Source organism: Staurois parvus, unplaced genomic scaffold (genome assembly GCF_062004578.1).
Source record: "Staurois parvus isolate SC_StPar_1 unplaced genomic scaffold, SC_StPar_1.0 ptg000029l, whole genome shotgun sequence".
Classification (NCBI taxonomy): domain Eukaryota; kingdom Metazoa; phylum Chordata; class Amphibia; order Anura; family Ranidae; genus Staurois; species Staurois parvus.
The window spans coordinates 3,216,396-3,484,557 of record NW_028317825.1 but is presented as its reverse complement, the minus strand read 5'-3'; the positions used below and the strand labels follow the sequence as shown (position 1 = coordinate 3,484,557).

The 268,162-nt window shown below is 41.2% G+C and overlaps 1 protein-coding gene across 6 annotated transcripts; it reads right to left on the bottom strand.

The window, feature by feature from the left end:
* Positions 1-24,635: 24,635 nt before the first annotated feature.
* ELN (elastin) lies at positions 24,636-182,115 on the bottom strand. Of its 6 annotated transcripts, none has more exons than XM_089657245.1 (49): positions 181,967-182,115; positions 140,788-140,859; positions 140,263-140,319; positions 137,269-137,301; positions 136,511-136,729; positions 133,044-133,085; positions 130,015-130,062; positions 128,055-128,102; positions 126,724-126,771; positions 122,306-122,353; positions 119,852-119,911; positions 112,456-112,548; positions 109,971-110,009; positions 108,407-108,457; positions 106,696-106,734; positions 104,520-104,549; positions 103,731-103,793; positions 100,550-100,600; positions 92,101-92,172; positions 87,900-87,929; positions 84,624-84,695; positions 79,561-79,599; positions 72,407-72,469; positions 70,213-70,269; positions 66,509-66,673; positions 66,375-66,422; positions 62,638-62,847; positions 60,468-60,497; positions 60,183-60,215; positions 58,581-58,607; positions 56,533-56,568; positions 56,072-56,107; positions 50,591-50,626; positions 48,203-48,238; positions 47,497-47,535; positions 47,366-47,398; positions 43,984-44,148; positions 41,211-41,243; positions 39,615-39,827; positions 39,036-39,224; positions 37,821-37,856; positions 36,835-37,008; positions 34,681-34,713; positions 34,355-34,588; positions 33,268-33,294; positions 32,466-32,525; positions 30,377-30,403; positions 30,262-30,291; positions 24,636-26,254 (listed from the first exon to the last, which is right to left on the bottom strand). In XM_089657245.1, exons 1-49 carry the CDS (start codon positions 182,043-182,045, stop codon positions 26,205-26,207), a joined length of 3,453 nt encoding a protein of 1,150 aa, XP_089513371.1. In that variant the 5' UTR covers positions 182,046-182,115; the 3' UTR covers positions 24,636-26,204. The 6 variants fall into 6 exon arrangements, with proteins under 6 accessions (XP_089513371.1, XP_089513382.1, XP_089513391.1 ...); XM_089657256.1 differs by having other exon boundaries at positions 133,053-133,085; XM_089657265.1 differs by lacking the exon at positions 48,203-48,238.
* Positions 182,116-268,162: the final 86,047 nt, after the last annotated feature.

Sequence of the window (268,162 nt, the reverse complement as noted above, 5' to 3'; positions counted from 1 at the left end):
TTAAATCATAAATTATAATATAATAAAAAATTATAATATAATAATAATAATAAAAAATTAAATAACGTAATCAAACACACGGAACTCTGTCCAAACAATATTATATAGACACTGCATATTCTAGAAAACATCACAGGTGTGGTAAATTTTGAAACACAGGACTGCACAAAGTCCGACATCGCAGTCAGGACAGTGGAACCTCGTTTTCTTGCGGATTTTTTTCCACTCTCATCTCGCCGAGAGCAACATACCACGCACATCCGTGCAGGTACTGCCTTTTTTTGGGTTGGTGGGATGTGGTCCATAAAATGGACATAAAATGACGTCCAGTCAAACGTTCTGGGTTGACAACTCCCACAGCACGTCTACCCACAGACACTGATGGTGTTTGATGCTTGAAGAAAATGGATTCTTCCGCCACTTTCCAGATAAAGTCTGCATGAACCAAAGGCTTGTCACTGTTTTTGGGAAACAGAATATAGGCATTCCACAAGCACTGTTCCAGAAGATGCTGGAAAATCTTGTTATAGTATTTCCTCTGCTGCTTTCTTATCGCCGGATAGAAAGTCATAGCTTGGTCAGCTCTGTGGATACCTCCCATGGTTCTGTAGTAGTCAATACAACCTGTGGCTTCTGGTTGTTTTTCCCAGCTTTTGTTTGTACCATCACTGTGGAGGCATTGTGAATGGTACTCATTAGGCACACATCCTTCTTGTCCCACCATCTCAGTGTAGTAATTTTGCCTTTCTTCCAGGCAACTAATTCTCCCAATTTCAGTTTGGTTTTTGCAAACATGGATGGCAGGTTGCGCTGGTTAACCTGAACGGTTCCATATGCATCTGTTTTGTGCTGAAGAAGAACCTCGTAAAGTTCTGGAGAGGTGTAGAAATTGTCTGTTACACAGTAGCCTTGGTTTAGCAGAGGCTCAATCAGTGACAGGACGGAAAATTTTGCCATTCTGTAGTTGCTGTAATTGGGATCAAATTTTGTGCCTTTGCCAGTGTATATGACTGTGTTCCAGAAGTAGCCAGTAGAGGATTCGCACAGCAGGTAGGATTTGACGCCAGATCGTGCTCTCTTGGACGTGATATACTGTATCCAGCTGAGCCTTCCTTTGTAGGCCATTAGACTTTTGTCTATGCTGATGTCTCTCTATGGCACATAGCTCTGCTGGAAATTTCTTACAATTATTTGGGAGACTTCCCAAATTTTTTTTTAGCTTGGGAGCCGGATGAGTCAATTCATCAAAATCCTCATTATTTGTGAAGTGCAAAAATTTCATAATAAGGGAAAAGCTGTACTCTGACATGACGGTGCCAAAGAACGGTGTGGCGAGCATTTTGTTGGTGGTCCAGTACCACTTCTGCAGCGGTTTCCCCACCACTCCTTGCAGAATAATTAGGCAGAGAAACAGCCAAATGTCCTCTTTGGTGACAAGTTCCCACTCTCTGCTTCGTGAAAAACCGGCTGTGTGGAGCAGCTAGTTGTTGCGCTGTGTACCTATTTGTCTCATGATAATTTCAATAACCTCATCGGTCAGAAACAATTCCAAGTACGCCAAGGGGTTGTCACCTTCAATGTGGATTTTCATACCGGGTGCGCCGGTAAATGGAAATCTTGGTGGCGCTGGCGTATCGCAATCAATAGTGCACCACGTGCGCAGATTACTCACGTCAATCTCAGATTCGCCGCTGTCTTCACTTTCGGTGTCTGAAGACAAATCGCCACATGAGTCGCTATCGCTCAATTCAAGTAGCTCCTCACTGTCGCTGTTCGCTAGCTCATAATAAACCGCTTTAGCGCTAGCGAGGCGCTTTTTGGAAGCCATGAGCGCGAAACCGTTTTTAGTCACAGAAACTGAAAAACGGCACTATGGAAATATCTGAGGTAAGGTTACAATGTATGCACTAGAGTAACACTTTATTTTGACACTGATCTATTTTTATAACTCCCGCCTCCCGCAAGCCCCACCCCCCGATAGCACGGCAGACTCACGCTGATCACACTGACCAGCGTGAGATACCAGGGAAGCAGGGAAGGAGAATGGGGATGGATGGAGGGGATGGCTGCATGCGGCTCAGGACCCGGGACACGGATCGGGACCAGGTACTTAGTTTGCGGTGACCCCGAGTCTGGCTCGCGGTTACTGCTTTTGACAGCTAGATATAACCCCGAGCCAGGCTCAGGAAAACCACTAGGGAGGTTAAGAAGAGCTAAAGGCAAAACGTTTTTGTTTTGAATACAGCAAGGGAGGTTTGTACCCCCTGTCAGTTTCTTTTTTGCCTTCGGTGTCCCTTTGGGGCAACTTCCCTTCACATCCTGTCCCATAGCCAAACAGGAAGTAAAAGGAATTCTGTACAAATTGAGGGAATCCCTGGGGTTCCTACCAGGATCACCAGAACTAACATCCCATAGGAAGATTTCCCCTCTAATCCTGTTCTGGTGATAACCAAAATTGTGGGATTTTCCTTCATTTTCACTGTCAGTGATAACAGAAAACAGGACAAATAGAAAGGATTCATCTTCCTAACAGGGACATAGACAGGAATAAAAGCCTGACAATTCTAAGTCCTACCCTCTCAGTGTTCTATCCAAATTGAAAAAAAAACCATTTTGCTGTTAGTTATCCTTTAACCTCCCTAGCGGTATTCCCAAGTGTTGCTCGGGGTAGAGTTTCAGTACCAAAAGCGGTATCCCCGAGCTACACTCGGGCTTACCATGCGGCGTTGCACAGGGATTCCCTACAGCGCTTACTTGTCCTTTGCTCCCACGATGAGTCCCCTGCAGCGTCCTCGGCCATCTCTTCTGGCCGATGCCGGCATCCGGCTTCTGTGTTCCGGTCCCTGTGACGTCGAGATGTATGGGCGCCGGAACTGTCGGCAAATTTGAAAATTTTAAAAAATGACTTTTTTTTACAACGATTATTACATAGTAAAACATTGCTGTTTCAAAGCATTTCACATACATTTTGTCCCTAGTGCTTTGTCCTGTGCCCTGCCTGCATTTTGACTGTTCTTTTTGCCTGGAAACTTAGAAAAGTCCATGGCGTCCAAAAAGCGTCCCTTTAGGTCAAAAGCGGTTTTAGACCAGCTAGAGAACAGCGATAGTAAATCAGAATCACTTGCAGAATTGAGTGATAATGATTCGTGGGGAAATTCATCATCAGACACTGAAAACGATTCTGCGACTTTGCTCAGCGATGTGCGAACTTGGCGCTGTATTTCAAATTTCAGTGTTTTTGGTTTGATTATATTATTGAATTAAATTTATTATTATTATGTTATTATTTTTTATGATTATTTATTAAATTATAATTTATGATTTCGTGTTTCAAGTTTTATCATATCCGGAATGTTTATTAGACTCTTGTTCGGACAGATTTCAATGAGTTATTCCTAAATTACAGGACTACAATAAAAAAAACTACATATTTCCATGCAAAAAAATGGTACCGCTTTCAGCACCAAAAATCTGAAATAATCATACCGCTAGGGAGGTTAAGTAAGTAGAAAAAAGTTTCAAACAGACAAATATCATTCTTTTCTATTTACCAATAAAAGATCTGCTCTCATTTTCCATGGTTTTATTTTGTCAAGTAGATTATGAAAATAAAAAGTTACATTTTGTTCTTTTGTTTCCTTTGTTGTGTCTGAATCTTACTGGGTTATCTACCATCTGCTCAACACAAGCAATTTAGTAATCTGCCTATTAATGGTAATTGTCAGTGACAGGTGCACTTAAACACCCAATCCTCTATCAGATCTGTAGTCCACAGGGAAATTTCAACACGCTCATTTCTTTTTCATGAATTGTGAAAACATTGAAGTGTGTTAGTTTTGGTTTGAAGAAAATATAAATCATGAATAAATTAGGGTCATTCATGGTATTTAATATCACAAAATTTATGACGCGCTGTTAAAAAAAAAAAAGTCTTTCTGAAGAGTGTTTTCTCTGTGATCTATTCTCACCCTGTTGATCGATGTTCCTATTCTCATCTTTATGAATTACCTTCCTGCTTAATATACAGTACCAGCTAAACATACAATGACCTAACATGCTTGAAACAGAGGAAAATCTGATCTCTTACAGTATATGTCATCACAAAAACTACAATAAAAGTGACTTATAATGTATTACATTTTTAAAGTTCATCTTTGTTTTTAGTTTTAGTATGCATAGAGTATGGAACAGATACTACCGTTTTTTTTCTTTTGTATATATTGGGGAGAATTTCTTTTATTTTCTGTCTTGGTGATGACAACATAGTCATTACACATAATGTAAGGGAACATCTTTAATGGGAACACAGGTAGTGCTAACAATAATTAACATAGGTTTGGTCTTCCCCACCCTACTAATAAAAACTGTTATTTGTTTGTTGTGGTTCTCTCAGAGATTCATGTCCAGATGAAAGCACTGTCCCAGTAACAAGCTCCCCAAAATAGGACCACAAGGTTTTGCTAGATATACCGTTTAAGTTAAAAAAAATACAACCAAAAAGCTATGGCATGAAAATACACGTTGCTTGTACTTACCTTCAGAATTGGTCATGTTTTCCCAACATGAGATATCCCTCAGGATTCCTCCCACTGTTCAGGACTCCATCTGTGTACAAGGAAAACCCTTATGATGGACAACTCACTCTTCTAAGGTGTCCAAACCTTTGCTCCCTTAGGTGATTGGGACCTATTTTATTTACTAAAGATGCTGTGGTAGCTATGGGAATGGAATACATGCAAGGTGTACAGTAAGGCCCAGCCATGTAGACCACTCAGCCAGAACTCACAGGTGAGGCTCACCTTTCATTCTGAGTAAAGGCCTGAGTGACAGGCTTTGTGCTTGTGTCAATGTTATAGGTTTGACATTGGTTTGAGATGCTTCTGAGATCATTTAGAATTCAATGGCAGGTGCATTTGACAGGCAGTTGACCTCCTCTTGACCTGTATTTAACCTGCTTCAATTAGTTTTTGCTTTCACATAGACTGACAAGAACAAAAGCCATCTGATGCAAACAAAGGCATCCAGCCAATCTCTCTCACCACCCATGATCTGCCTGTAGCATATAGACATGTGCACTCCAGAAAGTTTTGTTATGTTACGGATGCACTTGTTAACTGAAGAATTTTATTTCATCATATTCATTAGGTTGAACAGATTTGTTTTCGGAATTCATTTTGAATCTGTGGCATTCGTTTCATACTGCATATTTGTTGGTCCAAGTATATTGGAAAACTATATTGAAACTATTCACGGTGAAGTCAACGGATGACCCTGTTCACCATGACTGATGTTGGATTTACATCAGGAGACATGTTTTTAAATTTTTTTTAATAAAAGACTTGTCAAAAACTGTGTTTTTTAAAATTTACTTTTGACATTCCTTTTGGTGAATAAGAAGGGGTACTATATAACTCATACTCATTCACATGGGGGAGGGGGAATCTGGGGACTTCCTTGTTAAAGGGGACTTCTAGATTTTGATAAGTCACCCCCACAACCATGGGGCCAGGTTTGTTGGATAAAAGCACTCGTCCTCACAACATGGGGACAAGGTGCCTTTTGGCTGAGAGCCCCCCTTCCCCAAAGCACCCCCCATGTTGAGGGCATGTGGCCTGGCATGGTTCAGGAGGGGGGGGGAAGCTCACTCATCTCCCCCCTTTCCTGACCTGCCAAGCTGCCTGCTCATATAAAGGTCTGGTATGGATTTGTTTTGGGGGGGATGTCTTTTTTTTGTTTTGGCATGGGTTTTCCCATAAAATTATTAACAGGCCAAAGGATCTAGTATGGATTTGGGGTGGGAACCCTTTACCATTTTAAAAAAAATTTGGCATGGGTTTCCCATCAAAATCCATACTAGACCTGAAGGGCCTGTTATGGATTGGGGGGGACCCACATGCTTTTTTTTTAGTTTTATCTTTAATGTTGCATTTGTCTGTTTACATCCTGTTGTCAGCGGCAGCCGCTAGCTCCTTACCAACCAGCTATCTACAATGAATTTGGATAATCTGTTATGCTATTGGACATCTAAATGAAACAAATGCATTTGTTATTTTTGTTATAACTTTTTTTCAGGATCATTGCCATTTCTATGTTCATTTCAAGATTCAGATACATCTGAATCTCTGAAGATGAAATTTTTCACAGAAAAATGAATTAAAACGAAACGTGTCTAATATTAAAGTATATAAAGAAGCACAGAGACTGAAATATGACATTACTAGTTGTCGATGCAGGCCCCAACAGTGTTTTAATATAAATGTCCCCTGCACACCAAAATAACAGGAATAAAGCAGAATGGGTGCTTTATATTCTAATTAAGGGTGTACTCTTCTCACCCCAAAAAAATCAATGAAATAATAGACACAATAATAGACACAAGACAAGCAAACCTAAAACCTATCATGTGTATTTAGCACAGAAAAAGAGCATCAGTATCAAGCATGGGACTGGTACAATATACAAGCTATTAGACAGTAATAGAAAGGTACACAATTACATGCAAAACGTATATACAAAAGGTAGATACGATATGAGTACAAGAACAAGTTACCAATGCCACCCACATACAAGGAAAGCAGGGGGTGGGGTCTCTTAAATACATCATTTTGGGGGACCATCTCTTCCTCATGATGGATCTAATAGGTCATTTCCCCTTTCCCATGAAATAAGATGTGGACTCCCATTGGCCTGCCACAACAGCACAGCACACTGTCGGAAATGATGTCATGGTGAAGCAACTAGTCATTTCCGGTGCTCCAGGATCCCAGCTAGTGAAAACCAAGGGATATGGCAGGCACAAGGTCCAGTCTGCCAAACTGAAAATGGACTGGGGACCCTAACAGCACCAGAGCACAAAAAGATAACATATAGAGCAGGGTGAATATATTAATTGGAGGCCATCATGGGAGCAAGTGGTGGCAGTAGATATAGAGGCACTCTAGTAAACTAAAACTAAAAAAAACACAAAAATAAAGATATATTACAGGATTGCACAATATGCCTGTGCATGAGCAACATACAACATAAACTGTATGACAAAAAGTAAATAAAACCATTACACAGAAATGTTACAGATACAGCAGCTCCTGACAGAGTGCACTTAACATTAAGCTCCCTAGGGGACAGGGTATCGAATTTATAGATCCAAAAAAGCTCCCTCTGGGAAAACCTGTCAGGGAAATTCCCATCTCTCTTAGTTTTAGTGACCTGCTCTATGACAATAAATTGCGGCTGCGATGGATTGTGATTAGTTCAGCAAAGTGCCTAGTAATGGATGAAAACTCATTGGTGAATATGTTAACCTTGTGTTTCCTAATACGTGCATACATTTCCTGAGTGGTTTAATCCACAAATTCCAGACCACATGGAAATTCAAATAAATAGGTCATGTCAGAGGTACTGCAGTTAGAAAAGCCAGAAATTGGAAACGTTTGACAAGTGTGGAGATAATTAAAAGTTTCCTTTCATCGCATAGTCACATATATGTAATACCCATACAGAACATACCCTTAGGGGTAGTAAAAAAGAAAGCCAATACCTTACAACAGTTTTTGTGAACAGATATCAGTATGCTTATCTCCCAAATTAGGAACTTGAGAATGAGGGACACTTTGGAGAATGCATGGCGCACTCTGAGTGCCACACTGAAAATGGGCGTGCCTAAATTACACTGAATTATGAGTATGGCTTAAAGAACCATGAATATAGTCGAAACCTACATATTGTATACACTCAGGGGCAGACTGACAACTCATGGGGCCCCCGGGCAATAGGGGATCATGGGGCCCCTGTGTCCTCGCCCACACTCAAATCACACCCAAAAAAGCCTATGAAAGGTACCAGGGACATCTCATGGAGCCCCCTCCTGGCACTGCCCGAGTTCCCCAATGGTCAGTCCGCCCTTGTATACACTGTACGCAGTCTGTAGTCCTTGTACTCCCAAAATAGTGTTATGAAAGTCCCACTTAAAAACCAAGATAACTTAGAAAAATAAAATAATATAAATGTCACTGTAAATAATATAACTTATTAACTTCAGCAAGAAACCTGACATTCACTTTCATTACCATTTTTTTCATGCCTGGAGAGTAAGCTGGCTGGCCTGGCTGACTGGGTTAGATCTGTCAGAACAGTATAACAGTATATATTTTGGTCAGGGCAGTGCTAGGGTAAGGATCGAGTGATAAAGACTGCAGAGGTCAGTAGTATTTAATGCAGAAGTCAGCAGTGTGTAAAGCAATGTGCAGGGGTCAAGAGTAAGTAATGCAGAGTGCTGGCCAGGAGTTACTAATGCAGTGTGCAGGGGGTCAGTAATGCATAGTGCAGGAGTCAGTAGTAAGTAATACAAAGTGCAGAAGTCAGGAGTAATGAATGTAGAGTATAAGGGTAAGAAGTAATGCAGGGCACAGTGGTTAGGAGCAATTGATGCAGAGTGCAGGGGGCAGTTGTACAATAAGTAATGCAATGTGCAGGGGTCAGAAATGAGTAAGTGCTGATTCTCACATGTGCGGTGCTGATTGAAGCTCAGATTTCACATCTAATTGATACAGTAGTTGTTCAATGGTTCAGGTCAGGTTTACATCAGGTTCAGGACAGGTTTACAACAGGTTCAGGTCAGGATTTTATCCTGTTCACAACTGATGACATATGGGGTTTAAAACTGTTCCCATAGAAGTCAATAACCTGTAATCCACACCTGAACGGACCGCACTGCTCAGAAATCAGATGTGATTCTTTTTCAATCCAGGCACCATAGGAAGAAATGTTATTTTGCATGTCATGTGGATTGGATGCGGTTCAAACAGCATCCAATCCACATATATATCAACGGCACTTATGCAGAGTGCCAAGGTCAGTAGTAACACACAGTTAACTTCACTTCACCCATTAACTGCAGGTGGCATCGAACAAGGAGTCCACCACTTCTTATCACTTTGATTCCTCTCAGCACCATATCCTCCTCATCCAGCCCTTGCTGACCCCCATTATCACTGATGGTTCCCAATAAGTTTCAGTAGTAGAGAGACAAACACCACTCCAGGTCAGTCTCCATCTATCCCACCTCCATGCACACTAACAGGTGTTGGCCCTGCAAGTTTCAGTCCTCATAATGAAGGAATAAGTCTGGTGGCTGCATATCTGATAAAATCACCTTTATTGGGTTTTTATCCTAATAAACTCCACATACAGTAGAAAAGGGAAGACAGCAGACCAGCTGACGCATTTCATGCTGACATCATTGCTTAATCATAGCTTAATAAGGGAAGCTATGACGAAGAGCTGATGTCAGTGTGAAACGCTTCAGATGGTTTCCTCTCTTCCCTTTTCTATGGAATGTGGAGTGTATTTGGATGAAAACCCAGTAAAGGTCATTTTATCGGATGTGCGGCCACCAGACTTATTCCTTCATTATGATAGTTTCAGTACCTATGCACTGTTCAAAGTTGAGATGGACACAAATGAACCAATTGCAGCACTGCCTTCCTGGCTCAGCCAAGCAGAGCGAAGCAGCTGTAGTAGCGCTGAGCATCTGATTGTGCAGAGCGGAGAGGTCAGGGTTGCATGGCTGCCCTCAACTTCTGAGCACTGGAAAAAAATGCATATGTGATACTAGCATGTGATTAAAATAAATATTGAAATGAATATAAAAGAGGGAACTGCATATTCTATATGTTCCCTGCTTTCTATCCACATATGGGTGGTATCACATATGCATATTCTATGAATCAATCTATTTAAGTAATCGGTTGCTGGAGATGTAATGCGCATGTAGAACATATGAAATATAACTGTCACTAACAGTATGCTTATGTCATTGATGAGTGTGTGACAAAGGCACCAACATTGATACTTTCTGCAAGAAAAAGTCTGTTTGACTTACAATATATAACAGGGTGTTGATTTTGCATTGTTAATGGTAAAAGGCAATGGTATGGGAAGAATATGCATTTGTTCATATAAGTTTTGCACTATCAGTGATATCTAAGCTGTTTTATATCCGGTGTAAATCTAGTGTAGTTATAACGATGTACTATTTTTCTAAACCAGGGTTGATATGAATAGATGAAGTGACACTTTAAAGATATCCCCCCCACACACACGCATATCTAGTTGAAGATTCACCATAATTGAGATAGCTACTATTTGAAACAAAGTTTAACTGAATAACAACCCAGATACCATCAGAGTATAAGATGGAGGTATATTATCTGTTCACATCCATGGTGTAAAGAATACAGTCACAACATCATATACTCCAAAGACATGTTGGTAGGTGAATTGGATCCTGTGTAAATTGTCCCTAGTATGTGTATGTATGAATGTGAGTTAGGGACCTTAGATTGTACACCCCTTGAGGGTTAGGGACTGATGTTAATGTACAATATATATATGTAAAGCGCTGCGCAAATTAACGGCGCTATATAAGTACCTGAAATAAAAAAATAAATACTTGCAACAGAGTTTGGAAAGTCTTTTGTATCCTGTAACTAGGAAGGCATGGTCATCACTTTGGGCTGTAAGACCTGAGGACTGCAAAGGGTTGAAACAGAAAGTTATGCCCTGTACAAACGATATGAAAATCGCCCGATAATCTGATTGTTAGTAAACAGCTTTCGAGAGCCAATCATGACAATTCATGCAACAATATCTGAAGGGACAAGCACGAAAATGTTACTCGTATGATAACAGATGGTACGATTTTCGTTTAATCAGTACAGTAGTCATCTGAAAATACAATAAAATTACATGTCATCACTTTAAAAATTCTATTCAGTCATACAAGAATTTTCATAAGTTGAGTAACCTCTTCATTTTTTAGATGAAAACTAGCATGCAAAAAAAAAGGATGATCATTCGTCTGATATTCTCATCATGTGTAATAGGTATTAGTATCAGCTACAATTAGACATCCTGGTGAACTAGTATAGTTTTTTATGAATTTTCAGCAGACAATATAACAGGCGTGTAAGGAGTAATAATTAGTACATAGATTTTAGTTGAATAGTAATATCAATAGTACCATTCTGTTGGGCAGACTGAACGTATCAAACTCATGTTTAATAGAAAGTACAGGATCCCATTCCAATTTGCGATACATTTCAGAATCAGAAAATTGACGCATGACTTCAGAGTGATAGATGGACCTTTTCAGGATGACAATGTCACCACCCTTGTCTGCTTGTTTAATGACAAGGTAATCATTAATCATTTGTGTCCAATTGAACTTTTGGACAACCTTATATGTTTATATCCCTTTCCACCAATTTAATAAAGGTCTCTACTGTCTGAAATTGCACAGGAGGTAACCACTTAATCTATACTACACCAGATCAATCTCTGAAATAGGACTGGTTTCTGAAGATGGAGAATCCAGAGTTGAAAAATATTCCTGAATGCTTGAGCCCTAAAGTGGTACATATTAATACAGTATGTTATTCAGGGCTGTGTCTCTTTTATTTTAGAAGAAACCGAGACCCTGATTTAGTACCTGTATTCATTATCTGAGAAATCACCTTCCGTAAGCTGAACTGCTCACTGGTACACTGATGGAGTTGTTTACTGGTCCTTTGTCTTGTTTTCTTCCTCTTCTTTTTGCAGGTTTGTCTAAACAACTAGCTTCTGATTGAGAAGAGACCAAACAATCATCAGTTATTGCAGATGAGCTGGACTGAGCCTGATTCAGTTGTTTTCTTTGTTTTTGACTCGATCTTCCTGATAGTAAGTGGCATTATGTCTATAAGAATCAAATTTAATTGTAAGAATTTAATGCCTATAGGAATCTAGGGAGTGCTCAGACACCTGGATAGAAGCCGTATTGTCACTGGAAGACACTAAAGACTTAATCTGCTGTTTTAATGATCAAGTTTTATTTTTAAATTTAGCAATCTCATCCTGAATGCCCTGAACAGTATGGTACATTAAATCTAAGCTACATTTTTTTTTCAGGATTTTGAGCCTTTTATCACAGAAGTATTTATTAAGTTTGCAAAAACAGGGTCTGATATTCAAACCCAGACCCCTAAAAATATGTTTGATTCTAAGGTATTCAACAAGTGTATCAAAATGAAGCTGATTTTGAAAGCGTTTCTTGCATATCAACTAGCATTGGCTTTTAAGTGAAGTTACATTTGTTGCAATAGGGTTAGTTGGTCTGCTGTATCTACTAACAACCATCTCAATTTCTGCCTGACTGAATGTCAAGGTCCCTGTTCGTCCATTTGTCAGAAATGTGCCCGATAAACTTTAGGTGTATTGTTCCTGTGCCTACTAACATTCTAAAAGTGTTCTTCTAATTTGCACACAAGAAAGTGTGGCTCCTACATAGCTAAATTAATAACATTGATTGCTATGGAAAACATTGAATGTTCTGCATGGAAATTTTACAGAACATTAAAGTAGTAGTAAAGTTGACTTAAAAAAAAAAATCTTCTCCCTGCAAGGTAAAGTTATAATGTGCTAGTATGCATCGCATGCTAGCACATTATGAAAGACTTACCTTAGAACGAAGCCCTCCAGCGGCACACTGTCACCGCTATCGGGGCTCCTATCTTCACCCGGTCTTCCTTCTGGGTTCGCAGGCTCTTACCTCAGCACAAAGTTCTGAAGGAATGGCACAGATATGCCATTCCTTTAGGATGCATGCATTGGTGATGTCACTGGCTTTAGGGACACTGAATATTTCCTAAACGATGCATGTTTAGGAGACATTCCTTGTACCTACAGGTAAACTTTATTATAAGCTATTTAATAGTAGAACTGTTGCCAGACTATGAACAAAAATAAATATCTACATTCTTAATAAGCAGCAAATAAGCTTGAATATAATCCCTCTCTGTAGTTACACTCATTGAGCAATTCTTTACGTCGTTAGTCTGGCTGCAAAAAGACAAAAGTCCATCCAGTACAACCATCAAAAAAAGTTTTAATCCTATACCCATAGTTGATCCAGAGGAAGGCAAAAAAACCTAGCAAAGCATGATCCAATTTGCTCCTGCAGGGAGCAATCCACTGGGCTGGCCAGAACCAACTCTTGAGGGAGTCTATTCCATGTTTTCACAGCTTTCACTGTGAAGAAACCTTTCCGTGTTTGGTGATTAATTTTCTTTTCCTCCAGACGTTAAGAGTGCCCCCTTGTCCTCTGTGATGACCTCAGGGTGAATAACTCTACACCGAGTTCACTATATGAACCACCGATGTATTTTTGATGATATCCATCCTTAACCTCCTCTTCTCAAGAGAGAATCAAAGTTCACAATAAAATCACCTCTTCTTTGTTTACATTACAAATTTGAAGGTTGGTAGGCTGCCAAATTATTGCTGCCAGACTGGACCTGCCGAGAAAAAGTAAAATTAAAACTAAGAATCCTCGGCAGCAAATTTGTGGATGGATTACACCACAGTGCAAGTACCTAGAGGGGTCAGTTCCTCTGTTGGATCTGCAGCAATATGCTTGGTGCTTATGAATATAGGGGAGTATGTGGCTCCTTCTATCTTCCATGTATAGGAATATGCTGCCCTCTACTGTCTTTATTTGTAAATAGCAGTTATTCATTATTTACAACAGAGTTAGTTGGTTATAGACAGGTACTTTCTATCCCTGCTAGCTGGATCAGAAACCATGATTTGAGGACTGTGACTTTATACACACAGGGGCTGCTGGGGCTGTTTTTCACCAAGATCATAAGCAGAAACTATTAGGCAAGTATTGCTGTGTTCCAATAGCTTAACTGCCACTGCCAATAGCTTCTTGAGTACGTATCTGAATTCTTGTGACAGATGTATTTCTGTCCTATTATTATTATCTCACTTGCAGTGCCAGATATCTAGGTCTGTGCTTCCGTACAGTATGTGTGTAGTGTTCATCTTCCAGTATATTAGTTGGTGGAACTGTTTATTGGAATAGAGTTTATATGCAGCTCCTGTCATTTTTTAGTTAATCCTGCCCCTTCTGGTCTGGGATTTCATTGCTAGTATTGGTTTAGGGCTCAATAACCAGATTAGACTAGAGCCAGGTTGGGCATCCAACTGCCACTTGATAATTAGAGGTCCAGTTGCATGGCAGATTAGAAGTTATTAGAGACTAAGACACATGGTAGACAGGCTTACTCTGAGTTTCAGTGCCACATCACAGTTTTTGCTGTTGAGAAGCTGTATTCCAGGCTGGTTGGACAATGGTTGGAGGAGCTCCCCATAATCACTGATCTTGTCTTCCGGTCTCCAATATCAGGATGGATGCTGAATCATCCTCAGAGGCCCTGTCCTAGGTCAGGGAACTGCAAACTTTATTATCAAACCCACTCTTTCACGTAGTGAAGGTTATGTAATATCCTGTGGAATTAGGAATTATAAGTAGGTTGGTGGTGGGGGTCATCAGGTGAGCATTAACTCTGTTACCTTCCCATGGATTGCAAAATGTTTCGTCCTGAAAAGCAATATTACCAGCTTTCACACCAGCAAATTGGCAGCTCAAGCTGTTTAATCTAAAACCAAACTATTAAAGTATTATATTATTGACTCAACCAATGTTATCCTCCACTTTCCAAATTGTATGTTGTATGTTTGTTTTTGTCCCTCAAGTTGAGAGGTTTAATTCTATTCCTGGTAACCTTACTTGCCAAGTGGCTGGTAAATTGAAGATTCCTTACAAATATTGTAATAGTTGTGTGTAATCTACAAATAGTAAAGCAAAATGTTGTATAAACATCAGATTCTGACAATTGTATGAGCTGTGTATAAAAGCATATTTTCCTAAGGAAATTAAGCTTTATCCGCAGATCTCTTTCTTTACTTTTATTCATGAGTATGTCTTCTTGTCTGCCACTTTGTTTCAGTTCCTGAATTCACTGTTGCTCTGTCCTGCCATAGGACAAAATATCAAGAAATTAAAATATCTGACAAACAGAAGCTGTTAATACCAAGATGGATAGGGGAACAACATAATTAGAATTGGAGGGGAGTAGAGACCATCTGCAAATGAGCAAGATCCTTTGGATGAAGAAAAAAGAATAGCTGGTTCTGAGAACATAGTTCAGGTAACTGAACTACCAAGCAACTCACACTCAGAAATGTATGAACATTAAACAGTAGACTAAATGATCAATAAGTGCAGCGCTATAGGGTTAATGATGTGTCGAATATAAAATAAATTATATACAAAACCAATATTATTTATTTATTATTATTTATTTTAGGTACTTATATAGCGCTGTCAATTTACGCAGCGCTTTACATATATATTGTACATTCACATCAGTCCCTAACCCTCAAGGGGTGTACAATCTAAGGTCCCTAACTCACATTCATATACAAAGGTCAATTGAGACAGGTTCCAATTAACCTACCAGCATGTCTTTGGAGTGTGAAAAGAAACCGGAGGACCTGGAGGAAACCCACGCAGGCACAGGGAGAACATGCAATCTCCAGGCAGGAGGTGCCATGGCCGGGATTGGAGCCAACGCCCCTAGTACTGCCAGGCGGAAGTGCTAACCATATAGCCACTGTGCTGCCCAATATTAACCACATGCCGCCCAGCCACTGTAGAAATACGTTGGCAGGGCGGCACAGCTGGGTAAAACGACGTTTTAAAACGTGTGTTTGCAAAACAGGTAGGGGGCGGGGGCGTTCATTCAGATGAAATTTCTGTTATTTGGAGATTCAGATGTATCCGAATTTCTGAATCACAATGGTAAGGACTTTCAACAAATCCAAAATAAATTATAATGAAATGAATTCTGAATCCAAGTTTGAATTTGAAACTGAATTTGAAAATGAATTCATATTCAAATTTGAAAATGAATTTGAATTAAAAGTGGAAACATATTGCAATAAATACAGTAAGGTATATAAATGAAATACGATGATGATTCTTACTTAGGTTGCTTTATAGAATAGAAAATAAAAGAATAGAATAAAATAGAATACAATACTATACAATAGACTAGAATAGAAGAAAACAGAACAGAATAGAATTGAAAATAAAGAAACACAATAGAATAAAAAAAAGAAAATAATAGAATAGAATAAAACAGAATAGAATAGCATAAAAATAGTATAGAATAGAGTTGAAATAAAAAGAATAAAACAAAATAGAAAATAAAATAATAGAACATAATAGAAAAGAAAAGAGTAGATGATAATAGAATAGAATAAAACAGAATCAATATAGTCCTCTTCTGAAATTTGAATTGGATTTAAAAGAACGAATATATAAACAAATTCTAAAAACAAATCATGATAACATAATGAATATGATGAAATTAAATGATTAACAAATAAATCAGAATCAAACTAAATATGAATGGTCAAACGGAAAATTTAAAGTACACTATTTCACCAATAAAAATGCATGAGTAGTGAAGGAGCAGCACCAATAAGGCAGAATAGAACTGGCAGGCAGGTTAGGAATATGGACCGTTATAGAAAAGAATATGTTATTGACTATCAGCAGTGTGATGTTTGGGAAACTCGATTGTTATTCCTGGCAGCCCTGCCACCCTAATCTGATCTGTATAGAATGGTCTGTGGGAATGCACTCTGTATTAAGAACATGGTTATTACAATGCACATATGTATTTTAGAGTTCATATTAAAATTTAGCTCCTACACACATAACTAAGATTGGCCTAATATGATCTGGACATTGCTTAAAGCCCAATTCTAGTAATAGAAAAAAAATTAACCCTTGCTGTGGGGCCCTATCGCACTGCAAGGGTTAAATGCATGTTATGTCTAAGGGTAGAGGAATAAGAAGAAATACCTTATTCCCCACTCCTGCGAGGTCCTTCCAGCTTTGCAATAGGTCCTCCACAGCTGCCTCTTGCATTCCAGCCTCCTCAATATACACTCATTGGCTACTTAATTAGGTATACCTGTTCAATTGCTTGGCAACACAAATTGCTAATCAGCCAATCGCATGGCAGCAATTCAATGCATGTAAGCATATAGATATGGTGAAGGCAACTTGTTGAAGTTGAAACCAAGCATCAGAATGGGGAAGAAAGAGGATTTAAGTGACTTCGAACGTGGCATGGTTGTTGGTGCCAGGAAGGCTGGTCTGAGTATTTCAGAAACTGCTGATTTACTGGGATTTTCATGCACAACCATCTCTAGAGTTTACAGAAAATGGTCTGAAAAAGAGAAAATATCCAGTGAACGGTAGCTGTGTGGACGAAAATGTCTTGTTGATGTTGGAGGTATGAGGAGAATGGGCAGACTGGTTTGAGATGATAGAAAGGCAACAGTAACTCATGTCAATATGGACCAAAATCTCTGAGGAAATTTTCCAACATCTTGTTCAATCTATGCCATGGAGAATTAAGGCAGTTCTCTAAGGCAAAAGGGGGTCTAACTAGTAAGGTTTACGTAATAAAGTGGTCGGTGAGTGTACAATACAAAGTAAATTTCCCAGTATTGTAGTGATGTCACTAAGGCTTTGCCCTCAGACTAGAACTAGACAGAGTAAGAGAGAGCCCCAGTTGGCTCAAGTGGGGAGGCAGGTAAATGATAGAACCTGCATTGTACCTCCGAAGATATAACAAGCATTTAAACCTTGCAGTACAGAGGAGGCCACACTGCAAGTGTGAAGTTTGGATATTCCCGCTTAAAAATGCACCTAGACCCAATAAAAGATTTTCGTAAAAATTATAACTCATAGCAACTAATTTATACTCACCTATAGAAATTTGAAAAACAGAATAGTTGCTATGAGTTACAATTCTTCATTGCTCTTTGAATTACGTTCATAATAAAACTCTTAGAGTTCATAAAAGTGGTATTCATCTCCTTCAGGTACCTTTTGTATTTTCTTTCAAGCTCATTTCATTTCAAGCTCTTCATTCTTCTTTGACAGCTGTATATATCTGACAAGCATGTAAGAAATGCAGTACTTTTGTTCTCACCCACAACCTCTAATGTGAGAATACAACATTCTTGCCGCCATTAAAGAAAACCTGTTGAACTAGATCAGTGCAAGGTCACTCTTTGCCATTACATCATGACTAAAATACATAGATCTCAACAAAATCTCCTTAGATCTTATGCAAACGGTACATTTTTGCTTGGTGCATGACGGACAAGGTGAAATCTAGTATTAGATTGTGGGCCGCAAATCTCAAACTGATGCCCTTTAAGACCTGATATCCTCAGTTTTGTACTAATTTTAATACCAATCTAATTTTGTGCTAATAATTAACACTGATACATTAACCTTAAAGTGATTCTAAAGGTTAAAACATTTTTGTACCTTAAAGTTGTATTAAAGGCATTTTTTTAAGATAACTAACATGTTATTCTTGCCTGCTCTGTGAAGTGGTTTTGCACAGAGCAGCCCTGATCTTCCTCTTTTCTGGTCCCCAGCCATCACTCCTTCCCACTTGCCAAGCACCCCCAGAGCAAACAGTTTTCTATGGTGGCACCCAAACAGGCTTGCTCCTGAGATGCTGCTCTGCATGTCCATTCACACAAAGAGCTGTGGCCTGGCCCTGCCCCCTCTCTCTCCTCACTGGCTCATTGGCTGTGATTGACAGCAGTGGGAGCCAATGGCTCCCACTGCTGTCTCAGCCAATGAGGGGGACAGTCCCTGGGGAGCCAAAGCTCTCATGCACATCACTGGATCATGATGTGGCTCAGGAAAATATTAGGGGGGCTGGGAGGGCTGCTGCACACAGAAGGGTTTTTACCTTCATGCATAGAATGCATGAAGGTAAAAAAAACCTTGAGCCTTTACAACCACTTTAATGCATTCCTTGCATTAAGATAAAAAATGTTTAATGTTTTCTGCCCTCCCCCTTCCCTGTCCAGTGCTGTGCAGGGCTGAATCTCTTCTCCCCTCTCTTCTTCTTCACACAGGGACTCAAGCAGATGCACTGAGGAGGAAGTGGGAAGTGGGGCCAAACCCTACTGTGTGCTCCCATAGCCAATAGCTTGCAATGGGGACACTCGAAAAAGGAGGAGGTGCCAAGATTGCCAGCGGGGGATTCGAGAAGAAGAGGATTGGGGGTGCTCTGTGCAAAGCCATTGCACAGAGCAGGTGAGTATAAAATGTTTGTTATTTTAATTAAAAAAAATAACCTTTAGTAACACTTTATGAGTTCTGTGTTCTACTACAGAGAACATGCTATGGGTAAGGGTGTGTTTCCTCACTCTATGTTATCTCTCTGCATGGAAACTTCTTGGAACTATCATGCCTTCTGCAAATGGGACAGCAAAGAGCTTTGTAGTTGTTGTTTGAAAATATCTTTTCTACATTAGCATCAGGTATACAGCAGATGTTCCCAGATTAACAAATTATTGACTAGAGGGAATAGGGTGGGCTGTGGAACACACCATAGATGTTTTCCTAATCTGTCAACTCTCTGTATTGTTGAGTTCAGACTCAGCTCAGATTTGTTTTACCATGTTGCCATTATTTACATGTACAGCTCAAGTTTCTCCTCATGGTGATATTAAACCTAAATATATCCTTTACTAGGAACGTGATCTGGGGTAAGCTCTGGACATTATGGAATGGGGTAACATCTGGTCGGCCACAGCTGGTTGTTCCATTTGTACCTTTGCTTAGGAAAGTGCCCATAAATTACTTTTCCATTAGGACATTAGGGTCTCCTGCACTACTAGCACAATTCTCTCCTTCAATCTGCCCCATGTGTTTCCGAGGAAACGCCCAGGAAACACTCATTTATATTTGATGGTGAAGCCCCGTAGTCCAGAGATTATGGGCACGGGTATTTAATATGACTTGAATAGTCATTTACAAACCCTTATTCATGAACCCATGGGAAGCCCTGACTCAATTTGAAGCTTGGGAAATCGGAAAGAAATATGGTATCTTTCATCTTTAGAACATGCTAGACTATTGCTAAAGCTTGGAGACAGCAATCCCTGAACTTTAGAGAAGTAAAGCAGAGTATTACAGGAAACATGATCCATGAAAAATAGCCAACGCTTTTTTGGCTATTTTTTCCCTGTAGGTCACAGGAGTGCAGTTCATTTGGAATCCTGTGACCCATTTTCAACTAACAGTGAGCTAACGCCCACTGTCAGGTGATCAGATGGTTGGGATCCACCCAGAAGCCTGGACCTGCACCTGGCTCAGCCACTCAGATATCCACTGGGAGCCGGAGACTGACAGTCATGGAGGTGAGAACTGAATGATCAGCAGTGTTTGATTACTTAGTTCTCACTGCAGAGCCGTTGGGGGGGGCAGATGTAACATTTGATTGATGCTGCGTACACCTTTTAACAAGTCCCTACTTCTCTTTTAACTTCTATTTTAACTGACGATCACTCTAAATTTTTACAAACATGGATTTCATGCTTGGAACATTGATTGGTTTATGCTTTCTCTCTGATAAACATGGAACTTCGATTGAGAGCTGCAAAAACAGCATTGCCTAGTCAGTTACCCACCCCCTTTCCTTCCCCTCTCCTTCTGTCTCTTTATTCTTACTTTTTTTCCTTCCTCTTTGCTCTTTGTAGTATTATTTCTCTACAACTAGATTTTTACAACAAATATTAATCTTTTTGTATCGATTTGATTGTCTAACATAATATTGCCATACTAATATTACCATTTTTTGTTTAAGTCCTGTAATTTCTTGACTTGCAATTTCTTTGTATCATTCTATTTCAATGTATCTTTCTATTTCAATGTATCTTTTTAATTGCACTTTTTTTTTGCGCCCATAATGTGGCAAGGCACACACTTTGTCTGGTAATAGGTGTATTCTATGGCCTACCAAAAGGGAGGCAGTCTACCCTTTTCTTCAAACCTTTCCTATGCTTTAAACTACCATGCATGGATCTATGAACTGTTTTAATCCATCTTCACCTCTCCATCACTCTTTCACCCGTTCCTGCTGCCTTCCGGTGACCCTTTAAGTAGACATTAATGTCTGGAGGTGGATTCCCAATCTGTAAGGGGACAATGGGGTTGATTTACTAAAACTGGAGAGTGTAAAATCGGGTGCAGCTATGCATAGTAGCCAATCAGCTTCTAACTTCAGCTTGTTCAATTAAGCTTTGACAAAAAAGCCTGGAAGCTGAATGGTTTCTGTGTAGTGTTGTTCCAGATTTTGCAATCTCTGCTTTTAGTAAATCATCCCCATTGCATTTCAATTTTTGCTTAGTTTGTCACATTTATGGAACATTTTGTAATTGTGCAAAGTTACACCTGTATGGAAAAAAGAATACATTTTTTTTTTTAAATTGAAAATAAATTCACTTGCTCAATGCCCTTATTCCATCATGTCTACCGCAATCATATAACTGCACATTTACGAATGGTTCTGAAATTTTAAACAACTGTGGAGAGATTGCATCAGATCTATGACAAAACATCTGTTATTGTTTTTATGTTGCTATTTGCTATAACTTTACACCAGCTTGTTCAGTTAAGTTTTGACAAAAAAAAAAAAAAATCCAGAATCTGATTGGTTTCTATGCAGAACTGCACCAGATTTTTCACTCTCTGGTTTCAGAAAATCAACTTTAATGAGCACACTCTCAGCAACCTGAAAGCCCCATTTTCAGGAATTGGATCACCTGCTGGTGGCACTGTGGTTTTTGGATCAGAAGGTTGTAGTTCTAGTGTCCAACAGTGGGTGTCTTCCAGCAGCCACTAAATCCCAGCAACTAGTCTTCACTTGATGCTGGCTGCTGAAAGGGTATTTAGTTCCTTTTGCTTCAGCCTTTTGCCTGGTAGCCAGATAAATGCTTGGTGAGTTATCCTGTGCCTAATCCTGATCCTTAAAGGTCCACTAAGGGGGACACAGCTTTTTATGACCCTACAAGGTATGTAAGCTCATGGATTCCAGGTGAGGTCACAGCTGGTGGTGCTGACACAGAAGTGTGAAACATTAACAAGCACATTCTGGGTCAACATAAAGAAGAGACTTTTTGTTTATATTTTTCCTTAAAGTGATTTGTGATCAAGGACACTTAAGGTGCATAAAATAATTTATATGTAAATTAAATACGCTCTACACTATTTGGAAGCTCTACACTATCCTGCTTCTGCTCCTGCCCTGTACCTATATCCTGCTACCTCATATCTGCATCCCTTTTTCCTGATCCAACTCCTGGTTTCCTCTTCCTGACTGTTCCTTGCACCTCCAGTTTTACCCTGTTAACCCGTGCTCCATTTTTGTTTGTATATATTGTATTACATTTAGTTTGCTAGATAGGTTGTCTGTCACTTGCTAGTTAATTTGTTAATGAGGGGTTCTGTCACTTGGTTTAAGGTTCACTTATATTTTCATATTTGCTGTGTGTTCCGTTTGCTGGTGTTTGTGTGGGTTTTGTTTCGCTATTAAGATATCTTACTTAACCGCTTCCTGACCGCCCTATAGCAAAAAGTTTGCTACAGGGCGGCACGGGTGCGCAAAATCACGTATATATACATTTTTTGCGCACCCTACCTGTGCTGCCATTCGCGGCCATGGCTGTCAATCAGCGAGTTCTGGACGGTAATCACTTGCTGGCTCCCTGTGCTTTCCGAAGATCTCCGATGGGGAGGAGGACTGCTTTGTTTACTAACAGTTCTCCTCCCTGTTAGCTCGGGCACACTGCTCTGGATGGCTGTGCACAGCACAGCCATCCAGAGCAGAGTGATTACAGTGAAGCACACAGACACCACCCCATAGTAAAACACACCCAGTGCACAGTTAACCCTTTGATCGCCCCTCATGTTAACCCCTTTTTGCCCAGTGCCATTAGTACAGTGTCAGTGCTTTTTTTTTTAGTATCACTGTATTGGTGTCACTGGGCATGTCGGTGTCACCAAGTCATTTCCCCCCAGAATGTCTGCCGCAGTCCCGCTATAAGATGCTGATCGCTGCTGTTACTAGTAAAAATAAATCAATAAATAAAAAAAGACCTCTGCCCTGTCAGTGATACTTGGTGATTGCCGGATGCCGGTGGGGAATCACCTGCCGAGACCTGGTGATCGACAGCTGAAGCCGCCAATGGCGGTGCGGGTAGGTCCCCCTATCTGGAAATGCAAAATCATATATATATATATATATATATATATATATACATACATATACACGATTTTGCGCAGCCCTGTAGCAGTATTTCTGCTATAGGGCAGCAGGCAAGCAGTTAAAACTCACCTGCCAAACCATCGCATACATGCATTTTGCTGGTGGGAAGAGGTTAACGTATATTTCAAGACCAAAAACATTCTAAAAAAAGTTTAGGAGTTTTCATTTCAGTCTGTGACCTTGCTGGAGAGGTTCACCATCTTTATGTGCCCTTATGACCATTTTCACTGAAACGCAGAAAGTGATGGAAACTGCAAACATTTTGGTCTTTTTCACAAGAGCTTCAGCTTGTATAGCATGCTCAGTATGTACAGTACACTTTTCACAGGGAGCTCAGTATTCTATGAATGAATACAAAACTTTTTCTGATTGACTGAGTCAGAGGTAGTGCTGTCATCCACCCTCCTCTCCTCTCTTCATAGAAGACAATGCTCCCAGTGAAAATCACTGCTCAGCCCTACTCTATTATGTTCTGGGAGTGGGAAGAGAAGTTCCAATCCCATTGCCTGAACACAGCTCTGTATACTGTACAGGGGCGGACTGACCATTTGGAAACTCGGGCACTGCCCGAGGGCCCGGGGTCAGTAGGGGGCCCCATGAGATGCCCCTGGTACCTTTTTCATAGGCTTTTTTGAGTTTGGGCAAGGACACAGGGGTCCCATCATCCCCTATTGCCCGGGGGCCCCATGAGTTGTCAGTCCGCCCCTGATACTGTATGTAGCTCAGGCTAAAAACAGCTTTAACAGTTCTCCCAGATGCTGATACCTTAGTGAAGGTAATAGTTCATTTGAACCAGCTTGGTCCAAAAGCACTTTTTAGGCTTCGCTAAAAGCTGGAGATCAGCTTTAACATTCCCAAACTGGAGCTGAAAGGCTTCTAGTTGCTGAATGCTTCCCAAATGCTGAGCACGCTGCTCTCAAACTAAAGCCTGTTAAACAAAGCCTTAAAGTTGTCACTTGAGCAGAAATAAAGAGTATATCTTTCATTAAGGATGCTTGTATCTATGAAAACTGTCTAAGAGGAGATTTCTCTTCACTCCCTGTTGTACCTCTGGCACAGGAGGTGAAGGGTAATTTTCCTAATAGGGCACAGGCCGCAAAAAAAAGCCTAATAAGGGGTTTTACTTATTTATACCCCGCCTCTAAAAAAAAAAAAAGTAGGACTTTCATTTTTAAGAAAAAACTTTTTTAAAACAGACTTTTTACTTTCTTTATCCATGAATCTGTACATCTGTGGGGCATCAGAATTTCTTATACCTTTGCATCCCAGTAACCAAAGTGAGAAAAAAATACATCAAAAATTATTTCACTTAAAAGATTTCTTTATTTTTCTTTAGGCGAAATTACTTTTAATAACTTTTTTTCAGTATTATTTAAGAGGATTTCTCTTCACTTCCTGTTGTGTCTCTGGCACAGGAAATGAAGGGTAATTTCCCTAATGTGACACAGGCAGTAAAAATAGCTGACTAATTCCCCTTTTTAAGAAGTGCAATAAAACTTTTTTTTTTTAAACAGACTTTTTACTTTCTTGATCTATGAAGCTGTACATGTGTTTGCATCCTAGTAACCAAAGTGAAAAAAAATACATCAAACATTATTTCACTTAAAAAGATTTCTTTAATTTTATTTAAGCAAAATTACTTTTAATAACTTTTTTTCAGTATTATTTTTACAAAAAAGTGTTTTTTTTTCACTGGAGGCAGTAAAAGAGGGAATACATTGAGAGTTGGAAGATGAGGGGGTGGTCAGTAAACTAAAGCATTCACACATCAAACACACCCCTCACAACCAGAGACATGGGGAAGAAGACTCTAGAGCTTCCTGCAGCTTTTTGGTTAGCGGGGAAGACAGAGCGAAGACAAGAGAGGGAACAAAGCCTGAGGGGAAGGGGGGGGGGGGAGACTTCACTCTACCTAATCTTACAACCTTTTCATTACTTTTAATTTCTTCCATGCCTCAAAGTTTAAATATGTTACACGTGTCTTTGGCAACAAATAAAAATAATAATTACAAGTATATCAGTTCTTGTTCCCTGCTCTCTTGACATTGCCTCTCTCCCTAACTTCAGAGAAACTTTAGTAAGCTTCTCTGAAAATAAAGGGTAATGCCTCCCACTTTTGACAGATCTGCAGAGAATGGCACCAGTTTAAAAAAAAAAAAAAAAAAAAGCTACGCTCTGCATTTTATTTAAAAAAGGTAGAAAATATGTAAATTTCAAGGATGATGCTTCTGAAATCTCTTCCATCACGCTCCCCCCTGGGAGAGGGAGAAGTCACACACTTCATTAAGACAAATAACATATATAAAAACAATATCCTGTACAGTTGCAGGCCGATTGCATAACAATGGATTTAATTCCAAGTATAAGTTACAGCAACAACAACTTATTGGGGCCATGGTGTGAGAGACAGGAAAAAGACAATGGGTCAGAAGATAGCTCTTTAACAGGGAAGGCAAATCGTATTTACTGGCCTGATACCAGGCCACCAGTAGTCCTTGTATTTCCACTTTATTTATCCCATCAGAGGCAAAAAAAACCTACAAGATGACACAATAATGTTTGTGTGGGGGTTTAACAGTGCTCATCTGTTTAGAATCAAGTCATGGTACTGTCTACTAGGCCTATTCTGCAGGTTTCACTTCACCAGCCTCTGTAGTGGACCTATGTGGTCTCATGGTGGCCCAGATGAATGCCAACTAACTCCTATGTATAGATGTGCATGTTTGTATACTTTACATATATTTATATATATATATAGTGCATGTATGTCCATACTTGTTAATGTCTGGGTGTACTGTATACAAGTATGCACAATTCCATAGAATTCTCAATGTGCATTCATAGACTGTGTTCTGATTTATTGGCACATACACATACACACATTATAGATATATTCTTACAGCATCAATGTGTGTGTATATGTTCGCCTGCCATTTTATTAATGTCAGACTGCAGGCTCATTGCATAAAGTGTAGCTGCCTGACTCATCATTTACAGGTGGAAGTTCAAGGGGCAAGAGGATGGAAGGATGGGGAAGAAATGGGATGGAAAGAAGGGATCCGGGGTAGAAAAATCAGGGCGGGGGGGATACTTGAATCCTTTTACATTCACACCATGCAGTAGCACCATAGTTGATGAGGTTACTCGTAGCTCTCTGACTGGTTATTTTCTCCGCCTGCCACAGTACTTTCCTTGACCACAGAGGCCACCACCTGCAGAGAAACAGAGATAATTCACTTATCAACAGGATAGTGGCAATTTGGAATTTCTGTATAGGAAGTGTAAAAGTGCAAACATTGCTTTGATTAGAAAGTTAATCTCTTTTTTTTTTTTAGGCCTCAGTTCACAGTGGATTTTTTGTGGTTACTGGGAAGCTGAATTGCATGCTGACTTCTAACATTTTTAAGGGCTGCAATGGTGAAATATTCTCACCGTAATTCCCTATTGCCATTACAAAGTTATATTGTTGTGTCACAATCTAAGATTACATTTTTTAATTAATGGAAAAGAAACAACGATCTGGACAGTTAAGCTAAAGAGGCTGAAAAATTGTTATAGCCTTGTCGAAAGGGGTTAAAAATTTTTATAAAGAAGGCGCATACCAAAAACAGAAAAAAATGAGTTCTGGGGCAAGTTAACATATATAGTAAATATTTCACATTTCTAATTTTTGCTGTATTTTGCCTGACTTCATTGCTTTTGCCATTAGGATCAAAAGCAGCAGCTGATTTGAGAGTTGTTAATAAATAAATAAATCCCCAAAAAATATAAACCTAAATAGCCCAAAAGCAAAGAATGTCCAGAGTGTCTCTGTAGAAAAGTCTTTCCAAATTCTCAAAACAATTCGTATCCCTCTTCAATCATCCAGAATGGAATCTCCAAAATTCTCTGTGAACCTCAAAAAAATAAACTAATAATAGTGTACTACCTTTAAACTGAGCAAACATGCAAACTTGTGAAAAGCCGTGTATCGTGCCAACTGCATAACGTGTACTCACACATGAGAAAAAAAACTTTTTAAAAACAATCTCTCAATAGGTCAATATAATCATGATGATATTCACAGAGAATTTTGGAGATTCCATTCTGGATGATTGAAGAGGGATACCAGTTGTTTTGAGAATTTGGAAAGACTTTTCTACAGAGACACTTTGGACATTCTTTGCTTTTGGGCTATTTAGGTTTATATTTTTGGGGGATTTATTTATTTATTAATAATTTATTATTAATTTTTGTGTTCAATTTATTTATGTATTATATGTATTGAGTTAGACGTATTCAGGTGTAAAGAAGAGTTTAGTTATATGTATTTTACTTTCAAGGGTGAAAGTTTACTTTTCTTTTGGGTTTAGTAGATTATTGTGATAAGTGACAGGGTGCTGAATTTTGTTTATTGATTTGAGAGTTGACAGCTGCAATGATGCATGTTGCCTTCCTCCTGTATGTCCTGTAGTTGCTACAAAATTGTAGTTCACAGTTAAGGAGTATGAGGGCATAAAAGCAAGGCCAGATAATCAAGAAGGCAACTATAGCAGGAGCCTAGGATGTGGTGAATGTCCAGGGGGCCAGGTACAGATGCTCCAGCTGAAAAGTGGAGGATAGGAAAGTGGGTTAAAGCAGTGCACCTGTCTGTCACTTGCTCTTGTTGGCAGTTAGTGTCTGATATGGACAGACCATGCCTGTATAGATGATGCAAATGGAGCAGCATCTCTGTGCCATTGGAATGCTTATCAATGTCATTTGAAGAGGTGGGAAAGCCAAAGCTACTACATGTCCCAGGGCCCCATTCTGCCCTAATCCATCTTTGATATATCATATTTATTCCTCTGTGTGTTAATATCAATTAAAAATGGAGGAAAAGGAACAGATACATTTGCTCATAGTCGAATTCAAGGTGTCAGATTTTTTAGTGTGTGCATGCAAATGAAAACTAAAACCTGATTGGCTGTTTTTGTTTCTTTAATTTTTTTATATGAGATTTATTGTTATTTGCAGTTGAAGAATTTCAAGCTTTACCAGTACTTCACTTTGGAGGGACGTGTTATCCTAAATTTTTATACTTAACTTTTAAATGGTTGTAAACCCTTACATATACCCACTGAATTCACTAGCTTCAGGTGATACACATAGATGAAACAAATCCTCCTAAGTTGCACCTGTTTATCTGGCGCACTCTCTCTTCTACCGCCTCCTAAAGCATACATTTTACATAGCATTTCTAAGCTCCAGAAGGCAGGAGGTAGGAATCAGACATCTCACACTGCACAGCATCGAGTAGGGAGCTGAATGTGATCAGAGACCTGAGTGTAGGGAATGGACACATAGTCCTCTACACAATCTCAAAGGGAAACCTACCTGCACAGCTGAGGCTGTCAAACACCTGCTGTGTGCTGGAGGGGGAGGCGGGCTGTCTTCTGGGATTGTCTGGTGAGAGCATAACCTTTTGAAAGTGACTCGTGCAGATAGCAGAGAGAGGATAGAGCAGATAGGAACCAAACTAGATGATTTGGACTGACACCAGTACACAATATAGAAAGGTATGCGTTTTTGCCGGTCCGGGCAGAGCAGAGGATCCTGACGGCTGTATTCAGCTTTCACCCAGCCAAGTGCATGACAGCGGTCCGGGCGCTGTCCGCTGATCCTCTCCCCTGCCTGGAGCACAGGTGCGTAGAACCATTGTAGATTTTAATAAAGCCCTTTTTACTTGGTACACTGCACAATGGTCCCGCGCTGTCACTCCTCCCTCCCTGTTTTTGTTTATATACATATGAATTTCCACCTCCTGATTTCACTTTTACTTTGCTTAACCTCTTTACGCCGGCGTCTCCCAGCCCTTTAAGGGGTTTTAGGGTCATGTGACCACCGTGATTCGCCCAGCTGCAGAGAGGTCGCAAATTTGCGTACAGTCAGCATCAAAGGGTTAAGAGCTACCCAGGCAGATTATTGCATGGTTCAGTGATTATCCCTTAGGCCCCTTACACATGGGGCAGACCTGTCAGCGTGGTCTCGCAATGTAAAATTGCCATTTGGTAATTTATAAAAAAAAAAACAAAACACAGGTGTCAGTAGTGAGGGTATATTTTTCACTGTGGCTGCTGTTATTTTCAGGGGTGGGGCCCTGTCAGGTAGGCTGTACAGGGCTCCATGATTTCTAACAGCAGCGCTGGGATGGGGGGGGGGGGGTGATTTTAGTGTTGCCTAGGGCAGCACATGAACTAAATACACCACTGAAACCAGGAGTTGGTCAAGAGATGAGAAACAGCATGTAAACTATAGCCAGCCTGGAGGAAAGGGTTTCATGAGAATGGCCGCCAACGCCACAGGGTCCCATCATCAGAGCGTATGAGGGAGCTTCCTAACAGACTGCACAGTGGTAAGAGGGCACTGACCACAAACTCCTTTTAAAAGGGACAGCACCATTCTAACTTAAAACGTAGTAGTTTGGGGACTAACACCCTTTACCATGGGAAACAACTGGATCTAACAGCTCCAACGCAAGAACTCTGAGCCCCAATGATTAAAACTACACTGTCCAGTTTGAAGGGGTTTGGAGAGACTGAAGGACCTTTTAGCTTCCAGTACTGCCCCTTTAGTTAGGACCTCCCTTGATTCAGGATTCAGGTGAAGCCCTGTTGTACAAATTTGTTTATCTGTTATTGTGTATTGCTGTGGCTGTTCTGTTATTGTTGTCTTGTTGGGTGTATTTTCCAAATAAGTCCTCCTTATTCAGCCTTTTTGTGTCAGAAGGTGTGGCATTGCCCGAGGGGTTGTTATCTGAAACCAGGGGACCCAAACATCAACAGCTCCTTCCTGGTAAGTGCTACACAAGAAAAACTGCAGTGCGCAATGAACCAATCACATGAGCGGGAAATTAGATACTGGAGGAGTGTTCTAAATGTCCTTGTATTGGAAAGCAATGCTTACATTTTTCAGAGATTTGAAAGTCATAGCTGGCTGCAAATTAAACCAGCAAGTTAATTTTTATTAAAACTTAGTTACCAAAAGCTTTGCAAGCGATTTAACTATTAAATTTTTCTATTTATTTAAATTTTTCAGTGTGGAGTACCTATTTGATAGCTTGAAAGTAACATCTGGCAATATAGATTTATAAGAATCCCTCGGGATATATTTTTCAGGAGTATACCTAGCTTATTTTTATAAAATTACCTATACATATAATTATTATTAAAAACATAAAAATATACGTAATTTTTTTTACCTCTGTAGTAGGATTTGGCCGGTTTTTGGGCTGCAAACAGAATTAAAAATAGCTTAGTTATTTATATGCACGTGTCTCCATAGTTAAAAAAATAAAATAAGAAATAATTATTAACCTCCTAATGGCTGTCCAGCTCCAATTCCTGAAAAACAGTTTAATTTCAATAAATAAATATACAGTACATACACAATGTTTTACACTTAGGTGTGTTTGCCCTCTAGTGTTCAGAACATAGAATGCAAGATTGATTTCTATCTTGGTCTTTTCTGAATAACAAGAAGTTGGCAAATAATAATGCATATTTTGCAAATAATAATACATTAATATTTATTTTGTATGTCTGTAGACAGTCTTAGAGAACATAGTTGTATGGCTATGTAAACAAAGTATTCCCTTCCCCCATTGGAACAATGGTTCTCATATATACAAGGAAAGGCAAAAGAGCATCAGTCTATTTTTTTTTATTTTTTAAACTGCTGTAGAAATGGAATTAAACCATTTTCAACTTTTTCCAGTTTTAAAACATGGTCCTTTCTGTATATTGTTTTTTACCAATGCTAATGTAGGAAACATACCCTAACCAAAAATCTTTTCAGTGGTAGACCTAGTATGGTAAAATACATAGCTAACCATTTAGTACTGTTAAAAAATAAAATCATACAAACTCGGAACACTTGATGACTTACATTTAGATACTACTGGATGTATTGTACCCTTTCCTTAATTTCATGTATAACTATAGCTATAGTAGGTACTGCTCTTTAATGACATACAAAAGAAACTGTGCTAAGTGCTTAAGGTGGTAGTAAACTCTAATATAAGCTATAAACTATAATATAAGCTGACCTGCAGGTAAAATGAATATCTCCTAAACGTGTACTATTTAGGAGATATTCTCTTTTTTTTAGAACTGGCACATGCACTCTGCAGGAACAACGTACCCATGCCGTTCCTGCAGAGTACTGTGCCGAGGCCCACGACACCAGTGCGCATGCGTGGGAGTGACGTCATCGCGGCCCAGCCAGTCAGATGGCCGGAGCTTATGAACCAGGAAGGAAGACCGGGCGAATATGGAAGCCTCTGCAGTGGTGACAACGTGCTGCTGGAGGGCTTAATTTTAAGATAAATCCTATACAATGTGCTAGTATGCAATCCATACTAGCACATTATGACATTACCTTACAGGGGACTTTTTTTTTCCTGCATTTTACTACAGCTTTAATAAAAAAATAAAATGAAATGAATGCTTGTCACATCTGCACTCAAACACAGCTAAATAGTAGTGTATAGAAATTGAAATATAAATTAATGTTGCTCTGTGTCTTTAAAGTCACAAATCACATTGTGCATAAAACATAGACAAAACAACACCTATTGTGGATTCCACCACCGTTGGTATAATGCACATTAAATCAAATACATATAAAATATATATGGTTCATATGAATTCCACCACCACTTTGATGGTGCAATCAAAATCAAATAAAGTTCAATTAAATATATATGGCACAGAGGTGCCACCATCGCTTTTATGATACAATAAACAATCAAATAAATTTAAAATGGATAAATAAAACTGATGAATCCAAGTGAACTCCAACACCTCTCCACAACTGGTATAAATTCTGTTACCTTCTCGTGAGATTTATCTGTATAGTGAGCTCCACCACCACCGAAACATGCAGCCTCTTACCAATAGGATAAACCCCAAAATATAGGTGGTCTGTATCAGGAATCATCTACCCAAAGCCTTAAGACCATGGGGGGCATTGACAAGGAACACAGTAGCAGGATGTTTCAGAGGCACTTGGGAACCACAGGGCACATCAGCAGTGACTTAGTGCAAACACTTCAACTACGCCATACTCTGTGAAGGACTCTCTCCTGCTGACACCCTGGCAGCCCCAATCTGTCTCCTAATCTGAGACCTCCAGAGATGGATTGGTGCTGCTGGGGTGTCAGGGGGGAAGAGTCTTTCACAGAACAAAGCTGAAGTCCTTGATATTGTGCCTTGTGGTTCCCAAGTGCGTTTGAAACATTCTGCTGCTGTGATCCTTGCCTAGGCTCCTTTAATAGCAGTAATTTATAAAGTCAGTGAAAATATTTTTTCTGTCCATTCAGCTAAATAATTTGCATATAGATTATCTGGTTTTCTGTATGTTATAAGTAAATTAAATACTTTGTAAATATAGAATTAATCTCACCTCCAAATCCAGCTCCCCCTAATCCTCCTGGACCTAAACTAGCACCAGCTCCACCATAACCTGATAATGGAATAAAAGCTTGTTAACTACTGCATTTATATACCAAACATTACAAATCAGCCAAGCCCAGCAAGAAAAAGAAATTCTAGAAGAAGCCCTAATATTTTTAAGTAGATCTATGGCTACAAATTCTTGTACATGAAAAGTAGCAGTATATCAGTGAAAGTTGCTGAAAAACATACATGCCCTTTACCTATATAAGTCTATGTTCTGGGTTATATGACCAATCCAAGGAGGATCAGTCTTAAGGCGTAGCCCTTGATTGGTTGCCTTTGCCTCACAAAGTACCCCCTTATGCCCCTATGTAATCAAAACTAACATGGCCAATGCTACAGCTCAGAATGTAGTCCCATATTTGGTGATTACACAAACAGGTACTTTTTTTAGCACTTTTACCCATATAATCTTAAACATCATTTGTGGGGAATAGTGTAAACATCAGTTTATGCTAAGGTAATCTTTAAATATATCAGCCTATATTAATGTTTATGACTGTAGGCTTATAAGTGTGACCCAGCAATATGAATGGGCTGCAATCTAGAATAATTCAATTCAATGTGGAGAACCAAAAAACATATCACACGTATGTAAAGGTAAAATGTTATATTTTATTAAAACAGGGTCACGACCACTAATTCATATATGCTGACAAATACCACAGTTTTACCATGTGGGGATGAGCCTGAATTTGCGTTGTATAATGTAGTATTTCAGAAGGGAATTGTAATCTATGTGTTCTTACCTGGCTTAGGTGGTTTGCCTCCAGCCCCTGGGTATACAAAAAAAACAAGACTTTATTTTACCACATGTCGACTCCATATTCAGCAATAGCATCAAATCTTTTTTATTGCTTGCTTATTTTTTTTATTATCTTTCTTACTGCTTTGTTTTTCATTGGCAGGGGAAGTAGAATGAACAGGCCCTTGAGTCATTGAAAAGTTGGCTCCTGACTGGAGAGTTATGTGGGTTAGAAGCTGTTTCCTGGACTTTAATAAATGAATATGTAATTAAGCGTAGGTCCTGCTTACTAGAGGAAAGGGACAACTGAGAATAGTTAATCTGATGTAAGAAGTAGTCACAACAACCAGATGAGACCTGAACCCACATCATGAGTTTCCACTCTCTTATCCTACTAGCTTCCTATTGTCACAGCTCTTTTAAAGGGGTTAATCTTGTCATCAGTCAAATGGCCTCTAATTGATGACCTTAGCAAACAGATGTCTGCTCTGAACTTATGGTTGGGACCAGGGGCGGACTGATCATTTGGAAACTCAGGCACTTCCCGAGGGCCCGGGGTCAGTAGGGGGCCCCATGAGATGCCCCTGGTACCTTTTTCATAGGCTTTTTTGAGTTTGGGCAAGGACACAGGGGCCTCATGATCCCCTATTGCTCGGGGGCCCCATGAGTTGTCAGTCCGCCCCTGGTTGGGACAGACAGTTTTGTTGTGTTATTTGAGTGCTTACAGAACACCACTGATTAGTAAAACTTTTTGTGATCAGTTGTAAAAAATGTACCAATTGTCAGATGTTTGTGGCACATACTCATTGTAAAACCAATAAAGCTGTGGTCCTATCCTTCAGCTTTGAACAGTTATGTGTTTTTTATGGGGGTAGAAAGGGAAAAGTGTATTCAATGTAACTATGATTTAATACATGTCATTATGCCAATGCTTTTCAGCAGTCATGTGCAAGTAGTCTATTGCTATCATGTTGTAAAGTGCTGCGCAAACTGTTGGCGCTATATAAATCCTGTATAATAATAATAATAATAATATTAATAATATAGTAATAATCTGTTTTTTGCAGTAAAGAACAGTAGCTAACTCTCACCTCCTCCTAATCCTCCAGGCCCAAAACCAGCTCCAGCACCAGGGCCAAAACCAGCACCAGGTCCATAACCAGCACCAGGTACATAACCAGCACCAGGTCCATAACCAGCACCAGGGCCGAAACCAGCACCAGGTCCAAAACCAGCTCCAGCAACAGGTCCAAAACCAGCTCCTGGACCAAAACCCGCACCAAGGCCAGCACCACCCACGCCTGCTACTTGACCAGCACCATATCCTGAATAATAAAAGAAAACAAAAGAGATTGACATCCCAACACAGCATTATAAAGCATTGTAAGAATGCCAATGCTATCCTATTTTACCTTACCTGGCTTTGGTGGCTTTCCTCCTGGGTACTGGCCTGCCAGGAACAGAAAACATTGACTGATTATATATATATACCTTTTTTTACATGTCTTAAGAAATCTCAGAATCTAGGACAATACAACCTATTATACAGCTGTTCTGTGATCTTCTCTTAGTAACAGAATATTTATTTCTATCTCCTTTTATTTTAGTTTATATACAGTCTGCATTTCACTTGTTCTCCTCCAGATGTCTGCAGTCTGTTTTCTGACCACAACGTTCCAGTGAGAATAAACAAAGAATAAACATTGTTTCTCAACTTATTCTCCCGGATACGTGTCTGCTTCCATTGAAACAGTGAATGTCCCCAGTCTGTTTTCATTATTCTTTTGATTTTTGTGACGCAGTCTGCTAAAGACGCCAATGATACCGAGTGACTTATTGCTTTTATGGCCTCATTCGTTCTTAACAGAAATTTCTGGCTATACAGTTATGGCCCAAGTCCCCAGAATTCTTTCCAGGGTACCACATCTGTGGTTCTTTGCTGCAAACTGCAGTGAGAAAACAGGTGCTGAGTCTCTTAGAAAAGGAAGCTCAACAGCAAACTTTGGTTGCATATACAACTCTAATTAGTATTTGTGGTATGTTTAGTTTGAATATTGTTCAGCTGCTATATGAAGGCAATTGAGAATGATCTACTATGTAATAATAACCTTACTGGGTTTTGAACAAGGAATGCAGAGTAGGCAAATGTCTTCTTACGGCCAGCTCTTACTAAAGTAAACATGTCAAAAATGCTGACAATTACAAGTAAGCATACAAAAAAAATATAGAGAAGGGATGAGTCTATTTTCAGTTAGGCAGATCGCTGAACAAGCTGGACACAGGTGGCCGGTTCACCTGCTTGTATCCCCATCAGCTGTTTGTACACAAACTGACTGGAGATCTGTCATTTGGTGTTTGTAAACAAATCAGCCAGGAATCCTGGGTGATGTAATTGACTAAATATGGTTATGACCATATTTGGTATAATACATCACCTAGGATCCTCCTTAACATGGGTGCAATGGGGGTTATTTACTAAAACTCAAGAGTACAAAACCTGGTGCAGCTCTGCATAGAGACCAATTAGCCTCCAGGTTTTATTGTCAAGGCTTAATTTAACAAGCTGAAGTTAGAAGCTGATTGGCTGTCATGCACAGCTGCACCAGATTTTGCACTCTAAAATTTTAGTAAATAACCCCCAATGTGCCTTGCAATTGAGGAGGCTTTGCCACCACTCTCTTGCAAGGTACCCTCCTAATGCTGAAAAGCATATGGCCTCGTATGTTTCAAGAGGTAGGGTCCACACGCTCACTGCCCTCCCTTTTCTGGCCACCCAGATTGCATAACAGGATAAGGTACTCTTATGAATTTTAACAGGAACTCTACAACATTTAAAAAAAATTTTTTTTAATGTCATTATTAGTAGGTAAAAGCATAATGTTCCGTAATTCAATTTGCAGCTTTAATGCATCCCCAAGCATGATGTCAAAAATATTTGTGTTAAATATGATCAGGCATGAACATACAGGTACCTTATACCAGCTACCCATGCCCTTTGTAACAAAATCTAACAAATTAGCCTTAAAAAAAAGGCCAGAAGAATTTAGGCTTCATTAGGATTCAGTGCTATATTTGGGGTTTGCCGGACGTCCGGCGAGGTTGGTTACAATTAGTGGATACAAAGTTATAGGCAGAATGCATGAAGGTAAAAAATCTTGAACCTTTACAACCACTTAAATTTTTAGAGGAAAGTTTAGATTTGCAAACTTTTTTTTATTCATCTGCAATTATAGCAATTGATCATTGTACCCAGTACACCTATAGTGGCATGATGTTTGGAGAATTGTGTGATCAAGGAATTCATTACTACAATATGCTACACTCCATGGAGAACTATTTGTTCCCTATGTGTAGCACTCAATTTCTAATCTTGTGTAACTTTAGTACCAAAGTTGTGCTACCAAAAACTGCCAATGTATTCTCAGCCTAATTGCTGAGATCCTTTTTTATGAACAGCAATAAAGATTACTGCTTTTTTACTGCACAGTGTCTGCCTTTTGTGCATAAATCACTATTTGTTTTAGATAGATAACTTTCTAAGCTTCTGAAGCACTTTCTAATAAGACCTCACCTGCACCTCCTATACCGCCTGGTCCAAATCCAGCTCCAGGTCTATATCCACCTCCAGCTCCAATTCCAACTCCTGGTCCAAATCCACCACCAGGTCCAAATCCAGCTCCTGGTCCAAATCCACCTCCAGTTCCAACACCACCTCCAATTATTGCACCAGTTCCAAGTCCGTAACCTAAATAAATTACATCTCAAATGTTATGCTGCTCTACTGTTCCTCACAATTCTGTTCTACAGTTATAGAAGCTGGCATTGAGGTAGGCAATACTGCACATCTGTCATCCAAAAAATTATGTTTGTGATGCTTATAGTTTCAAATTAATCTATTAATAGTATTAAGCTACAGTTATGTTCAGTTTTCAAAAGAAAACATCTTGGAGGCACCTTTGTCAACAACCATGGCCATGTCAATGGCTAGAATAGAGATTTGGCAAATCACTTGTCTAAGCCAATGACTACACAAAGGATACAAGGACATCAGTTATGAAAGGAAGTAAGATGACTTTTTCATCAGTAAAGGAATATCCTAGGAAGGTACTTTACAGTCAGGGTGGTTAAGTCGTGGAAAGGTTTAAAACGTGAGAAAGTACTAGTAAAAACAAAATTTTAATTAAAAAAAAGGGACTTGATAATTTTCTTATAATTAATAATAGCCAAAATTGTAAGTATGGTTGTAAGGCTAAGAGAGCAATATTTTGAACCAGCAACTGTAGTCAACTGCCCTTGGAAAGTCAGGTTGGAATTTATTTCTCCTACTGTGTGGCAAAATTAACAACAGTTGAAGAGGGAGTTTTGTTTGACTTCTTCTTCTGGGCCAAAGCTACATGAACTTGCAGAAGAGAGCTTGAATTTGATAGACATCATTATTTTTTTCAACCTTATTAACTAAATAACTATGTAGGTGGCATGCTGCCACTGGTTTGGTATATCAGAATGCAGAAGTAAAAGCCTCTTAGTTTTGAATTGGCGAAACATCTTCATTCTTACCAGGTTTAGGTGGTTTTCCTCCTGCTCCAGGAATTCCTTGAAAAAACATAATAAAATAAATTTTTATAATAACGTATGCCAAAAAAAATGAGCACTGCATGTGCAACTTGGAATGAAATGTAATAATAGCCATTTAGGAGAACTATCCTAATCAATATGAACACAGTAAATTGTAATATAATTAGCAGATATATGTTATTGCAACATACATGTCCTGATTGTATCTTGTACTTCATTGTTGAACATGCCTGTATATATCTATTCACAGCTTAAAACCATATCCTGTTTATCCAATCAGCATATCAGTGTTTTCACAATCAGTTCACAACTCCTGCCCACTGTCCTGAGTTTAGAATTTGGGTTCACTCATCAAAAGTTGTAGCAACTTTATGCTTGAGGAATACAGTTTATTTATTTTCTTACAACACTTTAACAGCTGTAAATCTCAGTCCCATGAGGTCATTGACTGGCCAGAGTGCTAAGGTTTCTCAAATTAGCATGTAGTTAACCAATTAACTAAACATAACATTTATTTATCTGCAGTAATTTAGTATTCCTGGATTGCTGTCAATGGCCCTTGGAGACTGGACTTGGTTGGAGAGCTCAGTGTACACTCAGGCACATGCTTAACGTCTTCACTCAGTCCAGTAAACAGCCATCACAAGGGTGACATTACAGCTGCATATCTGGTGACTCATAGTAATCTATGCTCCTCATTTTAGAATTAAAAGGTTTTCCTTTTTAGATGGATTGCCAGCTTAGGGTGTTTCTATGAATTTTAGTAATGTAGCTCCAGGGAACATTAGATTTTCAAACAGCCAACTGCATTTTATTGCCCTTATAAAGACGTCAACTAACCTCAGGTCAGCAGTGAGATCATGGTCTAGTCCCAGTTTTCTAAGACTTCTTTGACACTTGTTCTGCTTATGTTGGATGCATACATGCTTTTAACATACCCACTTGCAAAAAAAAAAACTGCAACTCATGTATAACAATGTTTTAGCCTCTTGTTGCTTTCATGTTTAATGATACTAAGGTTTAGCCTTTGCCAGATTTTTCCAACTAAGTTGTATAGTTTTATTAAATAAAATCAATATATGTTAATATGGATTGTAACTAAGAAGGATTAATTACTTGTCTATTTGGCTGATATAACACAATCAAAATATATTTATGAAAAAGGGATTAGTGTTGGAAATCCTATTCAAATCTCACCTCCAGCACCAAGACCACCAGCACCAGCTCCAAGACCTCCTAGACCACCACCAGCTCCTAGGCCACCAAGTCCAGCACCAGTTCCTAGACCACCAAGTCCGGCACCAGTTCCTAGACCACCAAGTCCAGCACCAGTTCCTAGGCCACCAAGTCCAGCACCTGTACCTAGACCAGCTCCAATGCCATAACCTGAAAACAACAAAATTTATATTTGTCTTACTAAATGTTAAAAAACTATTCTTAGTATTTTCAATTAAAATGAATAGTTACCACTCATTATCATATAGTTAATTTCCTATTATGTTCAACACCATATTGATAAGGATTTATTTTCACAATGAGTAAATATTTGTCTGCTAACACTTGTCAAATTTAAACCTTCCAGACAAGTCTGATGTTAAGAAATAATCGTTACTTATCTAACAGCATCATAGGCATTATTAGAATATACTATATTTAAACAAATAAATAAAACATTAAATAAAAGATTTAAGCACAATAATATGTGATCACAAAGGTGCCATTAATAAAGGCACAGACAGCATTTTTCTGATTATTATAAGAAAGTACCATTTGTACCTGGTTTGGGGGGTTTGCCGCCTGCTCCTACACCACCTATACCACCAGGACCAAGGCCAGCTCCAGGTAGCAGTCCACCACCAACTCCAAGCCCAGCTCCAGGTACTAATCCACCACCAGGAACCAATCCACCACCAGGTACTAATGCACCTCCAGGTCCTACTCCACCTCCACCTAACAATCCAGTTCCAGGTCCTGCTCCAACTCCATAACCTAAAATCATGGCCAGACAAAAAAATATAAATATAACATAAATACTCATCACCATATGTTTATATACAGTTTTTGCTACACTGTCCCTATCATTGTGTAGCACCCTCTAGTGTGCTATTAGAGTAGTGTATTGTAGGTAAAATCATTGTGTATAACTCATAGTAACTGTGTGAGTCTGTGATTGAGGTCAGGTTATTGCAGGTCTGCTGGAAGACTTAACAGATTGTGGCTCTGTCGCCTCCTCCTGACTCTGGAGGACCATAGAACTTTCCAGAAGTTGGTAAGCAGGAAGGGATGGAGACCTAATCTGCTTGTTTATGGGAGTCCAGCAAATCCCAGGTTTGGAGGCCCTGGTAGAGTGATGGTCTGACCCATAAATATGGGAGAGTCAGGCTGACAGGGGAGTTGGGTGGAAGATAAAGTGCTGAGGAGACTTTTGGTGCCTGAGAGGGACCCCCTAGGTCTAGGAGGGGGCCTACAGGCTGGGCTCAGTCTGGCCTCGGGAGGATACGTTCATCAGTGTAGCATATATGGGATCGAGACCTGGAGCAGCAGGGAGCAAAGATGGCAGAGTGAGTACATCAGCACTTCCCCTAATAAAATAACATAACTAAGCCCACGGACTTGCCACTGTCTCTTGGCTGCAAGCCTGTGTGGAAAATACCTGTTGCCTAGCTGTGCGGAGAGAGCTTAGGGGTATGCGCAACACATCAGACCTCACAAGGGTAGCGCTACACTTGTCATGCATTTCTTTTCTGTGATTTTCACTGTTTAGGCTGTTACTCTACTGTTTTACAACTTTATCATCTTTTATACCAATGTCGTACACTGGTGTAGTCATCCTAATTCTGCTTCAGCTTAATCTTTTAGTGTTGCCATGAAGCCACGCATAAGATAGGGCAAGTCAAATTAAAGTACAACTAAAGTCTCCTGTATAACAATCCAAACAAAGACCAAATCCAGTTATCATGTAATTTAGTAGCCTTATGAAGTAAACAAAAATAGAGAGATATATAGATAAATAGAGATAAATTATTTCATTTGTATCTCACATGCTCCCCCTTGCAAACAATGCAGTTCATAGAGGCAATGCTGTTGATCCAGAAAGCAATGGGCAAGACTAGGTGTGGCCAGGGGTTAAATCACTTGTTACACACCCCCTGCAACATTTTGTTTTAATTAAACTGTAGTGCAAGTAGGCATTGCCAACATTAGGGTGGCAACTCTGCTCTGAATTCAGTAGCAGTGCAGCATTGTTGTCATAACACCACAAAAAACTGCATTAGGTGTAGTATTTATGGGACTTTTCAGAGGGTTACAGAGAGTTTTGCTTTAAAGTAAATGTGGGGCTTAAAGTGCAATTACAAGGATCAGTGTACTTACCAGGTTTAGGTGGCTTGCCTCCTGGGTATACTCCTACAATTACATAAAACAACGCTATTCAGTTTTTTACTGAGCATAACAATATTAGTATGCATTACAAAATAAAAAGTTACAAAAACAAATATTATATTTTCCATTTAATTGGATGGATAGGAGCCATTTTATTTTATATTGTGTAAAGTCTAGCATCAGACTAAAGTGTACTTCTCCTACATGCCTACACCTGGGACACCACCTGGGCTAACACCAACTGCAAAAAAAAAGGTAAAGCCAACATAATGAGAATGAATGATGTTAAAGCATAAAAGAAGGCTGAGATATTTGTAGACGGATATAGATTTAAGGAAATGCACTGGACATGTTCAGTCATCAAGCAATAGGAAGAATAAAGGAGAATGTCCCAAAATTAGAAAGCAAATATGATCTGTATTGCTGATTCAACAAAATAACTACATTTTATCTACATTTGTACAGCTTCTGAGTTTCTAAATGATTTCCAAGTATATAACATACTATTAATTGAATAACAATATATGTAGCTGTAAAAAAATGACCATGATGGACTTGTGCCTTTTTTCATTCTAACTATGTAACTTTATAAACATAAGGCTCAATTCACAGATTTTTTTCTCATGATAATGTTCTCCTAAAAATGTTCAGTTCACAAACAAATATTTTTGTTTCCACATTGAATGTCCCTCTTTCATCTTACCCTTGATAAGTGGTTTCAAACCTCCGAGATGAAAAATGAACACAGAAAATTACTCCAAGCAATCACTAGTGATGGGGGAGGGGGCTCCAGCACACAACCAGTGACTGACAGCCTCAACTATGCATGTTTTCCTATGAGAATGTGTAGAGGGTAAAGTTTCCCAGATTACATTCAGTTTATACTGCCTGCTCTATGCTGTGCTGTATGTGACATCAGATTTCTGCCCTCCCAACCTCTGGAAGCTCATAAATGATGTGTAACCCTTTCCTGCCTGGCCTACAGTAAACTGACGGCCAGGCAAGGCCTTCGTCGATCCTGATTGATGTCATGTGACATCCTCCCGGATCGCTGCCTCGTGCGCGCCCGCTAGGCTGTGCTGCGGTGAGATCTTTCACCAGCCAATGACTGATCTGTGTACTGGCCTGTTGCCGGTACCATGTGACTGCTGTGACCTATCACTACAGATCACATGACAATTGTAAACAATGGATGGCTTCACAGTGATCACATGGTACAGATTGGGCCAATAATAGCCCTTCTGTGTCATGTGACTAGCTGTGGCCAATCATAGCTAATCACAACAAAACAAACTGAATTAATCAATTTCATTCAGTAAAATGCTTGTTTATAGAAATAAAATTCATTGCTATAAGCAATCGTTATTAGCACTGGAAGTGGTGTAACACTGGAATTTACACAGAAGGCTACATAAGGCATATTCAGTATGTGTTATGTAAGGCATAGATAAAGTATACTATAAGAATATAATGTCCAGGCAGGTGAAAAGTTTTGTGAATTTAGCTTAGAGAAAGATGCATACTTTTGTAAATGGTTGTTTACAATAGGTAGGTTGGTGATATGAATAACATGAAGGCACTGTTTTATAAAGACACTAGGTATATTAATTTATAACTGGACTATAAATGCCCTTACAATCACAGACATATCACACAATCATTTTTTTAAATTATTTTCCTGAATGCTCCTAGTATTAAAAAAGAAGAAAGGTGACAAGGTCTGAACATACAGTATGTAGGTATTGAGACCATATTTTATTTTGGTTATTGTAGTATTACATTTGGAAAAAAAAATATGTATTGCAGCATACCAATCCCTAAATGTGGTGACTGCATTAATTTTCTTTTTTTCCCATTTATTTTCACTTGGTAATCTGACCAGTAACACAGTTCTTATTTTTTGGAGTGGCTTCCTTATCTATGAAGAAGCAGAGTCACCCTTGGCAGCAGCATCTGGAGAGGGTAGTGTTATATGGGCTAGTAGATTTAGATAAACTTTATATAGGTGCCTTTAGTACCACTTTAATATGGGTAGACAAAATGAAACTGATCTGTTATAATCCACTTTTTGGATAAACAAGCAATTTTGTGGTGCTCATGGTCATGGTTTTACAGCACTCTCTCAAGTTTCAATCACACTGCTCAATAATTCCATGTTTCAATTAGATCTAACAAAAATTAAACTATGTGTGGGTGTTTGTGAGCACTTTCAAATTATTTTTAAAGTTGAATTAAAAAAAAACAAGTGACTGTACAGAATAAATACATTATGCACTGTAGAATGTCATTAGTAAGTAAAAGATCAAATAAAGTAAGCTGTAGCTGGGGTTTAATCAAAGAAAACAACACATGTATTGTGCCGAAAAAGAGCTGAATCATGCATGGCCAGCATAAGTCTTTATGAACTTTGGATACTTAATGGACCATAACAAGTACTGCACAAGAAAAGTAAATAATGGAAAAAGCAATTAGGCTATTAAATAATATATGTTTGGCTTTAAAATGGGACGTTATGGGGTATTTATTAGCCTGATAAGCTCCCCCAAAGATAGATCAGGCATATGGACTGAACTTTACATTGCTTCATGAAGGTCTGAATAATATGGACAACATTCAGGCTATCCCTCCTCCTTGATTCCATCGGTAATCCATATCAGAATAGCATTCTGCGTGGAGATGTCTGCAATCCCCCTGGAGTCCTAGGTGTAGTCTGACTAAAAGAAACTTTTAAAGAATTGAACAAAAGAGCAGACACATTACTGACCTCCTCCTGGTACTCCGCCAACTCCTGGTAATCCACCAATTCCAACACCTGGTACTCCTCCAATTCCAACTCCAGGTACTCCTCCTACTCCAACTCCTGGTACTCCACCAACTCCAACTCCTGGCACTCCACCAACTCCAACTCCTGGTACTCCACCAACTCCAACTAACCAACAGAGGAAAACAAAGGAATATAGTACTTGAAAAAGTACATGGAAAGTACTAAATAATTTTTTAGAGCATGACACTACAAAAAAATCCCTACAAGAAAAGGGAGATAACAAAAGACCAGTTTAAAAATTTTAATATTCACTACAAGTCATAATAATGGGTAGAATGAAGGGCAGAAGAAAGTAGCAAATGGTGAAGAATGTACCATGAAGAGGTTGCCTGTCACAGAAATATTGCAATGCATAAGGGGTGTGGAATGTAGGGCCTTAGTGGCCGTGTTGGAAATACAGAAGATACCTAGGGAGTATGCAGAATAATTTTATTAGAAAAGTGTTGAGTCAAGGGAAAAAGAGATGAACAAGAAAAACGGAGACTGGGGAGTTGCGAGATGGGGGGAAAGAAGGAAAGAGAAGAGGGAGGGAGAAACTGGAGGGCAGGAAAGGGGAGAGAAAAAGAGAGACGTAGGGGAGAGTCCTAAGGGGTGGGGCAGTATTTTTAACAATTAAATAGTTATCAGTATACTGTCAAATCATGAGGGGTGTGAATAGGTTGTAGACTTGGCCATAAGTCCTGGCAAAGCCCTTGCATGACTCCAGCTTTCTTTCCTTCTTTCAATATCAGAATATATACAGGTGAAACTCGAAAAATTTGAATATTGTGCAAAAGTTCATTTATTTCAGTAATGCAACTTAAAAGGTGAAACTAATATATGAGATAGACTCATTATATGCAAAGTGAGATAGTCCAAGCCGTGATTTGTCTTAATTGTGATGATTATGGCTTACAGCTCATGAAAACCCCAAATCCACAATCTCAGAAAATGAGAATATTGTGAAAAGGTGCAATATTCTAGGCTCAAAGTGTCCCACTCTTATCAGCTAATTAAGCCATAACACCTGCAAAGGGTTCCTGAGCCTTTAAATGGTCTCTCAGTCTGGTTCAGTAGGAATCACAATCATGGGAAAGACTGCTGACCTGACAGTTGTGCAGAAAACCATCATTGACACCCTCCATAAGGAGGGAAAGCCTCAAAAAGGTAATTTCAAAAGAAGTTGGATGTTCCCAAAGTGCTGTATCAAAGCACATTAATAGAAAGTTATGTGGAAGGGAAAAGTGTGGAAGAAAAAGGTGCACAAGCAGCAGGGATGACCGCAGCCTGGAGAGGATTGTCAGGAAAAGGCCATTCAAAAGTGTTGGGGACTTTCACAAGGAGTGGACTGAGGCTGGAGTCAGTGCATCAAGAGCCACCACACACAGACGGATCCTGGACATGGGCTTCAAATGTCGTATTCCTCTTGGCAAGCCACTCATGAACAACAAACAACGTCAGAAGCGTCTTACCTGGGCTAAAGAAAAACAAACCTGGTCTATTGCTTAGTGGTCCAAAGTCCTCTTTTCTGATGAGAGCAACTTTTGCATCTCATTTGGAAACCAAGGACCCAGAGTATGGAGGAAGAATGGAGAGGGACACACTGCAAGATGCTTGAAGTCCAGTGTGATGTTTCCACAGTCTATGTTGATTTGGGGAGCCATGTCATCTGCTGGTGTTGGTCCAATGTGCTTCATTAAGTCCAGGGTCAATGCAACCGTCTACTAGGAGATTTTGGAGCACTTCATGCTTCCTTCCATAGACGAGCTTTATGGGGATGCTGACTTCATTTTCCAGCAGGACTTGGCACCTGCCCACACTGCCAAAAGCACCGAAACCTGGTTCAATGACTGTGGGATTACTGTGCTTGATTGGCCAGCAAACTTGCCTGACCTGAACCCCATAGAGAATCTATGGGGCATTGCCAAGAGAAAGATGAGAGACATGAGACCGAACAATGCAGAAGAGCTGAAGGCTATTGAAGCATCCTGGTCTTCCATAACACCTCAGCACTGCCACAGGCTGATAGCTTCCATGCCACGCCGCATTGAGGCAGTAATTGCTGCAAAAGGGGCCCAAACCAAGTACTGATACATATGCATGCCTATACTTTTCAGAGGTCTGATATTGTCTATGTACAATCCTTGTTTTATTGATTGCATGTAATATTCTAATTTTCTGAGATTGTGGATTTGGGGTTTTCATGAGCTGTAAGCCATAAACATCACAATTATGACAAATCACGGCTTGAACTATCTTGCTTTGCATGTAATGAGTCTATCTCATATATTAGTTGCACCTTTTAAGTTGCATTACTGAAATAAATGAACTTTTGCACGATATTCCAATTTTTCGAGTTTCACCTTTATTTGTTGGCCAATAAAATCAGGTATGTACACATACTACACTATTATAGGCATATTTGGTTTAGAAGTGCTGTCATTAAAGCTGCCTAATCATCATTGCAACACATGAAAATTTCAGAAAAGGAGGTACAAATCCTGCATTATGCTCATACCAGGAAAAGATAGCTGAAAGATCCATAGATGAGATAAGCAACCTATATACAGCTTCTCTTATAAGCTATCACCTTACACAATATTTCAGTCTTGCTTTATGACAGGTATAGCCAGATCTATAACATTTTGTAAGCGCTGCGTAAACTGTTGGCGCTATCTCCTACATTGTAAGCTCTAACGAGCAGGGCCCTCTGTTTCCTCTTGTACCAAATTGTATTGTAACTGTAATGTCTACCTTCATTTTGTAAAGCGCTGCACAAACTGTTGGCGCTATATAAATCCTGTATTATAATAATAAAAATAATAATATAAATCCTGTACAATAATAACAACAATATAACCAGCAAATTAACTAGCTTATGGTCAAATCTAAAAGTCCAGAAATTCACCCTAAGCCGGACTGCTCAATTGTATCAGGAAAACAGAAGTTATAAAAAAAACTATAAAAACTACTTTTTAAGGCATATGGTCAAATCTAAAAGTCCAGAAATTCATCCTAAGCCAGACTGCTCAATTGTATCAGGAAAACAGAAGTTATATAAAAAACTACTTTTTAAGGCAAAGAGAAAAAAAGTCATAGTGATTGAGTTTTGGTCCTGACTAAGACCAAGCCTCTGTAATGACTGCCTAAATCTTAAGATCAAGATATCATTTATCAGTATTTTCCATTATGGTCATTGCTCATCCCACAGGTATCAATGGGTTAAATTGAGAGAATATGGCAGTGCTTATTTTGATCTCTCTGCTATCTTACTTTGTTTTCTGCACATTCATTAGAGATGCAGGGATATGAGGTTATGTTTGATATGCTTCTGTGCACTCACCTCCTGTTGGTACACCACCAGGACCCACTCCAGCTGTAGGAAGATAGAGAATATTTGGTTGTTAGTTCTATTAGATGTTTACTTACTTAAAACCATCACATCTTGTTACTCATCGTCAGATCATTACTCACCTCCAATCTTAGGGGGCTTAGCTCCTACACCACCAACACCTGGCAAAGTGAAGAATACATAGTTATTGCAATCAAATAGTGATCAAATAGCCTTGTAACACTTTCTGGGCTCCTAGTAGAAGAAGGACTAATTACAACATTATTTATTTCACAACACTATGAAAAACACAATACTTTCTGTGATCACTTTAATTTATGAGCCCACACATTTATAGTGGAAAGCTACAGCAAATGTCACCAGTGTTATAAACAATGTTTTAAATTACTAAAGAGGTAGAGAGTGTTCACATAACTAGATGAATGTTGGTTTAGTAAACAAAATGAAGCTGTGTTCAATTTAAATACCCAATCATATGCAAGGAAATTTTAAAAACAAGACAATTGTTAATGTAAAAAACACAGAATTGCGTGCAGTTGATTAGATGACTGAAGTGGATGCAGCTTCACGGTATTCAATAAGTTAACTAAACATTCATTTTGTTAAGTGAGTAGTCTTTATTCATTTAATAAATGAACTAAATTAAGTAAAAAGTGTCTGACTATTTTACAGAAAATTGATAAATTGCCTTATGACTATATAAAGTATATACAGTATATATTCGATAGTAACTATATATATCTATTATATATAGTTTATTATGTGTGTATATTTGTATACTAACACTTTAATACATTGTAGTTTTTTTTTTAGATAATTAATACAAACCTCCTACTGGGAATCTACCAGCGCCAACACCACCAACTGTGGATGCAGGAAATCATTTAGTAACAGCATATCGGTATGCATCAATCAAATTGTTTTCTTTATTGTATTACTTCAATAAGATTACAAAGATGTTTCTGCCATAAGGGAAATTTAGAACTACAAGTAGCAACTATTATAAGAATATGAACTTGGTTTCAAAGCTACTTCTAATTTGGTAACAGGTCACTGTGTAAAGCTGACCTCCCTTCCCTGACCCATTGATACTTTACCTCTCCATCACTTCCCAGTCACTGTTTTCTCTGTGACAGGCAGACCATAATGCCCCATGTTGGGTGGTGGTGGAGCTTTGAGGCAGCAGTGATGTTCCCAGCTCTGTGATGTGACAGAGATTAGGCCTAAGAATTGGCTGTTGGGCATAAGCACTGAATCATAGGGGAAGTCACATATTACCAATATCTGAAATCACTGGTTGCTTTGTGTTGACTGTGATAACAGAAGGAGTGGCGGGGGATTTTTGGAGAAGTATCAGTGTGTTGGGGGGCTTTAAACAGACACTGTTACTTTGCCCTGAATGTACATGGTGACAGTGTCTCTAACACTATAAAAGGGATAACAGGCGCATAGTGTGGCAGTCCATGTATGTTTGATGAGTTCCAAATGGGCAGGGGTAAAGGTAGTTCAGTAGGCACTAAGGGCAAGCTGCGTAGGAGCGAAGCATGACTCTGCAGAAGGGAAAACAAAGAAACACAGTGCAGGGCCTGATGAAAGAGCGCGCCTGGACTCATCTCGTCCTGCACATGCTCAGAAACATGTCACATTTTGATGACGTCAGACGCCATATGTGCTGATCATCTTGGAGACTCGGCCAAGCTCCACCATCCATGCTGCATATGCACGGCACCATCTGCTGGCAGATACCTTGGAGATTCCACCAGGCTTACCATCCATGTTGCACATGTACAGCTCCACCTGCTGATGGACTCCATTGATCTCCGCTCTGGATCAGACACACAACAACTTCTGGCTACAGACGTCTCACCATCTCACCCATGAGCCTATTTTTAAATTCTAAGATGTGAGTTACTACTTATCTTTTTATTAAATACCTTCACAGTACACACTTATAGGAGCTGTGTTTCTTTGTTTTCTCTTTAACACTATATACTGATATATATTATTACCCTAGCTCTGCAATGCTTGTTCTGACCCTGATATTTGTGGCCACTCAAGCATTTCATATAATGTAAATAAGTATATTCTACACATGGAACATTTAAAATTTTCCCAGATTCCCTGCAGGCATCCAACCAAAGGGAAGTAAAAAAAGTGACAGACCCTCTGCTATCTCCTAGCATTTTCTTGCCCTCAGCCCTGGTCTAAGATCCTTTTCCTTGATTCCATATCTGGACATGAAATGAAATATGGAAATTCATAAGAGATACTACTATAACCACAAGCAAGAGGTAATGTAATACTATAGTTTTTATACTACTCTGGGCTTTTTCTCAGAAAATAAGTGAAGGAACTCAACCATGACCCCCAAAACCCCCTCGCCCCACACACCCTCCAAACTGCATCAAATACTAGGTGTGGTCAAAGTTCACTAACAGTGGGAGGGTCTTAAAGGGGCATTAAATACGAGGAGTGCATTACGTACAGAGTGCAGCGTTTCGGTGGTGCGTCATGTACAGAGTGCAGAGTTCAGGGGTGCACTAGGTACAGAGCATATAGTTTAGGGTTGCGGTTACACACAGAGTGCAAAGTTTAGAGGGGCACTACATACAGAGTGCAGAGTTCATGGGGGAGCTACACACACAGTGCAGAGTTCAGCCTTCTTCCACAGCTGTTTATCTCTTCAACCCTCAGTCACATCTCACTTTCACCCCTCTTCAGATCTGACCTATGCATACAACCCCCCCCCCCCTCCACTGCCCCCACCCCCCCTTAAAGCTCCACCATCTTCCACATGTCTTACTTTTGTTACTGTATTACGCTAAAGCACCCAGCTGGCTCTAGTACTTCCCTGAACACTGTAGGTGGCTCTGCCTTCCTCACTTGCTAGGAGATTATCCAGGGGGAGTGTCAGTATCTGCACTGCTCCCCGGGAACCTGCATCTCCCTTGTCCCCATCAAGAGCACAGAAGATCAGATCTGTGGAAGCTGTTGGGAGAAAAGCTATCACTTTTAAATACAGAAGCCGGAGCAGATAGCAGAGGACTTGAGCAAGAGGTGGTGGAACTGAGTTCCACCAAGTTCCAGCTGAAAAAAAGCTCTGATACTAAACTAGACTAAATACACTCCTTTAAAGTCTTTTTTTTTTCTATAGAAAACTGTCAGATTAAAGTCAATAAATGCACTTAAACATAATATGTAAAATTTATTACAAACCTCCGATTGGCAGGCCTCCTGGTCCCACTCCTCCAACTATGTGACAGAATATGCATAGTTAGTCACATTTTATTTACTTGTCTGCTACATATATATATATATTATCATGTATTTACCTTACTTATGTTCTATATGTGTTAAAATGTTAATGCATTACCATAAATAACAAAGTTAAGACAATATCTGAGGCCAAAATGTTTTTTTTAATTTCATTTTGGATAGAGTAGAGAATCTTCTCCTGTTTTGTGGACACAGCAGGAAATAAGGGTAAATCTCTCCAAAATGAAGGAAATATCATCTTAGACAGCTGTCATTAGAACACGTATTCCTACTGGAAAGCTCCCCACTTTTCCTACTCTAACCATTCAAATCTTTGGATTTTCCTCTGCTTTTAGTCCTAGTAATAATGGTCACCTGGATAAATGGGGTAAATCTATAAAGTGGGAGCATAGACAGCAATAAAAGACTGAATGGGATCTAACCCTTCATCACTGTCTAGGGCAGCAATGGGCAAGCTACGGCCCGCGGGCCGTATATGGCCCGGCGGACCTTTTAATCCGGCCCGTGGAGCGTGGCAAACATCGGCTGTCAGAATGTGTGTAGGCGGGGCAGCGTGAGGAACGTGAGGGGAGCTAGGCTCCTCTCACAGTCCGCCCTGAAGACCGGAACGGCGCGGGAACACGGCGAGAGGAACGCGCGGAGCAAAGGTAAGTGAATTGACACAGGGGGGACTTGGGGACTTAATATGGGGGATGAATTATTATGGGGAATGAATTACTATAGGGGGGATGAATTACTATAGGGGGGATGAATTACTATGGGGGATGAATTACTATGGGGGATGAATTACTATATGGGGGATGAATTACTATGGGGGATGAATTACTATGGGGGATGAATTACTATATGGGGGATGAATTACTATGGGGGATGAATTACTATATGGGGGATGAATTACTATATGGGGGATAAATTACTATGGGGGATGAATTACTATATGGGGGATGAATTACTATGGGGGATGAATTACTATATGGGGGATGAATTACTATGGGGGATGAATTACTATATGGGGGATGAATTACTATGGGGGATGAATTACTATATGGGGGATGAATTACTATGGGGGATTAATTACTATATGGGGGATGAATTACTATGGGGGATGAATTACTATATGGGGGATGAATTATTATGGGGGATGAATTACTATATGGGGGATTAATTACTATGCTTACTATGGGGGAATATTACTATACTTACTATGGATGACACATACACATCATTCATCTACTCTTGGTCCGGCCCCCGGGTCCAATATATGAACCCATTGCGGCCCTCAAGTCAAAAAGTTTGCCCACCCCTGGTCTAGGGCCTCAGCAGACTAAGATGTCATTCCTGAGAGGAAAGGCCAGATTATTAGACAGAGATATTAGTATATTAATGCGTGACAAGTTAGAATTTATTTAACCTCCCTAGCGGTCTGATTATGTCCATATTTCTGTGCTCAAAGCGGTACATTTTTTTTGCATGGAAATATGTATTTTTTTTATTGTAGGCCTGTAATTTTTAGGAATAACTCACTGAAATCTGTCCGAACAAGAGTCTAGTAAACATCCCGGGTATGATAAAACTTGAAACACGAAATCAAAAATTATAATTTAATAAATAATCATAAAAAATAATAATATAATAATAATTAATTTAATTCAATAATATAATCAAACCAAAAACACTGAAATTTGAAATATAGCGCCAAGTTCGCACATCACTGAGCAAAGTCGCAAAGTCGCAAAGTCACAAAATCATTTTCAGTGTCTGGTGATGAATTTCCCCACGAATAATTATCACTTAATTCTGCAAATGGTTCTGATTTACTATCGCTGTTCTCTAGCTGGTCTAAAATCGCTTTTGACCTAAAGGGACGCTTTTTGGACGCGATGGACGTTTCTCAGTTTCCAGGCAGAAAGAACAGTAAAAATGCAGGCAGGGCACAGGACAAAGCACTAGGGACAAAATGTATGTGAAATGGTTTGATACAGTAATGCTTTACTATGTGATTTTAGTGAATGTCACTTTTTGTCATTTTTGAATTTCCCACCGTTCCGTCCCCCGTATGTCCCGACACTCACAGGGAACGGAACCCAGATGACAGATGCCGGCATCCGCCAGATTACATTGCCGGGGACACTGCAGGAGGGACATTGCGGGAGCGCAGGACAAGGTAAGTGATCGAGGGATCCCGGAGCAGCGCTGCATGGTAAGCTCGAGTGTAGCTCGGGGTTACCGCTTGTGGTTCTGAAACTTTACCCCGAGCTACACTCGGGAATACTGCCAGGGAGGCTACTAAATGAACACAACAAAGAAATGGGAGTTCTTTAAAAAGACTGTATGTGAACACACTGCAAAATATATTCCCATGGGCAACAAGTTTAAAAGGCTAAAAATCAAACCTATGTGGCTTACGGCCAAAGTTAAAAAAGCTATAGATAATAAGAAAAGAGCTTTTATTAAATATAAAAATGAAGGAACGCTATCATCATTTAAACATTACAAAGAATATAACAGAATATGTAAAAAGGAAATAAAGGCCACAGAAATTGAAAACGAATGAAAGATTGCAAAGGATAGCAGGACCAACGACCAAAAATTCTTCAAATATATTAATAGTAAAAAGGTCTGGTCTGAGCATGTAGGCCCTTTACAAAATAATCTAGAGTGGGTGACTGGGGACAAAGAGAAGGCAAATTTATTAAATACCTTCTTCAGCTCTGTGTATACAAAGGAGCATGGGGGAGCTCTTGTCCATAATGGGCATGGTATTGACACAACTCTAGATGATCCACAATGGCTCACAATTGATATGATCCAAAAATATTTAGACAGAATAAAGGTGAATAAAGCACCTGGACCAGATGGGATACACCCACGGATCCTTAAAGAATTAAGCTCTGTCATTTTAATGACTGGCATATTACCACTGGATTGGCGTAAGGCCAATCTGGTGCCAATATTTAAAAAGGGATCAAAATCTTTACCAAGTAATTACAGACCTGTTAGTTTAACATCTATAGTTGGGAAGATACTGGAGAGTTTAGTAAAAGACCACATGGATAAGCTCTTGCTAGAAAAAAATATTTTAAGCTACAGACAGCATGGATTCATGAAAGACAGAAGTTGTCAAACAAATCTGATTTCTTTTTATGAGGAGGTGAGCAAAACCTTGGACAGAAGGCTGGTGGAGGATGTGGTATACTTGGATTTTGCAAAAGCATTTGGCATTTGGAACACGGCTAATGTGTAAGGTAAAGTCTACAGGCTTGGAAATATCTGTATGTAATTGAATAGAAAACTGGCGAAAAGACCAAATTCATAGAGTAGTAGTTAATGATTCATACTCTGAATGGTCTACGGTTGTCAGTGGTGTACTCCAAGGTTCAGTGTTGGGACCCTTACTTTTTAATATATTTATAAACGATATAGGGTCTGGGATTAAAAATCTCATTATAGTCTTTACAGATGACACCAAGCTGTGCAGTGGAATAACGTCCTTACATGATGTCTCCAATTTACAAGCTGACCTCAATGCACTGTTTAATTGGGCAACTATGTGGCAAATGAGATTTAATGTTGATAAATGTAAGGTTATGCACTTGGGGGTTAAGAATATGCATGCATCATACATACTAGGGGGGGTACAACTGGGGGAATCAATGGTGGAGAAGGATCTGGGGGTTCTGGTAGATCACAAGCTTAATAATGGCATGCAATGCCAAGCTGCGGTTTCTAAAGCTAGCAAAATCCTCTCTTGTATTAACAGAGGTATAGACTCCAGAGAGAGAGATATCATTTTACCCCTGCACTGTACAAATCATTAGTAATATCTCATCTGGAATATGCAGTTCAGTTTTGGGCAACAATTCATAAAAAGAACATTGGGAACTGGAGAAAGTACAGAGAAGGGCAACCAAACTGATACAAGGCATGGAGGAGCTCAGCTATGAGGAAAGATTAGAGGAACTGAATTTATTCTCTCTTGAGAAGAGGAGATTAAGGGGAGATATGATCAATATGTCTAAATATATCAGTGGTTCATATAGTGAACTTGGGGTAGAGTTATTCACCCTGAGGTCATCACAGAGGACAAGGGGGCACTCTATACGTCTGGAGGAAAATAAATTTAATCTCCAAATACGGAAAGGTTTCTTCACAGTGAGAGCTGTGAAATGTGGAATAGATTAGACTCCCTCAAGAGTTGGTTTTGGCCAACTCAGTGGATTGCTTTAGAAAAGGCCTGGATTCTTTCTTGGATAAACAGAATATAACTGGTTACTAACATTTATAGGTAAAGTTGATCCAGAGAATATCCGATTGCCTCTTGTGAGATCAGGAAGGAATTTTTCCCCTCCAGGAGCAAAATGGATCATGTTTTGCTGGTTTTTTTTTTCCTTCCTCTGGATCAACTGTGGGTGTAGAATTAGAAGTTTTTTTATTTTTTTATGGTTGAACTGGATGGACTTTTGTCTTTTTTCAGCCAGACTATGTAGCTAAGAAAGGTATATTGCAGGAATTGTTTCAAATTCCAAAATATGCTATGAATGACTCACCTAAATGCAAAGTTTAATGTTAAAAACACTTAATAACTAAATACAAGTTTATATAACCTTGAACATTATTACAGACCTCCAACTAGCAGGCCACCTGGTCCAACTCCTCTAACTATGTGACAGAATATGAATAGTTACTCATGTACTTTGTCATGTATTTACTTGTTAGCTACATGTTTATTATTAAGTAGTTCTAATTGTGGTAAGATGTTAATGTATTACCATACATAACAAAGTTAACATCATATCTAAAGCCAAAACTTTTTTTTTTTCATTTTGGATGGAGTAGGAAATTGCTTAAATCTGTCAGGTTTTTGCCATCTGTTTCCCCTTGAAGAGATTTCGCTTCACCTTCTGTTTTGTAGACGCAGCAGGAAGAAAGGGTAATTTCTCCATAATGAAGGAAATATCCTCTTAGATAGTTATCCCTGGAGCAAGTATTCCCACTGGAACACTTCCCATCTATTCCTGTTCTAGCCATTTAAATTTTTGAATTTTCATTCACTTTTAATCCCAGTAATAATGGTCACCTGGTCAAATAGAAAGGGTAAATCTTTCAAGTGGGAGCATAGACAGTGATAAAAGACTAAAGGGGAATCTAAGCCTTCATCGCTATCCGGGGCCCCAGCAGTCTAAAATGTCATTCCTGACAGGAAAAAACAATTATTAAACAAACTGCAGCAAGTCACAGAGATATTAGTATATTAATGCATTAAAGTTAGGATTTCTTTAATAAAATTTCCCATCTACTAAGAATTTTTTATTGCAGGAATGCTCTAAAATACTATCAATGATTCACCTAAACTCAAAATTTTATGTTAAACAACACTTACTATCTAAATACATAAATAGAATGTTTAAAAATATTACAGACCTCCAATTGGCAGGCCACCTGGTCCAACTCCTCCAACTATGGAAGAAAAATTATAAACACGTCACATTGTGTTTCATTTCTAGTTGCTATATATACATTTATGTTTATGTATGGCACTATTAATATTGTACATTTGGTGAAATGATAAAATTCTAATATTTATGAGACAATAAAAAATTAGACACTGTTTTACAGTCTGTTGACTTGCTGTGCTAGATTTTGGTTTTCTGGATGCTGTTCCTTAAATTCAGGCCTATTTATTAGGCTAAATGTATCAGCCTATAGAGACGGTTTACAGATGATATTATTAATACACTCCAAGACAGAATGTATGATAATGTTTAATGTGTTTTTCCACTGCTGAGAGTGTTAGTTAAAGTACAAGGGTAACATTCTATAAATCCATGCAAAACACCTTTTTATTGTATTCCTAAATATACCATGTAAAATTAAATACACACCTCCAATTGGCAGGCCACCTGGTCCAACACCTCCAGCTATGTAACACAAAACAATGAGTGACATTACTACTTTCAACTACAGAAAATATGTAATTACTTATTTGTGTGAGTTGCATTCAAGTGGCCCAGTTACCATATCAAGGCACATTAAGTGATAATTACACTTGGAAATGTAGTTCTTTTGCATCACCCAGAAAATCTGTAGGTATTGTTTTTCCCCAGATTTGGGTTGTGGTCCCTTGGTAAGTCCTTAGTTGGGTCTCAGAATTTGGAAGCTTGGAGAGACCTTGGGTAGGTAGGAAAGAGCCTAGAAACTCTGGCAATTGGGACTTTGGTCCCGAAAGGGTTAACCCACCTGCAAGGGATGCTTGAAAAGCCAAAGAAGGGAGTCAGCACCTGTCTAAGAGCTTTAGTGGAGTAGTCCACAGCTGTGAGAAAGTGTGGGCTATCCGGTGAATGTGCCCCTAAACCCAAGTGTGGGACTGAGATACTGGTGGTGAGCCATTTTATGTTATTTAGTATAAAAGGACTATGGACTGTTTTATTTTTGCTGAAGGAAGCTATTTGTGTTTGGGAGACCAGTAAAAACTATTTACTAAATGACTGTCTGGTGATTTCAGTTGCTCCATATTACAGTATACAGAATTTACAGCGATGAACATTTCTCAATGGCGGTGCCTCTGTTGGAACTAGAAGTCACAAGTGTTTTGCAACAACATAAACCTACCTGGATGTCTGTTAAAACAAATGTATAGCACAATATTCTTTAGAATTAATGGCGCCCGCCCGTGGGTCCGCATTCCTCTTTGCGGTTGGTGCGGCTGCACGGATTTTTGTGCGGATTCCGCAGCGGCACCACCCACACAGATGTGAACCAGGGGTCACCCAGTTCTGTTTTTAATGGGTATTTTTTATGAGAAAAAAAAGTGTCAGCCGATCACAAAGCATATTCATGCAGACAGACTTCTGTAATGGACTGCTGCTTAAGGAAAGATCTGGGTGATGTCTGGTTCTGGCAGTATTCATGTCAGTCAATTGACTGACTAAGGTGATTTAGTGCATTGATTGAGAGTGATGAAAGGATTCTTACTGCAAATAGCAACCTGTTTGATGTCAATAGAAGTAAGGGGAGATTTACTAAAACTGGTGCACTCAGAATCTGGTGCAGCTGTGCATGGTAGCCAATCAGCTTCTAACTTCAGCTTGTTTGATTAAAGCGATTGTAAAGGCATTTTTTTTAAATAACAAACATCTCTATACTTACCTGCTCTGTTGAACAGAGCGGACCTGAACCTCCTCTTCTTGGGTCACCTGCTGGCACTCCAGGCTCCTCCTCTCTATCCAGTGCTCCCACAGGAAGCCACATCCCATGGGGGCACTCGTGCGTGCTTGTTCCCGAGCCCCACTACTGTGTCCATTGATACAGACAGCAGGACTCGGCTCCACCCCCCCGATCTCTCATCACTAGAGTTGATTGACAGGTATGGGCGTGCACTGCGCTAGATTGGAAAAGGCTCAGGTGAGAATAAGGGGGGGGGGGGGGGGAGCTGAAGGTATCCTGTAGCAGAGAAGGTTTTTTACCTTGATGCATAGAATGCATTAAGGTAAATAACCTCAAGGCTTTAGAAGCACTTTAAGCTTTGGCAATAAAGCCTAGAAGCTGATTGGTTTCTATACAGAGCTGCACCAGATTTTACACTCTCCTGTTTTAGCAAATAAACCTCTTACTACCTTTCTTTTTTGTGAAAGCTTTCCTTTACATCTGTTACTCCACTTTATTCTAAAACCCTTATATATTCAGACTCTGGCACTTTACGCCACTGCCAAACTTCAAGGTAATCAATGTTAAGTTTGACTAAATTGGATAAGAATCCTACCGATCAGGATCCTTGTATCAGTATCGTGTATGTAATCACTTAAACTGACAAATACCAACACGGAGCTATATTTAGCCAATATTTTTCCTCTATGAGATTGCTGCTATTATTGCACAACGTATACAGCTGATTTGATTTCACAATAAGCAGTACTTAGAGCATAATGCCTACCTCCAACAGGAAGACCACCAGCTCCAACTGGAAGACAAAAACATGTAATAAAGGATGTCATTACAAAGAAAAGCTATTTGTGTACACAGAATAAAGTATGTGTGATGAAACTAGGAATGTGGTTGTTGTACAGCAGATCAATAGCAAAGATAATGTATAACAATATACCTTAAGCTGATGTCAGATGGGTGATTCTCTTGCTTCAGGCAAATTGCCAGCAGCAGGATCACTAAAAAGGCTGTCTTTCTATCCCTATGGAATTGCTTCCTCTGTGGCCAGATGCATCAAGATGTCACTTTGTTGTTGGCTCGAATGCTGCTGAATCTCGATCACTATCAGAAACAGATTCTCGCTGTCTCAGCTACAGAGGGAACGATTCCATATGGACAAGCAGACAGCCTGCTGACTAATTTTGACAAATTGTCAGCAGTAGGATTGCTAAAGGTAGAGCTGAAATCTTACATCAGCCCTATGGAAATGCAGAGTCTTACTAGATTAGAAAAATTAAACATAAAGTTGACAATTAACTACTTTAAAAAGTACATGGGTACATTGCATCTTAAATAAAGCAAGTCTACAGTTTTAATGTTTGTAGAAGTAAAGAGTATGATATCCCAACGTTTCATATTCCTGATATGTGTCTGCTGTACACTTCCAGAACCCCTGTTTTCCTATTTCAAACTAACCACTCTAGGCATGATAGCACATCCATCTCAGAGTGGTCAGTTTTCTGGCTGTGCTGGGAGAACAGCCTGCCTGTACTCCAATGGTCAGTCTTGTGCTGACAACCCCCTCCCTGCACTGCCATTCACTGGGAAGTTCACAGTGCACTGCTTTTCTTCCACCCCCACCTCTCTAACTTCTATGCAGCTGAGAACAGAGATTATGAAACCACTTTAAAATAAAAAATGTATTTATAATGTTTTTTTTAACATCTATGCACAAATGTTTTGTTTTTTATTTCTATTTGAAAGGAAATGGGTTGTTTTACAAGGTGAGGGTTCACGTATACTTTATTCTTCAAACTATCTGGTAAAGTTTATTTTCTTTATTTTGAGCAGAACCCTAAATGAGATGATCATTATCATCACAAGGTGGTTTAATCACATAAGGACATTTTTCCTCTTGCACCTGATCCTTCAACCATATACGTAGAAGACAGGAGGATCAAAGTATTGTCAGGCTAGTATTACAGAAGGCCCCAAAATTCTGGAGACTTGCTCAATGATGGTTAGATATTACTCTACCTATCATTCTCAAGGAGAAACCTGCTCATCTATTACCATTCACAGAAATTACTGACATCTGGAAGAAAGGTATTAAACCATACAACTCCCTATGTATGCTATTTCCTATGCAATAAAATAAAGATGATGATCACAGTGATTCACAAATGGGGAGCAAGCACTTTTATCTCTCTGTATCATTTAATTAATACATAATACTCACAATTTCACAATAGTTTTTAAGTACATATTTTTAATAGTGACAAGTCTCCAGTTACAAATATCTTATCTTATGTACTATTCTCAAGACTAAAATAAAGGTAGTTACACAATAAACTATAGGTAAAAAGTTCAGAAACATAAGGCGTAAACCTACCTCCACCTGGAAGCCCACCAATCCCTAATCCAACTGCAGAAGAGAAGAGATCAACATGAAATTCTAGTTTGGTTCAGTAAACATTTTTTCTAGAATGAAAGACAGCTTTCCTGGAGTAGCAGACCATTCTCTTTGGTAACATTTCTGCAATGCATTTCTCCAAAATTTTGCCCAAAAATCTTGATTTCACTCATCAAATACATAATTCAGTTAATTTACCTACATAAATATACAAGAATTCAGCTTTAAAAATACATAGCTACCATTTCTGTAATTGCAACTCACCTCCAGTTTTCGGTGGTTTGACACCAATTCCTGAATAACAAAATATACAATAAAGGATTAGCACTTTAAGCAAAACAGTCTACACTTACAAGATATATATAATATATTGCTTAAGCTTTAAAATTATTATTACAGTGTCTAATGATTTCAACTTGGGTGGGTGGGTAAGGGTCAATTTGATCAATGACAGGCTCTCACTGCAGGTGGGGGGTGTTGATTGGTGTCAGGCTTTTTCTGTGGAAGGGTGTTGGGGGGCCAATTTTGGTGTTGCCTAGGGCAGCACAAAACTTAAATACACCACTGCATATTTAGGGAAATTTACTAAAACTGGAGCAGCTAGAATCTGGATCATCTGTACATATCAACCAATCAGCTTCAAGCTTTCATTTTCAAAACTTAACTGAACAAACTGAAAATAAGAGCTGATTGGTTGCCATGTACAGCTGATCCAGATTCTGTTTGATCCAGTTTGGGCACATTCCCCCATAATGTTTGATTGGTAGATTGCTTAGCATCTACTCTTAACTTTTCTGTCACTGTTATTTCACAGTTTCCATACATTATTCCAAAAGTAGATAAAGTTTGTAGATAAAGAAAATGTAATCAACTAACCAGTGCCAAGCCTGGCCAAGCACATTTTTCTTTATTTTCATTACCATACTTATGTTTTTTACTCTAGTTAACAGCCATCATTTGCAAAAAATTATTTTGCAACTAGTAATAAAGCCAGCATTAAAGGAAGTGGGGATGGTTTAATAAAGGAATAGAGACTATTCACTTAGCAAAGTGAATTTTGCAAATTAAATGTTCAGAGAGCCTAATAAATAAGATGAAACTGTATTCACTTCAATCTACCAATCACGTGCTAGCATTTTTTTTACATTTCTCTCATGCGTGACTTAACCCTAGTTCGTGTTATTTATTATCATTCCCATTTAACCACTTGATCTCTGGAAGGTTTTTGCCCCTTTATGACCAGGGTATTTTTTGCTTTTCATCCCTGTGCTACTTTAACTAGCAATTGCTTGGTCATGCAACTCTGTACCAAAATTAAATTTATATAATTTTTTTTCACACAAATAGAGCTTTTTAGTGGCATTTGATCATCACTGGGTTTTGTATTTTTTATTGTGTAAGCAAAAAAAGACCAAAAATTGTACCCTCCACCAACATGTTCTATTTTCTGGAATACAACATATCAAATATCTTTATAAATTTAGGTCAAAATATATTCTGGTACATGTCTTTGGTTGAAAAAAAAAAATCTCAATCAGTGTGTATGAATTGGTTTGTGTGAAATCTATGGTGTCTACAAACTATTGTATATATACTGGATTTTTTGCAGTTATAGACGCTGTACTGGTAATGGTGGTGATCACGGACTTATAGTAGGACTGTGATAGTGTGGCAGGAAATCTGGCACTAAGAGACACAGGCTGGAAGGGACACTAACTAACTGACATTGATGTCGTTAGTGACACTAATATTGTGATCAGATATAATACTATACGCTGTACTAATGACACTGGCTGAAAAGGAGTTAACATCTAGGAGGGCATTCAACGAGTTAACGGTGTGCCTAACAATGTGTAATGTATGTAATGTGTACTGCTTTTACTAAAAAATCTGGCTGTTTTTTATCCCTACTTTTCAGGGAGTAGAAACAGCCAGATCACTGCTCTGCTTACATAGAGTTCTTTGTGTTTGTTACCATAGATTGGACACAGCCGATAAAAAGATTTCAGCTGAAATCATTGTCTGAAACCTGCTGACAAACTCATGCTGTGTCCATTCACAGCATGGTTTAGCATGGGCACCTGAAACCCAGAAGGCAGGCGGTGATTTACGGGAACATCACCCAGCTTGGTTGTGCAGCCCACCAGCAGTACATGTAATGTGGGAGGGTAGCAAGCAGTTAAACTGGACAACTTACTTTGCTTGGTGAACAGCCTCTACTTCTTTAGTAAATCAACCCTGTAAGTTGAGAGGGGCCAGCAGGTAAGATAAAAGTAGTATCTTTGTCTCAACTTAAAATGTATCACCTGAGACAAGATCCTCACATCATGGTTAGAGTGGCATTGGCTATGTAAAAGTCTATATTTGCTTGCTGTATGCATTGAAAAAGCAAAAAAAAAAAAAGTACTAGTACTACTACTATTTAAATACTTACCTCCAGGAACACCACCAACTCCGGGAATGCCACCAACTCCAGGAATGCCACCAATTCCAGGAATGCCACCAACTCCAGGAATGCCACCAACTCCAGGAATGCCACCAACACCTGGTATGCCACCTACTCCTGGTATGCCACCTACTCCTGGTATGCCACCTACTCCAGGAACACCTCCAACACCAGGAATACCACCAACGCCAGGAATACCTATGGAAACATACAGTTTATGCATTATCACTGTAGGAATAAAATTATCACTATAGGAATAAAATGCAGAAATAAATTCCAGAAAATATGGTTTAGGTAGTTTTTTAAGGAAACTATATTATGGAAAAAATGCTGCAAATAATTTATACTGTGAATCCTCTATTCTTGTTTCACTGAGACCTATTTTCCAAATAATTCTGTTCTCGTTAAAATTTTCATTTCTATTTAATCCAAATTGTGTGTCTATTGCAGGTCCTTTCAAGGCTTTTTTTTTTTGTTTTGTTTTAGCCCCAGTTTACACATATGCGATTGTGTTGCATTTCATGCACAATTCACATGCCTGATGCAGGGGTCCTGCAAGACTCCAAAATGTTACTCTTGCTGTAACTATGTGATTGCTTACGAAAGCTTTGGACCCATACTGGAGTACTTTGGTGTGCTGGTAACATTTCTCCCCTGTTGTGTTGCATTGCAATGCACACACTATCACGAAGATAACATGAGTTCCTACAATGGCGGTTCATACAGATGCGATGAGAACGCAGTGTGTTTTGTATGCAGGCGAAAAAGGGGTCAAGTGCGAGTTTGCAGTGATGTGATTTAAAATTGAAGCCATTTGTGGGAAGAAAGATTCACAGCTTAGTTTTTACATAGGAGATGTGGTTTTGCATTGAAGTGGAGTGGAAGGCTTTTTGCCTAGGAGAGGATCACAGAGCTTTTTTGGGCTGAGGAAATTTGCATTAAAAACTTGAGCCTATTTACACATGCAATGCAAAAACGCGATATCGACATGCATATATGTGAACCCAGGCATAAGGTGCTGGGTGAATGGGACAGTTGAGCCTTGCAGTTACAGTTAAAGCGGAACTTCACTTAAAAAGTGAAGCGCTGCTGATTCTCCCCCCTCCCAGCCATTTATTGAGATGCAGTCTTTTTTTGGTGGGGGGAAGAGGGATAAGTACCATTTTTTGTCAGTACCTGCTCCCTTTTCTGCCATGTTGGGTGGGATGACAGAGGTGGAATCTATGGTAAGTACCTGGTTTTTAAAGGTAAGCAGCTACAATATTTAGTAAAATCTCTATTCAAAGTATAACCAAAGTAAACCTAAGAACACAAATGTTATTCTATCCTTATAAGCAGCTTTATTCTTCTTTTAAGGCTTAGTACATTCTCTGCAACTACAGAAAAACACCTGCTGATCCTATTGATACATTTCCTGATTACTGAACTGAAATCAGAATTCTCAGCCACCTTCTGTGAACTACACAGCAATGCCCCTTTAAGTAATGGCGATAAGGATAAAGGGCTGTGTTTGTAGTCAAAATTGGGAGAACATCTTAGGGTAACAACACTACTCCTCCACAGACACAGAATGATGCGTACTGTCACCCTAGGATAGGAAGGGGTTGATTTACTAAAACTGGAGAGTGCAAAATCTGGTAGAGTTGTGCATAGCAACCATTCAGCTTGTTTAATAAAGCTTTGACAAAAAGACCTGGATGCGGATTGGTTTCTATGGAGAGCTGCACCAGATGTTGCACTCTCCAGTTTTAGTAAATTAAACCGAAGTGTGTCTTTTGGCAGAATCAACTGGTGAAAATAAAGGAAAAAAAACATGTAAAAAGGAAACTAATGCAGGTGCCACATCTAGGAACTGGTAAGCAGCAATATATGATTTTTCTCCTTTTAGGTTAGGTTATGCATTTATTGTGTTTTGTTTCTGGGGTTTAGTGAGACCAATCTGCATTACATATTTTTCTCCTATAGATGTCACTCTGATCCACAGATTTTAGAAAGTCTGCAAACTTGTGTTTTAACTAGAACTAACATTGAATGCCACTAAAGTGGAAACATCAATGTGAATAAAGGAAATATGATAGCTAGGCTACATCAGCTAAATCTGTATTTTATACATGAGTCATACTGATATATAACAAGAGGAGTAGAGAAAGGGGTTTCCACAGTACTGTACAAGCAAACAGATTTCATTTTAATTTTCTGTCCTGCAATCAACTGAAAAAAGTAGATCCTATCGTGTCCTAGGAACAGTCCATGTTTTGCTTTATTATATGATATGGTCATGTGTTTATGAGTTTCCTTCACACTCCCTCCCTATAATAAAACAGCTAAGGATGGATAAAACTTCTCACTAAGCTAGGGTAATTTATAAATGTATCCAAACATACTAACATATTCTGTTTGTGTAGTAAAAAAAGTTCTTGTAGAATGAGATATTAAAATGCAATTTATCCAGATAAGATTATAAATACATCAAGCAAAATACTGTTATTTTCACTGATTGATAAAAAAGTCCCATAAACGGCAGTGTAGCTCTTCAGAATTAGAAACCCATACAATGGTGGGTAATACATAAAATATGGCTTCATAACATGTTTACCATTTATATCACACATATATATATATTGATATATCAAAAACAGTAAATGCAGTTTCAAACAATAAGAGAGAAACTATAGGAGAGATACACTGATTAATACAAGTGCACAGTCTAAATCAGCTATTAGCAACCTTTTTAACATGGAGAAACACTTGAACTAACTTTCCAGGCTCAGGTAACCCCTGCTAAAAAAATACTATATCTACAGCTGACTGTACATTACTGTGCTGGTCACTGTATCGTGTTTGTGCTGATGACCATTCTGGACTGTCTGGATCAGTCACTGGTCATGGTTGAGGGATGTGTGGGTGAGTAGAGAGATGTCCTTCCATTAGGTTGTGTCCAATGATCGATACTGGCGGAAAACCCTCTTAGGACTTGGGCTGCTGCCTTTCTGGTATGGCCTTAAGGTAGTTTCCACATGTAGACTTGGAATAATAGAAAAGAAGGAGTGCCCAATGTCCAAAAGAATGCAAGTTTGATGGTAGATTTAAGCCCTTCATGTACTTGTCACTATTCTCAATAATAAACACCTCCTAATTTACCATCAAACTTGTGTTCAAGGTGCTCCTGGACATCAGAAGCTCCTTCTTCACTATTATTCCATATGGGGGGGGTCACTGGGAGGAATATCCCTTACATTTTTGGTCATTGGAAAGATCCCCCCCTTCCCCACAGATTGTTAAAAAGATCATTTTTGTCAGCGGTTACTTATCTAAGAGGCAGAATGTGCTCACTGCTCAAGGAACCCCTAGCAATCTCTAGAGGAACCCTGGGATTTCATGGGACCCTCGTTGAGAAAGGCTGGTCTAGATATTGTGATGGATTATTCTTAAAATGGTAATAATAATAAGTTAGAGGCAGATGAAGTATAATAGTAACATAACAATAATGTTAAAATTGTCTACAATAGAATTAAAGAAACAGTAGGTACATATTGATAGCATTATGATTATTCAGTTAAAATGAAAGCCTAAAAAAATATGTTTTTTGAATATATGGACACATGGTATAGTGGCCCACTTGGATTCAGTCCACCAATGGCTCTTTCAGTAAAATTAGTCAGACACTGATGAAATACCAACTTGAACAGCCATGACATTTGTAGAATATAGTACTAGTGGCTTACCATATTTAGGAGGTTTGCCACCAGGCTGAACTCCAAGTTGGGGTATTCCTGTAAAAAAGCAATATAATCATTTTTCTAAAAGCCAAACATTTCAGTTTTTTAAAAATTTTTGTAATCTTTAAATTAAGTATTACCAGCTCCTGGTAGTGCTCCACCCCCAGGTAAAACACCCCCAGCTCCAGGATAAAGGCCAGGCACGACACCAGGAATAGCTCCACCTCCAGGACCTAAACCTGGCACAGCACCAGGGATGCCACCAACTCCAGGTCCAACACCAGGTATACCTCCGACTCCAGCTACTGTATGAGGTCACATGATCAAAAAGACATGTTCACTATTAATTTAAAACAGGCTTTGGTGCACTGTATACAGTTTACATGTTTAGGCAAACCAGATGGGCAAAAGTGAAAATTGTAGCTTCTAATATGAAACTTGTCTGTTTTTTAGACCTTTGAAAGCAAGAGCCAAATTCTGGACCAGCACTTTTCCTTTTATAGTCTTTTATAGTCTTAGAAATTCAATGAAAACCATATAACAAAGCAAAGCAAACAGCCAAATGTGCTAAAAAGCTGGTCTTATTAGTTTTTATGTGTGCCTAAATAAACAAGTTAGATCATAACTGATACAACGTTATTTTATAGGCTTGGTTTGTGCTACATTTAAGGTTACTTCCATATTTTTGTTATATTGCCTGCAAGATATTATTACATAACTCTTAAAAAATCCATAAACAGGATTATATTATCTGTACATCAGAGATGTTGTGTATTAGCTGTGATTGTTCAAAGGCTTAGCTGCCTGGTGTTAATTTCCACATGTGGTACAAAAACAGTCCCGTCTTTCAATAGATTTGGATAATGGTTGCTATTATACATGATCTTGATACAAAACAGTGCAGGTAAGGCTACGTTGACAGAACTGTAAAACACCTGCTTATTTTCAAGTAAACATTCACTGATAGGGTCTCACTGGAGGAAAGGAGATTTGCTGATGTTGCCCAAAGCAACCGATCGCATTTAAAAACTGTTTTCTAGAGTTAATATGTGTGTTTGGTTGCCATAATAAACCCCCTTTTATTCTGTTTCCACCAGTTTTATGCAATATGCCTGCAATCATTATGTCATACAGTTGACTTGACATAAATGACCCAGTTCTCTTTTTTAAAAGTACAGAGACCTTTGCCATCTCAAAATTATAAAACTGCAAAGCAGATCATGATGAGAGAAAGGTAGATATTCCATATTTTGTAGACACAAGGGGGTAGATATACTAAAACTAATGCACTCAGATTCTGGTGCAGATGTGCATAGTAGCCAATCAATTTCTAACTTCAGCTTGTTCATTTAAGCTTTGGCAATACAACTGGAAGTTAATTGGTTTCTATTCAGAGTTGCACCAGAATTTCCACCCTCCAGTTTTAGTAAATAGCCCCGATGGACACACAAAATAAAGCCATATACAAATGAAGTACTGTACTTTAGGTAGTGCTTGCCACAAGCTGGAGCTCTGCAATAGAGTTCTGGTTCTAAACCAGAAGTCTAATTTAGAGCTCCGACTTGTGTCAAGCAGGGAAGCTTTGGTCATGACGTAAGTCACAAGTGGAAGCTCTTTAACAGACCAGTGGCTTAGAAGGACTTGGTATAGGCATCACCTGCGGTAATCCTCTTGTAAGTTGTATTATTGTACATGTCCATTATTCTAATGCTAACTTTCCTGCACCTTGTCTTTCTATTTTTATCATTTTGATTATTTGTTTCCCATAAAAGCCTGCAAGAAATCTACTGCTCTTTGAGGACTTTGCCATTAATTTGAAATGTTTTACCTCTTTTAGTTTAGGGTTAGGTTTTTATTGCCACCAGTGTCCTCACTGGCAATACTTCCCAGCACTACCTGTCCCAATAACACAACAAGAAGTAAGAAAATCTTCTGAGCAAGGACACAAGCGGCAACAAAATCTGACAACTCTTTTCCAGTCTACTTATAAAAGTTCTTTTATTCCTGTCTTTGTTGGTGACATTCTCCTCATCTCCTGTTTTGGTGACACAATAGGAAAAGAAGGAAAATCTCAGAATTTTGGTGCTTTAAGCAAAAACAACTTAAAAGGGGTTCGAAACCTGATTTACTTGTTATAAAAGTAATGTTATTCCAATCTGTGCTCAAATTGAAGATATTCTACTAATTTCCTGTCTTGGAGACACAATAGAAAGAGAAGGGAAATCTCCCAAATAGGGGTCTAGAATCAAAAACAACTTGATATGGGTTCTAGACCTGCCTTATTCGATTTTATTCCTATCTGTGTTCAAATTGAGGACATCCTTCTCATTTCCTGCCCTGGACTTAGAAGAGAAGGGTAGAAAGAGCAATGAAAACCCAAGAGAAGTTCTAGCCCTTCCCTAATCTATAAAATTTGAAAATAAAGGTTTTGGATGGTAATCTAATTTAAAAGTAAGCAGTTGTTAGATAAAATCCTAATATAAGGAATCAGTAAGACATGCCAAAATCAAGTGCTAATGACTTTTGCTTGCAGGGGACTGAAAATGACGGTGTCAAAGTTAACTTCAGGCAAACAACTAAATCCACATATGATATGCATACATATATAGAGTTTGGACTCTTTTACCTACCAAGAATTATATTTCTGTCCATGCATTCCTGAGATTTATACAGTCCCACATCTAGGTGAATGACACCACTTACAGTTTAAGTGGAATTAAACTAACCTCCTCCCTCCATCTTGCCATCATTGACATCCTCACCCTGTCTTCAGCGTTCACGATCTTCAGCCATCTTGATTGACCAGATCAGAATATTATAACTCCCACACATGAGCATAAACATTTATTTATTCCTGCACTGTAGTGTTCTGAAAATGCACACTGAGCTGTTCTTGCCCAGCTCAGTGTACATTCTAAAGAAGATTGCAAACAGGAAGATAAGTTTTTACTTGCATATCATATCTCTTCTACAGTAGAGAGGTTTCCTGTTCAGAATTTTCTTTTTTAAAGATTAGTTTAGCTTAGTTTTTATGTATACAAAAAATCACCAAACAAATCGTGAAGTAATTCCTATATAAATGCTGCTGCTCATTAGTGTAAACACCAATAAAATAATAATAAAAAATAACAAACAGCGCAAATAAATTATACAATAAACAATAAAAGAAAGAAATACATATAAGTTTTTTGTATTTCTTTCTTTTATTATTTATTGTATAATATATTTCTGCTGTTTGATATTTATTATTATTAGCTTATTTTTTAGTTGCATAGCATATCTCTTCTACAGTAAAGAGCCTTCCTGTTCACAATTTTCTTTTTAAAGATTAGTTTAGCTTTAAAGAGTACAGTGGGGTCCTCTCCCCACCTCTAGCCTTCTGTCTGGACAGTGAAAGAGTAGATACAGACAAATGAGGTCATCCTCTGCTCGCGCTGCTGCCTTTTTCTATAGACATATTCTTTGTTAATCAGGGGCGGACTGACAACTCATGGGGCCCCCAGGCAATAGGGGATCATGGGGCCCCTGTGTCCTTGCCCAAACTCAAAAAAGCCTATGAAAAAGGTACCAGGGGCATCTTATGGGGCCCCCTACTGACCCCGGGCCCTCAGGCAGTGCCTGAGTTTCCAAATGGTCAGTCCGCCCCTGTTGTTAATAAATTTGCATGCAGCACATCTAAATGGCTTCTTACATGTCTAATTCAGGTATTTATGCTACTTGTATGAAAAGGTACATTTAATGATTTTATGTCTTTTATATTTGCCTGGAGTCCAGCTTTAAGTATAACCTAGTGCAGGTAAAGTAGATTATTAAAAAAAAAACAATAGAAAATGGAGGGACTCACCACCATATCTTCCAGCCTTAGCTGCAGCTTTAGCGGCTGCGGCCTGAGCGCCTACTCCTAATCACAGGAAAGACAGAGAGGGAAATCGTTAGTCGTGGCAAGGCTCTACAGCCATCAGAACACCTGTTTCTTATTACGTCACTCTGCACATTAACGGTGGGATCCTGCCATAACAGGATAAAACTGAGAAAAGGAAATTAATTCACATTTAAAAGAACACATTTGGGATCATACAGGTCACCAAAATGTTTTCAAGCCAAGATGGACACAGAATAATATAAGTTATAGCCTGTCTACAAGTACACCAAGTTTGACTTATTCTGCTGTCTCCCTGCAGCCCCTTCCTTCTCTATGATGTATGTACTTTCTTAACCTAGCTATTCAGCATAAGGCCCATGCAATATTCAAAACAGATGCTATATGTTTACTTTATTTGCATGCATAAAGAAAACCTGTTAGTGAGCCTCCCAAAATGATATAAATGACTGCGAATTAACTTGGGAGTACTTACTATGGTTACTAGAGGTTAAACAAAAACAGAACGCTGTCAGGAAATACACTGTACTTTGCTACAATCAGATCATTCCTGGTATGCCACATATTGTATATACTGTATATATATATATATTTCTGAAATATGACATAACCTGGTACCTTAGCTATGAGCTTCCTGTGTGGGCACAATCTTGTCGGAGGTACCCCTTGCTAAATTTTCACCTCCTTAGCCATATTTAAAAGCTATAAATAATGAATACATATGAGCTAAAGCTAGTAACACTCCACTATTACGAGCTGAGATGCCTGTTCCCTTCCCTCACACCCTCTTGTCTTCCTCTCGCTATCCTCGCTGCTTTGTTAAAGCGGCTTTACTGCCATGTAAGTTGATATGGTATATAAAGAATACATTATAAAAAAGGCAAAAGTACATTGGTGGTCAGGGAGGACTTCCACACACCAAGACACTGTACTTGATTGGAAATGCGGTGGAAAGGATTTGAAGAGTGAGCATGTTGTTTTTTTCAACTGGAGACATCAAACTAAAATCCTTTACAGGGAGCCATACATCACTTGTATTATTAATATTTATTATTATACAGTATTTATATTTGCTCAGCACTTTACAATATAAAGGGAGACAATACAGCAACTATACAGTGCAATACAAGAGGGTCAGGAGGGCCCTGCTCCTTGGAGCTTACAATCTTTTGGATCCTTTTATTAGGTTATTAATTTCCCAAGTTCCCCCTGTTGTATTATTGCATGCTAGTAACTCCAAATCTATGTTCATTTTATTGTGTTTATCCCGCAAATGTATATTTCAAAATCCACTATATAGTCTGAACTCACAACATGAAAAATAAACAGCTCTGTGTCGAATAATTATATTCTGGTTTGGGACTGTATTTTAAACCCCTTGTTTTATATTATATATAGCTTTTTAAAATTTTAAGAATATATTGGTGAGTGTTTTACATAAAATTATTTTCAAATATAGTTAATCTCACTGCCTTTAACTGTCTGCTGATCCAGAAATCAGCTTGGGTATTCTGCTATTCAGGCTCAGAAGTCTGAAATCCCAACCTGCTGTATAATGATAAACTAAGTATACAGCCTGCATGGTTCCCTTGTGACTCACCTATTCCCTCCACCTGCACTTTTTCTATTGGCTTGCAAATGTGATGGATGGCCCCATTGGGCAATAATAAAAACATTGCTGGAGGGAAAGGGCGGGCTACATGATGTCCATGCAAGCTGTGGTTGCAGTTTTCATTATAGAGTATTCTTGAAAAGGAATACATTTAGAGGAACTCAGAAGATAGTTTAACATGGTTAGAATGTCAACAGGTACATGCCAAATTCTTATTCTGGGTTCAAAGGAAACCTTCTGAAAAAGTTATTTGACTAGCTGTCACAGACTCTGATACACGGGTCTAGAACAACTATGTCAACTACTAAATTAAAATGAAGTCCAAATGCCTATTCTCTATAATTGCTGGATTTACTCAGGACCTTTTGAAGCCACTGGATTAGGACAATCAGGTAGCTAGCAATTTCTGTAGATAAGGTCAACAATGTAGACTACATAGTCTATAAGTGTGGATTAATTTCCAGGTAATTATAATGCTTCAAACATACACAGGGCACTCTTTGAGAAATTGTGGCATAACAAATAGACGCTCTGTCCAGTACATACCAGTTCCTGTAGGATATCCAGCTTTGCCACCAGCTCCAGCTCCCAAAGCACCAGCACCAAAACCTGCAGTGCAGGATAAGAATTTAATTAGTAAGGTGTCACATGCTTAAAATGTAATTATGTAGCGGAAAAGGCTCAATTGGTATTGGTGGTGGAAAACCATTGAAAGGACAGTTCAATGCAGAAGGGATTTGTACAGCAGGTCTATTATTATACAGGATTTATATAGCGCCAACAGTTTGCTCAGCGCTTTACATTATAGTGGGAGATAATACAGTAACAATACAGATCAATACAACAGGGATTTGAGGGCCCTGCTCCTTGGAGCTTACAATCTAGGAGGGAGGGGTTAGTGGTACAAAAGGTAATAACTGTGGGGGATGGAGTGGTTGGAAGAGTAGAGGATTCCAGTATTAGCAGAGGGCGGGATAGGCTTCCCTGAAGAGATAGGTTTTCAGTGATCGCCTAAAAGTGAGCAGAGTAGGTGATAGTCTGATAGATTGGGGTAGGGAGTTCCAGAGGATGGGGGAAGCTCTGGAGAAGTCCTGGAGATGAGCATGGGAGGAGAAAACAAGGGTGCTAGAGAGTAGGAGGTCTTGCGAGGAGCAGAGAGTACGGTTTGGGTGATGTTTAGAGACAAGGCCGGAGATGTAATTTGGGGCAGTGTTATGAACGCCTTTATACGTCAGTGTTAGTGTTTTGAATTTTATCCGTTGGGCAATTGGAAGCCAGTGGAGGGATTGGCAGAGAGGGTTGGTAAATACAGAACAGTTAGTAATGGGGATGAGTCTGGCAGCAGCATTCATGATAGACTGAAGTGGGGATAGCCTGCGATGAGGTAGGCCAATGAGGAGGGAGTTACAATAGTCAAGGCGAGATATAACAAGGGAGTGAGTAAGTTGCTTAGTGGTTTCTGGGGTTAGGAACGGTCGTATCTTGGAGATGTTGCGGAGGTGAAGTCTACACGATTTTGTCAGCGATTGGATCTGAGGCTGAAAGGACAGATGGGAGTCTAGGATTACACCCAGTACCCTGGCATGAGGGGATGGACTGATGATTGTGTTATCGATCTTGATGGTGAAGTCAGTGGAGGTGGCACGGGCTGGGGGGAATACTAAGAGCTCAATTTTGGAAAGATTTAGATTGAGCAAGTGGAGTGACATCCAAGCCGATATGTCACTTAGTACACTAGCAATGCGAGTGGAGACTGAAGGGGTGAGGTGAAGGGTAGACACATAGATTTGTGTGTCATCAGCATAGAGATGGTAATTGAAGCCGTGGGAGTTTATCAATTGACCAAGGGAGGAGGTGTAGATGGAGAAGGGAAGGGGTCCGAGGACAGAACCTTGAGGGACCCCTACAGAGAGAGGGAGTGAAGAGGAGGTGGCAGCGTTATAGGTAACACTGAAGGAGCGCTGCGATAGATAGGAGGAAAACCAGGAGAGAGTGGAGTCTCTGAGGCCAAGAGAGTGTAGTTTTATGAGGAGGAGGGGATGGTCAACCGTGTCAAAAACCGCAGAGAGGTCAAGTAGTAAGAATACTGAATAGTGGCCGTTGGTTTTAGCAGTTAGTAGATCATTAGTGAGTTTTAGTAGGGCAGTTTCAGTGGAGTGTTGGGGGCGAAAGCCAGACTGTAAAGGGTCCAGAAGGTTGTTGTCAGTGAGGTGGGAGCTCAGACGCTTGTAGACTAAGCGTTCTAGGAGTTTAGAGGTGAATGGCAGCAGGGAGATGGGTCTTAAGTTGTTCAGGTTGGTGGGGTCCACGGAGGGTTTTTTAAGTATGGGAGTGACGTGTGCGTGCTTTAGAGGGGAGGAGAAGGCACCACCATTGCATAAACAAACAAAACATCTGCTTGTCTGAATCACATATTAAACTCAGGTCATCTCCTGACTAACTGGACACCCCCTAATGGGTGGCCCAAAACAAATCAACAGCACATTAACCTTTTTAGTGTTTTGTTAGCAATCAGCCTTTTCCCAACAGGCTTCCACAGCAGAGAGAGAGAGAGAAAGAGTGAGAAAGAGAGAGCCCTGAGCATCAGTCTGCTCACATATAAAAAGGGCTGTGGACAGCTGAGAACAGTGTTGCTAACCATCAGTATTTTTGCTGGCAGCCAGTAAAAAACAGGCACTTTTCTCCTGCCAGTAAAAGTACGTGAGAGGAAAAGGTTGCCAGTTACCACCATGGCTGTGACGCTCAGCTCTAAACTGTGCATGCGCAGTTCTGGTCTGGAGCCAGCCGAGACCATCCTAGTGCCTGCTACAGTGTGTTCAGGTGGCGCCCTCCTGAGTCCTGTCCCTGAGCTGCTTACTTACTACATTGACTAATATCTACCAAAATCACATTGCTATTTGCATATTGTACTTGTTTGTAGCCTAAATACTGAAATTTGCACTTAAAACTGTAGTTTTTTAATTTTTGGAAACGCCAGTATAAACTTGATTGTGCCTGTAAATCTAGGGTGTTCTGTTAGTGAATTTCAGTCTGGTAGATTGGCAACACTGGCTGAGAGTAATAATGACATCTGGCTACCTGGAAGGATGTGGACCTAAGAGTGGAGGCTCAGCTATGAGGAAAAAGTATCTGTGCTGAATTTTTTTCTCCCAAGAAAAGAGGCAATAAAGGGGGTTACGTTCACCAAGTATAAATACATTAATGGTCCATTTAGTGAACATGGTACAAATTATTCACTTTACGGTCATTAAAAGAACAAGGGGGCACTCTATTGAGGAAAAGAGATTTTAACTCCACATATGAAAAGGCTGTAGTAGAAAATGAGGAATAGACTCCCTCAGGAACTAGTTGTAACCATCTTGGTTGATTAATTAAAAAAATCTGGAGGCATTCCTAAATTCATACAATATAACTGCATAGAACTAATAACATCAGATTGTTCTATGGACAATCTGATTGTCTTATTGGATGAGGGAGGGTTTTTTTTCCTTGTTGAAACAAATTGGACCATGCCTTACAAGGGCTTTTTTGCCTTCCTCTGGATAAATTGTGGGTATAGGATTCTGTTAATGGAGATTTCCTGTTTATTTATTAATTTATTTTTCTATTGGTTGAACTGGATTTCTTTTTTCAATTATGTAACTATGTAAAAGCTTTACTTATCCTCCAGGCTCTTGAATAGAATTTAATAAGATCTGAGAACACAAAACGTTTGTTTTCTCTATATCTGTCATATATCCCATCACCACGTGTATGTGAGAAACCTAGGTGACACATACACACCATTCACAATCCTGCCAGCCAGTGCCAAACACTATGAAATGTTATTCATTTCTAAAAGTGACAATATTTTTGTGCTTATTTAGGACACAATAAAACTGGCCTTGCCTATTCAGATTTTCCCATTCATAAACAAAATGGTTTATAGCTGCACAAACACATACTTGTATAAATGTTTTGTTGTCGCAATAAAAAAAGCTATTAAATATTGGCCCTTTCCCCCAAGTTATCCCCCTGTCAGACTTTTGGGCTTTGTACCAAGCTGAGAGGGGGTCATCAAGTCTTCACACTCACTTGCTGAAGACTGAGCCATTCCCTGCATAGGAATATTGCTAGATCTTGGCTAAGCCACAGAGAATGCTTTATATGTTGGGTTGTCTCCCTTCAGGTTGGCATTCAGTGAACAGAAGGATGCAGGTCTGGGGGAGATGGCACGCTTAGTTTTTTTTTCATCTCAATAAATACAAGATATTCCATTTGACAAGAATAGTTGCAGGTATCTATATAACTGATTTTACATAAATGTTTAAAACTTATTGAAATGTCTGGATTGGTGGGCTTTGGTAGGGCACATACAGCATAGTGCATTAGTTCAGTCTTTGTAGAACAGCTTGAATTTGCAAATAACTGGGGTTTCTTTTAGTGCTCTGTTTTAGGATTAATAAATTGCATTGGTGTTCCCAAATTAATTCAAAAACATGGATACTGTACTAGGAAACACACAAAGGCCCTAATGCAAACACGCCAAGCTACATACATAGCTTGTTTCTTAATATAATATCTTTACATGATTGATTAATTGTCAGCTTTGCATCTCAGTATTTAATTATATACTAGTAAGGGCCAGCATATAATTCAGCACTGATGGATAATATCTTGGAAGGTTATCCATTCACTGGTTTTATCACTGTATATGTTCAGCAAGGGTGCTGTCTAAACATTTTAATAATAAAAAAATTTACTAAGGGAGATTTGTCAGTTCTGTCACAGTGAAGCAATGTAAAGCATCATTGAACTGGAGGTGGGGGCCTTCCACATCGTCTGTCTTTCATATACACTCACCAGCCACTTTATTAGGTACGCTTTGCGTGCCAAAAAAATATTCCCCACACCATTAAGCCATCACCACCAGCCTGAACCATTGAACAAGGCAGGATGGATCCATGCTTTCAAGTTGTTTACTCCAAATTCTGACTATACCATCTGATTGTCGCAGCAACCAGTCTGCCCATTCTCCTCTGACCTCTGACATCAACAAGACATTTTTGTCCACACAACTGCCATTCACAGGATATTTTCTCTTTTTCAGACCATTCTCTGTAAACCCTAGAGATGGTTGTGTGTGAAACTCTCAGTAGATCAGCAGTTATTGAGACCAGCCCGTCTGGCACCAACAACCATGCCACATTCAAAGTCACTTAAATACCCTTTCTTCCCCATTCTGATGCTCGGTGTGAACATCAGAAAGTCATCTTCACCATGTCTACATGCCTAAATGCATTGAGTTGCTGCCATGTGAATGGCTGATTAGCAATTTGTGTTACCAGGCAATTGAACAGCTGTACCTAATAAAGTGGGAGGTGAGTGTATAATGCCATTTAAAGATCTCTAGCTCAGGTTTTGACAACCATCCACACCTTCACCCATGTGAATCAAAGGATTAACAACTATGAAGTCTCCTTGACATCATGGGCAGGATTATGTAACTAGAGCAGGATGGTTCCACAGCTTTCACTCCTCCCATCCTGTTGGACAAATCATCTACTTCTCCATGGTATTTGAATTAAAGTGGTTCTAAAGTCAAAAGGTTTATTACCTTAATGCACTTCCACTAGCTGTTCCTGCCCCTCACCCTCCCCCCAAAAAATATTTACCTGAATCCTCTGTCAGTCCAGCACTGTGCCCATCTGCAGCAGTGCTGGTCTCTCTGCTTGCTCCCACAGGACAGACTGAGAGCAGCGGGAACCATTGGCTCTTGCTGCTGTCAGTCAAGTTCTGTGAGGCGGGAACAGGGGCATGGCCAAGTTGTGCTGGGTGTCTCTATGGACACACACAGCCTGGCTTGGGAACATGCCTGCACAGGTGACCCCATCACACAGGGCATGCTATAGAAGAGGAGGATCAGACATCACCAGTGGGGGGCTCCGTAAGAGGGGGGTAAGGAGCTGCTTGGTGCAATATCTTAGAACAGAGCAGGTACTGTAAGTTTAAACCTCGTTTTTATTTTAGGAAAAAATATGAGCCTTTAGTATCACTTTTAGGTGTCTATAAATGTTCTCAGTACAGGTCATGCTTTATCTAGTAGTAGTTAATCACATTTTGCAGGTTGTCCAAGTCACTTCTTCTGTTCTTTTGTTCTTCAGAACTGAAGAAGAGGCTTTGGCAAGCTATGAAATGTCTTCAACATTACAGAACACGTTCAGCTGAAAGCGATTATCTACCTCTAGATATAAAGTGTCTGTGCTACCTGTGTGCATATAAATGATGGGTATTTTTCAGATAGTCAGGAGAAGTGAAGAAGTGGCTTGGATAAGCTGTAAACATCTTCAACATTAAAGAACAAATGCAGTTATTATTATTATAATATTATACAGGATTCATATGGTGCCAACAGTTTCAACAACGCTTTATAATATAAAGGGGGACAGCACAATTAAATACAGAAAGAATCGGAGGGCCCTGCTCCTATTATAACATGATTTGGATAAATAAGAACCTTCACATACAGCAACAAGACAGGCAAAAGATTCATTTACTGTACAATTGCAGATTGATTCATTAATTGTGGGTTTTGTTGCGCCAAAGTAACACTGTGATAATATAAATTATCACCCTGGCCATATCTTAATTGTGTGTGTGTGGTTCCAGTGGAAATTTTTCTTAATCTCTTACCCAGGGGCAAGAACGGTGTGCTCATGGTAACATGAGGTTGGCTGAGAGCACACCACACTGAGTGAGATGTCACCGAGAGCTCTTGGTCAAGGCTTCTGATCAGGAGCCAGTGGGATGAGCTCCAATAAAGCTCACTTAAGGGGCCTACCTAGCGGCAGGATTGCAAATTAACTGTTGCAAATTGTTTACTAAATGAGAAGCAGCCTGCTTTGAAATAAATGCTTAAATTTGTCACTAATTTGCTTCATATACTGTATCTCCATCTCTATAGTTTGCCTTTACACAATGCCGCAGTATGTTCTTCTAAGCATGACAAAATTTGATGTCTTATGGGTGTGTCATGACTTGGAAAGTACTGCGTTCAATCATTTCAAGTTTTATCTCTTTACTTACTACATTCCCATCATATGTTATATATTAACATATGAAAACTGTCAGAAGTAGCAATAATCTGTGGCGGAAATATAGACAGTCATTCTGTTATACAAAGTCAGTATCTTATATACAAACAAGCACAGTTATGTGCTTCAGTAAGAGTCAAACCTTCGAGCTCCCGGGTCAGACCTCTCATCTCTCTGCTAGGAGAATGGTGTAGATTAGAAGGCTATTAATGTCAGCCACACTCATTACATGTCACAGCAAGTTATAAATTATTTTCATATTGGCCAGACACACTGCAGACTCGTTCCTACATATTTTGAATGTTGCCGCATATGCTTGTATAGAAACTAATTTTACAGAGAAAGAAAGTTGTGCATGCCAGGAAATATAGTGAAATAATAATAGGAGAACATGTTTATTTATTTCTTCTTTTTCACAGGCTTCAGCCTGAGCCTGCACAATGTTTCCTTCTCATTAATGGCAAAGCAGAACAGTGTGCTTCGACAAGTTGACATAACATTGGGTTTTTTTTTTTCCAAATGGGTTTTTGGCCATTAGGTTTTGTTCCAGGCTGAGTACATTTGGAAGACTATTGCAGCCTCTTTTAAGACCTCCAGGGAGGCAAAAAAAAGGTTTGGCATACATACCTCCAGGTACTCCTGATGTATAGGGAACCCCATATCCTCCTAGGAAGAAAAAAAAATCAAATTATGAAGAGCAACATTATATATATATATACAGTATATATATATATCACAAGTCTTGCAGTAGAGATAAATCAAAGCAACTTTTTGATGGAGCTCAGTCTGACTTTCTCAAGACACAGAATCTTGACAATGATGGACTGAAGTCCATTGAAATTTTGATAATAAAATGCTGTTGTATTGATTCATCTCCTTCAGAAGACCCGTCAGTGCCTCTATACCTGTTTTGTATTTGCATGGATGTTTCTTTATGGGTGAGCACCTGGGCATTTATCTCATGGGACCCAGTATTCAAAGAAACAAAAAAATCTTCAATGTAACATTTTAAAGAGGGGCAACTTAATTAGACACACCACTGAATGACCCTACCCAAAGAAACCTTTACTGTTCACTGAGTTCAATATTTTCAAATGCTAGCTGAACTTTGTGAACTGTTTAAATGCCTGTCCTAACTGATACCAAGGCATACATCTGTATACGGATAAGAACTGCACATAAGATTGTATATATGATGCTAGTTTTGCCCACCACAAGACAGCCTGCTGTTGGCCACAGCTCAATTTTGTGTTTATTCTCTTTTATGTTTCATGAGTTTCATGAACCTGCTCTTTTGTTCTGATGGATTTAAACTGATCTTCTTAAAGCTGAACTTATATTGGGGTATTAGGTACTGCTTATGAAGTTCATCCAACCCATAGCTGCTGCTTCATCCCTGAAAATTGTTAGATCCATGTACCCCCTGACAGTGATGTAAGTGCTGAACTACCACCCCAGAGACTGACATTCTGGGCTGAAGCACAGTGATCACAGCTTGCTCTGCAGCTCCTCCATTCAAATAATGTTCTGTGTTCTTTAAAAAAAAAAAAAAAAAAAAATATATAAGGAATTCTATGATCAGACAAGGGATGTATAAACATCACAATCTCTCCATGACAAAACCCAGAGCACTTTGTATGCTTTGAATAGAATGCAAGACAATTTATTAATATAGGAGCTGCATAGCAAGTATTCATTGTGATCATTGTACTTCAGGCCCAGCTGTCGGTTTCTACAGCTTAAGTCACTCATCACAGTCAGGGAGTGCATGAACCTAACAATTTCCAGAAAAGAAAAAGAAAAAATGTTATATTCTGTTTGTCACCAGCATTAACGTGGAACTAAACCCTCCTATACTTTTCAACCAAGGAAGCTGCCATCCTAGCCTCTGTTTGATCTGTAACTGCCATGGTGCTGTACATGTGATTAGCCATGACTCCAGCCATTTGATGGATTGACAAGTTGGTTGACAGCATAAGCAAATGTGACAGTTAGCATTCACAGCATGTTGAGAATGTAACTGATTTTTGAAACTGTTGATAGGTTTTGTTCCACTTTAAGTGCTCGCACACCATCTGCAGAGACCTGCGTTTTTCTGCATAAGAAATCTGCAGGTCTCTGAAAGACACACAGGAAACAATGGTTTCTTATGTGTCTCGTTCACACCAAAATGCAGGTGTGATGTCCGGTGCGGGGCTATGTGGGATTATGTAGCATGTCTGCAGTTTTCCTCACAGCTCCATACTGGAACCCAGGCAAAACAGACAGCACTGCTCTGTGATCACCCTGTGTGTGGAAGAGAAAGCAGAGTGGTGCTGTATGTCTGTACTTCCCACCTACCTTCCCTCCTGGCAGATGTTGGCTGGGATCATGCTGTCACTTGGGTCTGTGATGGTGGAAGGAGGGGGATTTGCTGACACTGATGGTGGGGACAGATGAGAGGACACTGATGAAAGGTGACAGATGAAAGGACACTGATGGCGGATGACAGATGAGAGGACACTGATGACAGGTGACAGATGAAAGGACACTGATGGTGGGGGACAGATGAGGGGGGCACTAATGGTGGGGGACACTGATAGTGAGGGGCAGATTAAAGGACACTTATGGTGGGGGACACTGGTGCTGGGGGACAGGTGAGGGGGACACTGATTGTGGAGGACAGATAAGGGGGCACTAATGGTGGGGAACACTGGTGGGAGACATATGAGGGGCACTACAGGTGGAGGACACTGATGATGGGGGACAGATAAGGGGGCACTAATGGTGGGGGCAGGGGTGGACTGACAACTCATGGGGCCCCCGGGCAATAGGGGATCATGGGACCCCTGTGTCCTTGCCCAAACTCAAAAAAGCCTATGAAAAAGGTACCAGGGGCATCTCATGGGGCCCCCTGCTGAACCTGGGGCCTCGGGCAGTGCCCGAGTTTCCAAATGGTCAGTCCGCCCCTGGGTGGGGGACAATGATGGTGGGGGACAGATGAGCGGTCACTAATGGTGGGGGACAGATGAATAGTCACTGATGGAGGAGGACAGATAAAGGAGCACCAATGGTGGGGGATAATGATGGTGAGAGACAGATGGGGGGAACACTGATGGCAGGGGACAGATAAGGGGGCACTAATGATGGGGGATACTCTTAGTGAGAGACAGAAGAGGGGGACATTGATGGCAGGGGACAGATAAGGGGGCACTAATGGTGGGGGGACACTGATGGTAGGGGATATATGAGGGCGTACTAATGGTGGGGGACAGATGACCGGTCACTGATGGCAGAGGACAGATAAGGGAGCACTAATGGTGGGGAACACTGATGGTGGGAGACAGAAGAGGGGTTCTGATGGTGGGGAACAGATGAGGGGGACACTGAGGGTGGGAGACACTGATGGCAGGGGACAGATATGGGGGCATTGATGATGGGGGACAGGTGAGGAGGACACTGATGGCAAGAGACAGTTGAGGGGACACTGATGGCAGGAGACAGATGGGGGGAACACTGATAGTAAGGATGGTGGGAGACAGAACAGGGGTTCTGATGGTGGGGAACAGATGAGGGGGACACTGAGGGTGGGAGACACTGATGGCAGGGGACAGATATGGGGGCATTGATGATGGGGGACAGGTGAGGAGGACACTGATGGCAAGAGACAGTTGAGGGGACACTGATGGCAGGAGACAGATGGGGGGAACACTGATAGTAAGGGACAGATGAGGGGGACACTGATAGCGGGGGTCCCTGATGAGTATTCTCTGGTGAAGGGAACCTGATGAGGAGTCTTTGATGTGGGGATCACTAATTACAGGGGCACTGTTGAGGGGGTGATTACACAGGATGTGATGTCAGTTTGCGCATTAAAAAGACGTGCATGAAAACTGATGTCAACGTGCATAGAAACGGACTGAGAGACGCATGAAAACCGATGTAAACAGATGTAAACTCATGTCTCTGCAAGTGAAAGCTGCACCGTTTTCCTATCAGTTTTCATGCTTGCATGGTGTGAACGAGCCCTCGGGCAAATAAAAAATGCTTTGGTAATGCTAGTGCCAGACTGCATTACATACTGTATGCTGAATTTGACCAGAGTAAGGCTTCGTTTACACCATGCTGCAGAGATGTCAGTTTTTCTGCATGCGTTCTGCAAGGGCACAAAAAAAAAATTGTTCTCTGTGTTCTCATCACAACACTAGTATCACATGTAGGAATCTGCAACCTGTATAAAACTCACAGAAATGTGCATGAAAACTAATGTAAATCCGTGTCTCGGCAAGTAAAATCTGCGAGGTTTTCCCATCAGTTTTTATACACGTATAGTGTGAATGAAGCCTTTCACTTTAAATACGTCCTTAGTTAGAAAATACATTCTGCATTTTATTGATGCTGTTATCAGAACTAGGAATGCAATAATTAGCTGGTGTCAGACGTGTTATTTGTATCATTTGGCTTGAATAGTATGTTCATTTTCCTGTTATCGGTGTTTTGGAATTAATCCCTATCACTGGCATCCCAAAAGGAATGTTCGGAGGTGATTCTGTCCTGCTTCATTTCTGTCCTGTTTACACCTGAATGACTTCCTCACACAGCTGTCAAAACAGCCCTGTACAATATTCGTCTTCACCATCACTCATAGAGAAATTTCTACCGGCTTCCTTTTCAGACAGCGGGAATCACTTAGTAAAAGATGAGCATATCCCTGATAAGATGGATAGTAAAGAGTTGTGGTGCCAGAATTCCATATATGATCTACTAGTCTCAGGTCACTAGGCAGAAAGATGGAAGCTGCAACTTTACATAGCAGAATTTAAAGTGCGACTCCAAATGAGTAGTGTATTAAGATTCTGTGCTGCCCTAGGCAACACAAAAATTGTCTTCCCCCATGGACATGAACCAACAACCCCCCCCCTTCCCCCTCCCATGGAGAGAGCCATACATTGACCAATAACACCCCTGCTCCCCACCTGGGAGAGCCTTCCGCTAACCCTTTCCATCGGCGATAGAGAGAAAGACACTAATTTTCACAGCTCCGGGCATCCCTGGGAATAAGAGTCAGGCTCTACATACACAGCCTCTCTTGATCCCACCTGCTTCCCATAGCATGCAAGTCCCTTCTTTTATCCCGTCTTCTGGGGGGAGATGCTCCCCCACTAAAAAATGCCACCCTAGGCAAGTGCCTTGTTTGCCTTGTGGTAAATACGCCCCTGTTTATAAATGACTATTTTTATCAGAACTACTGTATATAAATTTCAAAACAAGAATACTTATCCTGGTGTGTTTTTTTGTGTTGTAAATTGAGCCTGTTTATTATTTACACCCGCTGCAGATCGCAATTGCATTGTGTTTTGATTGTGGTGCAGTAAACGCGCACATAACGCAGGTTTCCCATATCGCATTCTAGTGTGGATGGGCCCTCAATGCATGCAAAACCTTTGGCTGGTAAAACAGCTCTCTTCTATATACAATGTATTTCATCTGTGTATTTAGCTGTCTTCCTGAAGTTCGGCTTTAATAAAACTGAATTTAATTTTTTATTTAACAGCTTAAATTTTCTTTGTTTATCCTCTATTTTCATAGACCTTGTCTTACCACAGGAAACCTATCAAAAGTGGTGGGTAAAATTTTCAATACTGCTTCACTGACTAAAGGAAAGTTTGTGCATCCATAGAGATCCAGTTATTGAAATGTTCTCTACATACCTGGTAGCTTGGGTGCTTTAATAGGATACCCTAGAGGTACACCAGGCTGCTGTCCACCAAATCCACCAAAGCCTTGAAATAATAAAAAGAAATGTACAATGCATCAAAATGTGTTAATAGCTTAAAATTCCATTCCAGCAAAAACATTTTCTTTAGTTTTGAACAGAGTAAGAAAAGGTTAGCACCTCAGGAGAATCTTTCCAATGGAGGCACAGACAGTAAAAAAAACTTTTTTGAAAGTAGAGTCAAGACAGGTGAGAACCTCGGTTGAGTCCTTATTGCTGTTGGTGTCTTTTTTAGGGAGATCTCCTCACTTCCTATCTGGTCACCAAAAAAGGAAGCAAGGTGATCTCTCCCAATAAGTACACCAGCAGCAAAGAAAACCTAAAAAAAAGATATACCTCTTTTTGTCTCAAAAAGCAAAAAATACATTTTGTCAAGGATTCCATTTTAATTTCTTTTCAATCTCAGATTAGATATTTGTAGCACAACGCAGTTATAAAGTGTGTTACAGATATGTAGACCTTTGAGGTGGTTGTAAACCTCAGACATGAACAAAGCATATCTCTCTATAGTGTATACTTGTCTCAATCCAGAGCACTAAGTTACTGCTGGCTTGTACCTCCACTATCAGCATGAATCACTTCTGACAAGTTTTTCTAACACCAAGAGATTAAGCCTGGGTTAACATATATGCGGTGCGATAAATCACATGTGATTCACACAGGAACCGCACCAAATTCCTGAGCAAAGCACATGCGATTTGCGTGCTGTATGATTGGAGCCATTTTGTATGGCTCTAATCGCACCGCACCAAAAATGTGCACAACCCTTTTTGTTGTCCACACTAGAATCAGATCGCATGGGTATTTACACCTATGCAATCTGATTCTGCACATCGCACCATGTTTTGCGGACCGATTTCGGGGTGTTGTTAACTTAAAATACACACCCACAGCAGTTCGCATGAACAGGGTGCGATTTTGATGCAGTGCGGAATTCGCACTGAAGATGCTGCGAATTCCGCACCGCATCAGTGTGAACCAGGGCTTAAAGGTATCAGAGGAGGGATCTCCAGCACACAGCCTGTGATTGACAGCCTCAGCTGTGTTCCTGTGTGCTACGTGGAGAGGTGTGTGTCCGTTCCCTCCAATCAGCACTCACTGAGCATAGTGTAACTTCAGCTCCCTGCCCCCTGTTTTCTGACACACAGATAAGCTGTATAACTTCTGCACTTTGAATGGCTGTAGAGAATAGAGGCCTGCCGATAAACAGGTACAACTTATGTAGGAGGATTTGTTTCATCTCTGTGTATCACCTTAGGCCAGTTACTGCACTGGCTATATGTAAGGGTTTACAACCTCTTTCATTTATAAGGTTTGCATCAGGGGTGGACTGACAACTCATGGGGCCCCAGGGCAGTAGGGGATCATGGGGCCCCTGTGTCCTTGCCCACACTCAAAGCACACCCGAAAAAGCCTTTAAAAGGTACCATGGGGTCCCCTACTGACCCTGGGCCCTCGTGCAGAGCCCGAGTGCTCGAATGGTCAGTCTGCCCCTGGTTTGCATCTTCATTACACAGCATTTGAATCACCCTCTGTTTTCTTGATCCACGGATGAATAATAATCAATAAAATAACTATTAGGGGGACTACATTCTACAACAGCTATAAAAAACAAAACCAGACTGGTTCTTGCTTACTTCAGCTTTGGATCATGTTATGCTACATAAGGAGACATAGTCTAACTAAAATAGTATGGTCAATGAGAATACTTTCTCTGATATATTTTTAAATAGTTTCTTCAGCTTTGGATTTGTTTATTCTATATAAGGAGACAGAGAGTAGCAATCAGAGTACAATGGAAGCATTTTCTAGATTACATTCATATATAGTTATGTTAAAGGAATCTACATTCCAATTGTCAACAATACAGTTTATTTGTCATCTGCAGTAATGCATTCTTGATATATTATGATGACCCTGACTGTATGTTATAATGGCACATGACATCATTGGACAAGGTTAGAGGCCAGAAATGGCCGTTGTATGACTGGGGCTCACATTGGGATATAGCTATTTCTGTAAAGATAGATTAAAAAGAACAAAACAGCATGGTGAGCAGAAACTGCATGGGGTTTGGTTTCCTTCTTCAGCTCCCTATTCTGATAGTGTTATATGCTGGACAACATACAGCTCCATCTCTTTCCTAGCCCTTTATCTGTATTGGCTCTGGATTGAGGACAGGGCGCGGTAAAGGAAAAACAACATGCTCTCAGCACCCGCTTCCTCATTCAAAAAATGTTAACAGTGCAATTCATTCTTAGACAGCGGCTTGCAGATATCAGAGTTTTGATTTTAGAATTACTCTCCAAATCACCAAAATAGTAAAAAAAAAAAATCAATAATTATATCACTTTCCAAATATTTTGCTGCATGTAAAGTTACTTTTGGAAAAACTCCTTCACAACAACATGCCGTGAGCTTCCGTTTGTGGAACTTAGTTCTTTGGTTTATCAAATCATTCAAATTGCCGCAAAAGAAAGTAATAATCTGATTAGCTATTATGAGCAGCACAAAAAGGGTTCCCTTTATAAAATGCTGGTCTTTTGAATGTTCTTTAGTTCAACAACTGCTAATTTAGGGTTATTTACTAAAACTGGAGCGTGCAAAATCTGGTGCAACTCTGCATGGTGGCCAATCAGCTTCTAACTTCAGCTTGTTCAATTAAGCTTTGACAATAAAAGCTGGAAGCTGATTGGCTACCATGCACAGCTAAACCAGATTCGGAGTGCTTCAACTTTAGTAAATCTCTCCCATAATCTCAATGTCGTTTTCGTTGTTTATCTACATTAACTTAGGGGTCTGTTTTTAAAAATTTGGACTAGCAATTTGCCCAGTGATAATGCATGTATTTTTGTTGTGTGCGAATGAAGCAATAAAGAAATGTTATTAGGTAATTCCTGTGCAAGCCAAATGTTTTTCATTGATTTAAAAAAAGGAAAATAGTACATTTGACCACTAGATGGTGCTAACTATCATAAGAAATTCCTATCATGCTTAGCGGCATCTAGTGGCCACATGCAGTATTTTTCATTTTAAATCAATGAAAAATATTTGACCAACACGGGAAATGGCCTAATAACATTATATTTTGCACCCTTCACACAGAAAGTATGTACACGCACTTTAACTGGACAAATTACTATGCAATTTTTTTCTATGTATACACAAACTACTGTTATTTAGTAATAAGGAACTTTATCTGTAGACTTACCAGGTATCCCACCCAAAACTCCACCACCAGCTACAAAAGAAGAGAAAACAAGAGATTAATTATCTCTAAATAACATAATTTTTATAAATGCATTGGGTGTGCAAAATAAAAAGAAATATACCAAGCAGTACCAAGTATTCTGGCTAAACCAGTTTAACCAGGTTCTGCCTGGGCTATAGCAGATTAGTGGTCAGGCAGGCCTTTCATCCATCCGGGTAGACATCATATAATGTCTTCCCGGTCACGCTGCTCTGTGATTGGTGGTGAGCTGTGTGCCTCAGACACAGCATATCACTGATCAGGGTAAAGAATCAATTATGTTGGCTCCTTACTATATGATCAGCTGTGTGACAGCTGATCACTTGTAAACTATTGTTGGTTATAGACATTTCCTTTCCGCAGCAGCTGTCACTGTCTGAGGAAATGAAAGCCGATAACTGGCTTACCTGTGACAGGAGACATTTACGCTGGTCATCACTGCCCTGATTATCAGTGCAGCCCCATTAGTGGCAATCAGTAGCCATCAGTGCAGCATATCAGTGCCTAACAGAGCAGCTTATCAGTTCACACCAGTGCAGCAGATCAATGCCTATCAGTGCAAAATACCAGTGCCCATCAGTTTTGCCTTATCAGAGCAACCTCATCACTGCCTCTTCATCAGTGCCTTGATGATCAGTGCACTGATGTGCCTCCTCATCAGTGGCCATAAGTGCCACCTCATTTGTGCAGCCTCATCAGTGCCCATCAGTGCAGCCTCACTAGTGCAGTCTCATCAGTGCCCATCAATGCAGCCTATCAGTGCCCGTCAGTGCTGCCCTATCAGAGCCCATCAGTGTAGCCTCATTAGTGTAGCCTCATCAGTGCCCATCAATGTAGCCTATCAGTGCAACCTATGAGTGCCCATCATTGTGGCCTCATCTGTGCATATCAGTGAAGAAGAAAATGTACTTATTTGCATATTTTTATACAAGTAACAAAGAAAGAGATTTTTTGTTAAAAATGTTTTGTCTTTTTTAGTTTGTTTAGCCTAAAATAAAACCCCCAGTGGTGATTAAATACCACCAAAAGAAAGCCCTATCCGTCTAAAACAAAAATGATAAAAATTTGGGTAAAATTTTGCATGACCGCGCAATTGTCATTCAAAGTGAAACAGCGCTAAAAGATGAAAACTGTCCTGGGCAGGAAGGTGGTGAAAGTGCCCGGTAGGCAATTAGTATTATCTAAATGTTTTTTACCTAAGGGTTGTTTCTTCAAAAGACAACATTCTAATTGCAGATTGTTTATGTGGATGCTATATAGCTTTATTAGCTTTAATTCATTGATGTAGTCCTATGCATTTATTCAAATATTCTTTAAAGCGAAACTATACAAGCTTTTAAAGAGCAATGCTATATTATTGGTAATATTTACATAATATTTAGGTTGCAGAACATGCTGGGGTTTCAAAGTCAAAGCCCAGCACCACCTTTTAATTGCCAACTGCCTTTCGCTGAGGACCCATAATGGACAGTATGATGTATAAGACATGGAAGGCATGTGTTCTTCCTATAACTATAGAGACCTGAACTAATTTTAACCATAGTACAGAAAAGAGGTAAATACATGCAGAAAAACTGTACTTTCCCTTTCAAAAGGGTAATAAATCAGATCGGACTTTAATGGACCACTAAAGTGACAGAATATGGTACCATGGTAAGTGTATTTGGTTGATACATGTAATGATAGTATTCATTATAATTTTTTTTTTAATTGCATATTTATTTATTTTCATCACTTTAATGGGCAACTCTCCAAAAGTAACATATTTAAAAAGATAAGCTTTTATTCAAGTGGTTTAACCTTTTTTATCCTGTGGTCCATCTAAGGTCACCTTGTCAACAGGGACACAACACTTCAGTCATTTTATGACAGCACAAACAGCATTGTTACCCTACAGAAAGTGGAAAATCAATAGATCTGTTGACCAGATTAATAGGTAATAAAACTATGTTATGGGAGGATTTAGAAAAAGAGAAAAAAATCGGTATGAATGCTAGTGAGAAGACTGCATTATATATCCAACGTGTGATTAAGTCCATATTTGACCTTTAACTCTCCTTTTTATTACTTTATATGAGAATTTATTTTGGAGAAGATCATGGAAAGGGCAAGACTGATAATAGAAAGTGGCTACTATCAGACAGCATTGGTCTCCAAACTGTGGTTCAAAAGCAGGATGCTCCTTGTTTGCCTTTATCTGGCCCTTGGACCACTATTCCTCCCACTAAATAATGTTTGGGAAGATTGAAGGTATCAAGCAAAGAGGGAGACCGACTACCAAGTGGTTGGACACATTGACTACAGCTGTGGGGATGACACTGGAGGATCTTGCCAGGCTAGCACAAAACTGACTTCTTTCTAAAGCTCTCATTCATCAAGTCACTAGGACTTGGACTCAAGTTGATGGCACTTAATAATAATAATACAAGGCATTATTCCTGCTTCTGATGCAAGGCACTATTCCTCCAACTGACATCAACAGCGGGGCATAATTCTTATCACTGACGCCTTCAATAGGACACTATTCTTTTCACTGACACCAACGAATGGGCACTATTGCATCCAATGATAAAACAATGGGGTACTATTCCTCCCATTGACTCCAATGAATGAGAACTATTCCTTCCACTGATACCAATGATGGAGCACAATTCCTTCCACTAATACTAATGATGTGGCACAATTCCTTCCACTGATACCAACGATAGGGCATTATTTCTTCCACTAACAAATAATAGGACAAACTTTCTTCCACTAATACTAATGATTGGGCACTGACACCAACAGTGGGGAAAAATTCCTCTCAATGACACCAACAATGGGGCACTATTCTTCTCACTGAAACCAGCGAATAGGTACTATTGCTTCCACTGACACTGCCAATGGGGCAATATTCCTCCCAATGACACTAATGAATGAGCGCTATCCCTCCCACTAATACAAGACATTATTCCTCCTACTGACACCAACAATGGAGCATAATTCCTCTCACTGACACCAACAATGGAGCACTATTCTTGTCACTGACACCTACAAATGGGCACTATTCCTTTGAATGATACCAATAATGGGGATATATGCCTCCTTCTGCCACTAATGAATAGTACTATTCCTTCCACTGACACCAATGATGGAGAATTATTCCAACCACTAATACAATGATTTGGCATGATTCTTTCCACTGACACCAACAAAGGAGCACTATTCCTCCCACTAACCAATATTAGGACAATTTTTCTCCCACTAATACCAATGATTGGGCACTATTCCTCCCACTGATATAAGGCACTATTTCTCCAACTGACTCCAACAGTGGTGCATAATTCCTCTCACTGACACCAATGATCGGGCACTATTCTTCTCACTGAAAGCAATGAATGGGCACTATTGCTTTCACTGACACCGCCAATGGATCAATATTCCTCCCATTGACACTAATGAATGAGAACTATTCCTTCCACTGATACAAGGTACTATTCTTCCCACTGAGACAAACAGAAGGGATTAAGTCCTCTTACTGATCTCAATAATGGGTCACTATTCTTTTCACTGACACCAACGAATGGGCACTATTCCTTCCAATGATACCAACAATGGGGCACTATTCCTCTCACTGACACTAATGAATGAGCACTATTCCTTCCACTGACACCAATGATGGAGCATTATTCCTCCCACTAATAGCAATGATTAGGCATTATTCCGTCCACTGACACCAACAATGGGGCATATTGCTTCCACTAACCAATAATAGGGCAATTTTTCTCCTACTAATACCAATGATTGGGCACCATTCCTCTTCTTATTGACCACAGGTATTATGTAATTTTTTACTTCCTTTGACCACCATGCCGGAGGTATTGTTTACTCCCGCCGACGCTGGGGCATTTTCTACTCCTACTGGCCAATAAACAATAGGATAAAAAAATGGCACTTTGTTTAAACATTTGGAAACCTTTGCCATGTAGTATTGCTTATTGGTCTATGGTTATACTGCAACAGTTCAGTGTTTTTAATAACACATCTATATTATTTGTTCTTCTAATTGGTAGATAGCACTTATTTCTCTTTTGCTAAGACGCATATAGAAAAGTTTCTTCAAAATTATGTTTACAGCCTTAAAACAATTTGTGAGAGGAACAAGAGCATTTGCTAGACTTACCTTGAGGTTTCTGTTTCACACCATTCCCTGTTGCCACTCCAGGAAGGACACCAACTCCTGGGTATCTCACACCTAAATTAAGAAGGCATTAAGAGACCACTTAATTATGTGCTCATATATAAGTATATGTGCAATTTTCCTGTATAAATATGAAATATAAAATATGAAATGTAATTTGTCTTTATGGGTACATTTATATTTCTAGAAAATGTTCTTTTCTCTACTTTTATTCTGTGTTTGAAAAACATTTCTTAGTTATGCAAGGGTACATTTAGTCAGTATTTAAAGTATACCTAAGCCCTGGTTCACACTGGTGTGACTTCTGGTCTTAATCAGTGCGATTTGAAGCAGTGCAATTCCAAAAATAGTTCCTGCTCTACTATTTTTTTTATTTCATTGCAACTTGCATTGACTTCTGTTAAATGAAGTCGCAAGCCGCAGTCAAATTGGAGGTACAGATCACACTGATCTGAGGCTTTGAAATGCGATTTTCAAAGTCGCATTCATTGTGACCCAAGGCTTAAGGCAACACTTTTTTTTTAAGTTTGGAATAGAGGGCAAAAACACCTGTTGGGTTTTTATCACTGACTGTATTCTCGTTAGTGAAATTCACCCTATCTACTGATCAAGTTTATCATTATTTTATTTATTATGGGTACTTATATAGCGATGTCAATTTACACAGCACTTTACATATATATTGTACTTTCACATCAGTCCCTAACCCTCAAGGGGCATCCAATCTAAGGTCCCTAACTCTCATTCATACATACACATACTAGGGACAATTTTAGACAGGATCCAAATAACCTACCAGCATGTCTTTGGAGTGTACGAGGAAACTGGAGTACCCAGAGGAAACCCACGCAAGCACAGGGAGAACATGCAAACTATCACTGAAAGTGAAAGAAAATCCAAAATGTTGGGTTGTCACCAGAATAGCAATAGTGGGGAAATCTTTCAAATGGAACACTAGTTCTGGTGACCCTGGTGACAACCAAGGATTCCCTCAATTTTATAATGGTTTCCTCTCGCTTTCTGTTGTGGCTATGGAACAGAAAGTGAAAGGAAGGCTCACACAAAGAACTTCCTTGATTCAAATTAAAAAAAAAAGTTTTGCCTTCAGTTCTACTTAAAAGCAACTGTAGAAAGACCAAGGATGATCTAAATAAAATGGTGGACCCTTAAAGTCAACCTTTTATAAACTTGGTTGATTCAAAACAAACAAATGCTGAAAAAAGACATAAGTAGGGGTTACCGTCAGTAAAAGCACCTGTCAACATGATCAGTAGAGCTAGAGATATAAGCAGCTGAAGTTATGTGCACATCCTGACATTTCCTGTAAATATTGATCTGGACCCTGCCATGTTCCTTCATTGTAGCCTCTCTATTGGTTAATGAGGCTGCCTATCACTTTAAATGTTCCTTAGAAGAGTCAGGAGGGTGTGTGTGTATAGGATGGTGGAGAACTGCACATACCTTCATCTGCCTATATCTCTGGATCTATAGATGGTTTTGAGATGCTGTTTTCACTGAAGGCAACTTCTGCTTATGTAATACTGCATATCAACTAGACTTGCCTAGGAAATGTTATCATATCATATCATATCCTTATCATATTCTTATCTCCCCATTATAAAAGTGTGGGAGTTTATCTCATTCTTATACCAAACTGCAGTAAACATCACATATCTTTCTAGAATTTAGTGTCCTTGTTTGTGGAAATACCACATTTCTGGCAAGACTCCAAAATAACAGAGGGCCTCATGTATAAATGGCTGGCTGAGGAATTGTCTTTAAATAAAACTTAAAAAGATGGGTATGCTAATAGCAGCAAATCCCCAGGCTATAGGAACCTAGGAATCCGACAGACATACACATCTGGAGACATAATGGTTTACTGTATCTTTCTTATGTGCAGCCAGAAAATCAATTTAGGATATTTTAAAAATTTTAAAGAGTTTAATCTCCCAAAGCCATTTTCTTCTGGTTCCTCCTATTGCATCATGCAGTGCAAACTCGATTTTCACATAAACGACTCACACTGAATTCCAATGGGATTATCTCCCATTGCTCTACTCTCCTCACAGGCAGTTCTTTCTAATTCCTACAACTGTTTTCTAAGGTCCTAAGCAGCTAACACAGTATACTCCAGCAAACTGTCCATGAATGAGGAGTAAGCCTTCTAGATGATGTTGTTGTCTACTTCACGTGCCCATTCAGCCAAGGATGGAGGTTCAGTTTTGCACCTGTGCATGGCAATCACAGACCTTGCTGCTGTCAGAAAATGGCTAAGCAAGCTTCACTTGAGCTGTTTATACAGATGATAATGCATTGCTCAAAAAAATTAAAGGAACACTTTTTAATCAGAGTATAGCATCAAGTCAACAAACTCCTGGGATATTGATCTGGTCAGTTAGGTAGCAGAGAGGGTTGTTAATCAGTTTAAGCTGCTTTTGTGGTAATGAAATTAACAACAGGTGCACTAGATGGGCAACAATGAGACAACCCCCAAAACAGGAATGGTTTTACAGGTGGAGGTCACTGAATTCCTTTTCCCTACTCATCTTTTCTGACTGTTTTTCACTAGTTTTGAATTTGGCTAGGGTCAGTGCAACTACTGGTATCACGAGGTGATACCTGGTTTGTACAGAGGTTGCACAGGCAGTCCAACTCCTCCAGGATGGCACATCAATACATGCCATTGCCAGAAGGTTTGCTGTGTCTCCCAGCACAGTCTCAAGAGCATGAAGGAGATTCCAGGAGACAAGCAGTTACTCTAGGAGAGCTGGACAGGGCCGTAGAAGGTCCTTAACCCATCAGCAGCACTGGTATCTGCTCCTCTGCGCAAGGAGGAACAGGATGAGCACTACCAGAGCCCTACAAAATGACCTTCTGCAGGGCACTGGTGTGAATGTCTCTGACCATACAATCAGGAACGGACTTCATGAGGTTGGCCTGAGGGCCCAACGTCTTCTAGTGGGCCCTGTGCTCACTGCCCAGCACCATAGAGCTCAATTGGCATTTGCCATTGAGCACCAGAATTAGCAAGTCCATCACTGGTGCCTTGTGCTTTTCACAGATAAGAGCAGGTTCACCCTGAGCACTTGCGACAGACGTGAAAGGGTCTGAAGAAGCCATGGAGAATGTTATGCTGCCTGTAACATCCTTCAGCATGACCGTTTTGGTGGTGGGTCAGTGATGGTCTGGGAGGCATATCCATGGAGGGACACACAGACCTCTACAGGCTGCACAATGGCACCCTGACTGCCATTAGGTATTGGGATGAAATCCCTGGACTCATTGTCAGACCCTACGCAGGTGCATTGAGTCCTGGGTTCCTCGTGGTGCATACAAATGCCCGGCCTCATGTGGCGCGAGTATGCAGGCATTTTCTGGAGGATGAAGGAATTGATACCATTGAATGGCAACCACGCTCGCCTGACCTAAATCTAATAAAACACCTCTAGGATATAATGTTTTGGTCCATTTGATGCTGCCAGGATGCACCTCAGACTGTCCAGGAGCTTAGTGATGCCCTGGTCCAGATCTGGGAGGAAATACCCCAGGACACCATCCATCGTCTCATTCTGAGCATGCCTCGACATTGTCAGGCATGTATACAAGCATGTGGAGGCCCTACAAACTACTGAGTACTATTTTGAGTTGCTGCAATGAAATTTCAGCAAAATGGACTAGCTTGCTACATAATTTTTTCACTTTAATTTTCGGGGTGTCTGTGAGTTCAGCCCTCTGTAGGTTGAGAGTTTTCATTTCCATCAAACGATGGGGCATCCTTACGTTCCTAACACATTACTCAGTTCATATCAGTATAGATATCCAGCATGATATTTTTCCCCATTGAGATCTGATCTGTTTTCAAAGTGTTCCTTTAATTTTTTGGAGCCGTGTATATTATTTTTTCTCTGTATTAGAATTATTGCTCCATTCTAGACACCACAGCTCACAATGCTGGTGTGATCAGGTGCTGATTGATAAGCTACAAGTTTGTAAATCAGCAGACAATGCTAATACGCCCCCTACAACATGTTTACATCCCACTGTAGTGCAATTCAGGCACAGCCTATATGAAGGAAAAAGCTGCTCTGAATTTGGGAGCAGTGTAGCATTGTTGGAACACCAGCACAGGAAGTTGCATTGGATGGTTCTCACTGGCAGGGTCAATAGGTGTTTGTGGGACTTTGTATGGACACTAAGTGCACTTTCACACTGCCACATTGTGGTTTCCCAGCAACTCAGGTGAAACGCAGTGTACAGCGGTTTTCGTGAGGGTTACCCGTGCTTTCCCATAGCCTCCTATTAGATTGGACGTATTTGATGCATTTTCTAAAAGTGTACCAAAGGTTCCGCATGCTGTATCTTTGATGCATTTTCAGAAAATGCACAAAAAAGCCTGATCTAATAGAAGTTTATAGAAAAATGTGGGTAACCTGTATGAAAATGGCGAATACACTGATCGGCACCCGTGCTGCGGGGAAACCGCAATGGGACAGTGTGTGTGAAAGGAGCCTAAGAGAAAACTGTAAGTGCAGATGTGCTAATAGATAAAGTGGAAGTGGACCTAAACTCTCTCTCTCAATCAACACTACCTATTTTTAATCCTTATGCTGAAATCATTAATAAATGGATATGAAAGTATATTATATTTACTTATTTTAAACTTTTTCTTCAGTTGCGTCCAATCTAATAGGAGGCTATGGGAAAGCACGGGTAACCCTCACGAAAACCGCTGTACACTGCTTCTGGCCTAGGCCAAAATATGTCATACATCCCAGGAGTCTTCATGGGATTTTTTTTTCCATGATCTGGAGAAGGGGTGCTTTCTCAGCTAAGCACACCCTCCTGCCTGAATGCCTGAGCTAAGGGCAGGTGGATTCCAGGAAGTAAATGCTAGATAAATCACCTGCCCTTACTCAAAATGGCTGTGGCTAGAAATTCTAGGGGTGTTTTATAAAGTGATTTCTCAACAAAATTGAGCATTTAGACAAGGATGGATGGGGGAGCTTGCTTTGTATAATAGACTGAAAGAAACAGTGTTTTCAGTTTGTGGTGCTCAGATACATTTAAAGCGAAAATACACTGCGACTACACTGTGCAGAAGTATCGGCCTGAGGCACACAGCTCTGAAGGAAGAGCACAGGTATGCACTGGTTATGTCATCGGCTGCTGCTCTCTAGGATTTTTCCTAAATGGTGCACGTTTAGGAGATATTCATTTTACCTACAGGTAAGCTTACTTGTAGGGTAATAAAATATGAGAGTTTACTACCACTTTAATTGTTTCAGCACACATTTTGTCTAAGGAGGCTATAGATCTAATTTACAGCTATACTCTGGCAGTAAGAAAATTGGGCACCATTTTGTTAATATATTTTGACCTGTTATTATCACCTTAAATATGTGATGTAACCACACATTTTTAATTCTATGAATCAGAACAAAAAGTATTCTATATTATTCTGCTGTACTTCTGGGTCCCCACTGACACCAGTTTCACGACTCTGCTCTCTGTGTACACTTTTTCATTTGCAATATGATGACTCCATTACCATGGTAACAGGGAGTCCTAAATAGTTACATAGTTAGTCTGGCTGAAAAAAGACAAACATCCATCCAGTTCAACCCAGGGGCAGACTGACAACTCATGGGGCCCCCGGGCAATAGGGGATCATGGGGCCCCTGTGTCCTTGCCCAAACTCAAAAAAGCCTATGAAAAAGGTACCAGGGGCATCTCATGGGGCCCCCTACTGACCGGCGGCCCTCGGGCAGTGCCCGAGTTTTCAAATGGTCAGTCCGCCCCTGGTTTAACCATTAAAAAAAAAAGAAAAATTTATAATCCTACACCCACAGTTGATCCAGAGGAAGGCAAAAAAAAAACAGCAAAGCATGATGCAATTTGCTCCTGCAGGAGAAAAAAATTCCGCCCTGATCCCCCGAGAGGCAATTGGATATTCCCTGGATCAACTTTACCTATAAATGTTAGTATCCAGTTATATTCTGTGTATCTAAGAAAGAATCCAGGTCTATTTTAAAGCAATCCACTGAGCTGGCCAGAACCAACTCTTGAGGGAGTCTATTCCACATTTTCACAGCTCTTACTGTGAAGAAACCTTTCTGTGTTTGGAGATTAAATTTCTTTTCCTCCAGATGTAAAGAGTGCCCCCTTGTCCTCTGTGACCTCAGGATGAATAGCTCTACACCAAGTTCACTATATGAATCAGAAAGCGTACGCAGGGTGTGGAAATATGATAATAACACTGGTGTCAACCATACAGTTGCAAGAAAAAGTATGTGAACCCCTTGGGATTACGTGGAGTTTTGCATGAACTGGGCATAAAATGTGCTCTGAACGTCATCTAAGTCACAACAATAGAAGAACACAGTCTGCTGAACATAATACTACACAAACATTAGATGTTGCTATGGTTTAATTGCACATAACATGTAAACATTCACAGTGCAGGGAGGAAAAAGTATTTGAACCTTTGAACTTAATAACTGGTTGACCCTCCTTTGGTAGCAATAACCTCAACCAAACGTTTCCTGTAGTTGCAGATCAGACCTGCACAACGATCTGGAGTAATTTTGGACCACTCCTCTTCACAAAACTGTTTCAATGTAGCAATATTCTTGGGATGTCTGGTGTGAATCGCTCTCTTAAGGTCATGCCACATCATTTCAATCGGGTTGAGGTCAGGACTCTGACTGGGCCACTCCAGAAGGCGTATTCTGTGCTGTTGCAGCCATTGTTTTGTTAAATTACTTGTATGCTTTGGGTCATTGTCCTGTTGCATCACCCATCCTCTGCAGAGCTTCAGTTGGTGGACAGATGGTCGTACGTTTTCCTGCAAAATGTCTTGAAAAACTCTGGAATTCATTTTCCCATCAATGACAACAATCCATTCAGGCCCTGAGGCAGCAAAGCAGCCCCAAACCATGATGCTCCCTCCGCCATGTTTTACAGTGGGAATGAGGTTTTGATGTTGGTGTGCTGTGCCTTTTTTTCTCCACACATAGTGTTGTGTGTTCTTCCCAAACAACTCAATCTTGGTTTCATCTGTCCACAGTATATTTTGCCAGTAGTGCTGTGGAACATCCAGGTGCTCTTTTGCAAACTTCAAACATGCTGCAATATTCTTTTTGGACAGCAGTGGCTTCCTCCGTGGTGTCCTCCCATGTACTCCATTCTTGTTTAATGTTTTCCTTATTGTAGATGTGTCAACAAAAATGTTAGCATGTGCCAGAGATTTCTGTAGGTCTTTAGCTGACACTCTGGGATTCTTCTTTACCTCATGCAGCATTCTGCGCTGTGCTCTTGCAGTCATTTTTACAGGATGACCACGCCTAGGGAGAGTAGCAACAGTGCTAAACTTTCTCCATTTGTAGACAGTCTGTCTTACCGTGGACACATGAACATCAAGGCTTTTGGAGATACTTTTGTAACCCTTTCCAGCTTCATGCAAGTCAACAATTCTTGATGGCAGGTCTTCTGAGAGCTCTTTTCTGCGAGGCATGGTTCACATCAGACAGTGCTTCTTGAAACCAGTAAACCCAAAACAGTTGTGTGTTTTTTAAGGGCAGGACAGCTGTCAGCAACACATCCAATATCATCACACTGATTGGAGTCAAGGTTGGCTCACTCCTGGCTCCAATTAGCTCTGGGAGAAGTCATTAAGCTAGGGCCTCACATACTTTTTCCTCCCTGCACTGTGAATGTTTACATGTTATGTGCAATTAAAACATGGCAACATCTAATGTTTGTGTAGTATTATGTTCAGCAGACTGTGTTCTTCTATTGTTGTGACTTAGATGACGTTCATGGCACATTTTATGCCCAATTCATGCAAAACTCCACGTAATCCCAAGGGGTTCACATACTTTTTCTTGCAACTGTAGGTGCTCTGCTTATGTCAATGAAGGTAGGGAGTATGGCGGAAGCTGAATCAAAAAGGGAAATACAAGGCGATTATGTAAGCTTATGCAATGCAGGAAAACAGATATGATTACATTGCATAGATAAGAAGATAATCTATTAAACATCTTGTGCCCAGAGATTAGCTTTAAAATCTAAGATTTTGTATAGGTTTCATGTTGGAGATTCACTTTTAATTACCCAATGTTAGGGTAATTGCCCCACATACAAATTCAGAGATACTGGGGTTAGGTTAAAAACTTTCTCTGTAATGTCATGCAACATATACAGTACCTGTCAATTCTCAGTAAAGGCAGGTCATATGACAAATTTAGGAAAATGTGTTTAAAACTAACTAGTCAAAGCAAACCAACACAGTGCAAATATGCTGAATACATTGCACGGTGCCCTTATCTTTGCTGTTCAAATGGTGTAATACATTGCTTAACTTTGACTGTTGAGTCATCTGTATCCTAATGCATTGCACAGCTAGGGTGACCATATCTACTATGCTCACCTGATCCAGGCAGCACTCCTCCTCCAGGGAAGGTCCCGGGAATTCCAGCACCTGGAATTTCCAATAGAAGGCAAAACAATTAATCTATGAGATTAAAAACAAACCATGTTGCTTTGCAGGCTTTTATATAGGAACATCTAAGATTACAATACAGATGGAAACATTAGTTCAGCAGCCCCTTCATGCCTTTTTTCATGTGTTACTCTCATCACTTCCATTTCATAAATATAACAAAGATTTATTTGGTGTTAAAGAGATTCTCCAGTCTTCTCCCAAAATATTAAACATCAGCAACTACTTATACTGTAGTTGCTGACTTTTAATATAAGGACACTTACTTGTCCAGGGATCCAATACTGTTGTCACCCAAGTGATCCCTCAATCGGCTTTTGGTCCAGGAGCTGGAATCTTAACCAAGGTTTCCCACTACACATGCGTGTGCCGTGCTGTGGTTTGTGAATGGTCCTGCAGTCTTCCGGGACCTGTGATATGTCCCAGAAGGCTGCGGGAGAAGGCGGGGGGGCCTAAACTCCTCTCGGATCATCTTGGTGATCCAACTGCAAATGGAAATGGTTACCTTTCAAAACCAGGTACCCGCTCCCTCCACCAAAAAAGTGCCAAATGTTAAAGGGGGGGGGGGATGCAAATAAGCGGAACGTCCACATTTGGGTGATGTTCTGCTTTAATTTACTAGAGGTTCTTCGGTTGCACACTTTACTTACTGTATACCTTACTTTACTTACTCTACTTGACAAAGCTTACTGTTTGTTACAATGGCAGGTAAACCTTTAGCTAATCATCACTGTATACAAGTCTCTGACCATGTTTCCAAGGCTGCTTCACCTTCCAATACTAAGGAGCATATGCCATACACAATAAAGAACAACTGCCTACTTAGTGACCTATTTTGCCACATATTAAATGATAACCACAGAAGAACTTAAACAACTCCAGACATTCCCAGATTACACATTGTATGCAATGCAAAACATTTTTTAGATTTAAATTAGGAAGTTGGATTTGAATTTAGAAAATTCAGAGCAGGAAAGGGTGAAACCTGTTCTAGGTTATTATTTTTCTGCCTGTATCCAAATGAGGAAATTCACTTACTGTCTACTCCCTTTATGTACTGTCCTAGAGACCCAACAGGAAATAAGAGGAAATCTCTTTAAAATGAATAGAATTCTACCTTTGAGAATTGTTACTGGAATATATGTTCCCATTCCTGGATTTTACCTTACCCTTTGGTCTAGTGACAGCTTCATTTTTTTTGTATTTTTTCTCTATTTCTGTCTCAGTGACAATGGTCACCAGTACAAATAAATTAGTAATCCACCCAACAGGCATATTATCAGCAAAAACCCCTGGATTTGAGATTGAACTGCCACGCTGTTGGTCTGTAGTCCAAATATATTATTAAATATAGTACAGATATTGGATTTTTAGTAAAACCTACTTGATGTTGCACTGGAATAAATTTATACCTACACTACAGACTCATGGTGAGGAGCTTCAATCTCAAATCCATTTAGTTGCATCATAAACTAAGAAAACTGTGGAGCTCCTTTAGTGTGTAGAGCTGCCAGCCCAAAATCTAGACACCATGGCCAAAACACCACTAAAGTACCATTTGGTAGAAATATCAATAGAGTAATTCTAGAGTTCCAGAGCTACCCATCTAGTCCTCTAAGCAATAAATACTTGAAGTGGTTCTATAGGGTGAAGGTTTTTAGATACATAGAATGCATGAAGGTAAAAAAGTTCAGTGTGCAACTCCCCCCTCAGCCCCCCTAATACTTACCTGAGTCTCATAGCGATTCAGTGCTGTGCAAGGGAGCCTTGGCTCTCCTGGGTCTCTCTTTCCTCACTGGTTGAGACACAGTATGGGGAACCATTGGCTCCTGCTGCTGTCAATCACAGCCAACGAGGAAAGAGCGGAAGGGCGGGACTGAGCCACACTCTGTGTCTTTGTGTGTACAATAGGTCTGGGAGCACTTGGCAAGGGGGAGGACCCAAAAGCACCAGTGGGGAACCCGAGAAGAGGAGGATCAGGGCTGCTCTGTGCACAACCATTCTACAGAGCACGTAAACGTGACATGTTTGTTATTTCATAGAAAAATTTGGAACTTTTAGAATCACTTTAGCAAAGGCTCTGACTCTTTTCAATTCTACCAAAAAACTTAAAAATAGTCTTTACATACACTTTAAGACATTACAAACTCACTGGGTTTGTAAGAAATAGTTATTCGGGTAAATAGCAGAGTTTGCATTTCTCATTTTCTGTTTTTTTTTGTGTTGTTTTATTATATAGCATGTTATATAATCATGACCATTATACCATTAAAATGTGCTTAAAGCTGACCTCTGGGGAAAAAATTAAAACTACCCCTGCAATGGAGCTCCCCTGCTCTGTAAGGGTTAACCCTCTAAGGTTTTTTTTAAAGTGCTGTTTTTACTTATGTTACCCCTTGCTCTTCCCTGCAATTAGCACTCTTCTTATCTCTCTGATGCTCTGGGTTGTGGGCAGGCCCTTGGTGTCATCATTTGCAGTGCAGGATTTCTGGTCCTGCATTGCATGTAATGACATTGAGGTGACATTGAGGACAGAGCTCCGAAGTGAAGCAGCTTCGAGGGAAAGGAGGAAGCCTCAGGGAGCGAGGGATAAAGTAAGGTAAAAACTGTATTTAACTGTAACCCAGGGAGCCCAACTGCAAGAGTGGTTTTAATTTTGCCCCAGAGTTCAGCTTTAAGACCATTAGGTTCATTTACTATAGGAGTATAGCATATTCACTTTTCAATGTATATGTTCACATAGTTTAGGAAATTTGATAAGGCCATATTCCCTTTTTTGCAGCTTTCTTATACTGTCCACCTGTGGCTCCTTTGAATGTTATGAGGAAGTTTCACTCTAATTGCTTAATTGTGTACTATTTTATAGAGAGTACAGATGGATGAGTGTTAGCTTGGCCTTGTAATAGCAATGTCAGCACATGCCAATAACTCTCTTGGGGGTGATCTTACTGCTGGAATCTCTAAGAAATATGAGAAACCAATGGTATACATCCAAAGCTGAAATACATCTTTTAATGTGTTAGTCTTGGTCAGTTACCAGTGTATCATTCAGTACAATACTGAGAAATATTATACACAATAATATTGTAAAACAGTGAGTCCTTCCCACCTGGAAGTTTTCCGGGTTTTCCTCCAGCTCCTGGCTGGATACCAGTTTGTGGTATGACGGCTCCTAAGTAACAATAAAGGGTAATATGGAAATTACTATTATTGTTATTATTACACATAGTGCCAGTTTTTTTTCTAGAGCATTTCACCAAGTGACATAATACAGGCCCAGTAATAACAACATTACAACATGCAAAAAAATGTATTTAAAACATTTAGAGCCCATTCAAAAATGTATCACACACCACTGCAATGCACAGTTCATTGTGGTGCCATTTCCAAAGTATGATTACATATACAGAGTATATGCATTGCCACACATTAATTAAAAAAAACAAGATTATGTAAATTTTTCATGCTCTAAGGGGAGCTTTAAGATCATTTAAAGCAAATGAGCTGCCCTAATACATAATGCTTTAACACATGATAACGTATTGCATTAGGCAATGTGTGTTAAGACAGTGCAAAGTGTGAATAAGCACTAAAAGTAAGAATCCTTGCCAGCAATGTTTATAATTTAAAAGATAAGGGAGAGAGGATGAGTAAATGAACAGCACATGCACATTTACTACAACCTGATTGTTTAATATTCTTTAAATTAACTAACAGCATGGCTGACATTGCACAAGAGCAAATTAGAGATTAAATAGCTGGAAACACTCATAATTCTCAGACACTCACTCTGCAACTCAAACTCCCAACAAATGCACATGTAATTACAATGTACCTTTATCTCAAAAGCTTATTAGTAAATTATACTTTTGCACAGAAGGACAAGAATCTGACTTACCTGTAGTCAGCCCTGGTACACCACCGACTCCTGTACCAAGATACATAAAGTGACATATAGTTATCAAAGTAACTCACAATTTGTCTGAATCAATTTAAAGGTTATGCTAGAAATGACATGGGCTATTAACACACTGTCTTCCTATAAAAGTATCACATATTGTTCCTAGTGCTCTGTAGATAGCCTTACGCACACCGTGCCTCTATGGTATAATGACTGTACGAAAACTCTGCAGAGAGCACCATGTTAGCTCAGTGCTTCTATTTCATTCTACTTCTGGACCTTGCTACTTGTTAAGCCAGTTTCCATGCCAGTGGGCCTACCGCCTGTCATGGGCCCAAGAAGTAGGGTCATCGCTACTTTGTAGCTGGGGAAATCGTCCCCATACTGCGACCTCTGGGGTCTATCAGGTTGTGAATGGCCATGTGGCCCAAAACAGCAGCAACTTCATAGTCCTTGGGTACTGTGGTTTACCTGCATCTGGAAAGAGACACTTTTTCTTACATTTGAGGAAAGCAGCAGCACCTTCCACGCTCTGTCTGACACCTTGAGGGCTGCAGGAAGAATGCCATTACACCTGCCTTTGCTGTACACTGGACCTCACAAGGGTATATAGTTTCTTTACTCTATCCCAGGCATCCTACATATCCCAGCTTGCCAAATAATGGAATTTCAAATCTTTCTTTACTAAATGGTAAAACAGAATTAAGGTTTCCAAATAATGGTAAACAATTCAAACATTGACTTCCACTGAGTATAATTATCCCATGATAAGATATTGGATAAGGTTCTGAACTGGGGCCACCTGGGGGAAAGAAATATGGTTCTCCTACCACCACCTGCTAGTGCTCTCCATGGTTCTAATTTTCCCATCTACCACGATGCCAGCAGCTTCATATCCAGTATATATATTCTGCACACCAGCCCACACTGGCTGGGGCCAAAGCGGAATCCTACCCTAAATGGGATAATAATTTCCTTTTACAAGTTAGTTGCTGTAATAGCAGGGACCAGAAGTACTGAGCTAAATGTACTACTGTGTTCTCTGCAGCTTTAGAGATCCATAACATGGCACAGATGACTTAGAGGACATATTAGGGACAAATTCTTTAAGATGAACAACTAATGCGGTGTTCCCCATAGTGGGGAGTGTGTCCTATTAGTAGCACACATCTTCTATGTAGGTAGTAAATGGCAGGAATCTGCATTAAAAAGGAGAATTGTTTAAGAATACACAAACTCTAGTCACAGCTACCAAGCACCAGAGGAAGAATGGTGATCTAAACCAGGAACAGGGGCGGACTGACAACTCATGGGGCCCCCGGGCAATAGGGGATCATGGGGCCCCTGTGTCCTTGCCCAAACTCAAAAAAGCCTATGAAAAAGGTACCAGGGGCATCTCATGGGGCCCCCTACTGACCCCTGGCCCTCAGGCAGTGCCCGAGTTTCCAAATGGTCAGTCCGCCCCTGACCAGGAATCAGAGAAGTTCTTTACTATTGGCCCACATGTCACCTTGAAGAGAGCAGTATATTGGAGAGATGCTGGTCCTCCCAGAGGGCGGGTGTATATACAGTAGGATAGGGGTCTATATGAGTGACAGTGAGAATAGATTTTGCAAGCAGTTAAGTGGTAGCAATAGCAGCCACATTCGAATGTCTTAGATGACACAGGCTGGGTATGTAAAGCCTGCAAAGATTCCATTTTGAATTATGAATGCCTGGATTATAGTTGGTATGTAGCTAATGAAAATTGTAATAACATGTGTCAAGTTATACATTTTGCTTCAAAATAGCTGAACTGGACACATTTCTAATGGGGCACATTTGCTTTTTCTTTTCCCTTGGGTATGTGCATCAGTCTGGCATCTATGCACTAGACTGTGTTCAGCAGGTTTTATTATGTAATCTCCTGATTTGGACATAACATTTGACAGCACTGTGAGTCCAGATAACCTCCCATGAGTTTTTATGAAAGGAAGGCAGGGCCAGCTTTAGCCTTTCCAACCCTGGAAAAAAACACTTCCCTCCAGCTATGCACATGTTGCTGAGAGAGCCTGAGTCAGCATTAATGACCATGCACATAACTTCCCCTCTCAAGTGAGCTGCTGACAGAATCATTGGACTATATAGGTCATAAAGCCTGTAAACAGTCAAAGAGGTCAAAAATAAAACTGACCTGGAATAACGCCGCCTGGATATGCACCAGGTACTCCCCCTGTAACAGAAACATAGCTGAATACACAGAAGAATTTATGCAGAAACAATTCAACCTAGGGCATTAAGAATAGCCAGACATTTGCTTGTTGCCTGAATGAAACGGTAAACAAATAAAAAAGTATATAAGAGAAAAATATTTTTTTTCCTTCAGTAATATGTAGGTTAAACACACAGGTAAAGCAAAAAAGTGGGATCATTAAAGCATTTAAAAGGCAGTTTTTTCAAATTAAAATAATAAACATGCTTTGGTATTATTCTTCTGGGGTCTTCTTGGCTGCTCCTCTTCTGAGTATAGCAAGGGCTTGCTATGAGGGCAGATGTGAACAGCACAGGATTTGATTGCCATTGGCTCCTGCCTCTGTGTCATTGAGGACAGAGAGAGCAGCGATGCTGACCTTGGGCACAGCGCTGGATCTAAAGAGGAGCCAGGTAAATGTTTGAGAGGCAGGGATGGGGGGAGCTGATACTGGAAGGTTTTTTTACCCTAATGTCCTTAATACAGAGAATACATTAACTTCTTAATGCTGAGCGTAAGCAAATATGCAGCCTCTCGACAGCTGGGCCTTGACGCCGAACTGCTGCATATTTGTGTACCATTTGTAAACAAACATGTGCTTAGAGAGCACGCCCTGCACGCTCCCAGCACGTGTCGGTGTCCCACAGAAAGGTCTCTCCTTGCTAATCAGCCAATCACAGTGGTCGCATGACCCTAAACCCCGACCCGCCTCCCAGCGTCAGATACCCCTTAAAGCGCCAGGAGGCGCTGGCGTGAAGGGGTTAAGGTAAGAAACCTTAAGCCTTTAGAACCACTTTAAGGAGTAGAGATCTACAAAATAAGGTGAAACTGCTTTCACTTCAATCATGTCTTAGCAAAAATAATTTTTTCTATTTCCCTCATTCAAAATGGGTTCAGGTTCACCTTATTACTAAGGTTCACTTTGCAAAGGTATGTTGAGGATGGGATGGGGATACCTCTTAAAGTGTTCTAAAGTCTGGGTGTTTTTTACCTTAATGCATTTCCCCTTCTCTAAACACTTATCTGAGGCTGTCAGAAATCCAGCGCTGTGCTCAGCTACACTCTTCTCTCTCCTCTCTTCCTCTTCTCACAGGGACTCAGGCAGCAGCAGGAGCCATTGGCTCCTGCTGCTGTCAATCAAATGGTGCAAGGATGGATCAGGGGTGGAGTCAAGCCATGCTGTCTGTGTCAATGGACACAGTCAGCACAGCTTGGGAGCAAGCATGCATGTGTACCCCCATAGCACTTGCTGTTGAGGCACACAAAGAAGAGGAGGAGCCAGGATTGCCAGTGGGGGACCTGAAAAGAGGAGGATTGGGGCTGCTCTCTGCAAAACCACAGCACACAGCAGGTAAGTATAACATGTTTGTTATTTTAATTTAAAATCCAGGCTTTATAATAACTTTAATTATAGTTTTGTTTATGTATTCTCTATTGTAGATGTAACTTAATCCTAGTCAACTGGTTTTGCTGGATATTCCTGCAGTTGACAGGAACATACAGGGACTGATATTACATAATTCTATTTTACATAAATCTTTTCTCATGATACACAGAAAACACCTGGGAATGTTCTAAGTTTCAGAAGATGATATCATGAGAGCAGCTGGCAGAACAGGGTGGGAACAGAGGAAAGGGAAGAGAAGACACTGACCTACACCTCCTTGTACCACTCCCCCGGGGTACAAGCCAGGGATCCCTGCACCTGCCAGGATGTCAAAGTCAAACATTAAAGAACTGTATGACACATTCACTGACAATAAACTTAGTACAACAGCATTCACTGTAAAATTTCATAAATGTACAAATCAGCTTTTTACTCTTTGAATATCTAAACAAGAGTTTAAAATCACCTATCACAGTTTAATTCTATTATGTTTGCATTTTAGGCAAATATAGAAAGCCAGAGACAGTACATTATTTTGAGAAATGCTTTGATGGTCAGCTCTATTTTAAAACAATGTCCTAGGTAAAAAAGATAGAAAGGTTGTAAACAGGGCCGGTGCTAGACTATTTTGCACCCTAGACAAGACCAGCTACTTGCACAACCCCCCAAAAAAAATAAATACAAATTTTTAAAAACAGTAGAAAATATTAATAAAAAAAAAATGAAACTGCTAAATTTCTTTTAATTTGCAAAAATAAGTTCCATATGATGTCACCAGCACCATCATTAAAGACAAAATCATTGTCACGGATGATGGATCCTAGGCTGGAATTTCCCAGGCAATGGGGGTAGCTAAAACGCTGTGTGACATCAGGCAGCCCAGCCCACACAAACACACAGAGAACACCTAAAGTGAGCGATCCCACACAGTGACAGATCCGACAAAACACACCACCACCAACACTAACACAGATCAGCAGGTCCAGCAGGCACTAGAAGAGCAGGCTGAGGGATCATGATGATGTCATCACTCACAAACACATTGCACATGTGATGGATTGCCGGCCGGCTGGATCACACTCACAAAAACATGAGAGAGAGACAGACCTTCCTCCGCAAGTGCAGCTCCACTTCAGCTGATGAATGGGAAGAGTAGGGCTGGAACTTCACAGTGATCAGAAGCTGCCAGCCAGCTTGCAGTAAGGGACTGAGTCTGAGAGGAACACTGGAAGGAGCGGTAGATCATCTGCTGCGTTGGTCCCAGACACCCGGCATATCCTTACTTCCCCCCCTCTGCCGTCCCTCCCCACAGCTGAAGGATCATTCATTACATGGCGGTGTCCCACACAGAGAGAGTGCCGGTCTGTGCTGTGTCCAGGCGCCCCTAGGTGGCAGTGTGCCCTAAGTGGCTACCTAGTTTGCCTAGTGGAAGTACTGGCCCTGCCTGTAAAGCATATAGTTAAAAGGAATCTGCCAGTGCAGAAATGTAAAAGCTGCCATTGCTGACTTGTTTTTGAGGGTGGTGGGGTCATAGCTGTCAGCTTCTCTTAGTTTCACTAATAATGGGTCACCGATCTAGAATAAGGAATTTTATTAGGAGTCATGAGCCTGATTTGCACACATGATTCAGGTCAGAGACTGAACAAGTAGTAAAAAACAGGATAACAACCCTTAAGCTTGAATCTTTCAAACATAGCATTGTTTTATATATAGCATTTGCATACAGAAATGTTGGCATTGTATTATAATGAATATTACAGCTTTATAGACTGTACATGACATGAAATTAATAAAAATAGTGATATGTATATGAAACAGCACAATGTATTACCTGGTCCTTTTCCTGGTTTAACACCAGCACCAATGCCTCCTTGGTAGAAGGATAAAGAACAAATGTTAAGCACAACTTCTCAAATGATAACATTAGATTTAAAGGATGCTAACTCACATTTATACACAGGAAAATACGATCCCTGTCTGACATATTAGATTTAATCCATTTATCATTTTGCATTTTGATTATTAATTTTTACAGGTACTTATACAGAGCCATCAATTTACACAGCTCTTTACATATATTGTACATTCACATCAGTCTCTAACCCTCAAGGAGCATACAACTAAGGTCTCTAACTCACATTCAGACATACAATTAACCTACCAGCATGTCTTCGGAGTGTGGGAGGAAACCGGAGTACCCGTAGGAAACCCACACAGGCACAGGGTGAACATGCGAACTCTGTGCAGGTAGTGCTGTGGTTGGGATTCAAACTAATAACCTTGGTGGCACCAGGCAGAAGTGCTAACCACTTAGTGATTGTGCTGGTGGAAATGAACACCCATACATTCAGTAAACTAAAACAGATACGTATAATTGCATTTGTTTACTAATACCTATCACAGAGTTGTGCGTATTTGTACATTATTTTAACCACTTGCCCTCCAGAGGATTTACCCCCCTTCCTGACCAGGCCAATTTTTGCACTACGGCGCTACATTACTTAAACTGACAATTGCGCGGTCATGAAATTTATGTCCTTTTTTCCCACAGATAGAGCTTTCTTTTGGTGGTATTTAATCACCTGTGTGTTTTTTGCGCTATAAAGAAAAAAAGACCAAAAATTTGAAAAATATTTTTTACTTTTTGCTATAAAACAAATCCAGTAAAAAAAGTACAAAAATCAAGTTTCATCATAAATTTAGGCCAAAATTTATTCTGCTACATGTCTTTGCTAAAAAAAAAATCCCAATACGTGTAAATTACTTGATATGCTTGAAAGTTATAGCGTCTACAAATGGCGGTATATATGTACTGGAATTTATTTATTTATAATGACTGCGATCAGCAACGTATAGCGGTACTGCAGGACTGCGGCATTGACACTGGGGGGAACTGACTAACTACCACTGACATCCCAATGACACTAATACAGTGATCAGTGCTAATAAAAAGCACTGACAGTGTACTAATGACACTGTGCAGGAAGGGGTTAACATCTGGGGCAATCAAAAGGTTAACTGTGCTGTGCTGTGTTTTACTGTGTGTGCTGTGTGTTTTACTAGGGAAACATGCTGCTTCGTATTTCAGTGCAAAGAAATACACAGCAGCATGTTACTGCTGGCAGTAGAGAGACATCTGTAGCTGCCAATGGCGGTGCGGGTAGGGGCGGTGCATGTGTCCCCTACCCGGAAATGCTAAATTTTATGATTTTGCGCAGCCCTGCCACCCTGTAGCAATTTTTCTGCTGTAGGGCAGCGGGGAAGCGGTTAACCACTTGCCCTCCGGAAGATTTACCCCCCTTCATGACCAGGCCATTTTTTGCTATACGGCGCTGTGCTACTTTAATTGAGAATTGCGTGGTCACGCAACACTGTACACAAATTAAATTTTCTTTTGGTGGTATTTTATCACCACTGGGTTTTTATTTTTTGTGCTATACTGAAAATTAAAAATATATTTTTTCTTTTACTTTTTTGCTATAAAACATATCCAAAAAAAAATTCTTCAGAAATGTATCCCTTTTTTAGTAAAAATCCTAATAAGTGTATATTAATTGGTTTGTGTGAAAATTATAGCATCTGCAAACAATGGTATACTGTAGATACTGGATTTTTTTTTTTTATACTAGTAAAGGCGGCAATCAGCGACTTATAGTGGGACTGTGATAATATGGCGGGCTTTCTGATACTGATACTGGCTTGGAATTGACTAACTGACACTGACATCTCCAGTGACATTAATACTGTGATCAGTGCAAATAAAAAGCACTGTCACTGTACTAATGACACTGGGCAGGAAAGGGTTAACATCTGGGGCAATCAAAGGGTTAACTGTGTGTTAGCATAGAGTGGTTACTTTGTATTGTTTTGTGTTTTTATAGGGGATGTGCTGCTTTTTACCTCCCTGCTTTGCAGGGAGATAAAAACCAGCACATCCCCACTGACAGGAGAGAGATCTGTGTCATTTACATTCACAGATCTTTCTCCTGACAGTTGTTCTGTCTATTGCCAAATCCCTAACATAAATCGCGGGCCAGGACCAGAGATTGATATGTACAGGAGCCAATGAAAGTGTGGGTAGGCGGGCACATGCCCCCCTACTCTGGAAGTGTGCAATCACGTATATATACGTGATTCTGCAAAAAGTGGGGCTGCCCTGTAGCAGTAAAACTGGTATAGAGTGGAAAGAAAGTGGTTAACATGGACTTAATTATGTTAGTTGTGAGTCAGACAGTAGTTTCAAAGCAATCCACATGTCAGTGATATACTGGTCAATAAGTAAAGAATCACCTTTTGTTTTTAATGAACTTATTTACCTGGTAGCAGTCCACCAGCGCCCACACCACCAACTCCACCAACACCACCAAGACCACCAACACCGCCAACTCCACCAACACCGCCAACTCCACCTAGTAAATAAAAATGTTAAAAGTAAGTTACAAAATGCCTAAAGAATGTTTAAACTCCTGACTTTGCATCCACTAACTTTGTATATCCTATCTATTGATTGTTTCTGTTGTCTTCATGTATAAAGGCAATATTTAGCCTCCAATGTGTCTCCTTGTGTAGCAGTTGGTAGGCCATGTATTGTCCATGTCCATGTTGTCCAAGTGTTTTAATGTGTGTATAAAGAGTTATATTTATATTACGGAACACAAACATATCTCAGTCCATCTGTGGTGAATGGCATCGAAAACTCTTATGGTATACTTAAATTACATCTGTTTCCCAAGACTGATACTGGTCTATGTTTTATACTGTGTATACTAGCTAGATATTTTGGCTAATCTTTATTTATATCCTGTTATTTAAGGTTCATCCCTCCTGAAGAAGTATCTACATCATGAAACGTGGTGGGGTCTACCCCATCTCCTTTCCAATTACTGTATCCACTTGTCATATTCTGATTGATTTACCATGAAATCAATGCGGCTTAAGGAGCTTTATGATTGTTAATATTTATGGGTTTTAATTATTTTTTCATGTCTAATGATTTTAATAAAAATTACGATTTTTACATTTTGTATTTGTGTGAACTTATGTCCTTTGGGTACCGAGAAAGTCCATTGTAAGGGTTTTTTATTCTCTCTTATTCTATTTCTACTTTCTGGTACATTTACTTGATGAGTATCCCTTTTTCAAGTAACAATAACCACTGCCATTAAAACTAAAATGCATTTTAAAATGCATACAGTTCTTAATGATTTTTTATTATCTAGTTTTATCACACTTTGGTTACCAACCTTCAACTCCATTATTTTTAGTGATGTCTTTTTAACTAATTTTACATTAATACCATTAAGTCACATAAGCATTAGAGCTGTCTTCCTCCAGGGGATAATCAGGGAAAATGGTTGCCATTTCTGTTAGAGCTAAGGAAATTATAATTTCCAAAGTAATTGTGAATTTCTTGGAAACAAACATAAATGGCTGTGGCTTGAAGCTTAGTTTAAATTCCATCCACTGCTTGTAATGCGGAATTCTTTATCAGAAAACATTTGTAATCCACAGAAGAAGTGTGCTGGGCTGCTCTTACCCAATCATGACTGCAGGTTTAAACTAATGTGCTCAAATGAATGCAAGATAAAGGTCAGGAAACAGGAACTAGCCAAGTTAAACAAACCACAATGGTACAGGCTGATGTCAACATGAACTAACCATTTCCAGTGATATTTTTATTATTGTGCTGGATAAACACTCATTTTCATTTTCTCCTGTATCCGGTTGTTTTATTAAGGTTTATCAGATTAACTTTAAGAATCTCAGAATTATTTAGTGATTGTGTAATCCATGAAAATACACATAGGGCCCCTAAACAACTGCCTGAATGAAATCATTTTATGTAGCCTAGTCACCTTTTTCGAATCAGTCAAAATGTATTGTAATATTACATCACTTTTCAAACTCTCAACCATTAAGGCCAATTTTATTTTTATCAAGTCTTCTGTAAACATTACTCCTGGGACACTGAAATGTTCATATTGAGCTATAAAACTCATGAACACTTAACAGTTTATGACTGCTTTGTAACCTAAAGTTGGTAAGATAAATTGGGAATGTATCTTTTCTCTCCACCTTCCATACAGTATACTGATTTAGTGATAACAAAAAAACTGCACTACTCATTGTTACTCCAACAATCACAATTTTTGCTATGTACACTGCTCAAAAAAATTAAAGGAACACTTTGAAAACACATCAGATCTCAATTGGGAAAATGTCAAGCTGGATATCTTGATATGGACTGTGTAATGTGTTAGGCACGTAAGGATGCCCCGTTGTTTGATGGAAATGAAAATTATCAACCTACAGAGGACTGAATTCAAAGATACCCTGAAAATCAAAGTGAAAAAATGATGCAGCAGGCTAGTCCATTTTATTGAAATTGTATTACAGTAACTCAAAATGGTACTCAGTTTGTATGGCCGGCCCCCACATGCTCAATGTTGGGGCATGCTCCTAATGAGATGACCGATGGTGTCCTGGGATATTTCCTTCCAGATCTGGACCAGGGCATCATTGAGCTCCTGGACAGTCTGAGGTGCAATCTGGCGACATCGGATGGACCGAAACATGACATCCCAGAGGGCTTCTATTGGATTTAGGTCAGGTGAGCGGGGAGACCATTCACTGGTATAAATTCCCTCATCCTCCTGGAACTGCCAGTGTACTCTCGCCACATAAGGCCAGGTATTGCCATGCACCAGGAGGAACCCAGGACCCACTGCACCAGCATAGGGTCTGACAATGGGTCCAATGGATACCTAATTGCAGTCAGGGTGCCATTGTCTAGCCTGTAGAGGTCTGTGCGTCCCTCAATGGATATGCCTACCCAGACCATTACTGACCCACCACCATAAATGGTCATGCTGAATGATGTTACAGGCAGCATAATATTCTCCATGGCTTCTCCAGACCCTTTCACATCTGTCACATGTGCTCAGGGTGAACCTGCTCTCATCTGTGAAAAGCACAGGGCACCAGTGGTGGACCTGCCAATTCTGGTTGTCAATGGCAAATGCAAATTGAGCTCAATGGTGTCGTGCAGTGAGCACAGGGCCCACTTGAGGACGTTGGGCCATCAGGCTACCCTCATGAAGTTTGTTTCTGATTGTTTGGTCAGAGACATTCACACCACTGGTCTGCTGGTGGTCATTTGGTAGGGTTCTAGCAGTGCTCATCCTGTTCCTCCTTTCACAAAGGAGCAGATACTAGTCCTGTTGAGGGGTTAAGGACCTTATACGGCCCTGTCCATCTCTCCTAGAGTCACTGCCTGTCTCCTGGAATCTTCTCCATGCTCTTGAGACTGTGCTGGGAGACAGCAAACCTTTTGGCAATGGAACGTATTGATGTGCCATTCTGGAGGAGTTGGACTGCCTGTGCAACCTCTGTAGGGTCCAGGTATGGCCTCATGCTACCGGTAGTGACACTGACCCTAGCCAAATGCAAAACTAGTGAAAAACTGTCAGAGTAGATGAGTAGGGAAATAAATGTCAGCGGCCTCCACCATTCCTGTTTTGGGGGTCGTCTCATCTAGTGCACCTGTTGTTAATTTAATTACCACCAAAACAGCTGAAACTGATTAACAACCCTCTCTGCTACTTAACTGTCCAGATCAATATCCTAGCAGTTTGGGAAGTGAATTGACCTGATGCTATACTCTGATTAAAAAGTGTTCCTTTAATTTTTTGAGCAGTGTATATTTTCCTGCAATAAACGTAACTGCAGTTATATGTGAGATCCTAGAATATTAGAAAATAGAATGCAGAGATGTGCATTAATTCAGATTATAAAACTGGCAAAATTGACCTAAGAATGTGTAAGACTGGTTATTGTTGATCTGATATTCCCTAATGATAAAACTAATTGTAGAACCTGGGAGTTACAACAATATTCATTGCCAGTCACAGATATGTTCTAACAAGATGAATATTCATTTGATTTGGGGTCAGCACTTTTTCCAAAGTCAAGCTAAAAATCCTATATCTGGGTGTTCCTTCTTGTTGAGCAGAAGTCTTTTGGGTTTCCATGTTTTTGGAAATGTGAGGCAGACCTTTCATTCTGGGTAACAGATCTGCTTGTCTCTGACCTAAAACAATTTCCTAAAAGTTTTAGGGTTTAGTTTGTTTTGGGGCCCATTTGCTGGACTGAAGGTATACTGAAGGTATTCCCTGCTACTGCATCATGGCATAAATTATATAGGATAATAAAATTCATGTCACCACCACCAGTTTAATGAGCATTTCTTTATACATCTACTGCTACAGAACATCAGATACATTCAAAATATTTGGCTAAATCATGGGTAGGCAACCTCTGAGAAGTGCAGATCTACCTAACATGGAAGAGATCAAAGATCACAGAAGTGCAGCGCCCCAATAAAAAGGATGACATGAAGAAAACTTATACAAATATAAACAGACATCACTGTAAAAAAAAAAAGATGTATATACTTACCTACTTTCAGCCTGCCCTGGTCCGGTAATGTGCTCTTCCCTTCCCGGTGGCTGCAGATGAGACAGCGCTTGACAACGTCTGGTATAACCTGGAATGGTGATGTCATTCGTAGGTTCTCATGTCCCAGCTGCTCTTGGTCATTCGTCCTCTCCCCTACATATACCGCTGGCTCACGTAGGCGTGACAACGTGACCAGATTGGACACTGGGCATTTTTAAGGCTAGTTAGGTTTAAACTGGAATTATACTTTAAAAAACCACTTTAAAACTGACTAACATACATTTACTTTGCCAGTTTAAAGTAGTATACTGGGATGATGCCTGCAGCTACAGGCACCATCCTGGTATTGTTTTTCAGGGCATGCAATGCTTTTTCTTTGTAAAAACAATCCTAGTGGCAAATTTGCTGCTGGATTGCTTTTACGGGTGGCGGAAGAAGTTCCCTCCCTCTCTCGCCACTCTTTGGTGCTTCTCTGCAATGATGGTCAGTGCTAATTCAAAATGCCCTTCCTAATGGTGGGCAGTGGCAGTAATTGACCCCTAAAGTCAATCAACCCCTTTGTGCTGCATTAGTGACACCAATGTCAGTGTTAATTATCCCTTTATGCTGTATTAGTGGCCAGTGTCAGTGTTTAATGACCCCTTCATGCTGTAGCATAACGGGGTCAATTAACACTGACATTGGTGCCACTAGTGCAGCACAAGGGGGTTAATTAACTGCCTCTGGTCACTAATGCATCAGGAACCAGTGGCAGCACATTAGCCCTTTAATGCTGCATTAGTGGTACCATTGGCAGTGTTAATTAACCCTCTTATGCTGCAGCATGAAGGGGTCATTAAACACTGCCACTGCCAGGGGTTATTAAATGCAGCCACTGCCCACATATGCAGCATCTAGAGGTAATTAACACTGACACATACCATTATTAACCCCTCCACCACCCCCCCCCACTGTAATAAACTTGTTAATTGTATTCTTGGTGCTGGCGCTGCACTCCTCCTCTCCCGTTTACCGGCCTCTGAATGACAGTCAAGTCAGAGGCCAGGACTAGAAATCATCTGTTGGGTGAAGATTATTCCGCCTGACAGTATGTATTGTTTTCCTCACTAGTGCCGAGTGCAGGAGCACACTCAGCACCCAGCTGCAGCTGTGCATGTGTGCTATGGATGTGTGATGTGATCTGGGCAGCAGCTCGGCGTGATCACGATGTCAGGCATACGGGTCACGATCTACCTGTCAGATGGCCACGATCGGCAAGTAGATTGCAATCGACGGGTTGCCGACCCTGAGCTAGAGGATAACAAATTTTATCTAAAAAGGTCAATTTTATTACTCTTGATACTCCACAGTTCAGAAAAATTAGCCAGTGCTTATGTTGTAGTCCCAATTGTATAGTAATTTGACATTCAGGGGTTGATTTACTAAAGGCAAATAGACTCTGCCCTTTGCAAAGTGCAATTGCTTCAGAGCTTAGTAAATGAGGTAAAGCTTCACTTGGTAAAAAATACCCAATCACATGCAAGAAAAATAAAAAAACAGCATCTTTGCTTGCACATGATTGGATGAAGGAAGTCAGCAGAGCTTATACTAATTATCTAAGCACTGGAGCAACTGCTCTTGCAGCGTACAACTGCACTTTGCAAAGTGAACAGTCTATTTGCCTTTAGCAAATCAACCCCTAAGAATTCAAGGCTCACTGAAAAAATATAAGCATGATAAAACATATTATTATTTTATTAATTCTTCTAAAATGATTTCCCTCCCTTAAGGAATATGTCAACCCAACATTTCATATTCCTGATTTGTGTCTGTTGTACCATGCACTTGTTTGAAAAAGTATCCTGATCCACCCTATTGTTTCTTTGTGTGAAATAGCTGATGTTGCTGCCAGTCACTCTGCTTTCCTAATAAACAATGAACACACTGGATAGAAGAGCACAGCATGGTCAGTTTTCCAGCTGAGCTGAGAACTCAACCTGGTCCTCTCCATTGATCAGGCTTGTGCTGACATGCCCTACCCCCTGCACAGCCATTTACTTGGAAGATAAATGTGCTGCTGAATCTCCTCCCCCAGCTCTCTAAGATCCTTATGTACTGTAGCCGAGAACAGAGGGTATGTGACCACTTACAAAAAAGGTGGGAAAAGTGTATTTATAATGTTCTTTTTTTTATATGTATACACACCTGTTTTACCTTTCGTTTCTATTTTAAACTGACTGGGTTGTTTAAGGTGAGAGTTCACATATACTTTAAGGAACAAATAAACCTAAAGACATTACTGGTACTTAGGTTAATGGAAGACAAGGTGGTAGAAGAAAAAAAAGAGCTAAAAATACAAATGTAAAGCAGATAGGCAAAAGAACATTTGAAGAAGAAAGTTACTAACAAAAGAGTATACATAAAAAATTTAGGAGGTATTCAGTAAGCACAAATCAGTTAGGCAGGGATATCAGGACTTCAGAACTCCAAATCTTGAGGGCCACACAGGGGTGTATTTACCACAAGGCAAACGAGGCATTTACCAAGGGCGACATTTTTCATGGGGGCAGCACTGCACCCCCGGAAGATAGGAGGGAAGAAGGCACACACGCATCATAGGGACCAGGTGGGATCTAAGGGAGGCTGTGGGCTGCTTGAGGGTGTATGCAGAGCCTGACTCTCATTTCCAGGTATGGCCGGAGCTGTGAAGGTGAGTGTCTTCTTTATCCCAATGGGGGGGGGGTGGCCAGTGTATGGTAGTGGAAAGCTCTCTTAGGTGGGGGGGCAGGGGTCAATTTGGTCAATGACAGGCTGTCTCTGCAGAGGGAGGGTGTTGATTCGTGTCAGGCTCTTTCTGTGGAAGAAGGGGGTGTTGGGGGGCCAATGTTGGTGTTGCCTAGGGCAGCACAAAACTTAAATAAACCACTGGGGCCACATACAGGTCTAAATTATGACTGGCACAAAACTTTTGGTCAATGAACTACACCATACCAAATACAACACATTACTAAGTATCCATAGGAGAAACTAAAACTGTGTAAGGGTTGTGGCCCTCAAGAAGTGAAGTATTGCACTATATACTGTAAGTATTAAAATATACATTCATACTTCATAAATGTAGAAATGTAGTATAGGAACAGATGTAAGATCTTGGCTTGACCATCTGTTTAGAATTTGCCAAGAGTGAAAGATTTCAAGAGAAATGTTTCACATCCATTGGGCATTTTGCCGTAGTCATCTGCACATTATGCTCCCATGTGCAGATAGTCTTCATACCTGGGGCTTTTGCTGACTTTGCTTCTCCTTTTTGAGCCCCCGGATCACATAGAAAAGCACCTGTGGTCATACACTGCTGATCAGTAAACTATTGCATTAATTACTAATTATTTTATTTGTATGCATTGTTTCCACTTTTTCGAATATCTACCAGACTCCCTTTTAATTGTATACAACATGACCTGTTATTACTGAACAAAAATTTTCTACTTTGCATTTACTTTTGCTTTATTCTTTGTTTTATAGACGTTGCAAGCTATTTGACAGCTATTTCCATTTGATACAACCCAAAAATAATAGAAAATTATAAACAGGCCTACCTTGGTGTTGCCATGTTTTGAAAATCAGCTTACAGCATTGCTAAAACCTTAGGCCTCATTTACATGGTCTAATCAGCTGCGGTGTGGCAAGTAGGATGCACACGATTGTGCCCAGGGACTCAGGTATGTATGGACAACCATGATTGGGAGGACTGTGCAAAGCAATGACAGGCTGACACTGGTTAAAGCTGTCCACTGGTGTTTGGAAGTATAAGCACAGGGAGAGATTATCTGTGTTTAGGGACTGATGACTGTCTCTGGACCCAAGTGACTGTGTGAGTACATTGGAACATGGATGGACAGCTGTGCCCGTTGTCAGCCTGTCATTGCTTTGTACAGGCTTCTCTGCAGCAACTATCTATACACTCCTGGACTCCTGGACACAGTTGTATGCAACATACTTACCACACCACGGTCAATCAAGCTGTGTGAATGAATTTTTAAGAAGAAACTAGAATGGGTTTATGTCAATTTTATTTGAAATATACTGTGTGTATATATATATATATATATTTTTTTTTTCCATTTTTTTTTCTATTCATATACTTTAGGTTTTATTAAGTAAAACAGATAGGTCAAAGAACAAACGACGAAGAAAGTTACTGACAGTATCAACAAAATAATTATACTTGGATAAGTTAGGAGGAATAAGCACAAAGCAGTTAGGCGGGGATATCAGGATTTCACAACTCCAAATCTTGAGGACCACATACAGGTCTAGATTATGGCTGGCACAATAGTTTTGGTTAATGAACTACAGTACATCATACCTAATACACCACATTACTAAATATTCCACTGGAGAAACTTAAACCGTGCAAAGATCATGGCTAGAGATGAGCGAATTATTCAAAAATTCGATTCGGCTGATTCGCCGAATTTGCGGAATAAATTCGATTCGATGCGAATTTATTCACTGCGAATTTAACTTATTAAAAGGGTTTCTAGGCTTCAGAGAGCCTTTATATTAGTGCAGAACACTGTACCTTTAATTTAAATGCCCTTGGAGTCTGCTGGGGAAGAGAAATAATACTGTCAGTCAGTATGACATGCAGATGAGTGCCGTCGATCTTAGAATCACCGCACACTTCACTCATTTGGGCAGTCACGGGGCACGACGAAGAAGATGAAGAAGAAGAAGAAGAAGAAGAAGAATGAAAAGAAGAAGAAGAAGAATGAAAAGAAGAAGAAGAAGAATGAAAAGAAGAATGAAAAGAAGAAGAATGAAAAGAAGAAGAAGAAGAATGAAAAGAAGAATGAGAAGAAGAATGAAAAGAAGAATGAAAAGAAGAATGAGAAGAATGAAAAGAAGAATGAAAAGAAGAAGAAGAAGAATGAAAAGAAGAAGAAGAAGAATGAAAAGAAGAATGAAAAGAAGAAGAAGAAGAATGAAAAGAAGAAGAAGAATGAAAAGAAGAATGAAAAGAAGAAGAAGAATGAAAAGAAGAAGAAGAAGAATGAAAAGAAGAAGAAGAAGAAGAATGAAAAGAAGAAGAAGAAGAAGAATGAAAAGAAGAAGAAGAATGAAAAGAAGAAGAATTCCAGTACAGCAAAAAGTGTATCTGCAGAGAGCTCCGCTATTTCTGACAGTTCTCTGACAGTTCCTTCACATTTACAGCGGTTGAAACATTGTATCTATTTGTTTCCGAATAAAAACATCTGTATCTTAAATGGAAACAAATAGATACAATGTTTCAACCGCTGTAAATGTGAAGGAACTGTCAGAGAACTGTCAGAAATAGCGGAGCTCTCTGCAGAGACACTTTTTGCCGGCTGTAGAAGGGATGAAAATCGGCCGATCGGGAAAAATTCGATTCGTGCATCCGAAGTTTGCTAATTTTCGGATTCGGTGCGAATCGAATTTTTCCTAATATTCGAAACGAATTCCACTTCGCCAAGTTCGATTCGCTCATCTCTAATCATGGCCTTCAAGGAGTGAAGTATTGAATTATATAACTATTAAAATATACAGTCGTACTTCATAAATGTAGTAGGTGAACAGATCTGAAATAGTGTCTTGATTATCTGGTTAGAATTTGCCATGAGTGAAATATTTCATAAGTAATGTTTCACATTGAGCATTTTGCCATAGTCATCTGCACATTATGCTCCCATATGCAGATAGTCTTCATACCTGGGACTTTTGCTGGCTTTGCTTCTCCCTTTTGAATCCCTGGAGCACCTAGAAAAGCACCAGTGGTCGTACACTACTGGTCAGTAAGCTGTTGTCCTAATTACTAAATATTTTATTTATATCTACTAGACTCCTTTTACTGTATATTTTACAAAGCATGACCTGTGGATTAAACTGGACTACTGTATATTTTACAAAGCATGACCTGTGGATTAAACTTTTCTACTTTACATTTACTGTTGTTTTATTCTTTGTTTTATAGAAGTTGCAAGCTATTTGACAACTATTTTCATTTAGTACAGGTCAAAATAACCAATATTATAAACAAGCCAATCTTAGTGTTGCCATCTTTTGAAATTCAGCAATCAGTACAGAAAATTTTAAAAACGTTAGGTCTCATTCACACTGCCAAATCAACTGTAGTGGGGAAAACAAAGTAAGTTGTGAATTACTGTGCCCAGCCATGTCTGGGAGGACTGTGCAAACCAATGGCAGGTTGACAATGGCCTTAGCTGTCCACTGGTATTTGGCAGTATTAGCTCAGGGAGGGATAATTTATGGTTAGGGACTGATGGTTGTCCCTGGACCCAAGCTACTTGATCATCTGTCCCTAACCACAGGTAATCTCTGGCTGTGCGATTTGAGCCAAACATGGTCGGACAGCTGTGGGGTTGTCTGCCTGTCATTGCTTTGTACAGGCTTTCTGGCCACAGCTGTGTGCACACCCCTTTACTCCCAGGCACAATTTTTTTGCAACATGCTTGCCACACCACACTTAATCTAGCCATGTGAATGAGGCCTTACAGAGAAACTAGGATGTGTTTATGTCAAGTTTATTACATATATATACATATATATATATATATATACACACACACACACACTATATTGCCAAAAGTATTGGGACACCCCTCCAAACCATTGGATTCAGGTGTTCTAATCACCTCCATGGACAGAGGTGTATAAAATCAAGCACCTAGGCATGCAAACTGACCGTGATAGGTTGCCACCTGTGCAATAAGTTCATCCATGAAATTTCCTTGCTACTTAATATTCCACGGTCAACTGTTCGTAGTATTAGGTCATGTGATAGGCCACATAAAATGACAAAGCGGGGTCAGTGCACGCTGAAACGCACAGTGCGCAGAAGTTTCCAACTGCCTGCACAGTCAATAGCTAAAGACCTCCAAACTTTGTGTGGCCTTCAGATTAGTACAACAACAGTGCGTAGGCAGCTTCATGGAATTGGTTTCTATGGCCAAGCAGCTGCATCAAAGCCTTACATCACCAAGTGTAATGCAAAGCGTGTAAACCACGCCGCCACTGGACTCTAGAACAGTTCTCTGGAGTGACAAATCAGGCTTCTCTGTCTGGCAATCCGATGGACGTGTCTGGGTTTGGTGGCTGCCAGGGGAATGGTACTTGCCTGACTGTATTGTGCCAAGTGTAAAGTTTAGTGGAGGGGGATTATGGTGTGGGTTGCTTTTCAGGGGTTGGGCTTGGCCCCTTAGTTCCAGTGAAGGAAACATTTAGGGTCTGCTCACACCAATGCATTTGCAGAAATGCACTACATGCTTTAACATGCTTTCCTATGGAACATGTTCATATCTATGCTTTTTTGAGCTGTTGCATTTTTGGAAAGGGTTAGGGACTTTTTTAAAAGCAAAAAGCAGCATTTTTGCTACAGTAGAGTTTAATGGAGAAGCTGCATTCTGCCAAATGTAAAGTTTGGTGGAGGAGGGATTATGGTGTGGGGTTGTTTTTCAGGGGCTGGGGCTGGGCCTGGCCCCTTAGTTCCAATGAAGGGAACTCTTAAGGCATCAGCATACCAAGACATTTTGGACAATTCTATGCTCCCAACATTGTGGTAACAGTTTGGAGATGGCCCCTTCTTGTTCCAACATGACTGCGCACCAGTGCACAAAGCAAGGTCCATAAAGATATCAATGAGGGAGTGTGGGATGGAGGAACATGACTGCCCTGCACAGAGTTCTGACCTCAACCCGATAGAACACCTTTGGGATGAATTAGTGCACAGACTGCGAGGCAGGCCTTCTTGTCCAACATCAGTGCCTGACCTCACAAATGCTCTTCTGGAAGAATGGTCAAACATTCCAATAGACACACTCCTAAACCTTGTGGACAGCCTTCCCAGAAGAGTTGAAGCTGTCATAGCTGCAAAAGGGTGGGCCAACTCAATATTGAACCCTACGAACTAAGACTGGAATTCCATTAAAGTTCATGTGTGTGTAAAGGCAGGCGTCCCAACACTCTTGGCAGCAGAGTATGTATGTGTGTGTGTGTGTGTGTATATATATATATATATATAAATATATACAGTGCCTTGAAAAAGTATTCATACTCCTGGAAATTTTCCACATTTTGTCATGTTACAACCAAAAATGTAAATGTTTTTCATTGGGATTTTATGTGATAGACCAACACAAAGTGGCACAGGACTGTGAAGTGGAAGGAAAATGATAAATGGTTTTCAACATTTTTTGCAAATAAATATCTGAAAAGTGTGCCATGCATTTGTATCCAGCTGTCTTTACTCTGATACCCCTAACTAAAATCTATTGAAACCAATTGCCTTCAGAAGTCACCTAATTAGTAAATAGAGTCCACCTGTGTGTAATTTATTCTCGGTATAAATACAGCTGTTCTGTGAAGCCCTCAGAAGTTTGTTAGAGAACATTAGTGAACAGACAGCATCATGAAGGCCAAGGAACACACCAGACAGATCAAGGATAATGTTGTGGAGAAGTTTAAAGCAGGATTAGGTTATAAAAAAATATCCCAAGCTTTGAACATTTCATGGAGCACTGTTCAATTCATCATCTGAAAATGGAAAGTATGGCACAACTGCAAACCTACCAAGACATGGTCGTCCACCTAAACTGACAGGCCAGGCAATGAGAACATTAATCAGAGAAGCAGCCAAGAGGCCCATGGTAACTCTGAAGGAGCTGCAGAGATCCACAGTTCAGGTGGGAGAATCTGTCCACAGAACAACTTTTAGTCGTGCACTCCACAAATCTGGCCTTTATGGAAGAGTGGCAGGGAGAAAGCCATTGTTGAAAGAAAGCCATAAGATGTCCCATTTGCAGTTTGTGAGAAGCTATGTGGGGGGCACAGCAAACATGTGGAAGAAGGTGCTCTGGTCAGATGAGACCAAAATGTAACTTTTTGGCCTAAAAGCAAAATGCTATGTGTGGCAGAAACTAACGCTGCACATCGCACTGAATACACCATCCCCACCGTGAAACACAGTGGTGGCAACATCATGTTGTGGGGATGCTTTTATTCAGCAGGGACAGGGAAGCTGGTCAGAGTTGATGGGAAGATGGATGGAGCCAAATACAGGGCAATCTTAGAAGAAAACGTGTAAGAGGTTCACCCTCTACCAAGGCAACGACCCTAAGCATACAGCCAGAGCTACAATTAAATAGTTTAGATCAAAGCATATTCATATGTTAGAATGGCCCAGTCAAAGTCCAGACCTAAATCCAACTGAGAATCTGTGGCAAGACTTGACAATTGCTGTTCACGGATGCTCTCCATCCAATCTGACAGAGCTTGAGCTATTTTGCACTGGGCAAAAATATCACTCTCTAGATGTGTAAAGCTGGTAGAGACATACCAAAAAAGACTTGCAGCTGTAATTGCAGCAAAAGGTGGTTCTACAAAGTATTTACTCAGGAGGGCTGAATACAAATGCACGCCGCACTTTTCAGATATTTATTTGTAAAAATTTTTTAAAACCATTTGTCTTTTTCCTTCCACTTCACAATTATGCACCACTTTGTGTTGGTCTATCACATAAAATCCAAATAAAATACATTTACGTTTTTGGTTATAACATGACAAAATGTGGAAATTATCAAAGGGTATGAATACTTTTTCAAGGCACAGTATATATATACTCCCCTTTTCTTTTTACTATGCATATAATTTAGGCTTTAAATGTAAAACAGATAGACAAAGAACAATTGGGAAGAAAGTTATTGACAGTATCAACAAAAAATATTTACAAGGAAAAAGTTAGGAGGAATTCAATAAGCACAAAGCAGTTGGGTAGGGATATCAGGATTGCACAACTCCAGATCTTGAGGGTCACATACAGGTCCATGTTACAACTGGCACAAAACTTTTGGTCAGTGGATCACATCATACCCGATACACTACATTACTAAGGATCATGGCCCTCAAGGAGTGAAGAAATGCGCTATAAAAGTATTAAAATATACATTCATACTTCATAAATGTAGTAGGGGAACAGATGCAAACTCTTGTCTTAATTATCTGGTTAGAGTTTGCCAAGAGTGAAAGATTTCGAGAGAAATGTTTCACATCCATTGGGCATTTTGCCATAGTCATCTGCACATTATACTCTCATGTGCAGACTGTCTTCATACCTGGGGCTTTTGATGACTTTGTTTCTCCCTTTTGAACCCCTGGAGCACCTAGAAAAGCACCATTCAAATATTCACCAGACTCTATATATTAGACTCCTTACAGTATATATTTTACACATGACCTGCTTTTACTAGACTATACTTTTATACTTTACATTTACTGTTTTATTCGTTGTTTTATAGAGGTTGCAAGCTTTTTGACAGTTATTTTCATGTAATACAGCCTAAAATATTATATACAGGTCTATACTTATGTTGCCATCTTTTGAAACTCAGTGCACAGCATTTCTAAAATCTCATTCACAAGGCCAAATCAGCTATACTGTGACGAGTAAGTTGCAAATATCTGCGCCCTGGAGCCTAGGTGTGTATTGACATCCATAGTTGGGAGGACTGTGTAAAGTAATTGCAAGCTGATAATGGCCTGTCCACTGGTATTTGGAAGTATTAGCACAGGGAGGGATTACCTATGGTTAGGGACTGATAATTGTCCCTGAACCCAAGCTACTTGTGTTCAGGAATGATCATCTGTCCCTAACCACAGGTAATCTCTGGCTGTACAATTACATCCAAACATTAGTAGACAACTGTGGCCATTGTCAACCTGTCATTGCTTTGAACAGGCTTCTCGACCACAGCTGTCTGCACACCCCTGAACTCCTGAGCACAGTTTTTTGCAACATACTTGCCACCTCAATCTAGCCATGTGAATGAGGCCTTACTAAAAATGTAGAATGGAATGGATTTATGTCAATTTTATTTAAAATATACTGTATATATACATTTTTCTCTTTTACTATGCATACAATTTAGGCTTAATCATGAAAAACAGACAATAGAACAATTGATGAAAAATCTACTGACAGTATTAACAAAAAATTATACAAAGAAAAGTTAGGAGGAATTCAATAAGCAAAAAGCAGTTAGATAGGGATATCATGATTGCACAAATCCAGATCTTGAGGGCCACAAACAGGTCAGTGGACTACACCATACCTAATACACTCCATTACTAAGTATTTTACAGGGGAAGTTAGAACTGTGTCATGATTATGGCCCTCAAGATTTGAAGCATTGCCCCATGCAAGTACATTCAAAGTACATTCATTAATGTAGTATAGGAACAGATGTACATTCATTAATGTTAATTAATTCATTAATTAGAAGTACATTCATTAATGTAGTATAGGAACAGATGTAAAATCTTGTTTTAACTATCTGGTTAGAATTTCCCAAGAGTGAAATATTTAATGAGAAATGTTTCACATCCATTGGGCATTTTGCCATAGTCATCTGCACATTATGCTCTGATGTGCAGATAGTATTCATACCTGGGGCTTTTGCTGTCTTTGCTTCTCCTTTTTGAGCCCCCAGATCACCTAGGAAAGCACCAGTGGTTGTACATTGCTGATCAGTAAGCTGTTGCATTAATAACTATTTTATAACTATTTTTTTTGTACATGTTGCTTCTATTTTTTCAAATATCCAGACTCCCTTTTAATTTTACAAAACATGACCTGTTATTACTGGACTATAGTTACTTTACATTTAATGTTGTTTTATTCTTTGTTTTCTAGAAGTTGAAAGCTGTTTGACAGTTATTTTCATTTAACATAAAATAACAGATTATAAACAGGCCTATCTTTGTGTTGCAATCAGGGGCGGACTGACCATTTAGAAACTCGGGCACTGCCCGAGGGCCCGGGGTCAGTAGGGGGCCCCATGAGATGCCCCTGGTACCTTTATCATAGGCTTTTTTGAGTTTGGGAAAGGACGTGATCCTATATTGCTACATGAGTTGTCAGTCCGCCCCTAGTTGCAATGTTTTGAAATTCAGCATTTCTAACATCTTAGGCCTCATTCACAAGGCCAAATTAGCTGTTGTGCGACAAGTATGTCTTGAACGATTGCTCCCAGGTGTGTATGGACAGTCACAATTGAGGGGACTTTGCAAAGCAATGACATGCTGACAGTCGCCTTAGCTGTTTGCTGGTGTCCAGAAGCAATAGCACAGAGAGCAATTACCTACATTTTGAGACTGATGATTCTCCCTGGGTCTAAGCTATTTGTGTTCAGGGATGATCAGCTGTCCCTAACTACCGGTAATCATTGGCTGTGCTGTGTTGTACAGGTTTCCTGGCCACAGCTGTATGCACACCCCTGGACTCCTGGACAAAGTTTGCATCATATTTGCTAAACCACAATAACTTTAAAGAAAATCTTGATTATTTAAAGAGAAAATAAATACAAAATTATATATATATATATATATATATATATATATATATATATATGTTTTTTTTTTTTTACTATGCACATCATTCAGGCTCCATTCACACCTGAACATTTTGTAGCATGAGGCTCAAAGTTTCAAAACGTTCATGGAGAAAAAAAAATCAATATTACTCTATGGAGATGGTTTACATCTCCACTCCAAGTTGCCTGAAGCAGAATGCCTGAAGCTCAAAAAAGTTTTGGAGCTACTTTTGTAAGTCATTTCAGGCAGATTGATGTTTTTTTGGCACGTTTTCATTCCCATTGAAATACATGGAAACACGCAAATCGCGCGTTTTCATGCACTTTCGTGTGTTATGTCTCGCGACCAAGAGCGTTTTTCTGGTATGGCAAAACATGTCAAGAATTGATGTCACAGATGAAATTCTCTGTTGGCCAATTCAAAAACGCTTGAACTCAAAAAGCCCTGAACAAATCGCGCACAGACATTTGCAAATGCAGGACAAAATGTGCAAACAAATGCACAAAACACTACGCTCAGATGTGAATGGAGCCTTAGACTTTATCATGTAAAACCAAAGAAAAAGAACAATTGGTAAAGAAAGCTATTGAGAGTATCAACAAAAAGTATCAACAAAAATTAATACATTTAAAAGTTAGGAGGAATTCAAAAAGCACAAAGCAGTTGGGTAGTTATATTAGGTTTGCACAACTTCAGATCTTAAGGGCCACAAACAGATCTTAATTACAACTGGCATGAAATGTTTGGTCAGTGAACTACATCATATCTAATACAGCACGTTACTAAGTATTCCACGGGGGAAAATAAAACTGTGTAAAGATCATGGCCCTCAGGAGTGAAGTATTGTGCTATATAAGTATTCAAATATACATTCTTATTTCATAAATGTAGTATGGGAAATTATGTAAACTCTTGTTTTGACTGGTTAGAATTTGCCAAGAGTGAAAGATTTCACAAGAAATGTTTCACATCCATTGGGCATTTTGCCTCAGCCATCTGCACATTGTGCTCCAATGTGCAGATAGTCTTCATACCTGGGGCTTTTGATGACTTTTTTTCTCCCTTTTGAACCCCTGGAGCACCTAGAAAAGCATGAGTGGTCGAACATTGCTGGTCAATAAACTGTTGCCTTACTTACCAATTATTTTATTTGTATGCATTGTTTTCACTTTTTCAAATACCACCAGACTCCCTATATGTTTTCAACAACATGACCTGTTATTACTGGACTAAATTTTTCTACTTTACATTTACTGTTGTTTTTGTTTAATACAGCTCAAAATAACAGATATTATGAACAAGCCTATTTTTCTGTTGCCATCTTTTAAAAATCAGCACAGCAATGAAAGACTGACAGTGGCCACAGTTGCCCACCAGTGTTTGAAAGTAATTGCACCGGGAGGGATTACCTGAGGTTAGAGACAGATGATGGTCCATGGACCCAAACTATTTGTGTCCGCAGGTAATCAGTGGCTGTGTGATTACATCTGAACACTGGTGAATAGCTGTGGCCTCTGTTAGCCTGTCATTACTATCCAAAAACCCTGGGGCACAATTCACAACATCCTTGCCACACCATGATTATTCTGGTTGTGTGAAGGGGGAGTCTAAAAGAGAAACTGTTTTGAGTTTATGTAAAAAAAAAAAAAAAAAAAAAAAAAAAATATACAGTTGTGTCCAAAATTATTCAACCCCCACTGAAATTGAGTGTTTTGGCCAGTTTGACATTGCTTTTGATCATTCAGTCATCTTGCTTACATTTACATTAAAGAGGCACTTGTAGGTCAGACAAATATAACATAACAGTTATAATGAAATAACCACAAATGTCTTTTCTGTGCTCACAGCATTATCAGTTTTATTCAACCCCCAAGTGACATTCAATCTTAGTACTTAGTACAGCATCCTTTTACAGTTATAACAGCTTTTAAACGTGAAGCATAGCTTGACACAAGTGTCTTGCAGCGATCTACGGGTATCTTCGCCCATTCTTCATGGGCAAAGGCCTCCAGTTCAGTCACATTCTTAGGCTTGCGCACTGCAACTGCTTTCTTTAAGTCCCACCAGAGGTTCTCAATCGGATTTAAGTCTGGTGACTGCGATGGCCACTCCAAAATGTTCCAGCCTTTCCTCTGCAACCATGCTCTAGTGGACTTGGAGGTATGCTTGGGATCATTGTCCTGTTGAAAGGTCCAACGTCTCCCAAGCCTCAGGTGTGTGACGGACTGCATCACGTTTCCATCCAATATCTCCTGGTACTGAAGAGAATTCATGGTACCTTGCACACGCTGAAGCTTCCCTGTACCTGCAGAAGCAAAACAGCCCCAAAGCATGATTGACCCTCCACCATGCTTCACAGTAGGCAAGGTGTTCTTTTCATCATAGGCCTTGTTCTTCCTCCTCCAAACATAGCGTTGATCCATGGGCCCAAACAGTTCTAATTTTGTTTCATCAGTCCACAGAACACTATCCCACAACTTTTGTGGTTTGTCCACATGGCTTTTGGCATACTGCAGTCGACTCTTCTTATTCTTTGGAGACAGCAAGGGGGTACGCCTGGGAGTTCTGGCACGGAGGCCTTCATTACGCAGTGTGCGTCTTATTGTCTGGGCTGAAACTTCTGTACCCACATCTGACAAATCTTTTCTCAGTTCCTCAGCAGTCACACGGGGACTTCTCTCCACTCTACGCTTCAGGTAGCGCACAGCAGTCGAAGTCAGCATCTTCTTTCTGCCACGACCAGGTAGCGTTTCAACAGTGCCCTTTGCCTTGAATTTGCGAATGATGCTTCCTAAGGTGTCTCTTGGTATGTTTAACATCTTTGCAATCTTCTTATAGCCATTGCCCTTCCTGTGAAGAGAAATCACCTCTTCTCTTGTCTTCCTGGACCATTCTCTTGCCTTCACCATGTTTGTAACCACACCAGTAAATGTCTAGAAGGAGCTGAGTATCACAGTCATTTTAAAGCTGCCTAATTGGTGCTTATTATGCTTGATTGCTGCTCGGTGACATCCACAGGTGTTTTCAATACCTGATGGAAAGCACCTGTATGAACCTCTGTTCTTCAGAGTGGTAGTCTTTAAGGGGTTGAATAATTGTGGCAATGAAGAAACCACATAAGAACCATTTACTACTGTATTACATAAACAATTGATGTCATTTTAGTTGCATTTGGGTAGTTACAACGTCCTTGTAGGATTTGATTCTGAATACAATTCCAAATGTACACTATAGTCCCTAAACCCCTTTACAGCATTGGGGGTTGAATAATTTTGGACACAACTGTATATATATATATATTATTAATGGCACAGGATTGTTTTTTTTTAAGCCACCAGGAGCTGTTTTCTTTCTGACTCTTTCTAACTGAAACAAAAACTCTGTACAGCTAGTCTGACCACAGCTGGCATAAACTGAGAACAACAAAATAATAGAATAGAAAGGTAAAAATTTGAAAGAAAGTCCTCTCCATCATGAATTAAAAAGAAGGAAAAAAAATTGTAAAAAAACACTATATATAGAATTGAAACAAATGTCTACATCGTACAGTGGAAATATGCAAGAATGTATTTATAGCTGTACTCTAGGCAAACATCAAAATTCACAGATTAAATTTATATCTGGGGACTGTTTTACCTGCCAAAGGGTTGATGTTTAAATCCAGTCAGTCGTGTGATTTATACAGTCTGGCAGACAACACTGCTAATAGGGAACAACACTACCTCTGCTGCATTTAGGCAAAACAGTGCTGATACCATCTAATCCATTGGACAGTAAAGGAGCAGTAGCAGACTGATGAGGGGATCTCTCTGCGCACTCTGCTCTCTTCTTCAATCAACTTGTTTTTTGTTAGCAAATGTGCATGCAGCACACCCAATCCTCCCTCTCATAGTCTGAGAACTGCTATACAGGGGATTGCAAGAGGATGATATCAAGTCAAGTTCAAGTATTTACATGAGTAGCAAAAAAATAAATGTAAAGATTTTTTAATTAATACAGTGCTGCCTTCATGTATGACTTTTCTATCTGACTGGAGTGAGCCTCCCAGGAAAAGTCTACTCACCAAACCCACCTGCACCAGTTCCAATGCCTCCTGGTCCATAACCTGGTGGAAGAAAAAGGCAATGGTGTAATGGCTTTATTTTTATTAAAGTATTATTAAATCCCTGAGTTGTTTAAATGCAACTGTTATGGCGTGTTTCATTTATTTAATATAAACCAAAGACTGCAAAAAAAAAAAAATGACATTGCATATTTATATGCTAACCACACATTTTTTAAATTCTTTGATGCACGATTTTCTTGCAACCCTGTGTCAATTCTTTGAATATTTCTTAATTATTTCAATTTAAATGCGTAGTATCTATCGTGAAGATAGGAAGCTCTATGGAGTACAGTACAAATATGAATACATTAACTTATAGGCTTAATATAAAATATTACTCTATGCCACCATCAGGCATATGTAGTTAGGTAACTAAAAGGGCAGAGAATATATGTAAAGTAAAGTAACACAGTTTAGTTAACCGTAAAATATTAGAAATATCTTGCGAGCCAGAAAATGAGCAAAAACTCCTTATTAATACACTCTAATGCTGGATCGCAAACCTCTAGCACATAACTACCAATGTGATAAACCGCAAAAAATAAATCTATAGTGTTGCGCTCCCAATCCTTAAATCAATATTTTGTTATTTGAATATGATCTCTATAATAAAGATCACAATAATTAAGAATGATGTGTATAAATAAACATAAATACTAATATTCTTAAACTTTGAATTGATACCAAAAAAATATATTGTGCATGAAAAATGAACAATGACAATAAATCACTAAAAAATATTTAAATAAATATAAAAAATAAAAAATAAAATATAAAGATAAAAATAAAGATAATGTCCCAAAAAGTGACTTTGTGCTGGAAAATCTTCAATCTAAAATAATTGTAAATCGGTGACTGCTTGTGAATCCTCCCTCCAGTGAAGATGTGCGCTCACCTCATGAGAAGCCTGCAATTAGGCTATAAAAGCTTGCGGTTCACCTCCTTTGGAACCTACTAGTTTAGAACTCCTGCTTGAAGATAGGATGAATCTCCTCTCCAGAGGGTGCAACTCCTCTATACTTTCATCTCCATGCGATTCTCCTCATATAAAAAAGATCTCGACATGGTGCTTTATCTTTTATATAAGTATGCCTTTTATTTGCTTATGATATGGCACTCACATATAAAGTGTGCGGATAGTGGTAGCACAAATGCAATCCCAAACCGCCGCTGATTGTCGGAGCTGTGTACTCGTGGTCCGGCAAACAAACTGACTCCCTCCGAGTGACGTTGCAGTCCCACCCCTACGCGTTACGCCACTGGTCACGTGGCTTCATCAGGGGATCCCCCTGATGAAGCCACGTGACCAGTGGCGTAACGCGTAGGGGTGGGACTGCAACGTCACTCGGAGGGAGTCAGTTTGTTTGCCGGACCACGAGTACACAGCTCCGACAATCAGCGGCGGTTTGGGATTGCATTTGTGCTACCACTATCCGCACACTTTATATGTGAGTGCCATATCATAAGCAAATAAAAGGCATACTTATATAAAAGATACAGCACCATGTCGAGATCTTTTTTATATGAGGAGAATCGCATGGAGATGAAAGTATAGAGGAGTTGCACCCTCTGGAGAGGAGATTCATCCTATCTTCAAGCAGGAGTTCTAAACTAGTAGGTTCCAAAGGAGGTGAACCGCAAGCTTTTATAGCCTAATTGCAGGCTTCTCATGAGGTGAGCGCACATCTTCACTGGAGGGAGGATTCACAAGCAGTCACCGATTTACAATTATTTTAGATTGAAGATTTTCCAGCACAAAGTCACTTTTTGGGACATTATCTTTATTTTTATCTTTATATTTTATTTTTTATTTTTTATATTTATTTAAATATTTTTTAGTGATTTATTGTCATTGTTCATTTTTCATGCACAATATATTTTTTTGGTATCAATTCAAAGTTTAAGAATATTAGTATTTATGTTTATTTATACACATCATTCTTAATTATTGTGATCTTTATTATAGAGATCATATTCAAATAACAAAATATTGATTTAAGGATTGGGAGCGCAACACTATAGATTTATTTTTTACAGTTTAGTTAACCGCTTCCTGACCGCCCTATAGCAGAACTACTGCTGCAAGGCTGCGCAAAATCACGTATATATATATATATATATATATATATATATATATATATGTGATTTTGCATTTCAAGTAGGGGGTGCATGCCACCCTACCTGCGCCTCCATTGGTGGCTACCGCTGTTGATCACCGGGTCCTAGACAGAGATTCCCCGCTGGCACCTGGCAATCGTGGAGGAACACTGACAGGAGAGAGGCCTGTATGTAAACAACACAGATTTCTCCCCTGTCAGCTCCAGCATGCTGCTTTGTATTGCTCTGCATAGCAGAGCAATACAAAGCAGTATGCCTACACAGTAAACCAGCACTCAGTTAACCCTTTTATCCTTCCTGCCAGTGTCATTAGTACAGTGTTAGTGCTTTTTATTAGCACTGATCACTGTATTAGTGTCACTTGGGATGTCAGTGGCAGATAGTCAGTTCCCCCCCAGTGTCAGAAGGCCCACCGCAGTCCCTCAGTCCTGCTATAAGTCACTGATTGCCACCATTACAAGTATAAAATTTTTTTTAAAAATCCAGTATATATACTGCTATTTGTAGACGCTATAACTTTCATGTAAACCAATTAATTACATTTTTTTTTTTAGCAAAGACATGTAGTAGAATACATTTTGGCCTATATTTATGAAGAAATTTGATTTATAATTTTTTTTTTCACTGGATATGTTTTATAGTAAAAAGTGAAAAATATTGTTTTTTTTAAATTGCCGGTCTTTTTTTGTTTATAGCGCAAAAAATAAAAAACACAGAGGAGATGAAATGCCACCAAAAGAAAGCTCTATTTGTGGGAAAAAATAACATAAATTTAATTTATGTACAGCGTAGCATAACCGCACAATTGTCAGTTAAAGTAACGCAGCTCCGTATCGCAAAAAATGGCCTGGTCAGGAAGGGGGATAAATCCTCTGGAGGGCAAGTGGTTAATCATAGCTATAGTAACCAATTAGATTAGGACAGTTGGAAAAATAAAAGTTGGTTGGTATTTGTATGCTATATTTTATTACACTTTGCTCCTTGAATTAGGGAATTATTAGGTTCATATACCCTTACTATATGTTGAAATGACAACTGGTGCTGCTTAGTAAGCAGTGCATAGCTTATTAAGGTTCTGTATTAAAAATGTTTGAGCTTTGATTCACTCAGAAACATAAAGTAGAAACATATGCATCCCATGTAAACATATACATTTTCCCTTTCTACTAAACAAATTTAGTTTCCTACTATATATTTTCTGAATGTTTCTGCATTTTTAATAAATATACAGTATATAGTAGTATATATATAGTATATAGGATCAAAATGTGTGTTGCAGCTGTATGGTAATTCGTTTTAAAACCAACCTGGTTTTGGTGGCTTGCCACCAGCTCCTAGTCCACCAGCTCCTAAGCCACCAGCTCCAAGGCCACCAGCTCCTAGGCCACCAAGACCACCAGCTCCTAGGCCACCAAGACCACCAGCTCCAAGGCCACCAAGACCACCAGCTCCTAGACCACCAGCTCCTAGTCCACCCACACCTAGGCCTCCAGCTCCAATTCCTCCTGCTCCAAGGGCTCCAACACCTGTCAGAAACAGACATTGGCATAAGTAATAATGCAAAGCTTTCTCTGTATTTCTGGCTATGGTCATATCATAGAAATAATATAAGATTATAAAAAGAATGCTAAAAACATCTGTATTAAAACTGACTTATTAAAAAGGAAATAGCATACGTCCTGATATTTAAAAATGTAAGAAGGTAATTATAGTTCCCTTGTGCCATTAATTCATTGACAGTACTGAAAATACTATGATAATTACATATTCATTATTATTTGAAGTCCAAATAGTTATGTTTTGCTTGGCTTTCCACACGGAGAGAAAGTTATTACAGAGCTCTCTAGTTTCTTACATTTGGGAATAAAGCAATGTATCAATATACTATGAGTTAAACATTGGAATTGTAATGTTATGAAAAGGTTCTTGTACTCGCTATGAAACATGTAATAGAACAGTTTAGCATTACTCGTTTATTATGTCACCACGGTGAGAGCTGAGATGAAAACTACACACTTACAACATGCCTACAACCCCCAGTAGAAATCTAGATACCTTTACTTACCTGGTTTGGGGGGTTTTCCACCAGGATAATATCCTAGGTAAAAAAAAATAATGTTTTGTTCATATTTATCAAATGAAACATAATTATATAATAGCACACCATGCTTTGTTGGATTATCTTTCCCTCTAACATCGTTTTTAAAAGATTTTTCTTCCAACTATCCTTACATTACGAAGGGTCATTTAGAACATCCTAAGAACAGCAGGGCATGGAGAATGTGTGTGGGTAACATGGCATCTCCAGGCAAATTATTAGTAAATAATTAACACTCTCTTTAGTCCTTTTATATATTCTCCAAAAAATAATCCAAAAAATAAAAAACTCCAAAAAATAAAGTATTTTTCAATTTCCTTGTGCCTGTAATCTGAGTTTATATTAAAGTAGAACTATGGCCTCCCAATAGAAAGTAAATGTGCTGCAGCACTTTATTATTATTGCTCCCAGTGAAGTGCACTTAATAAAGCTTTCTTGTGACAATGTGGCAACGATGTTGCACTGCTCCTGAATTCAGAGCAGAGTTGCCATTCTCTTGTAAACTGTGCTTGCATGCAGTGGGTTGAAAAACTGTTGCAGGGGCATGGCTATCAACATAGTCACTGCTCCTTACCAATTTTGACACTTTTCCCATATATGTAAAAATCTGTGTTTTTTTTGCTAGAAAAGTACTTAGAACCCCCAAGCATTATATATTACTTTTTAGCAGAGGATCTAAAAAATTAAATAGCGGTCATTACAAATTTTTATGTCACACAGTATTTGCGCAGTGATTTTTTAAACACAATTTTTTGGGAAAAAATACACTTTAATGAATTAAAAAAAACACAATACAGTATAAAATCTCATTTTAATATTTTATAAAAAAGATGATAAAAGATGATGTTACGCTGAGTAAATAGATACCCAACATGTCATGCTTTAAAATTGCACATGCTCGTGAAATGGCACCAAATTTACGGTACTTAAAAATCTCCATAGGCGACAAAAATTTCTACAGGTTATCAGTTTAGTGTTACAGAGGAGATCTAGTGCTAGAATTATTACTCTGATGTTCATGGTGATACCTCACATGTGTGATTTGAACACCATTTACATATGTGGGCGTGACCTACATATGCGTTTACCACTGTGCATGAGTACGGGGGGGACAAGGGTGCTTTAAAAAGAAATGTTTTTTATTATTTATGTTATTACATGTTATTTGTTTTTACAATGTCCCTTTAAAAAAAAAAAATGTTGATCACTTTTATTCCTATCAAACATCCCTTGTGATAGAAATAAGCAGTGACATGTCCTCTTTATGTAGAGATCTGGGGTCAATAGGACCCCACATCTCTCCTCTATAAAATAAAACATTAGATTAAAAAAAAAAAAACATTGATCTAGTGCTTTTAAAAAAATGGCCTTGTTTACATTAGGCCGAAACCGGAAGTGACATCATGAAGATGGGTGGAGGCCATCTTTCCTTCACTCATCTCTGGAACAAACAGCTGCGACTGCCGAATTGGTTCTCGGACCTCTGGGAAGGGGCTTTGACCACTTTTATTGGTTAGAGAATCGATAGCTGAAAAAAAACAATACCGGGTTTTGGCACATTGCTGCAGACATAACCCTGGTATTCCACTTCCAACCGTGGATGTCTTTTGATGAGTTAGCAAGCCTGTAACTCATCCATCACCACCTGGCCATACCCACTGCTTTCTATATTGACAACACTGTCTCTATTGCTGAGATCTTCCCACTGTGAGCTGCAGTATCTGTCACATAGACCTAGACATGGCTCACTTCTGTCTAGCTGTCAATTAATACACAATGAATATGTGTTTTTAATTGGGCAGTAGATGGATGGGGGCCAAAATTGGTCTTAAAATCTCTCCACCACTGACTACACTGTATAGTATTGTCCCCTACGTTTTCTTATGCAACCATGCAGCACTGTTGGGCTTAGTGAACCATACGTGTATGTCCATTAGATTTAAATCTTTGGACAGGTAAAACTGTAACCTCATATGTGTTTTTACATACTTATCAATTGAGGAAGAGTTTTGGACCCAGATGGTTGGACTGCTTTGGTCCTTGGTCCTAATCTGTGCTAAATATATATTTGTAGGTGTGGTTAATGGTTTAAAGCCCAAGTCCAGCCCACACAGTTTTTTTTGTTTTAGATAGATCAAGAAAGAGTTAAAGCCTCTTTAGTGTCATGTGTACTCTTCTTGGGGAAAATCTCTTAAACAAGGACAAAGATTAAATAAACCACATTTCTAGTAGAGCAAGAAAGGGTTAGAACTTCTGACCTTGTTTTCATAGCTGTTTCTGCCTTCCTGTCCACATGACACCCATAACCCCATTTATTGTAGAGGCATTACTAAGACAGAAATCAAGGAAAAATCATGCCAATAAAGTCAAAGAGAACAAAAAAACCTGTAGAAATTTCTCACTGTATCCGCAACTAATGAAAATTACCTGGAGTTAGGCTTTACGTTAAGTAATCACTCTAAATACGAATGTTTAGTCTTTTATAGGTTTGTGTCATATATTATTATTATACATGATTTTTATAGTGCCAAAAGTTTGCACAGCGCTTTACAAAATGAAGGTAGACATTACATTTACAATACAATTTGGTACAAGAGGAAACAGAGGGCCCTATCATTATACATTCAATTTCTATGAGACAATGATTTCTTTGGAGTCCTGTATATACTGCCAGTTTTAATTGTATTGGAGGAACCCTGCCATGGTCTTCACTGCTCAGCTGTCTGTACACATTTTTTGGAAAAATGTGAACTGCATCTAAAGGATGCTATGATGGATGCTAAAGACAAGCAGACCACGTGCTGTTATAATGCACATACAGACATATGTTGAGGGGTCGATCTTCATATCAGTACACATGCTCATTCTATTTCATTGAACTATTGTGATAGCTGCTGGTATATGGTGAATCCAGTACTCCTGGACATATGTTGGTATTATTTATTGGATTAAAATACTAACCGGCTCCTGGTCCTCCTACTGCTCCTGGTCCTAGTCCTCCTGTTCCAACTCCAGCCCCTGATTTTGAGATAAGAAAATATATAAATTACAAAATGAGTTCTAATTAGCCAAAATGTCCATTATACTGTATTGATAAGTAGTTATACAGTACATTCTTCATAACATCAATATTAATAGGTTTATAAGGAAAGTGTTTGTTTACTAAGACATAAGAGCTGATGTATTACACTTCCCCATAGCACATGCTATAAAGCCTCAAAAGAAAATCCAAATCTTTTTCTGTGCTTGTTCTTTAAGGAACACACAAACTAATGTGTATTGCAAAAACAAAATGTCAGGCCATGTTCTGTCACACAAAATATTGTAATACACTGCAGCCTTCTGAAAACAACTGTTACCATAAGAAACAAGAGTAAAGTCCACAATGCTTTTCACAGGTCACTTTATGAGAATTTTAGACACATTAAAGACAATATTGCGGCACTACAGTGTTCTACTACATGTTGGAGTGTTTCAGTTTGCTACCTGGATATACCCCAGCGCCTCCTGCTGGATAATATTGTCCGCCTACGCCAGCTACTCCTGCACCAGGAACACCTGTGGATATAAAGACGGACTTCTATAATTCCATAAAACTTAAAACAAAATTGTACTGTTATATGTAGATCGGATGGTAATTCTATCACACAATACTAAATTCTCAGGGTTAAGGGCACGATTGGGGTATAAAAAGGATTTCAACCTATTGCTCTGATTTATTACACATTTGGTAAAGCATTCTCTGAATGGTAACCATGCTGAGCAGCCAACCTCCTGTGTTCAGAATGCAGCAGGGCAGCTGCTCAGCACGGGACCCAGAAGCTAGTGGAGATTGCTGGAGTAGCAGCATATACTTAAGTGATTTCCAGCTTCTAGAGGGATCCCACAGGTATAGTATATGCATACTGTTGTTACATTGATCCAAAAAATACCAATCCCTGGAATCCTTCTATAATTGTGTCTAAGCAGTACCCTGGAAATATTCTTTTTTTCTTGAATCTGAAAAATAGCAGCACACCCTCTGGTACACTGAAGGAAATAAGTATTTGATCCCCTGCTGATTCTGAATGTTTGGCCACTCACAAAGAAAAGATCTGTCTAAAAATCGAATGGTAGGTGTATTGTAACACTGAGAGACAGAATAGCAACAAAAAAATCAAAACAAAAGCATGTCTAACAAACTGTGCACTGATTTGCATGTTCATGAGGGAAATAAGTATTTGATCCCCTATCCTTCAGCAGGATTTCTGGCTACCAGGTGTCTTTCATACAGGTAACAAGCTGAGATTAGAAGCTGTCTCTTAAAGGGAGTGCTGCCAATCTCATTGTGTTATCTGTATAAAAGACACCTGTCCACAGGAGCAATCAAACAATCAGATTCCAAACTCTCCACCATGGCAAAGACCAAAGAGCTGTCCAAGGATGTCAGGGACAAGATTGTAGACCTACGCAAGGCTGGACTGGGCTACCAAACTATCGCCAAGCAGCTTGGTGAGAAGGTGACAACAGTTGGTGCAATCATTCGCAAATGGAAGAAACACAAAACAACTGTCAGTCTCCCTAGGTCTGAGGCACCATGGAAGTTCTCATTTCGTGGAGTGTCAATGATCATGAGAATCATCCCAGAACTACATGTGAGGATCTTGTCAATGATCTCCAGGCAGCTGGGACCACAGTCACCAAGAAAACAATTGGTAACACACTATGCCGACAAGGATTGAAATCCCACAGTGCCCACAAGGTCCCTCTGCTCAAGAAAGCACATGTCCAGACCCGTCTGATGTTTGCCACTGAGCATCTGAATGATACAGAGGAGGACTGGTTGAAAGATCTAGCAGGCTTCTGTTTGAGCTGCAACCCTCCCCCCCCAATGAACTTTAAAGAAAACGGGATTTTATTTTAGCGCAATAAGAGACACATGTCCCACCCCTCTTTCTTATACAGTGAAGGAAATAAGTGTTTGATCCCTTGCTGATTTTGAATGTTTGCCCACTCACAAAGAAATGGTCAGTCTAAAAATTGAATGGTAGGTGTATTGTAACACTGAGAGAATAGCAACAAAAAATTCAAAAGAAATGCATGTCTAACAAATTATGCACTGATTTGCATGTTTATGAGGGAAATAAGTATTTGATCCCCTATCATTCAGCAGGATTTCTGGCTACCGGTTGTCTTTCATACAGGTAACAAGCTGAGCTTAGAAGCAGTCTCTTAAAGGGAGTGCTGCTAATCTAATTTTGTTACCTGTATAAAAGACGCCTGTCCACAGGAGCAATCAAACAATCAGATTCCAAACTCTCCAACATGACAAAGACGAAATAGCTGTCCAAGGATGTCAGGGACAAGATTGTAGACCTACACAAGGCTGGACTGGGCTACCAAACTATCGCCAAGCAGCTTGGTGAGAAGGTGACAACAGTTGGTGCAATCATTCACAAATGGAAGAGACACAAAACAACTGTCAGTCTCCCTAGGTCTGGTGCATCATGCAAGATCTCACCTCGTGGAGTGTCAATGATCATGAGAACAGTGAGGAATCATCCCAGAACTACACGTGAGGATCTTGTCAATGATCTCCAGGCAGCTGGGACCACAGTGACCAAGAAAACAATTGGTAACACACTATGCCGACAAGGATTGAAATCCCGCAGTGCCCACAAGGTCCCTCTGCTCAAGAAAGCACATGTCCAGACCCGTCTGATGTTTGCCACTGAGCATCTGAATGATACAGAGGAGGACTGGTTGAAAGTGTTGTGGTCAGATGAGACCAAAATCGAGCTCTTTGGCATCAACTCAACTCGCCGCGTTTGGAGGAGGAGGAATGCTGCCTATGACCCCAAGAACACCATCCCAACTGTCAAACTAGGTGGTGGAAACATTCTGCTTTAGAGGTGTTTTTCTGCTAAGGGGACAGGACAACTGCACCGCATCAAAGGGACGATGGACGGGGCAATGTACCGTCAAATCTTGGGTGAGAACCTTCTTCCCTCAGCCAGGGCATTGAAAATGGGTCGTGGATGGGTGTTCCAGCATGACAATGACCCAAAACACACTGCCAATGCAAAAAAGGAGTGGCTCAAGAAGAAGCACATTAATGTCCTGGAGTGGCCTAGCCAGTCTCCAGACCTTAATCCGATTGAAAATCTGTGGTGGGAGCTGAAAGTTCAAATTGCCAAATGTCAGCCGCCAAACTTTAATGACTTGGAGAGGATCTGCCAAGAGGAGTGGGTCAAAATCCCTCCTGAGATGTGTGCAAACCTGGTGGCCAACTGCAGGAAACGTCTGACCTCTGTGATTGCCAGCAAGGGATTTGCCACCAAGTACTAAGTCATGTTTTGTGAAGGGGATCAAATACTTATTTCCCTCATGAACATGCAAATCAGTGCATCATTTGTTAGACATGCATTTCTTTTGAATTTTTTGTTGCTATTCTGTCTCTCAGTGTTACAATACACCTACCATTCGATTTTTAGACTGATCATTTCATTGTGGGTGGGCAAACATTCAAAATCAGCAGGGGAGAAAATACTTATTTCCTTCAATGTATATGAGGGTGCCCAGAGCTATATATCTGTGTAGGTAGGTGCAACTTGGTATCCATACAGCAGGAGATGGAGCAGAATCTTAAGAGGAAAATTGTTCCTTTGGAGACTCACAGAGTTTTCAGCTGTCTGATTGGAAGCTGCAACTTCTCATGACCTCTGGCGGCCATCTTGGTGCTGGACTCTATACAATTGGGTGCCTGCTTCATTAGGGCATGCTTGGAGCATATGGTAAGTCAGGGATAGAGACTCTGTTTGTTGAGGATAGTAAACAGCCCAGGTGCCTGATAGAGTAGGATCAGTGTAAGGACATCTCTACATGGTGGACACTACAATATCCAGACCAGTGAACTGGGGTTCTCTTCAGCAGCATAGAGTATAATTTCTGTTCACTGCAGTTCGCCATTCCTCCAGTGGACAAACAGGCTAAGCCCGGTGAAACTGCTGCCTTGTTATACTGTGCCAATACTACTGCTATGTTATCAATTGTATGAACATCCAGCCATTTGTTAGTTTAAGTAACTGTCTACAGAGAAACTGTCAGTAGTCACATTTTGCTAACCTTATTACAATATATAAAATACAATTCAACACTCAGGACTGTGTGTGATCTCTCTCAGGTTGGGCGCCTCATCCCTAGGCCCTGCCTACATCTGCAGTGTGCGATCTAAGGCACTGCTGCCCAGGGCTGGATCCAGCCTATCTCATCTGGGGGTGCAGTCAAAAAAAGTCAGGGGGCATAACGTCAACACTGTGTAAGTCACTGTCAGTCTTTTACACAGTATTACAACTTAGGAAACACTAGTATGCATTAGGCTGTGTTAGATTAGATGATTAAAAAGAAACTTTGCCCCCTTATATCAGATGGCCCTATCAGAGTCCCCTTTTATATCAGGAATCCTCATCAGAGTCCCCCTTTAAATCAGTTTTCTACTCGAGTGTCCCCTTACATCAATGTCCCCTTTGAGGTATCCCCTTACCTCACAGTCCCTTTCAGTACATCAGAGTCCCTCCATACATCAGAGTCCATCTTAAGAGTCCCTCTTCACACCTGGGTCCCTATCAGAGCCCCCCTTACTTCCAGGTCCCCGTCAGAGCCTCATCAAAGCCCCCCTTACTTACAGGTCCTCATCAGAGCCCCATCAAAGCCCTGTTTACTTCCAGGTCCCTATCAGAGCCCCCCTTTACATCAAGTTCCCATCAGAGACCCCCTTACATCAGGTGTCCCGATCAGCGTGACCCCTTACATCATGTGTCCAAATCAGAGTCCCCCTTTACATCAAGAATCCTCATCAGAGTCCCCCTTTATAGCAGGTGTCCTCATTCCAGTGCCCCCTTACATCAGTGTCCCCTTCGAGGTTCCCCCTTACACCACAGTCCCCATCAGAGTCCCACATACATAAGAGTCCAGTTTAGGAGTCCCCCTCCACATCTGGATCCCCATCAGAGCCCCCCATCAGAGCCCCCCTTACATCCAGGTCCCCATCAGAGTGTCTCCTTACATCAGATGTCCAAATCAGAGTTTCCCGTTACATGGATTGTTACCATCAGAATGCCTCCTTACATCAACTGTCTGCATCAGACTGGCTCATGGGTTAGTGGATGCACTCTCAGAGAACTGGGAGGGGCACAGCACAGCCCAGCACCCCCTAGATCCAGCCCTGCTGCTGCCTCTGACTGCTAGTTTCAGGAGATTGAAAGTGAGGATTGCTGATGTCACTACTGTACTGTTCCAGGAGCTGGAGACTCTGACATAAGAAAGCAAATCCCTGCCTCCACCAAGTTGGCAGTCTCCAAACTAAAACACAGTGAAGAACAAGGCATGGCAAGCTAGTAGTAGGAAAAAGTCAGCTGCACTAGGTCCACAGGCAATACTAGTGACTAGTCCTTTGTCCTCTGCTTATCTTTTTTTATCACAGCTTCAAGATTTCAGTTCCTCTTTAAAAGAAATTAGGCATACATGTTTGAGTACTATTTACACAACGAGGCTTGAAGGTACCTTTACGAGTACCCATCACAAACACAAAACCATGCATTTTAAACCTGAAGAGACATCACGTAAATAAACATATGTTTTACATGTTTTGCTCTCCTTTGAAAAATTGATTTACCATGTGTGCAGATAATTAGTACAGTTCAAGCACAGTTGACGTTAGCCAAGCAGTGGATGTGGTCAGAGGAACAGAACACATCCCCAACTCTAGAGATTATTTGCTTTGTAACTCCGCTCATGCTTTGTACGTCCTTGGATTCGCTTTTGTTTGTTTTCTTTTCATGGATGCTGTGAAGCCATGCACGCTTATTCAATTAGTAATCGAGATGGCTAATCAAGCTGTTTCTGATATAACAGCATGGGCAATCTTTCTGTCAGTGCAGTTCTCTATTGTTTTTATGATGTAATTGCGCAGTGATTGTAAAAAGAGAATGTTGGTGGGAAAAGGAAGAGTTTGTGTAGGAAGGTAGGGATAAAGAGACTAGCCCATATGTAGAAATATTGGGGGAGATTTACTAAAACTGGAGCACTCCGAATCTGGTGCAGCTGTGCATGGTAGCCAATCAGCAACTAACTTCAGCTTGTTAAATTACGCTTTGACAATAAAACCTGGAAGTTGATCGGTTTCTATGTAGAGTTGTACCAGATTTAGCATGCTCCAGTTTTAATAGATAGCTCTCATTGAGCCAGCTGCTACATTATTATTATTATTATTATTATACAGTATTTATAAAGCGCCAATAGTTCACTCAACGCTGTACATTACAAGGGGGGATAGAACAATACCAATACAATGCAAAACATGAGGGAATTGAGGGCCCTGCTCTTTCGAGCTTACAATCTAGGAGGGAGGGGATGGTGGCACAGGAGGAGATAGCTGTGGGGGATGGAGTGGTAGGAAGAGTGGAGGAGGTCAGCAAGTTAGCAGGGGGTGGGGTAGGCTTCCCTGAAGAGGTGGGTTTTCAGGGTGCGCCTAAAGGAGAGGAGGTGATAATCTGATGGGTTGGGGCAGGGAGTTCCAGAGGATGGGTGACACCCTGGAGAAGTCCTGGAGGCAGGCATAGGAGGAGGAGACCAGGGAACTAGAGAGAAGGAGGTCTTGTGAGGAGCGGAGTGTGCATGCTTGGCGGTACTTGGATATTAGGTCAGTGATGTAGTTCGGGGCAGTATGGTGGACAGCTTTGTACGTCAGTGTTAGGATTTTGAATTTGATCCGTTGCGCAATCGGAAGCCAGTGGAGGGATTGGCAGAGGGGGGTGGCGGAAACAGAGTGGTTGGAAAGGTGAATGAGTCTGGCAGCCGTATTCAGGATCGACTGAAGTGGGGATAGCCAGCGGCGAGGCAGGCCAGTGAGGAGGGAGTTGCAGTAGTCGAGTCGTGATATGATGAGGGAGTGGATGAGCTGTTTAGTGGTTTCTGGGGTTAGGAACGTGCGTGTTTTGGCGATGTTGCGGAGGTGGAGTCTGCACGAGTTTGTTAAAGATAAACATATCAGTTACATAGTTAGTCTGGCTGAAAAAAAGACAAAAGTCCATCCAGTTCAACCATTAAAGAAAAAAAAAAAGTTATAATCCTATACCCACAGTTGATCCAGAGGAAGGCAAAAAACCACCAGCAAAGCATGATCCAATTTGCTCCTGCAGGGGAAAAAATTCCTTCCTGATCCCCCGAGAGGCAATCGGATATTCCCTGGATCAACGTTACCTATACATATTAGTATCCAGTTATATTCTGTGTATCTAAGAAAGAATCCAGGCCTTTTTTAAAGCAATCCACTGAGCTGGCCAGAACCAACTCTTGAGAGAGTCTATTCCACATTTTTACAGCTCTCACTGTGAAGAAACCTTTCCATGTTTGGAGATTACATTTCTTTTCCTCCAGACGTAAAGAGTGCCCCCTTGTCCTCTGTGACCTCAGGGTGAATAGCTCTACACCAAGTTCACTATATGAACCACTGATGTATTTATACATGTTGATCATATCCCCCTTAATCTCCTCTTCTCAAGTTCCTGAAGATACATACTGCATATTGTTATCACACCAAATTAATACGTTATGTTCTGGGACCTCAGCACCATGTCATTTTGGCATAAGGTTCCCAGAACAGGGATCATAAAATAGCGTTTTTTACTCTCACTCCAGGTTGATACAGATAATGTGCATACTCACCACCTACATTGAGATCCTTTCAGTTAAATGTCACAGGGCTGATGTGAAATAATACAAACTGGGAAGATGACAAATTGAAAATTTACACTCATTTCTAATAATTGCTTTGTTCCGATGTTTCTTAAATACGCTGTGGCTTTCATACTTGACTGACTCCAGTGTCATCAATAAACCACTAGACTGTCATTTTTTTTACTGTATATTATTTTGACTCTTCTTACACTAATCACTTCTCATGAAAAATTCATTGAGTTCTTAAGCAAGGCACATCATCTCTCACTGATGACAAAGCTGAGCTTGAGATACATGCTTTCTTCATATCCTGTTTAAACTGTAATATCTACCTACAAATCTTGTATAGCAGTTATATGTAGAGCCCCTCTAGTTAGCCAGGAGTAGCTAGCTAGGTTTTTTTAGTTAGAGACTGGATAGCATGGGGGAATGAGTCAGTCTGTGATGAATCAGCCAGGTTAACTTTAGGTCAGGCCTGAGGGCTCTGCAGGTCAGTTCCCTGATACCTCCCCCTGCTCTAGAAGCTTGAGAAATTTCTAGAAGGCAGTGGGTGGGGTGAGAAGAAGCTGTTCTGCATACTCAAGGGATTCTGGCCAATCCCCAAGCAGGAGGCTTGGCATGGGGTCAGGACAGCCCTTAAGTATGAGAGAGCCTGATCAGGAGGTAGTCAGTGTCAGATGTAAGATGGAGTGAAGACTGGAGTGTGGATCTTGGGAGGGGGCCAGGGATGGGCTTGCCTACAGGCAGGAGCTGGGCAAGAGGATCTCTCTGCCTCACTGACCCCCTGAGAAAGGACAACCTGGGAGGCCTGGAAGGTGCCAGTCCAGCATAAGGCCTGAAGGAAGCCACAAACAATTTACAAGACAGACAGAGTAAGTAATCCTACACCCAAAACTCAGCAACTCCTAAGGGGGCAGTGCTACACATAAACCTCATGTATATGGGCAGTAAATACCCCGACTAACCAATCTTCTTGTTGGAAATATTCTTCCTTTTATGAGATGTTCTATCTCCCTAGTCTCTCAGCCTGTTCCCTTTGCAAGTCAAATCACTTTCTTCTTCACCTTACAGTTTGAACAATTACTATTGTTTTCCCTGGGATAATCTAGTAGTAGAGGCATGTAAGAGGGGCTTCATGGTTGGCTGTTTTTGACTCCCAAGCACAAGGCCCTATCCCCACTCCAGCCCTGCTATAACACGATCCCACCTGCTGAGGCTGACCCCTCTGCCATCTTGTGCCCTGCTCCTTGTCTTTTCATATTTCCGGCCATAGACCTTTACAGAAAGAATGACTTTTAAGACGTTTAAAAAGGAATGTCCACACATTAAATAACATCACTGCACTTTACTGGTGTTGTTTAGGGAATGGAAAGAGTCACATCACAAGGAATACATTCTGGAGTCACTTGACAAACACAATCAATCACATAAAGTGGACAGTCAACAGTAGCCACAGGTGAAAGCACGTTCTGCACCTCACAGCCATCTCCCTACAGTCTCTCCATTTCCCAGGGTCATCAGTACTCACAGGACTGTGTTTTTTGTAGATACCTCCTAACTAGGTACACCTCTCCCAGGAATCCTCCTGGGAGAGGTGTACATATACAGGGATTTAGACCCCACTTCCTTAAGGGACAGAATGTCTACAGCCACGTCCTCCTGCATACAGGTCCACTCCACCCAGCCTCCTGCCCTGTCTAGGGCCCACGTGTGTTGGCTACATGCTCACAGGTGTGGGGTGGTTTGTGTCCATACCCCAATGATTCTGTCTGTTCCTTCCCCACCTATCTTATATGTGGGTGCTGACTCACCCTTGACATCACTGTGAGAGGGCTCTACCTAAAAGGGGCCTAACACCTAGTGTCACTAGTGGTTGTACCAGACACTATTTCGGTAATGAGCCAACTAGTGGCCAAGTAGCTAACTGCACCTACCTACAGGCATCAACCAGTGGTTTCTTTCCAAGGAGAGCCGAGAGCACACTCTATTGTCAATGTCTATAGCTGTAGCATAGAGACATGGTCAATTTAGGTATCAACATCATTAATAGGCGGTGATACATATTTATTTGCAAGTATTCATTCAATTGTTTAGCCCTTTAAAATGCTGTAACAGGAAGTGAGAGATCATTTTCCTAGTTAGAAGATGTCCCCTCATCTCTTGTTCTCATGACAAACTCAACAATTTCTGACAGAGAGTGTGTATCTACCCATTGGGAATGCAGACAGCTATAAACACTTGACAGGTGTTCTAATTTTCTTTTATTCTGTCCAAGCCTAGAAAAAAAACATTTTGGCTATTCATACATTTTATTGGACAGCATATCTCTGGATATCTCTGAGCACCTTAGGATCTATTGGTGTATACCTAATAATGCACAGGGCAGTCTTTATTGAGACATATCTTGATGATATAAAATAATTCCCTTTTTTTTGCTCGAGAACTTTTAATACCAGTGGAGTCTGAATGTCCCTTAAATTTCTTCTTTGAAAACTCTACAGATGGTTTTATGCTATCAGAACAGATCTCAAAGGCAGAAGTTTTCTGCAGGTTATTTCACGTGTAGTAGGATTACTGGAGAGTTCTTTGCCCAGTGTAAGGGATTTATATAGATATGATCCATATGTTACTCTACCAAGAAGCAGATACCGTTAGTATTCCGGAAGATTTTGGTAAGTGTTTAGTAGACTGATTTGTGTGTGGTAATAAAAAAGAAAATTACAGTGCAAATAAGCTAAAGCTGAACTCTAGGTGAATATAACAGACACCAATGAATGCAGGTCTGTATTCATTCAAACATCACTATATATATATATTTTTTTTAATGCAAGCAGGGCAAGTACCTGAATTTGACCTGGTATCAGCCTCTTGCAGTCCCCATTCAGCAGGACCAGTGTGAGAGTAAAAAGAAGCACAAGAAGCCAATCGGTTCATGTACTGACAGGATTCATGCAGAGTGGGGGAAAGAGCAAAGTGACAGAGTGATAAAATCATTACTGAGCTTCCTCTTTCTTTACTGTCCAATAACAGGCTGGGGCAGATTCAGGACAACCTGGGCTCCACAGAACTTGGTTGAATGATACTGGCTATCAGACTGAGGATATCTAGTGGCAGAAAAAACTTTTTCTGGGGAAGTATCCAGATTGATGATATATTTTGCAGTAAAAGCTGATTATTTTATCATTGTAACTTATTTTTGCTAGAGTTCTCCTTTAATTAAAAATACAACAGAAATAATTTAGCCTGTTGTCCATAAATGATGGTGAACCACAATGGTCATCAGCTTAATGCCTATTTTATGACATATCAGCAAATAATTGAACCACACCTCTATTATCTGCATCTTTTTTAATTTTACTGAGAGAGGCATAAAACTGTTCCTCTTGCCTAAGAAATGCATTCCTTTGGAGCAGCACATAGACAATTTGGAAGTGTGTGATTAGTGACTGAGTAAATCTAGCTCTGTCTTGATGCTTAAGTATGAATGATTACTGATCCACTTTCCCAGCATTTTCTGTTCCCAGGATTTTGGAAGTCTGTCCAGGCTTTCTCTTGCATAATTGCATGCTAAAGCTGTACAGTTATCTCCAACAGAACTCTAGTTAAAAGATAGCTTTTCCTAGACGGGCCTCTTGGCAGTGTAGTAGTTAATGCAAGAATGCCTGGCAGGTTGGTGCGCACTGACGGGTTAAAACAAATAACCACAACCCCACATGAGAGGTGTGTGTTTGATTACTAGCGCCCTGGAGGAATTAAGAATTCCAGAATTGTTGATCTCAGCTTGAGAGGAATTTGAAGCACACAGTATCTGATACACTAGTGCCAGACCTCAGTGTAAGAGTGCCGGCCGTGGGGGAGCACTGCAACAATACTGGCCTAAGGGCAGTTTACTAAATAGAATGCAGCGGGGGATCTTTATAAGTGTAGTCAGGTGGTCCACTGAAATGGCTGGCAAGGATGGCAACTTTTAGTTCTGGAATTCTTAAAAAATATCCAAGTAACAGCCTCTAAAGTGGCTGCCACTTAGCAAGGGTGAATGGTGATTTGCAAATTTTGGAACTGCTTACTGGTACAACGGTAGTACAAGATGTATGAACACCTAGATGAGGGTCCAAAATATTTATATCTATACAAGGATGGCATGCTGTTAGAGAAGATATGCAGTTGCATAAAAGGTAAAACTGGTTGGACTTGAGGTGTGACAAAGGTAAGACACAAGATGATTGTACAGTTGGGTGGCTGGTGATTACAGATTACCATTAAATATTTTAAGATTGATAACAGGGAGGAGACATATTGCAGCCAACATGGGTCATGAAAATATGAAAACTTTGAGGTAGAAGTGGATAGGGTATAGAAAAGGTGAGTGCAAGAATGTTAAATACAAAAACTACACTTAAAGTGTTACTAAACCCACAACAGTAAAAACAGTCTGTATATGCAGAAAACATGCTTGTTATACTCACTGTGGAACCTAAGGGGTTAATCCTCTGCACTGTGTAAAAATACTGTTTGATCGTGACCTCTCTGATCCTCTCCTTTTTCCAGTGTCTCCCTCTTATCTCCTGATAAGATATATCGTGCGGAGACTTCACATGTTCAGTTTGGTGTGTATTGCTAGAGAGGTTTTTTTTTTCTTGGGAGAGTGCATGTGATCAGCACAGGGCCATTCAGCACTGCCCAGACAGAGGCCAGGTGTTCTGCATCCTCCTAGAGAAAACTCTTCCTACAAGCTTTAACCAGTACTCTGCTGAACAATGATAGAAGTCACAAGACTGCTCTAACTGCTGATGAGAAAAGGTATTTAACAGTTTATATTTACTAAAATAATTGCATTTCCATGTTCTGTGTACTGTTGGAGACCAGATTGCAGGGTATTGGGATTAGTTACACTTTAAAGAAGTGAAAGTATATTCAAACTTTTTTTTTTTAATAGGGAAGGAAATGGTTAGGAGCCCCGTCAAGTTTGGTTTTTGGACATCTGTGTCCAATTGGGCAGATTTCCCTTCCCAAGAGAAAATCTCTCAAAAGTGAGGGGAATGCCTTTTTATATAATATTTACTGCAACAAGAGTCCACATTGGAAGATTTTTTTCCTTTATTCAAGTTCTGGTGGCAAAGCAAAATTTTGGATCTCCTTCACTTTTAGCCGTGGTGACAATGCCCACCAGGACAGATGTGCTGTTAGAGAAGATATGTGAAATATTCTTAAGAGTTGCATAAAAGGTAGAACTGGTAGGACTTCTGATGTGACAAAGGTAAGACACAAAAAGATGGTACATTTGGGTGGCTGGTGATTACACATTACCATTAAATATTTTAAGAAGGGTAACAGAGAGGAGACATATTGCAGCCGAGGTGGGTCAAGAAAATATGAAAACTTTGAGTTCGACGTGGATAGGATGAGGCGAGGTGAGCACAAGAATGTTAACTACAAAAACTACACTTAAAAAGTTAAAGTATATCTAAAACCAAAACTTTTTTTGGAAAAAGTAGAGAATGATTATAACCCCTGTCAAGTTTGTTTTTTGGACATGAGTCCAATTGGGCAGATATCCCTTCCCAAGAGCAAATCTCTCAAAAGTGAGGGGAATAGCCTCTTAGATATTATTTGCTGCAACAAGTGTCCTCATTAGAAGATTTTTCCTCAAGTTATGGTGACAAACCAAAATTTTGGATTTCCTTCACTTTTAACCATGGTGACAGTGCTCACCAGGACAGATAGAGAGAGTAATTCTCTCAAACTGGCAGCAATAAAAACCTGATCCCTCACCACTCTATCTAAAGCTAAAACAAAGTTTTCCTTAAAGTTTAGATACATTTTAAGGATGTGTACATACTGCCATCAAGAAGAACAAGTTGTCATACACTGCTATAATGGATATAGACTACAATGGGCATACACTATGTAAAACTCACAGCATGCAGAAACATAACCGGACTGCAAAAATCCCAAACCCTTATATTTTCATTGTGTGTTTTGCTGGGAACCAGAAAGCAGACTGGTAAAAATGTTTTGCAAACATAAAGAACGGGGTGCACACCAGTGATATTCCAACAGTCCAGTTTAGTTTATTAGGCAGGCTAGAATCACAAAGCAGCACACACTACACTGCAAACCTCCCACCTCAAGCCATGCACCAATTTGTTATAGATAATATTTTAAAGTGAAATGAATTGGTCCTGTATATCAGTCTAAACAAGTACTAAATCTAGTCATCGTGTGAGGCACAAGCCTCATAAAGTAAAGGTAAACTTCCTTTTCCCTTTCCCTAACCAAATCCTCCTTCCTTTTCCTTGCCAAACCCTCCTTCAGAAAGGATGAACTCACCTTCACCTTTATGCTTCTTCGCCCCTTGCAATGTTTGTTTCATCTCATTCTAGTGCAAGCAGGCATAGCCTACTTAAAAATGTGGTAACTCTACTTTGAATTCAGGAACAGTGCAGCATCATTGCCACACCCTACATTAGTTGGTCTTCACTGTCAGGATCTATTTGTGGGTTTTTGTGAGGAACTAAGAGAAAACTGTTATGGCAGATGCACTTATAATTAAGTGCTGCAGCATATATTTTTTTGTATGGAGGGGGGGGGCAAAGTTCTACTTTAAGAGCACATTGACCATAATGAAATTACCAGAAAGATAGAATTGAATGAAGCTACGTATTGCTTATGGTGCTCTTTTAACGAGACACAAGGATCTTTCTTTCTCTGGATGTGTTTCTTCTCTTGTAAGACATTTACAGCAACAAATACAACATATTTGGGTGTGTGTCTTTATGGTAGGTTAAAAAAGGGATTTCTAGGAGAAGCTAATTTCATACATTATGACATCCAACAACAGACGCTTAAAAAAGATTGGAAAAATATCCCATAATATTAACTGCTTACTAAAACCTTGGGTAGCAATAATCATGTACTGTAGTTGCAAATGTGGCAAATACTTGGGCACCCTGCTACTTAGTGACAAATGAATTATCACTTTGAGTACATACCGCAACTGACAAAGGAGAACGGAGATACAAAAATATATTCACAAGTATAATGCCAGGAGATTTCCAATAGTGTATCCGATTTTCAGCTTTATGGCTGATCCTTGCCAGAGCTGAGAATGAGGGCTTTACTCCTGAGAATTTACTGTCCATTTTACAGCTGGTATTGATTACATATAGACCCTAGTTTGAAGGCATCTTGAGGGACTCTGTAGAACCTTGCCAAAGCAATTCACCCAAGTTTTTCATACTTCATTTTTGTAGAGTAAATAACCAATCAAAATGCAGTAATGTTTGTCAAAGGACAGCTTAGAAGAGATAATGTAACTTAAAAAGTCAGAGTTTTAAAGAATTACATTATTGTTTAACACTGATAAAGGGCAATGGGAAAAATGTGGGATTACTTGCCACTCAACCAAATTGATTTTAATAGTATTATGACTACTATTGCTTGATGTCACAAGTCAGCTCCATCACAAAATACATAAGAGAATTTACAGGATACAGCATTAAAAGCCCCCTGTGCCCAAACTAAGCTGCGGTCTCCGGGGCAGCTGTCCAGGGTTCTGACACCTTACAGATTAGTGAAACAGCTGTTCAAATTAGAGCCAGTTTCTTAAATACAAGAAATACAACAATTTATTGTACCAAATTGAGGTAATTTAGATCAGTGTTCTGTAAAAGCAACAGCTCCATGCCTGTAACTCTTACTGGTGCAATAAAGGAAATCTATCGAACATGCTATCAATTACATCACTAAGAGGGCATTGTACAGCTGTCTGAAAAAGCCATGCTGTGTTTTATCAGCATAGCAATTATGTAAGTGGTGTAACTCATTGAAATGTTATTACTTGCAATATGTTAAAGTGGACATTAGAAGATGGTGGCCTGCTATTCAGGGTTACTCACATTGACAGAACAGCCAACAAAAATTTGTATTTCTGAATAGCAGGACTTGGCTGAGAAACAGAGTGCTGAGGACTACATTTCCCAGGAGAGGTAGTGTTTGGGTGGGGGTATATAAATATTGAAGCCCAGGAGACTGGGGAGGAGAGGACAGAGGGAGATTGAAGGAGAAGGAGTTGTGCTGATGGACGAAATGCTGAACTAGGCCGCAGAGCCAGGATTGGAGAGATAGCGTGGGAAGAACTTACTGACCGCCCAGGCCAGGGCCACTCTGACAGCAGGAGACAGAGCAGGATGTCAAGTCTGAACCAGAGGGCCTGTGGATTGTCCCTATCCGTTGGGAAAGATGGATTGTGGCAATCCACCAAACCACACTGATCGGGTGAGAGAGGCCCATGCATCCACTAACAAAGTGAACATTGATAGTTGATCACCTCGATTAACTACCTGCACATAGTTGTGAACATTACATACAGTTGGCCTAGTTTGTGGCCTAGTTATGCCAGCGCCACTGTTGGAATACATCTGCAGTACAGTTATCATTCAAACTGACAGCAGGATATACAGTGACAGATCAAGATACAGCAGTGCCAGCTGAATCAACCAGTCTCTTTCCCTTTCTGCAGAGCAGGATTCTTACTATTGTTTCTCCTTTGCCTTTGTCCATAGACATTTATGCCAATTGTTGCTATTTACTACGTCAAGCTCAATTCATGGTTAGAACTCTTAAAGGGAACCTTGCATTAATTCTTTATCATCAATCAGGAAAGTGTTAAATCTTCTCATTTTTGCTCACTATCTTTTATGTGACCACCCTAAGGAACTACCATCCACCCCTTGACGCAACTTCACATCAATTGGGCCCCAACAAGCCCACAGAAGACAGTATAGAGCTCTTAAAGGAGATACTGCCAATTATAACTGAGAATTCTCTTTATTTCTAACACTTGTTATCTAGCTCTGAGGACCCACAGTGAGCTTATCTGTTATTGATAGTCATTCTTGCACACTGGGGATTTGACAGTCCTCTTAGGCTGGATACAGCGAATTATTTCTGAAAGCAGGCCTGCTAATAGTTGTTGTTGCTTCATTGTATATTTGCTCACAATTGCCAAGAGTGATCATATTTGTTGTCTATATCAGTGTTATTTTGTTAATCTTGACTCAGTTACCCCCCAATCCAATATAAACTTCAATTTGGTTTATACTACTCTTCGTGTGAGTCCATTTTACAGGTGTGATTTAGTTGGGTCACCAAAGCACGATGGTGTCAGCAGAGGTTGGGCTTTCAGCAAGAGGTCCAGATTGACAGGGTAGCCAAAAATTACTAAGCAACCCTTAACCATTTCCTGACCGGCCATTGTATATAAACGGCTGGACGGTGGCACTGCAGGGTCGGTGGTCGTTTATAAATGGCCTCCCTGCACCCTGCTTGTGCGTGCTCCCCAGGAGCACACAGCACCGCAATCCGGTGCCCGCTGTGTCCTCCGGACACAGTGAAACACTGATCATTGCACGGGACCTCTGTACGAGGTCCCGATCATGTGATCACTGATTGGCCAATCAGTGATCACATACAAAGTAGTAAGCAAGATGTCACTTGTGACCAGGGGCGGACTGACCATTTGGAAACTTGGGCACTGCCCGAGGGCCCGGGGTCAGAAGGGGGCCCCATGAGATGCCCCTGGTACCTTTTTCATAGGCTTTTTTGAGTTTTGGCAAGGACACAGGGGCCCCATGATCCCCTATTGCCCGGGGGCCCCATGAGTTTTCAGTCCGCCCCTGCTTGTGACGTGTGAAATCTGTAAATGATCACAGAGGTCACATGGTACAAGGCTATTCACAACAGCCTTGTACCATGTGACAAGCTGTGACTAATCACAGCTCACTCAGTATTTCTCAATGGCTGCAAGAATGCAGACAGAGAGAAAAATAAATGATTGCTTTTACATCCTATATGGGTGTAAAAGCAATCAGTGTAAAAAAAAAAAAAATCTTCATCACCCCCCAAAAGTAGTACAGTGTCACCATGGTGTATTGCTAGGGTGACAGTATGTAAAAAATAAAAAAAAATTAAAATAAATAAATAAATAAATAATAATATAAAAAAAATAAAAATGTAAAAAAAATGTTTAAAAATTATAATTGTTGGTTATAAACTAATTTGGCTTATTTTATTTTGTACTAAAAAGATAACAGAATACATTTTGGCCAAGATTTATGATTAAATATTATTTATTTGCAAAATTTTATAAGAAAAACACTTTTTTTCAAAATTTTTGGACATTTTCATTTACATAGCAAAAAAAATAAAAATCCCAGCGGTGAATAAATACTATCAAAATAAAGTTTTATCTGTCTCAAAAAAATAGTAAAAAATTCATATGGGTACAGTGTTGCATGACCACGCAATTGTCATTCAAAGTGTGATAGCGCTGAAAACTGAAAACTGGCCTGGACAGGAAGGGGGTGAAAGTGTCCGGACTGGAAGTGGTTAAGGGGGTAGTGTTACATAAGCTTTCTGTAGATGCAATCTGTGTGGAATGTCCATTGGACATTTTAGCATGACTTACTTTTCTGAATTTTAAAAAACCTGGCTGAATGAATCCATGACTTGTACATATCAAGCTGCTTTTCTATATTGTGTGTATTTCACTTTTAATTTCTGAGACAGGGATAGTATTTTTACTAGTGGTGCCATGGCTATGTGTATTTAAAATGAGATGTTCATGCAAGTTGTTAAGAGAACCACAAACTTGCTTTGACACAGTCTGAACATAGGGAGACAGTGGGGTGCTTGTGCTTGGAAGTTTGCAAGATTATAAATATTTGCAAATGCATGAGGTCTTGCTTTGTTGTCACTAATGTAGAGGTCCAATTGGGTTAAAATAAGGAATGATTGATAATGTATGCTATTTCTTCTTGCAATAAACTGCTTATTGCTTCCACTGTATGCGTGAAAGCCCAGGAAAAGCCTGACAAAAAAGTATAGGAAAGCTGTGTTCAAATGTGCAGAACTTCTTGTTTTGCCCACAAACAACAGTATTATGCCCACTTTCATTTTCTAACCTGAACTGAAGGCATGAGTGGAGAGACTGTTTGGATGCTGTAGGTAAGCTACCTATTTCAGTTAGTTTCAGTCTTGAATCTCATTATGAGATCAAAGATAGTGAGAAAGGACAAATGACTGGATTGTAAATTTGCTCCCAGCTTCTTAATGTTATCCAATGTTAGTGCACTACACTACTGTTTAAGGTTCAAGGTGTATGTACTACAATGAACATGAAAATTAAATGTATATGTTAAGTTTAGGAAGGATGATGTTTCTGTAATAGAGACAATTAAAAGTACTTCTTTTGACCCACTTTTGGAAACTTGACAGCATGTACTGATATTCTTTTTCCTATGGAGAGCAATTTTTTATTTTGTTTTATCTGAAAACAGACATACCACAGAGTCCATAAAAGTGAATAAATGCATAGAGGGCAGAGATTATACTGTTGAAGATAGGAAATAAAGCAGATCAATGCTGTTCCTTCTCCTAAGAGACTGACCTTGGCCGGTTTTCGATATTTGTCATACATAATACTTGCTGAAACTAAAACCAGGCATTTCTACTTAAGATGAACAGCAGGCAACAGCATGGATTGCAGGTGATGCCAATTAACCAATCCCCTGTGATCTAATACAGCATATCATTTTCAAAGGAAGTCCCAAGCATTGCACAAATAGCTCATCATCAACATCAAACAAGTTAGAAACATGCAAATGGGAATTACAGTATTTGTCTTTTTTAAAGGGTACATTGGATTTAAAAAGTATGTCCCAGCAGTTGATATTCCAAAATCTTCATTAGACAGGGACCAGCAGAAGAGCTTTCAATAACACACCCAACCGAGTACAGACAATAGACTGTCTGAATTTGCTAAGACTTTTTTATTAACCAATTCCCACTGCTAATTTAGATTATGTGAGGTCACTACTATTATTATAACTCATTTAGAAAGTCTGCTCAAACTTCTGAATCAGATGAGCTTTGGGAAAGCTAACAAAAAGAACGCTAGTACTATCCAAGACTGTTGCGTATGTATCAGTGATTCCTTATAGGTCAGGTTTCCATAAGTGAATTCTACAAGTACCTGCATCATCTAGTGCGACTCAGTCTTGTGGAGTTAAGCTGGATACTATAGATAAAAGGTGACCATTTACACAAAACACAAGGAAAGTTGATCATGCTGCAAAAAAACAGGGATAGACAGATGTGTTTACCTGAACTGGTATTCACACCAGATGGAGCCAATTCACATGAACAAATGGTGGCTGTAAATCACCAGTTAATCCAGAAAAACCACTCTTTTCATTTTACCCCTTAGGAGTTCATTTGCAGGTTGATATTTATGAGGATCCCCAGTGGAGATCTTACTTTTATTGACGCTCATAAGGAGATTCAATGACAGGAGTTCACAACCCCTGTAACATCTTTGAACTTATAAAGTCACAAAATACGTCCTTAGTAGAGTAGAAATCTCATGGGAGACAGGGAATCTCACCCCATAATCCAATGTGCTGTATTCCAGAAAATAAAAGTAGGGCCTAACTGGGTGAGCAGTGAGGAGCTGGGATGCAGAGCTAACTAACAGTGAGAACCGTGGATAATCTTCTTGACATAACATGCCCTTCCAGTATTTTATACAATCTTCCCATTCTGCCTATATATTAAGCATTGCTTAATATATGGTAATATTTGTTCATCTCTCCATAAGTATCACACCTTTATAACTGGCCAGCTCAATAAACTTTACCAGCAACTGCTTGATGTGTAAGGGACATGAAAAGCAGGACATGATTTAATCAATTGGCTGTACTCTTGAAGACCAAACACTATAACTGCTCTAACAAATGTTTGTATTGTTGCAATTTTCTCTTTGTTAAAGAAGTGTTCTAGGAAATATGAGGGCTCCCATTGTTGGCTTCTGAAAAATACCAAAACATGCTGCTTACTTGGGAGTCTCTGGCTTCCAAACTCTCTAGGTCATTGACCTGGAAAAAGTAAGCAGATCAGGAAGATCCGAGTAAAAGTTCTGATGAAAGTGGATTAGAATGTAAGCAGGGCAATTAGTATTTTCAGAAGGCCAGCAGTTGCATCCTCCATTCTGCCTTAGCATTTCCTTAGGTTTCCTTCATTAAAGTGAAATACATTTAGTAACAATTTTAAAGAGCAACTCCAGGAGACAAGGGAAACAAACTGGTGGGCAGCCATTTCAGCACACAAAGACCACCTTGAAAGGTCAGTAGTAGAATAGAAGGAGTATATTTCATGAAGTCTTTGCAGCTTAACATGATTGTGGGCTGTGAGACACATTTTGATACTGATATTCTTCTACATGTTAAAGGCAGAAAGCTGGATGTACCAACATCACCAACAGGGATATTCCCAGCTGACCAGACTACAAACAAAGATGTAGATTGTTGCATTACTTCACTGTCTGGATGGAAAACTGAAATACTGAGCAGGTTATGTCCCACTGTGTGCATCTCAATTAATACTTCAATTCTGGATGGAGTGTATCTTTAACAATCTTGGAAAAATTTGAATTTGCTCTGCTATGTAATTGTTTGGAGCTATTTAATTTTATATGGTTAAGAAAGCCATGTAGACTAAACTTGAGTCTATTTACTTTCAAATAATAAATTAGGTTTAGAAATGCCTCACAATGAGTGTCCAAGGAAAATTATTTAATAGAAATGTCTGGCCAGGTTTTCTAAATATAGCATTACTTAACAAGCCTCTTCAGACTGAAGGATTTAAACAAATACTTTAGTCAACTTTCGTGTCCTTAATTTACTACGTTCTTTTTGCTTTGTTGGTAAAGATGGAACACAAGGCTTTAACTAAAACAGGTACATACAGATTTAGGTGTAAAAAGTAATCAATCTTTACAAATTTCTGTACCATGTCTGCTAAACAAATCAATTTAAATTTGTCTGTAAAAGAGGAGTTTAACCATTAAATATAGGCAGGAATGCATGATATGGTCAAGGTATGTGGACAACCTTACATATTATTGAGTTTGGTTGTTTCCAGCGATGAGTACTATTAGTGCTATCACATACAGTATAAATACATTTTAGACAATTATGTGTTTCCAATCTTATGGCAACAGTTTGGAAAGTCCCATTTCAGTTCCAGGATTACTGTGCCATTATGCACAAAGCTAGGTCTGTAAAGACATAGGGGTTGATTTGCTAATGAGAATATGTTGCTTACTATGCAAGGTAATTTTTCCATAGCTTATTGAATGATGTGAAGCTCTGCTGCCTTCCACAATCAAATCATGTGAAAGCAAAAATACATTTTTTCTTGCAAGTGATTGGGTATTCTTTAAAGGATAAGTTCACCTTTTTTGCAGATAAAAAAATGAGCATTTATTATTTTTTGTTTTTGGAGCCACTAAAGCATTGCACCAGCGGTCAGCAGATCATTGGTTCCATGCAGGTCTCCCTCTGACCTGTAACTGTATCTGCTTGCTGGTACTTTACATCCCATATGGTCAAGCAAACACTTACTGACAGGGAGAAGCTCAGTGGTAGTTTATTGAAAACTACAAGCCAACAGCCGAAAAGGCTGTCAGGACTTGTAGTTTTCCCATTCACAGAATACTGTGAATGAGTGACGTTGGGCGGAGCCTCGCACTGCTACTTTTTTTTAAATTGTGACAGCTCGCAGGAAGGAGAAGATCCCCCTGCTAGTTGTCACAATAATGAGGATTGATCGGAGCAGGGGCCAGTACATTCATAACATGCTACATGTTACACGCTAAATATAGGTGTAACGTAACATGTTACAAAAGGTGATTTTATCCTTTATAGTAAGTTTTCATTGCATTCACTAAGCTAAGGGAAAATTCCCTTGAAAATCAACCCCATTGTTTGATTTGTTTGGTGTGGAGGAAATCAAGTGGCTTGCATACAGTGCTGACCTCAACCTTTTTGAACATCTTTGGAATAATTGAAACATCGATTGTTGGTTTTCTTGTCCAATATCAGTACCTGACCTCAAAATCTTGTAAAAAACCTTCCCAGAAAAGTTGCATTATGTAGCATTATGAAGCAGCAAAAATGCGAGGAGGGATTTGTTACTCACTGAGCAGCCACTAGCTGGGGTTAGTGAAGCTGTAAGTAGAGATGAGAAAATTAGGATGCAAAGGGAGTTAACTGTGTTCACTTAGAAGGTGGGTCAGGGAGTTAAGCTAGCCCTGGCTAATACTGAGGACGTAAGTTTGTGTCAAATGCCCTTTCAGGTGCTTGGGTTTTAAAATGTAATGGAATATAATGGATCGAATAGACAGATCTTGTGGGGCTGGAGGTAACCCAGTGGTCATGGTTCTCATTGTCAACAGTGTTATAAAATGTGACCAGCTTACAGCCAATGCAACAGATGCAAAAGTAATGTGAATAACAGTAGACCAGAAACCAGGTGCTGGCGGTAGGGGCTATTATAATAAGACGGATTGATAAGGTATGTAAATAGATAGTGGGTAGCTGGTTTAGGTTAGACAAAGAAATGGAGGGAGAAGCAAGTCCAGGATAATATAGGGAACATAAATTAATGCTAAATAGTATGTGGCCTTTCCAGGTATGGAATATAGTGGATCAGACAGACAGGCCATGTGGCTCATAGTATAGTCATATAGAAAAGGGCACCAAACCAAAAGATAAAAGAGTCTATGATCTTTTTTATTGTTTGTAAAACATGTTTTGGGGACAGCAACAATCCCTTTTCATTAGAACTTGGATATTGGATGGGAAATTGGATATTATTTGAATGGACCCAAGGGTAACTATAATGACATGGATTGATGTTGAATCTAATATAAACTTCCCTAGTAGAAAGTGGCAGACTATGGGACTGGCAATGGGGGCTGGTAAAGACTCAGAGGCCAGTAAATCTAAGAACATCAGTGTTAAAATTAAAAAGTTCTCAATTGTTTTATGGAATTAGGAGCAAATCTAGAAATGCAATGCAATATTTTCTGAAATACTACCAGAATGAGGTCTGAGGAACTGTAATGACATTTTAGTTGTCTACGGAAAAAAGATAGATTGGAGAAGATTATTAAATATAATCTGGATGCAAGTAGAGTGGAGAGAGAACAAGTGGGAAGAGAGTGAGTGGAATATAACAAAAGTTAATTGAGAATTATTGAGAGCTTTTGATAGGGGGCAGCAAGAAAAGGATGAGGTGATTAAAATGAAGTGATCCTAAAACATGTGGTAGTATAAATATAAAGACAAATTATATCAAATGCAGTGTTTAGAACAGAGTTAATGGTAAATAATGGATTATAATACAGGATTATGTTAATCATTATTGTAAACCTTGGCTTAATGAGAAGTCTGGACATCACTGGTAATTGGATAATAAATGGACTTGGACATCTACAGCTTGTAGAGGCAAATGAAAGAGAAATGTTTCTGTTTAAAGGGAATGCATAGTCTTTTCAATATTACATACACATGGACACTCAAGTCTCATTAAACATCCTGTTTTCACGGGTTACTCTGACCATCTTGATGGATGATCAAACATGAATTGGCACGCTGGTAATAAATCGATGGTAACATTATTGAAGATGGCCATATCTGTAGTACAATTGCAACAGATCTGGTAACTAATTGGGTAACGTCAGATGGTCATGTACAAATTCAAGTAGAATTCAGTTTCAAGCTATGTTGAGTGCAATCAGATGAAGATGTTCTTCACTTAGCAAAAGAGCATAAGAGGGTTTTATTCTGTTGTGAACTGCTATATTTTTGGTGGTTAGGTTATCTGCCTGATAGTATTTGTCAAATGCTGATGTAGGCTTTACTCAATGACCAAAAATTACTTTGTGAAATTTGTGTGGTTGTTCACAGTAATTTTAGTGGATCAATGTCCAGCCAAAATATCCCTCACCTTTTGGAGGAAATGGAAAACCCTTTCAACACAATTATAAAATAAAAGGATGTCAAAACCTTATTAAATATGGGCATGCAACAATTTTTATGGGGATTACCAGTTCTGTGATTTTTCTTACATTTCAACAAAAATGTCTCTGTGTATAGTTCCCTTTATACTGACACATCCAGTATCAGAAAATATTTAGTCACATCCAAATAATCATCAAGTATAAATAGTCAAACACTGAGTAGTGGAACATGTGTAGGCAATTTGATGAACATTGGCAAATATTTCCACATCTTCTGATCTTGAATTTAAAGATTAGTGTCTGTTTTCTGAATGTGCATTAAATGAGGGAAGAAAAACAATGCTGTAATTAAGCTGACCTTAAAAATTTACACTAATCAGGTAATGTTTTCTTAATCCCTTGATTAAAATCCCTGTTCAATTCCAATATTGCACAAATTATACTTTTAAAATTATTCCCACGAAATTGGATGATTACAGCATAATATGGACACGATTAACTAAATAGGGTAAGAAATGGAATGAGCAAAATTTAAAGATTACATTTCCCTAACACATTAGCAAAGAACAGATTTTTGCAGAAATTTCACTATTTTGGAAACATGCTTTGGAGTCAATGTGATTTTGGTGACTTTTAATCCATTGACTTTAAATTGTGAGTGTTACAGAATCCTCTTTTATTTAACCTTAATCTACAAAAAATGTTCCTTCATTAAACTTAGAAAACAATACAACTACAAAGAACACTAAATAAATAAAAGTCTCCTAAATACATCCACAAAAACCTTCATTAATATAAAAAATATTTGATTTTGGTTTTCAAGCAAATTGTGCCTAAGCAGCGCAACGTACTGATGAAAACAGGAATTTCTCTGCTAAACAAATTTAACTGAAATCACTCTGCTCATCTCAGGGTAGGAGCTGATGGGCATTTCATCCAGGCTGGTATTAGTAGATATAGGTCAAGATGAGGGAAATGACACTGCCTGCTTCTTTGCTCCTATTTCTCAGATCCACAGCCTGAATCTGACAATCTAAACATTTTGTATCTGTTTTGTTCTTCACCTCCATCTTACTTCATTAGGAATTGAGTAAAGCAGCAGGTAAAAGTCAGAGGATAAATAGCAAGCTCCCAAATAGGTAGAAGAGGCCAGGGCTTGAATTTCCTAGAGGTGGATTGGTATCCTCTACACAGCTTTATGGGCCACTGTGTTTACACATTAAAAGAATATAAAAAAATTAAAATGATGGCATTTATATAGGTATTAAATGCAGTTTAAGTACATTTATATAGTACAGTATAGAGCTGTTGAAGACATAACCGCTTCTAGACCTAGAAAAACACAGCCTATAAAACTTATCTCCAGCTATTGCTATATGACAAGGTCTAGTACCGCTATTGCAATGGTTTAATCCAAGCACACCATGTCTACAGACTATCTGCTCACAGTGATGTCATAATGTCACTGCTGCCATACAGCAGCGTACATCACCAAGTCATCAAATTATGTGTGTCTCACTGCTAATGCATGAAAAACAGCTTTTTCAATGACATTACAGCTCTTATTTAGGAACAATTTATAAATATATATTTCACTATTTTAATACACTTTTGCCAGAGAACATCCCTTCTTGTTATAATGAAATCTCTGATCAAAGGTATACCCATTATATTAGCACCTAAATGTGGTGAAAACACCAACACTTCTAATAGTTACTGAAGGCTGAAGTATTTCCAGTTACTGTAGCACATGTAGCTCATTTTCTCACATGTCCATTTATGTTGGTATTTGTACAAGGAAAGGAAATGTCTGGAAGGTTTATTGCTGCCACAGACTTGGCAGTCAACAAAATAAATTAAAGTGAAGATACTAAAAGAAAGGGATCTTAAAATGTCCTAGAAAGTAATAGTAACAATTATTTCCTTTACACGGTGAAAGTAATACCTAACTGATAACATGAATAATGTGTAATAGCTATAAAGCTTAGCCAGATGATGATATCATACCTAGGACCTATGATACTATCCTGCTGATTCTGGACAAGTCTACAATGACACCCATCTTTAATAAACAACTATTTTCATATGAATGCATGTGTAATCATATGTCAGAAAATATATGAAGAGATAGATTTGTTTTTTTGCAGCAGCAGTTTTTCTAATGGTTGGCCCAATAAACAAACACTTATATCTGATGTGGACTGTAATAGTTGTATCCCCATTCCTAGGTAAAATGTCTAGGTAAACGATTCCCCTGGGGCCATTGTGAGGGGGGCACAAACTGTTTGTTAGAATTGTCATTTATATTAAACATTGGTGTTTGCCAAAACAATGTCTAATGGGACCCCATAGAAAAATCATTATGCCCTACCCCTCATCTTTCTAACTTCCATTTCAAAAGCATTTTTTTTTTTTGGTAAAGGGTAGTAATGGAGTTCATAGCAATTGTAGGGTCTCAAATTAAATTTACAATCTGTTTATCTGAATATGTTTACCCTTTGTTATTGCTACTTGTCTAAATCATTGTATTACCAGTTCTAGGCCCATGTACTATGGAGATTAAGACAAGCTAGAGACACTTTTTGTACCAGTTTATTGGGGATGGGAGGCAGGGGAGGACATCATGTCTACTTCTTCTAATGTACCTTAACTGGTGGTATGTGCAGGTGCCTCATTCATATTATATTGTCACTCAGAAAACAGATTAGGGGAATATCATTTCTCAATGTCTAGGGGCAATGTATGTCATGGACATAAAAGCTGGAACTGCAGCATACAAATTTCATTGCTATATTGCCCATAATTTTAAAGAAGCCAATGAGTAGTTTAACCACCAAAATTCGTGATGCATATTAGGTAACATAATGGCACTTTTGAGCCAGAATGTTTTCAGGCTCATATTAAAAGACCCTACTGTATTTCAAGTGTACAAACAGATCACTAACAAAAGTCCATCCAGCTGCTCCAGCCCATAGCAGGACTGCTAACTTTTCCCAAGTTCAAGGAAGATAGATGAAACTGTTACCAAACAAATGGATAAATATATCGACAATCGCAAATTTGTCTGTAAATTTGTGAGTTTAAATTTTATTCATTCTGATCCCACTCCAAGACTGCTAATCTGAACACATTCAACTTCTCGATGTTTAACTCTTCAATGATTCCAAGCTGCACTATATTGCCAAAAGTATTGGGACACCTGCCTTTACACGCACATGAACTTTAATGGCATCCCAGTCTTAGTCTGTAGGGTTCAATATTGAGTTGGCCCACCCTTTACAGCTATAACAGCTCTTCTAGGAAGGCTCTCCCCAAGGTTTAGGAGTGTGTCTATGTCTATATATTCCTACCCATTTTTTTTTACCTTATCATTAGAAGTATTAGTATTTCTATGCTCATTTACAGTATTCTTATGCGTATTTTTATGCTCATCTACTGTATTACCACCTGTTATGCTATGTTGAATATCCGTAATTTATGTAATATTTTGAGGGGAATCTCTGTGTTTTTTTGATCAGCTCTGATGAAGAAGGGATCACCCTTTGAAACGTGTTAGCTTTTATCTCCCCTTTGGATTGACTTGTAACTCTGTGTGGATTATGGTTATTTTATGCCTGTTTTACTGCTACTCTTGTGAGTATATTTCCTAAATAAAATTATTCGTTGTTTACTGAGGTAATGCGCAAGGTTTGTGCGCTCTTTCTTTTATCAAGCTTCCCCAGCTTCATGATAGAGCTGCACAACCTTTGATCAACAGTGGATGAACACACTGTTCATTATTAACCTTCGTTTGATCTGAGTCCTTGAGCAAAGAAGATAGTGGATGTTTGGTGAATATGTCCATTGGACTGCCAGACAGAGAAGCGTGATTTGTCACTCCAGAGTACACGTCTCCACTGCTCTAGAGTCCAGTGGCGGCATGCTTTACACTACTGCATCCGATGCTTTGTATTGCACTTGATGATGCAAGGGTTGGGATGCAGCTTCTCTGCTATAAAAACACATTCCATGAAGCTCTGTATGCATTGTTGTTGTGCTAATCTGAAGGCCACATGAAGTTTGGAGGTCTTTAGCTATTGACTCTGAAGACAGTTGGCGACTTCTATGCGCTGACCTCACTCTGTCATTTTACGTAGCCTACCACTTCTTGGCTGAGTTGCTTTTGTTCCCAGTTGCTTCCACTTTGGTATAATACTGCTAACAGTTGACCGTGGAATTTTTAATAGCAAGGACATTTCAGGGATGGACTTATTGCACAGGTGGCAACCTATCATGGTAACATGGTTGAATTCACTGAGCTCCTGAGAGCGACCCTTTCTTTCACAAATGTTTGTAGAAGCAGTCTGCATGCCTAGGTGCTTGATTTTATACACCTGTGGCCATGGAGGTGATTGGAGGTGGTTGGAACACCTGAATTAAATGATTTGGAGGGGTGTCCCAATACTTTTGGCAATATAGTGTATACAGTGCCACATGTTGGGTCCCATCTAGGTTATGACCCTGCCATCCCATCCACTAAGACTGCACAGGGGTGTTAAGAAGTGAATTAGAAAAATCACCTAGCATCTTTCACTTCAAAGTCCAGTGAGGGGAGCTAGGAATATTATTGGGGAGTAGACTCTGCTTTGTCTTCTGCATACCCAGGCCACTGTTTGCAGTCAGCTATATTAACCTACATATAGCTCCAACTTGTAGCAATACAGAATGCCTCATGCAAGCCTATATGAAAATATATGACACCCAAGTAAATAAAAAGGTTGTGAAAGGCCTTAGGATTTGATAGCTGTGGTAGTGACCAGTGAAGGTTCAAGAAATAAAGCATATTGAAATTTATGTAATATGTAATTTAGTCAACAACCCTTATTTTCCATATATGTTCTTTCTCCTTTAAATTGTATTTGTCCTTAAAAAGTATTTGTCTATATTTAAAAAAAAGGAAAAAAAGAGGAAAATAGGCAATGCATTGCCAAGGCATATTCTATCTTCTGGAAAGGAACGGCCTAAAACCTTTTAAAAGTACAACTGGGAAAAGTATCATGTATCAAAGTCTGCTGGATCCAAATCTGGTGCAAGCATGGACCAGACCTGTCAAAGTATAAAGTTGCACTGATTTCAGTGAGGATAATTTTAATAATTTTGGTACATTACCAGACCAGTTTTCTAGCTAAAGAACAATATAATAAAGAGTCGCCAGGGAGTCTAGGACATTAATAAAAAGCAAAATCTGGGCAGCATGTTTGACATTTCAGGGAATTTGCTTATGTTTCACTTGTATTTTGATATACAATTCTGCTATTTGGTTGCACTGGCTTGGTATAATTTATTTTGTTAAAGCTGACCTGTCACTTATAGTACACAAAATGACACACATTCTGCACAGGAACATCAACAGTTACAACTAATTATGTGTTACATAATTCTTAAAGAACTCTGGTCTAATTTTTTAAAACAGCTGATAGTACAAAACTTGTGTGTGCCCCAAGCATTTGCTTCATTGTGCTGATTGATAGCACCAATGATGAATGATCAAAACTGTTGGCAGTGCAAAATAGGTAGTGAGCAGGGGCAGACTGACCATTCGAGCACTCAGGCACTGCCCGAGGGCCCGGGGTCAGTAGGGGGCCCCATGAAATGCCCCTGGTACCTATTTTATAGGCATTTTTGGGTGTGCTTTGAGTGTGGGCAAGGACATGGGGGCTCCATGATCCCCTATTGCCCGGGGGCCCCATGAGTTGTCAGTCCGCCCCTGGTAGTGAGCCTTTTGTTCTGGTTCAGATTTTCTTAGCCATGACATAAGTGGGAGGAGGAGAGGTCAAGCTAAGTTAAGAGCAGATTTTATGTTATATGGCCATTTTAGATAAAACAAACTTGCTTACCAGAGTTTTTAAGAGTATCAGGCTATCAGGCATTTTCTCATGTCAGGTGCAATTTTCAGGTTATCAGGCTTTTTCTCATGTCGGGTGGAATTTTCATTCTCTTATAAGTTTATATGATTAAAGCAGGTCAAATGCAGGTCATGTTGAGGCCAACTGCTGGTGAAATGCACCTGTAAATGAGGTCTGAATGATCTCAAACTAATGTCAAACTGGTGCCATTGACACAAGCCCAAAGTCCATCAGCACAGACCCTAATGCTTTTTTTTAAATACAAAATTTTAATCCTACAGGTCCATATAAAGTTGACATCACCTAATCTGGTATATATATATTGATAAGTATTCATAAGAACTTAAATAGCTCTTTTAATTTCAGGAACTTTACTTGTCACAGCAGAAACTTCCCAGCATGCCCCATATCACAACTGTCTGGCACACCTATCACAGTTCAGTGTGATTGGTGTGCCATAGCACTTAAAACACAGGGAGAATGTGGTGTTTTCTAGGAGAAATATTTATAATAAAATGTATACCATGTGACCAAAAGATTGCGGACACTTGACCAACAAACCATAAGTTTGTTGGAAGTCACATTCCATAACCATGGGCAATAATATGATGTCCCCCTTTCCCTTACGACTATTATTTTCTTCACTTTTCTGAGAAGGCTTTGTACAAGATGGTGGAGTGTATTTGTGGAAATGTGTGCCATTTAGCAAGAAGAGCATTTGTAAGGATAGGTACTGATGTTGGACAAGAAGATCTGGCTAACAACTAGAGTTCAATAAGGTTAAGGTCAAGGCTCTGTGTAGGTAACTGCAGTTCCTTTGCACCAAACTCGCCAAACTATGTCTAGCATTATGCACAAGGGAACAATCATGCTGGAACAGAAAAAGACCTTCCTTAAACTTTTGCCATAGGGTTAAAAAGTGGATAGGTACCTTAAATTGTCAGTAACCTTCAATGGATCCAGCTAAACTTAATATTTTGGAAGGCATTTGCCCATATGGGTAGGAGTGATGTCCACAACCTTTTGGCTGTATGGTATATGTGTAACAATAATAAGGCATTGGGGTTGATTTACTAAAACTGAAGAGTGCAAAATCTGGTGCAGCTGTGCATGGTAGCCAGTCAGCTTCTAACTTCAGATTGTTCAATTAAGCTTTGATAAAAAAAAAAGCCTGGAAGCTGAATGGTTTCTGTATAGTACTGCTCCAGAGTGTGCAATCTCCACTTTTAGTAAATCATCCCCATTGCATTTCAATTTTTGCTTAGTTTGTCACATTTATGGAACATTTTGTAATTGTGCATTAAAAACTGAAAAAAAATGAACTTGCTTAATGCCCTTATTCCATTATGTTTACCGCAATCATATAACTGCACATTTACGAATGATCCTGAAATTTGAAACAACTGTGGAGAGATTGCATCAGATCTATGACAAAACATCTGTTATTGTTTTTATGTTGCTATTTGCAATAACTTTACACCAACACATAAGTACATCCTCTAAAAACAAATCTGGACTCATCTTCCATGCCGGAGGTTTACAAACGTACAAAGTGTTTCTTTCTGCATTGATCTCACTTATCTGAGAGGACTTGGAACAGGGTAATAATCTGCAAACATCAAGTATGCAGAAAATCTAAATAAAGAGAAGTCAATTATAGGAGAGAGGCATGAGCTTGTCCAGAGTGGACACATCTGCTTAGCAGGGCTTAGTTAACATTATGCATGTCCCCTTGACTAACCCATAGTGCATATCATTGCTTAACTTCATCCACAACCGAAGTACTTAGGGAATGTTGCTTTTGTAATCAACCTCATGCTTGGCGGACACTATTGCTTTATTAACTCAGATATTGCCAGAAATGTTCAAAAAATAGCTCAATAGTTGAAGCAGAAACATTTGTACGGTCATGACTAGGCAGATTTATTTTTTCTACAATAAAGCAATGAACAGCTTTTAGAAGAAGTGACTTCTTAGAGTCTAGCCCCTGGGTTGTTGAGGCAATGACATTGAGCTCCATAGGTATGCAGGTCCTCACTGGCAAGAAGGCGTTAACGGCTAAAGCCTTTGCTTTCGTGTCAGATGGGAATGTGTCAGCTTTCACTTGTGAGTTAAAGCTTTTGCTTCCCTTGACAGAAAACATCTGGAAATTTCTGTAGAAACAGATCTTTAGTGTAGTGCTCTCTGAGCTTGGCTTTCACTGAAATCTTACAATAACTTAGATTGTGATTCCCTTACTAAAACAAGTTCAGCAGATCTAGCCTAAAGCATGGGCAGTGAAAGTCATTTTATATAGAGCGTGCTGTACTTGTGTTTATCACGGACATTACTTTCCACATTACTTCCACTTTGATATCCCTACAATAGCGTATGTTAACCAATGATAGAGGAATGATTATTTAAAACGAAAGTAAGGTGCATATTTCAGTACAGCATCTGACAGCGGACAGCTGGATTTGACATTTCAGCACTCTAAAAGCTGTCACATTAGCAAAGTTTATAGTGTTACTAAACCTAGGACCCTGTGTTCACTATATCTAGTCTCCCACAGTACACACAACATGGAAGTGCAATTAGTTTAGTAAATATAAACTGCTAAATACCTTTTGTCATCAGCAGTTACAGCAGTCTTGTAACTTCTATCAGTGTCCAGCAGAGCACTGGTCAAAGCTTGTAGGGAGAGTTTTCATTCTCCCCTGATTGGGCTAGTGGTACAAAAAGTAGTAACTGTGCGGGATGGACTGGTAGGAGGAATAGAAGATTCCATTATTAGCTGAGGGCAGGATAGGCTTCCCTGAAGAGTTAGGTTTTCAGAGATCACCTAAAAGTGAGCAGAGTAGGCGATAGTCTGATAAAAATTAACTGTTAAATACCTTTTCTCATCAGTAGTTAGAGCAGTCTTGTGACTTCTATCAGTGTCCAGCAGAGTACTGGCTAAAGCATGTAGGAGGAGTTTTCTCTATGAGATTGCAGGAACCCTGACCCTCCGTCTGGACAGTGCTGATTGGCCTCGTGCTGATCACATGCACTCTCCCAAGAAAAAAAATATATCTCTAGCAATACACACCAAACTGAGCATGGGAAGATTACACCCAAGGCTCTGTTCTATCAGCAGATGGATTAAGGACTTTGTAAGAAGGGGAGGATCAGAAAAGACAGTATCAAAAAACAATGCAGAGGATTAACCCCTTAGGTTCTACAGTGAGTATAACAAGCATGCTTTACTGCATATACAGATTGATTTTACTGTTGTGGGTTTAGTAACACTTTAATTGTTTATGATGACATTTGATGTTGCACTTTTACTTTTTTTCCTTTATCAGTGGTGTCCAATTTGTAATTGCATTCATTTGAACAAAACGCCTTTAGTACACAACAGGGTCCTGTAGTCTGTGTATTTTGGCCTTGGGTGTGGACTTTTTGTTATTTGGTGAGCTACTCATATGGTCAGATGTACAGTCAATTTTTTGGAGGGCTAGCCACTTTTAATGCTTCTTGAGAATGTCACAAATACACTACGGCCCCTAAAGAGCAGTACACTATCAATGTCTAGACTCTTTATTGGACCATGATCTTTATTGTGGACAGCGGTCACTGTCATAGAACACGCTTACATAAACTAGATTAAAATCTGTACACTCACCAGTTACAAAGAACACGAATTCCTAAAAAAGCTTGTATAATGAACATTTATCAGGCACTGAGTAAGGTTATGTTCACACAGAGAACAGTCAGCACCCATGTTTTGAAGCTCTGTTTAGTCTGTTGCCTGATCAGATAGTCTGATCAGAACATTGCATATAATGTTTCTGTCAGGGCAATGCAACACCCATTGACCATGGAAATGTGTACTGAGCTGTTTGGGTCAGTACACTCCTTCAGACCTGGCAACTGGAAGCTGCTTGTCGGTTATGAAAACACACATTTCAAAGCTTGGGTGAACATATCCTTAACATATAGCTTAAAGCGGAGCTCCACCCAAAAGGGGAAGTTCCGCTTTAATGCTTTGTCCCCCGCTCCCAATTAAGGTTTGGCACCTTTGGGGAGCGGGTACCCGAATTTGAATTCCCACTTCAACTGCGATCGCCTGGGCGATTGGAAGCAGAAGTTGTCCTCCTTCCCTCCCCGTAGTCTTCTGGGACACGTGACAGGTCTCAGAAGACAATGGGACCATTCACAAAGCGCATGCTCAGTGGGTACCCGGCTGTGAAGCCGCAAGCTATCACAGCCGGGCGCTCACACTAAAGATGCCGGCGTCAGGGAGAGAAGACAGCCGGCGAAACCATTGGTGGAGAGGACACTGCTGGACCGAGGGACAGGAAAGTGGCTGTATTTTAAAAGTCAGCAGCTACAGTTGTAGCTGCTGACTGTTATTATTTTTTCAGCTGGAACTCCGCTTTAAAGAGATGCTGTGCTTGGCCAATTCAACAGGTTCAGTTCAATGGTGGCACCTCCTGCAGCCAGGGGTGGCCTGACAACTCATGGGGCCCCCGGGCAATAGGGGATCATGGGGCCCCTGTGTCCTTGCCCAAACTCAAAAAAGCCTATGAAAAAGGTACCAGGGGCATCTCATGGGGCCCCCTACTGACCCCGGCCCTCGGGCAGTGCCTGAGTTTCCAAATGGTCAGTCCGCCCCTGCCTGCAGCACATATTTACCTTACTGCTACAAAAAATCTTGATGAGCATGGGAAACAAGGACTTCTGGGTATGGAGGAGCATGTGACTCACTCTCCTTTCTCCCATGTGCTAGCACTTGTGTGTGGTGATTGGCTGCTCAGGCACCCAGCCCTGTCACATGGGACTGGAGAGCCATGTGTAAGCTCCAGGTTGTGACTTACACAGGACCAATTGTCCCTCCCTCCCTCCCAGCAGGATGACCAAGGATATGTGAACATAGGCAAAGAGCAGGTTAGCTTTAAAAAGGAACTAAAGCCATGATTTAACAGTTTCAAAAAATGGTTTTATTCCCAGCATGTCCCGGGAATGTAAGGCCTAGTTCACAATGACATTGAAAGTAGGCATTTGAGGGGCATTTGTAATGATACTATGGGCAGCACACAGTGCGGTTCACATTATCAAAACATGAAGCGTTAGTGTCAAGTCGCTTCACAATTGAATTGAGTCTGGAGGAGTTTGAAGCCTCCCACTCAAGTCTAAGGTGATGCTCCACAAATGCGCTGACAGGCGTTTGCGGCGCGTTAATAACTTTACAGTTTATTATAGATGTTTGCGGTGCAGTTTTAACGCTTGTAAAATGCTTAGAAAAAACATCAAAAACGCACATAGGGGAGCGTTTTTAATGCTTGTAAAATGCCAGTCTAACGCCCATAACTAACACTATAGGAGCATTTGTTAAATGATACCTTTGTATCTTTACCTGTAGGTTAAAAAGTGCACGCTTAGGAGATATTTGCTCTTTTTGACAACTGATGCATGCGCTCTGAAGGAATGGCACACCAGTGCCGTTCCTTCAGAGCATTTTACCGTGTCCCGAGTCCCGTGTATGTACGCGGGAGTGATGTCATCGCGGCTCGGTGATTCAGACGGCCAGAGCTCGGGAACCTGGAAGGAAGGAGAAGGGTGAAGCGGGGACAGATCACCATTGAAGGGCTTCATTTTAAGGTAAGTCCTTCATTATGTTCTAGTATGCGATGCATTCTAGTACATTATGACATTACCTTGCATGGGATTTTCCTTTTTTTTTTCTCAAGCTGCGGTTTACTACCGCTTTAAGAGTTAGAAATGTAGTCAAGTGTGAAGAAGCCCTAACTGTCACATTGGCTGGTGTTCTCAGCTGAAGGACTGCTGAGATAAGAGAATGAACGATATGTATTAGCATTGTCTGGAAAACATGAGCTGTCCTACAAATGTGAATTCTGGAGGGAGAGGAACAGTAAAACACAATCACCAAGCATCATAGATTCAGGCGGGTGGTTGGGGGCTGTAAAAGCACAGATCAGCTGCCTGGTTCTACTGCCTCCTAGTGTGAACAAAGCCTAATTGTAAAGTAGAAAAATTCTGTGTTCTCAATCAAATTGTCGTACCATCAAATGGCTGGTGTCATAACTGATCACATGTACAGCACCATGGCAGCTGAAAATCAATCAATCATCTAGTGCTACTATATCATGGGCATTGTTATTTATCATATAACATCACACCATGTACATCATTAATTTAGGAGAAATTCTAATCCATTTCTACACTTTAAGTTCTTGTTGCAACGTTTTTCTATAAGTTTGAGTGCCGGTTCATGTTCCTGTGCGATTCAGTGCGATGTGATTTTCAGCCCATTTATTTGAAATCACACTGTATAGCACCAAAAGCAGTGCATGCACTACTTTTGGAAATGCACTGCACTGAATCACATGTTGCTGCGGTACCATGTGAAGTGGTGCAGGCGAATGCACTGAGTTTGCGATCTGTATTTGGGATGTCATTAAGTTACATTGACACCCATAGCAGATCGCACACCCAGTGTATTTTTTATGTGGTGGGGGAAAAGGGCAAGCAATGCAGGTTTCCCACAATGCATTCTGGTGTGAACAGGCCCTTGATCTAGCTTTTACATTTTTTTTTCTGTTTAATATTTTCTTGATTGTATTTCATATTCAGATGATTGATTCTACCACTATTGGCTGTTTGTATGTAAGAGAAATGCAGTTAGCATCCTTGCTGAAGGACTGCTGAGATAAGAGAATGACAGCTATGTATTAGCTGTCCTACAGATGTGAATTGAGGAGGGAGAGGAATAGTAAAACACAATCACCAAGCATAGGTTCAGGCGGGTGGTTGGGGGGCTGTAAAACCACAGATCAGCTGCCTGGTTCTACTGCCTCCTAGTGTGAACAAAGCCTAATTGTAAAGTAAAAAAATTCTGTCATAAAAGAGCCTAAATACACATTGTCAGGGTATACAAAACTATATACAAATAGTTAAATATATATATAGCTACTGTATATATACAGCATATCCTTTTTACTGCTAGCCAGCAAGCTAGTTCCAGCTAAAATGATAACAGTTTACACATAGTTAAAAAAAAGTAGCCAATAGTGTGTCCAAACAAAACAGAGTTAAATGCTATACATTTATATCATATTAAGTTTTCCCATCATTAAAGATGACCAAATATAAGCAATTCAGGAATTCATGCCCTGTGTGCTCAAATGCTGTGCTCAAATCCTAACAAAAGGGAAATGTTTATACAGTTAATGTTTAATTTAAAACATTTGATTTTGGTGGGAAAGGCTAAGTTATTGCATTGGATAAGGTGGATGGAAAAACAGATGGATTAACTGTGCCTGTGCACTTGTATCTAGTTTACACATTGTTCTGTATGGTATGCACATAGCAGTTTGGCATGACTCCAAACACTTCGGGGGTTAATTTACTAAAGGCAAATAGGCTGATCATTTTGCAAGGGAATTTTCACTTTGCAAAAGAATTTTCACTTTGCAGAGGAATTTCCTCTTAGCTTGATGAATGCAGTGAAAAATCACTTTGTATAGAGTACCCAATCCTGTGCAAGGAAAATAGAAAAAACAATTGCTTGCACATGATTCGATGATGGCAGCCAGTCAGCAGAGCTTCACCCAGAATCTCATTTACAAAGCTAAGGGAAAATTCCCTTACAAAGTGAACAGCATATTTGTCTTAGTAAATCAAGCCTTTTTCATTGAATAATGCAGCGTGAACTAACCCTCAGCCACCCACAGCAAACAAAAATCAGCTTTCATGGTCAGCTTGCTCTACAATAATGAGTGTTTTATTCATATCACAATTGTTGTTTGCACCCATATGGCCATATCTCATGTGCTTTCAACAATCTCTTGATCTAGCAGTCAGCGGCATCATATTTCATAAAAGGAATGGGAAAAAGAAATGCCTCTAGTACTGTGAAGGTTAAATGTGCCTGTGTTATAAAACACATTGTTTGAAATATTTAGGATTCGTCTTTAAGTGATCTGTGCACAAGACTTCCCTTTAGTGTGAAAAAAGTTTACATGTAAGAGATCCATATGTACTAAATGACATCATCCTTAATTAGTGTAAAATGTACATTTCATCTCCTCCAGCCTGCATAGCTTTGTCTAATAAACAAGACATACATTGTAAATCACTGTGAAATTCACTTTCAATGCACTTACTATCCATGTAAACTTGGCAGTGATTCATACACTTGCTTCCTCTAGTGACTAGATCCAGCCCTCTATGCGTGCTATAGCATTCAACTCACTGTACAACTTTATCAACTGACTTATTGCTGTGCCTAAGCTCTGCTAAGTGAATTGCCAACAGTCCTGCTTCATCAGATGTGTTTTTTGGACATGAAAGATGTCTTTTGCTTATTTTAAACTGGTATCCAAGAAGATGTGCAGTACTAAAGGTAACAGGTATGTGTGATCTGTATGTATTTTTTACTGAAACCTAAACTCTCAATTTCTTGTATATATTTCATCTGTTTTATGGACTAGACTAAATGATCAAAAACCAATGATGATGATTAATATTTACATGCTTGTGCAGTTTTGAGGTTTTTTTTTGTACTGAGGGATAGTTTTACTTTGTTCTAGGGTCTATATATCATTATCATCTATCATTATGTCTTCTTTATATCATTATCATACAGGTTGTCACACCATGCATTGACATACCAGTCATTAACTGGCAAGGGTGCAGTAGCTGGTCACAATTGTGGAAAAGATAAAATGAAGACATTTGTAAAACTTTTCTTGATCAGCTTGGCGTTAGCTATTGGGTGTTATGGAATACTGTTTGTATAACATTAGAAAGGTGTATAAGCTCAGATAGGCTGTCACATGGACATACTAGTCATTAATTGACTTGTATGTCCATTAATAACAGTCATTAATTGGCAAGGATGCAGAAGATAGTCACAATTATGGAAAGGATACTACTAAGACATCTGTGGACACTTGTTTTTATAAGTTTGGTGTTACCTATTGGGTGTTACAGAATTATGTGTTTATATCATTAGAAAGGTGTATAAGCTCATGTAGGTTGTCACACCATGCATGGACATACCAGTCATTAACTGGGAAGGGTGCAGTAGATAAAAAATAAAGATAAAGAATAAAATAATACATCCATGGACACTTTTTTGATCGGTTTGGTATTACCTATTGGGTGTTACAGTCTGTGTATTGTTAGAAAGGTGTATAAGTATATATAGGTTGTCACGCCATGCATGAACATACTGATCATTCATTGACATTAATTATCAAAGGTGTATTAGATAGTCAACAACGACATTGTCATGGGTGTGTTACATAGTCAAAAACTACATAAAGAATAAAGCTGAGACATTTGTCAACACTTTTCTTGATCAGCTTAGTGTCACCTATGGTGTTACAGAACACTGTAAAATATAATTAGCAAGGTGTATAGGCTCATATAGGTCATTACACCATGAATGGACATACCAGTCATTAACTGGCATGGGTGTAGTAGCAATTCATAATTATGTCAAGAATAAAGCTAAAGCATCTGTTGACACCTTCCTTGATCTCCTGTTATTACCTGTTAGGTGTTGCTGAATGCTGTATATCACTAGAAAGTTGTATTAGCTCGTATAGGTTGTCACGTTATGCTTGAACATACCAACCGTTAACTGGCAAGGGTGCAAAAGATAGTCACAATTATGGGAAGGAAAAATGAAGACATCTGTGGACCTTTTTCATGATCAGTTGGGTGTTATCTAGTGGTTGTTAAGGAATACTGCCTGTATATCATTAGAAAAAGGTATCTGTTCATATAGGAAGTCATACCATGTATGGACATACTAGTCATTATTGGCAAAGGTATAGTAGATAGTCACAATTATGTTAACAATAAAACCTAGTCATCTGTTAACACTTTTCTTTATCGTCTTGGTAATACCAATTGGGTGTTACAAAATAGATTTGATATCATTATAAAAGTGTATTAGCTCATATAGAGTGTCACACCATGCTTGGACATACCAGTCATTAATAGACATGTGTATAGTACATAGGTGCAGCTACATAAAGGATAAAACTAAGACATCTGTCGACACTTTTCTTGTTTAGCTTGGTGTTATCTAGTCTTTACAGATAACTGTCCTCACTTCATTTATTCTTTGTTTCTATCACCAAGCCCCTGGCAGTCAATAGGTCTAGAGGTTAAATCCATAAAAGTACCTGCTATGTGTCTGCAAGTATGTTTGACTGTGAGCCTTTCATCTCACACAGGTACTGTGTTCCGTTCACAGGGCCCCGCACTGTTTAGGATTCTTTACACTGCTTGGGAATATCAATTTCATGTGTAAACTGAGTGATTTCACATGTGTTTGTAAAAACATTCGTTACTGCAAGAGTCAAGCTCTGGATTATCCCTGTCCTCAGTTGTAAAATCCTGTTGTGTACATGAGCAGCTGAAGTGGGAGACACAAGAGGATATTGGGAGGACCAATGTGAGAGAGCAGGATGCTTCTAAGTAGACTGGGATTATCTGCATGGCTGGTTGGAACATGTCACTCTGCAGAGGCTAGGACATGATTTCTATAAGGTACGGTATGTTGGATTGCACTAAGAATACTTATAGAATATTTGTGGAATAGAACGTTTATAGGCTAGATGATTTTACTGATGATGCTGATCATACCCTTCATCTTGAAAGGTATTGCAAAAAATTATGACTACAAGTCCAAAGCTCAGCATCTAGCTACCTGTCAGATTTTAGTTTACTGTAGTGAATTCAGTAAAAGATTAATTCTTGTTGGCTGCTTTGGGTCATGTATATGTCATTTAACCTTCGACCTATGATTTATACTTTCCTATTCTACAGTGAACTCTGGGAGAAACCATATGTTTTAATGAATTTTGATTGGTTGATTTGAGTCATTACTGTTTATAAGACAAACCTGTGTATGTTTCAATAAACTTTAATATGTATTGTCATGACATATAAAGAATATGTGGAACAGGTGTAGGCAATGCTGTTTTCACAAGGAAGAACAGCCTGAGCAATGTTGGAAAATTTGATTAGTGTATGATAAATCAGTGCTAATGATGTCCTGAATATTAGCAAAACATACTTTTAGGTATACATCAAAGAAAAACCTAGTGTGCATAAGAAAGTGAGCAATAAATGGCTATGCTGTGTCTCTGAACAGGGTAGAGAGTTAGAATAAAGTGCACAGCAGTGCAAAGCAACTCACCTCCTTGCAGAGTAATTTGGCAGAAGGCGAGCAGCAGGATGATGCTCCACAGTGGAGCGGCAGGCCGTATGCTCTCCATGTCTCACAATGCCCCCGTCCCCTCACACATGCTGGGTTTTATCCCGCTGCTCAGCTCACATCCCCAATGAGGGAGGGGCAGCAAGAGACACGACGTCATTCTAACAGTGCCAACAGCCCCATCCCACCCCCCCTTGATATTGGGAGAGGAGGGGGAATATTTTATTTTGTTTTGTTTCCTTTTTTCCCTTTTCTTTTTTTTTTTTCATTTTTCTTGGCTGACGTTCTGCAATTCTGGCTGAAATAGACATGGGAGCAGAGCCAGGGAGAGGGGGGTGTAGAATTCTCCTTTCTGTGTTTATCTGTCTCTCTCATTCTCTGTTTGTCTGTCTGTCCCTCCACTTGCTTCGCAGAGGATTTATAAAGTTCATTTGCTAGCTCTGCACCGTGGCAAAAAGACATCCAGTTTTATCAATGAACTCATCCCGTTACTTTGGAGTGCAGGTGCAAGACGTGCATGGGGAAAGATGAGAAGACTGTGTGTTAAGCAGATTGTTTCCAGCATATATGAATGTCTGCGGTTATGGGAAAAGAAAAGCCTTTACTTTCATGATCTGAGAATATCAAGTCGTGAAACTATAAAACTCGGCACCGAGGTTCCAAGTTATGGGACTTTCCTACTGTAAAATGAAATTTGGGACTTTAAATAAAAAGTGTCTCCAAGACCTGTTACATGTTGTGCAGGTTATTGATAATGACTTCAAGCAGTTAGATGTGATCAGGTAAAAAGTCCTCTAACAGACTTTACTCAGTATCCATGATGATCACTTTCAATAAAACACAAAAAGCAATTAGTGCTTTCTATACATGTAAAAATGTATGTTATGTTGTTTCCTTAATGTTTTACAAATGTGGTATTCTTGTTCGTATGTTTAAAGTACCTTTTGAAACAGACGTGGTAAATTGCCAACTCTGGTTGTCTCTAATAATACAGACAAAAGGAATGCAGGGTCAAGAGAACCTCATAATATTCAACATCCCATTATCACACAAGTTCAACATCTTCGTTATGTTTCAAATTGTTTTATGTGTCTAGCTTAGGCCGCCATATGTGGGATATAATGTTTAGTGTTGTAATGTTACATATGAGTTATGAGGAGATTTATGGCTGGATGAAAGAGATATACATGACCTACTCTTCCCATCATGGGGCCTTGACTAAAAATCAGAGGCTTGCTATTGCCATAGCAACTCAAATGGCTGATACATGCCCCAGATGTTTCAAAGTACATAGTCTTTCCTCACTTTAAAGTGGCATGTTCCTTCATGTTCCTTCATGTAGTGTAGTGACACAAAGCTAACAGAAACCCAATATTATCTTATATAAGCCATTGAAGAAAAAGCATTGCATTTGAATGCTTGTTCATTAACTGCAGGCTCCAACAAACTTGAAGCAGACCTCTATTGGTAATTTAGTTCAGGTAGCCAGAGATTTTTATATACATCTGTAACATTGCATACTCAGGCATGGGGCATACTTACTTTATTCCTTTGAGCTTTCTTCAACTCCACCCATTTTACTAGACAATGAAGTAGCGCCATCTTTACACCTGTTAAATGAGCAGGGAGGTGATTTAGGAAGCAGTAAATCTGAAGCGAGAAGTAGCAGTAGAGTAATCTTCCAGGCCATGCAGGTTAATGGGAGATGAGGATTCAATACATGTTCAAGCTGGCCAACTGTATCATAGTGATCCCTCTCTGGCCAGTCCCTGCTCTACATATCTTTGCTACATACATATGCTACATCCACATCTCCAGCTCTCCTTTCTTTCTGGGTCTAGATCCTTCTTTTATTACTGATAACCCATATGAAGGGCAGAGTAGTTTGTAGCCCTTGAAATGCACATTCACAGTTTTTACACTCTAAGGCTCCTTTCACATGGGTGGCTGGGGGCAAACAAACAGGTGGTTGATCCACCTTTTTAACAACCCACCAACCACCTATCCACAAGCAGACATGGTGCTGCTTGAAGCAGTATACATTTCTGATGCCACAATGCAATTTTATTGCTACATGCAGAAATTGACAGGCGGCACTGCCTGTCATACTCTCCCATATAAGTGACTGGGACGCAGTTGGCTTGCAGTTGTGGTGTGATCCTGCAATGGGAAATTGTCATTCAGCAATAAAAACAGAAAAGTTAAAAAAACAAAAAAACAAAAAAAAATAGGCTTTGGGAGGCAGAAGTATTGCTGAATGCCTGCTAACTTCTTCTGACCAATCTCTGAAACGTGATCCACTGTGGATAACTTTCAAATGATACAGCTAGTATGAAATTAATAGGCGTATTTGCAGTTTATACTTACATCACTGGTTTGATGCACTTATTCTTATATTCTGTGACACTGTGCAGTGTGGCCGAGTAAAAATCGCAATCCTTTACCAGGTAAAGCAGTAAATGTACAGTATATATATATCTTTTCCCATTGTGGGTGTGCATCACTGGACATTGGTCACAAACCTTTACCAAGTAAAGCGGTAAGTATATATCTATGTGTTTTTTCATTGTGGATAACGCCTCACTGGACCTTGGTCTGTAGCCCTCCTCCAGCTGTTTTTGTTCTCTTACAGAATGCTATTATCAAGGAAGAATTTGAAAAAGAAATGTAAAGTAGGGACTGGCTAGACAGGGATCACTATGGTACAGTTGGCCAGCTTGAACTTGCATTGAAATATACCATTTACAAACTATGAATCCCTGTTTTTTTTAACATCTCATATATTGTATAACATTGTATATATGTAAACCTTTTAGGATCTGAGCACAGACATATATGCAGGTCATTGTTTAAAAGGGCAGGGATGTCTGAAGTTGCTGGATTATTCTTTAAAAGGATCAATATATCATGCTCTCTGTTCTATAACCCTCTTGTATTTCATTTTATATATATACTGTAGATATACTAAATAAAAGAGGAGATGAAGCACAGGTGTTCTTACTCCTTCTTTTAATTCTTTTTTTTAAACACATGGAGAAATAGAAGGACCTTTCTCAAGTTCACAATTGACGAAGTGACAGCAATTTTGGTTAAGTGACTTTTTCTCATTAAGGCCTAAAGATTTCTTCGAAAAGCACTGGCTGGTGGCGCTGTTGCTTCTTCTGTATTCATATAAGTAATTGGCACTGTGGGTAGCCACAGGTGAAGCAAATCATTTTAGAGTGCTGTAGGGGATTTAAAGCACAACTTCAGGCAAACAGCATCCTCACTGCAATGATGTCATGATACTGGTAGCCATTGCAACAGCATGGCAATAAATACAGTTAGCATAACTTATTTTCTTTAATTCTCTTCCATCTCCTCTCTTACAAAAATATCTTACCTATCCTACCTACAAAATCTATTTGGGTCAAGTTCAAATATTAGGCCTCATGTACACTGGACACTTTTCTGTCTCTCCTGGATGTCTTTCCTTCGCAGCAGTATTTTAGCAGAAAAAAAATGCTTGATGCTTTTAAAAGTGTGTAACGCATTTAGCTGCGTCAATCGTTTTAGGATTTAATTCATTCCACTGGCCAGAATAACAATTTATTTTTGCTATTGAAGTGAATTAATGCTGAAGAGCTAAATGCAGGTAGCATTAATGCGTCAAGAGTTATTTTGTCAAAATGCTGCAGTTCCTGGACATACTGACAGTGTTTTTTTTGTTTCTGCTTCTAAACTCTCCAGCCTCTAAACTCAAAAACTCTAAACCTATTGTGTATGGGCACATTGGCTAACATGCAGGGGAGTTTAGAGGCAGGAAAATGCAGGCATAAAAGTACAAAAACTTGCATCCTCAGAACCCTTAATCCCGGCGCTTGGTGCTCATGTGGCTGGTTCACCTTTTAGCAGTTATGCCTTCTTTATCCCTCCCCAGTACCCTAACAAATTGTAAGCTTTTTCACGCAGAGCCCTTCCATATATTCCCTAGGATCTAATATTTATTTTTTTTCTCACATCTCTCATTTCATTAACTTAAAGTGGAGCTCCACCCGAAAGGGGAGGTTCTGCTTTAAGAACTTGTCCCCCGCTCTTTTGGGGAGGGGCAGGTTCCTGCTCCCACTTCTGTTGTGATCAATCGGCAAGGCAATCAGAAGTGGAAGCTCTCCTCCCCCTTCCCCCCCTCCTGCAGTCTTCTGGGACATGTGACAGGCCATAGAGGACTGCAGGACCATTCATGATATGCAGCGCCGCTCGCTCATGCGCAGTGGGCACCCGGTTGTGAAGCTGCAAGCTGGGTGCCCACACTTAAGATGCTGACACCAGGGACACAGGATGGCCGATGAACCTGAATGCGGTGAGTACACCGCTGGATCCTAGGACAGGTGAGTATCTAGCTACAGTTTTTCTAGTGGCTGACTTTTATTTTTTTTTTAAAGGAGACTGGACAACCACTTTAAATTGAAGAGCTAAGGTATGTGTGAAATCTGAGGACTAGTCTGAAACCAGCCAGCGCCCACGCAGATTGGTTGCTAAGAGAGGTGCTGCCCTAGATAGTTAGTAAAATGCATAAGCTTGGCAATAATTTCCCCCATTAGCCATCTTGTCTCAGCACTCCTGTTTTAAGAAAAAAGCAAACAGCTGTTGTAACAGCTAGCAGGGGATCTTCTTCGCCCGGCCTCCAGGCCACGTCACTCATTCACAATATTCTGTGAATGGGAAAACTACAAGTTCTGACAGCCTTTGTGGCTGTCTTCTTGTAGTTTTCAATGCATTACCACGGCGCTCCACAGCACTGCGGCAGTTCATTGAGCCTTCCTATCAGTAGTATCTGCTTGCTTGTACGGGATGTATGAGCAAGCAGATATACTGACAGGTCAGGGGGAGACCTGCATGGCTTTAGAGGCTCCATAAAAAAATAATAATAAATGCACTTTTTTTACCAGCAAAAAATGTGCATTTATTATTTTTTGATAAAATATGAACTTATCCTTTAAGAACCTCAAAGCGTAGCTCCCCCAAAAGGGGAAGTTCTGCTTTAAGGCCTCATCTCCTGCTCCCCGTTAGAATTGGCACCCATGGAGAACGGGTACCTGATTTTGACAGGTACCCGCTCCAACTTTCGTTACGATCCCCTAGGCAATCAGAAGCGGAATTTGTCCTCCTCCCTCCCCGTAGTCTCCTGGGACATGTGACAGGTCCCAGAAGACTACGGGACCATTCACAAGGCGCAGAGCTACACAGGCATTCGCAGTGGGCACCCGGCTGTGAAGCCACAAGCTGTCACAGCCGGGTGCCCACACTTAAGATGCCAGCTCCAGAGAGAAGACGACCAGTAAAACCAGCTGTGGTGAGGACACCGTTGGATCAAGGGACTGGTGAGTGGCTGTTTTTTAAAAGTCATCAGCTACAGTTTTTGTAGCTGCTGACTTTTATTTTTTTACATTTTGACGAGAGCTCCGCTTTAAGTTTTGTATATTTTATGTGTATTTGCCTGCTTTTTGCACACTACTGCAATACTGTCTGTCATAACGTAACTACTAATATTCAAAATCTTCAGATGTTGTTCTTATGACTATGAGGATTCTAGTGACAGCTATCCGATGTCATTGCACATATTAAATCACCAGTCTTAGGCCTTCAACAATACAGTAATATTTCAGGTATTCAGCTATAGCCTTCTACAAACCTGGGCAACTCAAACTGAACATACTGTACAATGAACAAAAGGCATAAGCAAAAAGTCCAATTCAGTGTGTGTTCTGTTTCAAATGGCACTTTATGAATTGACATACTTCCTTAGATTCAGTATGTCCAGACAGTATTGTCACGTGCTAATCTGCCACCATCCACAGGCAGCTTAACTCTTCAATAAGACACAAAGGTTCAATCCAATGCAATTTTACTTAAAATAATTGCAACACACAGGATGTTTTTCCAGTCTTTTGAAGTGTAAGATGACAATGACTTAGCTAAGTCCCATTTCTGTGCATTACTGACCCTGAGTCAGGGGACATGCAAGAAACAGGGAGGGTCTAGCTGGGATAAACTAACTAGCACTAAATAAATGTGGAAGGCAGAAGGAGATACCAAATCACATAAGTAAACAAGTTGTAATGGTCCAAACCACCACTAGATGTCAGCATACACCAAGCAAAGGCAACCTGCTACAGTTCAATACAACACTGAAAAAATACATATACGTGGGAGAGAACAATGTGACCAACTGCTATTACTACACCAACTACTACTAGCTATACCATGTCCTGGTTAAATGCAAACTTTCAGAGACATTAGCATAATGTTTAGCTGTAGTGAAAATTGCATTTTGAAATGATAACTAGATTCCCAGATATAGGCTGAAATTGTATGCAAAGTCCAAGCTTGCTTTTTACAAGAAAATGCTGGATTTTCATGCAGCTTTATTTGTCTATATCTCTGTATCTACTGATTGCTCCTTCATGCAGTTTTCACTGACGGTAACCTCTGTTTATCCATTCACTAATACAGCATATGCTCAGTTTGAATCACCACGTTTGTTAGAGGTTCACTTTAGGGGGGAGAGCCTATACCCTCAAACTCCTTTCAATCCTATAATTTAAAGCAGACCCCCCCCAACCGCTGTAAATCCACAATTGTTCTTGGAAAGTACTTGGGTTGGTTCAGTGTAGTGGGATTTATTATGCTTACATATTATGTTTACAGAGAGGTGAATTGTCAGGACTTTCTTAAGTAAACTTAAATGAGAATGTCACCGGCACATTCCGTTTAACTAAGTCATCTGGATGGAAGTCGGCATACATCTATGAAAAATACAACTTATTAAGAATTTTATTTATGTGGCTTCATATGTTTTAATATCAATCTTTGCAGTTCTATTAAATAAAAAGGAAACATGATTACATACCATGCATACATTATATTGTGAATCAGAACAGAGCCTATAGCTGCAGTATATGTATATATATATATATATATATATATATATATATATATATATATATATATATATTCTTCATTGCCCGTTTAAAGGCTCTGTCAAGATGTTACAAGTTCATAAGTTTATTGTTATTTAATCATGTGGTCATTGTTTCACAGGGTATCAAATGTTATATGTTGATTATACTGTATATGCTGTTATATAATGAGAAACAAAAATAAAGGAAGATACATTTAACAAAGTTATATGTGTAAGAAAAAATGGCACTTTTTCAGTTGGGGTGCTTATGTTATGGCATTTTTTACCTTGAAAAAGGTTGGATTTATGGGGGTACAAAATTAGTATCTATGTACAGAATATGGATCCCTTGCTAAGCATATATGTACCTGTTCTGTTTCAAATGCTGCTGTCTGTCCAGGCAGTATGGTCGCTTGCTGACTTGACACCATCCACAGGCAGTTTAATTCATCAGTAAGACACAGAAGGTGAATCCAATAAAAATGTCCTTCAGCTAATTGCAGTACAGATGATGCTTTTCTAGTATTTTGAAGTGTAAGAGGACAATGATTTTCCTGAGCCCTGTCTCTGCGAACAACTAACATTAACACATGCACAGTTGCTTCAGGGGATACATATCTTCACGGGTCTGGGATACTCATTTTACCGCTACACCAAGGGCAGCTGTCACTGTGCCGGGAATCCAGGATCACCCTAATAACCTTCACAGAGCCCAGAAGCTCTGCTGGCATCCTGCTTCTGCACCCTCTGTGATGGTGTGACCCGGTGCGGCCCGCACCCCCCTAGGGACGCCACTGGGGTAGACAGATGATGAAACTAATAATATCATGAGGAAACAAGTTACAGTGGCCTGAAACCGAAACCTGATGTAAGCACACTACAAAATAATAATAACCTGATGCAGTTCAATACAACACAGAAAAATGACATGAAAGTGAGACACAGCAGTACCTTTTTCCAAAACACTGAATACTGCCTTCATACTAAAGCAAAATGTAAATTTGAGAAGCTGTTTATATGGGATTCATGGTGAGCTGTGTTATTAAAAAGATACAAAGGGACATTTGCCTTGGACCAATCATGAGAGGTAAACCCAGCAATAACTGAAATGGAAATTGCAGTTATCTTTCACCATTCACATGCTATATAAACGTGTTCAGGCTATAGACATTCAAGGATTTATGTATTCCTAACAAGCAGTAAAGGAACTTTAATCCAAACATTCTTTGGCCTCTGTAGCTGATGGCATAGTAGAGCCATCCTCAAAGTTCATAACAAAGGTACTGAAGTTGAGTTATAGCTGGTTTTTCAATAGTTTCAGCTTACTATTCTCCCTTTACCAGCAGTGACCTGGCAAAGAGCAGGCGCCCTGTTTTTTACATTACAAGGATGCCATGTGTAGCACCCTCTAGTGTACATAGTTTAGTGTAGTGAGGCTAGATGCTAGGAGCCTGGGTATAGTTAGAGAGTTTATTTCAGTTCAGGCTGGAAGGCTCTACAGGTCAGTCCTCTGGTACTTCCCCCTGCTCTAGAAGGTTAGAGAAGCTTCTAGAATTCAGTAGGTGGAGGCAAGGAGAAGCTGATCAGCATATTCATGGTAGTCTGACCAATCCCAGGCAGGAGGCCTGGAAATGTGGCAGACTAGTACATAAATATGAGAGAGCCTGGCCAGCAAGGGGAGTCGAATGGAAGATAGATGGTTGAGGTGCTGCTGTGTAGCCTGGGAGGGGTCCCTGGAGAAGGGGGGTTCTACCTCTAGGCTGGAGGTTAGTGGGAGGAAGAAAGCTGATTGAGGAAGCTCATCTGCTCTGCAGCCCACCGGGGAAGACCAGCCTGCACAGTCTGGAAAAGAACCAGCCGAGCGGAAGGCTTGGCAGCAGTTCTATCTATAACTGCAGGACAAGGACAGTGAGTATCTGTGCACCCCCAGGGCCTATAAGGAAGAGGTCTTCTAGATGCAAGTTCTTGGCAAATCTTCATTGGACAGTTTATTGCTTACCCAATCCCTTGCCTTGGGATAAGATACCGTGGCCAGGTGGGCTGATATTTTTTTTTCACTATGGGGACCAAGAGCTCCCCAGGACTCCCTGGGACTTTGCTAAAAATCCACTCAGGGGAAGTATTGCTGGATGATCCAGCTTTGTCGTCAGCTTAACAGTGCCAAATCACAGAATGGAGGGGATAGGACAATTTTTAAACCAAAGAATTATGAGAGTAACGTGTTTTTCTCTTTTGAAAGTAGAGGGGGAAAATCCAATTACACTATAAGAATGTTATTTTACAATGTAAGGGTCGCATTAAGATACTAATAAAGACATAATCAGACCTACATCTACGTACATCTCTGGATAATTAAACATTAGAAAACCATTTGGAAAGGTAAAGCAGAGTTCCAGTGAAAATAAAAGAAAATAAAAGCCAGCAGCTACAAAAACTGTAGCTGCTGACTTAATAAACAGCCACTTACCTGTCCCTCGATCCCGTGTTGTCCCCCCCGCAGCCTGTTTTACCTGCTGCCTTGTATTCCTGGCGCCCGCATCTTCAGTGTGGGCATCCGGCTGTGACAGCTTGCGGCTTCATAGCCAGGTGCCCACTACGCATGCGCGAGTAGCAGTGCGCTTTGTGAATGGTCCCATAGTCTTTTGGGACCTGTCACGTGTCTCAGAAGACTACGTGGAGGGAGGGGGGAGGACAACTTCTGTATCTAATTACCTAGGTGATGACAGTGGAAGTGGGAGCGGGTATCTGTCAATTTCGGGTACCCGCTCCCCAAAGGTGCCAATCCTTAATTGGGAGTGGGGACCAGTCCTTAAAGCGGAACTTCCCCTTTTGGGTAAAGCTCAGCTTTAACAATCAAGAAATAGATTACTGCAGGCTGTTAATTGACCCAAGCCCCTGCCAATCTACAGATTTAAAGTGCAAGCTTTACACCATGGCAAGAGGGCCCATCTTTTTCCTAATCTCCATACACTGGAATTGCTATAATACATTAACCGCATAAGGACTGCCCACAGTACATTTACTGCTGCAGGGACGGTCCCTGCGCGCAAAATCACGTACATATACATGGTTTGCGCTCCCACGGTCTTCAAGGGCTGGGGGGTGGGGGGGCGCGTGCATGCCCTTGCCGACCCGCGGGTGCCCCGATTTGATCCCTGTGGGATCAATCATTCTGTCCCAGAGAGAGAAGAATCTACATAAACTGTGAGTAAATCACTACACAATTACAGTTAGAACACTCTAGGACACATTTAACCCCTTGATTGCCCCCCAGTTAACCCCTTCACTGCCCTGTCACCAGTGTCATTAGTACAGTGTACAGATTTTTTGCTGATGACTGTATTAGTGTCGCTGGCGACTTCAGATAGCATTAGCATCAGTTAGCGTCAGTTAGCTTCAGTTAGCGACCCTCCCAGATAGTGTCAGATTGTCCGCTAGTACACGAGTAATCACATTTAACCCCTTGATTGCCAGGAACACGCTCATATACACAATAAACCTCCATTGATAGTATAGTGTCTGAACAGATCAATATGTTTGATCAGATCAGCACTATACCAGCATTCACATTGGTATAGCATCCCCAAAAAACACGGCGTTAGCGGGATCAGCCCCGGCACCTGCGTTTAGCACCTACGCTAACCCCCCTTCTCCCCCAGCAAGTGCAGTGTCAGTAGGTCACTGTCACTTGATACATTGCACACAAAACCGCAGTGTTCGCAGAATCAAAAAATAAAAAGCGCACAGGTGATCAAATACCACCAAAAGAAACTCTATTTGTGTGACAAAAAGGACATACATTTCATTTATGTACCATATTGCATGACTGTGCAATTGTCAGTTAAACTAGCGCAGCGCTGTATAGCAAAAAATGGCATAAATTGCAGTATCTATACCATAGTTTGTAGACGCTATAACTTTCACACAAAGCAATCAATATACACTTATTGGGATTTTTTACCAAAGACATGTAACAGAATACATTTTGTCCTAAATTTATGACTAAATTTGAGTTTACTATATATTTTTTATAGCCGAAAGTAAAAAATATAGTTATTTTCCAAATGTTTGGTCTTTTTTTGTTTATAGCGCAAAAAATAAAAAGCGCACAGGTGATCAAATACCACCAAAAGAAAGCTTTATTTGTATGAAAAAAAGGACATACATTTTATTTATGTACAGTATTGCACGACCACGCAATTGTCAGTTAAACTAGTGCAGTGCTGTATAGCAAAAAATGGCGTAAATTGCAGTATCTATACCATAGTTTGTAGACGCTATAACTTTCACACAAAGCAATCAATATACACTCATTGGGATTTTTTTTACCAAAAACATGTAGCAGAATACATTTTGACCTAAATTTATGACTAAGGCTGGCCATAGATGGGCCGTTTATCGGCCGAATTGTCGGCCGATAAACAAAAAATCGGTCGTTGCTGCCGTGAATGCTGCCACCAATGCTTACAAAAAACGGCCGTTTTTCGTGGATTTTCCAGCATGACCGATAAAAAGAAACGAGAAGATCCACGAAAAATGGCCTGGCGGCATTGCCCCACTAACGGTGTGAATATCGGCTGATTTTTCGTTCGGATGAATATTCGGCCGATAAACAACCCATCTATGGCCTGCATAACTTTGAGTTTACTATATATTTTTATAGCCGAAAGTATAAAATATTCAAAATTTTCACTCTCTTTTGTTTTATAGCGCAAAAAATAAAAAGCGCACAGGTGATCAAATACCACCAAAAGAAAGCTCTATTTGTGTGAAAAAAAAGGACATAAATTTTGTTTGGGTACAGCATTTCATGACCGCGCAATTATCAGTTGAATTAGTGCAGCGCCGAATAGCAAAAAATGGCCTGGTCATTAAGGGGGTAAATCCTCAGGGTGGCAAGTGGTTAATTTGAGATTTACATACTCTAGACCAGCAATTCTCAGCCAAGGCTCCTCCAGAGGTTACTAAAGGTTTTCTTGAGCTGTGGATGATTGATCTCCTACTTGACAGTGCTTGCATACCTCCAGAACCAAAGCCAATTACATAACACAAGTAATAGTTTTAAGTGTCTGTAAGGCTGGCATTCTGACCACCGTTGTAAAGGGAATGTTCTTCACTACTGACTCAAACATCAAAACCAGACCAGCTAGTTTCTACAGTTTATAGCCTATTGGTCAAACAAACATTCCCACATATGCCCAGTATTCTGTCTAAATGGGAGATGGACCTGAATATCACCATAGAAGAGGCTTCTGGGATATGGCATTCACCTTTGCCTACAAAATCTCTCTCTCTTCCAGAGCTATGGGGAATTACAAAATTCTGTCACACTAGTACAGATGTACATTTGTTCTCCGCAAAATAGACCCCTTTACACCAGCTACATGTTGGCTATATTCACAGGATATGTGACCTATGCAAGTCACATATCTGGGGCACTTGTCCTCTAATAATACCTTTACAGTGGACAGTTCTTCAAGTATATGACAGAACTGCCGGAGACACAATTCCCAACATGTCAAGCATTAACTTGCTCACTATGATACCTCGAACATACAAATTAAAAGGGGACTACTACAACACTCCTTGACTGCGGCTTTCACTGTTATCACTAAAAACTAGAGGAAAGACACTGTCTCCCCGATATTGGAATTTGTGTGTGAATTAGATTACATCATACATCAGATAAAACAAATGATTTCCCGGTACAAAAACACAAATGGTGACTTTTTAATCAACTTGTCAGCATGAGTATGCTACAAGAGTACCAAAAGTTATATACTGTATTTTATATCTACAGGTGAAACTCGAAAAATTAGAATATTGTGCAAAAGTTCCTTTATTTAATTATTGCAACTTAAAAGGTGAAACTAATATATGAGATAGACTCATTACATGCAAAGCAAGATAGTTCAAGCTGTGATTTGTCATAATTGTGATGATTATGGCTTACAGCTCATGAAAACCCCAAATCCACAATCTCAGAAAATGAGAATATTGTGAAAAGGTGCAATATTCTCGGCTCAAAGTGTCCCACTCTAATCAGCTAATTAAGCCATAACACCTTCAAAGGGTTCCTGAGCCTTTAAATGGTCTCTCAGTCTGTAGGAATCACAATCATGGGAAAGACTGCTGACCTGACAGTTGTGCAGAAAACCATCATTGGCACCCTCCATAAGGAGGGAAAGCCTCAAAAGGTAATTGCAAAAGAAGTTGGATGTTCCCAAAGTGCTGTATCAAAGCACATTAATAGAAAATTATAGGGAAGGGAAAAGTGTGGAAGAAAAAGGTGCACAAGCAGCAGGGATGACCGCAGCCTGGAGAGGATTGTCAGGAAAAGGCCATTCAAAAGTGTTGGGGACTTTCACAAGGAGTGGACTGAGGCTGGAGTCAGTGCATCAAGAGCCACCACACACAGAGGGATCCTGGACATGGGCTTCAAATGTCGTATTCCTCTTGTCAAGCCGCTCCTGAACAACAAACAACGTCAGAAGCGTCTTACCTGGGCTAAAGAAAAACAGACCTGGTCTGTTGCTCAGTGGTCCAAAGTCTTCTTTTCTGATGAGAGCAACGTTTGCATCTCATTTGGAAACCAAGGACCCAGAGTGTGGAGGAAGAATGGAAAGGCACACACTGCAAGATGCTTGAAGTCTAGTGTGAAGTTTCCACAGTCTGTGTTGATTTGGGGAGCCATGTCATCTGCTGCTGTTTGTCCACTGTGCTTCATTAAGTCCAGGGTCAATGCAACCATCTACCAGGAGATTTTGGAGCACTTCATGCTTCCTTCCACAGACGAGCTTTATGGGGATGCTGACTTCATTTTCCAGCAGGACTTGGCACCTGCCCACACTGCCAAAAGCACCAAAACCTGGTTCAATGACCGTGGGATTACTGTGCTTGATTGGCCAGCAAACTCGACTGACCTGAACCCCATAGAGAATCTATGCGGCATTGCCAAGAGAAAGATGAGAGACATGAGACCGAACAATGCAGAAGAGCTAAAGGCAGTAATTGCTGCAAAAGGGGCCCAAACCAAGTACTGAGTACATATGCGTGCTTATACTTTTCAGAGGTCCGATATCGTTCTATGTACAATCCTTTTTTTATTGATTGCATGTAATATTCTAATTTTCTGAGATTGTGGATTTGGGGTTTTCATGAGCTGTAAGCCATAATCATCACAATTATGACAAATCATGACTTGAACTATCTTGCTTAGCATGTAATGAGTCTATCTCATATATTAGTTTCATCTTTTAAGTTGCACTACTGAAATAAATGAACTTTTGAATGATATTCTAATTTTTCGAGTTTCACCTGTATATGGATATATAATTTGAGAGCTCCACTGCTCTCAAATTAAATGGTGTGGAGCTCAACTGCTTTTCTCTTTATATACTATAGCAACTTCCTTCTCTTCTCTTACCTCTCTTGCCTAATCTTCCCCTCCACTCCTATTGCTTACATATACGAGGTGGTATCAAAAAGTTTCGAGACTAGTTTTGTAACATGCCAACAGATGGAAGCACAAGGCTGCACGCACAGTCAATGAGAGCACCGGCCTTCATAAGTCAGTCAAAAGACATGGTCCTGTCTACATCAGAAGCTGCGCAACTGGTGCTATTCTGACCACGTGCATTACGACACTTGCTATTTCATCATGAACAGCAAGTTAAAACAAAGAGCAAACGTGAAATTCTGCGTGAAGCCTGTACACCCAAGTTTCGTCATCAGTAAAGATTGTTCTCCGGCAGTCATCATACACAAGTTGCTGAATGGTTTTGACATTTTCGGGGGTTGAGCTCGTTGAAAGTCTTTCTGATCTCTCGCTGTCTTCCAGTGATGTTCTTCCGTTCTTGAGTTGCGTGTGCCATTCAAAAAGCCTTGAATGACTTATTGCAGAATGGCCGTAAACTTGCCAAATCATGTCAAACATCTCTGTGGCAGATTGCCCAGTTTCACACAGAATTTCATGTTTGCTCTTTGTTCTAGATTGCTGTCCATGAAGAAATAGCAGACGTGGTCAGAATATCACTAGTTGCACAGAACGATGTCTTTTGGCACACTGACGTATGAAGGTCAGTGCTCCCCATGACTGTGCATGCAGCCTGGTGCTGCCATCTGTTGGCGTGTTTCAAAACTAAACTAAAGTCTTGAATCCTGTTGATACCACCTTGTACATATGTGATGATATTCCTCCACAATCTAAGACTCGAACATGAAGATCAGATTTGAGACACCATTGGACTATAAATATCCACTTCAGCATTTTAACAGGACTAGTACAGGACTAGTATAGTATTTGTATTTGTCCACACATGTACACACACACACAATTTGCATACCATAATTTGAAACACTAACTGTGTGTAAAAGACTGATGCTCAGAATTTCTTATATTATGACATGGAGAATTTTTGGGCACTTGCTTGAAACATTCACTGAACAAGCTAATAGAATGGCACTCATTAAGCACAGAGTACATGTGCTTGTGGACCTTATGTTGTGACGGACTAGTATCAGGGAAAGTGAAAAATTGTTTGTCGAATCCTTCTTTTCTCTGAAAAAAAAAACTACTGAAGACAAGTTTCTAAAAAAAGCCAATGGGAAACTGCATATTTTTCACACATCTGTTCATGAAGAGTAATGTCACCATTATCCCAAAAATAGCAACAAAAGTACCTTTAGAAATTAGCATTGAATTGGACCCTAACCAAGAAAAACTAGTGAGGCTTTAGAGGTACTAAACCATATCAATAAGCATAAATGAAACAAAAAATGTAATGACAGTTTGTAAAATTGAACACCTTTTATTAGGTTAAAAAGAACCACCAACAGGTGGAGCATGACAATCAGACATATACATAGAGAATCATAAATACAATAAATAAGACCTGGCCACAGCAAATGTTACTGATGTCTTAGACTCAAAAAGGTGTCACGGACATCAGCTACATACAACCAACAGCTATAGCCTCAAGACATAAAGGCTAAGCTGTGGACAAGGATAGACATAATGGTACATGGCTAACAATGGAAACATGTAGTGAATTGGATGGTAAAGAACACCTAAACAGATAGTATCATAGGTGTTATTGAACATATAAACATGTAGTTTCCACTTAGAACCAGGAGTAGGTACTTTGTTTCAAAATCCCAACACGTTTCACGGGACAAGACCCTCTTCTTCAGGGAAAACAAAACACAAATTCCAGTTGATGATACCAGCACATTCCCAGATGGCTCATGCAAAATATAGGACCTGTCAATCATATCTGGATGGAAAGAGGGGGCCTCCAGCAATTGCATATAATGATCATCGATCAAGAGATCTATGTCCATTTGTAGACTTGTAAAACAGCAGAATCGTCATTCACACAATTAGAGATCCCTTGGCAAAATGCTCCAAAAAACGATATACCGTGTGGCTCATATTGTTTCTCATCAACAAAAGAAGAAAAACATGAGAAGCTAAGATAGTTTCCTATTGAAGGAGGGGGAGAGAAACCTCAACCCCTCTTCCCCTGTGTAGTCCAGAAATTAGTAATGGCAATCTACTAACAGATACTAATATAGTATTGCAGGCTTTATATTATTTGGATAGTTAATTTCAGGATGAGAGTATTTTTTTTCTGGCACAGAGAGCAAATTTTAAATATAAAATGATTAAAGGGGAGTACATATTAATTGCAGTTAGGTTATGCTGTACACATTATCACCAGAAAATGTGTGCTTGAGCTTTTTTGATGTCTTGTAGAAGTGTATCTAAACCCAAGGAAAAACATTTCATAGATTGCCTATTGGCAGAGGTGGTTTGCTCACATGTGGCCATCACATGCAATCAGACTTCGACCCAAAAAATGCTGATTGCTGGGCTGCACCAACGGTATACTGTCCCTTGCATGTTTGATGGCCAGAGGCCAAAGCTTGCCACCCTCCTGAACCCCCTTATTCTTGAGAGCACTCACACATTAAGTCTATGCCCCAGCTTCCAGGACCCTGTGGTCAGGTTTGCACCAGCAACCACTTCTCTCACCTCACCTTCCAGGCACTGGCTTTAAAAAGGCACTTGTCTCTTAATTCACACAGAAGCCACATCTTGCAATACATTTCTTGTACTGTTTTAAAGCAGTAGTTGATACACAGCGATCCAGGTAATGGCATAAGACAGAGTAAATGGTTACTTCACTTTGGGGGTGCTTGTACTGTAGAGGAAGCTGGTTCTTCCTATTCTCCATTGTTTAACCACTAGTTTCACCATTCACTTCTCTCTGATGGTGAAAAACAGGGAAAACACAAGCAACTAGCCCACGGTCCTTTTAAGAGATCTAATTTATTTCCATGTGAGGATTACCTTCTCTCCTAGATGTCCAGTGTGGGGGACCCCTCTACAGTTGCTCACACAAAAGAGGGAGAGCAAAAGAACTGCCAGCAGGCCTTCCTTGTCCTCAGCTCCTCTGGTCAGCAAGCCCCAGAGCCCTAGCAACAACCACCTTATAAATTGACTCCCAGAAGCCATTCTCAGAAGGAGGAGCAACCATAAAAGGGACTTAAGCCTGGCTCCGCTTGCCTACATGTGGCTTACCAGTTTGTAGATGTTGTGGCTGAGTTAGTTTTTTTTCTCTAGCATTTTTCCCTTTATTTTCACCTGCTGGACTTTTTGATTTACTTTCTGTACTAGGGTGACAAAGCTCACTCACTGTACTGCTTCTCTAGTGATTTCCCGAAAGCGCAGAAAATGTGTTAAGACTGCAGACCATCTGCCCCTTTCTCTTCTGCATAACATAGGGACAGGAAATGCTGATACCAAAGTTTGAGATCACACTGCGGAATGCACAGAACAGAAATGGATTTCTGGCAGGATCAATAGGTATTTTTTTACATTTGCTGAACAATTTTGACAAAACATTTTCAATAGTATAGTTAAAGCTGAAGTTTAGGTATAGCTTATTTTGCACAGTTACATTGGTCCAGCATGGAGCAATGTAAGTATGTATGTTCCATACCTTGCATTGCTGTGGAAGCTGGAAATAATTGTAGTAGTCTTGCCAAGTGGTTGCTCTGCTATATAGCGAACACAGACGGTCACTCACTAGGTTTAGGCACCATTCAAAGAACACCTTGAATTTTCTCAATGAATACAAAGTTTTTTTTGTTGGATGAGAGGGAGATTGTGATTAGAGATGAGCGAATCGAAGTATCCGAAGTGGAATTCGAGTCGAATATCGGAAAAATTTCGATTCGTGCCGAATCCGAAAAACAGCCTAATTCGGACGCGCGAATCGAAATTTTTCCGAAAATGGCGGCTGACATGTGCGGCGACGGAGCGGGGATGTCGGGGAAGGCGCGCAGACAAGGCGCGCTGCCCCATAATGCATTCCTCAACGACATGTGATCGCATCAGCCAATCAGCAGCCAGCCAGCCAGCACTGTGTAATGGTCGAGGTATATATAGCGGCCATTTTGGAAATCTTCATTTGCCTGCAGTCATTGAACAGAGGCAGACCGCTCTGTACTAGGGACAGGGACAGAGTTAGGGCCACAGAAACGAGAATTGGGGACAGAGAGAAGTTACTTAGGGACAGAGAACCATTACTCAGGGACACAGACTTGTTAATGAGGGCCACAGAATCGTTATTTAGGGACAAAGAAACGCTAGTTAGGGCCACAGAATTCATACTCAGGGACAGACAGAATTTTCACTCAGTGCCAGAGAATTGTTACTTAGGGCCACAGAAACGTTATTAGGGCCACAGAATTTTTACTCAGGGACAGACAGAATTGTTACTGAGTGCCAGAGAATTGTTACTCAGGGACAGACAGAATTGTTACTGAGTGCCAGAGAATTCTTACTCAGGGCCACAGAATTCATTCTCAGGGACAGACAGAATTGTTACTCAGGGACAGACAGAATTGTTACTGAGTGCCAGAGAATTGTTACTCAGGGACAGACAGAATTGTTACTGAGTGCCAGAGAATTGTTACTCAGGGACAGACAGAATTGTTACTGAGTGCCAGAGAATTGTTACTCGCACAGACACAAAATTGTTACTTGCACAGACACAGAATTGTTACTCGCACAGACACAGAATTGTTACTGAGTGCCAGAGAATTGTTACTCAGGGACAGACAGAATTGTTACTGAGTGCCAGAGAATTGTTACTCAGGGACAGACAGAATTGTTACTGAGTGCCAGAGAATTGTTACTCAGGGACAGACAGAATTGTTACTGAGTGCCAGAGAATTGTTACTCAGGGACAGACAGAATTGTTACTGAGTGCCAGAGAATTGTTACTCGCACAGACACAAAATTGTTACTTGCACAGACATAGAATTGTTACTCGCACAGACACAGAATTGTTACTCAGGGCCACAGAATTCATACTCAGGGACAGACAGAATTGTTACTGAGTGCCAGAGAATTGTTACTCAGGGACAGACAGAATTGTTACTGAGTGCCAGAGAATTGTTACTCAGGGACAGACAGAATTGTTACTGAGTGCCAGAGAATTGTTACTCGCACAGACACAAAATTGTTACTTGCACAGACACAGAATTGTTACTCGCACAGACACAGAATTGTTACTCAGGGCCACAGAATTCATACTCAGGGACAGACAGAATTGTTACTGAGTGCCAGAGAATTGTTACTCAGGGACAGACAGAATTGTTACTGAGTGCCAGAGAATTGTTACTCGCACAGACACAAAATTGTTACTTGCACAGACACAGAATTGTTACTCGCACAGACACAGAATTGTTACTCAGGGCCACAGAATTCATACTCAGGGACAGACAGAATTGTTACTGAGTGCCAGAGAATTGTTACTCGCACAGACACAAAATTGTTACTTGCACAGACACAGAATTGTTACTCGCACAGACACAGAATTGTTACTGAGTGCCAGAGAATTGTTACTCAGGGACAGACAGAATTGTTACTGAGTGCCAGAGAATTGTTACTCAGGGACAGACAGAATTGTTACTGAGTGCCAGAGAATTGTTACTCAGGGACAGACAGAATTGTTACTGAGTGCCAGAGAATTGTTACTGAGTGCCAGAGAATTGTTACTCGCACAGACACAAAATTGTTACTTGCACAGACACAGAATTGTTACTCGCACAGACACAGAATTGTTACTCAGGGCCACAGAATTCATACTCAGGGACAGACAGAATTGTTACTGAGTGCCAGAGAATTGTTACTCAGGGACAGACAGAATTGTTACTGAGTGCCAGAGAATTGTTACTCAGGGACAGACAGAATTGTTACTGAGTGCCAGAGAATTGTTACTCGCACAGACACAAAATTGTTACTTGCACAGACACAGAATTGTTACTCGCACAGACACAGAATTGTTACTGAGTGCCAGAGAATTGTTACTCAGGGACAGACAGAATTGTTACTGAGTGCCAGAGAATTGTTACTCAGGGACAGACAGAATTGTTACTGAGTGCCAGAGAATTGTTACTCAGGGACAGACAGAATTGTTACTGAGTGCCAGAGAATTGTTACTCGCACAGACACAAAATTGTTACTTGCACAGACACAGAATTGTTACTCGCACAGACACAGAATTGTTACTCAGGGCCACAGAATTCATACTCAGGGACAGACAGAATTGTTACTGAGTGCCAGAGAATTGTTACTCAGGGACAGACAGAATTGTTACTGAGTGCCAGAGAATTGTTACTCAGGGACAGACAGAATTGTTACTGAGTGCCAGAGAATTGTTACTCGCACAGACACAAAATTGTTACTTGCACAGACACAGAATTGTTACTCGCACAGACACAGAATTGTTACTCAGGGCCACAGAATTCATACTCAGGGACAGACAGAATTGTTACTGAGTGCCAGAGAATTGTTACTCAGGGACAGACAGAATTGTTACTGAGTGCCAGAGAATTGTTACTCAGGGACAGACAGAATTGTTACTGAGTGCCAGAGAATTGTTACTCGCACAGACACAAAATTGTTACTTGCACAGACACAGAATTGTTACTCGCACAGACACAGAATTGTTACTCAGGGCCACAGAATTCATACTCAGGGACAGACAGAATTGTTACTGAGTGCCAGAGAATTGTTACTCGCACAGACACAAAATTGTTACTTGCACAGACACAGAATTGTTACTCGCACAGACACAGAATTGTTACTGAGTGCCAGAGAATTGTTACTCAGGGACAGACAGAATTGTTACTGAGTGCCAGAGAATTGTTACTCAGGGACAGACAGAATTGTTACTGAGTGCCAGAGAATTGTTACTCAGGGACAGACAGAATTGTTACTGAGTGCCAGAGAATTGTTACTCAGGGACAGACAGAATTGTTACTGAGTGCCAGAGAATTGTTACTCGCACAGACACAAAATTGTTACTTGCACAGACACAGAATTGTTACTCGCACAGACACAGAATTGTTACTCAGGGCCACAGAATTCATACTCAGGGACAGACAGAATTGTTACTGAGTGCCAGAGAATTGTTACTCAGGGACAGACAGAATTGTTACTGAGTGCCAGAGAATTGTTACTCAGGGACAGACAGAATTGTTACTGAGTGCCAGAGAATTGTTACTCGCACAGACACAAAATTGTTACTTGCACAGACACAGAATTGTTACTCGCACAGACACAGAATTGTTACTGAGTGCCAGAGAATTGTTACTCAGGGACAGACAGAATTGTTACTGAGTGCCAGAGAATTGTTACTCAGGGACAGACAGAATTGTTACTGAGTGCCAGAGAATTGTTACTCAGGGACAGACAGAATTGTTACTGAGTGCCAGAGAATTGTTACTCGCACAGACACAAAATTGTTACTTGCACAGACACAGAATTGTTACTCGCACAGACACAGAATTGTTACTCAGGGCCACAGAATTCATACTCAGGGACAGACAGAATTGTTACTGAGTGCCAGAGAATTGTTACTCAGGGACAGACAGAATTGTTACTGAGTGCCAGAGAATTGTTACTCAGGGACAGACAGAATTGTTACTGAGTGCCAGAGAATTGTTACTCGCACAGACACAAAATTGTTACTTGCACAGACACAGAATTGTTACTCGCACAGACACAGAATTGTTACTGAGTGCCAGAGAATTGTTACTCAGGGACAGACAGAATTGTTACTGAGTGCCAGAGAATTGTTACTCAGGGACAGACAGAATTGTTACTGAGTGCCAGAGAATTGTTACTCAGGGACAGACAGAATTGTTACTGAGTGCCAGAGAATTGTTACTCGCACAGACACAAAATTGTTACTTGCACAGACACAGAATTGTTACTCGCACAGACACAGAATTGTTACTCAGGGCCACAGAATTCATACTCAGGGACAGACAGAATTGTTACTGAGTGCCAGAGAATTGTTATTCAGGGACAGACAGAATTGTTACTGAGTGCCAGAGAATTGTTACTCAGGGACAGACAGAATTGTTACTGAGTGCCAGAGAATTGTTACTCAGGGACAGACAGAATTGTTACTGAGTGCCAGAGAATTGTTACTCGCACAGACACAAAATTGTTACTTGCACAGACACAGAATTGTTACTCGCACAGACACAGAATTGTTACTCGCACAGACACAGAATTGTTACTCAGGGCCACAGAATTCATACTCAGGGACAGACAGAATTGTTACTGAGTGCCAGAGAATTGTTACTCAGGGACACCTAATCGTTGAATTAAATAGTATGTCAGACAACATGCAGAGGAGTGGCAGAGGAGGCAATGTTTTAGGAGCGAGCAGACGTGGCAGCAGAGGAAGGGGTCGAGGCAGCAGTATTCGCAGCCAGAGGCCAGTGCTCCCGGTGTCATCCAGCGGTCGTGTCTCCACCGACAACCCTGCCGTCATTGATTGGTTGGCTCGGTCGTCTTCCTCTTCCCAGGTCACCTCTGACACCTACAGCCAACGGTCGGTGGGTACGTCAGACACAACCGTTAGTTGGCATGGCCCGGGAGCAAGCCCACTGAAATCACGTGTCCTCTACCTGCCCCTGTCCTTTGCTGTTCCCTCACCAAGCGAAGTATCGCATGCTGTGGGCTCAGCCCCACTGTACAGTGAGGAAGAGCTAACAGAGGGCGGTCAGGAACGGGGGGAGACATCGGCCTTTTCAGCAGCCAAGCGAACAAGTACTGACGAGGAGAGTGGCTCGGTAGCCGGTCTAGAGACAGGTCTGTCTCCTGACCCAGACGCAGCCGAGGGGGCTAGTAGTGAGGCGGAGACCCTACTTGATGATGAGGAGGTTGATCGCACTTGGCAGCCTCGTCGTCATCAGGCAATTTCTTCCGCATCATCAGGAGAAGAGGGTGGCAGCTTGGCAGCGAGCAAAACAGTCGGTGGGTTGCCCAGGAGACAGCAGCAGGGTCGCATCAGTGTCAGTGGAGCCAAACGTCCACGGAGTAGAGCACCAGCTCCACTGCAGCCTACCACCACGGCCAGTAGTGGTGCCGGTGCGCACGGAGGAAGTAGCAGTCAGCCAGTGAAGAGTAGCGGGGGCAAAGTTTCCTACTCGGTGGTGTGGCAATTTTTCCTCAAGCCGCCCGAGGAAGTAAACGTAGCCGTATGTCGACTATGTGGCCAGAAATGCAAGCGTGGCCAGGGGGCCCATGTTGGGACTACAGCGTTGCGTCAGCATATGCAGCGTCACCATTCGGTGGCCTGGGAAAACCGTGATAAACATACGGCGGTTCTGCCTGCCCCAGCCCCCGCTCCATCACCCGCTCCGTTACTTGCTCCGTCACCCGACGTCGTCAATCGCCCTCTATCAGCCAGTCAAGGCTCCAACACCTCTGCTGAGGGGAGTTGTCGCTCGTTGGCATCTTCCGCTCGTTCAGATGCTCCTTCTCCTGCTACTCCTCTTCTCGGATTCCGTCAACAGTCTTTCTTGGAATCCGTATCCAAGAGACAACAGTTTGCGAGCACGCACCCGACGGTGCAAAAGCTGAACGTCCTCCTGTCCAAGTTGCTGGTGCTGCAGTCCCTCCCTTTCCAACTGGTGGACTCAGCACCTTTCCGAGAAATGATGGCTTGTGCCGCGCCGCGGTGGAGAGTGCCAAGCCGTCATTTCTTTGCCCAAAAGGCAGTGCCAGCCCTGCATTCACATGTAGAAGAGATGGTGGGCCAGTCTTTGAGCATGTCGGTCTCTGCCAAAGTGCACGGCAGCGCCGACGTGTGGAGCTGTAACTACGGTCAGGGACAGTACATGTCATTTACGGCCCACTGGGTGAACGTGGTGCCGGCACAGCCGCACCAGCAACTTGGACAGGTCACGACGCTTTTGCCTCCACGTTTGCACGTCCTTGGTCCAGCAAGCATGTCCGCCTCTACCACCTCTTTTTCCGCCGTGTCCTCAGCCGCCACCCCCGTGCCAAGTCCCATTACCCGACCGGCATATCACATGTGCAGGGCGCAACGGTGTCACGCTGTGCTGCACCTGGTATGCCTTGGCGAACGTAGTCACACAGGGGAGGAACTGCTGAGTGTAATGAACAGAGAAATCGACAGATGGCTGTCTCCGCGCAAACTAAAAATCGGAACCATGTTGACTGACAACGGAAAGAACATGGTGTCTGCTCTGCGTCAAGGAAGGTTGTGCCATGCGCCATGCATGGCTCACGTGTTCAATCTGGTTGTCAAGCGGTTCCTAAAATCCACCATCCCACTGCAAGACATCCTTAAAATGTCACGTAAACTGTGCATGCATTTCAGCCATTCCTACACCGCAAAGAACACCCTCATTGAGCTGCAGCGGCAGAACGGAATTCCACAGCATCGCCTGATCTGCGACGTTGCAACAAGGTGGAATTCAACCCTACACATGTTAGACCGCCTTTACGAGCAGCGAAAGGCCATCACCGATTTCCTGATGTTACAAGCGGATAAAGGTACTCCCCTGTGTAACTTAGATGTCAGCCATTGGCAGCTCATGCGTGACACCTGCCGCTTGCTCAGGCCCTTTGAGGAGGCCACGCTATTCGTGAGTCGGCAGGACTATGGGATGAACGACGTCATTCCTCTGTTGCACGTCCTGGAACAAATGCTGTTAACAATGGCTGGTCAGGGTGCGGTAGACGTGGCGCACAGATCTCAACGCCACATGACCCCTGTGGGGGCAGGACAGGAAGAAGAGGAGGAGGTAGAGGAGGACATTTGTGCTCAGGAATTATTGAGTGAAATGGGTGGTTTTTCCACTCAGCGGACAGGAGTGGAGGAGCAGGAGCATCTGGTAGAGGAGGAGGAGGAGGAGACAGAGGACCCAGACGCACCGTGGCAGTATGCTGTGGAGATGGAGGCAGGGAGTCCCTCGCATTCCTTGGCACAAATGGCCCATAGCATGCTCGGTTGCTTGCGTAGCGACAGCCGAATAATAACCATCAGACAGAGGGATGACTTTTGGCTGTCCACCTTGTTGGACCCTCGCTACCGGTCCAAAATGGTGGCCTTTTTCACACCTGCTGAGAGGGAGGCCAAAATTACGTACTATAAAAACCACCTATGTAGTCAGTTGGTCTCTGCCTTTGTGCGCCAACGTCCATCCTCAGACACTGTGGGCCCTGTGCGCTCGCGTTCCGCTGGCATGGCAGCAGGGGAGGGGTGGGGTGGTAGGAGCAGTGGCAGCTCCACCAGCAGTGGCTGCCTCAGTCTGCAGTCGATGATGAGTAGCTTTCTTCACCAGCGCAGTGAGGAAACTACTAACCAGCCGCAGCAGCAGCAGCAGCATCAGGTGGACCTGGAGCAGGAGCTCAAACAACAGGCTTGGGCCTACTTGGACAGCACCCTGCCAACCGAGGTAGACAATCCCCTTGACTACTGGGCAACGAAACTTGACCTTTGGCCCCAACTAGCTGAATTTGCCCTTGAAAGGCTGTCATGCCCGGCCAGTAGCGTGGCATCGGAGCGCGTGTTTAGTGCGGCAGGAGGTATTGTAACTCCGCGGAGGACACGACTGTCCACCCAAAGTGTGGAGAGACTCACGTTTGTGAAAATGAATCAGGCGTGGATTAGTCTGGATTTCAAACCACCAGTTCCTGACACAACTGACTAAATCCGCCATGAATCATGCCTCAAACATGTGCCACTTTCAGGTCTCCTCACACTGCTGGTGTGTTTAATTTTTTGACATAGGGTGCTGGCAGATTACGGGCCTCCTATAGCTGCTGCCAGGCCCCTAATCTGCCATAGGCCCCTATATACCGCCTCCTCATGCTGCTGCTAGGTCCAGAGTCTCTCATGGGTCCCTGTACGGCCTCCCATTGCTGCTGTCTCCATCGCCACACTCTGCTGCCATGTGCCACTTTCAGGTCTCTTCACACTGCTGGTGTGCTAAATTTTTTGACATAGGGTGCAGGCAGATTACGGGCCTCACATAGCTGCTGCCAGGCCCCTAATCTGCCATGGGCCCCTATAAACCGCCTCCTCATGCTGCTGCCAAGTCTAGAGTCTCTCATGGGTCCCTGTACGGCCTCCCATTGCTGCTGTCTCCATCGCCACACTCTGCTGCCATGTGCCACTTTCAGGTCTCTTCACACTGCTGGTGTGTTTAATTTTTTGACATAGGGTGCTGCAAGATAACGGGCCTCACATAGCTGCTGCCAGGCCCCTAATCTGCCATGGGCCCCTATATACCGCCTCCTCATGCTGCTGCCAAGTCCAGAGTCTCTCATGGGTCCCTGTACGGCCTCCCATTGCTGCTGTCTCCATCGCCACACTCTGCTGCCATGTGCCACTTTCAGGTCTCTTCACACTGCTGGTGTGTTAAATTTTTTGACATAGGGTGCAGGCAGATTACGGGCCTCACATAGCTGCTGCCAGGCCCCTAATCTGCCATGGGCCCCTATATACCGCCTCCTCATGCTGCTGCCAAGTCTAGAGTCTCTCATGGGTCCCTGTACGGCCTCCCATTGCTGCTGTCTCCATCGCCACACTCTGCTGCCATGTGCCACTTTCAGGTCTCTTCACACTGCTGGTGTGTTAAATTTTTTGACATAGGGTGCAGGCAGATTACGGGCCTCACATAGCTGCTGCCAGGCCCCTAATCTGCCATGGGCCCCTATATACCGCCTCCTCATGCTGCTGCCAAGTCTAGAGTCTCTCATGGGTCCCTGTACGGCCTCCCATTGCTGCTGTCTCCATCGCCACACTCTGCTGCCATGTGCCACTTTCAGGTCTCTTCACACTGCTGGTGTGTTAAATTTTTTGACATAGGGTGCAGGCAGATTACGGGCCTCACATAGCTGCTGCCAGGCCCCTAATCTGCCATGGGCCCCTATATACCGCCTCCTCATGCTGCTGCCAAGTCCAGAGTCTCTCATGGGTCCCTGTACGGCCTCCCATTGCTGCTGTCTCCATCGCCACACTCTGCTGCCATGTGCCACTTTCAGGTCTCCTTCACACTGCTGGTGTGTTAAATTTTTTGACATAGGGTGCAGGCAGATTACGGGCCTCACATAGCTGCTGCCAGGCCCCTAATCTGCCATGGGCCCCTATATACCGCCTCCTCATGCTGCTGCCAAGTCTAGAGTCTCTCATGGGTCCCTGTACGGCCTCCCATTGCTGCTGTCTCCATCGCCACACTCTGCTGCCATGTGCCACTTTCAGGTCTCTTCACACTGCTGGTGTGTTAAATTTTTTGACATAGGGTGCAGGCAGATTACGGGCCTCACATAGCTGCTGCCAGGCCCCTAATCTGCCATGGGCCCCTATAAACCGCCTCCTCATGCTGCTGCCAAGTCTAGAGTCTCTCATGGGTCCCTGTACGGCCTCCCATTGCTGCTGTCTCCATCGCCACACTCTGCTGCCATGTGCCACTTTCAGGTCTCTTCACACTGCTGGTGTGTTTAATTTTTTGACATAGGGTGCTGCAAGATAACGGGCCTCACATAGCTGCTGCCAGGCCCCTAATCTGCCATGGGCCCCTATATACCACCTCCTCATGCTGCTGCCAAGTCCAGAGTCTCTCATGGGTCCCTGTACGGCCTCCCATTGCTGCTGTCTCCATCGCCACACTCTGCTGCCATGTGCCACTTTCAGGTCTCTTCACACTGCTGGTGTGTTAAATTTTTTGACATAGGGTGCAGGCAGATTACGGGCCTCACATAGCTGCTGCCAGGCCCCTAATCTGCCATGGGCCCCTATATACCGCCTCCTCATGCTGCTGCCAAGTCTAGAGTCTGTCATGGGTCCCTGTACGGCCTCCCATTGCTGCTGTCTCCATCGCCACACTCTGCCATGTGCCACTTTCAGGTCTCTTCACACTGCTGGTGTGTTTAATTTTTTGACATAGGGTGCAGGCAGATTACGGGCCTCACATAGCTGCTGCCAGGCCCCTAATCTGCCATGGGCCCCTATATACCGCCTCCTCATGCTGCTGCCAAGTCCAGAGTCTCTCATGGGTCCCTGTACGGCCTCCCATTGCTGCTGTCTCCATCGCCACACTCTGCTGCCATGTGCCACTTTCAGGTCTCTTCACACTGCTGGTGTGTTTAATTTTTTGACATAGGGTGCAGGCAGATTACGGGCCTCACATAGCTGCTGCCAGGCCCCTAATCTGCCATGGGCCCCTATAAACCGCCTCCTCATGCTGCTGCCAAGTCTAGAGTCTCTCATGGGTCCCTGTACGGCCTCCCATTGCTGCTGTCTCCATCGCCACACTCTGCTGCCATGTGCCACTTTCAGGTCTCTTCACACTGCTGGTGTGTTTAATTTTTTGACATAGGGTGCTGCAAGATAACGGGCCTCACATAGCTGCTGCCAGGCCCCTAATCTGCCATGGGCCCCTATATACCGCCTCCTCATGCTGCTGCCAAGTCTAGAGTCTCTCATGGGTCCCTGTACGGCCTCCCATTGCTGCTGTCTCCATCGCCACACTCTGCTGCCATGTGCCACTTTCAGGTCTCTTCACACTGCTGGTGTGTTTAATTTTTTGACATAGGGTGCTGCAAGATAACGGGCCTCACATAGCTGCTGCCAGGCCCCTAATCTGCCATGGGCCCCTATATACCACCTCCTCATGCTGCTGCCAAGTCCAGAGTCTCTCATGGGTCCCTGTACGGCCTCCCATTGCTGCTGTCTCCATCGCCACACTCTGCTGCCATGTGCCACTTTCAGGTCTCCTCACACTGCTGGTGTGTTAAATTTTTTGACATAGGGTGCAGGCAGATTACGGGCCTCACATAGCTGCTGCCAGGCCCCTAATCTGCCATGGGCCCCTATATACCGCCTCCTCATGCTGCTGCCAAGTCTAGAGTCTGTCATGGGTCCCTGTACGGCCTCCCATTGCTGCTGTCTCCATCGCCACACTCTGCCATGTGCCACTTTCAGGTCTCTTCACACTGCTGGTGTGTTTAATTTTTTGACATAGGGTGCAGGCAGATTACGGGCCTCACATAGCTGCTGCCAGGCCCCTAATCTGCCATGGGCCCCTATATACCGCCTCCTCATGCTGCTGCCAAGTCCAGAGTCTCTCATGGGTCCCTGTACGGCCTCCCATTGCTGCTGTCTCCATCGCCACACTCTGCTGCCATGTGCCACTTTCAGGTCTCTTCACACTGCTGGTGTGTTAAATTTTTTGACATAGGGTGCAGGCAGATTACGGGCCTCACATAGCTGCTGCCAGGCCCCTAATCTGCCATGGGCCCCTATATACCGCCTCCTCATGCTGCTGCCAAGTCCAGAGTCTCTCATGGGTCCCTGTACGGCCTCCCATTGCTGCTGTCTCCATCGCCACACTCTGCTGCCATGTGCCACTTTCAGGTCTCCTTCACACTGCTGGTGTGTTAAATTTTTTGACATAGGGTGCAGGCAGATTACGGGCCTCACATAGCTGCTGCCAGGCCCCTAATCTGCCATGGGCCCCTATAAACCGCCTCCTCATGCTGCTGCCAAGTCTAGAGTCTCTCATGGGTCCCTGTACGGCCTCCCATTGCTGCTGTCTCCATCGCCACACTCTGCTGCCATGTGCCACTTTCAGGTCTCTTCACACTGCTGGTGTGTTAAATTTTTTGACATAGGGTGCAGGCAGATTACGGGCCTCACATAGCTGCTGCCAGGCCCCTAATCTGCCATGGGCCCCTATATACCGCCTCCTCATGCTGCTGCCAAGTCTAGAGTCTGTCATGGGTCCCTGTACGGCCTCCCATTGCTGCTGTCTCCATCGCCACACTCTGCCATGTGCCACTTTCAGGTCTCTTCACACTGCTGGTGTGTTTAATTTTTTGACATAGGGTGCAGGCAGATTACGGGCCTCACATAGCTGCTGCCAGGCCCCTAATCTGCCATGGGCCCCTATATACCGCCTCCTCATGCTGCTGCCAAGTCCAGAGTCTCTCATGGGTCCCTGTACGGCCTCCCATTGCTGCTGTCTCCATCGCCACACTCTGCTGCCATGTGCCACTTTCAGGTCTCTTCACACTGCTGGTGTGTTAAATTTTTTGACATAGGGTGCAGGCAGATTACGGGCCTCACATAGCTGCTGCCAGGCCCCTAATCTGCCATGGGCCCCTATATACCGCCTCCTCATGCTGCTGCCAAGTCCAGAGTCTCTCATGGGTCCCTGTACGGCCTCCCATTGCTGCTGTCTCCATCGCCACACTCTGCTGCCATGTGCCACTTTCAGGTCTCCTTCACACTGCTGGTGTGTTAAATTTTTTGACATAGGGTGCAGGCAGATTACGGGCCTCACATAGCTGCTGCCAGGCCCCTAATCTGCCATGGGCCCCTATAAACCGCCTCCTCATGCTGCTGCCAAGTCTAGAGTCTCTCATGGGTCCCTGTACGGCCTCCCATTGCTGCTGTCTCCATCGCCACACTCTGCTGCCATGTGCCACTTTCAGGTCTCTTCACACTGCTGGTGTGTTAAATTTTTTGACATAGGGTGCAGGCAGATTACGGGCCTCACATAGCTGCTGCCAGGCCCCTAATCTGCCATGGGCCCCTATATACCGCCTCCTCATGCTGCTGCCAAGTCTAGAGTCTCTCATGGGTCCCTGTACGGCCTCCCATTGCTGCTGTCTCCATCGCCACACTCTGCTGCCATGTGCCACTTTCAGGTCTCTTCACACTGCTGGTGTGTTAAATTTTTTGACATAGGGTGCAGGCAGATTACGGGCCTCACATAGCTGCTGCCAGGCCCCTAATCTGCCATGGGCCCCTATAAACCGCCTCCTCATGCTGCTGCCAAGTCTAGAGTCTCTCATGGGTCCCTGTACGGCCTCCCATTGCTGCTGTCTCCATCGCCACACTCTGCTGCCATGTGCCACTTTCAGGTCTCTTCACACTGCTGGTGTGTTTAATTTTTTGACATAGGGTGCTGCAAGATAACGGGCCTCACATAGCTGCTGCCAGGCCCCTAATCTGCCATGGGCCCCTATATACCACCTCCTCATGCTGCTGCCAAGTCCAGAGTCTCTCATGGGTCCCTGTACGGCCTCCCATTGCTGCTGTCTCCATCGCCACACTCTGCTGCCATGTGCCACTTTCAGGTCTCTTCACACTGCTGGTGTGTTAAATTTTTTGACATAGGGTGCAGGCAGATTACGGGCCTCACATAGCTGCTGCCAGGCCCCTAATCTGCCATGGGCCCCTATATACCGCCTCCTCATGCTGCTGCCAAGTCTAGAGTCTCTCATGGGTCCCTGTACGGCCTCCCATTGCTGCTGTCTCCATCGCCACACTCTGCTGCCATGTGCCACTTTCAGGTCTCTTCACACTGCTGGTGTGTTAAATTTTTTGACATAGGGTGCTGGCAGATTACGGGCCTCCCATTGCTGCTGCCAGACATGTAATCTGCCATGGGCCCCCGTACCGACTCCTCATGCTGTGACGTTGCAACAAGGTGTAATTCAACCCTACATATGTTAGACCGCCTTTACGAACAGCTAAAGGCCATCACAGATTTCCTGATGTTAAAAGCGGATAAAGGTACTCCCTGTGTAACTTAGATGTCAGCCATTGTCAGCTCATGTGTGACACCTGCGCTTGCTCAGGCCCTTTGAGGAGGCCACGCTATTCGTGAGTCGGCAGGACTATGGGATGAATGAGGTCAAATCGGCCATGGGCCCCCGTACCGCCTGTTCACGCTGATGCTGGTCCCACAGTGTGACCTGGGTCCCTGTACGGCCTCCCATTGCTTCCACTCTGCCATGTACCTCTTTGAAATCTCCTCACACTCCTGCGGTTGTCCATTTTGTCATAGGTTGCTGGCAGATTAGCGGCCTTCCATAGGTGCCGCCAGGCCCCATATCGACCATGGGCCCCCGTACCTCCTGGTCACGCTGCTGCTGAGCCCACAGTGTGACCTGGGTCCCTGTACGGCCTCCCATTGCTTCCACTCTGCCATGTGCCACTTTGAAATCTCCTCACACTCCTGCGGTTGTCCATTTTGTCATAGGTTGCTGGCAGATTACAGGCCTTCCATAGGTGCCACCAAGCCCCATATCGGCCATGGGCCCCCGTACCGCCTGGTCACGCTGCTGCTGGGCCCACAGTGTGACCTGGGTCCCTGTACCGCCTCCCATTGCTCCCACTCTGCCATGTGCCACTTTCAGGTCTCCTCACGCTCCTGCTGGTTTCCATTTTGTCATAGGTTGCTGTATGGCCTCCCATTGCTGCTGCCTCCACCGCCACACTGTGGCTCCAAACACTGGTTTTGGCCCCGTGACTGGCCAAAGGAGTGAAGTGTGCAGTGATTCTAAGATCGACGGCACTCATCTGCATGTCATACTGACAGACAGTATTATTTCTCTTCCCCAGCAGACTCCAAGGGCATTTAAATTAAAGGTACAGTGTTCTGCACTAATATTAAGTCTCTCTGAAGCCTAGAAACACCCTTTTTTAAGTTAAATTCACAGCGAATTTATTCGACTCGAATCGAATATTGTCCACGAATTCGCCGAATCAGTCGAATCGAATTTTTCATTTCTTCGCTCATCTCTAATTGTGATATCACCACCCTGCCCTACCTCTCCACCTAATCTATTCAGAGAATTCTTTGCATTCATTCAGAAAATGGACCTGGAAGCTAGTGGAGATCACAGTAGTAGTAGTGCTTATTACAGTGATTTACAGCTTCCATGAGGATCCCACAGGTATGACACATACAGGTGAAACTGGAAAAATTAGAATATCGTGCAAAAGTTCATTTATTTCAGTAATGCAACTTAAAGGGTGAAACTAATATATGAGATAGACTCATTACATGCAAAGCAAGATAGTTCAAGCCGTGATTTGTCATAATTGTGATGATTATGACTTACAGCTCATGAAAAACCCACATCCACAATCTCAGAAAATGAGAATATTGTGAAAAGGTGCAATATTCTCGGCTCAAAGTGTCCCACTCTAATCAGCTAATTAAGCCAGAACACCTTCAAAGGGTTCCTGAGCCTTTAAATGGTCTCTCAGTCTGGTTCAGTAGGAATCACAATCATGGGAAAGACTGCTGACCTCCCAGTTGTGCAGAAAACCATCATTGACACCCTTCATAAGGAGGGAAAGCCTCAAAAGGTAATTGCAAAAGAAGTTGGATGTTCCCAAAGTGCTGCAAAAATATCCATACCTGGAATTCATCTTTAACATTCAGAAGTGCAGAAATATTTATACAGTCATGGCCAAAAATATTTTGTCACCTCTGCACTTCTGTCAGGTAATGCACCACTTTGCCCAGGAAATAGTTGCAATTATAAATGTTTAGGCATTCTCATGTTTATTTCTTTTGTTTGTATTGGTATGACACAAAAAAGTGGCCAAACAAAAAGCCAAATCTGACACATTCCACGCAAAACCCAAAATTATTGGCGTCTTCTGAAAATTGTAAGAAATAATTGCATTCCAAGTTTGTGATGGTCCTGTAATTTGTAATTAAACTCAACTGTATGAATTAATAGATCTTAATGTTCCTGTGTCCACTGTGCACTGTAGCTCATCTCCCTGGACATGGAGGAAATAGAAAAACTTGATCAAAGATTGCAATGAACGATTGTTCAAATGGTGGATAAAGAACCTTGATCAACTTCCAGACAAATTCAAGCTGACCTTCAGGCACAGGGTACAACTCTGTCAGCTTGCACTATACATGAATGAAAAGGGACACTTTGGTAGGAGACCCAGGAAGACCCCGTTTGCTGCCACAGAAACATAAAAAAGTCAACTTACCTGAGGAAGCCAAAATCTTTATGGGAGAATGTGCTGTGGACAGACAAAACAAAATTGCAGCATTTTGGTAAAGCCCATCATTCTATTGTTTTCAGAAAAAGAAGTTAGACCTTTAACCACTTGCCCTCCAGAGGATGTACCCCCCTTCCTGACCAGGCCATTTTGTGCAATATGGCACTGCGTTACTTTAACTGACAATTGCGTGGTCATGCAATGCTTCCCCCAAATGAAATTTATGTCCTTTTTTCCCCACAAATAGAGCTTTCTTTTGGTGGTATTTGATCGCCTCTGTGGTTTTTATTTTTTGCGCTATAAACAATAAAAACCTGACAATTTTGAAAAAAAAAACAATATTTTTTACTTTTTGCTATTAAATATATCCAGAAAAAAAATTAAAAAAAATCAAATTTCGTCATAAATGTAGGCCAAAATGTGTTCTGCTACATGTGTTTGCTAAAAAAATCCCAATACGTGTAAATTAATTGGTTTACGTGAAAGTTATAGCGTTTACAAATGGCGGTATATATACCAGATTTTTTTTTCTTTTAATAGTAATGGTGGCGATCAGCTACTTATAGCGGAACTGCTGCGGCATTCTGACACTGATGGGAACTGACTTGGTGTCACTGATAGCCCCAGTGACACCAATACAGTGATTAGTGCTAATAGAAATCACTGACACTGTACTAATGGCACTGGGCAGGAAGGGGTTAACATGTGGGGTGATCAAAGGGTTAACTGTGTGCTGTGTGCTGTTTTTCTATGTGGGCTGTGTGTGCTTTACATTGTAAGCATGCTGCTTTTCTATGGTTCTGCTATGCAGAGCCATACAAAGCAGTGTGCAAGAGTTGACAGCGGAGAGATCTGTATTGTTTACATACAGGTCTCTCCCCCATCTGTAATACTCGGAGATCAGCGGGTGCTGGCGGGGAATCGCTGTCCGGGACCCGGTGATTGACAGCAGAGGCAGAGAATGACGGCATGTGTAGGGTGCGCCCCCCCCCCACCCGGAACTGGAAAATCATGCCCCGCCCTGTAGCAGTAACCGCGGAAGTGGTTAAAGAAAAGAATACAGTTCTTACAGTCAAACATGGCAGAGGTTCACTGATGTTTTCGGGTTTCTTTGCTGCTTCAGGCACTGGATGGCATTATGAAATCTGAAGACTACCAATGAATTCTGATATGCAACATAGGGCCCAGTGTCAGAAAGTTGGGTCTCCATCAGAAGGCATGGGTCTTAAAGAAGGACAATGACCCAAAGCACGTGTCAAAAAGAACCCAGAAATGGTTTCAAAGCACTGGAGAGTGTTGAACTGGCCAGCAATGAGCCCAGATATCAATCCCATAGAGCACCTGTGGAGAGATCTCAGAACAGCAGCTGGGAAAAGGAACCCTTCCAATCTGAGAGACCTGGAGCAGTTGGCGAAAGAAGAGTGGTCCAAAATAAAAGAAATAAACATGAGAATGCCTAAACATTTATAATTGCAACAATTTTCTTGGTGAAGTGATGCATTATCTTACAGAAATTCAGGGATGACAATATTTTAGGCCATGACTGTATATACCTGCTTCCAAAAGGACTTGATGACAGGACACCTCCACCAAAAATAAATTGACCTTAGGAGCAGTTCCAGAAGTAACAGATCTTGATTGATCAGATTGATTCTTCCTTTGTGAAGTAAGGCACTATTTAAACACTACTTGCAAGGCAGTTTAATTGATGAAAACTAATCTAGACACTTTACTGTTCTTTAAATCTAAACATCTTCCCATATGCCCTCCGTTGTGGATATGGCTCTCTCTTCTAGGCCATACAATGTTTGAATTTTGTTAGACAACTGTCAGAAGTAATTTCACTACAAAGAAATGAGATAAGCCTGGAGCATTGGGCTGGATCATAACATGCTTAAGCAGTGCTGATTAGTCCATTATGGAGCAATAGAAAAGAATCACAGTTTTATGTAATGAAACCATTCAGTGTTAGGTATGTTATTGTTAAGACTTTGACTGGATAGCTGAGCTAAAGACTGGTGGTTTTAAAAGTGTGATTTGGGTGTAGAGACAAGGAGGCCATGTATAATTGCATTCAATGTGAACTGCACCCAAGCTGTTGCATGCAGTAGTTTGGTGTGTAATTTATTAGTGTACCATATGTGTCTGCAGATGTGAACTGTTCCATTGGCTATAATTAGAGATGAGCGAATTATTCAAAAATTCGATTCGGCTGATTCGGCGAATTCGCGGAATAAATTCGATTCGAGTCGAATATATTCGCTGCGAATTTAACTTATAAAAAGGGTGTTTCTAGGCTTCAGAGAGCCTTTATATTAGTGCAGAACACTGTACCTTTAATTTAAATGCCCTTGGAGTCTGCTGCGGAAGAGAAATAATACTGTCAGTCAGTATGACATGCAGATGATTGCCGTCGATCTTAGAATCACCGCACACTTCACTCATTTGGGCAGTCACGGGGCCAAAACCAGAGTGTGGAGCCACAGTGTGGCGGTGGAGGCAGCAGCAATGGGAGGCCATACAGCACCCTATGAAAAAATGGAACCCACCAGCAGTGTGAGGAGACCTGAAAGTGGCACATGGCAGAGTGTGGCGATGGAGACAGCAGCAATGGGAGGCCGTACAGGGACCCATGACACACTCTGGACCTGGCAGCAGCATGAGGAGGCGGTACAGGGGCCCATGACAGAATACGGGCCTGGCAGCAGCATGAGGAGTCGGTACGGGGGCCCATGGCAGATTACGGGCCTGGCAGCAGCAATGGGAGGCCATACAGCACCCTATGACAAAATGGAACCCACCAGCAGTGTGAGGAGACCTGAAAGTGGCACATGGCAGAGTGTGGCGATGGAGACAGCAGCAATGGGAGGCTGTACAGGGACCCGTGAGAGACTCTGGACCTGGCAGCAGCATGAGGAGGCGGTACAGGGGCCCATGACAGATTACGGGCCTGGCAGCAGCATGAGGAGTCGGTACGGGGGCCCATGGCAGATTACGGGCCTGGCAACAGCAATGGGAGGCCCGTAATCTGCCAGCACCCTATGACAAAATGGAACCCACCAGCAGTGTGAGGAGACCTGAAAGTGGCACATGGCAGAGTGTGGCAATGGAGACAGCAGCAATGGGAGGCCGTACAGGGACCCATGACACACTCTGGACCTGGCAGCAGCATGAGGAGGCGGTACAGGGGCCCATGACAGATTACGGGCCTGGCAGCAGCATGAGGAGTCGGTACGGGGGCCCATGGCAGATTACGGGCCTGGCAGCAGCAATAGGAGGCCCGTAATCTGCCAGCACCCTTTGACAAAATGGAACCCACCAGCAGTGTGAGGAGACCTGAAAGTGGCACATGGCAGAGTGTGGCGATGGAGACAGCAGCAATGGGAGGCCGTACAGGGACCCATGACACACTCTGGACCTGGCAGCAGCATGAGGAGGCGGTACAGGGGCCCATGACAGATTACGGGCCTGGCAGCAGCATGAGGAGTCGGTACGGGGGCCCATGGCAGATTACGGGCCTGGCAGCAGCAATGGGAGGCCATACAGCACCCTATGACAAAATGGAACCCACCAGCAGTGTGAGGAGACCTGAAAGTGGCACATGGCAGAGTGTGGCGATGGAGACAGCAGCAATGGGAGGCCGTACAGGAACCCATGACACACTCTGGACCTGGCAGCAGCATGAGGAGGCGGTATAGGGGCCCATGACAGATTACGGGCCTGGCAGCAGCATGAGGAGTCGGTACGGGGGCCCATGGCAGATTACGGGCCTGGCAGCAGCAATGGGAGGCCCATAATCTGCCAGCACCCTATGACAAAATGGAACCCACCAGCAGTGTGAGGAGACCTGAAAGTGGCACATGGCAGAGTGTGGCGATGGAGACAGCAGCAATGGGAGGCCGTACAGGGACCCATGACACACTCTGGACCTGGCAGCAGCAAGAGGAGGCAGTACAGGGGCCCATGGCAGAGTGGCGAAGCGTAAGCAGCTTAAATTGAAGGCCATACAGAGGCCTATGTTAAAAATAATAACATGTTTGGGGCATGATTCATGGCGGATTTAGTCAGTTGTGTCAGGAACTGGTGGTTTGAAATCCAGACTAATCCACGCCTGATTCATTTTCACAAACGTGAGTCTCTCCACACTTTGGGTGGACATTCGTGTCCTCCGCTGAGTTACAATACCTCCTGCCGCACTAAACACGCGCTCCGATGCCACGCTACTGGCCGGGCATGACAGCCTTTCAAGGGCAAATTCAGCTAGTTGGGGCCAAAGGTCAAGTTTCGTTGCCCAGTAGTCAAGGGGATTGTCTACCTCGGTTGGCAGGGTGCTGTCCAAGTAGGCCCAAGCCTGTTGTTTGAGGTCCTGCTCCAGGTCCACCTGATGCTGCTGCTGCTGCGGCTGGTTAGTAGTTTCCTCACTGCGCTGGTGAAGAAAGCTACTCATCATCGACTGCAGACTGAGGCAGCCGCTGCTGGTGGAGCTGCCACTGCTCCTACCACCCCACCCCTCCCCTGCTGCCATGGCAGCGGAACGCGAGCGCACAGGGCCCACAGTGTCTGAGGATGGACGTTGGCGCACAAAGGCAGAGACCAACTGACTACATAGGTGGTTTTTATAGTACGTTATTTTGGCCTCCCTCTCAGCAGGTGTGAAAAAGGCCACCATTTTTGAACAGTAGTGAGGGTCCAACAAGGTGGACAGCCAAAAGTCATCCCTCTGTCTGATGGTTATTATTCGGCTGTCGCTACGCAAGCAACCGAGCATGCTATGGGCCATTTGTGCCAAGGAATGCGAGGGACTCCCTGCCTCCATCTCCACAGCATACTGCCACGGTGCGTCTGGGTCCTCTGTCTCCTCCTCCTCCTCTACCAGATGCTCCTGCTCCTCCACTCCTGTCCGCTGAGTGGAAAAACCACCCATTTCACTCAATAATTCCTGAGCACCAATGTCCTCCTCTACCTCCTCCTCTTCTTCCTGTCCTGCCCCCACAGGGGTCATGTGGCGTTGAGATCTGTGCGCCACGTCTACCGCACCCTGACCAGCCATTGTTAACAGCATTTGTTCCAGGACGTGCAACAGAGGAATGACGTCGTTCATCCCATAGTCCTGCCGACTCACGAATAGCGTGGCCTCCTCAAAGGGCCTGAGCAAGCGGCAGGTGTCACGCATGAGCTGCCAATGGCTGACATTAGAGATGAGCGAATCGAACTTGGCGAAGTGGAATTCGTTTTGAATATTAGGAAAAATTCGATTCGCACCGAATCCGAAAATTAGCAAACTTCGGATGCACGAATCGAATTTTTCCCGATCGGCCGATTTTCATCCCTTCTACAGCCGGCAAAAAGTGTCCCTGCAGAGAGCTCTGCTATTTCTGACAGTTCTCTGACAGTTCCTTCACATTTACAGCAGTTGAAACATTGTATCTATTTGTTTCCATTTAGGATACAGATGTTTTTATTCGGAAACAAATAGATACAATGTTTCAACCGCTGTAAATGTGAAGGAACTGTCAGAGAACTGTCAGAAATAGCGGAGCTCTCTGCAGATACACTTTTTGCTGTACTAGAATTCTTCTTCTTTTCATTCTTCTTCTTCTTTTCATTCTTCTTCTTCTTCTTCTTCTTTTCATTCTTCTTCTTCTTTTCATTCTTCTTCTTCTTCTTTTCATTCTTCTTCTTCTTTTCATTCTTCTTTTCATTCTTCTTCTTCTTCTTTTCATTCTTCTTCTTCTTTTCATTCTTCTTCTTCTTCTTTTCATTCTTCTTTTCATTCTTCTTCTTCTTCTTTTCATTCTTCTTCTTCTTCTTTTCATGCTTCTTTTCATTCTTCTCATTCTTCTTTTCATTCTTCTTTTCATTCTTCTTCTCATTCTTCTTTTCATTCTTCTTCTTCTTCTTTTCATTCTTCTTCTTCCTCTTTTCATTCTTCTTTTCATTCTTCTTCTTCTTCTTTTCATTCTTCTCCTTCTTCTTTTCATTCTTCTCATTCTTCTTTTCATTCTTTTGCTCATTCTTCTTTTCATTCTTCTTCTTCTTCTTTTCATTCCTCTTCTTCTTCTTTTCATTCTTCTTTTCATTCTTCTTCTTCTTCTTTTCATTCTTCTTCTTCTTCTTTTCATTCTTCTGTTCATTCTTCTCATTCTTCTTTTCATTCTTCTTTTCATTATTCTTCTCATTCTTCTTTTCATTCTTCTTCTTCTTCTTTTCATTCTTCTTCTTTTCATTCCTCTTTTCATTCTTCTTCTTCTTCTTTTCATTCTTCTTCTTCTTTTCATTCTTCTTCTTCTTTTCATTCTTCTTCTTCTTCTTTTCATTCTTCTCATTCTTCTTTTCATTCTTCTTCTCATTCTTCTTTTCATTCTTCTTCTTCTTCTTTTCATTCTTCTTTTCATTCTTCTTTTCATTCTTCTTCTTCTTCTTTTCATTCTTCTTCTTCTTTTCATTCTTCTTCTTCTTCTTTTCATTCTTCTTCTTCTTCTTCTTCGTCGTGCCCCGTGACTGCCCAAATGAGTGAAGTGTGCGGTGATTCTAAGATCGACGGCACTCATCTGCATGTCATACTGACTGACAGTATTATTTCTCTTCCCCAGCAGACTCCAAGGGCATTTAAATTAAAGGTACAGTGTTCTGCACTAATATAAAGGCTCTCTGAAGCCTAGAAACCCTTTTAATAAGTTAAATTCGCAGCGAATAAATTCGCATCGAATCGAATTTCTTCCGCAAATTCGGCGAATCAGCCGAATCGAATTTTTGAATAATTCGCTCATCTCTAGCTGACATCTAAGTTACACAGGGGAGTACCTTTATCCGCTTGTAACATCAGGAAATCGGTGATGGCCTTTCGCTGTTCGTAAAGGCGGTCTAACATATGTAGGGTTGAATTCCACCTTGTTGCAACGTCGCAGATCAGGCGATGCTGTGGAATTCCGTTCTGCCGCTGCAGCTCAAGGAGGGTGTGCTTTGCGGTGTAGGAATGGCTGAAATGCATGCAAAGTTTATGTGACATTTTAAGGATGTCTTGCAGTGGGATGGTGGATTTTAGGAACCGCTTGACAACCAGATTGAACACGTGAGCCATGCATGGCGCATGGCACAACCTTCCTTGACGCAGAGCAGACACCATGTTCTTTCCGTTGTCGGTCAACATGGTTCCGATTTTCAGTTTGCGCGGAGACAGCCATCTGTCGATTTCTCTGTTCATTACACTCAGAAGTTCCTCCCCTGTGTGACTACGTTCGCCAAGGCATACCAGGTGCAGCACAGCATGACACCGTTGCGCACTGCACATGTGATATGCCGGTCGGGTAATTGGACTTGGCACGGGGTGTGGCGGCTGAGGACACGGCGGAAGAAGAGGTGGTAGAGGCGGACATCTTTGCTGGACCAAGGACGTGCAAACGTGGAGGCAAAAGCGGCGTGACCTGTCCAAGTTGCTGGTGCGGCTGTGCCGGCACCACGTTCACCCAGTGGGCCGTAAATGACATGTACTGTCCCTGACCGTAGTTACAGCTCCACACGTCGGCGCTGCCGTGCACTTTGGCAGAGACCGACATGCTCAAAGACTGGCCCACCATCTCTTCTACATGTGAATGCAGGGCTGGCACTGCCTTTTTGGCGAAGAAATGCCGGCTTGGCACTCTCCACCGCGGCGCGGCACAAGCCATCATTTCTCGGAAAGGTGCTGAGTCCACCACTTGGAAAGGGAGGGACTGCAGCACCAGCAACTTGGACAGGAGGACGTTCAGCTTTTGCACCGTCGGGTGCGTGCTCGCAAACTGTTGTCTCTTGGAAACGGATTCCAAGAAAGACTGCTGACGGAATCCGTGAAGAGGAGTAGCAGGAGAAGGAGCATCTGAACGAGCGGAAGATGCCAACGAGCGACAACTCCCCTCAGCAGAGGTGTTGGAGCCTTGACTGGCTGATAGAGGGCGATTGACTTCGGGTGACGGAGCAAGTAACGGAGCGGGTGATGGAGCGGGGGCTGGGGCAGGCAGAACCGCCGTATCTTTATCACGCTTTTCCCAGGCCACCAAATGGCGACGCTGCATATGCTGCCGCAACGCTGTAGTCCCAACATGGGCCCCCTGGCCACGCTTGACTTTCTGGCCACATAGTCGACATACGGCTACGTTTACTTCCTCGGGCGGCTTGACGAAAAATTGCCACACCGCCGAGTAGGAAACTTTGCCCCCGATACTCCTCACTGGCTGACTGCTACTTCCTCCGTGCACACCGGCACCACTACTGGCCGTGGTGGTAGGCTGCAGTGGAGCTGGTGCTCTACTCCGTGGCCGTTTGCCTCCACTGACACTGCTGCGACCTTGCTGCCTCCTGGGCAACCCACCGACTGTTTTGCTCGCTGCCAAGCTGCCACCCTCTTCTGATGATGCGGAAGCAATAGCCTGATGACGACGAGGCTGCCAAGTGCGATCAGCCTCATCATCATCAATTAGGGTCTCCGCCTCACTAATAGCCCCCTCGGCTGCGTGTGGGTCAGGAGATAGACCTGTCTCTAGACCGGCTACCAAGCCACTCTCCTCGCCAGTACTTCTTCGCCTGGCTGCTGAAGAGGCGGATGTCTCCCCCCGTTCCTGACCGCCCTCTGTTAGCTCTTCCTCACTGTACAGTGGGGCTGAGCCCACAGCATGCGATACTTCGCTTGGTGAGGGAACACCAAAGGACAGGGGCAGGTAGAGGACACGTGATTTCAGTGGGCTTGCTCCCGGGCCATGCCAACTAACGGTTGTGTCTGACGTACCCACCGACCGTTGGCTGTAGGTGTCAGAGGTGACCTGGGAAGAGGAAGACGACCGAGCCAACCAATCGATGATGGCAGGGTTGTCGGTGGAGACACGACCGCTGGATGACACCGGGAGCACTGGCCTCTGGCTGCGACTAGTGCTGCCTTGACCCCTTCCTCTGCTGCCACGTCTGCTCGCTCCTAAAACATTGCCTCCTCTGCCACTCCTCTGCATGTTGTCTGACATACTCTTTAATTCAACGATTCTGTGTCCCTGAGTAACAATTCTGTGTCCCTGAGTAACAATTCTGTGTCTGTCCCTGAGTAACAATTCTGTGTCCCTCAGTAACAATTCTGTGTCCCTCAGTAACAATTCTGTGTCTGTCCCTGAGTAACAATTCTGTGTCTGTCCCTGAGTAACAATTCTGTGTCTGTCCCTGAGTAACAATTCTGTATCTGTCCCTGAGTAACAATTCTGTGTCCCTCAGTAACAATTCTGTGTCCCTCAGTAACAATTCTGTGTCTGTCCCTGAGTAACAATTCTGTGTCTGTCCCTGAGTAACAATTCTGTGTCTGTCCCTGAGTAACAATTCTGTGTCCCTCAGTAACAATTCTGTGTCCCTCAGTAACAATTCTGTCTGTCCCTGAGTAACAATTCTGTGTCTGTCCCTGAGTAACAATTCTGTGTCCCTCAGTAACAATTCTGTGTCCCTCAGTAACAATTCTGTGTCCCTCAGTAACAATTCTGTGTCTGTCCCTGAGTAACAATTCTGTGTCTGTCCCTGAGTAACAATTCTGTGTCCCTCAGTAACAATTCTGTGTCCCTCAGTAACAATTCTGTGTCCCTCAGTAATAATTCTGTGTCTGTCCCTGAGTAACAATTCTGTGTCTGTCCCTCAGTAACAATTCTGTGTCCCTCAGTAACAATTCTGTGTCCCTCAGTAACAATTCTCTGTCCCTCAGTAACAATTCTGTGTCCCTCAGTAACAATTCTGTGTCTGTCCCTGAGTAACAATTCTGTGTCTGTCCCTGAGTAACAATTCTGTGTCTGTCCCTGAGTAACAATTCTGTGTCTGTCCCTGAGTAACAATTCTGTGTCCCTCAGTAACAATTCTGTGTCCCTCAGTAACAATTCTGTGTCTGTCCCTGAGTAACAATTCTGTGTCTGTCCCTGAGTAACAATTCTGTGTCTGTCCCTGAGTAACAATTCTGTGTCTGTCCCTGAGTAACAATTCTGTGTCCCTCAGTAACAATTCTGTGTCCCTCAGTAACAATTCTGTGTCTGTCCCTGAGTAACAATTCTGTGTCTGTCCCTGAGTAACAATTCTGTGTCTGTCCCTGAGTAACAATTCTGTGTCTGTCCCTGAGTAACAATTCTGTGTCCCTCAGTAACAATTCTGTGTCCCTCAGTAACAATTCTGTGTCTGTCCCTGAGTAACAATTCTGTGTCTGTCCCTGAGTAACAATTCTTTGTCTGTCCCTGAGTAACAATTCTGTGTCCCTCAGTAACAATTCTGTGTCCCTCAGTAACAATTCTGTGTCTGTCCCTGAGTAACAATTCTGTGTCTGTCCCTGAGTAACAATTCTGTGTCTGTCCCTGAGTAAGAATTATGTGTCTGTCCCTGAGTAACAATTCTGTGTCCCTCAGTAACAATTCTGTGTCCCTCAGTAACAATTCTGTGTCTGTCCCTGAGTAACAATTCTGTGTCTGTCCCTGAGTAACAATTCTGTGTCTGTCCCTGAGTAACAATTCTGTGTCTGTCCCTGAGTAACAATTCTGTGTCCCTCAGTAACAATTCTGTGTCCCTCAGTAACAATTCTGTGTCTGTCCCTGAGTAACAATTCTGTGTCTGTCCCTGAGTAACAATTCTGTGTCCCTCAGTAACAATTCTGTGTCCCTCAGTAACAATTCTGTGTCCCTCAGTAACAATTCTGTGTCTGTCCCTGAGTAACAATTCTGTGTCTGTCCCTGAGTAACAATTCTGTGTCCCTCAGTAACAATTCTGTGTCCCTCAGTAACAATTCTGTGTCCCTCAGTAACAATTCTGTGTCTGTCCCTGAGTAACAATTCTGTGTCTGTCCCTGAGTAACAATTCTGTGTCCCTCAGTAACAATTCTGTGTCCCTCAGTAACAATTCTGTGTCCCTCAGTAACAATTCTGTGTCTGTCCCTGAGTAACAATTCTGTTTCTGTCCCTCAGTAACAATTCTGTGTCCCTCAGTAACAATTCTGTGTCCCTGAGTAACAATTCTGTGTCTGTCCCTGAGTAACAATTCTGTGTCTGTCCCTGAGTAACAATTCTGTGTCCCTCAGTAACAATTCTGTGTCCCTCAGTAACAATTCTGTGTCTGTCCCTGAGTAACAATTCTGTGTCCCTCAGTAACAATTCTGTGTCCCTCAGTAACAATTCTGTGTCTGTCCCTGAGTAACAATTCTGTTTCTGTCCCTGAGTAACAATTCTGTGTCTGTCCCTGAGTAACAATTCTGTGTCTGTCCCTGAGTAACAATTCTGTGTCTGTCCCTGAGTAACAATTCTGTGTCCCTCAGTAACAATTCTGTGTCCCTCAGTAACAATTCTGTGTCTGTCCCTGAGTAACAATTCTGTGTCTGTCCCTGAGTAACAATTCTGTGTCTGTCCCTGAGTAAGAATTATGTGTCTGTCCCTGAGTAACAATTCTGTGTCCCTCAGTAACAATTCTGTGTCCCTCAGTAACAATTCTCTGTCCCTCAGTAACAATTCTGTGTCCCTCAGTAACAATTCTGTGTCTGTCCCTGAGTAACAATTCTGTGTCTGTCCCTGAGTAACAATTCTGTGTCTGTCCCTGAGTAACAATTCTGTGTCTGTCCCTGAGTAACAATTCTGTGTCCCTCAGTAACAATTCTGTGTCCCTCAGTAACAATTCTGTGTCTGTCCCTGAGTAACAATTCTGTGTCTGTCCCTGAGTAACAATTCTGTGTCTGTCCCTGAGTAACAATTCTGTGTCTGTCCCTGAGTAACAATTCTGTGTCCCTCAGTAACAATTCTGTGTCCCTAAGTAACAATTCTGTGTCCCTCAGTAACAATTCTGTGTCTGTCCCTGAGTAACAATTCTGTGTCTGTCCCTGAGTAACAATTCTGTGTCCCTCAGTAACAATTCTGTGTCCCTCAGTAACAATTCTGTGTCCCTGAGTAACAATTCTGTGTCTGTCCCTGAGTAACAATTCTGTGTCTGTCCCTGAGTAACAATTCTGTGTCCCTCAGTAACAATTCTGTGTCCCTCAGTAACAATTCTGTGTCCCTCAGTAACAATTCTGTGTCTGTCCCTGAGTAACAATTCTGTGTCTGTCCCTCAGTAACAATTCTGTGTCCCTCAGTAACAATTCTGTGTCCCTGAGTAACAATTCTGTGTCTGTCCCTGAGTAACAATTCTGTGTCCCTCAGTAACAATTCTGTGTCCCTCAGTAACAATTCTGTGTCTGTCCCTGAGTAACAATTCTGTGTCTGTCCCTGAGTAACAATTCTGTGTCTGTCCCTGAGTAACAATTCTGTGTCCCTCAGTAACAATTCTGTGTCCCTCAGTAACAATTCTGTGTCTGTCCCTGAGTAACAATTCTGTGTCCCTCAGTAACAATTCTGTGTCCCTCAGTAACAATTCTGTGTCCCTCAGTAACAATTCTGTGTCTGTCCTTGAGTAACAATTCTGTGTCTGTCCCTGAGTAACAATTCTGTGTCTGTCCCTGAGTAACAATTCTGTGTCCCTCAGTAACAATTCTGTGTCCCTCAGTAACAATTCTGTGTCTGTCCCTGAGTAACAATTCTGTGTCTGTCCCTGAGTAACATTTCTGTGTCTGTCCCTGAGTAACAATTCTGTGTCTGTCCCTGAGTAACAATTCTGTGTCGGTCCCTGAGTAACAATTCTGTGTCCCTCAGTAACAATTCTGTGTCCCTCAGTAACAATTCTGTGTCTGTCCCTGAGTAACAATTCTGTGTCCCTAAGTAACGTTTCTTTGGCCCTAAGTAACGGTTCTGTGTCCCTCAGTAACAATTCTGTGTCCCTCAGTAACAATTCTGTGTCTGTCCCTGAGTAACAATTCTGTGTCTGTCCCTGAGTAACAATTCTGTGTCTGTCCCTGAGTAACAATTCTGTGTCCCTCAGTAACAATTCTGTGTCCCTCAGTAACAATTCTGTGTCCCTCAGTAACAATTCTGTGTCTGTCCCTGAGTAACAATTCTGTGTCCCTCAGTAACAATTCTGTGTCCCTCAGTAACAATTCTGTGTCCCTCAGTAACAATTCTGTGTCCCTCAGTAACAATTCTGTGTCTGTCCCTGAGTAACAATTCTGTGTCCCTAAGTAACGTTTCTTTGGCCCTAAGTAACGGTTCTGTGTCCCTAAGTAACGATTCTGTGGCCCTAAGTAACATTTCTGTGGCCCTAAGTAACATTTCTGTGGCCCTAAGTAATGTTTCTGTGGCCCTAAGTAACATTTCTGTGGCCCTAAGTAACGTTTCTGTGGCCCTAAGTAACGTTTCTGTGGCCCTAAGTAACATTTCTGTGGCCCTAAGTAACGTTTCTGTGTCCCTAAGTAACGTTTCTGTGGCCCTAAGTAATGTTTCTGTGTCCCTAACTCTCTCCCTCAATACAGCCAGGTCTGCCTCTCTTGAATGACTGGAGGCAAATGGAGAATTCTAAAATGGCCGCAATTTATAGCTCGACCATTACACAGTGCTGGCTGGCTGGCTGTTGATTGGCTAATGCGATCACATGTCATGAATGAATGCATTAAGGGTCAGCGCGCCTTGTCTGCCCGCTCCGTCGCCGCACATGTCGCCGCCATTTTTGGGAAAATTTCGATTCGCTCATCCGAAGTCTGCTAATTTTTGGATTCGTCGCGAATCGAAATTTTCCTAATATTCGAAACGAATTCCACTTCGCCAAGTTCGATTCGCTCATCTCTAATGAGTATCTTATAACTGACTGACTTCTGTTTACTGTAGAAATCCTCCCTTCATTGATGCCAAATACTACACAGGATAGTGTTTTTCCAGTATAGCATTGGTGAGAGGCAATAGCTGTGACAGTGAAAGATCCTGTCAACCCCCTCTCTTTCCACTCCCCTCATCCATTCACAAAACATCTTGCAATCTTTTTACAGTCATTATTTGTTGTTTGTGTATTTGAAATATTTCCTAGTTTCCCCCGTCTGTTTGGGGTTAGCACAGACTTTAGCTAGACACTCCCAGCCTCACCAACTGGATTCTACTTCTGTTTCTTATTTAAGAGCTGAACTGCCTGTAGATTTTGTAAGGTCAGCAAGTTCCCATACTCTAGATACAGACTGGGCAGGGAGGTGTGTCTTTTGCATATAGCATCATTTCAAGCAGAATAGGTTGGTTTGCCTCAGCTGGAATAGGCAGGTTACCTGGAACAACAGTCATACCATAAACAGTCTGCCAAGAGCAAGATTTTTAATGACAGCTATGCCTAGAATCTTGAGGAAACCAAAGTAGGACATCTTAGAACCTAATAAGAACATCTGCGGACAATATAAGAGTGGTAGGTTATCATTTAGGGCATATTCTATGGATTAGAGATGAGCTGACAGTTTGGTCCAGACGTAGGTTCGGACTGAAGTTTAGCCCATTCAGCCCCCTGTTTGGTGGGAGTTGTTCCTCATATATAGAAGTGGTAGCTTCCTGCTATCACTGGTTCCTATGGAAGCCACGTGTGCTTGTGCCTGCAGTGTCCCTAGGTACCACTGATGTCTCAGGGAATCCCCACCTCTTTTAAGCAAAGGGGCATGGATAGCAGTGACATCACTGGCCACTACCTTAAGAACCAATGGGAAACTGTCATATATAGAAGTGGTAGAAATACTGTTTCTGTATATGATGCATCTGGTGAACAGGGGGGCTGAATGAACTAAATTTCAGTCTGGACCGAACCATTGGCTCATCCCTATTCCAAAATTATTAGGTGTTGGTTGTTCTGCTATTATCAAAAACAGCCGTTCATGGAGTTTTTTTCTATATACTCCAAAACTTAGCTTTTCTTTCTGCATGTAATAATTGTCAAAAAGACTGCATACAATAATGTTTCCACCTGAAACCAATCTTTCTTGACGTGTTTCACCACTCCTGGCTTGCTCCCCTATCCCTAAGAAAGTCAGCAATTAAACACATAATGGAAGGTTGGTTTCAGGTGAAGACATAATTGTATGCAGTCTTTTTGACAATTATTAAACATAGAAAGATAAACGCTATGTATTGGAGTGTGGTTTACATTTTTTATATTTTTAAAGGAGAGTGGAGAGGGGCTTAGGTAGCCAGTACCTGGGTCAGGATGTCAAGAGGAATGAAAGAGAGAAGAAGTAGTGAGTAAAAGTATTGGAAGTATTGTTGCCACTCCTAGATTTCTGAGAGGCTCCAGAAGTCCCTGTGGATCTATTAAGGATAGGTGTTGGAGATATCTCAAGAATTCTGCAGGGGGCAAGTATTCCTACTGGAACCAAGAAGCTGGAAATGGCTCAAATTTGTGTTCTCTGTGGATTATTTCCTCCATAGATTTATTTGTGTTCATTCCACATACTCATTCTGTCATAGAGGGTATATCAGTGTTATTCCAATATCCTGCTATGATGTGCGGGCAGCAGAAAGCATATGGTGCAATAGGTCCTTCCAGGAGCGGACTGACCATTCAAAAACTCGGGCACTGCCCGAGGGCCCGCGATCAGTAGGGGGCCCCATGAAATGCCCCTGGTACCTTTTTATAGACTTTTTGGGTGTGCTTTGAGTGTGGGCAAGGACACAGGGGCCACATGATTCCCTATTGCCCGGGGGCCCCATGAGTTGTCAGTCCGCCCCTGGGTCCTTCTTAATGGATTTAATTGACCCAGGTAGAATCATTAGGAGAGTATTACATGTATTGGGTTTTAATAGCTGTATCCATAATTTTATTATACAGTAGATTCCAAATATCATATTTCAGAAGGGAACAATAAGGGAGCATTCTCATTTTTTGTTAAATAGATTAAACACTGTTGGCTCTATGTGGAAAAAATAAAATGTCCAGACTGGCTAGAAGTTTCAGCACATCTTCCCAGTTAGTCCAGAGGGGAAACCTCAGCAGAATCTGACATGAGCTACCGAGTCCCTAAGTTCAACTGTTACAATGTGATTTAAAGCCTTTTCAACAGGGTTTTACAAGAAAGATCCGAGTGGATCTGAATGATGAATAAATCAAATGCAATGCTATTTTTGTTTTGAATGGTTGACAAAGGCTGCTCTTTGATCTCCTGATCCTAGAATGGATAAAACATAGTGTAACTGAAGAGTTACCCCCAGTGCACACTGCTGCAACTTACCATGCAACTTAAGACACATAATCTCAAAACACATTCAAGGGATAGTAGGCAGTAGACCTAATACTAAATACATAAGAAGCATATGCTACGCCAGGTTGGATAAAACTTGGCTGTGGTCATTTATTATTGGTTTTAAAAAGACAGTTTTTTTTGTACATTTCTCAATCAGTTTATCTAAAGTAGAGCTCTATCCAAAGGGAAAGTTCCATTTTAACGACTTGTCCCCCACTCCCCGTTAAAGATTGGCAGCATTGGGGAAAGAGTACCCATCTTCACAGGTACTCGCTCCCACTTCCACCCTGACTGCCTAAGCTATCAGAAGAAGTTGCCCCCCCCCTGCAGACTTCTGACACATGACAGGTCTCAGAAGACTATGGGACCATTCACAATGCACAGCGCTGCTCGCTGTGAAGCCAAAAGCCGTCACAGCCGGATGCCCACACTTAAGATGCTGGGCCAGGGACACAGGACAGCCCGTGAAACCAGCTGGGGTAAGGGCACCACTGGATTGAGGGACAGGTGAGTGGCTGTTTTTTAAATGTTAGCAGCTACAGTTTTTGTAGCTGCTGACTTTTATTTTTTTACAGGAGACTGGAGCTCTGCTTTAAATAACAAAATTATACACATAACAGCTTAGCCACTATGGCTCAAGCCATATTGACACTCAGTAACCTAAATTTCCCCATCAAGGGTATAACAAGATTACCAAATTAACAACTCAAGCTGAATTCAAACACTTAAAAAGACAGCTTAGCCACTACAGCTCAAATTGCCATTCCAACTGTCCCCCTTTGCGTTCAAAGGTGACGCCACTACATAATAAATGGTCACGACAAAGAGGGTAGGGTAGGAGAGGAGCACCACAGCCTATGCCTTCTGAGGCAACTAATTGACTAGAGGACGAAACCCCCTTTTTTATAGCCACCAAAGGGCTTCTAGATGCTTCTGAGAAAGGGTATGTTACCTTATAGAAGTAATTACTGGGATGGGGGGTTTGAAGCCATCACTGCCATAGTGCCATGAGGGAAGAGGGGCCTAGAAACCATTTTCCCGCTTTTCCTCTCATTTCAATGAGTGCCATCTTAATCAATGTGACTCATGTTGCAGCAACAAAAAAAAGTTCCTACACTACCTTTCAGCAACTGTGGTGTGAATTGAGTGCCATAGACTGCAATGTTAAATCACAAAAGTCACAAGCAAGTCGTAAGGAAGTAGCAAGGAAATCACAAGCAAGTCGCATGACTTTGGGGTTGTAGCAATGTGAAACGAGCCTAAGGGCTAGAGTGTAAGTCTCTGTAGATCCAGTTCATGCATAACATCACTGAGCGGTTGTTGGAGATCATGAATGAGAAAGTCTTGCAATTCTCAACTATTTTAGAAAGTAGCTTCGTTCTCATATTTTCGAGCTTGCCCCTGTTTTCCATAACCTCCATTGGGGATTTTAAAGTATAATTGTCAGCTTTGAGATCATTATAGTTGTTATGTATAATTTTATAGGGTGGAAACAAAGGCATCATGTCTGTTTTCTAAAGCGTCTGTATGATGGCCCATGGAAGTATTTTCTGTGACGGGTCCATGCACAGATTTATTTGGATCCACCGAGAATGAAGCATGGATCAAAAAAAAATGTCTTTCTTAAAAGTCTGATTATTTGTTTGAAATACTGCATTTGCACCACCAATGTTTTCAGGTTAGCGCAGATATTAGGAGGAGTTCCTTTGCTGGACATACTTCTGATGAAGTGCTCTGCAACATTTTGTTGTGGCAAGGCAACTGTTACGCAATGGGTCATTGTCTATTTGGCAAGGGAGTTCTTAAATGGGACTTTAAAATTCTCTTCTGCTTAGGTCACTGAAGTAAGCACGTGTGAAGCCATGACAGCCTTGCTCAAGGAATTCAAGAGGTGCCCAGAGGACTATGAAAAGCTTAAAGGGGAATAGGTAGCTGTTAAACTCAGAGTAAACGAAAACATGGCTTTTTGATATTCACACGGATACAATGTTGCCAGTATAGCACATGCAGAGCAGTGATTAAAATATATATGAGGCCTAAAGCTATTCTTTAAAAGGTTACTAAAGCCAAAAAAACAAAAATAATTTACTGTTGGTTACCTGTTCCTGGCCAGTGGGGAAGTTTGTGTTTGCAGCTCATATGTAAGAAGGGGATTTGAACTTATGCAGGGGTGTTATGGGAATAAGATCGCCCCACCATCCTTTCTGCTGTGAAACGTAAAAGTACTGCATTGCCTACACCCTTCACCTTAGGATCATCCTTTTATGGGGCAAGTTCAGTATAATATATGGCTGCCTTTTTCATCTGTCTAAAGTCCCTAGAGTGCGGAGGGTCCCCTGTATCCAGTGCCGGAACAAGGTCAGTGCTCAGGGCAAAGATGCCAAACTGTGCCCCCCCTGTTTATGATGTGCAAGCTTAGAGGATCCACTTGGGGGTTGTTCAGCCCACTCCTCCTGGCTCTCACCTTGCTGCTCCCAGTGCTGGGCTGACAGGAGTGAACCACTGTCACTACTCCTGTCAGCCTTGTGACAGAAGGAACTCAGGACATCATGCCCCCCAACACTGCAATAAACCATTGCTCCCAGGACAGTCTCCCCCCCCCCGCCTGTATCTCCCTACGGGTATATGGAATCCTTAAAATGTTACTAAACCCAGGACCCTGCATTCACAATATCCAGTCCCACAATACACAGAACAAGAAAATGCAATGCTTTTAGTAAATATAAACTGCTAAATACCTTTTCTCAACAGCAGTTAGAGCAGTCTTGTGACTTCTATCAGCAGAGCACTGGTTAAAGCATTTAGGAGGAGTTTTCATTCTCCTCTGACTGTCCTATGAGGCTGCATGACCCCTGACCCTCTGTCTGGACAGCATTGATTGGCTATGTGCTGATCACATGAACTCTCCTAAGAAAAATAAAACTTTCTACCAAATAGAGCATAGCAAGTGAGTATAACAAGCATGCTTTACTGCATATACAGACTGATTTTACTATTGTGGGTCTAGTAACTATTTAAATCCTTGATAATCATACTAACTTTGCTGTTTTCCACCCTTTGAAGCAATATACAAAGCACGTTGAATGAGGCCATACTGAATACCTTTTGATCAATAGAAGTTTCCATCAGTCTTGGATATTTGGACTTGAGATGTAGTAATATTGTGTAAATTGGTATTTAGAGTATTTGTCCTCTTCATGGGTGGGGAAATTGCTTATATTTAATGCTATTTATTGTGGGTTTTCAGACAAAATGTTTTAATTATATGGGTATTAGACCAGGGGTCTCCAAACTATGGCCCTTCAGGTGTTGAGGAATTGCAGGTCCCATGAGGCCTTCAAGACTCTGACAGCCACAGGCAAGACTCCCAGAGGCAGAGGCATGATGGGACTTCTAGTACTTCAACAGCTGGAAGGCCATAGTTTGGAGACCCCTGGTATTACACTATCAGTATTAATAAAGAAACATTTTTAACTGATTTGCTGTGTGATTTGTTGAGAGGGTGCACTTTAAAATCCCACTGTACATTTTGTTTTATTTGACATATTTATCTTGGGATGTGATGAAGTCTTTAAATCTACAAGAGCCCTTGTTTTTTTACCAACAAAACAAATCTTTGTTCTGTTAACTACTGAAATTGATAATGTGATATACCTGTAGTACACATCAGATACTAAATTACCAGATAATCTGTTACCTACATAGGTAGTCATAGCTGGCATAACCAAGACCCTGTTTCAGGAAATTCATAGGAGATAGAGAGTTAGTTTATGTGGTGGACAAACCTATAGTTTCTGCAAAACCAATAATAGTATCTGATGTGTACTACAGGTATATCACATTATCAATTTTCTACTGTATAAATGCTTAAAGAGGAGCTCCAGTCGGTTTTCTAAGAATTAAGTCAGCAGCTACAAAAACTGTAGCTGCTGACTTTTAATAAACAGGCACATACCTATACCAGGATTCAGTGATGTGCTCACCCAAAGGGGCGCCAGGGACTGTGTTCAGTCCTTGGTGCCAATATCTTAACTCTGGGCACCCAGCTTTGACAGCTTGTGGTTTCAAAGCTTGGTGCCCACTGCACATGCGCAAGCCGCATTGTGAATGGTCCCACAGCCTTCCAGTGTCTCAGAAGACTGAGGGGGGCAGGAGAACTTCCGCTTCCAACCACCTAGCCCAGGGGTCAGCAAACTTTCTAAACAAGGGGCCAGTTTACTGTCCCTCAGACTTTGAGGGGGCTGGACTATAGCCAGTGAGAGTAGAAAATGCCCTGCTGTCAATGGGAATAAACAATGCCCCATAATTGGTATTAGTGGGAGGAATAGCATTCCATTGTTGGATTTAATGTGTATTTAATCCCCTCCCCCCAAAAAATGTCAAATATTGCAGCTTAACAATTCTTAGTTGGGGTTTTTTACTTTGGAATGCTGCAAATATCGCACTTCCTGTCCCTTGGTGGCTATGTTCACACCACACTACATTTCTCACTGTATCTATAAAGGGAGCCATGGTTAGTACCCATGCTGGACTTCAAATATAGCCTTTGTTCATCTCCATTGCATGGAGAATGATGGGATCAGTAGTTTACAGAACAAAGATTTGTTTTGTTGGTAAAAAAACAGGGCTCTTGTAGATTAAGGTAGTCACATCAAATATGATAGAGATGTGATTGACTAGAACTACATCCTTAACCCAAAGGGAACTTGAGTGGATAGAGATATGGTAGCATATCATCAATGGCGTTTTAAAAAAATGCAGGTTCTGCAGCTGTCATTCTAGTTTTATTATCTAGGGAGACATTGGCTTGGAACCAGCAGAAAGAAGGGAATTAAGGTGTAACATGTAACATGTTATGAAATGACTGGCCCCCGATCCAAGACATTGACAGTATCATGTGAATGAGAAATTACAAGTTCCGACAGCCTTAGCGGCTGCTGGCTGGTAGTTGTCAGTGAACTACCACAGCATTGTGAGCGCTGTGGTAGTCGATTGATTCTTCCTGTCAGTAATTATCGGCTTGCCTGTATGAGCAACGAACAAGCAGATACACTGACTGGTCTGCAGAAGTCCTGCATGGCACCAGCTATCTACTGATCACTGATACAATGCTTTCCAGGCTCCTACAACAAAAAATAATAAATGCTAATTTTGTATCTGCAAAAAAAACGTGCTTTTATTATTTTTTGTTGAAAGATGACTATGGAAGCTCCCATTAATCCTTAATCTCAGTGTTCTTTTAAGAATGTCTATATTTCAAGCTGATCTTGTATAAAAGTAAAATAACAGCATCTGCATCTCTCTTCCACTGTCTATGGTTTTTCACCTCTACAGTCAGAGCCAATTTGCTAGTTTTTTACTGCTTTCTGAATAAATTCAGCAGACCCAGAGAACACAATGAGGTTGTTATGCATTGTGTGGCAATGTCATCGCACTTTATGTGATGGTATTGTGTATAGTGTGATGACATGAAAACAGAGAGGACATGAACATTAAAATATGACAAAACAAGCAACTATTAAAATTCTGGCAGTGATTCCCCTGGGATATATCTAAAAAAAAAGCTATTACTTTCAGGATTTCAGTGTAAAAATTGTATGTGTCAGAGCACTGTCCAGAACAGAGGTGTGCATGTGCAAAGACACTTTTTTCTGTCTGCTTGTTTGCATTTTCTGTCTACTAGTTTCCAAAATAAATGTGTTTATTTGTGTGGAAATGTGTACAGACGCATTGCGCGTACAATACTGGAAATGGCGCCAAATGCCCTATTATAGTATGGAATTAGTGAAGGAGGATTGCTGGATGATCTTAAGCTTACCCATGCTTGTTTTTCCTGTGTACTCTGCATTATCCTGGTTCCTCGTTCCTTACTCAGCCTGACCTCTTGTTGTGCCTTTTTCTGGCCCTCCGTGTATGACGCTAACTTGCATCCAGGGGAGGACTGACAACTCATGGGGCCCCGGGGCAATAGGGGATCATGGGGCCCCTGTGTCCTTGCCCAAACTCAAAAAAGCCTATGAAAAGGTACAAGGGCATCTCATGGGGCCCCCTACTGACCTCGGGCAGTGCCCGAGTTTCCAAATGGTCAGTCCGCCCCTGCTTGCATCCTGACCATTCTGTTGTCTTCTAATCCTGGTTCCAACATATGACCTGAATTTGCTCCTTCCTTGCATCCAGCTGATCTCTTGTGTATGACCCCGGCTTGGATTCTGACCTTGACTACGTTTCATCTGTCCTGCCCTACTGGTCTGACTCCTTCCATGAGTGTTACCACTTGCTGCCACACTGGGCCTGCTCTACTACAGGAGTTCCTTGTGTCCCTGCTGTCACTCCTGACCACCGGCCAGAGAATCACGTAACTGGATACTTCCTGAAGCAGGTCTAAGGTGACCAACCTAAATGGCACCTGTGCTTCTTTGAGCCTTATATTCCCTGTCATCGCCTCCAGGACTGCTAGGACCTTAGCCACAAGGGAAGTCCTTTTGTCACCTTGGCCTGTAACCAGGTATGTGACAGTATGCATCTAAAATGGGAAATGTTTAAACATTTTTCCTAAAACTAACATTTATCTATTCATGATGTTGTGGTGGTTCACATAATTATCTGAGCAAGGCGGGAACCAAATGGAATGCATTCATTCAGACATGATAGACCTCTGCTAGTAAATTTGCTAGTATTTGGGAGGTCAGACAAAATAAACTCAAATATATTTAGTAATGAAGGTCCTATTCTTTTATACTTTCATAAATGACAATTTCTCCTTTTATATGTTTTTCATACTCTCATGTTAGATGGAATACCTCTATTTCGTAAAAAGATAAATCTGAGGCTGTGTTGTTTCCAGTGATGGGTGGTTTATATTTCAGTGTTCCACTTCTTGATTATTAGGTTATGTCTACTTGGATGCTTTCCTGCATATATCAGGGACAAAAGCCTTTGTGTAACATGTTCTCAAAATGTATACAGTTGCAAGAAAAAGTATGTGAACCCCTTGGGATTACGTGGAGTTTTGCATGAATTGAGCATAAAATGTGCTCTGAACGTCATCTAAGTCACAACAATAGAAGAACACAGTCTGCTGAACATAATACTACACAAACATTAGATGTTGCCATGGTTTAATTGCACATAACATGTAAACATTCACACTGCAGGGAGGAAAAAGTATGTGAAGCCCTAGCTTAACCTCCCTGGCGGTATGATTATTTCAGATTTTTGGTGCTGAAAGCGGTACCATTTTTTTGCATGGAAATATGTATTTTTTTTATTGTAGGCTGTAATTTTTAGGAAAAACTCACTGAAATCTGTCCGAACAAGAGTCTAGTAAATATCCCGGGTATGATAAAATTTGAAACACAAAATCATAAATTATAATTTAATAAATAATCATAAAAATAATATAAAAATAATAAAAAATGTAATTCAATAATATAATCAAACCAAAAACACTGAAATGTGAAATATAGCGCCAAGTTCGCACATCGCTGAGCTCAGTCGCAAAATCGTTTTCAGTGTCTGATGACGAATTTCCCCCCGAATCATTATCACTCAATTCTGCAAGTGGTTCTGATTTACTATCGCTGTTCTCTAGCTGATCTAAACCGCTTTTGACCTAAAGGGACACTTTTTGGACGCCATGGACATTTCTCAGTTTCCAGGCAGAAAGAACAGACAAAATGCAGGCAGGGCGCAGGACAAAGCACTAGGGACAATATGTATGTGAAATTGGTTGAGACAGCAATGTTTTACTATGTAAAATGTAAAAAAAAAAAAATGACATTTTTTAAAATTTTTAAATTTCCCGCCGCCGGCGGCGGCAGCGCCCGTACGTCCCGACGTCACAGGGACAGGACACAGAAGCCGGATGCCGGCATCGGCCGGAGGAGATGGCCGGGGACGCTGCAGGGGACACATCGTGGGAGCGCAGGGTAAGGTAAGTGAAGAACACATGCCAGAGCAGTGCCGCATGGTATTCCCGAGTGTAGCTCGGGGTTACCGCTTTTGGTACTGAAATGTTACCCCGAGCTACACTCGGGAATACCGCCAGGGAGGTTAATGACTTCTCCCAGAGCTAATTGGAGCCAGGAGTGAGCCAACCTTGACTCAAATCAGTGTGATGATATTGGATGTGTTGCTGACAGCTGTCCTGCCCTTAAAAAACACACACCTGTTTTGGGTTTACTGGTTTCAAGAAGCACTGTCTGATGTGAACCATGCCTCGCAGAAAAGAGCTCTCACAAGACCTACGATCAAGAATTGTTGACTTGCATGAAGCTGGAAAGGTTTACAAAAGTATCTCCAAAACCCTTGATGTTCATGTGTCCACGGTAAGACAGACTGTCTACAAATGGAGAAAGTTTAGCACTGTTGCTACTCTCCCTAGGCGTGGTCATCCTGTAAAAATGACTGCAAGAGCACAGCACAGAATGCTGCATGAGGTAAAGAAGAATCCCAGAGTGTCAGCTAAAGACCTACAGAAATCTTTGGCACATGCTAACATTTTTGTTGACACATCTACAATAAGGAAAATATTAAACAAGAATGGAGTACATGGGAGGACACCACGGAGGAAGCCATTGCTGCCCAAAAAGAATATTGCAGCACATTTGAAGTTTGCAAAAGAGCATCTGGATGTTCCACAGCACTACTGGCAAAATATACTGTGGACAGATGAAACCAAGATTGAGTTGTTTGGGAAGAACACACAACACTATGTGTGGAGAAAAAAAGGCACAGCACACCAACATCAAAACCTCATCCCCACTGTAAAACATGGCGGAGGGAGCATCATGGTTTGGGGCTGCTTTGCTGCCTCAGGGCCTGAATGGATTGTTGTCATTGATGGGAAAATGAATTCCAGAGTTTATCAAGACATTTTGCAGGAAAACGTACAACCATCTGTCCGCCAACTGAAGCTCCGCAGAGGATGGGTGATGCAACAGGACAATGACCCAAAGCATACAAGTAGTTTAACAAAACAATGGCTGCAACAGCACAGAATACGCCTTCTGGAGTGGCCCAGTCAGAGTCCTGACCTCAACCCGATTGAAATGCTGTGGCATGACCTTAAGAGAGTGATTCACACCAGACATCCCAAGAATATTGCTACACTGAAACAGTTTTGTGAAGAGGAGTGGTCCAAAATTACTCCAGATCGTTGTGCAGGTCTGATCTGCAACTACAGGAAACGTTTGGGTGAGGTTATTGCTACCAAAGGAGGGTCAACCAGTTATTAAGTCCAAAGGTTCACATACTTTTTCCTCCCTGCACTGTGAATGTTTACATGTTATGTGCAATTAAACCATGGCAACATCTAATGTTTGTGTAGTATTATGTTCAGCAGACTGTGTTCTTCTATTGTTGTGACTTAGATGACGTTCAGAGCACATTTTATGCCCAGTTCATGCAAAACTCCACGTAAACCCAAGGGGTTCACATACTTTTTCTTGCAACTGTAGATTTCTTGCTAATATGACAATTTATTCTACAAGGTGTGTCCAGAAAGTAATGAGAATGATATTTTAAAAATTATTTTGTTGAAACATTTTACAATTAAACATCTACTTTAACCTCCCTGGCGGTATTCCCGAGTGTAGCTCGGGGTAACATTTCAGTACCAAAAGCGGTAACCCCGAGCTACACTCGGGAATACCATGCGGCACTGCTCCGGCATGTGTTCTTCACTTACCTTACCCTGCGCTCCCACGATGTGTCCCCTGCAGCGTCCCTGGCCATCTCCTCCGGCCGATGCCGGCATCCGGCTTCTGTGTCCTGTCCCTGTGACGTCGGGACGTACGGGCGCCGCCGCCGGCGGCGGGAAATTTAAAAATTTTAAAAAATGTCATTTTTTTTTTTTTACATTTTACATAGTAAAACATTGCTGTCTCAACCAATTTCACATACATATTGTCCCTAGTGCTTTGTCCTGCGCCCTGCCTGCATTTTGTCTGTTCTTTCTGCCTGGAAACTGAGAAATGTCCATGGCGTCCAAAAAGTGTCCCTTTAGGTCAAAAGCGGTTTAGATCAGCTAGAGAACAGCGATAGTAAATCAGAACCACTTGCAGAATTGAGTGATAATGATTCGTGGGGGAAATTCGTCATCAGACACTGAAAACGATTTTGCGACTGAGCTCAGCAATGTGCGAACTTGGCGCTATATTTCACATTTCAGTGTTTTTGGTTTGATTATATTATTGAATTAAATTTTTTATTATTTTTATATTATTTTTATTATTATTTATTAAATTATAATTTATGATTTTGTGTTTCAAATTTTATCCTACCCAGGATGTTTACTAGACTCTTGTTCGGACAGATTTCAGTGAGTTTTTCCTAAAAATTACAGCCTACAATAAAAAAAATACATATTTCCATGCAAAAAAATGGTCCCGCTTTCAGCACCAAAAATCTGAAATAATCATACCACCAGGGAGGTTAAAGTATGCACCTTCTGAGTGTATACAACACTCCTAGCAATTTTCCCATTCTTCATAGCATCCCTGGAAGTCTTCAACTGAGATGTTGCTCAGAGCCTGCGTAGTAGCTCTTTGGACATTATCCACACTACCAAAATGGTGTCCTCTAAAACTCCTTTTCTTTATCTTTGGGAATATATCATGGACAAAACCCTTTGTGGAACATGTTCTCAAAATGTTTAGATTTCGTGCTAATATGACAATTTATTCTACAAGGTGTGTCCAAAAAGTAATGAGAATGATATTTTAAAAATTCTTTTATTGAAAAATTTTACAATTGAACATCGTCTCCTTCAAAGTATGCACCTTGTGAGTGTTTTCCCATTCTTCTTAGCATCCCTGGAAGTCTTCAACTGGGATGGTGTTCAGAGCGTGCATAGTGGCTCTTTGGACACTATCCACACTATCAAAATAGTGTCCTTTTAAACCCTTCCTCTTTATCTTTGAGAATATGAAAAAATCGCAAGGAGCCAGGTCGGGGCTGTGGGTGGATAGGGAAAATCAGTTTTTAAGGGAAAACTCTCTGACAGCCAAAGCACTGTGACTCGGTGCATTATAGTGATGAAGGATCCAAGTTGAGATGATCCTAGGACACACAAAAAATTCTTTGTCTCAAATGATCAAAAACAAGGTAAAATCTTTGATTCATAGTTTGACCAGTAGGTACAAATTCCTTATGGACAATTCCACGTGAATAAATATAAAAACAATGACCATGGATTTGACTTTTGATTTGCTCATTCAAGCTTTTTTTGAGCAAGGTGATGTGGGTGTGTATCATTCTGATCTTTGTTTCTTTGTCTCAGGATCTTACTCAAACACCCAGGATTCAATTCCCATGATCACTTGACTCAAAAAATCAGGTTCTCTTACCAAACGGGCCAACAGGTCTTGGCAAATGAGTTGATGGTGTTCCTTCTGATCAGGTGACAAGTTCTTTGGAACGAGTTTTTCACACACTTTTCTTGTGTTCCAATCCTCAGTCACGATTTCATGAACAATTTCTGTTTCCTCTGCAATCATTCTGATAGTGAGCCATTGGTCACAGTTGATAACAGACCTCACTGCATCCACATTCTGTTCTGTTTTTGACGAAGAGGGGCGTCATGATCATTGTTCATCTTCAGTACCTTCTTGTCCTTCCTTGAAGGCCTTGTGCCATTGGTACACTTGTGCAGACGATAGCACTGCTTCTCCATAAGCTTTCCTCACCATTTCCAAAGTTTCTGATGAACTTTTACCCAATTTCACACTAAATTTTATCACGTACCACTGTTCCAAACTCACTTGCAAATTTCTTAATACGAGGCACTCTAACAGGGCTGGAATGCAACTGATCAGTGTTCTAAAATATACCCCACCCCAAGTGACCGTGGCCAGTTTCTCCCCTTCACAGGGTCCTTCATGAGTGTAGGAACTACATTCTGGTTATACTTTGAGTTTTGTTTCTTTTGGTATTTACAAAAATGGACAAACATCAGAAAGAAACAATTTTTTTAAGCATTGGACTGCTGGATCATGCCTTTGTAGAGCATTTGGTTTACATTTCCAACATGGAGCTAACGAATAGCAACACTAGAGGATAAGACACGGGGATAAGGTTGCATGTTCTAGTCTAGAGGTGGTCTGCCTTTTTAAAGCTGGTATTCATAGGGTTGGTTTGGCAGTGTTCTGGGGATGCGAAAGTTTTTGATTTGTTCTGGGATTAAATGTTACTGCTCTCAATACACTGTATTATATATTTGGCATTCTAGGTAACTCCCAAAACAGGTGCTAGAGCTCCACATGGGAATCAAGCCCACAGACAGCACACCACACACCCTCCTTGCATCTAGACTGTTTAATCACATAGGGGATTAAGCCATTCCAATAATGTAAGTAAAAAAAAACAGTAGTTCTACTGCTCTGTTATGATTAAGTATTTTGTAAAAGCAGATTTTTTTTCTCTTTGGGACTGGGATTTTATGGCTTGCAGTTTAACGATCAATTTTTCAGATCATTAAAATGGTAATAATACAAATTATAAGGTCTTTGCAATATATGTTTCCTGGAAGGTTAGAACAAATTATGGAGACTGTGAAAAGAAAGTACAATTAATTGATTTTATTGGAAAGTATGTCAAAACACATTTTCCTAAAACAGACAAACTCTTGTTGGTTTTAGCTGGTGCACAAAAGCAAACATAAGTGGCATTCACTCAGAATTGCATAAATGTTCTGAGCATAATACACAACCCCCTTGGTGTTCAGCAGACTTAATGATACTCAACAGGTCCTGTCAAAGTCAGTCAACCAATGTCACTTTAGCTGTAGCTCTGTGAATACGTCATGTCTCCAAAGACTGGGCTAACATTGTCCTTCTAAAATCAGCTGGCCAGGCTGTGAAGAGCAGTTGTGTAGCACTGGCAACATAGCTGTACTGCCAGATTGTGGTTTTCCTCTTCCTTTCTCTCATTCAAGCCTTGCATTGCATTTGCAACATCTGTTAAAATGCTTAAAGCTACTTAAATAATGCCTCTGGCAATGCCAAACCAAGTATTTTCTACTTATTTATAAATGTATCAAATTCCATCCTGAAACAGTCAGAATGCGAGGACACTGGCATATAAAAGCTATGCAGTTAAAAATGTAGCATAAATGCTGGCATTAAAAGGGGGCAACTCAACAAAGCAGGCTGTTAACATACATAGTCTTCAATGCCTCTTTAGAATGTTTCTTTGACCAAGTGATCAGTGTCTTTATTGGGATCTTGGACTGAAATAGCCACCAGGGACTTTGTTTACCTTTCTTTTTTCATATTCCATTAAAGGTTTTTGGATATCCACCAAAAATTGGCTATAAGGTGTGATTGTCGGATTGCAGTAATTATGTGAAACTCTAAGCTTCATTGAAGGCATGAACGTAGTACTCTGTAAAGCTCTGTAGAATGGATAGTGCTTAGATGGTGCTTTATTGAGGATTCCTATGTTGATAGAAAATAAAGTGGTATAAACTAGAATCCATGTTTGAAAACAAGGCATTGTACAGTGATTACTTCAATATTTTTGACCCCCAATAATGCCTGTTACTTTGGGTTATATAAAAAAAATTATTTCATATTTATAGCACCCCCTTACACCCTAGAGGTTATTAGGGAACCCCAGATGTCAAATGCGATGCCATTCCCCCTTGTGGTTGGATTCTGACTTGTAGCAAACATGAAGAGATTGGTGGCAGTCATTTTTAAACAGTTAATAGATTTTATTCAGGTGAATAGACTCTACGGAGAGTGGGTTAGGGCATGGAAAAACCTACTTACAGTGAAAAAAATGACCTTTAAGCCTGGCCAGTACTCTGTATTCTCCTGACTGTAAAGCAGTAGTGGCATTCAACTCACTGGATGCACCACGACACTCACTGAGAGGTCCAAACTAGTACCAAGCATCTCCAGACACTCCTGCTACAGTAGAAGGTCTTCTCTGGTGCTCCTATCCTGGGCAACACCTCTGGCCAATCAGTGCAAACTTGTGATTTCATTCAGATAACAAAATTAAGGGAGAATTGGGTGAATTGTGCAAACGATGTTTGGAAAAGTTAGAAGGAAAAGGAAACAATCTCACCTTGTTTCTTGGTTTTAATATACCTTCTCCAGTAATATATTTAGCATTGCTTTTTTTTTTTTACCAAAGCAATCACTTTAGTGGTAAGGTTAGAGTTTAATGGGCCATAGGGCAAGACAATGGTCTATGTTGTGGGACCTTTTCACTGAATACTAAACACAGATATTTAACTCTATCAGTTTAGGTAGGTTGTGTTTAGTATGTCTACTAAACAAGATATATATTAACATTTAAATGAAATGCCTTAATCAAAAATGTTTTACTGAAATTATGGTGGTGTTTGCTAGACTGCCCCCCACTGTTTGTAAAAGAAAGCTTAACATCAGATCAATAAAGTCTGCATAGCTTTAATTCCTTGTATATATGTCTGCCCAACAACATTTTCTCTAAGTGGTGTTGCAGTCACAGAACTGCACCTATCTCCTATCTGTCTATAATGTTGAGCTTCTATGAAGAAACCAATGAAGTCTAGGATGCAGAAGCAAAATTGAACATACTGTGTAAACATAAATAATGTAAAATAGTATTCTAATTTATTGATATAGCCCATGATACATTCCCTTTAATACAATAGTGTATCTGTGTTAATTTATGCCGAATGCCACTCACATTTGACATATAATACCCACAAATATTTCATTACAAAGTACTGAAGAAAGCTGGCTAGTACAAGTGGATTATTATATCTTCTGAAAATAATTTAGGACATGTGATTTGGTAGGACACAGTCTGATAGCTAACTTCCCATGGTCTAGGGTCATAGCTATGGCTGCCTTGCCCCCCCCCCCCAGGTGATTATAGTGATAAGGCCACTTTAGGTCCCTGCTGCTTACATTCTTATGGTGTCTTTGGTTGCTATAACTACTTACACAGAAAGAAGATGGCAGATTTGCCTTACACAGTTGTTAGCGTATGGGATCTATAGAAACAACATAACATACATAAGCCCCATTGAGAACTTTCCCCACTGAAAAAAAGATCTTGTGGAGGGAATTTAACAATTATGTGTTAAAATATTCAGACAGCCTAGCTGCGGAAGAAGACCCCACAAAGATGAAACCATAGTGCAGTGGGAGGGAATTTGACAATGTTGTGTCAAAATTTCCAGTTTGCACAAATGACAGAATAGACATCTCTATTTATCCATAGAAATCCCAAGAAAGGCTATAGAGGTTCATTATGATCTATCCATAGAGGAAACTGGATAAACCAAGAGGGGAAAACCACACCACACTGCAGAGGAAATGTGACCCTGTGCACTTTCTACTAGCTTATCCTTGGCTCAACTTGCAGTATTTGGGCACTGTGGGAATCCTTAAAAGACTTTTCATATGACGGTGTCATTTGTTGTCCACTCTTGGTCTATTTTAATACTGTGTAGCCTGTACCGTTTTATTTTCCAACATGTTTATCAGTGACATAGAAATGAATTGGGCTAGATTTGCTAAGAAGAAGACTGCTATTCCTTTTGTTTTTTGCCTTCTACTTGTATCAAATAGTTCCCTCCATGTGCTGACATTTATTAGACAGAATGGTTTATGTTACTTGGAAGATTATCTGGACATAGTGAGGAAAGATTCAACACAGTCTCATCCATCCTATTTGTTCTCTTGTGCAAGTTTTGTTTTTAGCACTGGACATGCATTTTCATATTTGCTTAGTCAATATATATATATATATATATATACACACACACACACACAATATATATATCTGTTAGGGATGCACTGATAACAATTTTTTATCAGTGAGTACGAGTACCGATACTTTCGGTTAAGTACTCGCCGATACTTTAACCGATACTTTGCAAATTGTGAAAATCCCAGTAGATCAGTAGTTTTTGAAATACTCAGACCAGCCCATCTTGCACCAACAACCATGCCACATTCATAGTAACTTAAATCCCATTTCTTCCCCATCCTGATGCTTGGTTTAAACTTCAGCAAGTCATCTTCACCGCATCTAGATGCCAAAATGCATTGAGTTGCTGCCATGTGATTGGCTGATTAGCAATTTGTGTTACCAAGCAATTTAACAGGTGTACCTAATAAAGTGGCTGGTCAGTGTGTGTGTGCGTGTGTGTGCGTGTGTGTATATATATATATATGAATATACACATTATATTCCCAAAAGTATTAGGACACCCCTCCAAATCATTGGATTCAGGTGTTCCAATCAACTCCATGGCCACAGGTATAAACAAATCAAGCACCTAGGCATGCAGACTGCTTCTACAAATATTTGTGAAAGAATGGATCGCTCTCAGGAGCTCAGTGAATTTAAGCGTGGCACCGTGATAAGTTGCCACCTGTGCAATAAGTCCATCCATGACAGTTCCTTGCTACTAAATATTTCACGGTCAATTGTTAGTGGTATTATAACAAAGTGAAAGCAACTGGGAACAACAGCAGCTCAGCCGCGAAGTGGTAGGCCACGTAAAATGACAGAGCATGGTCAGTGCATGCTGAAGTGCACAGTGCGCACAAGTTGCCAACTGTCTGCAAAGTCAATAGCTAAAGACTTCCAAACTTCATGTGGCCTTCAGATTAGCACAACAACAGAGTGTAGAGAGCTTCATGAAATGGGTTTAATTCGCTGAGAAGCTGCATCCAAGCCTTACATCACCAAGTGCAATGCAAAGCGTTGGATGCAGTGATGTAAAGCCTGACTGCATTGTGCCAAGTGTAAAGTTTAGTGGAGGAGGGGTTATGGTGTGGGGTCTTTTTTCAGGGTTTGGGCTTGGCCCCTTAGTTCCAGTGAAGGGAACTCTTAAGGTGTCAGAATACCAACACATTTTGGACAATTTCATGCTCCCATCTTTGTGGGAACAGTTTGGGGATGGCCCTTTTCTGTTCCAACATGACTGCACACCAGTGCACAAAGCAAGGTCCATATAGACATGGATGAGTGAGTTTGGGGTGAAGGAACTTGACAGGCCTAAGCAGAGTTCTGACCTCAACCCAATAGAACACCTTTGGGATGAATTAGAGCACAGACTGCAAGCCAGACCTTCTAGTCCGAAATCAGTGCCTGACCTCACAAATGCGTTTCTGGAAGAATAGGCAAACATGCCCATAGACACACTCCTAAACCTTGTGGACAGCCTTCCAAGAAGTGTTGAAGCTGTTATAGCTGCAAAGGGTGGGCCAACTCAGTATTGAACCCTACGGACTAAGACTGGGATGCCATATAAGTTCATATGGGTGTAAACGCAGGCGTCCCAATACGTTTGGCAATATAGTGTATATACAGGAACATATTAATGGAAGTTAACCCTTCTATTCGTTTCAGCTATTTCAGCTAAGGAGGCTGCCATATTTGCCACATTTGATCAGTTATAAAGCCAGCCATATGATGGTTTGACAGTTTGGTTGAAAGCACAAGCAAACGTGACAATTAGCTATCTCAGCATGGCAGGAATTTAACTGTTTTTGAAACATTTAAATTGATTGTTTTAGTTTTGTTTAAATAACTGTAAAGAGGATCTGTAATCTACCATTAGGCTACTTTCACACTGATCTGCGACAAAAATGCATATGTTGACCCACAACGGATGAGTGTGAAGAGTTTCAAGGTCACAAGTTCTGCTTCTGCTTTTTTTAACACAAAAAGAGAAATGGATCACTGTGAAAGCAGACTTACTGTTACCTGGTGCACACAGCATCTAGAAATGCTGTTAAAATGCATGAGCTGGTTTACACTAAACCCACAGAAGATGCTTCTATGGGTGACAGGCATTTACAGTAATTTGCTTTGATACCCATGAAAGTTGCAAGCAACTATGGGCATGTGCAGTTCATGAGCTTAAATACTGCAGTTTTTGATTGCCCTGTTTAGGAAGCTCAAACATCAATGAAGGAAGCCTCTAATGCTTTCTGCTACCCCCCCCCCCCCCAGCTCGTGGAAATATTAGTTGCCTGACTGCCATAATTGGTCACCTAAACATTTCAGTGTTCTTGGAGATAATGACCCGGGGCAATTATTCAGTTAGAATAACTGATTTAATCCACATTTGTCAGATCTGCATTTATGTTCTAGCCCAGTGACTCAAACAAATGAAGATACTGGGTTAACATGGCAGCCAGGCAATTGATATTTTCAGAAGGTGGTCAACAATTTCAACATCTGTATTTCTCTCAGTACTGGTTTACTTTAAATGGAACACTCAGCAACTAAAGCTAAAATAAGGATAAGGCCCCCTTCACATGGGGCGGACTGCAGCTGTGATCCGCTGGCTCAGAAGGGGATCTGTCTACTGATCCTTGCTGAGCAGGCAGATGACAGGTCCGTGTTTGCTCTGCTTATGCAGAGCAGACATGGACACAGACAGCTCTCCTCTATGGGCAGTTGGATAACTGCCTTTCAATCGGCTGGACAAAAGGGGAACGGATCCCCATCTGTCTCTTTTTGTCGGATTGTATTGAATGACACTTGTCTGTTTACACCCACTACTCCATAGAAGAGAATACATTTTCTGATCAGGTGCTTCAGAAAAACGTCTGTGTGAGGATCATAAAACTCTATAGTTACCTTAAGGATTATGGACCTGGCCTTGGCGTAATGCAAAATAAACATGGACGTGTTACTAAACCCACAACGGTAAAATCAGTCTGTATATGCAGTAAAGCATGCTTGTTATACTCACTGTGAAACCTAAGGGGTTAATCCTTAGCATTGTGTAAAAATGCTGTTTGATCCTGACTTCTCTGATCCTCCCCTTCTTCTACTGTTCCCATCCATCTGCTCATAATACAGAGTTCTAGGAGTCACTCTAGTCACTCTACACATGCTCATTTTAGTGTGTATTGCTAGAGGGTCTTTTTTTCTTTGGGATGGTGCATGTGATCAGCACAGGACCAATCAGCATTGTCCAGACAGAGGGCCAGGGGTTATGCAGCCTCAAAGGACAGTTAGAGGAGAATGAAAACGCCTTGCACCAGAATACAAGATAAGCTTTATGCCTAATCACCCCACATCCTTTCAAGCAAAAAATGAAAAACATTTAGAGTCGGTTCACACTGAAATGCATGTGTAAGAATTTGTGTGTTCATTTGAATGGGCTGCCAAAAGCACAGGAATGCTCAAAAAGTTGTGCGCTACTTTTTAAAAATCATGCTGCACCAAACTGCATGGTAACACAGTAGTGGCTGCAAACGCACTGCATTTGCAAGATGTGTTTGGGGTGCAATTAAAAAATAATGACACCCATGCACAGCTCAAAAGGGCACTGCATTCACGTGTGGTGCGAGAAATCTGCACAGAACTTGCCTTTCTTGCACCATATTCCAGTGTGAACCAACCCCCAAAGAACTTTTCATTAGGACAAAGAGTTTTTCCAGGATCCTGCAATATAACAGACAATATCGTGGCCCATACAGGTGCCTCGGAAGTCTATGTTTAGGGGAAGTGTTTTTTCATTTTTTTACCAATTTTATTTTTTCTTTACTTTTTTGGGGGCAAAGCATCAAGTAGACCTTGCATGTTTATGCAAGGTGCAATTTATTGTGGCTCACTACACATTTGCATGGATGATAGACCATCTCCCTCTGACCAAGCAATTTACCTTTCTGCAGACAGGATTGGGGGGGCAGGAGAATGTCTGGCCTAGGGAAGTACTCAGTTTTCACAGCAATGAGTGAGCTCACCCTCTAACAAGGGACATTCAGGGTATGCCACATGTATGCATCAGTCTTTTTGATGCCAGGGGCATCTGACCGCTGGGGCATAGAAGAAAATAGGCTACAAGGATTGGTCTTGCAGATTGTAGGAGCCTGTAAGAGCGGAGGATCAGGTAAGTAAAACTGCTCTTCCCAGTCCCTAGATGTAAATAAGCATTTTACCCTAGCAGTGTGTGTGTGTGTGCGTGTGGGGGGGTATTTTCCCAAGAGTTTAGCTTTAACTAGAGGATTTAGTGTTTAAGCGGAACTAAATGTCCAGAAGTATTCACCTCCACCTTCCAGTAATGTCGCAATTACATCCCTCACCGGTCACTGTGATCTACCAGGTTTTCTGCCTCTTGATTGACCAGTGGGAGAATGATGTCCTCCTGTGCATGCGTATGGGGGGGTCCGTCATTCTAGCACAGCTGGGGCGTACTGAGAATGAATGCTGAGCTGCACATGCCCTGTTCAGTGTACATTTAATAAAAGACAGGAGTTTACTACAAAGATGGAGAATGTCTCTTCTGTAGGACAGAGCTGCCTGCTCGCAGTTGTCTACTAGTTAAGTTAGTTCCACTTTAATTGACCACTTACTCTTTGGTGTTTATGAATTGATATAACAGCTTTGTAGTAATTTATCAGTGGAGTAAATAGTTAAAAAAAAAAGCCCACAGAAACTAGTAGAAAATTTACCAGGTTCTACATATGTTTATGTTTATGCAGCCTTTAAATTTAAATGTATCCCACATCTAGGATTGTAAATTAGAGAAGAGAATAGAGCTAATGCTGGCGCAGGAAAGAGCAGTGTGCATGTTTGAAGGGTAGAGGGAGTCTTGCTCTGCAACTGCTCACTTTCTTTGGTGTATGAAGCGACTGCATCTATATGGAAAGGAAAGGCACACATACACTAAATGGCCACATTCATAAGTTCTTTAGGATGTTTTAGACCTAATTTCAGCTATCAGCCTTTGAAGCTAGGACGCCAATATGCAACTTTACTGTCTGAACATATTAATATACCGTTGCAAGTTAGTCTTATTAAATGCATTTATTATAAAAGCATACTTTAAAGGGTTAAGCAATTTGTAAAAAAAGCCCCACAAAAAACCCTGCTCTCTACCTATTGTCATCTTCAGCAAATTTATAAATGAAATGACCAACCCCAGTTGCTGACCAATGTACAATGTAAAAACCATAGCCTGTCCAGCTGTGTGTATTGCTTAAATGCTGCATCTTCTGTAAAGTTCTGCATTTGTCAGGATCACAGATATGGGTTACCAGCTGTGTTGTTATGTCGTTGCATTCTTCGTGGATGGCCATTGCTCTGTGTGACTAGGCATTGTTCTGTATGACTGGGAATGATGCATATGCGACTTTTAGGTAAATTGTCAAGACTTCATGGGCCCAGCATTGAAAGTCTAAAAGTCTATTGACTCTAGTCTAATGTAGACCTCAGACCTGTCATTAATCTAAAGTTACTAAACAAAACTAAAAGCTCATGAGTTGCCACCATCTGTTCCTGAATTGTACTAGGGTCTTATAAAAATGTAGCTGCAAGTTTCCCCTGTGCACCCCAGGTTCTGGGCACCTGTAATATACAAATCTGAACTTTCAGGAAATTCCCACTCCATGACACAATGCAGTTCAATATGATTCCACCTGATGTGCAATATATGGTGCCCATTGTTCAGGGTTCCCAACATATTCTACAACCATATTCATTCAGTCATTTATGCTGTTTGGGACTTAGTGGTGTCTATTTTAGTTCAGCAGCATTAAATTAATGATGGACTTTTTAAGCTATCACTGGAATAATGGTAAAGCTAGAAGGTTGTGCGTGTTGTGCTGTTGTGCTGTTGTGCTGTTTCATATCAAAGCATTCTAATTACAGCAGCAATACCTTTACCTGCGTAGTACCCAAAACCTGTGGTCATGGTGGTACCCCCAGAGACAGGAAGTGGTGACATTTTTCACCTCAGGGTGTAGATCCCTTATAATGGGAAATATGGACAGATGGGTGCCAGTTACTTTTAAGTGAAACGAAAAATGGAATTTATTACTCCCAGTCCATGGGATATGGGGTTAGATTTACAAATGCTCTAGGTTAATGCAAAACTCTGGTACTTTACATGTCACAGCACAGGAAAGGGGCCTCTAAGTCAAATCTGACACTCCTGTGTTTAGGATCCCTCTGTGAGCAATGTGCTCAGCAACCATATTTCTATAGGAGAGTTCATCCTAATTACAATGTTTTGGCGGAGAGTCAACCCTCCTCCATGGGACTTCATTCTGCCTCCAGACAGGGACAGCTTCCATATCCACACATACTCAGGATTCTTCAGGCAGATAGGCCTAAACATGCACCCTTCCCAGGCCACAGTGTGGGAGAAAGAGAACTTACATCACCCAAATATTTATAACCTTTCCCATAATGCACCACTGGCAAAGAAATTCCTAGTGGTTGGCTAGAAAAGGACATACATATTCATAACCCAGGCACACTGTGTGCTCTCATACTAATGCAAGAGGTGACAGCGTCGCCTACTGACAGAGGGGACATTCTGTGGTGGGTGCAGGCGCACCTTCACTCAGGCAAACAAGTGATCACCTGCTTCTTTATCCCAAAGATGCTGAATTAGCAGTACCTTGGGTTTTGAAAGAGCTCAAACAGTCTCCTAGGGCAACTCCAGTTCAGACACAACCACAGCAGAAGAGGGACTGTCCTCACCCTCTGGGTCCTCTTCCTTACTTCAGAGCACCAGCTTGGTGACACTGACCCCTTGAATTATCAGAAAAACTGGCCTAAATGAGTGCCAGAGTCAGATTTTGTAGAAAACATCTTGGCAGGTACATAGGAGACAATATTTCTCATTGGTACAGTTACTCTCACATCATTCCCAGCTGACTTACTAATCTCTTGCGGGACAGATGGCTGACTCCTTTTGCAGTCACAGCTTGAACGAAACAGCTGACAGGCGATGATGACTGGGTGACCCTCCTTTGTGACAACCCCTTGGCAGTAGTAGCTGGGGTGCCCTTAGCAGCGGCGACAGGCACAGGTACTTTGGTACATTTCACCTTAGGGTGTAGATCACTTAGGTAGCAATGGGAAATATAAACAGATGGGTGCCAGTCTATAAAAGGGAGTTTATTACTCACGGTCCATGGGAGAGAGGGTTAGAGTGACAGAGGCTCCAGGTTAAAGCAGAACTCACATGTCACATCACAGGTAAAGGGCCTTTAAAGTAGTTCTAAAATCTAAATGTTTTTTACCTTAATTCATTCTCTGCATTATGGTAAACAAATTCCCCACTAATTTCTCTCCCTCATCCCTCCCTAAACACTTCCCAGATTCCTCTCACAATGCCAGTGCTTTTCCGGCTGCGGCACCGTTCATCTCACTTCCTGGTATCACAGGAGAGACAACAGCAGTAAAACTCATATGAGGAGGGAGCAGGGGCATCACCTGCCAGCGTTGTGTGTGTCTATGGACACACAGTGGTGCCCCCCATAGCACCACACTTGTTGAGGGGGGAACCCAAGGGAAGGAGTAGTGGGCAGTTCCAGTGTCAGACCACCAAAAAGAGGTAAGGGATCACTCTGTGCAATATAGTTTAACTTCTTGTTTTTATTTCAGCAAAAAAACCCTTTAATATCACTTTACATAAAAACTGACATTCCTGTAGTTAGAATCTCTTTGTGGACAATGTGCTTAGCAAACATTTTTCTTTAGGAACGTCAAACGGCAACAACTGGGATTCCATCCTAATTCGAATTTTCTGCAGGAGAGTCAACCAGCCTCCATGGGAATCCATGCTGTCTTCAGAAAGGGCCAACTTCCATATCCAGACACTCTCTGGCCTCTTTAGGCAGACAGGCCTAAACAAACAGTTCCAAACACATGCACCCTCCCCAGGCCACAGCCTGAGGGGAAGAGAGCTTGCATCAATTTACCCCAAATATTTATACCCTTTCCCATGATGAACCACTAGCAAAAAAACTCCTTGTGTTTGGCTGGAAAAGCCCACTGTATGATCTCACAGTAATGCCAAAGATGATACTGCCACCTACTGACAGAAGGCAGAACTGATAGCCAAGCAGAGCTTAGGGAAGTCTGAACAAGACACACTATACATTGGCATTGGCTGACTGCAGACACGCAGAACTAAATTTAGACATTCCTGCTTAAGGCATGGTGGCTATACAAACATTTTGAGTGTTGTTTTGGAGCAACCAGAGATATTCCACACATAGCATCTTCTACTGGTAAGACATGTACATGTGTTTGGTGCATACTATCACCACATAGTTGAACATACATAGACTTCCACATTTATGATTAGCTGGCAGTTGTGCATGCTTGCATATTCTTGTGGCGCAGACTGTTTTTTTTCACATAATGGAGCTTATAAGCCACTGTTTTGTGCCGTCTCCCACTTTAAGAACCTTAGAGAGTAGTGTTCAAAGTCAGGGAGCTCAAGAAGCACAGAAGGGGGGACTGGCAGCCAGGCTGAGCTTAGGGGAAGCTGAACAAGAAACAGACTATAAAATATCCTTGGCTGACTACAGCCATGCAGATTAAACTTAGGGACAGGGCTGCTGTTAGAAACCATGGGGCCCAATAAAACCAAACTGACAGGGCCCCCCCAAAGAAACCAAAGTTTACTAGGCTTTGGTTATGAATGAACACAGTGAGTGATCACTCATTGTGTTCATTCAGGAAAGGCAGAGGCTGGTAAATGTGAGGAGGGAAGCCAACATCACTGCGGGGCTAGGGGGGCATGGGCAGCAGAGGGAAATGCATGGTGCACAGGAAGGGTGATTGGTGAGGCAGGGGGGAAATTACTGGAACTGATCCCCTGTACAGCTCTATCTGCAGCAGCTGAAAGCCAGCGGGAGGTAGAGGAGAATAGGCTAGCTCTCATCTGCTGTAGAGAAAGCCATACAGGGGATTGGTTCCAGTAATTACCCACCACCCCCCCCCCCCACTGTGCTGATCACCCTCCCTGCCTACATCCGTTTCACCCAGCTGCCTGGGCCCCTCTACTGGCTTGGGCCCCGTACAGGAGGACTGGTGTTACCCCTTTATCCATGGCCCTGCTCAGGGACACTCATGCTTATGGCAGGGTGGCTATACCTGCAAGTAACATTAATCTTTACTAATACTATAGTAAATACACTTTAAAATTCAATTGGACAGTTACAGCCAGTCTGTGAGTATAAAAAGGAGCTCTAATAAAAGTACTTGTTGTAGTTCATTAGTGCTGAGGACAGTCATATAATATCAGCGATAGCTCCCTAAAAAACAGAGCTCATACTATGCTTATTTTGTGACCCCAATAAAAAAAAAAGAGTGTACCTAGCCAGTAAAATTGTCATTATTATTTTATTATTATACAGGATTTATATAGCGCCAACTGTTTGCTCAGCGCTTTACATTATAGTGGGAGACAATACAGTAACAATACAGTTCAATACAAGAGGGAATTGAGAGCCCTGCTCCTTGGAGCTTACAATCTAGAAGGGAAGTGTGAGTGGTACAATAGGTAAAACTGTGGGGGATGGAGTGGTTGGAAGAGTAGAGGATTCCAGAATTAGCAGAGGGCGGGATAGGCTTCCCTGAAGAGATAGGTGTCAATGATCGCCTAAAGATAAGTAGAGTAGGTGATAGTCTGATAGATTGGGGTAGGGAGTTCCAGAGGATGGGTGACGTCCTTGAGAAGTCTTGGAGACGAGCATGGGAGGAGGAGACAAGGGAGCTAGAGGGTAGGAGGTCTTGCGAGGAGCGGAGTGTACGGTTTGGGTGATATTTAGAGATAAGATCGGATATGTAAATTGGGGCAGTGTTGTGGATGGCTTTGTATGTCACAGTTAGTGTTTTGAATTTTATCCGTTGGGCAACTGGGAGCCAGTGGAGGGATTGGCAGAGAGAGGTGGCAGATACAGAACGGTTAGTGAGGTGGATGAGTCTGGCAGCAGCATTCATGATAGACTGAAGAGGGGATAGCCTGCGATGAGGTAGGCCAATGAGGAGGGAGTTACAATAGTCGAGGCGAGATATAACAAGGGAGTGAATAAGTTGCTTAGTGGTTTCCGAGGTTAGGAACGGTCGTATCTTGGAGATGTTGCGGAGGTGAAGTCTACATGATTTTGTCAGTGATTGGCTCTGGGGCTGGAAGGACAGATGGGAGTCTAGGATTACACCTAGTACCCTGGCATGAGGGGATGGACTAATGATTGTGTTATCGATCATGGGGGTTGCATGATCAAATCTTCATTCTGACTTCATTTTCGTAAATGGAGAGGCTTCTAATGACCCCTTCTCACAAATAGGGCGTTTAGAAACCACCACAATTTTAAAATGTGTGAAATCTCAAGAACAAAAATGCAATATAGCTCCAAAAAGGAATTTTACCATATTCTAATATTGCGATTTTTAGACAGATGTTTAAATGGTTTTAGTTGCTTCTCATACTCCCAAACTAGTTAATATGGCTTTGCATATACTCTGGGAAATATTTTTTCTTACTGATGTGATTTTAAAACTCTGCAACAAAGAACTATAAGATGTAATCCTATTGTGTGTGCTGTATATGAACAATGTACATTTTTCTTGTACCCATTTGTATGATTGTCTACTGCCCTGCTCTTTGCTCCTGTATTTCCCTTCTTTTTCAATAAAATAAAAAATAAAAAAAATTTGGGATTAAAAAAAAAATACGGCTTTGCATACTATAATGCACATCAAAACGCACATTAAAAATGACTCAAAAATCCACATGCAATAATATGCAATATTGATGCGTATAGAAATGAAAAACGCGCAATACTGTATTCCACGGAGAAGAGATTGCGAAGGTGATGTTTCTTATGTTCTGATGAACCCTGCTATGAATTCTTCCTTTTTTTAATTTGATGCATAAAAAAATGATATATTTATATATATATTATATACACATACTGTATATGTCTAGGCTAAGATCACTTGTTTAATTTCAGACAATTACAGTTAGACTATGAGTCAGCACATATGCTTCTAGGCGTGCCATAGACACAATTGTTGGTGCCTAGTCATGTGACATAACTCAGCTGGTCTGATGTCTAGTCATGTGACAGGGCTTCCACCCATATGACGCTGACTCTGGCAGCCTCCTTCCATTGGGAAGAGTAGCGCTGACAACTGTCTGTGACAAAGAACATGTGATGGTCTCCATACGAAGCTCCAGAGCCTTGCCTGATCTCAATCCTGGGGTATCACAGCGAATCTCATAATTCAATACTTTGCAGGGGAGGAATTCTCCACTGGCCTCTTTAGTTGGGAGGGGTTAATACTGCCTTTTTAAAATGGATTTCATGACCTAAAAATCCACTTAAATGTACCCAATTTAATGAGGTTAGGGAATGACGTGCTAAGAGAAACATTTGGATTGTAAAAAGAATTTTGATTAGGAAATCTTGTTCCAGTTGCAGACAGTCGCTCTGTGTATTCCTTAAATACATAACTCGATCTAAGAACATTGTTAACTCTTCCAACACCTGATTTAGCAGATGATAAAAATGCAAATGAGGTTTTTAGTATTCCAAGAAATTGTCAAGAAAGTTTAATGATGGGCAGAGTGGCAAACAGCTGTACAAGAGGAGCAGGGATGTGCAGCTGTGTGCTTTTAGTGTGCGAGTCCGAGATACAGACAGCACAACGTAAAAAAGATGAGCAGGGTCACAAACATTTCTCCAGATAATTGGTGCCGTGGGTTTGATAGAATGCAGAGTCAAAGTCAGCTGTTCAACTAGTAATGGAACTTTATGAGAATGGAAGAGTGCTGAACTCTGTAGAAGACTATTGCATCTGTAATTCTGTACACTGAGCAGGCGTTTTACCTGAAAGAAATACTTCTCCTGTACTGTTGACTTATGCAGTGACAGCATCTTACAAGCAAATTGCTTTTACATAATTTGTATGTGGAAGGTACATCAAAATGGCCTACATTATTCATTTTGAGACTGCACAGCAAAACTTTCACTGGGAATGCACAGTGGTTAATCACAGCAGAAAAACATAGCATTCATTCATGTAGCTAAAGTTTGACGTTTGACAAGTAGTATAGGTGTCAGATATACAGTAAGCATTTACAAGACACTTGAACAACATAATGACATATGCATCACAGAATTATTCAAAAGGGCAAATACTATGTGCAAAGTAATACATCTCAAAGCAACCAATCAACAATCATCCTTCACTATGAGTTATTCCACTTTGCAAATCATTGTTGCTTCTTGTATTGCTTTCATGTGTAACCCAACAACAAAGATTTAATATATTGCAGCTCACCGGTACTTAGATGTGATGACTGAATTCATTTTTTTTTTCATTTCAGGCTATATTTCCATTATTTTCACCTATTAATCCAGCCAGGATCATAATGCCTGTTGTAGCGTGACAACACACTCACTATACTGTGTAGCACTGTCACCATAGAACAGGGAATGTGTTGGGACTACAGAACACCTCCTCATTCCTCATTTCACAACATGGGAGACAGTTTTCTGTAGTCCACAGAGATAACTGGGGAAATTATAAATGTTAACAGTACACCACAGATAAAGAGCACAAAAAGTTATAAAATCAGGATATCTGGCATTATCAACTGGTACATTTTACACTTATCAAACAGATGTAATTAAGATTTGAAATGTATATTCAAAGTCCAAGTCAGGGAAATTTGAAAAATGTCCTTTGAAGTGGGGCTGTGACCACAATGCAGGGGGTTCATTGTTCCTTTAGGTCTAGGGAACTTGTTAAAGTAGATTTACTTACTGCTCTGCTAGATGTCTTCCTCATACTTCAGAGGTATGAGGTCCTGACATTATAAAAGGAGAAGCAGGGACAGAGCCTTTTTGGCCTTACGTCTCCTATGGATCACAGGAGTGCACTTCGTGCTGCACTCCTGTGACCCGTATTCAGCTGACAGCGGGTTAAAGCCCAATGGCGGCTGACATCACAGAGCTGGTCCAGACTCTGCAGAGATCCCGACTTTAATGTTGAAATCCACCCTGATGTCTGGACCAGCAGCTGCCTCAGCCTCTCAGTAAGTTGCTGAGAGGCTGAGCAAGCTGCACTGACCCACTTCTGCTACCCACTGCTCTAGTGAGCGCTGGAGGGGCAGAATAGAGAGCAGTGACTGACAGTCACCAGCTCTCTGTTCACTCAAGACTGAGAACGTAGTAATCAGTGGCCTTTGATCATGCAGTTTTTGGTCTTAGAAGCAGTGGGGGACAGATGCAGCTTTGGACCGATGTTGCATCCACCTAGGTGAGGTATGAGTGTCTTTTTTTAAGATCCTGAACTTCTCTTTTAAGACCAATGCAAGGTCATTAGCCCTACCTTAGACAAGATGACAAAGAGAGACAGTCCACAGCCGGAGTGTGGGGTAGCACCACCAGCTGAGGGAGCAGAGGATCAGGTATGTAAAAGTGGTTTTACTCTTCCCTAGACTAAACAAGCAGTTAACCTTTGTAGTGTGGATGCAGCCCCACTGCAAGGGATAATTTTAAATTCTGGGCTTTAACTAGCCAAAATGGAGGAAATAAAATGTAGCTACCCCTTGTTCCTGGGAAAATGAGGAGGATTCTTAGGTGACTTGGTGGGCTAGCCTTCCAAACCTCAGGCTGGCATGCTTGAATGGCATTGTGCACCAGTCAATTTACAGAGTGTAAAGCAGGCTATACATGGATCAAAATTAATCTGGTTCAGCAAAGACCAGATGAACTTCAATCCATGTATGAGCGAGGAGGTTGTACAGAAGTTGATCTATCAATCAGCTTCTGTAGAACTGCCCTGTCGGATGTTCCCCTCTTGATCAGCACCACAAGCTATAGCTGGCGGTGCTGATCAGTGTATTCTGACGATGGGGAAGCTTCCGCACTGTCAGAACACAACACCTCAGCAGGGAGGATTCCCCCATCTGCATCGAGGGCTCATATGGGGAAATTGATTACATTTTTTTTGTTCAGCCCAGTGGCTGAACAAAAGAAAGTTACTCATCTATGTGCTGCCTAGGGGAGTTTATTTGGCATAATAAACCCAGGAGAGAGGGTTAGGGATAATGCAGTAGAATCAGCCTTCCTGTTGGGGGCCCAGGCCTCATTAGATCAACAGGGGGGCCCAGGTACTTCTAAAGCTGGAGGGGGGTGATCGGACAATCCCTGAAATTGATCCTTTCATGGTTTCCCTTGCACGCACCACAGCCAGTATCTCTTTCTCTCCCTCCCATTGATTTTCAGCTGCTGATTCTTGCTGGTGGCCTCCCCCAGACACACATGAACTCTCATGTGAATGTAGTCTTACTCACATTGATATCTAGTATTTTAAGAAGGTGACAAACAAAGGCAACACCCATACTTCTCTCATGACAATCACTTGTGTCAGTATTAGTTGACATGTACAGTTTATTTTTTTAAGTTTTGTATTTTTTCTTTTTAAATAATTACAGCAAGTGAAACCTCACACATATATCAACCCCTACAATCTTGAGTAGTGTAATATTGTATTATACCCCAAATGATTGCCAGATTGTCCAGATGCTTTACTTTTTCTGTAAACAATAAGTACATATAGACATGTTAGTTCATAATTGTGATTTTCCAAATTCCTTGGTTACTACACAGGGGGCTGATTTTTAAAAGCGAGCAGATAAAATATGTAAGATATTGCTGGATGCCATAGCTGATGTGGATTTAGATTGGGGATATTAATAAACTATGATGTTATAGCAAGTGTGTTTGTGTTTTATTTCAATACTGCTTCTCTCCAGACAAAAAATAAAAACTTTGTGTTACAAGTGTCCCATAATTGTTGCACAATCAAAGTATGCTCCTTTAAATTAGCCTCTGTTAATATCCATAAATTACCTGGTTGATCCTGTTGTTTTACTGTATAAGGCTCTAGATCCAGTTGGGGTCTGAATCAGGGGCGGACTGACAACTCATGGGGCCCCCGGGCAATAGGGGATCATGGGGCCCCTCTGTCCTTGCCCAAACTCAAAAAAGCCTATGAAAAAGGTACCAGGGGCATCTCATGGGGCCCCCTACTGACCCCGAGCAATGCCCGAGTTTCCAAATGGTCAGTCCGCCCCTGGGTCTGATAATGCTACACAGATGGCTTCTCCCTCTAGTGCTGTCGGTACCTGGAAGCTGCTGAGTGCCACTGTCTATGCAAGAACCTAAATACTTGATCCACTATGCATGTGCTCAATATCCGGCACCATATAGTCTGAAGGGCCAGGAACAGCTTTACTTCCTGTCATGATGCCAGTACTTTGCCACCCCCCTTTTCCTGCAAGGTACCCCCAAGTGTTGGGGGGACAAACTTTGGTTGGCTCTGATGAAGAGGCAAGACCTCAAAACGCATTAGCCCATTGGATGTCCTATTCTCCTGTCACGTGATATGACGAATTGTGGACTGGATGTTGCTGTTTTTATTTGATGAACTTATATGAATTTGTCTCCTTTATGAGTATAATACTTAACACTTTTATATGGAATAAAATTATGTTTTAAGGATAATACACTAGGCCAGTGCACCCTCTATTTTGCTTTATGGTTCCAGTGTTCTCAAACTTCCTCAGTCTTATGAGGGCAGAAAGGTGAGAGCTATCCATGAAAACCAGGATGAGAATGTAGTCAACTATTATCCTTGGGCCCACTCTCAATCGCAGGAGATTTTGTGTTTATCTACTTGTAAATTCTTGAGCTCATCTCTAGCGTCTGTTATAACTGCATCCCTCCTTCTAGCAAGTAATAGCATGGTTACCTTAAAACTCTTGTTTCTCTGACAAAGAATGTTGTTTAACTTGTCAGTCTGAGGTGTGTAAGACATTAAGCTTTTTCCAAAAGTGTATATTTAATGAAGAAATATTGCACAGTGGAAATCAATAAACAACTGCAACTGATTTTTGAAGTTGGGACCAACTCTTACTCCTTACGATGCACATCAAGATTAGAAATAGTTTTGTATTTATGGCAAGTATGGGCCAACCTTTTGAAATCTATAATACATGACATGGTATACATTCCCTTTCAAAAAAATAAAAATATTAATTGTTAGGTCGGTCACATGATTTGTTAAATCTGACAATCCATCCATCAGTCATAGAGTCTGCCATTTTCTCTCACTGAGAGAGTAGTTGTTGAAAGGGCATTTATCAAAACCAACATCCCTCTGTCATAAAATACATATGTGGAATGTGTATACACCAAATGTGAGCTACCTCTACATCCAATGTAGATAAAGTATTTACAAATGTAGCACCCCCCTAACTCCTGGAAGCATGGTGGTACACCAGAGACAGGGTGGGTCGACATTCACCTCAGGTGTAGATCACTTTGGCATAGTAGGACATGTAGACAGATGGGTTAGGGTTTCAGATACTCCAGGTTAAAGCAGAACTCTGGTACTTCACACATCACTGCACAGGAACAGGACCTTTAAGTCGAGATCAACACTCTTGTATTAGAATTATCTAGCAGACATCACCAGTATCAACAATATTCTTTTTTAAGACACCTCCAGTAGACTTCTTCTCTGGGACTCAATCCCATATCGAAGAAGGAACAGTCACAGGCCTCAGCTCCAGGCCTAATCATATCCAGGCCCCTTCAGGACAACAGGCCTAAAGAAACAGCTCCAGCACATGGACCCTTCCCAGGCCAGAGCTTGGTGGGAAGACAGCTTCAGCCAACCCCAAATATTTATACTCTTTCCCGTAATACAACAATGGCACTGGAAACTCCCACTGATGGGCTGCGAAAAGATATGCCCATTCACAATCCAGACCTACTGTGTGATCTCACACTAATGCCAGAGGTGGCAGTCCCACCTACTGACAGAAGGGAGAACTGAAAGCCAGGCTTAGCTTAGGGGAGGCTGCACAAGATAGACTATAAATTGTAATTGTCTGACTGCAGCTATGCAGAACTAAATTTAGGCACTCCTTCTTAAGGCATGGTGGCTACACAAACATTTTGAGCGCTCTTTTGGAGCAACTAGAGATAATCCACACATAGCATCTTCTACTGGTAATACATTTACATACAATTGGTATGTACTGTTACCACACAGTTGAATATACGTAGGCTTCCATTTTTATGATTAGCCAGCGGTTGTGCTTACTTGCGTATTCTTGTGGCACAGACAAATTTTTTTGCAAACATGGAGCTTATATGCAACTCTTGTGGTAAATTAGAGCCAATGTGTTGTGCAGTCTCCCTCTCTAAGAACCTTAGAGAGTATTGTTCAGAGTCAGGGAGCATGCTCATACTCAATTTGCATGCTCTGCAGGGCTAGCCAAAAGAAAAAACACAGTTATGCTGTCTCAAACTTTATTAAGCCAGTTTGACTACAGAAATGTATAGAGCAGTGATGGCGAACCTTTTTGAGCCCGAATGCCCAAAATTGCAACACAAAACCAACTTTTTTATTTCAAAGTGCCAACACTGCAATTAACCACTTGTCTACCGGGCACTTCTACCCCCTTCCTGCCCAGACCAATTTTCAGCTTTCAGTGCTGTTGCACTTGACAATGACAATTGTGCGGTCATGCAACACTCATTTTTTCACACAAATAGAGCTTTTTTTGGTGGTATTTAATCACCACTGGGTGTTTTATTTTTTGCACTATAAATGAAAAAGGAGCAAAAAATTAAAAACATAAAAGGTTTTCTTTGCTTCTATTATAAAATTTAGCAAACAGGTAATATTTCGTCTTTGATGTGCGTTGGGGAGACTGCACTAATAGGCAGCACTGATGGGCATTGATGAGGCGGCACAGATAGGTAGCACTGATGAGGCGGCACTGGTGGGCATCGATGAGGAGGCACTGATGATGCACTGATATGCAGCAATGATGGGCACTGATAAGCGGCAATGACTGATAGCACCAACTGGAGGGACTGACAGACGGCACTGCTGGGCATCATTGATGGGTGGCACTGATGGGCAGCACTGATGGGCGACACTGCTTGGCACTGACAGGTGGCACTGCTGGGTAGCAGTGACAGGTGGCACTGCTGGGCAGCACTGACAGGCGACACTGCTGGGCACTGATGGGTGACACTTCTGGGCACTGATGGATGACACTGCAAGCAGTTATTCTCACCTCTGGCAGTGTTGGTGTGGCTTCCAACCCAGCAGCTCATTCCCATCCACGCTGAACACATCGCCCCTGGCCCCGGAGCAGTGTGGGAGCCTCTTCCTCTCTTCCATGCCCATCCCCGGCTACATCACCCCTGGTGCCAGATCCGCATAGGAGAAGTTTCCTCTCGTCCACACCCACCCTAGCCCCAGAGACATGTGGGAGATGTAGTTTGATGGGGGTTCAGTGTGGACGAGATCTGGATGGCCAGTCAGTGTGTGTGGTCCGTGTGCGCTCATCTTCCTCTTCTTCCTGGCGTGCCCACTGAGATGGCTCTGCGTGCCAGCTCTGGCACACTTGCCATAGGTTTGCCATCACTGGTATAGAGTAAGTAAGTATACAGTAAAGTGGAAAAAGACCCCATGGTCACACCCCCATGTGACACCCCCACTTTAAACAGTTTTTCCTGAGTGTTGGAGTATTGGTGCTGTTAGATTTTGCTGAGATAGTAGTCCATTCCAATACGGAAGCTCCAGACACAAGATAAGGTAAGAACAGCACTGCAGAGGTTATTTCAGTGATAGGGATTAGGATAGGGATCAAGGTGAAATTGGGTTCAGGGATTTCGGTTAAGGTACAATAGGGTTTAGTTCAGCGTTAGCGATGTTGAAGAAAATAATTAATTGTTCAAGCAAAATTTAATGAGTTATGGTATGGGTTAGGGTAAGAGTTAACTGTTAAGATCATATTATGAGTTACTCCAATTCTGTCTCCATCAGACATCTTCATGAATATGACCATCTGGGGTTATGCCTTTTTGTGAAGTGCCAACTATATCTACTGGAAGAACGGTCTGGATAAAAGCGCACAGATGTGTCCCAAAGGAAATAAGTGAATGGTATATGTCAACTGTGATTGGTGGGGAAAAAACTCACTGCTGCCATGGTAAAAACACATCGGTTTGTGGAAAGTATAAACAGGAGTCAGGCGCTGTGTAGTTTTGTGATAAAAGTAATACACCTTATATGGAAGTGTGCCTTTAATAATTCATATGGTAAAAAATAGGTAACCAGCCTGTGGCTTTAAGAAGCCAGGTTCCAAGATGGACGGCCCGTCCGCTCACAGGGAAGCAGTGGAGAGTAGAATGCCTGTCAGTGCAGGGACCACCCGTATCCGACATCCCAGCGTCCTGGATGACGTCACCACGATGTGGAGAGACGGAGGGGAGGAACTCTTGCTGGAGCCGCAGCTTTAGAAGGAAGAGGCCGGTTGCCGGGACAACATGTTTCGCGCACATGCGCTTTATCAAGTCTCAGACTTGATAAAGCGCATGCGCGCTTGATAAAGCACATGCATGGAGCCGCGCATGCATGGAGCCGCAGCTTTAGAAGGAAGAGGCCGGTTGCCGGGACAACATGTTTCGCACGCATGCGCTTTATCAGACTTGAAAAATCACATGCGCGCGAAACATGTTGTCCCGGCAACCGGCCTCTTCCTTCTAAAGCTGCGGCTCCAGCAAGAGTTCCTCCCCTCCGTCTCTCCACATCGTGGTGACGTCATCCAGGACGCTGGGACGTCGGATACACGTGGTCCCTGCACTGACAGGCATTCTACTCTCCACTGCTTCCCTCTGAGCGGATGGGCCGTCCATCTTGGAACCTGGCTTCTTAAAGCCACAGGCTGGTTATCTATTTTTTACCATATGAATTATTAAAGGCACACTTCCATATAAGGTGTATTACTTTTATCACAAAACTACACAGCGCCTGGCTCCTGTTCATACAACTATATCTACTGCAGCTTTCTTTTTGACATTTATGCTGTTGGAATGCTTTGTTTTTTAATACCTTCTAAACATTTTGTACAATAAACATGTTTATTTCTAGATATATTTTGGTGTGGTACCTTTAAAGTCCTAGTAGTTTGAGATGGTAGGGTTTTCTTTGTTTTTTTTTAGGAATTATATTATGTTTTAATGTAAGTGCTAAGTGTTAGGGTCCAGTTAAGGGCTCAATTTAGGGGTAGATTAAGGGTAAAGTATTCAATTTCAAGGGTTAAGTACTCTTTTTACAGTTTAAATATCATATTTTGTGCATGGTTATGG

Coding starts and splice junctions, on each gene's coding strand:
- ELN (XM_089657245.1), bottom strand. CDS start 182,045: ATGGAGAGCATACGGCCTGCCGCTCCACTGTGGAGCATCATCCTGCTG. Junction 100,601..103,730: donor AAAACCCGGAAAACTTCCAG/GTGGGAAGGACT, acceptor TGGAAATTCCAG/GTGCTGGAATTCCCGGGACC. Junction 37,009..37,820: donor AGGAAAACCACCTAAACCTG/GTAAGAATGAAG, acceptor TAATTTATTTAG/GTTACGGACTTGGAACTGGT.